The sequence below is a fragment of the Periophthalmus magnuspinnatus genome, chromosome 7 (genome assembly GCF_009829125.3).
Source record: "Periophthalmus magnuspinnatus isolate fPerMag1 chromosome 7, fPerMag1.2.pri, whole genome shotgun sequence".
NCBI classification, from domain to species: Eukaryota; Metazoa; Chordata; class Actinopteri; order Gobiiformes; family Gobiidae; genus Periophthalmus; species Periophthalmus magnuspinnatus.
In genome coordinates, this window is record NC_047132.1 from 3,307,465 (window position 1) to 3,595,822 (window position 288,358).

Below are 288,358 nucleotides of genomic sequence, written 5' to 3' on the forward strand. Positions count from 1 at the left end.
AAACTCGCATTTACAAATTGTACTGTATTGACTCTCATTATACAGTAGATATTTTCAGCTCTCTCCTCTTCCCCTCAAAGCACATCATGCAGTAAGTCCAGAGTCAGGAGGAAAGTGTGCTCCTGGAGTCAAGAAGTCTGGTCTAAAATTCCTTTTGTTGTCCTCCACGTGTTTACTATGTTTATGAATATTTCAGATTTCTATTATACCATGAATTCTCTGAAGAAGGCCTCAGCAGAAATGTATGAACCAACAATTCTCACCCAGCAGCTGCTGCATGAGCCATGACGAACTGGACAATAACAAAAATAGATTTTTGCACTGTAATGTCCCAGTGTCTCCTTCACTTAAAGTACTGAGTGATAGTATGTTAGAATTCCTGGATTCATGTCTCTAAATGGGTGAGGATGCTGTTTCAAAATGTTCTTTTATCAAGATTAGAAATTGAACAGATAATTATGGACACTTGAAGACACATCGTCCATTTATTTACTGCATGCTGGCACTCCACTTTCAAACACTAATCTTGTCTGGTATGGGCTGAAATAACCTTCTTCATATTTTTAACAGTGAAACATGGCCAGAGCTCTACACCTATTTAAACTTTCTAATGTGTAATCCTGTCTAATGTCAAATCCCTTTCCTTGTCACTCCCCTAAGGCTATTATGCAAGGAAATAAGCTGTACAACATTAACCGAGATGACAATGGCCAGGAATTAAATTCTGTAGTAGCTACAATCAAACACGTTTAGATAGATAGATAGATAGATAGATAGATAGATAGATAGATAGATAGATAGATAGATAGATAGATAGATAGATAGATAGATAGATAGATAGATAGATAGATAGATAGATAGATACTTTATTAATCCCCAGCCAGGGAAATTCACCTGTCCAGCAGCAAAACAGAGACACAACACAAATTGCACACAAATTGCACACAGTTATAAAATCACAAATAATACAAAGATAACAATACAAAGATAAGATGCACCCAATCAACAAGAGCTGTTATACAGTCTTATAGCAGCAGGAATGGCTGATCTACTGAACCTCTCAGTTCTACAGTGCAGCGAGAGAAGCCTGGTACTGTGGCTGCTTCTCTTAGCTGACACAGTCTCGTGCAGCGGGTGTCTGCTGTTGTTGAGGATGGTCTGCATCAGACTCCTCATCCTCTTCTCCACCAGCTCCCCAACAGAGTCCACCCTCCCACCCATCACTGACACACACTTCCTAATTAGCTTATCAAGCCTGTTACGGTCCCGTACAGTAATGCTGTTTCCCCAGCACACCACTCCAAAAAACACAGCACTGGCTACAACAGAATGGTAAAAAGTATGCAGAGACTCATTACAGACATCAAAGGATTTAAGCTTCCTAAGAAAGAAGAGTCTGCTTTGTCCTGTTTTGTAAGCTGCAGTTGTGTGCGCTGACCAGTTCAGTTTGTTGTCCAGATGAACTCTGAGATATTCATAAGACTGGACAACCTCAATTCTCTCACCAGCAATTACAACTGGATGATGGGGAGGGAGTTTCGGTCTACAGAAGTCTACAATCATCTCCTTTGTCTTAGATGTATTTAGAACAAGACCGTTTCTCTCACTCCAGACTGTGAAGGCAGCAATAAGGTCTCTATACTCCATTTCGTTCTCTCCTTTTACACATGCCACCACTGCTGTATCATCTGAATATTTCTGGATGTGATAGGATTCAGACTTATATGTGAAGTCAGCAGTGTATAGAGTAAAGAGAAACGGCGACAGTACTGTCCCCTGCGGAGCCCCAATGTTTGTCACCACTGTCTCAGAGATATTGCCACCCACCCTGACGTACTGTGGACGTTCTGTGAGGTAGTTGTGAATCCAAGTGATTAACATGGGATCCACTCCAATCACCTCCAGCTTTCCTCTCAGAATTTGAGGTTTGATTGTATTGAAGGCACTGGTGAAGTCAAAGAACATGAGTCTAACATACCCCCCTGTCCCATCCAGGAACGAGAGAGTTTTGTGTAACATGTATAAGACCGCATCATCCACACCCATTTCCTCCTGATAGGCAAACTGTAATGGGTCCACAGCTTGCTGCACCTGTGGTTTGAGAATCCGAAGTAAAAGCCTCTCAAAAGTCTTCATAATGACAGACGTCAAGGCCACTGGTCTGTAGTCCTTTACCCCTGTCGGCCTCCCTACTTTAGGGACAGGAACAATGCATGACGTTTTCCACTGGGACTTGTCCAGTACGAAGACTCTGGTTGAAAATAGTTTTAAGAGGCAGGGCCAACTCGGACGCACACTCCTTGAGGAGCCTAGGTGCTACCCCATCAGGACCAGCAGACTTCCGGGGACGCAGCCTACGTAGCTCAGCACGCACTTCATCAACAGAGAAGCCACGAGCAGCAGAGGTGGAGCAGCCGCCGGGTGGAGCAGAGCAGGGCACAGCAGCAGAGGTGGAACAGCCGCCGGGTGGAGCAGAGCCGGGCACAGCAGCAGAGGTGGAGTAGCCGCCGAGTGGAGCAGAGCAGGGCACAGCAGCAGAGGTGGAGCAGCCGCCGGGTGGAGCAGAGCCGGGCACAGCAGCAGAGGTGGAGCAGCCGCCGGGTGGAGCAGAGCAGGGCACAGCAGCAGAGGTGGAGTAGCCGCCGGGTGGAGCAGAGCAGGGCACAGCAGCAGAAGTGGAACAGCCGCCGGGTGGGGTAGAGCTGGGCACAGCAGCAGAGTTGAAGCAGCTGTCAGATGGAGAAGAGCTGGGGGCTGAGTCAAACCTACTGTAAAAGCGATTAAACTCATTGGCCATGTCAGCATTGCCCAGTGTCTCAGCTCTTTTGTGCTTGTAGCCAGTGATGGTCTTCATGCCCTTCCACACTTCTCTCGCGTGTGTGGATCAGTGTGTGTGTATCTGTGTGTGTGCATCAGTGTGTGTGTGTATCAGTTCGTGTGTGTATCAGTGCGTGTGTGGATCAGTGCGTGTGTGGATCAGTGCGTGTGTGGATCAGTGTGTGTGGATCAGTGTGTGTGGATCTGTGTGTGTGCATCAGTGTGTGTGTGTATCAGTTCGTGTGTGTATCAGTGTGTGTGTGTATCAGTGCATGTGTGGTTTAGTGCGTTTGTATCAGTGCATGTGTGTGTCAGTGCGTTTGTTGATCAGTGTGTGTGTATCAGTGCGTGTGTGGATCATTGTGTGTGTGGATCAGTGTGTGTGTGTGGATCATTGTGTGTGTGTGAATCAGTGCGTGTGCGGATCAGTGTGTGTGGATCAGTGTGTGTGGATCAGTGTGTGTGTGGATCAGTGCGTGTGGATCAGTGCGTGTGGATCAGTGCGTGTGTGGTTCAGTGCGTGTGTGGATCAGTGTGTGTGTGGATCAGTGCGTGTGGATCAGTGTGTGTGGATCAGTGCGTGTGGATCAGTGCGTGTGTGGTTCAGTGCGTGTGTGGATCAGTGTGTGTGTGTGGATCAGTGCGTGTGTGGATCATTGTGTGTGTGGATCAGTGTGTGTGTGGATCAGTGTGTGTGGATCAGTGCATGTGGATCAGTGCGTGTGTGGTTCAGTGCGTGTGTGGATCAGTGTGTGTGTGGATCAGTGCGTGTGTGGATGTGTGTGGATCAGTGTGTGTGGATCAGTGCGTGTGTGGATCAGTGCGTGTGGATCAGTGTGTGTGAATCAGTGCGTGTGGATCAGTGCGTGTGTGGTTCAGTGCGTGTGTGGATCAGTATGTGTGTTGATCAGTGTGTGTTTGGATCTATGTGTGGGGGTGTGTGTGCGTGTGTGTATGTTTCAACTGTACATGTGTGTGTACGTTTCACCTATACATGTTTATGTGTGTGTGTACGTTTCACCCGTATGTGTGTGTGTATGTTTCACCTGTACGTGTGTGTGTGTACGTTTCACCTGTACATGTGTATGTCTCACCTGTTCGTGTGTGTGTTTCACTTGTATGTGTGTGTGTACATTTCACCTGTACATGTGTGTACGTTTCACCTGCACGTATGTGTGTGTGCGTTTCACCTGTGCGTGTGTGTGTGTGTTTCACCTGTACGTGTGTGCACGTTTCACCTGTACATGTGTGTTTCAGGGTCAGACCCAAACACCAGGTCGATGCATGAGGAGTCAGTGGAAGACTGTTTATGTGACAATATCAGAAACAGGTGAGGCCCATTGTACAATATTACATGATTTTTTTTTTGTTATCAAATGTTTATTAATTTTTACAAAAACTATATACAAACAAACATCAACATAACATAACAGGTCCAGGACAAACGAAATAAAATAAAATAAAAAGATTTGTGCACATCTGTACATCCACATTCACTCTAGGCTTAGAAGAATTTGAAAACAATATGACATTCAATTGCCTATTGTATATATCACAAAAATGTAGTTTTAAGATCAGACACTATTTGGATCCAAAGATTAATAGTTTTCTCTTTCGCATTATGCATGCGTGCTGTGGACAATTCCAAGTAAGCAATGTCAATAAATGACAGTATCCATTGGCGGTGAGACAAGGAGTGAGGGGGCTTCCATCTGACTGCAACCATTTTTTTCGCAGCTGTTAGGCCACACAGAAAAACCTTTTCTTGCTCTTTGCGCAAGCTAAGCAAAGATATGTCATTCAGAATCAAAACCATAGGTGAGCAGGGAATATTACAAGATAGTAAAAGAGAGAGACTGTTGCTTACCACCCTCCAAAAGTTAAAAACACCTGGGCATTCCCATATCATGTGGAAATAGGTACCTAATGAGTTTGTATGACATAATGTACAATTTGGGTCCATTCTGCACTTCATGTTGAAAAGTCATGTCATACGTCCTGTGAATAAAGTTCAAATGTATTTGCTGATGGTCCGGGTTCTTAGATGAGCGAAGTACAGTGTCCCAAAGTGCTTCCCAGTTAAAATCCACAGGCAGGTTAGGAATATCATTCCTCCATCCAAGATCCAGTTGTAAGGGAGCATAAGACTTTTCTAGAATATGACTATAAAGTTTAGAGATTACACCCTTTGATACGCTACCATCTACAAATCTCAGCAAAGGATGAACCTGGAGTGGAGTCTGCCATGGAACCCCATATGTTTTCATGGCTGTTCTCAACTGGAGGTAAAAAAAGAAAGAAGAACGCTGTAAATTAAACTGAATGCACAGATCTTCAAATGAAAGAAGCCCCCTATCACCAAATATATCACCGAAGGAATGAATGCCTCTGTCGTACCAATGTCTACATTGAAATTGTTTCACAGAGCAATTATTAATGAGTATGCCTTCATTGTTAAAGATGGGGGAATACAAATTACATTTAATTGCAACGCCACATACTTTTTCTGCAGAACGCCAGACTGCAATGCAGTGGGATAGAACAGGGCCAAACCGCACACGACAATTATTCGGGGAAATATTAGCAAATAATACTTCAGTCAATCTCAGTGGATGTATCAAAGATTCCTCCAAAGAGCGCCAGGCTACATCCACTGAACTGTCAAACCAGGCGACCAAAGGCCGTAGTACAAAGGCCCAGTGATAAAGTTTAAAATTGGGAAGTGAAAGTCCCCCTGCCGCTCTACTACGTTGAACTGTGGATAATTTAAGGCGAGATCGTTTACCATTCCAGATAAAGTTTGTAATAGCTTTTTGCAGCCTGTCCCAATAATGAGATGGTGGCGGCAGTGGGATCATGAAACTAAGGAAATTTATGCGAGGCAGCACATTCATTTTAATTGTTGAAACTCGCGAACGAAGAGAGTTGGGCAAAGAAGACCACCTCTCCAAATCGACTAATATTTTGGACAAGACACCTTCATAATTTGTTCTAACAATAGAGCCTAAGGATGAAGATATCTCAATCCCAAGATATTTAAACTGCTGAACAACAGGGATCCCTGCTGGTAAAGTTGAATTTCTCATAGAATCATTAAGTGGCAACAAAGCTGATTTATCCCAGTTTATTCTGTAACCTGAAATATTACTAAAGTGGGTGAATATTGAAAGCAAATTTGATATAGACTGGGCACTCCCTACATACAGTAGAATATCGTCCGCATACAGAGAAATGTAGTGTTTTGTGCCATTGAGTACAATTGGAGCAATGCTATCAGATAAACGAATAGTTTGAGCCAGAGACTCCAGTGAGAGTGCAAACAGAAGTGGACTTAAAGGGCAACCTTGCCTGGAGCCCCTGGCAATAGGAAAAGGTGAGGAACATATTCTGCCAGTGAGTACCATCGCTGAAGGCTTATTATATAACACCTGAACCATATGCATAAAATCAGCACCCAAACCAAAAGACTGTAACAAAGACCAAAGGTACTGCCATTCCAGCCGGTCAAAAGCCTTCATGGCGTCGAGTGAAAAAACACCTAAAGGCAGTTGAGCAGTTGATGCGCCATGTATTATATGTAGAAGCCTTCTTAGGTTATCCGAAGCAGTTCTGGACTTAATAAAGCCTGTCTGGTCCGAGTTAACTAATTTAGTCATAAATGGTTGAAGTCTGCGAGATAAAACTTTGGCAAAAATCTTTATATCGGTATTGAGAAGGGAGAGGGGCCTGTAGCTGGAACATTCTTGAGGATCCTTATCTTTTTTAAGCAATAATGAAACCAATGCAGTATTAACATCTCTTGAGAAAGATCCAGCCCTTAAGGCGGCTTGAATCATCTCCAACATTAAAGGTCCGATTTGGTCCCAGAAAGCTGCATAAAACTCAGGTGGTATCCCATCGAGGCCAGGAGATTTACCCCTGTGCATATTTGAAACAGCATCTTTAAGTTCACTCAAAGTAATAGGGCAGTTAAGTTTATGCAGTTCGTCCTCAGCCAACTTGGGTAAATGTGCCCCCTCAAGAAAGTTATTACATGTTTGTTCGTCATGTAGCAGCTCGGAGGTGTATAACTTGGAATAAAAAGAGGAAAAAACAGCATTAACACCTGACGGCTCCACCACAATCTGTCCGCCAGAATCCTTAACAGAGGAAATATCTGAGAACTGCTCATCAGTCCTAAGTCTAAGAGCAAGTAGATGACTTGGTCTGGCTCCATTAAAGTAATAATGCTGTCTAGTTTTATGGATTAAAAATTCAGCACGGTGTTTAAGAATATTGTTAATCTCTTTTTTGATTAAGTCAAGTTGAAGTGCAATGTCATCATCATAACATTGCTGCAACAGATTGTCAAAGACCTTAAGTTTACTCTGTAACACATGCAGTCTGGACGTTCTGGATCTCTTTACATAGGAAGCATAACGAGTTGCATTGTTGCGAATAAAACCTTTAACCGCATCCCACAAAATTCTAGGATCGTCTACAGAGCCTTTATTAAAACTCACAAATTCTTTAAGCTCAGACACAAACTGTTCTTTAAAATTGTCATTATGAAGAAAAGTAGTGTTGAAGCGCCAACGAAGAGCGCGTGGAGGGCATGATGTTAAAGAGGCACAAGCAATTAAAGCCTTGTGGTCAGAAAGAGCAAATGGGTTGTGAGTAACTTTGGAAACATTTTGAAAGCAATTCCTAGAAGTAAACAAATAATCGATTCTAGAGAATGATTTGTGTCTAGCCGACCTATGTGTATAATCCCTTGTGCCTGGATTCAACATGCGCCACAGGTCCACCAAACCAGTCTCATTAGCCCAGCACTTAAGTGCTTCTGAAGCACGTTTTTGGTCCAAATTCTGAGAGAGACTAGATCGATCAAGGGAAGGATCGACCACAGCATTAAAATCTCCACCTACGATAAATTTAAAGCTAGGCAATTCAAGCATTATTTTTGTAAGACAATCAAAAAATTGTTTCTCAAAAATGTTGGGGGCATATAATGAAACAAAAGCTATGTCTGTTCTTTCTATATTCAATTTTGCAATAGCAATCCTGCCTAAATTATCAGACCAGCAGTCTAAAAGCCTAAACTGCAAGTTACGGCGGCAGACAATTGCTACACCTTTGGACTTATTGGATGCAGAAGAAAAAGCTACAACCTTATAAAATTTGCTTGCAAGACGGTTTATATCACTTTTAACTAAGTGAGTCTCTTGAAGCATTGCAATTTGGACATCTTGACTATGAAGATAATTTAAAATAGCAACTCGTTTTACTGGATTATTTAGACCCCCTACATGAAGAGTTAAAATTTTCAAATGAGTGGTATTAGACATTCAAGTAGTAAAGTGAAAAGAACAGAGTACAGATTACACCTTAAAGAAAAAGTCCTGGACCTGAACAGAACAAAACACATAAAAAAGTAAGAACACGAACTATACTATAATACAAACAAAAAATGAGGAGAAGATAAGGATTAACCATATCTAACACTCCCATGGAGGAGGAGGAAAGAAAAACACCCCTATAAACAGGCAATGCTTAGGAAATAAAACTAAAACTAAAAGGCTCCCAAACCTACATGAATCACTCCTCCCTGCCCGTCTCAGATTATATAAAGTTCCAACTATATGAAAATATTGTTTTTTAATAATAATAATAATAATATTAAAATCACCATATTAAGTACACCTTCCGTATTTACTATGTTCAAGGTTATTCAAATGAAAAGTGAATATAAAAATTACAAATGAAATATCAAACATAGACCAAAAGGCATAAAAGTCAATTAAACACTCACCACCATCTCACATACATCATAGTGACATCAATCATCTTCATTGCGGTTCATAGAGCTCACAAGAAAAGCCCTAGCCAGCTTAGGCTCCGTGAAAGACTTCTTAACCCCATTCACCTCAAAAGACAGAACTGCAGGGAATGCCATGCGAAACCGAATATTCTGCTTGATGAGATCTGTGCAAATCGAATTAAAAGCTCTCCTGGCGAGTCGTACAGAAGGTGGTATGTCCGGCACGATGCGGAGAGGACGGTCTTCATGACGCAAATCACTCATACGTCTTGCGGTGGATAATATCGTGGTTACGTCCCTGGAGCGGTGGAACTTGATAATGACGGGGCCGGGGTGGCCGTCTGCTGCGGGCGCACCAAACCCTCGGTGCGCCCGGTCAATGGAGATCTCTGAAACGGGCAGCTGCAGGAGTGTGGGAATGAACTTTTCAAAAAATGCAATAGGGTTTGCCCCCTCCGCAGCCTCCCTCAGATTCAACAGGCGAATATTATCCTGTCTTGAACGGCTTTCAAGATCCATAACCTTGGCCTCCAGCTCCGCATTGGATTTAGCTAGCTCACCCACTCTCACTCTCAGCGGCGCAACGTCGTCTTCCAGCGCCGAAATGCGTGCCTCCGCCTCAACTTGGCGACTTCCAATAGAATCACAAACAGCAGCAATCTCGTCAATACGTTTAATAACGTTGTCAATTTTGCCATCTAGTGACAGATCCAACTTGGCGATAGACTGATTCATGACAGCCTGAGTGCGCGTAGCTTCAGCCGCAATCGTGTCGGAGATGTGCTTTAGCAAGGCCTGAGTGGAAAGTTCACCTGTGGTAATGGCGGAGCTGGCGTCGTCCGAAACAACATCCTCCGCAGACTCACGAGACGGCTCAGCCCGTGTTTGTTTCGTACCTTTAGGCATTGTGCAAGTTGCGTTAATATTCTGTACCGGAAAAAATGTAATTGGATATAGCACAATTATAATATCAGGAGACCGACAGGGAGAGAGCGAAAACTCAACCTATCACGCTGACGCCATCTTGGAAGCCCCACAATATTACATGATTATAAATGAGTATAGTGTGTAGGGATGCAACGATCTGATACTGGTTATCCAATATTGGCACTGATACTGAAAAATTTGCTAGATTCCAAATATTAGTTCAGTCGATACATGATTGGGCATGTACAGTTGAAACCAGAAGTTTACATACACTATTTAAAAAGATACATGTTTTGTTTTTTTTCTCGCTGAGATGAAATCAGATTAAACTTTTCCTGTTTTAGGTCATTTAGGATGACTGAAATCATTTCTATTTGCTATATGCCAAAAATAATGAGAGAAGGATTTGGTACCATTGCCTTTAAATCTGACTTGGGTCAAATGTTTTGGATATCCTTCCACAAGTTTCTCACAATAGTTTGCAGAAATTTTGGCCTATTCCTCCTGACAGAACTGGTGTCACTGCACAAGTCTGTTGGCCGCCTTGCTCGCACAGGCCTTTTCAGGTCTGACCATACATTTTCAATAGGATTAAGATCAGGGCTTTGTGATGGCCACTCCAAAATATTGACTTTGTTATCCTTTAGGCAGGCAAGGCAAGTTTATTTGTATAGCACAATTTGTACACAAAGTAATTCAAAATGCTTTACAGAATAAGAAGGACATTAAAATCACACAAATCAAAACATAAATAATCACAATCATCATAAAATTTACATTAAAACAGAAGAGTGCATAATAAAAACCTTTCAGTCCACAGCTGAACAGAACCGTTTTGAGCCTGGATTTAAACATTGTCAACGTAGAGGCCTGTCTCACATCTTCAGGAAGACTGTTCCAAGTTTTAGCTGCATAAAACTGAGATGCCGATTCCCCATGTTTAGTCCTGACTGTCCCTGAAGTCTTCAAATTGTGAGATGGTTCATATGGCACTAACATTTCAGAGATGTACTTTGGTGCTAGGCCATGGAGAGACTTATACACAAGCAGAGCTGCTTTAAAGTATTCTTTGAGCTACAGTGCTCATACTTATGTGCTCGTACTTCCTGGTTCTAGTCAGGACCTGAGCAGCAGCGTTCTTTAGCCACTTTGTAACCAGTTTAGCAGTATGCTTCAGGTCATTTTCCATTTGGAAGACTCATTTGTGCCCAAGCTTTAAGTTCCTGGTTGATGTCTTGAGATGTTACTTCAGTATTTCCACATAATGTTCTTTCCTCATGATGGGGTGAGTGGTTCCTTTGATGTAAAACAGTTTGAGTGCCTTGAAGGTGAAAAAACACTATATAAAAATGTGACCATACCTAGAGCGCTCTGATAACCCAGTAATGAGATCTGATTTGTGGTGTGTGTTTTCAGCACAAGAGAAATCAGATCATCAAAAACACCTGGTGACACGTGTCAGTGAATCAGTGGATTTTTAGAATAACTGTTTTATTTGAAAGACCAAGTACAATTAATTTAACATGTCTTAGCCACATGACTTTGACCTTTTTGCGTCATTTCTTTGTCAAAACCTGCATAGATGGGAACAGTCTGAAAGAGATCAGATTACTCACATCAGACCACACTGTTTACATGACATCTGAAAAATCTTCAGAAATCAGATATTGATCAGATTTTTCTGTGCATGTGAACAAAGCCAGTGTGAAATCTAGGGCTAATTGTGACTAGTTGACTATAAAAAAGTAATCTTAGTCGTATTTTTATCATTGTAATCAGTATGTAGACTATACAGACTCTAAAACACTTATGAAAAGACCTTAAAACAAATAAATTAAAATACAAAAGCAGACCTACCTTCTCCTCGCCATTTACTCTTTACTCTTAATCTTTGTTCGCTTATTTTCAAGACGCCATTTTGCCGATCAACCCCCGTCACTGACACCGGTACATGCCCACTGCTCTGTATGTTCTTCATTCTCCAATTTTATTTTCTTAATCTGTGATACACGTAGGATACAGCAATATCACATAGTTATTTTCGTACAAATGCAAAAAAAAAAACTTCTGCCACTCGCTAGTAGTTCCATTTCATTTTTTGCAGGTATCAACACTAAAAAGTCCCATTCACAGGGCAGAAATAATCCTTTCCTGAATATCTTGAGCTGTATCAGAACAAGTATAAGACACATAGACTAGTATACACCCATGGACCACTATGGAACCTACCTGGACCACTGAATGTTGAAAATCACATTCTGTTGGCAGAAGAAAGTGTGTTTTTATTATAATTGTGGTAGTCGAATCAGTATTGAATATCAAGTCTATTCCTTAGTATTGAAATTTTAATATCATGACAACACTACAATAGCAATAATGGCTTGAGTAGTTGATTACTAAAATAATGGTTAGTTGCAGCCCCAGTGAGATCCTTATTTGTTTTTTGTCTCAGGTTTGTGCTAACGGAGGAGGAAGAGGAGGAGGAAGAGGACGCTGGTTTCTTCTGGGATAAGCAGCGGCGTTTTGACCTTGTAGCATTTGTGGAGATGGTGTCTCTGTTACTGCACTCGGGCCTGGTTCTGCGCTGCTGTGTGGAAAACACTGCTTCAGGCTCTCTGTTAAAGCTCTCCCTGGAACATTTCCCCTCTCTGCTGCCTCTGAGTGTTCTGCTCCTGGACAGTGGCGCCCCCTTCTGCCCCCAGGACCACGACTGCTGGTCCCGGTATGAGGAGGAGAGGAAGAGATAGCCCAAAATCGATCATATCTCCATTGTAACTAACTTTGTTAGATGAAGCTAATGCTAACTGAAATGAAAATGAATTACTGATGTTAAAATAGTGTTAATATCTGAATTATCTTGTGATTATATTTGTTTTATATGTTCTATTGTCTAGATTAGTTTAGCTTCAGTGGTGGATGAAGTACTCAATTTTGTTACTTAAATAAAGAGGTAAAAAGTTACTCAAGTAAAACAATCTACTTAAGTAAAAGTATTTAAGTACCTGTTTAAAAATGTGTTAAAGTGTTAAATGTAGTGATACTGATTAACAAAGTCAGGATGTTACCACAAACATAGTAAAAGTAACCCCTCAAATCATATGAAAAGTACTTTTTATTTTTCAGTTCAGTTCAAAAATGTAGTGGAGTAGAAAGTATCCACTGTAAAATGCAGTAAAAGACAAAGTTTAAATCTGTCAACAGGAGTGAAGATGTTTTGCTGCTCATTTAAACTTTTGCTATGATCAGACCTGGACGACTGAGGGATTACACAGGCACTGTAAAATGTACTTACGTACAGTACAGATGCCTAAAAATTCTACAGTACTTTACTACTTTGTTACCTTCCACAAATATGTACTTTTATAAGTTATACATTTCCTGTGGTGAAGTATTTACATTGTTGTAAGGCTCTACGCTGTCTGTGATCATCCATCTGTAACTTGCTGTCTGCGTTCTGGGATTTAAATAATGATTTATTTTAGCGGGAAGTGTGGACTCACTTTAGAGAGAATCAGAACTAGCCGACTAGACGACAGCATGAAAAGGACCTTACAGCACATTGTCTGAAGTCTGGCCTATCAGAGCAGGCCATGTGAGTTTGTCACTTTAGCAAGGAGCAGATACAGCCGTGGATTGGGACAATGTATAAAATATGATCTGAATATCATTTTTAAGATGGTTAAAACAATGTGAGGTTTCTTTGTGTCACTGTCGCCCCCTGTAGGTACGACGTGCTGTTCAAGGCGGTGGGGTCGTACGTGGAGAGGCGTTGGGAACCTTATGGTTCTTGTTTGGAGCAGGCCCGAGCACTGCTGGAGCTGGCTAAAGCAGACAAGCCGCTGATGCGTGTGACTGGTACAGATACATATCATATCAAACTTTAGTGTTACTAATACTGTGAAAAAAACACCACGATTTAAAGGATTCATATCAGGCTGCTTTCTGATCTATGTTCTAATGTTGTTTCCTGATCACAAACAGACCTGGAGTTGTGCTTTGTTTCATTCACACATGTTTAACACACAAACCCTGCATATTTAGACTTCTTTTTCATATTTAGACTTCTTTTTCATATTTAGAGTTCTTTTCTCAAACTGAGCATTTTGAGCTTTGGAAATGTAGACAGACTAATAATGCAAGGTTACTCAAACGTGGGAATGAAACAAAAAATGGGTATGTTTTTGAGGAGGTAACAGCATTATGACATGGCTTAAAGATCAGAAGAGTCTTTTTTATATAGGGCCTTTAATGAAAAATTAAATCCTTAATGTTCTTTTGTGTTACCAGAAATGTTACAGTATGTGACCTGGTTTATGAAATAAAACTGTATGAGTGAAGTAAAGTAAAGACAATAGAATGTAACTTTCCTGATCAAATGGTAGTGTTTTCTTTTCTATTCCTATGTGGCCTTATATCTGTGTAATCCCTCAGCGGTCCAGGTAGGTACCATAGTGGTCCATGGGCGAATACTAGTCTGTGTGTCTTATACTTGTTCTGATACAGCTCAAGAAAAAAAAGCTATTCAGGAAAGGTTATTTCTGTCCTGTGAATGTGACTTTTAGTATCGATTTCTGATCTGTTTTTTGAATTAATTTAATAATCTGGACATCCTCAGGGACCGGCCCCTCTCCTCCTCTGGACTACAGCGGGCGTCATGTCTCTGCTCTCCGGGACTTCCACAGCAGCTCCAGGGCCCAGGAGCTAAGTGCGGCTCCATTGCAGAGCCTCTGTCGGGGGTGATCCGCAGAGCACTGAGACCCTCTCCTCTGGAGCCTAAGGTCTGGACACTGGACTTACCCCTCGCCCTCAAGGACTACCTCCTGCTGAGCGAGCTGTGGCCCATCCTAACTGTGCACTAAGGCTGTATGTCACAAACAAGTCTAAACACTCAAGTAAATATAACGGAGTACTACCCTCCTCTGTTCTGGGATCTCTTACCTAACCTTCCTTATTACTTATTAATAGTAGTGTTGTCACGACACTAAAATTTTATACCAATACCAATTCCGATTCCAGTTTTTATTTAGACAATAGAATATGTACTTTCAATACTAGTTTTAGTATCGATCAGTATCTGTGACAGTAGGTGAACAGACTGAGAGGAGCGTGTCACCGGAGCTCACACCTCATCATGTGTGTTCACAAATATGTTCTGTCCTCTGCACTTTTACTCTTTGGATCAAAATGGTTGAATCTGCAGAAACCAGCGTCTGCAGCTGAAACTCAAACGGGCCAAATGTGAAGTGCAGAGGTGACTGCTTTCACATTTACAGCTCAGAGTCATCCAGGTTTAATGCTGGGTTTCAGGAGACATCACAACATTCTATAGGCCAGACAAACAATTACTTCCCGATTTGAAGGACTTTGAAAAGTCCTCACCAGGTACTCACAAAGATATAATACTTTGATTTGAATTGCTTAATTGGTATGACCACAGAGGGCGGTTGCCATAGCTTGAAACCCACGATTTGGCTGTTTCTGCTTGGAAATACAAGAATGAGCAGGTCCAAGGAGCATAAATTGTGACGAGGGAGCCTACTTCTTATCACACACGGGATAAAACGCCAGGCACTAGATGGTGTACGCTTCAGACTTTCTTTGCAGTGCCTGACTTGCATTTATGGATATATGTATATAAAATCTATATATGTGTAAAAAACATATTTTATGTTTGTGATCTGAATTTGTGGATCACCTAATTTGTGCATTCTTCACCAACATTTGTGAAACAAACTTTACACATTCCATGAAAAATCTATGCATAGCATTGGACTCAAAATTGTGATTTATTTTCTGATGTGGAGTTACCACACGTGGCACATATATACATATACAAATTATGCATTGTGGAAAAATCTCAGATTTTGAATTAATTGTTTTTGCTGCATCAATAACTTAATATGACACATTTTCTCCCCCACAGGGTGGGTACCCTACTCCACTGTTAAATGCCTTATCCCATGTGTGTGATACGCTCCTTGAACCAGTTTGTTTTTCATTTTCAAATAGAAACAGCCAACAGACAAACAAGACGCTGTGGGATGCAGTAGGGGGCGTATGCTTCCCCTACTGTCTGACAAAACCATGTAAACTGCCTACAAAACAGGTCACTACACCGTCACGTTACCCTTCTGAAAATGTCCCTAAAATACATATATACATATATGTATTAGTTATTATTCTGGCATTTTGTTGTAAATAGTGTAGTTCTTGTGTCTTAGTGTGAAACCAAAAAAAATAAATAAATAAATGAAAGAAATCTGCAAAAATATGCCTGATGTTAAGTATAGTGCTGTATGTATTAGTTATCATTCTGTTATTTCTGTTGTAAATAGCACGAAAATAGTGTGGTTCTTGTGCTTTAGTGTTAAGCAAACAAACAAAAAAACATATAAATAAAATGTTAGGGATCAGGTATGTATTTATTTAAAAAAGGGACAATGCACATTAATCAACATTACAAAAAAAATGTAAATGTGCCCAAGTTAGTTGACTAGAGCTAGTTTTCATCGGTTGTCCCCAGGCCAGATATAACAAGGCAACCTACAATTAAGAGAACATTCAAAGATAAGAATTAAACATATTGAACGACAATATAATGTGGACATAATTCAAAATATGTATGTAATATGTATATTGTTTTCTGCTCCCCCTCTTCTTGTGTCTTGTGTGTCCCCCCCCTCCCCCCATGAAAAAATAAATAAACATCAAATGAATACATTAAAATTAAATAAATACCAAAATAATACATTAAAATTAAATTAAATTAAAAAATTAAAACGTATTCAAAAGAATATGTTCAGATGATTCACTAACCAAGCAAAAAAGAACAAACAAACAAACAAAACATCTTTCAAATAAAATTCTTGAAACATACATGTTGTTTTGTGATTCTTGCCAAATGCCAATTGAGTGAATAAATAAAATAAAGTTACTTAAAATACAGTTCACAGTTTTTGTCCTTTGTGTTCAATGCACTTTTTTCAGTGGAATAGTTCTTGTGAAATATATAGAACAGTTACAAACTAATAACACATTAACTTCCAGTACCTCGTTTTCCTGATTAAGAGGTCACTATAGTAGCATTTCTGTACACTGCACACAGAGCTGTTTTGTGTGGAGTTTGGTTCGGTGGGTTTCAATGAGCAACACACTAAACTTTGAGGTGAGAGAATTTTGACCAATGAGCAGTGTCAGCTTTTCCCGGAGGCACACCGCAAACAAAAGTCCAGTAGGCTCAAGTAGATCCATAAACCAGGTTCTTTATTTTGGCACAGGCATCATTCAAACTGATTCAACATCATGATCTCTTCATCTCCTAATTTTACATCTCCAGAGTGGGCTCTATATACTAGTAGCACACGTCACATTCTCTTAATGATTAGCTTAGAATATACAGACATGTACATGTTATCTGGGTTCAATGAAGACAAAGTCAGCATGCTGATCTGGTCTTTCTTAAGAAACACACGTCTTGCACGTTTTGGTACAAAAATGCACATAGCACTTCCACGTCCATGTATGTTCCAAGTACATTATGACATCATCGTGCCACACTGGCACCCACAAAAACATACAGGTCAAAGTATAATATATCAAGTATAATAATATCATGTTACATGAAACATTAATCTCACAGCAGCTATCAGTTTGATGTAGCGCTGCACTGCTAGAAAATAATTTACAATAATAAAATGAAATGAACTGGCATGGCATAGAAGGTAAACAGCGCCCGCTACTGGTATTAAAGTGGTTTAGCCATACATGAAATAACGAATCGTTAAACTCCAATATTCCACTTTATGTACAACTAATCAGTGTTCTCTGGTTTATAGACTATGAATGTAAAAATGATATTGGAACACGGCCAGAGTCAGAAGTGGGACGAGCTTGAGAGAACACTGGTATGAGGCGAATGTAGCCTATGCGATGTGATATCTTTTATAAATACTGAGCGCAAAATAGGGTCTCCAATGGAATGAACAGTTTCAGTAAAGGGAGTACTTTTATGACACAATAAACAGTGAAGATTTGGGTAGAAACTTACCCCGTTTTGTGACATTGTCTCTTTTTCCAGTAGAAAAAGAGACCTGATTGGTCCAGCCGTTGCCACAGGAACCCTGATCCCCTCTAGCCCCGCCCACTGCTGTCTTCAGGTCCGCTGCGCTCACAAACCTTTTTGAGACAAACTCAGCGCAACGAATGTCTCAAAACTCATGAGAGCATAATTTTCAGATTTGTATGTATGTATATTTGCAATGGTAAAATGAAATTTGCAAGCGCAAAAACGATATTTGTAAGTCTAAAACAAAATTTGTGAGTATTAAAAAAAAATTAATAAAAAATTATTATTTGCCAGTGTACAAATCAACATTTCTGCATTGAAACTTTTTGGAACAAATGAACCTTCATAATGGAACGCCAAAGGAACGCGGTATGCATTCTTTTACCATGGCAATTACCATGGCAATTACCATGGCAATTGAACAGCCATCTTCTGAGTGGAGCCAGAGCTAATTTGTGATTAAAAAATATTTTAAAAATGTATTTTCTACACTTTCAAATATCGTTTTACGCTTCCATTTCAAAAGACCTACTTTCACTGGTTGATTTTTTTTGTCATTTGTTTCATGGAAAACCTACATTGCCTAGTCCCGTCATCATCAGCACACTGAAGTGGCAGAATGACTGGTGGATCAAAAATGAACAGGCTGGGTGCTGAGTATGAAGGTACATTTACCTCATGCCGCTGTTCTCTCAAGCTTGTCCCACTTCTGACTCTGGCGTTTGTCAAGATCAGGTGACAAATCAGTACTGACGATCAATATAGTAATTATATAAAAGTTGTAGGGTGAAACAGGAAGGATGTGACTTTATTTATCCTACATGCAGTGCTTGGAACTAACAGAATAGACTACATTAGCCTAAAGTTTCTCGCTCCCATCAAGTAGTATTTATTTTGAGACGTCCAAAGCGTTTTTGATGCCCCAGTCTGAACGAGGCATAAAATTGAAGGACAAAATGCTATTGTTGCTATTGTATTCTATGGGATTTCATTCTTTCTTTTTCCTAGGAGCAGAATGCTGATCTGGAGAGGGCTGTCAGGAATCTGATCACTTGTCTACAGACATACAACTCATCAACAGAGTAAGAATATATGAACCAATAGATGACAACACATTGCTTTTTTGACATATTGAAGTAATTAATAAATTCAGTCTATTTTGTTGATCTAGGTCCCCACAACCTACCACATCTACTGCCATTCAGGAAATGACAAGGTGATAAAATTATATATATTTTTTTTTATAAATAAGTACGTACCAAAAAATTGTATTAATAATTAATTAAAATTACAAGATTGAAATCTGTCAACTGCACAAAACTGAATACATTTGGTCACTGATCCAAGTGGCTTTTTCTGGGTTTTTTTTTTTTTTTTCAGTTCATGACTAGGCTCTAGTAAGACTTCTTTTTATATTGCCGCTACCTGGACGACTAAAGGATTACACAGACATGCTATTGCTTGTAAACATAATATGGACCTGCCTCTTACACACTGCCTCTTGGACTGTTTTGCCCAGTAGACATGATCAATAGCAATTCTGTAGCTGCAGTGATTTAAGAAAGAATATCTATCTACAGCCTCCATGTTTAAAAGTTCAAAGCAGTCTTTACATGCATGTTCAGTAGAATGCGATTGGCTTTTATTATTATTAATAATAATATTAATAATAATAATAATAATAATAATAATAATAATAATAATAATAATAATAATAATAATAATAATAATAATAATACATGTATTATTCATATTGTCATAGGACCTCATAGTAAGTCAGTTTTATTTTTGGGAAGTAATAATTTCCATGTTTATATGTCCATGCCTTCTTATATCTACATGCATACAGCTTCCAGGGACATACAGAGCACTTGTGTATCCATAGTCCAGGCTCTCCAGAAATCCACAGCCTGGGCCAGTGACCCTGAACCAGGAGATGTAGAGGTAAGGGAATATTGTCAACTTTATGTGCTTGCAAAATCACACTCAGTTATATTCCGTGGTTACTAATGCATTTGTGGTAACATTAGTCTCCATTTTCAAAAATGTTCTCATTCTTTCAGGATCATTCCCAGCTATATTTGCTGGGAACCAGAGGAAACAAAAGCCACCAGCTCCACTTTGCAAACCAGCTGGTGTTCTGGATTTTCTTTTTTTGCCTGGAGAGTGAGAATTCCCCAAGAACATCGAGTGATGAAGCCGCTCTACTTCAGGTGGGGTTAGGGAGAAGAGTCATTCAACTTCAAGAGAGTGCAGACCACCTAGAGGTATGTACTTTTATAGCACAGCGCTTTGCATACGGCATGGCAAATCACCTTACAGTTTGTATCTAAACAGGGGCACAGGTCAAATCATTTGGAGCAGTTCTCATCAGTTCAGTTTTCAGGCTCTTTTCAGAACACAACTGCAATTTACAAATGTATATGATCAGTGAATTTTGAGGTTCAGTCATCAGATTTATAAACTTTAATTTGATGACTAAATTTTATAAACTGTGACCATCATCCAGAATACTCCCACACTTTTAAACGTGTAGTGTGAGGGAGTCACAGACCAGTAGGACCAGTATCATGTTTGAGACTGATGTAAATGCTGTAAATATGTGTCAAATGTAACAAAACCATTCAGGGAACAAAAAACTTCAAATCTGTGCTTTTTAGCAGTTGGTATCTGAAATGTGTCATTCTCAGACCTCCACCAGTGTTATGATGGTTAGATAAATATTTTGTACAGATCAGATTCACAAACTTACCAGATTTAGGAAAGGTTTCAGTAAATATGCCAAAGCAATTGATGACAGGTCCAGTCTGACAAAATCAAGTGTAAGCAGACAAACAGGAAATTGACTTAATCATTTGCAGTAAGTGGATTGTTTGCAGGTTAAACAATGACTGACAATTTCTGTTTTAATCAGAAAAATGTGCCAAAGCAACTGGGGAAAACTGCTAACATTTTGTAAAAAATATAATTGAAATTTCACACTGAATTTACAGTATTTTATTCAAATACCTATGCTGAACATTAAAATGTAATGTTAATGATATGTCCCTTAAGCCCTCTCTGTTGCTCAAACTGTGCAACAACACCAGAATGTTTTATTTTAAATCACCGGAGTGCTTGAGGAAGCATACCCAAGATTAAGAGAACTGTCTGGAAGACAGCTTCTTCAAAAAGCCTCAGGTAGGAAGACAGTCGTACAACTACACTTTCAATCTTTCCTCTTATTTTCAGGACTACATTGTCAGTTTTAGAGTAATGCACTTGGTTCTGCATTGATAATTTCACATTGAAATGTTTATAAAGCCTTTTGGTATTTTGTTTTTAAGAAAAAATGAATACAGCAGTTGTCAATCATTTCTTTGTCAATATCAATAATTTATATGCAAATGATTTATGTCAATGCTAATAATTTCTCAATCATTATTTATTTACAACATTCATTTTGGTGCTTTATTGTGTTTTGCACAGCAGTAAATTAATTCTTATACCATTTAGTGCCACACTGCTTTTATTTTAATAGTACATTCATCAACATTCATTTGTGAATTGATTTTCTAATGAATTAGTAGCACCTTGAACAGGCAATCAAACAGTGTTTGAACACGTCTTGAGGAGATCCTCAGCATGTCCTTATGGGGCAGGGAGATCGTTACAGGGCCTATTAGGAATTAGTTATTGTGAGGAATAGTCACTTTACAACTTTTCAAACAAATATTTTTGTTGTTTTAAACAAAGATTAAGCTATTCAAAGTACATTTCAATTCAAAGTTAGCATTTTAGAGAAAACTGAAATAGAAATTCTGAAACTAATACAATATATACTTTTCATATTCTTTTCGAAACATGTTAAAATGTTTCACTATTTATAGAGAATTTGTAGTTTACATAAAGAACTAACTTATGATTTATTGTGTTCTGTCTGAACTGAATTGCCCTGCAACCAGCTGATATACATAATACAGCATTACAGATCTGAGGAGTAGATTTTACTTTATGAAATATATTTGTTAGTGACTGAGGGAAAAAAAAAACTACTATGGCACATTTTTGTCATCAAATAGGAACACATCACAACTCAACTAAATAGACGTTCGCACCAAGACATTCAGATTGCAGCGGATCCACTGCAGATCTCAGTCCTTCAAACTCATGTGGTTCAACTGGATTTTCAACATGAGGTACTTGTATGCCTGTCTCGCTTGAAAGGCCGTTACTATCCCAATATGTGTTGGATTTGTAGAACCTGGAATACACAACCACACCAAATTGTAATGAATTTAAAAAATAATAATAATTATGTCTGAATGAAGATAGCCAGCCAAACCTCATTCCAGTCTTCAAACTGGTAGTATTGTCCTAGATGCAACAGTTGATTTGGTGAGCGATTTCCCCCTGTAGAAAGGGGATGGCAATCCCACCCATCCCTGAATACATCCAGATGAGCTTGAATGAGTGGGACAAGGGCATAATGGCAGCAAAACAGGTGTAGACTGTTGGATATGTCAAGATTCCCTTCCTCTTCAAGCTGGTGCAGGACATCATAGAAGCGGCTTGTAACTGCTGTGAACACATCTCACCACAATCTTTCAATCCTGTAACAAAAAGCAACAAGTAGCATATTCCATTGCTCCTAACTCCGCTCAAAGCCTGAGATTTTGACTTACGAGTTCCCCACAAATACAACTAGAATAAACTTCTTGACTTCATGAAGGTGTACTACAGCCCTGTCGCAAATAAAGATCAACAATCAGAAAAGTGTGCACAAACCCATCTACATCTGACGGGCTGGGGCAGAGGTGCGAAAATACTAATGAGCCTCTGCAAGGGTAGAAGTGAGGACATGCAGCTGTGTGGAGGGAGAGGCAGGTGACTGATCAAATCTCAAGAAGTGAGGTATCATATCATTCACTCCTTCCATCTGGACAATGAAATGAAATTGTCCAGATGGAAGAAGACCATCTGCATGTTTTACCTTTGGTTGTGAACACTTGCCTGCAGTGTAGCTACTTCTCCCTGTTCCTTGGACAGAAAACATCAAATGAGCATTCTCCACTCCATGGTCTGCTCTGACCCTACAAAAGACAGTACACATTATGTATGTAATATGGCTATAGGTTAATTCTTTGGTTTTTCCTAGTCTTCACACATTTTTCGGGTTTTCTGCTTAAAGAAAAAATACAGAAAACCTATATAGGCTACAGACAATTTATGACTCTCAGTCCGGCATTGCTCTTAGAGCAGTCTCGCTCAGTCTGGACACTGTTTTAAGAGATTCTGCTGCGAGTCCGCTTTTTTTTTTTTTTTTTGCTTTCTTGAATTTGGATTCAAAATTGAAAAAAAAAAATACTTGTGCATTGACAGAGTATAGGCTTCTTTTCTTTCTAGCTTGAGGATTTGACCTATTGTGCGTGCTTTAAGTTAATGGAGAAACATGCAAACTCACACAAAAAGGCCTGGTGACCTGGGAGTCAAGCACAAACTGGCACCTGTGGAAGGGATAGGTTGGCAAAGTCAAAAGCAGACACAGTGACCTACCTACTTGGTCACCTGAATCTTGCACAGAGAAGAGGTAGATTTTACACTGAAGCAACCCTCTCCATTTGTCCAGGCTGGGGACTGGCACAAAGGGGACACACAGCGCCCCTTTGTGGCTGGATTAAACCCACCTCCCAGTGCTTGTGCAAGGTTAGTGAGTGATATTAGTAGTGTTAGTAGTTAGTCAGAACATGCAGAGAAAATGCAATGAAAGAGGGGCTGTTAGTCAAAATATAGTACACAAAATCTGCAAAGAATGTTCATACATGAGTTTCAATAAGATCAGCTGTACCATCACATACAAATTAAAAGCTGCAAAACCTGTGAAATCAAAAGGTTGCTCACATATGAAAGTTGTTAAATACCATACAGCTGATCTTAAATTTGGTTTAATAAACAATTTACCTTTTCCCTGCTAAGCTGAAATAATTACACAGACAAGCAACCTGCAAAATCAAAAGGTTAGTAAAACTGTAAAAACTCAAACATTGGGACAAAAGACATTTTAGGCAGTACAGTAGATGGACAAGGTTCTGCTAACTGTTGCACCAGATAGTTGACCATCTTGATAGTCGAACTATGAGCCTGTCTGACCTTTACATCTTAATAGTACTAGCAGTAGTAGCAGCAGCAGCCATAATATTTCAGGCTATCTGTGTAAACCCTCAGTGATCCAGGTCTGATCCTTAGCAAAAGATGTTAAAATATGTCAACTGGACAAATCGTAAGAGTGAAGACGTTTCACTGCTCATCCAAGCCGCTTCTTCAGTTCTGGTCAGATTGCTGGTGGCCACTGCCTTACATCTATCTGAAGGGAGGGGCTAACTACAATGAAGCTGTAAACATCTATTGTCTCCAGTTTCAGCTGGAACTACCCTATTCAGCTCTTAATGAGCCTGCTATTGTTCTCTCCCCCATGTCTCACTCCATCCTCATACCCAGAACAATGAGGTTACGTCAACCCTCGTCCGTCTTCAAGAAACCCCTTCAACTGACCTTACCTGGTCAAGTAAATGACTTGGTTGGTTTTTGTGTGCCAGCAGTTAGGAAGAAAATAAAAATAAACAAAGCACACACTGTAAAAATTGAAACAGGATTAGTCATTATTAATAAAAGTTGGATTTTACCTCAAACAGGGACTGAAGGTGAGCAGGGCTGTCTCTGTGTCCATGGCCCTTGTCCATCTTGATAGGGTCAGACTGCCTCAACCAAGTTGTAGCCTTAAAAAAACAAACAAAAAAACAACCTTTGCCCTATAGTACTATTACTAGTATCACCAATGCTACTACTCATAGTAATCCTATGGCTCTCAAAAGTGACACTCAACCCTTGTCAATCTTAAAGACTCTCTCCCCACCTTTTACCGTACTATACAAGTGAGTCGTGATTGTGCGTGTAAAACGTGTTTAGACAGCTAGCACACAAAAACAAAAAGAAATCACACATTGTAAACATTAAAACATGGTTAATCATTATAAGAGTTGAATTTGACCTCAAACAGGAACAGAAGGTAGGCAGGGCTGTCTCCTCCATGTTCTTGGCTGTCGTCCATCTTAGGCTTACAGATCAAGATGGACAAGGGTCTGTCTGACCCTACGTCATACCCTAAAAAAATTCTACTTCTAATGCAATGGCTGCTACTACTACTACTCTTACCAAACAACCCTTATCCATCTTGATGCCCCCCCCCCCCTTCACCTGACCTGAGTGAGAACCTGCCTGACCCGGTTGCACTACTAATATTACTGACTGATACTACTAGTTCTTCTTCTACTACTACAACTACCATTACTAATGCTACTATTAAAGGTACTATTATTTCTAGTAATACCGTATAACCCTAAGACATCTGAAAGGCCTCCCTTTAACCTGACAATTGAACCTCTCTCTCCCCACCTTTAACCCTACTATACAAGTGAGTTGTGATTGTGCATGTACATGTTGCTATGGCTGCTACTACTACTCCTACCAAACAACCCTAATCCATCTTAAAGACCCCGGTCCATCTTGAAGCCCCCCCTTGACCTGAGCTGTGAAACTGTTTTGACCTAATTCTGACCCTACGATACAAGTGAGTTGTGTAGGTGCTCCTACTATAAAGCCCTATTCCATCTTGAAGACCCCGGTCCATCTTGAAGCCCCCCTTCACCTGACCTGAGTGAGAACCTGCCTGACCCTGTTGCACTAATGTTACTCACTGATACTACTAGTTCTTCTCCTATTACTACCACTACCACTACAAATGCTACTGCTATTGGTACTATTATTCCTAGTCCTTCCCTTTAACCTGACAACTGAACCTCTCTCTCCCCACCTTTAACCCTACTATACAAGTGAGTCGTGATTGTGCGTGTACATGTTTAGACAGCTAGCAGACAAAACAAAAACAAATCACACACTGTAAACATTGAAACATGGTTAATCATTATACGAGTTGAATTTTACCTCAAATAGAAACAGAAGATAGGCAGGGCTGTCTCCTCCATGTTCTTGGCTGTCGTCCATCTTAGACCCTTGTCCATCTTGATAGTTGATCTGTAAGCCTCTCTGACCCTACGTCTTACCCTAAGAAAATACTACTCCTAATGCTATGGCTGCTGCTACTACTACTCTTACCAAACAACCCTAATCCATCTTGAAGACCCCGGTCCATCTTGAAGCCCCCCCTTGACCTGAGCTGTGAAACTGTTTTGATCTAATTCTGACCCTACGATATAAGTGAGTTGTGTAGGTGCTCCTACTATAAAGCCCTATTCCATCTTGAAGACCCCGATCCATCTTGAAGCCCCCCCTTGACCTGACCTGAGTGAGAACCTGCCTGACCCTGTTGCACTAATGTTACTCACTGATACTACTAGTTCTTCTCCTATTACTACCACTACCACTACAAATGCTACTGCTATTGGTACTATTATTCCTAGTCCTTCCCTTTAACCTGATAACTGAACCTCTCTCTCCCCACCTTTAACCCTACTATACAAGTGAGTCGTGATTGTGCGTGTACATGTTTAGACAGCTAGCAGACAAAACAAAAACAAATCACACACTGTAAACATTGAAACATGGTTAATTATACGAGTTGAATTTTACCTCAAATAGAAACAGAAGATAGGCAGGGCTGTCTCCTCCATGTTCTTGGCTGTCGTCCATCTTAGACCCTTGTCCATCTTGATAGTTGATCTGTAAGCCTCTCTGACCCTACGTCTTACCCTAAGAAAATACTACTCCTAATGCTATGGCTGCTGCTACTACTACTCTTACCAAACAACCCTAATCCATCTTGAAGACCCCGGTCCATCTTGAAGCCCCCCCTTGACCTGAGCTGTGAAACTGTTTTGATCTAATTCTGACCCTACGATATAAGTGAGTTGTGTAGGTGCTCCTACTATAAAGCCCTATTCCATCTTGAAGACCCCGATCCATCTTGAAGCCCCCCCTTGACCTGAGCTGTGAAACTGTTTTGACCTAATTCTGACCCTACGATATAAGTGAGTTGTGTAGGTGCTCCTACTATAAAGCCCTATTCCATCTTGAAGACCCCGGTCAATCTTGAAGCCCCCCCTTCACCTGACCTGAGTGAGAACCTGCCTGACCCTATTGCACTAATGTTACTGACTGATACTACTAGTTCTTCTCCTATTACTACTGCTATTGGTACTATTATTCCTAGTCCTTCCCTTTAACCTGACAACTGAACCTCTCTCCCCACCTTTAACCCTACTATACAAGTGAGTTGTGATTGTGCGTGTACATGTTTAGACAGCTAGCAGACAAAACAAAAACAAATCACACACTGTAAACATTGAAACATGGTTAATCATTATACGAGTTGAATTTACCTCAAATAGAAACAGAAGATAGGCAGGGCTGTCTCCTCCATGTTCTTGGCTGTCGTCCATCTTAGACCCTTGTCCATCTTGATAGTTGATCGGTAAGCCCCTCTGACCCTACGTCATACCCTAAGAAAAAACTACTCCTAATGCTATGGCTGCTACTACTACTACTCCTACCAAACAACCCTAATCCATCTTGAAGACCCCGGTCCATCTTGAAGCCCCCCTTGACCTGAGCTGTGAAACTGTTTTGACCTAATTCTGACCCTACGATACAAGTGAGTTGTGTAGGTGCTCCTACTATAAAGCCCTATTCCATCTTGAAGACCCCGGTCCATCTTGAAGCCCCCCCTTCACCTGACCTGAGTGAGAACCTGCCTGACCCTGTTGCACTAATGTTACTGACTGATACTACTAGTTCTTCTCCTATTACAAATGCTACTGCTATTGGTACTATTATTCCTAGTCCTTCCCTTTAACCTGACAACTGAACCTCTCTCTCCCCACCTTTAACCCTACTATACAAGTGAGTCGTGATTGTGCGTGTACATGTTTAGACAGCTAGCAGACAAAACAAAAACAAATCACACACTGTAAACATTGAAACATGGTTAATCATTATACGAGTTGAATTTTACCTCAAATAGAAACAGAAGATAGGCAGGGCTGTCTCCTCCATGTTCTTGGCTGTCGTCCATCTTAGACCCTTGTCCATCTTGATAGTTGATCTGTAAGCCTCTCTGACCCTACGTCTTACCCTAAGAAAATACTACTCCTAATGCCATGGCTGCTACTACTACTCCTACCAAACAACCCTAATCCATCTTGAAGACCCCGGTCCATCTTGAAGCCCCCCCTTGACCTGAGCTGTGAAACTGTTTTGACCTAATTCTGACCCTACGATATAAGTGAGTTGTGTAGGTGCTATTACTATAAAGCCCTATTCCATCTTGAAGACCCCGATCCATCTTGAAGCCCCCCCTTGACCTGAGCTGTGAAACTGTTTTGACCTAATTCTGACCCTACGATATAAGTGAATTGTGTAGGTGCTCCTACTATAAAGCCCTATTCCATCTTGAAGACCCCGATCCATCTTGAAGCCCCCCCTTGACCTGAGCTGTGAAACTGTTTTGACCTAATTCTGACCCTACGATACAAGTGAGTTGTGTAGGTGCTTCTACTATAAAGCCCTATTCCATCTTGAAGACCCCGATCCATCTTGAAGCCCCCCCTTCACCTGACCTGAGTGAGAACCTGCCTGACCCTGTTGCACTAATGTTACTGACTGATATTACTACTTCTTCTATTACTACCACTACCATTACAAACGCTACTGCTATTGGTACTATTATTCCTAGTCCTTCCCTTTAACCTGACAACTGAACCTCTCTCTCCCCACCTTTAACCCTACTATACAAGTGAGTCGTGATTGTGCGTGTACATGTTTAGACAGCTAGCAGACAAAACAAAAACAAATCACACACTGTAAACATTGAAACATGGTTAATCATTATACGAGTTGAATTTTACCTCAAATAGAAACAGAAGATAGGCAGGGCTGTCTCCTCCATGTTCTTGGCTGTCGTCCATCTTAGACCCTTGCCCATCTTGATAGTTGATCTGTAAGCCTCTCTGACCCTACGTCTTACCCTAAGAAAATACTACTCCTAATGCTATGGCTGCTACTACTACTCCTACCAAACAACCCTAATCCATCTTGAAGACCCCGGTCCATCTTGAAGCCCCCCCTTGACCTGAGCTGTGAAACTGTGTTGACCTACTTCTGACCCTACGATTCAAGTGACTTGTGTGGGTGCTCCTACTATAAAGCCCTATTCCATCTTGAAGCCCCCCTTGACCTGAGCTGTGAAACTGTTTTGACCTAATTCTGACCCTACAATACAAGTGAGTTGTGTAGGTGCTCCTACTATAAAGCCCTATTCCATCTTGAAGACCCCGATCCATCTTGAAGCCCCCCCCTTGACCTGAGCTGTGAAACTGTTTTGACCTAATTCTGACCCTACGATACAAGTGAGTTGTGTAGGTGCTCCTACTATAAAGCCCTATTCCATCTTGAAGACCCCGGTCCATCTTGAAGCCCCCCCTTCACCTGACCTGAGTGAGAACCTGCCTGACCCTGTTGCACTAATGTTACTGACTGATACTACTAGTTCTTCTCCTATTACTACCACTACCACTACAAATGCTACTGCTATTGGTACTATTATTCCTAGTCCTTCCCTTTAACCTGACAACTGAACCTCTCTCTCCCCACCTTTAACCCTACTATACAAGTGAGTCGTGATTGTGCGTGTACATGTTTAGACAGCTAGCAGACAAAACAAAAACAAATCACACACTGTAAACATTGAAACATGGTTAATCATTATACGAGTTGAATTTTACCTCAAATAGAAACAGAAGATAGGCAGGGCTGTCTCCTCCATGTTCTTGGCTGTCGTCCATCTTAGACCCTTGTCCATCTTGATAGTTGATCTGTAAGCCTCTCTGACCCTACGTCTTATCCTAAGAAAATACTACTCCTAATGCCATGGCTGCTACTACTACTACTACCAAACAACCCTAATCCATCTTGAAGACCCCGGTCCATCTTGTAGCCCCCCCTTCACCTGAACTGTGAAACTGTTTGACCTACTTCTGACCCTACGATTCAAGTGACTTGTGTGGGTGCTCCTACTATAAAGCCCTATTCCATCTTGAAGACCCCGGTCCATCTTGAAGCCCCCCCTTGACCTGAGCTGTGAAACTGTTTTGACCTAATTCTGACCCTACGATATAAGTGAGTTGTGTAGGTGCTCCTACTATAAAGCCCTATTCCATCTTGAAGCCCCCCCTTCACCTGACCTGAGTGAGAACCTGCCTGACCCTGTTGCACTAATGTTACTGACTGATATTACTACTTCTTCTATTACTACCACTACCATTACAAATGCTACTGCTATTGGTACTATTATTCCTAGTCCTTCCCTTTAACCTGACAACTGAACCTCTCTCTCCCCACCTTTAACCCTACTATACAAGTGAGTCGTGATTGTGCGTGTACATGTTTAGACAGCTAGCAGACAAAACAAAAACAAATCACACACTGTAAACATTGAAACATGGTTAATCATTATACGAGTTGAATTTTACCTCAAATAGAAACAGAAGATAGGCAGGGCTGTCTCCTCCATGTTCTTGGCTGTCGTCCATCTTAGACCCTTGTCCATCTTGATAGTTGATCTGTAAGCCTCTCTGACCCTACGTCTTACCCTAAGAAAATACTACTCCTAATGCCATGGCTGCTACTACTACTCCTACCAAACAACCCTAATCCATCTTGAAGACCCCGGTCCATCTTGAAGCCCCCCTTGACCTGAGCTGTGAAACTGTTTTGACCTAATTCTGACCCTACGATATAAGTGAGTTGTGTAGGTGCTCCTACTATAAAGCCCTATTCCATCTTGAAGACCCCGGTCCATCTTGAAGCCCCCCTTGACCTGAGCTGTGAAACTGTTTTGACCTAATTCTGACCCTACGATACAAGTGAGTTGTGTAGGTGCTCCTACTATAAAGCCCTATTCCATCTTGAAGACCCCGGTCCATCTTGAAGCCCCCCCTTCACCTGACCTGAGTGAGAACCTGCCTGACCCTGTTGCACTAATGTTACTGACTGATACTACTAGTTCTTCTCCTATTACTACTGCTATTGGTACTATTATTCCTAGTCCTTCCCTTTAACCTGACAACTGAACCTCTCTCTCCCCACCTTTAACCCTACTATACAAGTGAGTCGTGATTGTGCGTGTACATGTTTAGACAGCTAGCAGACAAAACAAAAACAAATCACACACTGTAAACATTGAAACATGGTTAATCATTATACGAGTTGAATTTTACCTCAAATAGAAACAGAAGATAGGCAGGGCTGTCTCCTCCATGTTCTTGGCTGTCGTCCATCTTAGACCCTTGTCCATCTTGATAGTTGATCTGTAAGCCTCTCTGACCCTACGTCATACCCTAAGAAAATACTACTCCTAATGCCATGGCTGCTACTACTACTCCTACCAAACAACCCTAATCCATCTTGAAGACCCCGGTCCATCTTGAAGCCCCCCCTTGACCTGAGCTGTGAAACTGTTTTGACCTACTTCTGACCCTACGATTCAAGTGACTTGTGTGGGTGCTCCTACCAAACAACCCTAATCCATCTTGAAGACCCCGGTCCATCTTGAAGCCCCCCCTTCACCTGACCTGAGTGAGAACCTGCCTGACCCTGTTGCACTAATGTTACTGACTGATACTACTAGTTCTTCTCCTATTACTACCACTACCACTACAAATGCTACTGCTAATGGTACTATTATTCCTAGTCCTTCCCTTTAACCTGACAATTGAACCTCTCTCTCCCCACCTTTAACCCTACTATACAAGTGAGTCGTGATTGTGCGTGTACATGTTTAGACAGCTAGCAGACAAAACAAAAACAAATCACACATTGTAAACATTGAAACATGGTTAATCATTATACGAGTTGAATTTTACCTCAAATAGAAACAGAAGATAGGCAGGACTGTCTCCTCCATGTTCTTGGCTGTCGTCCATCTTAGACCCCCGTCCATCTTGAAGCCCCCCCTTCACCTGACCTGAGTGAGAACCTGCCAGACCCTATTGCACTACTAATGTTACTGACTGATACTACTACAATTACCATCACAAATGCTACTGCTACTAATGCTACTGCTATAGGTAATATTATTTTTACTCCTTCCATATAACCCTAATACATCTTGAAGGCCTCCCTTAAACCTGACAATTGAACCTCTCTGCCCACCTTTAACCCTACTATACAAGTGAGTCGTGATTGTGCATGTACGTGTTTAGACAGCTAGCAGACAAAACAAAAACAAATCACACACTGTAAACATTGAAACATGGTTAATCATTATACGAGTTGAATTTTACCTCAAATAGAAACAGAAGATAGGCAGGGCTGTCTCCTCCATGTTCTTGGCTGCCGTCCATCTTAGACCCTTGTCCATCTTGATAGTTGATCTGTAAGCCTCTCTGACCCTACGTCTTACCCTAAGAAAATACTACTCCTAATGCCATGGCTGCTACTACTACTCCTACCAAACAACCCTAATCCATCTTGAAGACCCGGTCCATCTTGAAACCCCCTCTTCACCTGATCTGAGTGAGAACCTACCTGACCCTGTCTCTTACTCTATTGCACTACTAATGTTACTGACTGATACTACAACTACAATTACAAATGCTACTGCTACAGGTACTATTATTCCTACTCCTACCACATAACCCTAATACATCTTGAAGGCCTCCCTTTAACCTGACAATTGAACCTCTCTCTCCCCACCTTTTACCATACTATACAAGTGAGTCGTGATTGTGCATGTACAACATGTTTAACCATGTTTCAATGTTTACAGTGTGTGATTTGTTTTTGTCTGCTAGCTGTCTAATCATTATACAAGTTGAATTTGACCTCAAACAGGAACAGATGGTTGGCAGGGTTGTCTCACTGAAAAAGTATAAGTCATTGTAAGGGTTGCATTTTTCCTCAAACAAGAAGCGAAGGTTAGGTGAAGGGATCTTCAAGGCCATTGTCTATTCTGTTAGTTGACCTAGTACCCAGCCAACCGATCCATTCTACCATGTCAGCCCATAACAACCATAAGCCGACCAGATCAAAATTCCAAATCAACCAATCTAATGTTGCACCACAAACACCAAAACAATACACCAAAAACCACAACAATTCACTGACAAAATCAACAACAAATCAACATGCAACAGCCACCACTCCACAAACTTTAGTTACCAATCCACCAACAACACAGACACACCAAAACTGCTGAGAGCACCAAACAAGCCAAAAACAACTCCTGACTGACTTCACAATAGATACACAACAACACCACAACCATGTTACAAAACAAACAGAACAGACTAAACAATGGGAAAGGTTGGCGGGTTTAACCTTACGTGTCTCCGTAGATTGGGGCAGAGTCCGTGTTTACTCATAGCAGCAGAATTCGTATCACTAATACAATTGTTTGTTGCAGCCACGCTGGCAGCTCCGTGAAGAGGAGCTTCCCGCCAAATCGCAGGCAGGAAACACGTAGGCAGGAAACACGTGGGCAGGAAACACGTGAGCAGGAAACACGTGGGCAGGAAACACGTAACGGATGTGACGTCCTCTATCCCGCCTCCCCCCATGTGATCTGACTGCACCATAGTCCGCGTCGCTTCTAGTCCCAATCCAGGCAACAGGGACGTGCACAGACAGAACGCAGGTGTGCACAAGCACCTGCTCCTTTTACTTAAGCCGTCAACACATTTTTTGGAGTTTTAATATGTGCCGGCGGGCTCCATGTCGCCCCTAAGCCCCACATGAGTCGCCCGCAGACCGGTTCCAAAAATAGCACAACTCACTAATGAGCTGCATCTAAAATTTAATTTTATTCTGTTGCTATTTTTTTTTTTTTATCATCCTTGCGTTTATATAGATTTAAAAGTGACAATATCTTAAACATATGTTTATTGTGCGCGTGACAAAACCAGTGCTCCGCTCTGCGCTGTGAGGATGCGCTGAATGCAGTTTCTTACTCCAAAACATGGTAGAAAATTAAGAGATCACTTTCACAACGATTTAAGACTGTAAAAGAAACCTGCACGTATCTCATCTGCGGAGCGACTGTGGTGACGGCAAAGTGGCACAATATGGAGGGACACTTCACTACGTCTCACAAAGCTCCACACTAACTACCCACGGGGACGCATACTCCCCACGGGGACGCACACTATGGGCAGAACAAGCCCAGAGCTAAACGCAGCTTTGGGTAAACAACAGGCTTTTTTCACGACACCGGTGAAAAAGTCATACAACGCAACCGAGATTTATTTAACCACTTAGCGTTCCGACGGGCCGTCGTCTTTATGTTACAACTTTACAGCAATGTACTGTATTTCTGCGTCACCCACACAAACATTCTACATATCAAATGAAAGCTACGACATTCATCTTTCTGAATATGTAAACCATTTACACCTATAATCACCACAGTGCTGACAGGAAAGCCGTTTTTACATAGAAGTCAGAAATGTGGATTTGGACTTCACTTACCATTGAGCGCTCTGGTTCTGTCAAACATCAACATATTCACACAAAGTTGGTCTCATTCATTCCGTAAAGGTCCAGAGAATATAATCCAGTCAAGAAATTATGTCCACAAAGGAAGTTAGAGCCTCCATGTCCAATCTGCTGCAGGAAAGTGAAATCTGTTCCGTCGCTTCTCTGCAATTCTTTTGTCAGTTTCAGGCATAATAAACTTCTGACAGCGCCAACTTTGTTCCTCAGTGCAAAACAAACTTGTTAGCTTGTGATTGACACCAAAGTTGGCCAATAAGGTGGGGGCTGTGGGTTACTGGAGCCGCGGACAGTGAATGAGAGCTACAGATGACTGGAAGAGTACGCCCCACTCTCCCCCTTGTAGAATCAAGCTGTTACATTACACACGTTTAGTGATGTTTTCCTCTTAAAGCCCATGAACTGCGGAACACGCTGATGCGTGACATGCAGTGGTTTACTGTAAACAGACGGAGTTTGCTGCGTGCGTAACAAGCCGAGGCTGGATATAAAGATCCGCGCGTAAAATTACGCGCGCGAGTTGCGTAATTTTACGCAGCAGTTTTGCGTTTTAAACATGACGAAACGGACAAAACAAAGGAAGTGCGCGACCGAGGACCGTGGATGTTTGTACAAGTTAAACTAGAGGCATCTCGACCCGGAGCGGTTCGTGGAACCGAGTGAAGATCTCATGATGGACTCAGGAGTAGAGGACCTTATGATTTGATGGACTGGATGCTGTTCCTGATCGGTATTCTGCTATTAACTTAATTGTGGGTCAAATGTGTATCATGTGTAATGATTAGCATTAGCTAATGCCAATGCGCCAATGCCCCCCCCCAAAAATCACCCGGAATGCTAAGGGGTTAAAATATGTAAGCTTATTTTTCTTTAACATTACATAATTGATAACTTTATGAAACATGGTGCAATGTATATTATTTATGTTTTGTTAAAAAGGTTTGTCAATGGATAGTGAAAACGGGACACTTTTCCTATGAAATGTAGTGATGTAGGTGTCATCTGGAAATTTAACAATTACTAAGATCAGTAAAGTTAAAGTGCTAAATACTGATATCTGTTTCCCTCCTTGCTCATTGTTGATAATTATTTTGAGAACTCATTAATGTGATCAGTGTCTTGAAACATGATCAGTGTGTTCACATAGATGATTATCATTTATCATTATTAATAATGTATAACTAAAGGCAAACTGAGAAAATGTGTTATTTCAGAAGAGCGTCTCAAATTGGTAGCCCTCCGTATGACTCAGTGCCCATAAAGTAGCTCTCAGGTTAAAAAAGTTTGGTGACCCCTGCCTTAACAGCATATGGCACCAAATCAAACACAGAAGGAACAGTTTAGAGTCCATAAAGATGTTCTACACAAGCTATTAGCCATGTTTTTATTTTTGGACAATCCGCCTCTTATTCAACAGCTGATGCAATAATATGTATGTAGATTCAATAGCGCAAGCATATGGTGGCGCATTTATAGGAAAAAATCAGTTGAATTCTCATAAAAAACAACGTAACATTTAAGTCTAGGAGCGTGGACAACCGCGGTAAGCAGGGGTGATGGGGGTGCAAGAGTAGCTTGTGCTAGATTCCCAGGGGACAAAACTATATCTATTCCTAACAGAGGTAAGATTACAATTAAACTAATACTCATTTAAGTGGTTTTCACACATGCTGGTGTAAAACCCTCGCTCTGTGGAGCAACCCCAGTGCACACTAGATTTATTTAGGTTATTTTACTTTTTGATCGGCTTTATTAACTTGCACCCATCATTCATCCCTAACACGCAGTTTGAGCCAAGTGTGAGTCCATCAGCTGATCCCTGAACTTTTTTTTTTTTTTTTTAATGACAAAGCGCTTCAAGCAGACGGAGCCTCATGAATACAGGCGCACATGCTCGCTTCCTCTGCAGGAGGTTGTCTTTTCTTTCTCCCGTGGAGACTGTCCGCTCCAAAGTACGAGTGGAGCTGCTCTGAGACCTCTTCTTTCAGCGCTCTCGGACCGGCCTACAGTGCAACTGCTGGGCTCTTTTACGTTGACCCGTCTAATGAAAATTCGAAGTACCAAAAAGGTGTATTCCTCAGTATAGCTGCCATCTTGCTTAAATGGGACCGTACTTCCACTGCTGTCTTTGCGCGTACGTTACGCACGTTATTTTTAATTATTTATAATAATTTATTATTTAATAAAAAAAGAGTCAAGGTGTCATCCTTGCATTCATTTATTTCTGTTTAGACTGAATGAACTAAGGAATTAATGTTTCCATTTGAATATAAATAGGTAAATATAATGTTCAAAGTTATTTTTTCCCAATTGTAGTTTCTACATAACGTTAACAAAATATACCTTGTTAAAACGTAATAACAGAGACAATATCATTTTTACATTCATAGTCTATAAACCAGAAAACACTGATTAGCAACGTAACGATTCGGTATTTGGGCAGGTTTAATTTGATCTATGGCTAAGCCACTTTTTAAGCCATAAGATTAATATTTAATCAATAATATTAATAAGATTAATACGTTTGTGCAGCCAATGTCAAGCATAATGAGAAGGTTCTACACGTGTCGATGATAAGTTTATAGGAGATTCACCGTTTTTGAAACAAATCTCCAGAGTTGTATAACCCCCGCCCTCCATTTGAAACTATGACATCATCAGATTGTAGAACAGGACTGTGTAAGCTGTATTTCTCATTCTGACACTTGTGTTTGTTCACAGGTGATATTTGTTTGGACAGATCAGCGCTCCATTCTGAGGCTTCATGAGTTTTCAGTATAAATTAAAACTTTGTCCTGCTTGAATCTTATTACATGTGACATTATTGTGTGGCAGAGTGGTTAGCAGCGCTCGTGGCTCATATCTAGAATGTGTTTGTGACTCCAGATCAGGATCCTGGCTCAGACCTGGTTCACTGCTCCTGACGGCTTTAATCCAGAGACACTGAAGGAGAGGGCAGATGCAGAGGACACATTTCTTACCTTTGACTTTTACTGGAGCGGTTGTTTAAAGCAGTTAAAGCCTCTTTGAAATCTGAACCTGGGTTATAGGGCACGGCCATTTCGTATTGGTCATGATAAATCATTGTTTGCTTTGGGGGTGTTATGACATTTGGAATAGATTTGGAAAGACTGCTGCAAACTTCTAACTCTTACCAAGCAGCATGCTAGCACCATTATTGGTCTGGGGCCCAATCTGGAATAAAATGATAAGGACAGAATTTTGTATGATGCATGGCATCAGGAAAAGCTGTTCACAGGGCACTGTAGGTCCCCCAAAAAGAAGGCTGTTAATGCAGGAGTTGACAGCACACAAAGGTGTGTACTTGGTTCTACTGGGTCTGCAGCTCAGTGGCCGAACTGCAGCTGCCTAGTAGAAACTATATTCATGCGATTATGTAACATTCATAACAGCCATGACACCAAACCTTATCAAGATGGTCACTAATTCTAAAACTCATTTTGAACACCTTAAGGCAGTTGCATAATAAATGGTTTAAGGCACAAGATGTTGCCATTCTGCTGCAAGGGTTGGCAGTGGACCTTGGTTCCCCATCAACACAAAGCCCACTGAAGTTACTCCACACAGACATACCACCTGATACAAGTGGGCAGGCAAATACCAAGCTCTGTGTCAGGGACAGAGCAGAGCTGAGTCCCATTCAGCCAAAACCACCTCAAACATCTCAGCCAGTTTTTATATGCCACTAATGCCACCTCAGACCACAGCACCAGGCAACATGACGCCAATGTTCTCTTCATCTCCACACCACAATCTGAGAGCACTCCTACTGATCCTGCCCAAACATAAGACAAACCACAAAACCGCAAGCACACAAGGACAATCACCTCCCAACAGATGCACCAAGTGCGGAAAACTCCCCACCACATGCAGCTATAGCCAGTTTAAAGGCAGAATTTACTACCCAAACTGGGAGACACTCAATAAGGAGCAGTGGAGCAGCGATTATTATTATTATTATTATTATTATTATTATTATTATTATTATTATTATTATTATTATTATTATTATTATATTTGTATTATGCGGGCGCTTTGAGAATACAATCGTAACATTTTAACATTAAAGTCATAGTTTTATGAGAATTAATTCACAATTTTATGAGAATAAAGTTGTAATTTTACAAGAATAAAGTCGCAGTCAGCGCAAAGATGTAATTTTATTGAGATTTAGGGGACGGCGTAATTCACCGCCATGACCAGAGTGCAAAAGAATGGCCTTTATTTGAGTTAAAAGATTACATTAAAACCTACATACGATAGTAGATCTTTATATTGCTGGCCGTTTAAACATTAACAACTGTTGAATCATTTACCCAGATATGACACCCATGAGCCTCTGCGCGTAGCTGAGCGCTCCTGGGCAGGACACCAACAGGTGTAGGAGTCTGTGCCTGAGGTGTACCTGGAACATCCACAGATACAGGGTGTGCGCAGTGCTCCAGACCCTGTACTGGGGAATGGAAGACAGTGCGCAATGTCGATCCCGCATAAAGAATTCGGGATCAGGGACTGAAACAAGCTGTCTATAAAATTTGTCTATAAAATAGCTCTAAGTACTAGATAACAACAAAACAAAAAGAAAGAAAAACATTATATAGATATAGATAATATAATATAATATAAATATAAATAAATATAGATACATTTACAACAAAACATTACTTTAATAACATTGTTTTTTAATCTGTAACAGAAATTATGTAAAATGCATCAGTTTCCCTGAAATTCATAAAAAAATGTTGCTGCACGTAATCCAGCATGACAGAGACCATGCCTAATGCTGCAGGAAGTATCAACTCCTCTGCTATTGTGTTTCTTTTCTTTTTTTTTTGTTTTTGCACTGAGCAATTTGATACGTCACCTTATATGATGCTAACAGTGCTCGCCGGTTTACTGAAGTAACATTCACAAAGCGGGATTATTGTTGGCACGTTTTTGCTGAAAAAAATCAAGCGGCTTATAAACGTGATTTATATTTGTATTTACTGTATTTGAGAAGGACTGCACTAAACTGTGACCATCTGCACACAGAAACAGGACAGCACAGTGGACATACAGATTAGGCTCCTTCGGTGCGTAAAGCCGGGGCTGCCCAGTGCGCACGGCTCCAGAGGCCCGGGGGGCTGAAGTTATCTACAAGGAGCACATCTTTGAACGGTGAGTGCGCGCAAAGTGCCCATGTTTACAACAGTAGAGAAGCGAAGGTAAACGAAGCGGAGTATGGGACTGCACTGAGACTCCTCCACCTGTTTAGTGGAGTGTGGGTCTGCGCTGAGACTCCTCCACCTGTCTGCGTCTCAGAGCACAGCATGTGTTCTGTACAGTGAGCTCCAGGGGGCGCCAGTCTCTGCAGCTTTTTCCAGGAGAAGTCCAGTCACTCCACAGGGACAAAATGTGGCCTACTTCATTCAACAGTTTGTGGCTGATTAAAGGCAGCGTACAGCAAAATTGGAAGCAGAGTCAAAAGCAGAGTCTAACGATGAGTCTAACGATGAGTCTAACAATGAGTCTAACGATGAGTCTAACGATGAGTCTAACGATGAGTCTAACAAATTGAGATTACACCACTGTTTTAAATCCTCTCTTAGAGGGAGTCATGCACTCCTGTATGAAAGAGACCACAGAATAAATGCGGCCTTGACCAAAGTGATAGAAAAGTAGCCGCTATATCTCAGTTTCCTGTGATTACAAAAATATACTGTTATACTGTTGCATGGGAAACAGAACGTTTTGTACCTTTGTGAGAAAGCAAGTAATCTATTATATTTGTATATTGTTCATTAAATGTCAACATTTTTCGCTACAGTTTTATCCTCACAAAATTCTGACTTTATTCTTATGAAATTATTACTTTATTCTCACAAAATTACGACTTTTTCTGGCTTCGACTTTATTCTCATTAAATTACGACTTTAATGCCGTCGTAGTTTCGTAGTTAAAAATACTACCACTTTCCATTTTGAGACGCAAATGAAAATCAATTTAAATTTAAGGGAAAATTAAATATATTTGTTTATTAAACATTAATTAAAACAAACTTGGTCATAAAAAGGATATTTACCTGTTAATCTTGTTCACACTTTAGTTACAGTTAAATGATTTGGCCCCATCTTAATCCTGCACCAGTCACTTACTACACTAATATCAGATAGAACTGAATATCCCTAAGCTCATTCTTTAACGTAGTAGTGTTTTCATTTATTATAATTTAAAGCTCAGCAATATGATCAAATCTATTATGATAAATATTTTTACTTTTATATTTTTGGATTCAGTTGTATTTTGTCGTATTAAAACAAATAAAAATGTCTTTCTTAATTTCATGAACATAAACAACACAGACTTTTAATCAGTTTCATTTCACACAAAAGCCATATTTCCTTCATCCAGAGTCTTGCGTCTACGGAGCCCCACAGATGACGGAAAGGAGAAGAGTAATATTTACAAAATAAAAAATAAAAAATATATTATCTTGTGGGAACGAGATAATTATCGTGAGGGAACGAGATATTTTCTTGAGGGAACGACTTAATTATCATGAGGGAACGAGATAATTATCGTGAGGGAATGAGATATTTTCTTGAGGGAACGACTTAATTAAGACATGCGCAGTTTGCGTGCAGCAGGTGCAGGATCAGAAGGAGCACCTCGGAGAGCACCGATCCACGGAGAGTTCTGTTAAATGAAGGTAATAACATTAAATCACAAAACTGCATGTATTAATGAGAAATAGTGCATGTTTAGGTTACGTGAATGACACGGAGCTAGCTGCTAGGTTAGCAAGAACATCTCCCCAACACTTTAACAAGAAATAAACAACAGGCAAACCATCGGTAAACCATGAAAAGCTTAGAAAAAAGAATGAAGTTGCTTACGTGGACCCTTTGTCCACGTATGGTGAGAGTACAGATTTTAGCAGTGGTTAATAAATGTTGTTAAACTTTCAAGTTTATTAGCAGCCATGCTAATCACGTGTTAATACGGTAGCCATAGACTATATACAGTCAATTTATGAATCTTTATACAGTCTATGATACCAACAGAACTGGAGCAGTCTGTTGAGATGTCTATGTGTTTATCAGTGTTGGCTACAGTAAAAGACAGCTACGTGATAATGTGGGAGCTATTGTTTATTGCAACAGTAATAACGCTTAGTCACAAGAGGGCGCTCCAGGATAATTTATGAACTAACCCACTCCAATAACAACTTGAGAGTAGCCTAAGTGTGGATTATTAAAATTAAGGATGCCTTTTTATTGTAGGCAATGTTTTTAACTTTGTGTTGCTGTGTTACAGCATCTTTTGTAATGGTGAGTGAAGAAGAGGAGCTGTTTGCTTTCCTACGTAAGCGAAATGTGGAGGAAGAGATCATTTTGAAGCTCCAAAATGATAAGGTAGCTTATTTTCTAATAAGTGCAGCCATTTTGTGAGAGTGTGTTGTAATTAACTGAAATAAAAGACAAAAGAGTAATTGAAAACATATACCCAATTGAGAATTGTTTCTACTGCAAATTAAGATGACAATCAAACTATTTAATGTTATGCTTATTTTCAGATTGATTCTTCTGTCATTCGCCTCATGTCTGATGTAGATCTGGCAAAGTATATCCCTCGGTTTGGGGACAGAGTTGCAGTGGTGGCTTTTTGCTGTCAAAGTCAACCAGGAATTTCAAGGAGTCAGCTGCTGGGTAAAATAAAAACAAAGATCTCATCTACCAGTATTGAGAAAAGAATTCAAAATGTTCAAAGACAAATGGGGAATAGGAATGCAAAAAAAAAGACAAGAAGACTAGAACTTGGATGGATGAACTTTAGCAATGAAAATAATCAATACAAACAGGTGCGCACAGCAAAAGGTGGTGGTACCAGACACATATCTGTTGACAGACACACTAAGGTTATGGAGATAAAAGTAATGGCGGAATCTCTCTTTTTCCCCAATGGAAAGTGCAAATCATTGAAGTTAGAAGAGTACGACTGCAGCATTTGTGATCTTTTAGAGGAAAAGATTGATCTTGAGACCACGGTTGAGCAGTTATATGAAAAAACAAGGTAAAAATGCTCAGACTGTACCTTTACACTAAGCATCGCTTAATTCAAGCTACAACAGAAGAAGAAGAAGAATCTGAGGCTGAAATCATTAATTTGGACCTAAATGAGGAGACTGAAATTGTATTCATTGATGAAGCAGTGGACCAATCAAATGCGTTGGCAATGGTGCTACATGAAAATACAGGTGGAGAAATTTCAGAGGTGAGTGCGACCGAAAATGCAGCAGTATCACATGACAATTCAACTGAGAGTGAAGTGATTTTGGGGGCATCTTTGAATAACTCAGTCAATCTGGATGACACATTGCCTTGGGATGTATCAAAGACAAAGATAGTGCTTGTCATAAGTAGAAGCAATTGTCTCTTTGAGCTTTTACAAGCCTTTGCTGACCCTGAAATAATAAACAAAGATGTTAGTGTCAAAAGAAGGCTCCCCAATGGACAGATAGAGGAAGGTGAGGGTTCAGGCGTATTTCGGGATTGTCTTTCTGAGTTCTGGGGTGAGTTTTATAGCAAATGCACCCTTGGGAGGAATGTGAAAGTGCCATACCTCAGACGTGAATACCAAGCCCAGGAATGGCAAGCAGTGGCAAGGATTCTTTTAGTTGGCTGGAAAAGTGTGCAATATTTCCCTCTTTTTCTCTCCCTTCCTTTTTTGGAAGAAATACTGTACGGCACAACCTATACCAGTTTGACGGAAAGCTTCCTCCTGTATGTGACTAAAGAAGAACAGGAGATTCTCTCAAATGCATTGGAATCATTTGACTCTGTTATCAAAGAGGAACTTTTTGATGTATTAGATGCTCACGACTGCCACTATCTTCCCACAGAGAACACAATTAAGGAAATTGTGTCACAGTTGGCACATAAAACACTTATTCAAACTCCAATGTATGTCATAGAATGTTGGAAACCAGTATTGAACACTCTGGCTGACACCTTGTATCCTGAAAGACTTGTCGAAATAACAAAGGAGCGTGTACCCACATCAAGACGTGTCCGTGAACTTCGGAAATTTCCAGAAAATATGACTTCACTCCGGAACACTGTGGCCAGACACTTAAAGAAATACATAGGGGAATGTGACAATAAAATGCTTAAATGCTTCCTCCGCTTCTGCACAGGGGCAGATATTTTATTTGACCAGCCTATCACTGTTCAGTTCATTGAGACATCCCAGTTTCAGTGTAGGCCTCAAGCACACACATGTGGGTCTCTTTTGATGCTACCTATAAACTACCAAAACTATCCAGATCTTAGAAGTGATTTTGACACTGTACTCATGAGTTCAGTCTGGGTTATGGACATTATATGATGCATTAGAGTTGCATTTTTATTTTTTGTTTCTTGCGGATTTTAATTTGTTTTGGTGGCTGATAAATGCAACTTTTGTTTCCATAATTTACATAAGAAGGCCAAAAATGCTTAAAACTTGTTCTTGGTGGGTTCAAAAGTGACATGTTTACACTTAAAAGAGCTAGTCTCTTGAGTTACTGTACTTGATATGCACATTCCAAACTGAAACAGCTGTTTTATTGCGTCAATTGGACTTGGATTACACAGCTATAAAAACAACAATGTATAGAAATACATTATTTTATTTCAGTCTTACCGCATTACAGAATGGAAAAAGCTTTGTGCTCTTTTTGTTTTAAAAGATAATGTTTAGGCTTTGAAATACAGCCTGTCAATAAACCTTTGTTGAAACTTTGTTTTATTGTGGTGTTTTTGTTTTGATAAAACATGGCAACAAATCAGCCATCAGGCAATTTTATGTACTTTATTCAGACAGCTGGGCCCTAATATTATCACGTAGTGATACATACAGTTCAAGTGCTTCTGTCCTGTTGCCTGGAAAAGTCTGACCTAACTGTTCCATTGTAATAGTGCAACAATCAAATACATCTTCATCACAAGGAACAGAAGTAAGGAACTTGCAGCGCTCTTTGCAGGCAGAAATGTCCTCATTTAAGGGTACAAGAAAGTCCACTGTGCCCCACAGGTGAGGTGCATGGTGCATAACGTTGGGTATTCCTGAAGGCACACTTGTATCTCTTGAAGGCCTGATACGATGTGAGTTCCAAACATTTTTTATGTCATTTAGGTCCTCCTGCAAAATTATGGATATGTTAATAAAATAGTACAAGCTATAATAAAATCATCATACATACATTTTCTTTTTGAAACGGGAAATCCAAAATAGAAAAACGGCTGTTGCCCGTTTCCCCCAATCTAAAGACTAAATAGAAAATCTGGATTTTGGGGGAATTTGTTCGTTTTCAAATTTTGGTTTTAAATTCAAAACAAGTCCTTGTGGTGAACTTGTTTGGAAATTCGATATGTTCGTTTTTGTTCATGTTTTCCTTGTTCAAAGCCCTGTGGCCAAGTGCCCAGTGAAGCCCATCTCTTCCGGGGCCAGACACCCGGTGATGCGCAGAGGCAAAACCGCAGGCAGGTGAGGAAATCTGGGCAGATCGTGGATATGCTCAGAGCGGTACTCACCGTCCGGACGGTGAGTACCTTTTGGTTCAGCTGTATGCAGCTGTATGCGGGTTGTCACGTTTAGAGACAATTTCATTGTGGTATAAGCTCCGTTGTTAAGTTGTTTGCGGCTACACAAACCACCGGCTACACTGACCGTATGGCGCGGCACGACCATCCTCATCCCTGGTCCACTCAAGGCTACGGAGCGCGCACCCCGTTCGGTGCTGTTAATGGATTAAAGTGTACGCCTTATGCTCGTCTCCAAATTCTCGTGAGCCCCTCCTGCCATGCATGCTTGCTTGGGGCGTACCTTACTCTCGTGTTTACGCACAGCTCCAAAAGCTGTTAATTAAACTCATGAATGTTGTAATAAAACAAATATCCACACAAATCCCATTACGACGGCGTGCAAAGTGTCCACGTCGGCAAGCAACAGGGGCATCCGCCAGCAGACTGTCTGAGAAACCCGGCCGCCCTCCGCAGCGAGTCAGTCGCAGCGGGCGCTCCCCCGACACGTTCTGTCGCAGCCTCAAGCAGTGATACTAGCACTGCCTCTGACTGCTCGTTTTCAAATAGGGGTAATAGGGCCACAGAAAGACAGCCTATCCACGATCACCCTGCCCAGATCCCCTCATTTGCTCGCGGCTTTACCTCTGTGCGGGACCCGGTGCCTGGGCCCGGGAAAAGAAATGGGCACTTGGCACAGGGCTCTGAGCGCAGCTCCACAAGGAAATGGGCCAACATATCCACTGTTCATACAAATTCACCACAAAGAAACAGGATAGGCTCCTTGTTTTTGCCCATGTTTTTCTCGTGGGGCGGCATTGAAGCGCCTCTCAGCGCGGGTACTAAGTGCTGCGCAGAGAGATCTGGGCAGCGTGATCGTGGATACGCTGTCTTTCTGTGGCCCTATCACCCCATTTGACTGAAGCGCCAGGCAGATGCGGCTGCTCATCACGGCCAGCGAGACAAGCATGCGACATGCACTTCCAGCATCAGCACCGAATGGGGTGCCCGCTCTGTGGCCTTGGGTGGACTGCATTAGCAAAGACAGATGGTCAGTGTAGCCACAGAGAACTATATCACGTGACGTACATGGACCGGGAAGACAACAGGCTTACCTGAATGATAGACATGAAACAAAACTGGACCAGTGCTTTGTCAAGAAAATCCCCGCAGAAATGTCCTTCATCTTTAAGGTCAGCAAAAAACTGAATCCAGTGTTCAATTCCCCCCTTTCTTAACTGACCCCACCAGCTCTCGATCCTTTGATTTGCTGTGCTTGCTCCTGTGATAAAGCTCTGCGGGCCAGCTCGCTCGTCTTGTCCATTGCGCCTCAAATACTGTTGAATATCTCTTAGAACAACATTCTCCGTACCCATGTCCGTGCGTAAAAGCCTTGGAAAACCACCTTCATGCTCTATAGTCTCAACAAAATACCCTCCAATAACTCTTGGGTCACTGCTAGTGAAAGATGCTCTAAGCCACATAACCCTCCGGGAATAGCCGTCTATGCATCCATTTATGCAAACTCCGTAAGGTTTCAACTTATCGTAAGAATCAGCGTGCCATATGAAGTTGGGCCCAGATGAAAAATAGCGTCGCCTCATGAGACGTCTTCCCTGGCGAGCGTGAACGTTGACAGGATCAAGAAGCGAAAGTAGTAACCTCACATCTTCCTTCCTGACTCGTAAACCATGTTCCAAACACTTGGCATACATCCAGCGATAACCATTGAGTCTCCCTGGTCCTTCCAATTGCCCAAGTATGAAGTCAACAACTAGCTCAAAGTTAGCATATTGACGACGGTAGAGTCCATAAGTCCGTAATATCCTCATCAAATGTCTTTTGCTTAAAATATAGCCGTCCAAAGCAAGCGTTGCCAATATGTCATTGTAGCTCATCCCCAGCATAAAATAATGCTTGATTTTGAGGTCCCGACTGTCCCGATCCATCGCATACAAGCCTCTCTTCCCTTCTTTTTACCGTGCTTCCCTTTTCTACCTGTACTTCTAGCACATGTGCGCCACCAAGAGGTCGCAAATGTCCTATGCGGGGCTCCATATTAATTATCTCATTCCCTCGTGATAATTATCTCGTTCCCTCGTGATAATTAACTCGTTCCCTCGTGATAATTATCTCGTTCCCTCGTGATAATTATCTTGTTCCCTCGTGCTAATTATCTCGTTGCCTCGTGATAATTAACTCGTTCCCTCAAGATAATATCGTGTGGGAACGTGATATTATCTCGTGGCCACGCGTTAATATTATATTTCGCAAATGTCCTATGCGGGGCTCCGTATACGTCTGCTCCAAACCTGTTGTTTTTCCTGACAGAGGACTGGCTGTAGACTTCTCCGTTCAAAAGACCCAATCTGATTATTGACCACTAGAAATGACTGAATCTCTGTTTGATTCATTGCACAGCCCTTTTTGTAATGGCTGCTCCAGTTTGTTGTTGGAGTAAATGGCAGAAAATCACAGGGGGTGGATTTTCTTTATTATTGGTAAACTGCTTTGTATATTCATCTCAAGACTTTGCAGCATTCATTCAAATTAAAGTCATTCATAAAAATCATTAATAACACAAGAGCCTTAACTGTTATTTATACTGAGATCTGAAATGGTTCTTGTTGTTTCCACAGCAGTTCACACTTTGAGATATTTTTACACTTCATCATTTCAAGTTCCAAACTTCCCAAAGTATGTTTCTGTTGGATATGTGAACGACCTTCAGATCATTCATTACGACAGTGACACAAAGAAATTGGTCCCCAAACAAGAGTGGATGAACAAACTCACAGAGGAGGACCCTAGGTACTGGGAGAGGAACACTCAGAGGTGTTTGGAGAATGAGCAGGCGGGAAAAGGAAACATAGAAACTGTGAAACTCCGCCTTAATGTGACCGGAGGTTTGTGTCGTCTGCACTTTTCAGATTATCATGTATCAACTTTTTATAAATGAAACACATTTAGTCTGAAATATTTATGGACAGTTTCTTTTTTCTTGTAGTGAAAGTAGGAAAAATGTAGTTTTGATGTAAATCTTTTTGTTTGTTTGCAGCACTGGAGTTTTGTTGGTCAGGGATCAGGGCTGTGGTACATTTACTTGTTTTTCATATTCTATTCAGCCAAGTTTTGTATATAACCCAAAATCACAACAGCAGTTTCCTCACAGAGCTTCACAAAGTTGTAGATTTAACAGAAACAATAATGAAACATTGACCAACTGAAGCTGTAAAATGTGAGGAATTTAACCATTGCAAATGTAAACATTTCACTCCAAAATGCAACTTGTGATTTATATGTAGCCGGGTCAAATAGGACAAAGCCTAACTTAAATAGTAGTTGAAATTTTCGGCCTAGCCACTAGATGTCACTGTATTACATGAAAGTCACATGCGTGATGTCATCAACGGCAGACAACCAAGTGTCTAGTTTAAATGGGCTGAGTACAAAAAATAATCTTTAAGATTGATCAGTAATGCTGTAATGAGTGTCCTATTTTAAGATTATTCATTTAGTTGTAGATCCCGAAACTGAGATTAAGATTTTACATCCTGTGAAAAGTGTAACGGCTCACGTAACGGAAACACGGAGCTGTGTGACGGCGTGAGTGTTAATTTCAAATTAATCAAATGTAATTGTTTCGAATATTTAAGAATGTTTTATTATTTTGTGACCAATATTGTACAATTGTGATTTATTCAGAGGGGAGATAGCACTGTCCAGGGTCTTCGGTGTGCCAAGTTGTTCTGGGCAGTTTGTCCGCCAGTTTAACATGAGTTGAAGTTCAAGGGTTAACTGTAATTCCATTTCTATTGGGCCGTTGTATTTGAATGTAAACTAAGTAGTGTTATTCTATGTTCTGTTATAGGATAAGCCCACTACTGTTGTCTTTTGACTGTTGTCTTTTGTCATATGTGTTTTTTTTTTTACTGTTGACTGTTACAAAGAAACCTTTTGTTTAAGCCAAATCAAACCAAAAATTTAATGCTGTTCTCCTGCTGGGGACAGTCGGGAAAATAAAAGATCCACATTAATTAATTTTTTTTGAGTTTCTGGTGTCTGGTCCTTACATTTTTCACCTGGCCACATATAACAAATGAAATAAATGTCCCTGAAGAAGTTTGAATCCTTTAAAGGATTATCTGAAGCTCTATGGCTGTGAATGGGACAATGAGACTAGTGAAATCAGAGGATATGAGCAACACTCTTTGGATGGAGAAGATTTTATTTCATTGGATTTTGACCCTGAAACTTTTGTCGCTCCAAAACAACAGGCTTTTATCACCAAACTGATATGGGAGAGGGATGGAGAGGCTGTCAGAGTGAAACACTACATCATTCATGAATGTGCTGAGTATCTGAAGAAATATGTGCGCCACGGAGGGAGCGCTCTGAACAGGATAGGTAAGAGACATGTAGTTTTAAAACTCTATAACACAGTGGTCCCCAACCACCGGGCCGTGGACCGGTACCGGTCCGTGGATCAACTGGTACCGGGCCACTGGCCGTCCAAGAAATAATTAATTATTTCCGTTGTATTTATTATCCGAGTCTGAACAATCGTTTATTTTGAAAAATCTTTTATTTTGAAAAATGACCGGATTCTCTCGGTTACATTTCCGTCACTTGAGCGCCGACAACTTAACCACTTAGCGTTCCGACGGCCCGCGCGCGTATTGCGTAATTTTACGCAGTAGTTTTGCGTTTTCAACATGACGAAACGGACAAAACAAAGTAAGTACGCGACCGAGAACACTGTGGATGTTTGTACAAGTTAAACTAGAGGCATCTCGGTGGTTGGTTCGTGTAACCGAGTGAAGATCTCATGGTGGACTCAGGAGCAGAGGGACCTTATGTTTTGATGGACTGGATGTTCCTGATCGGTAAGCGTGGTTTATTCTGCTATTGACTTAATTGTCAAATGTGTGGGACTCGAAAGCTCTAACCACTGAGCCACTGTTGCAGAATGACTGTCTCACTGTACAATCATGTACAGTGTGTTCTTAGTTTCCAGTGTGTGTTTGTTTACATTTTGAAGTGTGTGTGTGTGTCTGATGATTGTTTGCAGTGTGTGGTAGGTAAATATATATTTATTTTGACCCATAGCACTTGTTTTGACTGTATTTTATATACAAATATACATTTTATATTGTGTTTTGATATATAAATGTACAGTAATAGAGCAGCTGCAGATACAGATTCCTCTCAGTGTGAGTTTTCAGTTGAGCCTCACTGATGTCTGTGGGTTGAAACATTCAAAAGTTATTGCACTTTTCCCAAACGTTCTCCAAATGTCTTCATTCGGATAGGTTTGGAGAGGCCTGGACTTACTGATGATAAAATGAGTCTAAAACTCTCATTTTTATAGATATTGACCTCAAATTTGAAATGTAAGTGGTCAACAATCTTGTCAGTTGAGGTATGGTGTATTTTTGTCCCCAGCTCCTACTGCAGCTTTCTACACCTTCATTTTCACAAATATTTTTTTTGGCGAGGATGAGAAAATTTGTTTTTTATGTGTGTTCCAAAGTGTATAAATGCTCAGCAGACAAACTTACAGTGATTCTGATGCCTGTGGGTAAAACTATAGGGTGTTACCTTTACAAAGACCCCAAACTTGTGCATTTACTACTGAGAGTTCAATAGTGGTGATTATTTTAATTTGGAGAGGTCAGAACAAAGGCGATTTCACCAAAATGACCCGGAATGCTAAGGGGTTTTTAACCTACAAATTAGCAAAATGAGTAACCCCCCAGCGCACAGCAGACAGCGTACTGACCAGGGACTCTGTTGTTCTACGACTTCAACGCCCAGGTAACGACAGTGACACCTGGAGGGGGGTGATTGGGAAGAACGGCCTCCCTGATCTGAACCTGAGTGGGGTTCTGTTGTTGGACTTCTGTGCTAGTCACAATTTGTCCATAACGAACACCATGTTCGAGCACAAGATACCAGGACACCCTAGGTCGGCCTCGAAGAGATTCTGGTAAACTGTCCAGCGCCCCAAGAGGCAAAAGCAGTGCTCCACCAACACTGTTTACAATGCAGGCGGAGAGCTGCTGACCTTAACAGAGGAAGGAATACTTTGAGGATCTCCTCAATCCCACCGTCACGTCTTCCGAGGAGGAAGCAGAGACTGGGTACCCGGAGGCGGACTCATCCATCTCCCTGGCTGAAGTCACTGAGATGGTTGGCAAGCTCCTCAGTGACAAGGCTCCAGGGGTGGATGAGATCCATCCTGAGTACATGTTTCAGGTGGTTTGCGATTGTATGTTTCAGGTGGTTTGAGGTTGAAAGAGGAATTAATTAATGTACTGGTCTAATATATCATATTCTTCCCAGATGCTAGGAATTTTTATTGGCCCTCAGGTCTTCAGTAGAACTGGCCCAATTGATCATAATCAATACTTTTTACAGCAAATTTGAGCAATCCTACCAATATAACCTAAATAACATCACATTGCATTGTCATACAGACCTAATATGAATATTTCAAGCCTTATTTAAAGTATAGAGTCAAAACTATGTTAAATGCACCCATCTGAATTATCCACTGTATTGACCACTGGCCCTCCGTGTCGAATATTTTTCAAGATATGGCCCTTGTTGAAAAGAGTTTGGGCACCCCTTATTTAGAGTATGAATTCACTTAAAGTAACTAAACTAGACATTTAAGATGCAGACAACGCACATCAGTACCTGTGTCTGTGGTGTTAACGTGACTCACCTGTTGTACCTGTGTCTGTGGTGTTAACGTGACTCACCTGTTGTACCTGTTGTACCTGTGTCTGTGATGTTAACGTGACTCACCTGTTGTACCTGTGTCTGTGGTGTTAACGTGACTCACCTGTTGTACCTGTGTCTGTGGTGTTAACGTGACTCACCTGTTGTACCTGTGTCTGTGGTGTTAACGTGACTCACCTGTTGTACCTGTGTCTGTGATGTTAACGTGACTCACCTGTTGTACCTGTGTCTGTGGTGTTAACGTGACTCACCTGTTGTACCTGTGTCTGTGGTGTTAGCGTGACTCACCTGTTGTACCTGTGTCTGTGGTGTTAGCGTGACTCACCTGTGCTGTCCCCTGTCTGTCTCAAAGAAGAACTGCACAGCTCTCATCTCTCCTGTGTTGGCTGCTCTCGCTGTTGTTCTCACTACTGCTGTCCTTGCTGTGGTCACCTTCGTCTTGTACAGGAGATGTAAAGGTAACACAACATTTAGTCATGTGTTTCTCCTTTTGTCCAAACTTCAAACATTAAACTAACATGTTTTTTTGTTTTTGTTTCAGCCAAACAGCCCACGCCTCGTAAGTAACACTTTTATTTACTATTTACTTTATTTACTTTTATTAATACTGCTACTATTACGGTACTGTGACGACAAGTTAGGAATGTGCAAATCGATTTTTAAGTATCGATACTTTCGATACCAGCTGTTCTAATTTATTGTATCGATAAAGTTCTAGAAGAATCAATACTTGTATGAAATTTCATATAAGCCTTTGACTCATCATAATACAGTGTTAATGTGATTTCCAAAGTAGATTTGTGTTTTAAACTGTTGTTCAAAGCGTAATCTAGAGGCAGAAGCAGTGCTTCACTGTGTGTAATAAACTGTACTTTTGTGTTGTAGCTCCGAGTGAGCCAGAAGTGCAGGAGTTGAACCCTCAGCCACCGTGAGTCTAACACTTTACTCTGTGTTTATCATCTGCTCCAAACCTGCTCCTTTAAGGGTGAGCTCATACTCGCCCAATCCAACCGTGTCCAATCAGAAGCCCCTAAGCCAGACAGGTCAGACAGGTCAGACTCATTTGTTCCTTGATACAATTATATTTGGCACTCGAGATCATATCAAATATGTATTAAAGCTGGCCCGCCGGCCGCCGCGTCAGTATAGCGCATGCACCTCTAATAATACGAATCCCAGAATGCTTTGCAAATGTGTTGGCGCTGGCCCCCACCACTTTTGTTGACACTCAGTAGCATCTGCTACCTGTCGCTTCACTCAAATTTAATCCACCCCTTCTGAAAAACATGCAGATCTTGTTGAAATGTTTCAATAAATATTAAATTTGGCCCACGACTTAGTCACAGTTTTAAATTTTGGCCCTCTGTGAATTTGAGTTTGACATCCCTGTCCTAAGGGATTCACACCATTCTGAGGCTTCATGAGTTTTCACAGTTTAATATTAAATTCAAACTTTCTCTTGCTTGAATCTTATCAAATATGACATTATTGTGTGGCAGAGTAGTTAGCAGCGCTCTTGGCTCATATCTAGAATGTGTTTGTGACTCCACATCAGGATCCTGGCTCAGACCTGGTCCACTGCTCTCAACGGCTTTAATCCAGAGACACTGAAGGAGAGGGCAGATGCAGAGGACACATTTCTTTGACTTTTACTGGAGCGGTTGTTTAAAGCCGTCATTCTGTTTGAAATCTAAACCTGGGTTATAGGGCGCAGCCGTGTCGGTCATGATAAATCTGCTGCTCTGGGGGTGATAGGAAATTTGGAATAGGAAATTTGGAATAGATTTGGAAAATAGAATTTGATTGCATCAAACTTCTTCCACTTAGGCCCAGAGCATCTTAAACACTGACTGTGGAAGATCTTACTGTATATCTATAACATAAAGAGCGTAAGACAAGTTTCACAGTTAAAAGTGCCGTACCTGATTTTTACTGTTTTAAAAATGTAAAAAACAGAACTAGTTCATTTTAAATGTTTGCAGTGGTCCAAAGTTATTCCTCACTTACCTTATGCATTCAGAGCATCCTAATTATTCACCATGATGAGTTTATAAGCACAACTCTCACCGACCAGAGTGGAGTTTTGTCATTGTAATTATCTGGACCATACAGACTCTAAAACACATATGAAAAGACCTTTTTATACCAAAGACAGAGGTCTTATTAAATCAAAATGTCCAAAAAGAACATTATCCTCACATATTTTGTATTTAGAAGCTTTCAATCTCCATATTTCAGCCTTTATTTGGCTCATAATATGTTTAAAGTCTCCAATAGAAATGTTTGACTAGTTGACTGCTAAACTAATCGTTAGCTGCAGTCATAGTTTACACCGTTAATGTAAATCTTCTTTTATATTGTCATCAAATTGTAGTCCCTGCTCTACTGGAGCACCTGTAGGAGACCAAGGACAGATTTATGATTTAACTTTGTTTTTTAAGGCACTAAAGACGTTTATTGATACTTTGCAACTGATGTTATCAACATTCCCTGGGTGTGTGATGCTAACTGTAGGCACTGCTCTGTCTGAAGATCTGTTATTCAAGTTAGACTTAAATCTGAGTTTTGTTTTAACACAATCTGACCAAAAAGAGCTGACTTATTAGAACTGCAACAGGCGAGGTGGTGTGTGCTGTTAAACAACTCCCTTTAAATTTATATTACAAGGTAGATAGCGTTAGCCAACAGTTTTTTAGTCTCTCACCTTTTTGTTGAAAATCAAACTCCTAAACAGGACCATGAACACTCCTGAAAAGGTGTTTAAAGTTTAATTCCATTTTGTATTTTTCTTGAGTTTTCAGACCATTTAAAAACTTACTTTACAGTGTTTGCTAACTGTTTACTGAACATTCTTCCATAGACATACATGCAGTACACTTCCAGCGTGATGTCACTGTATCTATTGTCAATGCTGTTTTTTTTCCGTTGTGAAAAAGTATTGATTTCGTTTGTTTATTTAAATATCTGCTGGATCAGTTTGTTTATTCTATTTCATTATGGTTTATTATTGTGTGATTTGTATAAACTTTTGTGAAGGCTCATTTTCTTATTAACTGTAGATGCACAGTTTGAACTCATCTGCACATTTTTGCTTTTCAATAAAATCTAATTGGATGAAAAATATTGTTTCCAAATATCCGCATAAACTTTGGACAGAACGAGACAGGAGCGCCAACTAGTGGTGTACATGTCACTTTATAGTATAGGGCAGGGGTGCTCAGACTTCTTCAGTATGTGAGCTACTTTTAAAATGATCGTGTCTGTAAGATCTACCACCTAATATAAAAATGTTAAACATATATTTATTTGTAAATGTATTATGAATTCTTACATGTACAGTGCATTTTCATGTACCTGCAGAACGTCATGAGATAATACTGCACAACACAACTGAACTTCCTACATGTTCATAATTACTTGAATGATGATTACTGCTCTGATGACACTGAATGGAATCAGTGAGGGATGCATAGTTCGGGCAGTAGCTTCTGACAGACAGGAGTAAAATTGCATTTTTCCTTTGAAAGCGATAACAGAGCTAATCATATTGATTACGGTTTTGTCTTTTTTTTTATAGCCATAACAATCACGTTAAACGAAGTATCAGAATTTACTGCATTTTTTAACACAACTACTTCTATTTTACACATCCATCCGCATTTTTTCTTTTACGCATCGAATAAATGAATGAAAATCCCCGCAGCCCTGGGCTCTCATTCGTCACCTTCGAGGGACATCAGAGGCAGATTACAGTAATGATAAAATATTTAGATAGCCCCATGTCTCCGCTTTGAGACGCCGTTTGAATTTACATGAGAGCACGACTGGGCGCGGAGTTACGCTGCTGGAAAGTCCACAACCGCGAGTCTATCAGCGGCGATAGGATCCGACGCTATAGGGTTAAGATAACTCGCGCTTGTTTATCAGATCGGCATGGCGGTTTGGCTTGTGCTTGTTTTCTGCATATGTTGTGTATTCTGCCCAACAAACACTAAAGGGGGGTGTTTTTAAATCGCATTTCTATAACATAGTAGCCCCCTGAAAGAGAGCACCTAGTAGCCGACTGAAAGAGAGCACCTGGTCCTTGTCCAGGTGGTCTGAAAATATGTTTTCGTCACCTTCTATCATCTGTTGCCTCTGGGTGTCACCACTTATGCGTGTGCAGCGCCCATGATGTGACCTAGGGTCAGGTGTAATCTGACTGTTGTCCTGTATATTAGTCATGTGACTGGATGGATGACGGGACGTGATCTACCCAAAATGCCTTCGCGATCAACTGGTAGATCGCGATCGACGTAATGAACACCCCTGGTATAGGGATTTATGCACATACTCGCCCAGTGTTATCAACTATTTTTCACTTTAAGATGTATCTACCTGCATGTCTTCATGGAGATGTCAGTGCTTTGCCTGGAATGTTTCATAGTACAGCATTTACCGTTTACTGGGCTCAGTTGGTAGAGTTTGTTCACTGATCTGAACGTTGGTGGTTTGAATCCCGCTCTCGAAATAAACCATCATTGGTCAAACATCAAATCATTGATTCACCGGTCAGATCCACTGAGCCACAGGTTGGCAGTGTGATTCCAGCTCCCACAGATAAATGCTGTTGTTGTGTCCTTGGGCAAGACACTTTACCCACCTCATCCCCAGTGTCTGGTGTATGAATGTGTGTGAATGTGTGTGTGATGGGTGAGTGGTTCCTTGATGTAAAGTATCGAAACTAGATACTCACTGAGGCAAAAATATCACATAACTGAATCAAACTGGACCTTTCCTGAACAGGTTCACTTTTATCAGAACTAGTGTCAGACACATGGTAGAATATACAAATACTATTATTTTGTGTTAAAAATGACAATATTGTCTAAAAAAGAGCTTTTAAAATTATCATTTGGGGATCAAGATTGGCATCGACTCTATTCTGTAGTATTGAAATCAAGTTTGAAGTGTGGAGAGGCGAGTCCACTCACAGTCTGAATATGGTTTTCAAGATGATTTTGAGCCATAAAAACCTCTGTAATTAATGACATCCTATATAGATTAATTTAATGCCTGACCCTGGAATATTCTAGGCAAAGTATTTTTACTCTATGGAGGCAAGCAGAAAAGTTCCATAGTGCTTAACCCTCATGTGTTCTTCCCAGTAGAGTTACATTGAAGTTGTACTGGGGTCAATTTGATGCCACTTTGTTCCTCTTATTACTCAGGCATAAATTAACTTTTTTTTTTTTTTTTTTAAATACATTTTGGCTCTATTTTTAGCCTGACTTCAGACAAATCCACTGATAGCACATTTGCCTTACATTTATATATTTAGAGCCAGTAGGCCTTGATTATGTGAAAAGAGTGCATTTTTGACATTTTAAATTCCTATAACTCTGAATTTACGTGACTGCACTTGGCAAAGTTTTTGAAAAATGTCAGATTTTTGAATGAACAATGTAAGCCTATGGACAGTGGAACTATTCAATTCATTTTCAATTCATTTTATTTTTGTAACGCCCAAAATCACAACAACAGTTGTCTCAAAGGGCGTTCATGTTTTGGTTGATGGGGGAAACCAGAGTACCCGGAGGAAACCCATCCAGACACGGGGAGAAACATGAAAAACTCCACACAGAAAGGCCTGGGCGACCCGGGGATCCAACCAAACCTTCTGCTGTGAGGCATGAGCCACTCAGCCACCGTGCTGCCTACACACAAAAACAAAACAACAGGAAAAATCAGACAAAACAAGAAAAATCGGCCAGGCCAGGAGGAGGAGAGCCGGGCGAGGAGGATGAGAGCCAGGCGAGGAGGAGAGGGAGGTGGGTGGAGAAGGGCCAGGCGAGGAGGAGGAGAGGGTCCAGCTGTCATCGGGGCATCTGAAAGAGTTGCACTCCACAGGGGGAGTGGGACAGGGGACAACATGTGAATAGCATTGCTGATGAGAAAATAGGACAAAGCAGAGGATAGTGCTCAGGTTGCCATACTTCCCCAGCTAGTTATCTCCTACTGCAGCCTGTCTTATCCCAGGTTTTAATGTCCCTAACTCCCTCACTATGTAACCTGGTCTATACCGAAGAGGAAGGTTTTAAGCCTGGTCTTAAATACAGAGACTGTGGGGGCCTGTTTAACATCAGCAGGGAGTTGATTCCATAGCACAGGAGCTTGGTAACTGAATGCTCTCCCTCCCACTGTACTTTTGGACACTCTAGGAACCACTAATAGTCCTGCATTCTGAGAGCGGAGTGCTCTGTTTGGCTGGTATGGGACAATAGCATCTTGCAAATAGGATGGGGCCATACCGTTTAGGGCTTTGTATGTCAGGAGGAGGACTTTGAATTTGATTCTAAGCTCGACAGGAAGCCAGTGCAGATATTTTAGTACAGGACTGATGTGGTCTCTTCTAGGCTAGGCTTAACTAGGCCTTGTCTAAAGCAGGATGAGGTCGACCACTACAGTATCACTCTAAATATGTGACTGGAACTTTAAAACAACTAAAAACACAATTCAAAGAGAGTCAGAGCCTCCTACATAAGACATGTCCTACAGAGAACTGCACCTCCATAAGACCTGTCTTACAGAGACCTGTCCCTCCATAAAACATCTCCTCTGATAGACAGAGCCCAGGATCTATGCTGCTGAGTGAAGAACGCTGACATCTGTGCAGCCAGTGACCCCCAAAAGTGCTTAAGGGGGCCTTTTCTTTATGTAATAAGAAATAAAATATAAATATATAATATGAAAATGAACATTTCTACAATTGACTCCTCAGGTTGAAAACAAAAGCCCCAAGTTACACTAATAATGGACTGTCATTCTCACTCACTAAAGTCTAGTCAAATGTGAAACTGTTTTGAAAAGGCTGTTTTTTATATAAATCTTTCAATAATTCTTCAAAACAGATTTTAGCATCAGAATTTATCTTTGATGAAATGACTGACTGTTCAGAGCCATTTGACTCTGCAGGTAACAGCAGCTCGTGTTTGGGGCCATGTAAGTCTGTGGACAGTGAAACTAGGCTTTGTTGGAGCTGTCAGCCAGAGGAAGCTCTCTGTCCATGGGTTTGAATTGAGTGTTTTACTTATTGTAAAGATCCAGTCACAGATTTACAGATGAGATTTGATTACTGTGTTAGTCCTGATCCTGTTTTAGACTAAGCCTTGTTCCACTGTCCTTACATGGACTAGACCAGGAATAGACCAGAGCTAGACCAGGACTAGACTAGGACTAGACTAGGACTAGACCAGAACTAGACCAGGACTAGATCAGAACTAGACCAGGACTAGACCAGAACTAGACCAGGACTAGACCAGGACTAGACCAGGACTTGTTCTGTGCTTCTGCACTTTCACTCTTTAGGTCAAACTGGTTGAATCTGCAGAAACCAGCAACTGCAGCGTGAAGGGCAAAGGCCAACTGCTTTCACACCTGCAGCTCAGAGTCATCCAGGTTTAATGCTGGATTTCAGATGACATCACACCATTCTATAGGCCAGTCACAGTTAATATAGATGGGACAGCAGTTAAAACTGATACTGTTCATTTAGAACATTTTTGTTCTAATTCAGTCAGTTTTTTTAGTCTAGTCAACAGTGTTGTCACGATATTTCAAACTCGATTTTGATATTAAGGAATAGACTTGATACTAGATACAGATTCTGATACCACTATAATAATAAAAGCCCTTTTTCTTTAGACAATAGAATGTGATTTTCTTTTTTTTGTAACTTATATTTTATTATTTTCAAAAATACAACAATATAACAATGAACATTCGGTCAGCCGTCATTTAAATAAAAAAAAATTGTCCCAGTTTTCTTCATATTTTTCCTTTTGTAACCTTAAAACATATGTAAGTCTCTCCATGGCGTGAATTTCCTTGTGCCATTTGCGTGTAATGGCTTTTTTTGATGCTGCCAGTAATACCTTAATCAAGTAGTGGTCCTTTTTTGGGATATGCGCGTCAGTAGTCCGCCCAAAATACATCGTTATGCATGACCTTGATAGTGTGTACCCCAATATTTTCTCCATTTCTTTGCCCAAAGTTTCCCAAAATAGTGACACCTTGCTGCACTGCCAAAACACATGTGCATGTCCCACATTATACTCCCCACAATGTCTCCAACATGGTTGATCCACTGATAGAGATGCTTTTTTTTTATCTTTGGTGTGATGAAAAATCTGATGATGTTCTTCCAGCAAAAGATTCTCCAATTTGTTGAATTAGTTAAGGTTATCTGGTTTTGCCAAATTTTATACCAGTTATCATCACTTATTTCTTCTTTTATTTCTTTCACCCATTTATCCCTAATGTATAACGATGTATTTTTCCTGTTAACCCCCAAACCTTTATACCATTTAGATATAATTTTTGCACTCTTGTTCTTATATGCATCCCAAAGTGTCACAGTAATTATATTCAGTTCCCTCGGGAGGTCCGGTCTGATTTCTCTTTGGTAATAGTCTCTCACTTGCAGGTACATATAGAATTCCTGATGTTCTAAATCAAATCTATGCTTTATATTTTGAAAGCTTACCCCTTCCTTAATGAATGTTCCTATAATATTCAATCCTTTATTTGCCCACTCTTTAAATTTGGTATTCATAATTCCTGGTTTAAAATTTGTATCATATGCTAGCCAACTTAAAAGTTTAATCTCTTTCTCTATTTTGAATCTTTTTACAATTCTGAACCAGACATCCAGAGTGAACTTGACCACACAGTCTAACTTTGTTACATTTTCTTTAAACAGTCTTTTGTTTGCAATCATTGCTTGTACATGGCAAACATTATTCACCTCAATTTGTTTCCACTTGGCCGTGCATTCAGAGTCACACCAGCAACTCAAAGATTTGAGCTGGGCTGCATAGAAATACTCTTCTAGATTTGGCAGGGCCAATCCACCTTCATTTTTTGGTAATTGAAGTGTTGAAAATTTAATTCTTGGTTTGGCTCCATTCCATATGAATCTTGAGATTTTTTTGTTCCACTCCACAAATTGATTAGCTGGTATTGACACTGGCAGGGACTGGAAAAGATACAAAATTCTCGGTAGGACATTCATCTTAATTGTCTTGATTCTGGCATGTAGATCTAACAATAAAACCTCCCATCTTTCCATGTCTTTGTATATTTGTTGGTTCAAAGGTTTATAGTTGGTCTCATATAATGTGTTAAAGTTATTTGTAATCTTTATTCCTAAGTAGTCTATTGATTTTTTATTCCACTTGAAATTATATTGCTGCGATATTTTTAATGGAGGGTTACAGTTTAAGAGGAGAACCTGCGTTTTCTCAATATTCAGTTTATAACCCGATAGATAGCCAAAATAATTTAATAAGTCCTTTAATTTAGGTAAACATGCATCCGGTTGTTTTAAGTAAATTAGGACATCGTCAGCAAATAGCCCCACCTTATGCTTTATATCCTTAATTTTAACACCTATTATTCCCTCTTCCTGCCTTATAGCTTGTGCCAATGGTTCAATAAATATTGCAAAGAGGGTTGGTGACAAGCTGCACCCCTGTCTCGCAGTTTGTGAGACTGCCATTTATCTTTAGTCTCGCTTTTGGATCTTGGTACAGTGTCCTGACACAATTGATTGACTGTGTATTAAGGCCAAATCTTTCCAAACAACAATACAAAAATCTCCAGCCAACGCAGTCAAAAGCCTTTTCGGCATCCAGACTCAAAATAAGTGCGCTTTCGTTTGTTTTTTGTGCTTGTTCGATTATATGTAAAGTCCTCCTTATATTGTCTTGGGTTTGTCGTCCTCTAATAAAACCTGCCTGATCCTCATCTATCATATCGGAAAGAAATGTTTGGAATCTATTAGATATAATTGACGTATATATTTTGTAGTCACAATTTAATATTGATATTGGTCTATAACTTTCACAATATTCTTTGTTCTTGCCCTCTTTATGGATAATCATAATTATTGCTTCTCTCCACGAGGGAGGTAAAACTCCATTTTTCAGAGTATGGTTAAACGATGATAATAATAGTGGGTTCAACTCTTCTTTGAAGGTCCTGTACCATTCCACTGGGAACCCATCCGTTCCAGGGGTCTTGTTGGACTTCATTCATTTTATTGTACTTTCTAGTTCTTTTTCTGTGATAGGCGAACATAATATTGCATTTTGGGACACTCCTATATTTGGTAAATCTAATGAGTTTAAAAAAGCTCTAATTGTCTCATCATCTGCTGATTTAGGTTGGGAATAAAGTTTAGAATAATATTTTTCAAATGTTTTTTCAATTTCTTCTGGTTTGTAAACTAAGTTTTCCGTTATCGGCTCTCTTATTTTGTAGATCGTGTTCGATTGTTGTTTATTTCTCAAACGTCTAGCAAGTGATTTTGTTAATTTTGATCCTCCTTCATAATATGTTTGTTTCAGAAACCTAATATTTTTTTCCACTTCTTCTGTTAATATCTTATCAATTTTTCCCCTTGTTTCTTTAATCTTATCTAGTATTTCTGGATTGTTATATTTCTTATGTAATTTTTCAAGTTTTTGTAATTCCTCTGTGGCAGTCTGGTAGTCTAACATTTTCCTTTTTTTATATATGCTGCATGTGATATCAGTTTGCCTCTCATTACAGCTTTCATGGCATCCCACACCATTGTGGGATCTGTTTCACTATTACAGTTTTCTTTTTTATAATTACTGATTTCAGTCTTTAGCTTTTCCCTTAATTGTTTATTGTTAAGCATTCCAACATTGAGTCTCCAGTTTGTATTTTTAATTTTCCTACTAAGGTCCGATGTTAGATTCAATGCACAGTGATCTGACAAATCAGCTGCTCTTATCTTACATTCTAATATTCTAAACCTGTCTTCTTTGTTCATAAAAATGTAGTCTATTCTTGTATAAGTTAAGTGTGGAGCTGAGTAGAATGTGTAGTCCCTTTCTAATGGATGACATTCTCGCCAGACATCTATAATCCCCAATTCATTTAATGTTGTATTGATATATCGTGACAAATATGTTTTACTGTTTTTCTTAACTTTACTTGAGTCTAAAGTATGATTCAAGACAATGTTCCAATCTCCACAGCATATTAATGTTCCTTCTGTTTCCATAGCCACTATGTCAAATACAGATTTATAAAAGGATTTATCAGATTCAAGAGGAGCATAAACATTCAACAATGTAACCATATATTCTTCTAGTTTCCCCTTAACTAATATAAATCTACCTTCACTGTCTTTTATTTCTTTCAGGCCCTCAAATTTTATATTGTTATGTATTAAGATTGCTACTCCACGTTTACTACCTCCTTTAAATGAACTATAAAATAGATTTCTATAACCTAGTTTACTTATTTTTTGATGCTCCGTATCAGACAGATGAGTTTCTTGTAGGTAAATGATCTCTGCCTTTTCCTTCTTTAACTTTTTAAGAACCTTGCTCCTTTTAATAGGATTGTTTAAGCCATTCACGTTCAGAGAGACAATCTTCACTTTACTGGTACACATCTTTAACCAAGGAAAAAAAATACTGACAGTGTGACCGTAACAACCCAGTGAACCTTATGAACTCTAACTAAAATATTAAAGAACAGTACCCCCTGGTAAAAGTCTGGGCCTATGGGTGACCCTAGTGTCCTGTTGGTAGGGGAGAGGTAAAGCCTCCCACAAAAGAAGGGCCCCTCTGTAGATGTAAGTGTTGACTCAGAAAGTCTAACTTCCATTCTACTATGTCCAACTACTTTCAATTTCCTCTTGCCAGTATCATTATTTTTTTCGTGGGACGTTTTTTTTTTTTTTTTTTTATAAAGAGAAGCATACTGCCGGATTTCCACATGCTTGTCTAATTTAGTAGTGTTTATATTGGTAAACTTTTTATTTATTCTTTACTATTTAAATGTATTTATTTGTTTTCCTCCTAGCAGTTACCTCCCGTGATACTCTTATGTTTTATCTCCGAAACTCCTGTAGTCTCTCCCTCGCTCTCCGTCCTGGAGATCTGCTCCGTGTATCCCGTGTGTGCCTGCGTTCCCATGACCAGGCTTGTTGAATCCTCCGCTGCACCTCGTCTTCTCTCTCTTTAGACCCAGTCGTTACATCAAAACTCCGTTTCTTCATTTCTTCCGCTGCATCACGTGATTTCTATATGTTCTGGTCCCGTCCGTCCAGTGAATTCTTATCTTTGTCTTAGGTGTCTGAAATCTGACCCCGTTTTCTTTTAGCGCTTTCTTTATGCCTCCATAAGCTTTTCGTTTTTGAACCACATCTTGGGCATAATCGCGATCAAAGTATATAGGTTTTCCATCTATTTTCAAACGCTTCTACCAGGCTTTCTTGAGTATCAATTCTTTCGTGTCAAACTGGAGAAAGTTCACAATCATAGACCGTGGTGTCGCTCCATGTGTCGGTCTTTCACCCAAAGCCCTGTGTGCGCGTTGAATCTTGAGCTGGGTCTCCGCGGGTAAATCCAACTCTCTCCGCAGTAGCTCCTCCACATAGCGGGGGGGTGAGTCTCCCTCCGCGCCCTCTGGTACTCCAAAAATGCGCACGTTGTTTCGCCTTGACCTTCCCTCCAAATCCGTTAGTTTGTCTTTTAACATCTTTTGTTCCTTAAGAAGCATTAGCAAGATTTCTTTAACTTCTAGATTCCACTCCTCGACCTCATGAACGCGCGCCTGCGCGTCCTTTATAGCCGCTTTCTGCTCCTGTAACTCTTTATCATTGTCGGAAAGTTTCTTGTTTATTTCAGCTCTAAATGCGTCAAATTCTTTTCTGATATCAGCTTTCACTTCTTCTTTAAACGACGCAAATCTGTTTCTTATTTCCTGCTTTAAATCTTCCAATATTGTTACCAGGCCTGGTAGCATCTCCTGCCACGCTGGGGCGTTAGCCGCTCGCGTGTTAGCTTCGGTGCACGCCACATTTTCTTCTCTTTCAACATCTTGTTCCATTGCTTTGTTTCGGAGACTTTTAGTACGACATCCTTCTTTTTTGTTTCCCCCATCCATTCCACCATTTATTTGTTGAATTCAGTTGTCTTAGTTGCTGAGGGGGTGTAATTTGCTATGTACTGGCAAGAGAGCAGAATTAGGCTGCCATCTCTCTCGGCGCTGACCCGGAAGTCCTCTCTAGAAGAATGTGATTTTCCACAGTAAATGATGGTACTTTCTTTTCTATTCCCATGTGTCCTTATATCTGTGTAATTCCTCAGTGGTCCAAGTAGTTTCCATAGTGGTCCATGGGTGTATACTAGGCTATGTGTCTTATATTTGTTCTGATACAGCTCAACATCATTCTAAAGATATTCAGGAAAGGTTTATTTTTGTCCTGTGAAGGGGACTTTTTTAGTATCAATACCTGCTAAAATGAGTATCTAATTTTGATACTAGTTTTAGCATCGATTAATATTTGATTTGGATACTTTTGACGACCTGACTCCAACTTTGACCCCCAGTTATTTTAGTATCTTATCTTTACATGTTAAAATATGAGGCAAAGGAGCAAATGATGGCAGAATGTGAGGCAGAGGGGCTGCCTCACATCTTGAACAAAATGTGTTTGTCATAAATCATTGAAATTTGGTACACATTCTACACATCATAATGAACAAGAAAGCAAATGAAGACATGCCTGTATCTCCAACCCTGCAGGTGGGACATTGTCAGAAAATGTCTCATTGGAACGAATGGAGTAGTAACATATAAAAACAGATTTTGGTGGGAGGGGTGATGTAAGTGGGAAAAAGAGGCAACATCTTCATGGTGATGTATACCCTGTGGTTGCATGGAGTGGCAAAGGCCTTTATCACCCCGTGCAGCTTTATCATCATTGTAACAGATATGGTGTTTAGGGCATTTTGAGAGACCCCACCTTATGTTTAAATCGGAGATACATTGTTCTCCTCTCAGAGGCCTTGGCCCTGTTATAACCCTGTGTGTGGCCTCAGGCGTGTCTCTAATGAGCTCTGGGACCTGTCCTATTTTTTTTTTTTTTAATTATGGCCCCATCCCAGAGGAGAAAGAAAGAGAGAGACAGCAAGAGAGAGAATCCACAAAGCTCCTGTCGTCTCACCTGTCTTTTTTTCCTCCTGGATGCAGCATCTCAATAAAACAGGTATGATTCATAGATTTACACTTACAGTTTGACAAGATTTGTCAGGGATTAAATGTTGTTGTTGTTGTTGTTGTTGTTGTTGTTGCTGTTAATATTGTAACATATATAATACATGTGTAACATGTACATGTTCTATCTATGTGTTTAGTTTGATTTAACTCACAGGGACAATACAAATAAAAAGATGCAGCTAACTAGAAGAGGGGTTATACTGCAGTCCTTGGATAGGCTGATATAAATATTATCGATAGAGTACTTACTTGTTTGATTAATGGACAGACATGATACAACATGAATGTAAACACACCAGATTATAGCCAAAGGTTCATGTCCATCTGTTGCCCAAAGAGCTGGGGTCACAAAGGGCTGGGCACACAAAAGGGTCAAATAATAAAATAAATACATTTCATATATACAAGAACATGCACAATTCACTCTTCTTATCTCTATAATTTCACAGTCAGTTTGGCCACACATTCAATGACATCTACATCGTGTACCCACCCCCTTCATATTCAGCCCATGCATGCAAATATGTCTCCAAAGAAAATCTATTAAAATCACAGTGCCACTATAAATGGGTGCATGTTTGGTTTGACCATAACCAGTTTTTCATTTAAGTGTACATAAGACATCTTCTCAGAGTTGACTATCATAGCTATCTATTCCATAGATTCCACCTTGGACAGATACTACCTTCCGACCTAAGGTCTGTGGGGTATACACAGGGTATACACAGGTCACCTCTGGTGGGGTGTTGCATGGTCCTTTCTGAATTGTCTTTATATTTAATGCACTCCTTTAATGTGTTGGTGACTGCTGACGTCATTTCCGGGTGAGTGCATTCTGTTTTGCGAGTTGTATATCTAGCATATCTAGCATCTCTCTTCTGAAATTGTTAATCCACGAATCTTTACAATTTTAAAAAGCAGTTTCTAACATCTACACTAGTGCCTGAGTACTTCGCTAAACCACCGAAGTTTCATTCAGTACCTATTGCTCCACACTTCGTGGATTAGGCCCCTCTATCTCTCGGTTCAGCCTGAACTAGCCTAGCCGACTAGCATCATGGCTAAACCTTCCTCCTCTTCTCTCGCTTTTCCCTGCCCTGGTTGCCATATGTGGAGTGATGACCCTGGCTTATTTGACGATGATAGGGACAGTTGCGTTAAGTGTAGTGTAGTGGCAGTCCTGCAGGCCAGGGTCTCAGAGTTAGAAACGCGGATCCGCTCATTGGAGGCTCTGACCCCGAGTTACAGTCAGGTAGCAGCAGTAGGGACCGCGGACCGCAGTAGCTTTAGCGTAACTAGTGAGACTAGCCCCCCAGCGCAACCCGTGCAGCCGGGATCAGACCAGGACAGGTTTGTGACAGTTAGAAGAAAGCGTAGGACAGGCCAGGGACACAGGGCTGAGAATAGGACTGTAGCAGACCAGGGACACAGGGTTGAGAGTAGAGAGCTCCCCGTCCAGAACAGGTTTGCTCCCCTGAGCTGGACCCGGGACACTTTAGTCATAGGGAGCTCCATAGTCAGGGACGTGGAACTGCCTGCAGCTTCCACGTGGCGTTACCCTGGAGCCAGACTGGGTGACATCGAGGGGAATCTTAGGCTTTTAAAGAAAAGTAAGAATAGGTACCGCCGGATCGTTATACACGCGGGGGTAACGATACTCGGCGCGGTCAGTCAGAGGTGGTTAAGTTACAGATAGCTGCAGTCTGTGAATTGGCTAAGTCGATGTCGGAGTCCGTGTACTTCTCTGGCCCCCTCCCAACCTATACCAATTGTGAAATGTACAGCCGCTTTTCAGCAGTCAACCAGTGGTTGACCAATTGGTGCCCGCAGAATGGTGTCGTCTTCATAGATAATTGGAGGGCATTTGAGGGGAAGCCTAGGCTTATACGTAGAGACGGCATCCATCCCACGCAGGCCGGCTCCGCCCTGTTAGCTCAGAATATGATTGCTAGTCTAGATTGACCAGGTAAGACTAGCACGCAGAATAGCTCAGGGAAGCACAGTGATAGTGACGTTAGGGAGCAGTTTAGACCAGTGAAGCACAGCTTAGTCAGAGGGAACAGCTCCAAACAGACAGAGACTGTGTGTGCCCCACGTACAAAAAGCACAAATAAAACACCTCTAAACTATGACAAGGAAGCTGTCAGATCTCATAACTTAATAAAAATAAATAAATGTGCCGCAAATAAACAAAATGATAAGTGTGTAAAATGTGGACTGCTAAACATCAGGTCTCTTTCCTCCAAATCTCTTTTAATAAATGAACTAATTGGTGACCTTAATATTGATCTGTTAGCCCTAACTGAAACATGGCTTCGGGAAAATGACTATGTTAGACTAAACGAATCTACACCATCAAGTCACATGAACTTTCAGAGTGCCCGGAGCACAGGTCGAGGTGGTGGTGTGGCCGTCATCTCTCATTCCAGTCTAATTCTCAGCCCCAAACCTAACTATACTTACCTCTTGAAAGCCTCGCACTCTCCATTACGTGCCCCAATTGGAAAAACCAAAAAGCTGTTATATTTATAATAATTTATCGACCTCCTGGTCCATATGCCGACTTCCTGACAGAGTTTTCTGATTTCATTTCAAGTTTAGTCTTGAATTGGGAAAGGATTGTTATAGTTGGAGATTTCAACATACATGTTGATAATGGCAGTGATTGCCTCAGTAATGCTTTTGGCGCACTCCTGGATGGGATCGGTTTCACACAGAGTGTGAATAAGCCGACTCACTGTCACAATCACACTCTAGATCTCGTTCTAACCTACGGTATTGAGATTAATGATCTAATTGTCCTTCCTCAAAACCCTATACTCTCTGACCATTTCTTAATTACCTTTCAATTTATACTAAAAGACTATCCAGTCCCACAGAAAAAAACTATAATGAAAAGAACATTATCAGATAAATCGGTTACAGAGTTTAAAGAAATTATTGAGCCATTACTGAAAGATATGTCATGTGACAATGACAATAATTTTAATCCAATTGTCACTGATCAATTGGTTGACAGAACAATGCTCACTTTAAAATCTGCTCTCGATGTTGTAGCTCCGCTAAAACAGAAAAGCATTAAACCAAGACCTCCGGCTCCATGGTACACGTTACAGCTCAGGACACTCAAACAACATGTAAGACGCACAGAGAAGCTTTGGCGCCGCTCGCGCTCTGAGCAGTCTCTGAAGGCATGGAAGCTCTGCCTGCTCACTTATAAGGCCGCTCTGCGGAAAGCCCGAACTAGATACTATTCAAATCTAATAGATGTAAACAAAAATAACCCCAGATTTCTGTTCAGCACTGTAGCCAGACTGACAAACTCCCACACTGCTAATGAGTCTCTTATCCCCTCGAACATTAGTTGTGATGACTTTCTTCAATTCTTCGATTACAAAATTACAACCATTAGAGACAAAATCAACAAAGCTACTCCTAAAATCAGATCTGAGCTAATCCAGTCTGTAATACCAATATCCCACATGGATCCTCTAATAATATTAGATAAATTTACTCCTGTTGATGAGGTGGAGATTACCTCAGCCATCATGTCGTCCAAACCATCAACCTGTATGCTCGACCCTATTCCAATCAGACTCCTCAAAGAAGCCCTCCCCCTAATAATAGATTCCATCCATAACATAATAAATATGTCATTAGAAAATGGCTACGTTCCTCAGTCCTTTAAGTATGCTGTGATTAAACCCCTTTTGAAAAAACCTAACCTAAATCCTGATGAACTAGTCAACTATAGACCTATCTCTAATCTTCCCTTCCTCTCAAAAATTCTAGAACGAGTGGTGGTGAAACAGCTCTGCCGCCACCTGCAGGACAATAATATATTTGAAAAATTTCAATCTGGATTCAGAGCTCACCACAGCATAGAGACTGCACTGCTTAAAGTAACAAATTATTTACTACTAGCTGCTGATAACGGGCTGGCTTCAGTCCTGGTCCTACTGGACGTCAGTGCAGCGTTTGACACCATTGATCACAACATTCTACTACAGAGGTTAGAATGTGACATTGGAATCAGAGGGACCGCCCTCAAATGGTTTAAATCCTATCTATCAGATAGGTACCAGTTTGTTAGTATAAACCAGAGCACCTCTCCCTGTTCTAAAGTAGCCTGTGGTGTTCCACAAGGATCTGTGCTTGGTCCAATCCTATTTACTCTGTATATGTTGCCATTGGGTAACATTATCAGAAAACATGGCATTAATTTTCACTGCTATGCTGATGACACTCAGCTGTACTTATCAATGAAACCAAATCAGACTGATCAAATAGATAAACTCAGTGTCTGTGTGAAGGACATCAAAACCTGGATGACCTTGAATTACCTGCTCTTAAATCCTGAAAAAACAGAGGTCATTGTCGTTGGTCCCAAAGGTCAAAGAGATTCTCTGTCGGACCAGATAATCTCACTCGACAATGTGAGTATAGCTTCTAGCCCTACTGTAAAAAATCTTGGAGTCCTATTTGATCAAAATCTCTCATTCACAGCCCATATAAACCTAGCTTGTAAAACCGCATACTTTCACCTGCGAAATATAACTAAAATTAGAAATATTTTACCTAAAAACGATGCTGAAAAACTCATCCATGCATTTGTTACTTCCAGACTTGATTACTGTAATTCTCTGCTCGCCGCCTGCCCCAAAAGTACTATAAGGAGCCTCCAGTTGGTCCAAAATGCAGCGGCCAGAGTCCTAACAGGAACTAAAAGAAGAGACAGGACTATTAGTGGTTCCTAGAGTGTCCAAAAGTACAGTGGGAGGGAGAGCATTCCGTTACCAAGCTCCTGTACTATGGAATCAACTCCCTGCTGATGTTAAACAGGCCCCCACAGTCTCTGTATTTAAGACCAGGCTTAAAACCTTCCTCTTCGGTATAGACCAGGTTACATAATGAGGGAGTTAGGGACATTAAAACCTGGAATAAGACAGGCTGCAGTAGGAGATAACTAGCTGGGGGAAGTATGGCATCCTGAGCACTATCCTCTGCTTTGTCCTATTTTCTCATCAGCAATGCTATTCACATGTTGTCCCCTGTCCCACTCCCCCTGTGGAGTGTATCTCTTTCAGATGCCCCGATGACAGCTGGACCCTCCCCTCCTCCCCGCCTGGCCCTCCTCCTCTCCCGGCTCTCCTCCTCCTCGTCTGGTTTTCCTCCTCCTCGCCTGGCCGATTTTTCTTGTTTTGTCTGATTTTTCCTGTTGTTTTGTTTTTGTGTGTATATCACGGTGGCTGAGTGGCTCATGCCTCACAGCAGAGGGTTTGGTTCGATCCCCGGGTCGCCCAGGCCTTTCTGTGTGGAGTTTTGCATGTTTCTCCCCGTGCCTGGATGGGTTTCCTCCGGGTATGATGGCGACGCTGACGGTGGGGGTGATGAAGATGATGAAGACGAAGAAGAAGATAATGGTGAAGAAGATGAAGTACAAGTAGAAGAAGAAGAAGTAGTACAAATGTTCTCAAAACACGAGGACATTGCGTGGAACTCGAAGCCGCCTCCGCGGACGTCGCTCAGGGGCCCTCAGTTGATCGCGGCCTCAGAACGAGTCCCGCGAGGCGGACTGACCGCCGCGGCCCGCGAGGCCTCCAGGGACGTGTTATCCACTTTCTTGGCATACTTCCCCCCCGAGCTAGAGGATATAGTGATCGAGATGACCAACCTGGAAGGGGTCAGGAGGACGACACGGAGGCGGCGGCGGCGAGATGGAGAGGAGGAGGAGGACGAAGAAGAAGGCGGTGGCGGAGGAGGAGGAGCAGAGCCGGAGGAGAGAAGCCCGTGGAAGCCCGTGGATCGCACCGAGTTACGCGCCTACGTGGGGCTGCTGATCCTGGCCGGAGTCTACAGGTCGAGAGGCGAGGCCTGCGAGAGCCTCTGGGACCCGGAGAGCGGGCGCGGCGTATTCCGCGCCACCATGCCTCTGAAGACCTTCAGATCCTACTCCAGCGTCTTGCGCTTCGACGATCGCGAGACCAGAGAGGCGAGACGCGCAGCGTCGCCTTCTTCTTCTTCCGGAGACAAACTGGCACCCGTCAGGAAACTGTGGGACGCTTGGTGCGAGCGGCTGCCGCTCCTGTACGATCCCGGACCGGAGGTCACCGTGGACGAGAGGCTGGTTCCCTTTAAAGGTAGTAAAGAAGGAAAAAAGAAAAGAAAAAAAGAACGAAAGAAAGAATCAATCAATCAATAAATAAATCAATCAATTAAAAAAAAAGGAGGGAGAGCGTGAGGAGGAGGAGGAAAGGCACCTGTCTCTCTTCTCTCTATCTGAGACAGAAAGAGGAGACACACACACACACAGAGAGAGAGAGATTGTACCAAAGGATCAGTTTGCAACTTTCCACCCATAACAACAATAATAATAGTCATTTATTTATTTATTTTATTTTATTTTTTTTTTACACACACACAAAATATTCCAGGCCGTTGCGCCAGTACATGCCCTCCAAACCCACAAAATACGGCATCAAGCTGTGGGTCGCGTGTGACGCGCGGTCCAGTTACACGTGGAAAATGCAGGTGTACACCGGTAAAGCTCGGAAGGATGGCCCCGCGGAGAAGAACCTGGCCGCGCGGGTCGCGCTGGACCTCACCGAGGGACTGGGCCGCACCGTGACGTGCGACAACTTTTTCACCTCGTTCCAGCTCGCCCAGAGGCTGTTCTTCGAGAGGGGACTCACCCTATTGGGAACGCTGCGCGCCAACAGGACGGAGGTCCCACGCGAACTGGCCTACCCGCCTATTACCCGGGGGAACGGCAGACGGGTCGGGTTCTTCGTGTACGCGTTCGCCGCCGGGGAGGCCCCTCGGTCGCCCTTATCTCCTATATGGCCAAAAAGAACAGGAACGTGCTGATCCTCACCACGGCGCCGCAGCACCTGCTGCTCGGAGAGCCGGGAGAAGCGAGAGAGGGAGCTGGAGGAAGAGGAGCGGGAGGAGGAGGAGAGGGAGCAGGAGGAAGAGGAGGTGGACGAAGCCGAGAAAGAGACCGCTGTATCGGTGACGGCAACAAAGACCAACAACAACACAAACCTGCCGCTGTGCTCCATTACAATCGTACCAAGGGAGGAGTGGACAACCTGGATAAAGTCAGGGGTACGTACAGCTGCAGGAGAAAAACGTGCCGCTGGCCCATGGTCATGTTTCACAACATGATCGACGTGTCCGCGTACAACGCGTTCGTTCTCTGGAGAGAGCTGAATCCGACGTGGATGCCCGGCAAACGCAACAGACGCAGACTGTTCTTGGAGCAGCTGGGCAGGGCGCTCGTGGGCCCTAGCGTAATCAGGAGGAGTACGGGCAGAGGGGAGAGGGGCCGCGTCGGCGGTGGCGGAGGAGGAGCCCGGGACCGTGGCGATGGAGATGAGCAGGACAGAGATGAGGAGGAGGAGGAGGACGGAGAGGACGAACCCGGGACGTATCCCCGTCCAAAATCGCGACGCGCACCTGTTCTGGCGAAAAGGAAGAGGTGTCGAACGTGCCCCAGAAGCAAGGACATTAAAACCACAAACGTGTACCGAGGGTGCAGTGTGCACGTGTGTGGAAAGTGCGCTCTATCCTTCTGCCCCGCTTGCGCCCCGGTCTGAATTTATTTTATTTTATTTATTCATTTATTTTGATTTTTTTTTTTCTTTTTACATTTTATTATTATTATTTAATAATAATAATAAACCACTGCTCGCTGCTCAGGGGGTCTCTAGGACCCCCCACCACCACACCACCGCTCGCGGGGGTCTCTAGGACCCCCCCACACCGCCGCTCGCGGGGGTCTCCTGGACCCCCCCACCACACCACCGCTCGCGGGGGTCTCTAGGACCCCCCCCCACCACCGCTTGCCGCTCAGGGGGTCTCTAGGACCCCCCCCACCACATCACCGCTCGTGGGGGTCTCTAGGACCCCCGTCACGGCTCTTCTTTATTTATTTATTTATTTTCGCGAACAGGCTAGCGGGGGTCTCCTGGACACCCCCCCCCCCACACTGCCGCTCGACTCTCGGGGTGTCCCAGTGACCCCATCGAAGTCCTTCTCCGTTTATTTATTTATTTAATTTATTTTTTCTTCTTCCATAAACGGACTTGTGGGGTCTCCCCGACCCCCGGTGCTCCACCGCGGGGTCGTAGTATGCTGCGACTCGGGGTCCCGGTGACCCCCCTTGGGGAGCACAAGGGTTATAAACTAAACTAAAGAAACCTATTTTCTTTCCCTTAAATTAGGTTTTTGGAGATGCTTGGCGTTGGTTCCAAGACACTTTATCCAGGAAAACAGCAGGTAATGATGTATTTTTAATTTAAATGATTTTGGCCTATCAAGTGAGAAACTTTGAACTCTACTGTAGCCTACATGTGCACAAACCATGTTGTTCAGGCTAATATGGTTTAACACGACTTGATGATTTTTTAAATTATTATTATTGTTGTTATTATTATTTATTTATGTATATATGTACGTACGTATTTATTCATTTATTTCTACATTAGGAGACGTCATGCGTGAGCCTCTGGCGGTCACGTGATGTTTACATTTGAATTGTCATAGTTAAATACAATATCGAACCGCCCTGACCTTCGGGGCACGGTGGCCGAGCGGTCTAAGCACCCTTCACCATGCGGATGCAATATGGATTTCTAGCCGTACCTCGCCATAGATGAGGACGGGCTCCGCACGAATGAAGCGTGTATGGAGAGACTGGTTTAGAGTACCGGTCTCCCACCAAACCCGCCTCCATTCACCTGACGTGATATGCCTCGGCATTCAGGGATGGTAGGCTTTTTGCTGCGAGCCGCAAGGTTGTGGGTTCAATTCCCGGATGGGTCCCACTCTTTGGGCACTGGATAGCAGGTGGTCAGGGTTCTTATTGCCCCAGTGGGATCTGGGTCAAAACACATGACCCAAAATCAATAAAACTCTATTAAAGGTGTAATGTGCCTATGATTGTTCATTTTTGCTCTATATGTATAAAAAAAAACAAAAAACAGCATGCAATGTTAAAGTTAACAAAGTTTACCATAAAACTGTAGCAAACTTACCATGTTGATACTTTATTTGAAACTCCAAATGTATAAATCCCAAACTAGACACCGCAGACATCATTTTTTTTTTTTTTTTTTTTCGTTTCACAAAAATATGCCCGCTTTTGATAGGAGGCCTACAGTATTTCAAAATGCTGTTTGTACAACAATAGTTGGTTTTGTTGATAATTATTGGTCATTTCAAATGTAAATGAAAACTGAGTAGATGTTTTTATGCCTAAAATTGTGAGATTGAGTAATAAGTATATCTTTTGTAGGTCCTGATGCAGGTGAAAGGTCAACTCCATCTTGCCTGGCGTTGGTTCATGTATTGCAGCTCTAATCAAGGGACGGTGAATTTTCTGGAAGAAAAAAATGAGCATTTCATAAAAGACATCTAAAAATGGCATTCAAAGTTAAAGAAGAACCTAGCATAGGCAAGACCTGTTATTTTATTTTTACTGCAGATGCTGACTGCTTGTTAGTCTCAGTTAGCATTTGAGAGTGATACTTATAATGTAAAAAGCTTTATAAAATCAAGTGTAACAAACAGGCCATTTGTTACAAAAGAAACAGCACTTTACACCCTTCACTATATGCACTTTAAATTGCACTTACACTTTAATAGCACACAGCACTTTGAACATTATTTGCACTTTAACAAATAAGACAATTGCACGCAAAGGATTTTAAAATGCTTATTTAACTTGTCTGTCCTTTTACCCAATTTTAGATCTGGAGTCACAATGGCACTTTAATTGAAGCTGTGTGTCCTGGAGGGAAAAGAAGACACATTTAAAGTTAAGAGATAATAATTGATTCAATTGGATATGTGCAATATTATAGTGCAATACTTGTTTAGGAATGTTTTTAAGTGTTTGTGTGTGTGGTGTAAGTTGCAATGTTTTAGTGAATAGTGTTTTAAGGATGTTTAACTTATCTCCTGTGTCCAGGTGTCAAAGGGGTCCCTGGTGAAAGGAGTTCCCTTAAAATGATTCCGGGGCAGGACCAAGGCAGGGAATGTGTAGGGGAGGCATGTCGGGCATTTTAAAGGGTTTATGGGTTTTAAGTATATTTGGTCTTTGTTTTTAATAATAATAATAATAATAATAATAATACATTTTATTTGTTAGGCGCCTTTCAAGGCTCTTTTAGGCTTTGTGTGTGGGGGTGTGTGGGGGTGTGTGTGGGGGTGTGTGTGTGGGCGTGTGGGTGTGTGTGTGTGTGTGTGTGTGTGTGTGTGCAGAGAGTACCTGCCTGGGTCTGTCCATAATCACCACATCATACTCATCCTGGGGACACTTCTGAACCTCAAATGGAAGAAAACATAACCTCACCACTGTATTAAAAAGCACCACAGCAATAAAATTAACCAAGCCAACCAAGACTCCTTGTCTAAACCACTGACATTTATGAGGCATACTGGCTAAATCTGGATGTAGCCTTTTTTTTTTCTTTTTTTTTTCATTTTTGTCAGTTTGGTTTATTAAGCCTGTGTCATGATCTCTGTCGGTTCTGGCCTTTTTTGTACTTTCTCCCCTCCCTTCTGTGTCTGAGCCAGGAGCTGGGGCGGAGATTTGGCACAACTGGAGCTAATCTGCAATCAGCTGCACCTGGAGAGGATAAGAGGAGCCAGGACCTGACACTCAGCACCAGATCATCCACGTATCCCTGTGGTAAACCCTGCTTGGCTCAGTTCATGTTTTTGCGCTTTTTGACTTTGCTAAATCGTATACTTTTGCTCCTCACCAGATCCCACACCCTGGACCCACTCAGCTCTCCCATCTCTGACCCTTCTCTTCTCTACCAGTACTGTCCTTCCTACCTCAGACTCGGCTACTCCTGCTCTACCCCCGGACCATGGCAAACACCCCACCCTCGACTCAACGATTGATCTACCGTCATTTTACACTTTGCACCTCTGTAAATAAACACCGTTAAACCTTTCCCCGAATTCTGTCTTTTTGGTCCCTACTGTCAGACGTTACAACAGCCTGGTTTGTTCTGAGTACAGAGGGCTGTAACATAGAACTGATTAATTTTTTAGGTTCTGTCTGGTCTGGTTTATATTGTTATCAAGATTTCATAAATTCACTTTAAGTCTGACTCTGTTAAGACAGGGATCTTAGCCTGGTCCAGAGCAGACGGAAAGGCTTATTGTGAACTTTTGTTAACATTGCACTTTTTGTTAATACCTCATAAAGTGTTAATTGACTAGATTACTGTAACTTTATGAATGTGGCCATGTGTCATAAAGGAATTTTGATGGAGATACTGTAGCTAGTCTCAAGTTTGACTGAGTGAGTGGTGAAATGGCCTAAGCCTGTATTACTGTGTTACACTCAGAGCCAAATAAGTTTTAGCTGTCCACTCAGGGCAGGCTCACATTAAAAGCACCACAGCATTATCAATATTTAAAAATCATACAGGTCAAAGCTATAGTGGAACTTATAAAACATGTTGATATGTTGTTTTCAGTGAATATGTTAAGATGGTGAGATAAACATGTTATGTGTTAGTGGTTAATACCCCATAGAAGTGTAATTATCCCTGAGTTGTGAAACATTCAAGTCTGAATACTTGATGCTGGTCTCTTGCTTGGCTTGTGTAGATGAGAACTGCAGTCTAAACACATTCACCAGCCCTGCAATCACAGGTAACAAAACATCCTTTAACATCCGAGTACTTGTTGTTGTTGTTGTTGTTGTTGTTGTTGTTGTTGTTGTTGTTGTTGTTGTTGTTGTTGTTGTTGTTGTTGTTGTTGTTGTTGTTGTTGTTGTTGTTGTTGTTGTTGTTGTTGTTGTTGTTGTTGTTGTTGTTGTTGTTGTTGTTGTTGTTGTTGTTGTTGTTGTTGTTGTTGTTGTTGTTGTTGTTGTTGTTGTTGTTGTTGTTGTTGTTGTTGTTGTTGTTGTTGTTGTTGTTGTTGTTGTTGTTGTTGTTGTTGTTGTTGTTGTTGTTGTTGTTGTTGTTGTTGTCAGCTTTTTTTTCTCAAGAAAGGTATTGTTTGAAAAAGTAGTAAAATGATGTAACATATTCACTATTCATAAACCTCACTTTCTTATCTATTATAAATAATAGATAGATGCGTATTATTAATTATCTATCTATTATAAGATAGAAAATATGTATCTTAAATAAATAAACTTGCTTGTAATTGCACAATATTTGATTTCTTTTCAGCCTGCATCATGGGACAATAGAGATTCTAATCCAGCTTCAGTCCAGAAAACATAGAGTGGCTCCTACCCACTTGAACAGGGGTCGCAAACTCAAATTATCTGGGGGCCACAGGAGGCAGAGTGTGGGTGAGACTGGGCAGGTATTCCACAAAAAAAGCTTTGTTAAAATCTTCTCAAAGGCATCGCTGTTTTCAACATACATAAAGAAATATGCCAATTCTTATGGATTTTATGGACATACATCATTATTTGTTGAAACTTTTGTGATGTGAGTACACAGCACGAGTGCGTTTTTGGCAAAACCTTCTACACGCAACATGGTATTGCCACACTAATATTAAACTTTCATATTGTCCTGCAGGCCACAAAATATCGTCTCGCGGGCAGCAATTGGTCCCCGGGCCGTGAGTTTGAGACTCCTGCACTTGAATGTCCACGAGTTCATGGAGAAAGAGGTTAAATACATGTTTATTGACAAGAATCAAAACCTTTTATTAATACAATGTGCTGTATTTCCCTATACAATATTATATACAGTTCATCAAACTGATATTGAAGTAATTATTTATGTAATGTTTGGGGTTGGTGAAATTGGGAATTTTGAAGTAATGGCCTCTTGAGTGCTGGACAATCAAGATTACTCTAAATACACCTTTGAGAGGTTAAATGAGAAGGGACAACAATTATGACATGGTCAGACGCTCTTGTATCTTGTGTATGTATACTTCCTGGACAAAAAAAAAAGTCACCACAAAAAAAAAAAAGTCACACACTCTAATATTTCGTTGGACCACCTTTAAGCTTTGACTGCTGCACACATTCGCTGTGGCATTGTTTCAATAAGCTTCTGCAATGTCAGAAGATTTATTTCCATCCAGTGTTGCTTTAATTTTCCACCAAATCTTGCATTGATGATGGTAGAGTCTGACTGCTGCACAAAGTCTTCTCCAGCACATCCCAAATTCTCAGTGGGGTTAAGGTCTGGCTGTGGTGGCCAATCTATGTGTGAAAATGATGTCTCATGCTCCCTAAACCACATTTTCCCAACTGAGCCCGATGAATCCTGGCAATGTCATCTTGGAATATGCCCGTTCCATTAGGAAAGAAAAAAACTCCATTGATGGAATAACCTGGTCATTCAGTATATTCAGGTAGTCAGCTGACCTCATTCTTTGAGCACATACTTTTGCTGAAGCTAGACCTGACCAACTGCAGCAACCCCAACCTATATGCTTAGTTAAATCCAGGTTGCGACTTTTTTTTTGGCCAGACAGTGTGTATTATAATTTAATATGGATACCTGGTTGGTACAGTGGGTAGTTATTGACATCAGATCATTTCAGGATCAAGACTTTTTAACCAACTAAGCAGTGCAGCTTGTGGAGTTCAAAAGACAGAAGTTAGGGATAGTTGGATTGTGTGAAATGAGTTGTTTGCTTTTCCTGTATCCATGAATACAGACTCTTTAGACCAAAAGTGGCAGTGTTTCAGAGGAAACACTTGAAGCTACTTCATGCTACTCCCCTCAAACTGCCTCGACATATGATCTACTGACCCTACCTGGCCAGTCCTGTTAAGATACACCTTTGTCTTAGACACAAAGGCAACTGAGAAGTGCAGTGGAAATGTTGCATCTATTATTCAAAAAATAATAATTAAATGTTTTATATGTTGATTCAATTTCTATTGAGTAAAAATGTGCACATTTTGTATTTTGCTTATAGTTTGTACACATTTTTGTAATCCTACCACAGAGTGAGATGCTATTCAAAAACTCCATTGGACTATCTTTGAAGAAGAATTTAGCTTGGCAGATATAAGTCAGTCAAAGAGACACCAACTGCCACATAGAAGCTTAATACTGCATTGTCAAAGACAAAACAGATAAAGTATTCTGATTTAAAAAAAAAAAAACTTAAAATAAACTTTGTTTGCCCAATTGAATTGTTACATGTCGAGAGGAACCACTTGAGGTGGGCCGGGTCATGCTGCCACCATGACCCGGCCCCGGATAAGCGGAAGAAAATGGATGGATGGACGCCCTTTAAAACTCCTCATAACATCTTAAACAATACAAGACTATCATTTCATTTGAATTCAACATGAATTATGCCTAGTTTGAATAAAATTCATTAAAGTTAAGTCAAACTTTATCCTGAAATCTGCAGGTCTCCCATAGAATGGTCCCACATGCATTCTATGGCCAAATGACTGAGAATTCTATCCGTCAGTTTGTGAGTATGGAACATTATTAGGGCCGAGCCTGGAACAACGTCCTGCCGAGGGAATCAAGTAGTAAACACGACCCGACATGCCAGTGACAGGTATCAAAAATTAGAACTCGACAAGCCCTAATTGTCACGGAAGACCCCGAGAAAAAATAATGAAAGATGACTTGGTAGCGCCCCCTCAAATTTTGATTTTCATTGGGCCAGTGGGAGCCCGAAAAAGTCAATAAAAAAATCTGAAACATGTCAGGACATGACAAAAATGATATTATGACCCCCCCCCCCCCCCTAAAACTTACAGGAAGTCAGCCATATTAGATCTGTTGTGGAATTTCTAATGGTCAAAAAGTCTTAAAGATATAAAAATAAACAGAGAAGTTGTCTTGAATCAAAGGTCTGGTTTATTGAATCAATTGTGCACAATTGTCAAAGAGCTGTGTCCCTAACGGTGTCGTCTCGCCCTCAGCTGACAAATGTAAACAATACAGAGTATTTATACCACCAAAACAATCTTGCCAGTTTGGTCTAATCGAAGTGGCTTTCACGCCAGACACAAAAGACATAACAACATAACAGATAGTATTATGAAGGTTAGGTCAAAATGATCCATAATAATACAAATAAAGATTTATGCTAAAGAATGCCATAACAGATCAAACCCAGGAATGACAAACGTGCACACCGTCGCATTTAGGACATCTTCTCATGCAGTTTTTCACACACTTCACATGTGGTCAAAACTCACTAAACCCATGTGAGATTAAAGATTATCAATTACAATTAATTACAAATAATTAATAAATTAATTTCCAAAAAAATATTTCTCTTTCACACATTTTTTGCTGGGAAAAAGCTAACACAGCGTTTATGCAAATTTGAGAGCTGAACGCAATGATATGCAAATTAAGGCACTATCCAACAAACTGACTCTCTAGTTCCCTCTTCAAATTTAATTTTCAAAAATTCATAGAAGCCAATCGATTTGTCATGGGCATGTGAAAAAATTCACAGGGGCCTTATCTGGGATGGGGCACAATGTGAGAAAGTCACATGACTGTAGCTTTTATGGTTTCCATTATTACTCTTTATTATTTTCTTGCCGGATTGAACACGTTTTTGACCCCCTGAATGTTAACGAAAAGTAAATTTTATTGGATTCATAATTGACGAAAAATATATTAATTTATTCAAAAAATAAAATTATGTTTCAAAATGACTCAATAGCGCCACCTCAAAAATCTAAATACATTATGGCATTGAGAGGCCTTTTTCATCATAGATGAATGAAATTTAGTACAGTCATAGCACATGTCAAGGCAAGTAAAAAAAAAAAAAATATTATGACACTACCCTAAACCTAACAGCAAGTTGGCCACTGTGGGTGGAACCAAATTTTTGCACAATTTTAACTCACATTTGAATTTTTTTACACCGTGGATTTTCATTCAAGAAACTTGCAAATTGGTCAAAATGAACTACTCTCATGTGGGATTATAGGTTGTCATAAAATGTGGCTGCAGCCAACATGCAAAAAGGAATTTTTTAAAGTATTACATCACATGTAACTCAAACATGCAGTGACCTATTGCCCGGTATTAATATATCTTTTGTGCAAAATGTTGATATGAATGCAATGATATACAATTTACATAGGTCAGACATTACATTACTCCACAGCGCCCCCTTGAAATTTTGTCACAAATATTTGAAATTTGGCATGACCATCCATATTGACCTACTGAACAAAAAAGCCAAACAGAACATACCTCTATTTGCAATTGTGTTGCCATGGCAACGACCAATATTTGTCATAGAAATAGATGGGTTTTGGTGAAGTAGGCTGAAAATTTTTTGTTTATCATAGACCATTGAAATTTGGTACACACATTGCACACATCATACTGAACAAAAAAGCCAATGAAGACACACCTATTTCCAACCATGCAGGCGTGAAAACATCACAAATGGTCTCATTGGAATAAATGGAGTAGTATTACATAGTTGCTGATTTTGGAGGGAGGGGCGATGTAAGTGCGAACGAAAGGCAGAATCTTCACAGAGGCGTGTACCCCGTGGTCACAAGAGGGGGCGAGGGCCTTTATCACTTCTTGTTGTTTTAATTTGTGTTTGTGCAGGTGAATGGAGCAATTTTTGGATATGTTTTTTTTTTTTTCATAATTTATCTTAGAATTTGAAACAGAAATGCATAAAACCCGGTAAAGTTATATTGTTGGATTCCTCATCATGTCAGGATTCTTTGTTACACATTACATGACTATGTGACTCTAGATGTGACTATACCACTGCTAAAACTAAAATTCTCTGTGAGTTTGAAAAGCTATGATTACTATGGTAATTGTTAGAGACAGGGAGTCACAATTCTGCTTAAATGAAAGGCAAGACTGTTTTCTTTCAAATTATATCAAGCACTATAGTTGAAATCATTATATGACCAAAATACTGACTTCTGCCAAAAGGGCAGTTTTTGACAAATAGTCTGTAAACTTCAAAGCCTATCACACCAAAATATAAAGCTTAGATGTGTAACTTTTCAAAAATCACTGATAGCCCTTGTCACCTTGAGTGATACCGATATGTCAAATTTTAGGGTCTGGCCCATCGACTAGTACAACAAATCAAATCCAATTGGTTTAAATCTAAAATGCCTTTCTCTGAACCCCAGCATTTACAGCCAATCACTAATCTGTGCAAGTGCAGCCTCTGCAGCTCAGTGAGTGAATGTTAGAGCTGAGGTGCAGAGGCTGCACTAGCGCTGATTAATGATTGACTGCAGGACAGGTGCCGCGGTTTAGGTAGGTTTTCACCAACTGGATGCATACCAGACGTCTCGGTTTTACCACCAGGGGTCAACCCTGTCATTACTGGGAGAGTGCATTTGACAGGACATTGATTTTAGTCTACAGTTAACTGGTCAGCTTTAGTAGTCTCCTACTGTCTCTTTAAGACCAAAGAAATCAAAACAGGAAGTAAAAGAATAGGAGTCTACTTCCTCCTGGTTTCAACCAAAACATTTGCTTGGTGCGTAATGGATGAGTCTGCGCGTTGAGGCGCACGTCTCCACAGGGCACAGACTCCAGCCTCCTCGGACCATGCTGCAGCTCAACGACTCTGTGGAGCCAGGGAGTCCCGGCGCCGCGGTGCTCCACCCTGCGGACACCGAAGAGGGGGTGGAAGTCGCCTTCACGCCGCCCCCAGAGGCCGGAGCTGCTCACAGCTTCGCCCGAGCTGCCTCGGTGGCCTGCTGTCCCCCGCTCCAAACGCTCAAGCCTTTCCATGTTCACAACCCCACGATGCAAGCCAAAGTCAAGGACTACTTTGTGTTCAGGGTGAGCTGTCGCTACACGCCTCCGGTTTGTCATCTTGACTAGAGCATGTGTTGTTTTTAGAGGTGGGTAATAGCGGCGTTGGTTAGACCTCGTTTGGTCATATTTTGTTTTTGTTCAACCTGATTTACTACTCTGTAATGGGCTTGCCTACTGGTATAAGTCCTGGTTCATGTTTTGTTTTTATAGCCTACCTGGTTAAGACTCACTTTAGTTTAGTATTAGTAGTAATACTATACTAATAGAAATAGTAGGCCTATTGAATTGATGTACTGGCAGGGTAAATATCTAGTTTAGTTCAAGTCATTCTTTTTTATGGGAGTTTCAGGCTGTTAGTTATACACCAGTAGTTTAGCCTATCATTGTTTATTCCCAGCCAGGAACCATCGAGCAGGCGGTGAGCGACATCCGGACCGTGGCTCTGCCCTCAGAGGACGGGGAGGTGCAGAGCGTGTGGCTGCTGGCTGAGTGAGTCTGTAAACACACCATTGACTAAATATAGATTCAAAAAATATGTATTTATTGCTTAGTTCCTACCAGAGCCTGTTAAAACAGATATAAAAGACAGGCAGAATAAGTTTGTGATTGGAGAGTATGGCTGTACTCTCTGTGACATGTTGTGACTCTGGGATTTCAGGTTACATCTATCAGTACAGACTATACTCAGTGGGCAAATCTTTATTGCAGAACAAATGGAGGGTGAAGGATGGGTCAAATGCTGATAGCAATTGGTTGCCAAACCTACTTGTGCCCATTGTCATCTGGTCTCTGAAGCTAAGCAAGGTAGGGCCTGATTAGATGAGAGAGCAAACTTAAAAAAGTAAATAAATTAATTAATAATACTACTACTAATGATAATAATATCCATTTTCTTCCACTTATCTGGGGCTGGGTGTCGGGGGCAGCAGTTTAAGCAGGGACTCCCAGACTTCTCTCACCCCAGACACGTCCTCCAGCTCCTCCGGTGGGACCCCAAGGTGTTCCAAGGCCAGCCGAGAGACATATTCCCTCTCCGGGGGCCTCCTCCCAGTTGGACGTGCCCAGAACACCTCCCTAGGGAGGCGTCCTGATTTCTCTCGACGTGTAGAAGCAGTGGCTCTACTCTGGGCTCCTCCCGTGTGACTGACCTCTTCACCCTATCCCTACGGATACACATACGGAGGAAATCCATTCCGGTCGCTTGTATCCGTGATGTTGTCCTTTCGGTCATTACCCAGAGCTCATGACTATAGGTGAGGGTAGGAACGTAGATTGACCGGTGCTTTGCCTTTTGACTCACCTTTGCCTTCTTTACAAAAACAGACCGATACAGTGACTGCATCACTGTAGATGCTGCACCGATCCGCCTGTCAATCTCTCGTTCCATCCTTCTCTCACTCGTGAAGGAGCCAATTCTCATATCAGCCACTTCACACACAGGTCCTGGCTCAATGAAGCCATTAGTTAGTTAGTTAGTTACTTTATTGTCCCCGAGGGGAAATTTGTCTTCACAGTCAAAAACACACAGAGAAAAACGCCATACATACATACAATGCCACACAAACAGCAGAGATGAAATCGTGTAGTTCACAAAACAGACTCCTCCGGCACCTGGCTGCGCCTAGAAATTCCATAAATATAATGAACAGAACCGGTGACAAAGGGCAGCCCTGGCGGAGTCCAACATGCACTGGGAACAGGTCTGACCTCCTGCTGGCAATGCAAACACAGCTCCTGCTCCGGTCATACAGAGGCCAAACAGTCCTTAGCAAAGGGCCTTGGATCCCATACTCCCGGAGCACCCCCCAAAGGACACCACGAGGGACACGGTCGAATGCCTTCTCCAGATCCACAAAACACATGTGGACTAGTTGGGCAAACTCCCATGAACCCTCAAGGACCCGATGGAGAGTATAGAGCTGGTCCAGTGTTCCACGACCAGGACGAAAACCACACTGCTCCTCTTGAATCCGAGGTTCGACTATCGGTCGGATTCTCCTCTCCAGTACCCTGGAATAGACCTTACCGGGAAGGCTGAGGAGTGTGATTCCCCTGTAATTGGAACACACCCTCCGGTCCCCCTTCTTATGCAGAGGGACAACCACCCTGGTCTGCCAGTCTAAAGGCACTGTCCCTGACCACCAAGCGATTTTGCAAAGACGTTTCAGCCAAGACAGCCCCACAACATCCAGAGACTCGAGGTAATCTGGACGGATCTTGTCCACTCTCAGAGCCTTGCCACCAAGGAGCATGCCAACCACCTCGGTGACTTCAGCCAGGATGATGGATGAGTCCACCTCTGGGTCCCCTCGGAAGACTTGGGATTGAGGAGATCCTCAAAGTATTCCTTCCACTGTCCGACAACAACCCCAGTTGAAGTCAGCACCTCTCCGCCCGCACTGTAAACAGTGTTGGTGAAGCACTGCTTCCCCCTCCTGAGGTGTCGGACATTATTCCTTCACTCCACACTCTGGTGGTAAGCTTCCAGTGACCGTGGAGTGAATGAATAATGCACAACTCAATATTCTAAAGCAACTTTGAGCATCTGGGAAAGTACTATGTAAGATTAACACAAAAATGTAATTATTCTATGGTAACCATGTAGTTTTCCCTACAGCAGGGACAGAAGATTTGACATAGGTATTTCACATTTTGCAGTTAAATGGTTGTGTATGAATGAGGATACATTATAAAATAGTATAGTGTAACAGAATTTTTAATTACAGTTTTTGGCAACTCTCCCCATCTTGTTGCATTGTACATTGATTTACTAAAATCATTATCTGTCCAAGGCCCAAATAAATGTCTCCACTTTGATTTCCAGGGTTGATCACTGGAACAATGACAAAGAGAGACTTGTTCTCATCACTGACAGGTAACAGCATGTCAGAAATATTTTTGTGTTTGGGTTATTCAGTCATTAACATATTTTAATGATGCTTCAAGGTCTCTTCTGGTCTGTAAATACGACTTCATCAACCTGTTGTGTCAGCAAGTGATCCGAATCTCCCTAAACGCAGTGGACACAATTTCCATCGGAGAGTTTGAATTCCCACCAAAATCTCTCAGCAAGTATGTGATTTGAACATGCACAACGCAACTTTTTGGTGTAGGATCAGTCTCCAAGGAGATCTTAATACTTTTCCCTGGAACATTCCACATTAAATCTTGCATTTATTCGATCACAGTTTTTTTATTGTTAAAGAGGGGGTATTTTAATTCTATGGGTTATTAACAGCTGTCACATAACATCTTTAGATCACCATGTTACCTTTTATTGTTTTGAAAATGCTATAGTCACTGAAAACACCGCATTAACATGTTTTATAAGTTTCACTTCTTCTTTTGACGATCATCAGGTTTGCCAAGCTGTTTTTTAGTTTTCTTAAATGCTTTTGTATATTTATGGAGAATTGTTGTTTGGGATAATGTAATCTTGTGGGCTGAGCATGGCACGGAATCTTACAGCTAAATTTAAAGAGGATTTGAACAGGGCCCGAGAGAGTTTGCTAAAATACTATATGGATGACATCTAAAACCCCTTCAGGCATGTTTTTTAATAAGGGAACAATGTTATAACATGATAGAAAAATAGAAAAAAAAGTACATTTGGTATAATAGCTTTTCTACAAAAAATACCTTGAAAAACATGCATTCATACTGTGAGGTTTGCCTCTGCACAGATCTGACCTGTAACTTGGCCTGGTGGTGTCCCCTTGACAGGGAAGTACAGAATAATATCTCATTTTTTAGACAGAGGGACATTGGGGACATGAGGGACACCTCATTGGTCATCTATTATTTTGAACACAATAACATTTCCTTCACCACAGATTAACATTCTGCAGAAATCTGCAATGTGATATTTTCATATTTTTCCTCATTAGAAGCCATATTTGTTTTGATACTGGTGAACCATAGATGTCCCTGATTGGCTAATCCACCTGTCAATCACACCCATCTGATCTCTTGGAGAGTAACCGGTGATCAGATTCACATCTTTGTAAAGTTTCGGCGAAGTGTGTATTTTGGATCCCAGTCAAGGTGTCACCTGCTTATCTCATATTGTCATACTGTTGAACATTCTAGGCATTACTTTACATTTTGTTGAAATACATGGGGGAAAAAAAATCAGTTCCAGTCCTACCATTCCCTAGGCAGACGTGACCAAGCACATGTTAATAGTCACTTTTTTGTGTGTTGCAGGAGAGAAGGGTACGGAGTGCGTGTGCAGTGGGATAAGCGACCTCGAGCCTCCTTCTTAAACCGCTGGAACCCCTGGTCTACAGACATGCCCTACGCCACCTTCACCGAGCACCCTATGGCCCGCGCTGATGAGAAGGTGGCTTCACTCTGCCAGGTACCACATGTTTATGTTTCATTCAGAGGTGGGTAGTACTCAGTTACATTTATTTGAGTAACTTTCTATTACTCATTGTAACAAAAAGTTACAAGTAGAGTGAAATAATTTGTGTTTCTTGCACTGCTCCTTCAGGTATGAAGGATATTTAGTTTTTCTCATTTCTATATTGATACTTTGAAAATAACAAATGTTGTGCATTATTTATGGTTTTGGCATTCCATTTACATTCACTTCAAATTATAAATCAGAAATTATGTCCTTGCAATTATTCTTACTTGAGCACTAATTTTCCCAAGTAGTTTACTCTTGAGTAATATGTAATTTAAGGCAACTTTCAACCTCTACAGTGCTCTGGTGGCAGTGATACTTTGTACAACAACAACAACAACAACATTTGTTTGGCATTGACCCACATGACAGTGGAGTATATCAAAGCAGTCTATTGTGCAACATGTCCCTACTATCAAACCATATAACACAACAAATTTATGTGCACTCATTTAAAGTCAGAGCATTTCTTCTTTATTTCTGACACCATGCGTCCCTTGCTGCTGACAGAATTAACTTTGTTAAGCTGCCACTCAACCTGTTTTTGTTTTTTGGTAATATCATGGCTGTGGCTCCCAAATAACACTGCTTTTCGTGTTTCAATCTCCCTGATCAGCATGACCACTTCCAGACTGGTACAGTTCACTTTCTTGCATGGTTTTGCATCCATCTTGAATTACTTCTGTACCAACCTCATCCCACCCTTTATAAATATGCAAAACATGTCGATAAGGCAATTTGCATGTCCAAACAAGGGGAGAACGGGTGCGCCCTGTGCGTGAAACAGGGAGGAATCATCTACACATACCAGTAAGGTAGACTGGCATTTATGAATGGTGTGTGTGTGTGTAGGGTTTTATAAATCTTGTTTCTGCACTTGAAGTTTGTAGTACATACTCTTTCAACACACTTCAACACACAATTGCAAATGTGTGTACAGACACAAAAGTGTCTGTACATTTAGTTACAGCTGGTATCTATGAGTACTACTTTTAAGTTATTATTTTTTAAACCAAAATATTACATTGCCAAAAATATATTAGTTGGCAAATGATGCCCAAGCCCAGTGATAGTTGTAGTTGTTTACTCTTGGTTGTTGCACACTATATTTTGTCTGTGATAATGGTGTCGCTGGTGCAGGTCTCGTAAACAGCTCTGTGAACAATGGACCAATACTTCTGTGCTCAATGCCCGAGAGAGCTCCATAATCTATAAGCGTGTATAGTCACGTCTTTGTCTGTGAAGCTGCGTCTCCTACCTCCCTACCTGTATTATGCCTACATAATACTCTGACCTATATACACATTATTATTATTACTTTTTAAATACATAGAATAAAAAAATAAATCAGTTTGTAAAAAAAAATGTATATTGTCTAATTCGGGAGTGTGTGCGTGTGTGTGTGTGTGTGTGTGTGTAATAAAAACTATAAAAATAAAAACTTTCTTTTTATTTTGTTTTCTCTTTGTTTTCCAGTTTTAATAGTTTGGTATGATTGACATGTTCAAAATGTTTCATGCACAAACACACCTAAATATATCATATAGAGAAGCAGACATGAACAATAGCATGTACAATGTACAAGACATGCAACAAGAAACTCAGCAAATGTAAATGAAGTAAATTAAAAAAAAAAAGTGTTTTGTAGGTTTGTACGTTGTAATCTTGGCTCATGCCACTAGATGTCACCACACCACTAGATGTTCCCAAGTTGTGCACTTGTTAAGTCAGATTTTATTATACATAGAAACGCAATTATAATATTGGCTAATATTTCTATACATTTTATGGGCCTGTGTACTAGGGATGCATCATGTGAGAAAGTATGTGAAATTCACAATTTTGTCTAATGTCTCTTAATGATATTATTGCATTATTTCAACACATGTAAACGCATAGCAAGTCCAGTTAAATTCAAACAAAAAGTAAAAAAAAATAATAATAATTTACTGGTGTTTAACAGAAAATATTTGGCTTTTGGCTATTTGGCTTTTTACCTTTTGAACTTTTTTTTTTCCATAAAACAACTGTAAATCCATTACCTGCAATATTGCTTTTAATGCAAATATAAATATTGTGTTGTATTGTGTGCACATCACTTGTGTATGTACAAAAATAATCACTCATGACTGCAAGCTATGAAAAAGCTTTGGGGATGCAGTGTGGGGAAACTACTGTTTATTGATTTATTTTTAGTTGGATAACTTCCGTGGCCAGCTGGTCCAGGCAGTGAAGAGGGCACACAAGGAGAACCCAATCCCCGGCCGGGCTAACGGGGTCCTGATCCTGGAGCGACCACTGCTCATCGAGACCTACGTGGGCCTTATGTCCTTCATCAACAATGAGGCCAAACTGGGTTACTCCATGACCCGCGGCAAGATCGGCTTTTAAGCACAGCAGCACACCCTGTCTGTGTTCAGGTTAAGCAATAGTCTCCATGGAGAGTTATTGCTTTCCCTGGAACATTACACAGTATGGCCATAAACTGTATTTCCATGAAGATGAGCAGGTGAAGCTGTCAGGCCAAGTTAAAGGTTAGGTCTGTGTAAAGGCAAGCCCGCTCACAGTAAGAATGAATGTTTTTCAAGTTATTTCTTAGCAATGCAAACACCCGCAACTGAATAAATGCCAGAGAGATACCTTTAATGCCATACTGAGGAACATTCCAGGGAAAGCAATAACATCTCCTTTGAGACAAGCAGGTGGGAGTCCCTCCACCAGAAAAGTTATGTATTGCTTCTTTAATTCTGTGTTAGGGATTGCTTCACGGATTTGCTATTACAAGAGTCTAAACTCTGAGTCTGTTACTATGGTTACCGAACTCTGTGAAGATTCTAGGGGCAGGAACACAGCAACATTCAGAATTCTTTTTACTTTATATGCTGTGTTTATGTGGTCCTCGGGAATTTCGGAAATAGATCTGCTAAACTGGGCAGTACCTGGAGGACTAAAGTGTGAGGGGAGGAGGGGTGAGTCTGAAGGTATAAGGAACAGTGTGACTGGTCAAAGTATCCATACTTCAAGCATGGCCCCTAGAGCCAGGTGTTTGTAATCAGGGCAGTCCTGCATGATGTCACAAACTACCTGAAATAGCCACTGGAGCCAGGACACACCCATTTTTATACATTTCTGACCACAAAGCTGCACATGTACCTAGTTTGCACTTCAATTGCCAAAAAAAGGATGGGGAATAGTAGATAATTCTGGTAAAACACCATATACAGTTACAGAAGCAAAACAAAAAAAAAGTTGTTCTAGTGTTTAGTTCCACTTTGACTAAACATTACTATACATTTACTGGTTTATGGCATGGATCTATAATACTTCAGTTTTACTGTCAATTGTCCAAGAGCAACAGATTTGCACAGGAAAGAGTTTAGTTTAGCTAGCTGGTTAATGTTACACCTGTATTAAAGTAAACAATTAACATCTAGCTTTTGAGAAGACTAACAACAACAAATCTTACAGGTTAGCTCTATTAAATGTTATTATAAGTGAATGACGCATGCATGTGCATGCAAACAGACATCTCATCCTGGAATCTCAAGGACCACATGAATGCAGCAATAGTTGAGGTTATCTGTCAAATTCTTTTAACATTTCTAAATAAATTGAATATTTTTTCTTATTTGTATATGTAGCCTATGGTCATTTATATTGTATTAATTTATTATTAAAATACTTAATTTCAGATTACAAGACATAAAATGTCTACAGTACAATGTGGAATATTCTGCTCATAGATGGTGGAAGAGACAAGTCAGAAGCCAGTGGTGAGAGAGTGCATGAAATGGTCAGTCTTGTTCAGTTTTAGGCATTCATAATGACCGTGGCCGTCTGCCTAAGTAAAGAAAACTCAGGGGTCTAGTCCCATTATGAGGTTGAACAAAACGGCTTGGACATGATAATAGTTATGTTATAGATTTTAATTGTGTATAAATATTAGATGATGGGAACTTAATGCTGACATCCACATCTGCTTCTAAAAGTTTAAAATTGTACAAATTTTTACACATGGAATTTTGCTTATTTGCCGAATTACCTACCCTCCCCAAGGCATTTCAATGGATATCCATCTTCCACTTCTCCAGGACAGCAGTTTAAGCAGGGACTCCTAGACGTTCCTCACTGCAGACTCTTCCTTCAGCTCCTCTGAGGAAATCCCAAGGCGTTCACAGAGCAGTTCCTCTAGTCTAGTCCAAGCTTCTCAAACTAATTTGACACTGTTAGTGGATAAGGTGTTGTTGTCTTTTCTTTTTCTTATTTAATTTTATTTTTTTATTTTTTTTGCAAGTGCCAACAACACAATCAACAGTAATTAGAAAAATAGATTATATTATATGTAAGATGTCTTGAGAGGCAAAATAACCCCAAAAATTCTTATGTGAAATGAATTTATGTCTCACTTCATGTTGCTATGTTTGTAATACTACTACTTGTGGGTTGTGGTACTATGGGTGCCTGTGTGTATTGTACCCCAGCCTGAAAATTTAAATATTGAATTTTATGCAACCAAAGGATTTTTTCATGTTGTTGATGCTATGTCAATGGATGTATCCTGCATGGGGTGACTGCACTGCATGCATGTGCACTTTTGTATGTCTATTATTTTAGTGTAATTAAAACTACACTTATGGTTATGTTTAAATAGCTATGTATTGTATTAAAAGTATGTTGACGTTTTTGTTGCCTAGTTTTTGGATAATAAATGCTTACATTCTTGGGTCCTATTTTTTGTAAATATATTTTTTCCTCATAATTTTCTTTCTGTCAGTTAATTTTAATTGATACTTTGCAGTGGCATCACACTGTCACACAATGCACACATTAGCAATGCAGCCTGATAGGTTTTTAGATGATCTGAAGAAAAAACACAAAATAGATTTAAAGAACACATTTTCAGTAGCCTGTGACCAATACAAGCATTCATGGTGCTGTTTTACATGTTTGATTTTCAACAAAAATGGTGAGACTGAAAAACTGTTGGCTAATTTTTAGCTGGCTTGGGACTCTTGAGTTTTGTTTTGACAGTCTTTCCATAAAAATTAAAGTCTAATTTAGACAGCAAGAATTTGTGTTATAATCTGAGATGGTGGCAAGGGCCTATGTAACTATGGGAGATTCACCACTTTTGAAAGAAATATATAAATGTTGAACCTTATTTTTTTGAGATTGGGGCCACAACCTTTCCATATTAATCTTATGGCTTAAAGTCCTTTCAACTGACAACAATCACATCTTTAGTGTTGAATAATGGCACAGTTTTCGGAGATTAAAATAAAACTTTTATACATATGCTGACAGAGAAGACTCTGTGCCAGTTTTTGTTTCATGTGCACAGGCCCAGTAACCAACAAATCTGCAATCTGTCAGTTAAACAGCAAATTCCACCATAGAATTCTGACCTGTCCTCCCTCTCTGTTTAAGATATAGGGAGCCTACAGTGTGATGTCACATGAACTCAACCTATTAAAAATAATTTAAACATTATGATTAGTGATAAGCTCCGCAATTGGTGTGTTCCAATTCATTTAAAGATTACATATTTTTAATATTGTTTGGACATTTTAGCAGCATTATTTCAATTAGATTTTTTCCTGGTCAAAACACTATAAAGACAAAATACAAAATCAACATAACAAACCAATGCATTTTATTCAATCAATTCATATAAATAAATACAAAACTAAGTGCAATAGAAACTATAAAACTATACTGTCACAATGTATCAATTGAACATTGACTTTTAAGTGGAATGTTTCAAAGTTGTTTTAAGTTGTATCTAACAGATAACAGTACAGTGTCATTACTTATATACATTCTACATTGTGTCCATATACATGTGTTCTACTGCTGGTCCTGTTGGGTCTCCATGTAGCACAGGCAGAGCTGGTCCTTCCCGAGGAGGATGAGAGAGTCTCCACTGCTATACCAATTCAGGGACTGTACCTGGAAACCACCTGCCACCAAAAAGAGGAATCAGAGAGTACAGATTTACTTAAGTGTTGAGATGAGTGCTGTCAGGTCCAAGGAAGCAAAAATGGGTAGTTTTAGTCCAGGCTATTGAATAGGACCTTAGTGACACGCACTGGAACTGTCTATTTGTTGCCCACTATCCCAGAGCACACAAGACATGTGCCATGTGTGGTTTGTTTCACTCAAATGAGCATGTGACTGGTATAAACCAGACATCAGTTCTGCGGATGCTGCAATAATAACACAAAAACATGTGTAACAGAAGAAAGGTTTTGAGGATGTTTAAAGTCAATGTGTTAGAAGATTTTTCTCTTGAGAGTAATGGACATTGAATGTGCACTTTGGGCTCAAACCTCTCTATTGTGGCACTGGACGTTAGTGCCCACACAGTGTTCCTTATGTCACATAGACCCCCTGCTCCAGCGCCCCACTGATTGTGTCAAATGTCACTTTTTTTTAAAAATCTCCTGTAGGCAAAGTGGCAAAACAAAGTGAAAAGATACTGTAAACTCATTCAGTAAACAGCAAGACTGAAAAACTGTTCTAAAAATATCAGTCAGCATGGACAGGAGCAAAACGAGATGTGGACCTAGAGTCCTGTGCGTCAGGTAAGTCTGCAGAGACGAGGGGGGAGGGCACGAAGGAGCTATGAGGGAGGAAAAAAAAATCAGCTTTTATTGTCTTGCCCCACTCTACTAGTCAATACTGTGATAATATTATGACATCTAATTCAACTATGTAAATAATAAAATGGAGGATCAAGAGTATTAGTAAGAAATGCAGTTATTGTAAGATTTCAGCCACATTACCTTCTGCTGGCACTTGCACAGCCACACAGCCAGCTGGGGACCACAGGAAGAGTTTGGCGTTGCCGGTGCACAGAGCGAGACGTGGTTGTCGAGGGTCCCATTGGAAACAGCGCACAGGGGCTGTCTGCTCCAGAACCGCTGCAGAGCTCATCTGCTGCATGTCCCACACCCACACCACACTGGGCATACTGTCTGCACACAGAAAGAAAAACACAAGGAACAGTCACAATCATCTAAAAATGAAAGATTTAGGGCCGTCAAAAGTACCAGGAATCAGATACTAATCAATAAAAAAAAAATAAAATCACATTCACAGGGCCGAAATGAACCTTTCCTGAATAGATTTCAAATGATCTTGAACTATATCAGTACTGCTAGTGTAAGATCATATAGCCTAGTATACGCCCATGGAACATTATGGAATCTACTGGAATGACTGAGGAATTGTACAAATATAAGGCCACCTGGTAATGGTAAGAAAGTACTTGCATTACCAGGTAATGGTAAAAGTTTTAATGTTGAAAAGCACATTCTATTTTCTAAATAAAGAGTGTATTTATAGTCATTGTAGTATTGGAATTGGGATTTTCCTTTCCTTAGTATTGAAATCAAGTTTGAAATGTTAATAATATGACTACACTATATGGAACTTGAATGGTTGTACAGAACCCAGCACCTGGAGACATGAACCCTCAGCACAATGTGATAGTATTGTCCTATCCAGTCTAGTGCAGTCCAGTCTGGGTAAGCTTCTGTTGTAAGGAGTATTATACCTCTGATGATGTAGGCCAAAACAAGGACAGAGCTGGCAATTTCTCTAGCAAGCACTGAGTCATAGTATCTCTGCAGACTGGCAGGTGGGTGAACCCTCTACCACACTATGCGCCCCACTAGCATTGAGCCACTTATCCAGCTGCATTTACCATTTTTAGTAGCCAAGTAGCGGCTGTCAGAGCTGAATGCCAGACTGGAGATGCCGATCTTGGGGTTGGCGCGCTCTGGGTCTGGTTTAACCACAGGGAGATGTATGGGCACAGGAGATGTCTCATCTGCAGAGGGCAACAGTGGTAAGGATCAAGCAAGTGCAGCTTAAAGCTATTGGGTATTAACTGCTAACACATAACATATTTAGATCACCATGTTGATCTTTATTATTTTGAAATTGTATATTCGCCAAAAACAACACATTAACATGTTTTATACGTTTTCACTTTAGTTTTTGACGCTCTGAGTCCCCCCCTCCCCCTTCAGAGTGACATCACCACACAATCAGCGTGCATCCTGCTAATGAAATTACTGCGCATCGCATCATGTGTGTGAAGTTGCTTTGTACAGTTTTGTTTCAAGTTTTTGTATCTGTGTCAGTCGTCCGGGTCTGATACATCGCAAAAGAAAAATAAAATCTGTTAACTGGACAAACGTTTGGCCAAGTTCTTCAGTTCTGGTCAGATTACGGTAGGACACTGCCTCATTTATACCTGAGGGAAGGAGCTAACTACACTGAAACCCAAAACCTATTTGGGTCTGAGGATGGAGTTATAGATAGGGCATCCCCTACCTATAACTCCATTCTCAGACCCAAAACAAAACAAAGAAAACTAACAGACCAATAGGGCTAGCCAGGTTGCTAATAGGTGTGAAATCACTAATTAGTGACTTGAATGACTAAGTAGGACTCAGCACAGTGCACACTTAGGGTAGCACAATAGGCCTAGACTATAAACAGAAACCTGTAGACAATATAGACAATAGGTGTGTTAGTTTCAGTGTAGTTAGCTCCTCCCTTCAGATAGATATAAGGCAGTGTTCACCAGCAATCTGACCACAACTGAAAAAGCAGCTTGGATGAGCAGCAAAACGTCTTCATTCTTACAACGTTTTGTCCAGTTGACAGATTTTATTTTATTTTTTTTCGATATTTTTGAATATTTATCAAAAATTGTTATGGCATAGCCTTGTGCGCAGTCTTGTACAGGCACAAGAAGAGATCGGATAGGCCCCAGGAGAGATCAGGTGAGCGAAGTTGTCGTATCTTTTTTTGTATATTAATGGAGAATTGTCGTGGGGGAGTGTGATGTGAATTGAAGTTTATTCATGTTGTGAAGAAAATATTCTTATCATATGTCATTAAATGCATTTGATCTGTGTCAGTCTGTCAGACCCACACCATACATTAACAAGTGTGAAGGCTCTGTCTCCATCCCACAGGAAAGTCGTTGTTGTTCTACCTAAAGAACAACAAATGTAAAAGTTCATTATCATATGGGTGTGAAACAAAAGTCACTCTGCTTTGAAATGTATGTAGTATGGTCATTCTGGTATAAAATACTCAGGACTTAGACTGGGGATAGGACTCAGAGACTTGGGAGGCTGGGAGGCTACCAGTTTGTGGCCAGGGCAGGCCTGGGTCCTGTCCTGCCTGTATCTGCTGTAACACAGAATAAACCTTTTTCTGCATTTCAAACCTCACTGAGCTTCGCAAATGGATTACTTTTCATCTAGAATTGTAATTTTTCCAAAACAGGGAGCATGAATGCCATAGGCTTGTGGGCGGAGTTTTGTACAGGCTCGTACTGCTAACAATAAAAAGGGTTCGAATAGGGCCTAGAAGAGATTACTGAAACATGCATGGATGACATCTAAAACCTCTTCAGGCGTGTTTTTGATGAGGGATTACAACAGAGATTATAACATGGTAGGAATCTTAAAAAAAATATGTTTTTCATTATATTCTCTCTTTAAAGAAGACATATTATGCTTTTGTCTGCTATACAGTTACAACCTATGAGACTATGGATTATTAGTTTATATTTTGGACATTTAAAATTGCTGTATTGATCTAAAACCTCTTTATAAAAGTAATCAGTCATACAAAGTCCAGACCATGCGGCCCTCCCTATCTGTGGATAGCTGCAGATCACACTAGCAAGTAACCAAATCCTACGTTTATCACCAGTTTAGAAGAAAATACACAGTGTGACAGTTTGGAATATGGAATTTTTGAACAATGGCGTCTTGAAGGCTCTGAGTAGGTAAAAGATAAGGAGAAGCCATTATAACTTTGTTGAAAGCTCTTAAAAGTCATTTTTGCATATGTCCCCTTTAGGTTAAAACAAATAATAATGATGTGCGTACATTTGCTCTGCGTGCTGAAGAGAGTGGAGCTCATGCAGATATTGGGGATGGACAGGTCTTCACTCACAGCCGGTCGTCTCTCCACTTCCTTATAAACAACCTTGACACACACATGCTATGATTTGGGTCATATTTCTTGAACATCGTGTACTTTTTTGCTAATAGTTCTTACAGCTTTGGTGTTGTTAATTGTTGAAGGGTGCTCGAATTGTGCAATTTTCTTCCAAGTAATGTGATTGAGGATTCGTACCTGAGGCAAGGAAAAACACACTTCTTAATTAGGAAGAAACCATATGTAAGGTTTTGATTTTAAATTCCATAAACATTACCTAACTGTGTCTCCAGGTATGATGGTAGATATGTTCAAATCAAATATAGCTTTTAGTGATAAACAATGTAAAGCTGATTTATTATTAATTACAAACACATTGGACATGATGGCCAAGTTGATTAGTTTAGAATTTTGTGTTTTCGTTCTCCAAACTATTTCCTATTATTATCCAATCAGAAAGCAGAATGAGTCTCACATGAGTCTTTCATTTAGGTTTCCAGTTCCAATGCTGAAATCCAGATGGTTAAAACCTAAAAGGACTCTCTGTGCTCTGAATCCTCACTACCTAAAACTCAAAACCTACCTTCAGTTGTGACTGTAGTACACTGTAAGAGCGCAGGCTACAAATAGTTCCTTTAATTGCCATTTTGTTTTTATTATTTTTAGCTCTTACATGAATTACACTACTGACAAACAGTACACAAATGTAAACAAAAACACAGGCTTTTAAATGGTTGTTCTTACTTTCTCATCATAGCTGCCGATGGCCAGGAATTGGCTGCTGGGGCTCCAGGACACAGACTTGATCCCTAGAGACCACTCGTATGCACTGTAGGTCGACAGAAGACGCCCATCCAGAGAGTAAAGCAACATCTTATACTGAGGGGAGAAGAAAATGTTTAAAGTTAAATTTATTAAATTATATAAAATTAAATAGACGGGGTATTACAGATGAGAAAAGCTTTATATTCTGAGGTAACCACTAGACTTCGAGTAGACATTTATAGGCATGAAAAAACCTAGACTTAAAAAAAAAGAAAAAAAAAGGTAATTTTGTTAAGAAGGTGCAGAGAGTCACAAACTAGCTTAACAGTATTGACTGTAAGTCATATACAGTGGTGTAAAGAATCCATTATAGGCTTTAATCTGAAATACAATTTTGTCTAAATTGTAGCTTTTATATCCGCAACAATCAATATAAATTTGCTGATAATCAACATATACTGTTACAAACCTCTAGACAGCTCTCCCACACTGCCAGGACACAGCCATTGGAAGACCACTCAACTCCAGCCAAGTCCTGAGTTTCTGTCTCAAAATGCTGAAGAACACCAGGGAAGAACCACAACAGCAATTAATATTCCTACTATGGTAAAAGCGGTCCCATTGGCAAGTCAGTATACAGTGCACACAATTAGCTCGCTTGATATTATGTTGTTTGAAAAAGGGAATAAATCACTTAAATAATTGCAGCATTTGCAATTTGTTACTCAAATTGTTATTTCGACAGTGGCTCAGTGGTTAAAGTGTTGGTCCCCCAACCCGAAGGTCAGAGGATCGAGTCCCGCTCGGAACAAAGTTCTATTGTTGTGTCCTTAGGCAAGACACTTCACCCACATTGTCTAGTATGAAAGTGGTGTGTATGCGAATGATAGGTGGTTCTATTTCATCCCTTCTGACCGCAAGAGGCGGTGCTTCAAGCACTGGATGATCACTCTTGCGCATGCGCAGGTCGAGATTTAATAACAACAAATTCACCTATGACCTTCCGGTGACCCACGTGAGGCTATATAGTCACGTGACTCCGGAAGCACAGTCCCTTTTTTCTTCTCACGCTTAGGTCGAGTGTGTTGTGGCTACTCGTGAATACTGCTTAGTACCACAATTGTTTTCTCCCTTTGGTGACAGCTTACTCCTCAGAGTCCCGTGACTTGTGATTTGAGTGCAGTGTATCACAGTCGGGGTAGCGAGTGCGACTCGCCCCTCAGGGGCTGCGTAAGCTGCACATGGCGGAGTGCCTCACCTGGAGTGGGTGGTTCCCTGACGCCGGTGAGGTGCACGATTCACTAGGACCGCATGGTAAGTAGTTTCTGCATTATCTGTTGGAAGCACACCGGATCGGTGGAGCTGGTTTGTATTTGCTGCCGTGTTCGGTTCAGCTCGACTTTTGCGTTGACTATTGCCGCATTCGGCTAATATATCTGTTATTTTGGAACCGTGCTCGGTTCTTTAGCTCATTCTTATCAGCAGTGTTACTGTTCGCTTTGAGTTTTTGAGTCTACCACCAGTGGCGTTTTCGGCTCGACGTGGTATTTTTTAATCCCAGTTGGCGGATCAAGAGTGGCGTTTTCAGCTTGACCTGATCTAGCGTCTGTTGTGATGGAGTCCATGTGCTGTAGAGCTTGCATGACTCCACTTCAACCTGAGGATGGACATGATTTATGCCCCTTATGTTTGGGAGTGGACCACCTTAAGGAAGGCTTGATGGAGAATGCTTGCATAAGTTGCAGCATTATGCCTAGATCCCTGCGTGCTGACCGCCTGGCTGCGTTTGGAAGAGCTGGGCCCTCTGACATACAGGACACCCAGTTACCGGCGAGCGGGATGGTGAGGAGAAAGCACTCTGCTGTCGACGCTTCCCCTACCCCGCGTAAGCGCAGCAAAGGGGATTGCTCTGTGGGATTATCCTCGAAGGTGGATAGCCTTACTTCAGAGCTCACTAGAATGAAAGCTCTCATTGAGTCCATGCAGACTCGGGATAGCGACCAGCGAGCTGCTCAGCGGGATGTGTTTTCTGTTTGCGAAGACGATGCCTTGTCTGTGGCGGCATCAGATACGCACTTCCAAGACACTGACTGGGGACGGTTACTGGGGACGGTTTGGATGCTTGTTCTGACATATCAGAGTTGAACTCACACAACTCCACCTGCTCTCAGGGAGGTGACGATGACTCAGCTGCCTCCTCTTTACGCGTGGCTTTTGCACGGTTACAATTGGAGGCACCGGCGGCGCAGCCTATGGTTTCTAGTGCGTTTTTTAGACGACAGAGCTCTGCGTCTTCCTTTTTGGTTCTAAACCAACGTCTGATGGAAGGGTCCTTGCTGCCGTGCAGGAGGTGCCCAAGTTTGGATTGGGACATATGCCAGCGGTTGAACCAGCTGTGGCCTTCCTTATTGTGGCTCCAGACGAGGCTCTGAGACCCAATGCCAGGTGCCCACGACCTCAGTGCCGGGTTACTGACGAATTGCTGTGTAAAGCTTACGACTCTGGGTCGTATTGGCCTGTCCCATTTACTGTTGGGTGTAGCGACTTCACTAGAGACTTCTAATGTCGACGCGGCTACGCAAGGCTTGGTCGACACGTCCCTACAAGCATTTGCTTTTATGTCAAGGGAGCTGGGCCACCTGCTGTCCATCCTGACCCAGGTGCGTCGGCAGGTTTGGTTGGCATAACCTCCCTTGACCGAGACGTGTAGGAGAACCTTGAGAGGATTACCTGTGGTTTCGTGTGAACTTTTTGGGGAGGCAGCGCTGGAGGCTTTGCAACGGACAGCCCAGGCCTCTCAGACTAGACATCAGCTGGCGGGCCTTCACCGACGAGCCCCTCCTCCTATTGCTCCTGGGTCTTCTACTACACACCAGCAGACATATGCGCTCTGTGTGAGAGCACAGAGTGATCGGCCCAGGGCTTCACATGTGCCTGCAGTTCCGACGCCGGCCTCCTGCTTTCGACCAGGGCCGAATGACTGCCATTTCGGACCCGGCAAAATCCGTGGCACTCAATCTAGAAATAGCAACCTTGCTGGAAAAGGGTGCAATTGTACACGTAGACCCTTGGCAGGATCCGGGTTTTTTTTATTCAAGATACTTTCTTGTCCCGAAGAAAACTGGCAACCTCTGTCCAGTTTTAGACCTGCGAGGTCTCAATGTGTTTTTAAAAGTCATGCCTTTTCACATGCTACGCACCTCAGAGGTGCTTCAGGCACTTTCCCCAGGCGAATGGTTCACGACAATCGATCTGAAGGATGCTTATTTTCATGTACCGATCGCACGCAAGCACTGGAGGTTCCTTCACTTTGCTTTTCAGGGGAGACATTTTCAGTTCAGGGTCCTCCCGTTTGGGCTGTCCCTGTCACCCAGGGTGTTCACTCAAGTGGTGGCAGCAGCCTTGTCTCCACTACAGGCGTGGGGTTTGAAGATTCTACCTTACCTCGACGACTGGTTAATTTGTGCACCCAGCCGCGACCAGGCCATACGCGACACAAGGCTTGTACTCGAGCATGAGCCGCTTGGGTCTGTGTGTGAATATGGACAAGAGCAATCTGGTCCCGACCCAGGACACTGTCTTTTTGGGGATGGCTTTAAGCACTGTCACCATGGTTGCGTGCCCTTCTCCCACAAGGGTCGACAACATCATGGGGATGCTGGGTGCATTCCAAGAGGGAGAGGCCCTGCCATTCCTGTAATATCTCCAGCTTCTGGGCAGGTTGGTAGCAGCCTCCAGTGTAGTTCCGCTGGGACTACTTTCATTACGGCCGATGCAGATGTGGCTGAACAGCCTGCAACTGGATCCAACTCGGGTCGCACACAGACACAAGAGGCTGCGTGTGTCTCCCCAGTGTCTGTACTCCCTGTCTCAGTGGGGAGACAGACGTTGGATCCTACAGGGCGTCCCGTTGGGGCATCTACCGTCATGGAGAGAGGTTGTGTATACGGATGCATCCTCCACGGGTTGGGGTGCAATATGGCAAGGTCGTGTGATACAAGGGACATGGACCTCGAGTCTGATCAAAGAACACATAAATGTGCTGGAGTTAATGGCTGTGGACTTGGCACTGCACCATTTTCTGCCGAACTTGCAAGGCAGGCATGTGCTTGTACGTTCAGACAACAGGTCGGTGGTTTACCATATAAATCACATGGGAGGGACCAGATCAGTGAATCTCACACAGAGAACACAGCAGCTTCTCATGTGGGTGTCCGTCCATTTTGCCAGCCTGCGGGCAGCCTATCTCCCGGGGATGCTGAATCAGGTGGCAGATTTCCTCTCTCGCCAGACTCTCTTGCCGGGGGAATGGAAGCTTCACCCAGATGGTCTGCACCATCTGGAGGGTCTTCGGCAGGGCCGAATTGGAGCTGTTCACTTCACAGAAAGCGACCCATTGCCCTCTCTGGTTCTCTCTGAGGGACAACACCAGCCCGCTGGGTCAGGACGCATTGGCTCACAACTGGCCTCACGTTCTCTTCTACGCCTTTCCTCCTTTTCCCCTCATTTATCAAACACTCCTGAGGGTTCTGCAGGAGGGACACAAGCTTCTGCTGGTTGCCCCATTCTGGCCAGCGAGGATCTGGTTCCCACTTCTGCACAGACTCTGTTGCAGCTCTACAATGCGCCTCCCCGCCAGGACGGACCTCTTGTCCCAGCTGGGGGGACAAATACTGCATCCCCATCCCAACCGCCTTCAGCTCTGGGTGTGGCCTCTGCAAGGCCCGGTGTCGCATTCTCAGAGTATTCTGGAGGAATAGGACATACGATCTGTAATGCCTGGGCACCATCGACACAGCGGCTGTACACAAACAGGTGGAAACTGTTTGAGGAATGGTGCAAGGGACATAGAAAAGATGCGTTGCGCTGTTCAGTCTCTGCTATCTTGGCGTTTTTGCAGGAACTTTTGGATTGTGGTCTGTCGCCTTCGACATTAAAGGTATATGTGGCTGCAATATCTTGCTGGCACAGTGGTGTGAATGGTGGCACTGCGGGCAGTGACAAGAACGTTTCCCGTTTCTTGAAAGGTGCTAGACGGCTTCATCCACCTACACGACCAGTGGCTCCTTCATGGAATCTTTCACTGGTCCTGGAGACTCTGCAAGCTCATCCAATCGAGCCTACTGCCCAGGCAGACATTAAGTGGCTGTCGTTTAAGACGGCATTTGTCCTCGCCATGGCTTCGGGTAAGCGTGTGGGTGAACTGCAGGCCCTGTCTGTCAATGAGTCCTGCTGTAGATGGCATGCTGATGGCTCAGGTGTAACTCTCTGGCCTAATGTCTCTTTCCTCCCGAAGGTGTTATCTTCTGCTGATAATGCCCAACCGCTCCAGTTGGCGAGGTTTGGCATGGAATTCACCACAGAACCTTTATGCCCTGTTCGCTCAATGGAGGGTTATATACAGGTTACGGCAGGTATAAGACGGTCAGAAAGTCTGTTTGTGTGTTATGCTGACCCATGTAAGTGTAGGGCCCTGTCTACACAGCGTCTCTCTTAGTGGGTTGTAGAGACCATTACACATGCTTATACCTCGCAGGGGCGGCTGATACCTGAGGGCGTGAGATGCCATTCAACCAGGGGCCTTTCTACCTCCTGGGCTGCTATGCATGGGATTCCCCTAAATGTGATCTGTGCTGCGGCCTCTTGGACCTCACCCTGCATGTTTGCCAGATTTTACCAGGTGAATGTTGCGGTCCCCCATCCCCTGGATGGAGTGTTACGCAAGCATCATGCTTCATTATGAGGAGGTAGGTTACTTGTCGTGGTCCATGGATTCCTCGTGACCATGTTGTTACAAGTCATCCAGTGCTTGAAGCACTGCCTCTGGCGGTCAGAAGGGATGAAATAGAATGAAAGTTACATATGTAACTATGGTTCTATGAATCCCAGATGACTGCCAGAGGTCCTGGAATCCTCGTGCCCTCGCGAGAAGGTTAAGGGACTGTGCTTCCGGAGTCACGTGACTATATAGCCTCACGTGGGTCACCGGAAGGTCATAGGTGAATTTGTTATTAAATCTCGACCTGCGCATGCGCAAGAGTGATCATCCAGTGCTTGAAGCACCGCCTCTGGCGGTCATCCGGGATTCATAGAACCGTAGTTACATACGTAACTTTCACTTTTCCTCATTGCCTGACATGAAATCAGACCACTCCTGCACTTGAGGTGGAGTTGGAGGAGTTCAAGTATCTCAGGGTCTTGTTCACGAGTGAGGGAAGGATGGAGTGTGAGATTAACAGGCGGATCGGTGCAGCGTCTGCAGTGATGCGGTCGCTGTATTGGTCCGTTGTGGTGAAGAAGGAGCTGAGCCGGAAGGCGAAGCTCTCGATTTACCGGTCAATCTACGTTCCTACCCTCACCTATGGTCATGAGGTTGGGTAATGACTGAAAGGACAAGATCGCGGATACAAGCGGCCGAAATCGGTTTCGTCCGCAGGGTGGCTGGGCGCACCCTTAGAGATAGGGAGGAGCTTGGGCGCACCCTCAGTCACACAGGAGGAGCTCGGAGTAGAGCCGCTGCTCCTACACATCGAGAGGAGCCAGCTGAGGTGGCTCGGGCATCTGCTCAGGATGCCCCCTGGACGCCTCCCTAGGGAGGTGTTCTGGGCATGTCCCACCGGGAGGAGGCCCCGAGGAAGACCTAGAACACGCTGGAGGGACTATGTCTCTCCGCTGGCCTGGGAACGCCTTGGGGTCCCACCGGAGGAGCTGGAGGACGTGTCCGGAGTGAGGGAAGTCTGGGAGTCCCTGCTTAGACTGCTGCCCCCGCGACCCGGCCCCGGATAAGCGGAAGAAAATGGATGGATGGATGAAATCAGACCAAAATTATTTCTATTTGCTAAATACCAGAATAATGGAAATCAGACCAAAATTATTTCTATTTGCTAAATGCCAGAATAATGAGAGATTTTTTTCATTATTTTCTTCAAAGTCAGAAGTTTACATACAGTAAGAATTCTATGTCTTTAAAAAAATTTGGAAACCCAGATGATTATGTCATGTGTTCGGAAGCTTCTCATGGATTTATTGACAATACATAGATATATGGGCACATAGTAATATAAAAGAAAGTACTATGAAAATCACATTCTATTGTCTAAATAAAAATGTTTTTATTATCATTGTAGTATGGAAATTGGTATTGAGTCCATCCCTTACTATCAAAATCATGTTGATTTCATTATACAGAAGCCATTTTCAATATGAAATGGCTTCTAGATGGGAGCCAGAACCAAAAGATCTTGATTTCAAAAAGTGTCCAATTGAGTACCTTTGAAACAGTTTCCACTTTTTAATAACAATAATAAAACAATAAGCTTACCTTTAGTAAATGCCAGTCATCACACACAAAGATACTGATATAGTCTTTGCAATCTCGCCGTTCAGCCAGGGCCATGTAGGAGCCATCTCTGCTGAAGTCTAGGCCTGTCAGAGAGATCAGAGGAGGCTCCAGTCAACCAGTGTAGGATATACACCATCCACTGAACACTATTTAAATAAACCTATACCGTTTTCTACCTATGGGGACAAGATGTGATAAGATATTAGCATGGGGATCCTATGGGGATTAGATTTTAGGCATGTCGCACACCACCATAACTTTTCTCAAGGGCCACCTGCCTTTTTGTCACCATGGAGAGGCTATTGCTTTGCCTGGAATATTTCACTAATTGGCATTAACCCTATCCATCTCACCTTTATTAAATTACAGGTGTCTTCTTGCAAAAAAACAAAAACAAAACCCAAAACACATGCTTATATGATTATTATATGTGTGTGTGTGTGGGGGGGGGGGGGGGGGGGGGGGGGGGGGGTGTTGGGGTGTGTGTGTGGGGGGTGTGTGTGTGTGTGTGTGTATATATATATTACACAAATCTGGAAATCACATTGTATGATTTATTTTAAATTATTTGTATGTTACTGCTGCAAATAAGTATTTGAATACCTGTCTATCAGCTAGAATTCTGACCCTCAAAGACCTGTTAGTCCACCTTTAAAAAGTCCACCTCCACTCCACTTATTATCCTAAATTAGAAGCACCTATTTGTGGTTTTTAGCTGCATAAAGACCTGTACAACCCATACAATCAGTAAGACTCCAACTACTAACATGGCCATGACCAAAGAACTGTCAAAATGCACAAGAGACAAAATTGTAGACCTCCACAAGGCTGGAAAGGGCTACGGGGCAATTGCCAAGCAGCTTGGTGAAAAAAGCTCCACTGTTGGAGCAATTATTCAAAAATGGAAGAAGCTAAACATGACTGTCAATCTCCCTCAGACTGGGGCTCCATGCAAGATCTCACCTCGTGGGGTCTCAATGATCCTAAGAAAGGTGAGGAATCAACCCAGAACTACACGGGAGGAGCTGGTCAATGACTTGAAAAGAGCTGGGACCACTGTTTCCAAGGTTACTGTTAGTAATACACTAAGACGTCATGGTTTAAAATCATGCATGGCACGGAAGGTTCCCCTGCTTAAACCAGCACATGTCCAGACCCGTCTTAAGTTTGCCAATGACCATTTGGATGATCCAGACGAGTCATGGAAGAAAGCCATAGAACTTAATTCCACGTGGCTGGGTCTTTCAACATGACAATAACCCGAAGCACACAGCCAGGAAAACCAAGGAGTGGCTCTGTAAGAAGCATATTAAGGTTCTGGAGTGGCCTAGCCAGTCTCCAGACCTAAACCCAATACAAAAACTTTGGATGGAGCTCAAACTCCGTGTTTCTCAGCGACATCCCAGAAACCTGGGCTTAGATTATGTCACTCACATATATACATACATACATCTTCCAGTGCTGGGGGATTTGTTTAGTTATGATTTTCTTTTAAGTAAACCAAGACTTTTAAACCATTTTTACTATTTTTAACTAAATTTTTGATGAGCCAGTGAAATGTCCGGGGAAAGAAACAAAAGGCATTCTTTCTGCGAACGCTGTCGGAACTATCAACAACAAATTTATGAGCTACAAGCACGGATATTTGTTTTAAAATCTGAAAAGGACTTCACCGAACGCTCCCTGTGACTTCCAGTGGTAAGCAGCCTACAGTTACTTCCAGAGAAGAGGGTGAAAAACCTGCTACTTTCAACTTAAACCTGAGTGATACAGTGTCTTTTCCAAAACGACAAAAAGACAAGAATTTCAAGCCAACAAGTGATATGAGACGATGCTAATATAGTTACATCACCCAAAATACAGCTTACAAACAGATTTATACCACTGTCACAGACTGATGTTGATGTTTTGTGACAAAAATCAATTTTCTGTTTGTATATTAACAAGAGCAATGAAGTTGGCAAAAGAGCGGCGGCAGACAGGCAATCTGTGCCAAACGTCAAGGTCAGAGATACGCTGCTGCTAGGAGACAGTGCTATCAGAGATGTGACCCACAGAGGAATCCAACACTGTTCAACACGTGTGTGGTCAGAGGACTGCACTACATTGAGAACTCTGATCTATTCTGGAAACGAGAGGACCTGTTCAGGGGAAATGCCCCCCCCCTTCACCTATGGCCCTTCCCGACCATCTAGAAAGCCTCATCAGATAAGGAATTAAGATGGCTCCCCTCACACCTAATATAGTGCGATCGAGAGTTCTGGCATCAACTATACAGAACTCTTCCCCGTACCTACCTATCCCCCCTCGTCTTTCACCCAAACTCCCCCCTGCTCCGCCTACTCGGCCCTCAGCTGGTCTCTCACCCAAACTCCCCGCTGCTCCATCTCTTCGGCCCTCACCTGGTCTCTCACCTAAACTTCCCCCTGCTCGCCCTTCCCTGCCCTCCCCCAGAGTTGTTATCAACAAGAGCTAGGACACACAGGGCCTCTGCTGTCTCAGGACATACAGTCATGATAAAAATAATATCATGCTGAGGCCCTGTGATGGAGCTCTATCTACAGTTACACCATGTAGACTGATTAACAGAAGGACAGTTAGACTGTCCAATCAGAGACATTTAGTTCACATTCCCTGTAAGAAGATAACATCCAGCCCTACTGAAACTAATCTGAAACTTGCTCAATATCAGATCTTTATGTAACAAGTTATTTTTAATTAATGATTTTTTATTTCTTCTTTTAATGTTAAACTTTATGTTTTTAACTGAAACATGGCTTGAGGCTTTTGAGTATGTTTCCTTTAAAATGGAGCTAAAACGACCCTCCATAGTCTACTTAGTTATATACAAACCTCCAAAGCACTGTCTGAGTTTTATTGATGAGTTTACTGAGATGCTTTCAGTCGTATGCAGACTTTGATGGTTTAGTCATTACAGGTGATTTTAATGTACATGTGGATAATGTGTTTGACAGAAACGTTGAAGAGGTCAGTTCTGTCCTTGAAACCTTTGGTCTGACTTAGCATGTCAGCGAGCCCACCCACAACAGAGGGCACACTCTGGACCTGCTCATTACAAATGGAGTAAATATTTCAAATGGCAATGTGGTGGATGTTGCTCTGTCTGATCATTTATGTGTCTTCTTTGACCTGTGTGTTATTCCCAAACCAGTGGCTGGTCCTGCAGTTGTTCGAAGGAGACACATAAATGATAAAACAGGTGCACTGTAGGGATGGGACAATATTACATTTTAGACTCACGATTATTGTGGCCAAAATAATCGCGATTAACGATATTATCACGATAATTATTAACCTGTTAACGCTCCGACGGCCCGGGCCTACTTTACAACTTTATAGCAATGCGCATACACTTCTGTGTCACCCACACAAACAATCTACACATCAAATGAAAGCTGCGCCGCTTGTCTTTCTGGATATGCAATCCATTTTCACCTGCAACCACCACGGTGCTGACAGGAAAGACGTTTTTACAGAAAAGTCACAAAGTGTGAATTTGGACTTCACTTACCATTGAGCGCTCTGGTTCTGTCAAATATCAACATATTCACACAAAGTTGGTCTCATTTGTTCTGTAAAGGTCCAGAGAATATAATCCAGTCAAGAAAATATGTCCACAAAATAAGATCCTCCATGTCCAATCTGCTGCAGGAAAGTACTCTAAATATGAAATCTGCCCCGTCACTTCTTTGCATTTCTTTTGTCGATTTCAGGCATAATAAACTGTCGATTTCAGGCATAATAAAGGCATAATAAACTGAGAGCGCCAACAAAGCTGACTGACACCAGTGTTGGCCAATAAGGTGGGGGTTGTGCGTTACTGAGGCCGCAGACAGCGAATCAGTGCTACAGATGACTGAAAGTTTACGCCCCACTCTTCCCCTTGTAGAATCAACCAATTACATTACACACATTTAGTGACGTTTTCCCCTTACAGCCAATGAGCAGCGAAACAGGATGATGTATAACACGCCATGGTTTTCCGTAAACAGACGTACCCGGAAGAAAATGTGTACTCCTCAATGCCATGTTGTCGAAATGGACCAGTCCTTGTTGCGCCGGAAGTGACGCAAGTGCCCGTCGACAAACACTTAGAACGATGCATTTAAGACACTTTGGCGAATTGGGAAATGGCCGAAGCCGAGTGGATGCAGAAATCTGTGCATAATGGCACATTTTATGCACTGTTATTTTGCGTTTTAAACATGATAAAACGGACAAAACAAAGGGAGTACGTGATCGAGGAAACTGTGGATGTTTGTACAAGTTATACTAGAGGCATCTCGGACCCGGAGCGGTTCATGGCAAAGAGTAAAGATCCCACAGTGGACTCAGGGGTAAAGGACCTTCTTTTTTGATGGATTGGATGCTGTTCTCAATTGGTAAGCGTGGTTTATTCTGCTATTGACTTATACCATGTATAATCGTTAGCATTGCTTCTGTGCACATAGTGCGCATTCAGAACATCGGCTCTGGCACATTTGTTTTCAGCTGTATGAATTAGACTTAATTTGTCTATTGTTTAAAAGGTGTTGTTTTATTCTACAGTTTGCATTATTGTAGGTAAAAATATAAGATGTACACACATTCAAAGTCCTCCTCCTGACATACAAAACCCTAAACGGTATGGCCCCATCCTATCTGCAAGATGCTATTGTCCCGTACCAGCCAAACAGAACACTCCGCTCTCAGAATGCAGGACTATTAGTGGTTCCTAGAGTGTCCAAAAGTACAGTGGGAGGGAGAGCATTCAGTTACCAAGCTCCTGTGCTATGGAATCAACTCCCTGCTGATGTTAAACAGGCCCCCACAGTCTCTGTATTTAAGACCAGGCATAAAACCTTCCTCTTCGGTATAGCTTATGACCAGGTTACTTAGTGAGGGAGTTAGGGAGTGACATTAAAACCCGGGATAAGATAGGCTGCAATAGAAGATAACTAGCTGGGGGAAGTATGGCAACCTGAGCACTATCCTCTGCTTTGTCCTATTTTCTCATCAGCAACGCTATTCACATGTTGTCCCCTGTCCCACTCCCCCTGTGGAGTGTAACTCTTTCAGATGCCCCGATGACAGCTGGACCCTCTCCTTCTCCCGGCCTGGCCCTCCTCCACCCGCCTCCCTCTCCTCCTCGCCTGGCTCTCATCCTCCTCGCCCGGCTCTCCTTCTCCTCGCCTGGTCTTCCTCCTCCTCGCCTGGCCCTCCTCCGCCCCCCTTCCTCCTCCTCGCTGGCCGATTTTTCTTGTTTTGTCTGATTTTTCCTGTTGTTTGATTTTCCTGTTTGTTTTTGTGTGTAGGCAGCACGGTGGCTGAGTGGCAACACTCATGCCTCACAGCAAGAAGGTTTGGTTCGATCCCCGGGTCGCCCAGGCCTTTCTGTGTGGAGTTTTGCATGTTTTTCCCCGTGTCTGGATGGGTTTCCTCCGGGTACTCCGGTTTCCCCCATCAACCAAAACATGAACGCCCTTCGAGACAACTGTTGTTGTGATTTTGGGCATTACAAAAATAAAATGAATTTAATTGAAATGACATTAGCATCTCATCTGTGCGCACGGGTGAGGCGCATTCCTGTGTAGAGTTATGGATCAGACTTGGTTTATTGTTGATATCTGGCAGAATATAGTTCAGACAGAGATAAGCACAGAAGCTAACAAGTGTCATTTCTATGAGTGGGCAAACACCAGAACTAACATCTAAACGTTGTATTGGAACTGGAAACATGAGGCAGTGTGGCCGTAAAGACAATTATAATCGTGTGTGATGATCACGATTATTAAAAAATGCCACGAACGATTAATTGCAGACCTTTTTTATCGCAGTTAACGATATTATCGTATATCGTCCCATCCCTAGTGCACTGTTCATGGAAATGATACACTTTGAAAATGCCTCATGTTCTAATGTTGATGATCTGTTGAACTCTGTAACTTCCAAGTGTTTTGAATGTTCAGGACACCATTACCTCGATCAAGGTTCCTCCAAATTAACAACTCCTTCGATGTTTTCCAATCAGATTTTAGACCCCACCACAGCACTGAGACTGCTCTTATCAAGGTGATAAATGACATCATCCGCCTGAACACTGATGCAGACAAAGTCTCAGTCTTGATCCTGTTGGATCTGAGTGTAGCCTTTGACACCGTGGATCATGAGATCCTCTTACAGAGACTAGAGGACTGGATGGGCATCTCTGGTACGGCACTAAAGTGGTTCAAGTCCTATTTAGAAAACAGGGAGTACTTTGTTGAAATTGGAAAATGTGTCTCTGATAAAATGTCCCTGGCCTGTAGGGTGCCCCAGGGGTCAACCTGGGACCCCTGTTGTTCAATCTCTATATGCTGCTGCTAGGCCAGTTAATACGCAGCAATAATGTGTCCTACCACAACTATGCAGATGACACTCAGATCTATGCCTCACTGGCAGCAGGTGAATATGGACCAGTGGATTCACTCTGCCACTGCATCCAACGGATCAGTGTGGGATGCAAAACAACTTTCTCCAGCTAAACTCAGACAAGATTGAAGTCATCATCTTTGGCCCACAGAAACATGGAGAAAGTGTTAGCAGTCACCTCCAGTCGCTCTCTCTAAAACCATTTCTAGCCTCAAATCAGGCTAGAAATCTAGGGGTAATAATGGACTCAGACTTGAACTTAAACAGCCACATCAAATCAATAACATCTGAGGCTTTTTACCATCTCAAAAACACTGCAAAAATCAAAGGTAGATTGTCAAAGCCAGACTTAGAGAGACTTATCCATGCATTTGTCTCCAGTAGGTTAGACTACTGGAACAGCCTACTCACGGGCCTCCCCAAACGAGCCTTAAGACAGCTGCAGTACATCCAGAATGCTGCTGCTCGGGCCCTGACTAGAACCAAGAAGTTAGAGCACATAAGTCCTGTGCTCAGGTCTCTGCCCTGGCTTCCTGTAGCTCAAAGAATAGACTTTAAAGCAGCTCTGCTTGTGTATAAGTCTCTCCAAGGCCTATTTCCAAAGTACATATCTGACATGTTAGTGCCATATGAACCATCTCGCACTCTGAGGACTTAAGGGACCGGCCTCCTGCTGGTGCCTAGAGTCAGGACTAAACATGGGGAATCAGCATTTAAGTTTTATGCAGCTAAAACCTGGAACAGTCTTCCTGAAGACAACAGAAAACAGTTCTGTTTAGCTGTGCATATGACTGAAAGGTTTTTATTCTGCACTCTTCTGTTTTAATGGTAATTTTATGATTATTTGTGATTATTTATGTTTTCATTTGCGTAATTTTAATGTCTTTCTTATTCTGTAAAGCACTTTGAATTACCTTGTGTACGAATTGTGCTGTACAAATAAACTTGCTTATATCGGTCCGTTATGGTAAAGAAGGGGCTGAGCCGGAAGGCAAAGCTCTCACCTACGGTCATGAGCTCTGGTTAATGACTCAAAGGACAACATCGCAGATACAAGCAGCCGGAATGGGTTTCCTCCTTAGGGTGGCCGGGCGCACCCTTAGGGAAAGGGAGGAGCTCGGTCACACAGGAGGAGCTCGGAGTAGAGCCACTGCTCCTACACGTCGAGTGGAACCAGTTGAGTTGAACCAGTACGCCATGCCCAGAACGCCAGAAATGGATGGATGTTTAAATGAATAGTAATCCTACTGTATGTACATTTCTGACTTTGACGAAAGTAATGAAAAATTCTATTAAAAAATAATAATAATCGTTCTCTTATTATTCTGGCATTTAGCAAAACAAGAAAAGTTTAGCCTGATTAAGAATCACCATGAATAACTGCTGGAGAACATGTAGGAGTTAGAAGGTCCACAAAACCTACTTTCCGCTACCTAGCTCTCAACAGATTTTACTAGAGCTTCCAATATTTGTGAAGGCCTTTGAGTGTTATCAAATATCTCCATATAATAGCAAATGCCCAGTACAATGATACACCCAGAGCTCCAGTGCTATGTCTCCATCAGGGCCACATTATTTCTATGGGCATTCTTGTCTCACCACGTTGCATGTTGGAAAACGGGGAGAGTATTGGACAATCATTTTTCCTGCACTCGCTGACAGCTCTGTTATGAAGGGCATGTCCTATTTACTGAGGAGGGGAGCAGCTGTCAGCCAGGGAGCTGTGGTTTCGCGCATACTCAGCCCCAACCTGACGGTAAAGAACAGCATGTGAATCAGACCATAATGGTGTCCTCAGGTGCTCCTCAGTAGTGTGAGGAGAAAGTTAGATTATAGGGAGATATTGTCCTTTTTTGTCAAACTGTTACAGATCCTATACATCTTAAAAGGCAGCTGAATTAAAACAAAAAAAACAAGCTAAAAACAAAAATTTTAACTTAAAGCAACAAAACGTTGTTGGTTACGGCACACCAGAGCCATTACTCTTTGGAGAATCTTTCAAAATATGGTTTGAACTTTCTATTTTCAAAGAGATTAGGACTGGGTATTGCCAAGAACCTCATGATACATTATGTATCCCAATAAAGGGTCCATGAAACAGTACATATCCCAATACAATTACTTCAATGCATTACATTCCCCAATACATGGATATCCCTAAAGCAGTTACTACATCAATGTTTTGATTCCGTAGGATAAGAAAATACATTGGATTTTCATGTCGACATTATACCTAAAGGGCATGTACCTGATTTCAAACCACGAGTCAGGAACATGATTTAGTTTGAACTTTTAGCCCCACCCTCACTTAATCCTTTCTGCCGCTCTGATTTAGCACCATGACACAGAAACAACTGTCTGGGATAGGTGCATGCAATTGTTTTCCCATAACACTTGTTAACATTGAACCTTACATGATGAAAAAAGTGAACTTGTCATAGTAGCTTCTGTATTAGTTATCATTCAGAAAAAGTGGTTTGTGTAATGATGATTATGATCATTATAATTTGTCACGTTGTCACGCTACACATTTCTGTAGCAGTGTTTAAGCTCACAGGTAAAAATTAAAAATGACTTCAACAAACATGTAAATAAGCAAATGTCCAAGTATTTGTAAGGATCCTGACTAATGTTGATTTTGCAGAACACTGACCCTTTAATTTGTACTTACCTTTTTGACAGGCTTTGGGATATTTGATATAAGACACAGCTTTCGTACACAGTGACCACACAGTTATTCTGAGCTGTGGGAAGAAAAAGAGTAGAAATGATTAGTTCAGAATTTACGTCTCGCTTTTCAAGATGCAAATGTTTTCTAAAAAATCCACAGATACATTTTCTCACTCAGCCTCAGTTTAAAATGTACACAAATTGCAAAACCTTTCAGAATGGAAGGAATCATATGAGGGGTAATTGAGTAGATTTTTGGGTTAATTGTACTTTTTTGTAGATTTTTAAACATATACTTGTACTTATAATTGAGTCAAATTCTAAGCATGTAATAATAATTAATTACATTTTAACTCATAAAAATACCTATACCTACAAAAACACATAATAACACAACATCACCCACTCTGATTGGCCAGAATATATTTTTAGCAATGTAACTTCTACTTGGCTACAAATTTTCAGAACCCGTTCCACAGTTGGTCAATTTTGAAACAGAAATAGATCATACAAAAATTCCCTTTCAGTTCAATGCTGTTAGCTACAAATAATATCAGCTCCTATGCTATGCACTTGGATACCCATAAACTGTGTTATCTGTAAAGCACTTTCTCTCCCTTGGTAATAGCTCCATAGACTTTGTGCTAGACATCAGTTTATATAAGAGCCATTTGTTTGCTAACGCTTGTTGCATATGGTGTCTGGGTGTCAACAACAGCCTTTTAATTAGACCATTACTGAGTCAGACCTGGAGTCCACACAAGACTGCAGTATTCCTGGGGGCTTCAACATTTGTCTCTCATCCGCAGCTTAACACTCAGAACATCCCATTTATCATCAGGGGTAAACTGGGAGAAACAAATGAGCATCTAGGCTACAATATAATGATACATGCTTAAGTTTCACTTTTTGATTATATCAAAGGCAACTATATTTACTCTGTGCTGTGTATCTATTGGCTCATTGATGTGGATATTTAATGCCAATGTACCAAAAGTTGGCACCAAACACATTTTTTTTAAACCAATATATACTGGACATTTTCAGTCTATACCAAAGAGCAGCCTAGTTTCGTTTCTCAGCTAAATCTGTCAAGTGGACAAAAAGTTGTAGTAGTAAAGACGTTTTGCTGCTCATCCAAGCTGCTTCTTCAGTTCTGGTCAGATTGCTGGTGAGCACTGCCTGAAGGGAAGAGCTAACTTCACTGAAACTGTAAACAGCAGTTGACAGATTTAACTTTTACAATGGATCAGACCTGGCCAACTGAGGGATTACACAGATTTCTCCAATCCAAACATGTTTTCAGTCTTTCTATAAATGACTGTTGTAAACCAATCACAGATAACACACACACTGTTGATAAGTTATGCAAAAAAAAATTACTGTGATCCAATGAAAGGTTAGCCATTTACTTACAGCACATCCCCCAAATGCATAGTCTGCATGCATAGTTCTACGCATATAATAGAAAAAAGGTTATGTGTTAATCCCTCGTGAGGGAAATTTGTCTTCTGCATTTGACCCATCCCAAGCGGTGTATTGCAGTGAGACACTGCAGTACAAGGCTTGGGACCCATCTCTAGATCTTGAGTTTGACTTCAGAACTATATTCACCAGAGTGCCTGGAGGAAACCCACCCAGACATGGTGTGAAACATGCAAACTCTGCCCAGAAAGGCCTATCCATCTCAGGAGTCTCAATTATAAAACATATGTAGATCCAAAAATGTTACATACTCCACTTTCATGCCAAGTTTGTGATCTATAAAGACAAATTTACACAAAAATGAGCAATAAGGTCCAAGAGGATTTCAGAGAGGAGGCAGGAAACTATGTTGTACCAAGAAAGATGAGATTTGAGCAGGTTTTAGGAGGTTTGAGAAAGTATTTTGTTGATATCTACACTTAAAGACTACGTAGAATTCATGTAAATTTGTATAAATGAGAATCAAGGAGTTGAATCCAGAACACAAGAGAAGAGACCCTCTAGAGACCCTCTATGCTGCTTACAGTTTTTTAAATCAATGTAGTCATTTCTTTGCCTCACAACAACCACATATTACCTGTATTCATGCCCATGTGTACATGCCCTCCTCATTCCTTATATATTGAATGCAGGAATGCGCCACTATAAATCTTCCCAGTGACAAAGCTTTCATCGTGCTGCCTGGCCGGACACCTGAGCTGGGCCTGTGTCTCTGCTCTCACAGCCCTGAAGTGTGGCCCCAGTATCGGCCTCACACCTCCAGCTGTGGCACCCCCTCACCGCACGCTTCCTCCAACTCATCTCCATGGCAACAGGCCACAAAACAAAAACACTTCTGAGATGCCTTGAAGCCTGCACATAGGGGAAGCACCAAGAGGCCGACTCAAAAGGCAGAGTAACTTTAAACCAAGCCAAGAAAGAGGAGGGGTAGTAAGGAAAATAGGTGGGAAATGCTTTTCCACATGCAGCACTGTGCAGTGAGATCTTGGGCGGTAAAGCGACACGTACGATGGGGTTTCTGCACTGATGGTGAGGTGCTGCTCTGGTGATGGGCCACAGGCGTCAAAGCAGGTGTGAAAATTCAAGACCCGCTCCTCAAAACAGCTGCTGTTTATCCATTTGAGATGGAAGAAATAATGCTTTTACAAAGGACAAATCACTGGTTCCACTTTTGTGAGCTGCTGCATATACACACGTGGACAAAATTGTTGGTACCCTATAAAAGAAAAATTCATAATTGTCACAGAAATAACTTGAATCTGACAAAAGTAATAATGAATAAAAATTCTATGAAATTTAACCAATGAAAGTCAGACATTGCTTTTCAACCATGCTTCCACAGAATTATTAAAAAATAAATTAACTCATGAAACAGGCCTGGACAAAAATGGTACCCTTAGAAAAGACTGAAAATAATGTGACCAAAGGGACATGTTAATCCAAGATGTGTCCACTAATTAGCATCACAGGTGTCTACAATCTTGTCAGTGGGCCTATATATAGGGCTACAGGTAGTCACTGTGCTGTTTGGTGACATGGTGTGTACCACACTCAACATGGACCAGAGGAAGCAAAGGAAAGAGTTGTCTCAGGAGATTAGAAGGAAAATATAGACAAGCATGTTTGCTGTGTTCTCCAAATGACTTCTAGTGAACTGTAAACGAGACTTCTTGTGGATGGTTTTCAACAATGGCTTTCTTCTTGCCACTCTTCCATAAAGACCAGATATGTGTAGTGCACGACTAATAGTTGTCCTGTAAACAAATTACCCCACCTGAGCTCTGAATCTCTGCAGCTCTTCCAGAGTCACCTTGGGCCTCCTGGCAGCATCTCTGATGAGTGCTCTTCTTGTTCATTCTGCAAGTTTTGGTGGACGGCCATGTCTGGGTAGGTTTGCAGTTGTGCCATACTCTCCATTTCCAGATGATGGATTGAACAGTGCTCTTTGAGCTGTTCAACACTTGGGAAATCTTTTTAGATCCAAGCCCTGCTTTAAACTTCACCACAACTTTTTCTCTGATGTTCTTGGTTTGCTCCTTTGACTTCGTTTTGTGGTTTGCTCCCCAACATTCTCTTAACAAACGTCTGTGGCCTTCACAGCACAGCTACATTTATACTGAGACAAGATTACACACAGTTGGACTCTTTTTAGTCGTTAGGTCAACATTCAATCTGTCCAAAATCATCAGGCAACTACTAAAAGCAATTGATTGCATTCAAGAAAAATGGGGCTGAATACTGCACGCTGCAATTTTAAGTTTTTTATTTAAGAAAATGTATTTATTTACATAAAATGCTAAGAAAATGTATTTAAATGTGTGGTTGTGACGTGTCAGCTCCTCTAAATCCGAGGCCATGGTTCTCGACCGGAAAAAGGTGGTTTGCCCTCTCGGGGTGGGTGGTGAGTCTCTGCCCCAAGTGGAGGAGTTCAAGTATCTCGGGGTCTTGTTCACGAGTGAGGGACGGATGGAGCGTGAGATTGACAGGCGGATCGGTGCAGCGTCTGCAGTGATGCGGTCGCTGTATCGGTCCGTTGTGGTGAAGAAGGAGCTGAGCCGGAAGGCGAAGCTCTCGATTTACCGGTCAATCTACGTTCCTACCCTCACCTATGGTCATGAGCTCTGGGTAATGACCGAAAGGACAAGATCGCGGATACAAGCGGCCGAAATGGGTTTCCGCCACAGAGTGGCTGGGCGCACCCTTAGGGATAGGGTGAGGAGCTCGGTCACACGGGAGGAGCTCGGAGTAGAGCCACTGCTCCTACACGTTGAGAGGAGCCAGTTGAGGTGGCTCGGGCATCTGCTCAGGATGCCTCCTGGACGCCTCCCTAGGGAGGTGTTCTGGGCATGTCCCACCGGGAGGAGGCCCCGGGGAAGACCCAGGACACGCTGGAGGGACTATGTCTCTCGGCTGGCCTGGGAACGCCTTGGGATCCCACCGGAGGAGCTGGAGGACGTGTCTGGGGTGAGGGAAGTTTGGGAGTCCCTGCTTAGACTGCTGCCCCCGCGACCCGGCCCCGGATAAGCGGAAGAAAATGGATGGATGGATGGGTTGTGATGTGACAATATGTGAAAAAGTTCCAGAGGGATGAATACTTTTGCAAACCACTGTACATATGTGTGTGTGTTCACTATTCAACACTACAAGAACATTTCTCATCATAACATGCAACCCACAATGAAGATCAAAGGTATGACTATCCTGTATCATGCCTAAAGACAGAGCAGATGCAGAGGATCCACTGACCACTGATGTTGTGTGGGACTTTGAGACTCCAAAGTAGCTGCATAGAGCAGCTCTTTAAAAAAGAAAAAAGCCCTGAGGTCTCATTTATAAAACTATGACTTTTGGTACAAATTTCACGTAAAGTATCGACAAAGTACAAACTTCCTCAAACTTGCTCACTTCTCATCTCTATGAGTTCAGATCTCCTTCTGGCTCATCTTTGAAAACTCTTATGCGCAAAATATGAGTTTATGGATGAGACTGCTCATTTTCACATCAAGTTGTCTTTTTATAGATCGCAAACTTAACGTGGAAAGTCACGTCATTTTTGTATATACACACTTTATAAATGAGACCCCTGGACAATAACACAAGGACCAAGGATGAAAGGAGAGAACTAAAAAGCCTCCATTGAAGCAGATGAAATTGAAGAAGACAGTGAAAAAGTTAAAAACTAGAGAGCTGCCTGATCTCCACCAAGTTGTGAATATCTTGAATCAGAGGACCTATCCATATTTAGTCCTGGGTTAAACCTGGCTTATTTTTGGGATGATTTATGCAGGTGATCCAGATGACTACATTTGAAACCTGTTTTCACTGTTTTCAAGAAAATGCTGTTTCTTCAATGTATTTGATGTAGGATTTATTTTTGATGCTCTGAGTCTCCCATCCTTCAGTCACTCCCCTTCTGAGATCTATCACAACACAGTCAGCATCTCACTAATGAAATTACTGCACATCACATCAGGTTTGTCTCAAGTAGTTCCACAAATAATTTAAGAATTATACATATGCTGAATCTGATTAATTACATCCCTATTACCATTGTATAATTTAGACATCTATTTATTTGTACACATAGACAATAGTTTAAGTTTCATATGCATATAACTGTAAGTCAATGCTGCATCGACTTGGTAGGAATAGCAAGAATTTCATTTTGCAAAAGTAGCTGTCCACAGGGAAAAGGTTGGAAACTCCTAGTCTAGGGAATTTGGAATTATCTGAAATTATCTGAAATTATCAGAACAAGTCCACTGAATGTTTGGGCTATAAAAAAGAGACGGCTTGAATACGCAGGAGTATACAAATGTTAATGCTAAAAAGTAACTCCTATATTGATCATGATGGAACAAGATTAAAAGCTCAAAACTGGAGTTTAGTGGAATATGGGCCTTTAAAAAATTACTAAACTAAATTAGGGATTTCACAATTTCTGTTAACTGCAATGAGTAATGAGATTCTTATAAGCCGTAGTTGCCCAAATACCAAAATGACTTGGGTACAAGCAACTACTGCACTATATCCAATTCATTTATTTAATAAAGTGACGAACAAGTATTTATAAAATAGCTATCTGAAATCTTGCACAGAGCTGGTCACATGCAACAAGAGTTTTGTTACTAAAAAGCCCCAGCTACCAGTCTTGCAGCTCTTAGTGAGTGCATCCAATGCCATATAGTCCAATCTGTCCACACAGGATTAAACCATGGGAATTCCTCATACAAAGCCACGTCCAACCGATATAGCTTTATTCTCCTGTTACAGCCCTGCCATACTGCCTTGGGAACCAGATCTGGATGCAGGCGTATACCATTGTCCTATCATCTTCGGTTATAGCACTGGAAGGATGCTGCCAACAATGCTACACGTTAGCAGGGCTCCAATAGCAATGAGCAGGAATGTTATTGCTAATCCGATGCCTGTGACATAAAAAACCATTAAAAAAGTGGCGGAGCTCAGCATCGTCCTTGGCGCAGGTTTTTCCAGCCGCAGCTTGTCACCCTTGAGCTGGTGAACGTGGATTAGTGTGGATGCGTGAGAGGCTTTTGGCGAGCTCCGAAGATAAACAAAAGGAATTTGGGGGGGGTGACAAGTACTCACAATACACGGAGAGGTTTCAGGTGACGACGCGCCATTAAATCTCTGACATGGAAGCATCCTGAATGATTGACAGCTGTTCCAAAACAACATTTGTTTTATGATGTCTGATGACACATATTAGAAAAGATCTATCAATTAAAGAGTGGTATGTCGCTTTTTTGTCAGTCTGCTTGTCTTTATGCCATTGCTTTACCTGAAAATTTTTATTTTATTGAAAACATAATGTGATGGGAGCGTATCTTCCAGCTACAAAGCTATTTTTACTGTAGAATGCAGATGTTTTACCTGAAACGATTTCAAATATTGCAATTACATGATTTATTTATTTTTTTCGTATAGTATATAAAACCTGTTATCTGAAAGTACAAACAAGTTTTGAAATGCATGCCCCTGTTCAGTACTGTGAACTTTATCTTGATGTGAAAATTTATTTCAAATTCAATTGCAACATTTGTCAGAAAAAAACAAATCAATCCGAATTCATACGCAAGCCACTGTACTGTCAAAATATTACTTCCAAATTACAGGTAGTCCGGGACTGCCACAAACTCTTGTTATCACTAATGAAACAATTATCTTTTCCTACTGTCCCAATAAAACTTGTGAACTTATAACTATGTGCGTCCCTGCATATCTAAACGTGGAGCCAGTGACGAGCGGCTAAGCTAAGCAGATTTACTGACACATATGCAGACAAACAGAGTGGCACAAGCACGATCCGAGCACAGCTGTCCAGAACGAGTTAATATAGCAGGGCTGTTTATGAGCGGGGATGAAATTTAAGCCTGACACCTACACCCGTCTGCCATGGTCTTAATGAAATTTTGAAGCGGGGTGAAGGTAAGTTCAGCAGACCACTCACCAAGGTGTTAGGCCGCTTATACTGCACCAATTACACTACATTATCAACCGCAATTACAAATCAGGGCTAGCTAGTGCCAAGCAGTAGCCACTAAAGAAGCGTGTGGAAGCAGACAGATGTTAACTCATTAAAAGGTCCTTAATAAGGCAAAATATAAGCTACTTGAGCAACGCACTTTGAACAACTTACTATTAATATTTCAAAGAAATTATTCAAATATTTCTGAAGCCACCCTGTGGAGGAAACTAATTTCATAATTTCATAATTTCAAATGCCTTCTCCAGATCCACAAAGCACTGGCTAGGCAAACTCTCGTGAGCCCTCGAGTATCCGATGGAGGGTATAGAGCTGGTCCAGTGTTCCGCGACCGGGATGAAAACCACACTGCTTCTCCTGAATCCAAGGTTTGCCTGTAGTTGTAACACACCCTCCGGTGCCTCTTCTTAAACACAGGGACCACCAGGGTCTGCCATTCTACAGGCACTGTCCCCGGCTGACGCAATGCAGAGGCGTGTCAGTCAAGACAGCCTCACAACCTTCAGAGAGTTAAGATACTCGGGTGGAGTAGCTTGCCAACCAGCTCAGTGACTTCAGCAAGGGTGATGGATGAGTCCGCCTCTGAGTCCTTAGTCTCTGCTTCCCCCTCAGAAGGTGTGACAGTGGGATTGAGGAGGTCCTTCCACCTTCCCACTGTAACAACATCCCCAGTTGAGATCAGCAGCTCTCCACCCAAACCATAAACAGTGTTGGTGAAGCTCTGCTTCCCCCTCCTGAGGCGTTGGACAGTTTACCAGAATTTCTTTGAGGCTGAACGATAGTCCTCCTCCATGGGCTCCCCGAACTCCTCACAGCCCAGAGTTGTTGCCTCTGCATGCTTGGTCTGAAGGCACCTGTCAGCTGCCCCAAGAGTCCCATAAGCCTAGGACTCCTTCAGCCTGACGGCATCGCTTATCTTCGGCATCCACCACCAGGTTCAGAGATAGGTACCAGAGACCTTGCCACCACATCTATGAGCAGCCGCATCCACAATAGAAGTGGAGAACATAGCCCGTGTCCCCAACCTCCCCCAGGATGGGGGAAAAGCATGTCTCGCTTTGTCAGACTCTGCTGACAAAGGGCTCCGACAGACGTTCCCAACAGGCCCTTACAATACACTTTGGTCTGCCAGGTCTATCTGGCTTTCTCCTCTGCCAGTGGATCCAACTCGCAACCAGGTGGTGATTAGTTGACAGCACTGTCCCTCTCTTTACCCGAGTGCCCAAGACACGCAGCCGAAGGCCAGATGACACGATGACAAAGTTGATCATCAACCTCTGACCTAGGGTGTACTGGTGCTGCATGCACTGATGGACACTGACGCTGTTTGGCCTATATGCCGACACAACAGTGAGAAACCTGTCTCCGACTCTAAGACACAGGGGTGTGACCTCTTGTCCACCAAGGTGAACTCCAATGTGTGGCAGCTGAGCTGTGGGGCTATAGGCAAGCCCACACCAGCTTGCCACCTCTCCCCATGGGCAACGCCAGAGAAATGGAGGGTCCAACCCCTCTCAAGGGGTTGGACCCTCCACCTGACCTACTGTGTCACCTCCTGGTCTCAGGGCTGCAAGACAACAATGAAACCAATCCAGTCAGCCTATAAACAGGCTCTCAAAGTCCTGGATATGAAACCTTTTCGCCATCACCATTGTAAAGTCTTGAGCAAACATAAACTTTTAAATTGGGACAATCTAGTAAAATTTCAGGATGCTAACTTGGTCTTCAAAATTCTTCATGGCCTTGCTCCTCCTCCACTCTCTAAATTTTTTACACAGAGTGGTAGAAACACCAGAGCTGCTGCCTCAAACAATCTAGTCGTGTCTCTGAGAAAAAGCTCATTTAGCCAATCTGCTTTCTCAGTTCGAGCGGTCCAGTTTTGGAACACTGTCCCGCCTCACATCAGAAGCGTGGAGTCACTCAGGACTTTTAAAATCATGGTGAAAAAATGGTTACTTCTGAATCAAGCCTGTGATCATCAAATGTGAAATTGTGCTGCCATGTGCTGCTGCTGCTGCTGGCCTCATCTGTTCTGTGTTATGTCTGTAGATTTTGTCTGTCTTTGTCACAGTGTTTTACTAATTGCCTACTTACCTGTACTAACTTTTAAAACATTTTACTAATTACCAAACAAACTTTTTATAATCTTGTATTTTATGTGTGGTGGCATTTTACATCTTGCCATAGGGACTGCAGTTGGAAACTAGCTGTATAGCTAATACTGGCGCATTTACAGAAATGTCGATTAATGTGCATTGTCCCTATTCAAATAAGCTAATAAATAAATAAAGGAGTCACCAGAGCCAGATGCTGGGTCGCCGAGACACCCATCTTTGACTGCTGCCCAATCCTCTTCGCACTTGACACCTATCCCCTACGAAACCCTGTGCGTGTGGTGAGCCCACAGGAGGGTGGACCCACGTCGTCCTTTTGAGCTGAGCTTGGTCGGGCCCCATGGGCAAAGGCCCGGACACCAGGTGCTTGAGTTTAAGCCCCAACCCCAGGCTTGGGTCCAGGGTGGAGCTCCAGGGTGGAGCCCCAGCTGTGCCATACAGGGTAACGTCACTACTCTTACTATTCATAGGTGTGTTGGGAACTGCTCTTAGGTCCTATGTGACAGGTCAGACTGTGTGTCATGGGAGACCCTACCAGGGGCATAATGCCCCAGGCAACATAGCTCCTAGGATCATTCAAGACAATAAGTAATAATATGATATTGCACTGTCTGGAATGTTCCACACTATGATATTAAAGAACAAATACTATGTAATTGTATTGTAACATTTCATGATTTAGAATGGAAAATAATGCCCAATTTAAAAAACAAAACAAAAACAGACATAATATGACAGACCCAGTGCTCCCCATACTCTGATTTGATACATCTCGCTTTCCACTGGCAACAGAGGGCATTACCAAAGCGAAAACAATTATACTAGGTAATGAGGAACATGTCTGGACATGATGATGTAAGCATGTGGCATTAATGAGTGCTATTTTGATAGCAGAATGGCTTAGAACAAGTCCAGCGATGAGTTATGGATTTTAAAAAATGCAGGTCAAAATCTGTCAAATTGTGTTCATTAATATTCCATCTGTAACCTCACAATCCCACCCCACCTCAAACTGGGTGTTTGGTGAGGTGGGGTGGGACTTTTTACAGAAGATTACTGAAACTAGCGTGAAATAAACATAATAAATATAACTCCAGGTGTGTTTTTGATGGAGGAACAATATTCTAACATGTTTTAATTATGCCAAATTGACTTTTGAGCTTTTAAGTGAGGTGGTGAAATCTCAACCAGAAAAGTTACAAAGTGATCCTTTAAACTATACTACTTCTTTAGGTTAATGGATAAACACCAATTGCTGTCTCCATGTAGCTATCATTTGAAATTCAGCTCATTTTAATATGCTTGATGATTCTCGCATTGACTGTCAAGTGGAATGAGACACTATTGCTCAATGCTAAGGCCACATGCGTCTCTTTAGGAACCGGAGCCTCCATTCTGTTGCGTTTTTATTTTGGAAGTTGCAGACAGACACAAAGCAGACATGCCGCAGACACTTGCACTCCTTGCACCCCTCTCTGGAGCAGACGGGTGCAATTTGGACCACACAGCACCTGTCAAGTGAGTCCTGGAGTCAGGTTCAGCTCCACGGTGCTCCCCTTCTCACTGTCAAAGCTCCAAAAGAAGACACTTCTTCATTTGAGTTTAGAGGTATTATGGAATATATTATAGTGTTATATTATTATTATATTATATTGAAGTGTTGTAACATTTGTAAAACATCAATCAATCATCAATCAATCAATTCCTTACAATGGTAAATGAGCTGCTGCAGGGCATTTGAGAAGCTCGTTGTCTCCACCTGCTGTTTCTGGCATGAAATTTACACGAGGAACTGTAGTAACAGATGTGGTACCCAGAATTTCAAGCAGAAAGGGTGGTTTAACTGTAAATTTCTACAGGCTAACAAAACTTTGTTTTTGGGTCACTTCGCTTTCTCACCATAAAAAAAAAAAACTCTCAAGTGTAAATGACAAAATTGTACAATATACCCCTAAAGATGTTTCATCATTTCATCTGATCAATTCATTTGAGCATCCATAGATTTGTTTGGGACATAGTAACTTCTCCCCCAAGGGTATACAGATCCCCCCCCTTAAAATTGCTCCAGCATAGATGCACAATACTAAGCCTGTTCCGAAAAGTAAAGCAAAATTTGAATTTTCCAGCAAATTTTCTGTTTCACCTTGTTCACTTAATAATTATTTAAGCTATCCAAAATTCCCTCTAATTGTTTTGCATGTAATATGTCAAAAACATCATAATTAAGCAGGAAATTTAAACCTGGCTCTATCAATTTCAGATTTATACATGCCAATTTTGGAAATTCTTCCACATAAAGTGCTTTATTATTATATGAAAACATTGCATGATAAAAAACGTTCTTAATTTTATCCAAGTAAACTACAGAAGTTTCAATCTGATATCTAAAAAAAAAACAACTTTTTGGCTTCTCTTCCCCCAAAGTGCAATCGAAGTGCTTCACATTAAGGAGCAGTATGTGCTTGTGGGAGCAGGGATAGAATCAACCTGTGGGTCAGTGGATCCAATCTTTACGACTACTTTTTATAAATGACGGGACCAGAATTGAAACACCAACCTTCGTGTCATAACATTCTACCAACTGAACTACTGCCACCCCAATGTCAGTGCAGGGCAGTGGGCAGTTGTAGCTACAAACATAGATTGCGAGTAAATGATGTTCAATCTCTAATGCTTAAATTCAATCCAATGTGTACCACAGTAATATTTTCATTGGCACTCTGAGCACTGCAGCAGCAATGAGCAGGGCTGCCAGAGCAAATACCAGCCTTACACTGGAGGGCACATTTACATCACATACATGTATGACAGGACGCTAACAGGACCTGAGCAGTAAAATGAGGTTGACTACATGCAGCAAGTGGGGGGCTGGTAGGGTGAAGAGGAGAGGAGGAGTAGGGGGAGTATTCAAGAAAAGGGCTCTGGTGTCTGGCTATTTTCAGTGGCCCCCCTTGCTCATGAGCCCAGCAACAGTTCCAGAGCACAGAGCATTCATATGGAGCAGCGTATACCCCGCTCCGACTCCTTACACTTACGTTGAACTCGGTGGTGTTGAGAATGTGACGAGCGTCAGGGCTCCAGCACGAGGAGACCAGTCCGATAGAGCCCTCGTCGATCTTACAGTGCCAGTTGGGCTGCTCAAGAGACCACACCTGAGGACAAGAGAGGAGAGAGTGACATCAATGATTCCCCTCACGTGGTCAAAACAATTCACCACAAAAACCTGTAAACATGAAAGACTGGCGTTGGATTCCTCTGCAAAGGTGAGCAATGAAAAAGTTGTCTAATTGTTTCAAAAGTTTTTTCTAACTTTTAAAACCAATCCACAAATGTATAGGTTAGGTCTAATAACTCCTCAGGCTGATAGTGATATGACAACAAAATAAAATCTTTTTTCTATTTTATATATATTATAACATTTTGACAGCTGATCAAATACATTGTTTCAATACTGTCGTTATTGTATTAGTAGTTTGATCTTGATAAAAATTTTACTGTAACTCAAATTACACTTGGGTGATCAAAAATATTACAGTATTTCTTTCTAACATCCAGGAAGTTTGAAAAGAAGCTAGGAAAAGGATGTGTATCTTGCCTCAATACACTATCTTAATACTTTTCAGCTGATCAAAAACTTCTTTGAATCCTTGAATTACCAAGTTAAGAAGCAGGAGTCATCCCCATCAAAATTTAAATAATGTAAAAGGCACTATATACGTTTCCCTCTCTTCAGCTTTTAACTCTACAGTTTGTTCAGAGTTGTGTTTTAACCCACGACTTCAGATTAGAGTTCTGACTACAATGAACTTAGCAGACAGAGCGGTTGCCCTGTAAATGGAATATATGTGGTTGAAATCCTGCTCTAGGCAGTTGATACTATCCTTGCGTCCTTGGGCAAGACATTTCACCAACCTTTCCAGTATGAATGTACACTGTCAAAGGAGCTATTTGTGCTATTTGTGTTAGTGGTCATGTAAGTCATAATTTCAAACTCGATTTGATCCAAAGGAAAACTGACAATATTAATTACCAATTTTGAAACCACAGTAATAAAAAAATATATATATATATAAAAAAGTTACCACACAAAATAACAGTAGTTTCTTTAATTTTAACTATGTGATTTTTAGTGTCATAGTACGCAAGTACTTTTAATTGTCTAGGTCTCGTTTCGGACTTGAGTAAATATCACTGCATATCCAGTAAGGTAATGCAACTCCAGTTATGAACATGAAAAAAGTGTTGTAACACATACTTAAGATCCTACTCATTTTGAAGTAGTTTTCTGTAAAGTGCAAGTGGAAGTTGGCGTGAAACAGGGGTTCTCTAGCAGTGGATGAGGGTCCAAAAAAGGGGTACAGGGTGTTTCAATACAGTGGCCTTTGTTTGGCTTTGAAGTCTAAATCAGCATTAAATCAGATGAAATGGAGATAGGTTTCTTAAAAAATAAATAAATAAAGACCTATGTGTTGAAAATGACAGTAAAATTTAAATAAACATTGCAAAGTTGGTCTGAATTTCATCTCAACATTTAAAAGACTTGGCCTTGTCTCAGTCTCAATCCTCAGGTCTCAATCTTGTCTCGGTCTCTGGACCCGGTGGTCGCGGACAGGTCTTGGTCTCGATTAGTGCGGTCTTGACTACAGTTCTGATATGGATAAAGACAAATATAAAACTATATGAAAAAGGTCTAAATTTATCCTATTTATGTGATTTGAGTGTATCTATAGCTGGTAAACTGAGTATCTAGCTTCCTTATTAGTTTTGGAATCTATTAGTATTTGGGTATCAGTTTTTTTACTACTTTATCCAGGGGTAAAAGTGACTTACCACCAATAAGAAATGAATTAATAATAGACTATTTTGGGGTATTTGACATGATGGTAATAAAACCTACACAAGCCATTATCATCATCATGGCAAGATAAGGTACACTTTATTGTTCCATGTAGAAAAAAATATGTCCTCAGCATTTGACCCTTGTTTTCATTGATGGAGGATAAGTAAGCTATTAAGGAACAACTGCCCTTACAGCTATATCTGCATGATATCAAATTGCAATTTTTCAGATAAGCATTTCGATTCGTGTGATTCTGTTTACAGTTCACATGTAAATGTGTCCAGAAGACTTGACAAAATTACTGAAATATGAACTGATAGAGAACATGTTTGTACAGGTCTAAACTACATGGTTAGCAGTTTTTATGCAGAATAAGATGGGACATTTAGTTGTTTGTGGAGAAAATTATATTTCTTAAAAAAAAATCAGCTTTGCCATTTGCTAATTGCCTTCATTTAAACTGCAATGTATAAACTGCAATGTTGTTTCAATTGCGATAAACTTGCAGCCTTACTTTCAAACCCTGGTTAAAGTTCTCTGCTACTACCAGATCCTCACCTGCACCAGGCCTCTCTTGTACATGGCACAGAGGACAAACTGTGAGTCTGAGGACCACTCCATGTGAGAGATCTGGTCCAGACAGGTGTACAGATGAAGGATCTGCAACGTGGCCGCATCACGCACCACCACCCTGTACTGCACACACGTCGCCTGGGATAACACAACAAAAATATCAATACAAATGACAGATACACACTACCAGTCAAACATTTGGACACACCTTCTTTCGATGTATTTTTTCCTTAAGTTTAGGACTTTCTATAATTTAGATACATACAGAAGACATCTAATACATGAACCAAGATATACAGAATGATGTAGCAAAGAAAAAAAGCTTAATAACTCAATTAATTTATATATATATATATATATATATATATATATATATATATATATATATATATATATATATATTTATTTTTTTTTTATTTTTTTTTTTTATTTCAAATTCTCAGAGCTGCCACCCTTTGCTTTGTTGATACCACTGCAAAACCCTTGAAATGGTTTTCGCTTCACAAGTGTGCCTGGTCAAAGCCAAGAAATGCAAAGGGTGGCTATTTTTAAAAATCTAAAACTAGTTTTGCATTATTTTGAGTATATTTTTTGCTACTTTCCATATGTGTCCATTCATAGTTTTGATGACATCAGTGAGAATTTACAATACAAATGATCATGGAAATAAAGAAGAAGCATAAAGTTAAATCTGTCAACTAGACAAAAAGTTGTAGGAGTGAAGAGTGCCTTTTATCTATCTGAGCTAAGATGGATATAAGGCAGTGTCCACCATTAATCTGACCAGAACAGAAGAAAGGGCTTGGATGAGCAGGAAAATGTCTTCATTCCTACAACTTTTTGTCAGATTTAACTTCAGTTTTTACTATGGATCAGACCTGGACGACTGAGGGATTACACAGACAAAAAACATAAATGAAAAAAAGAGTGTCCAAACGTTAAGACAGTGTAGTGTAAATTAATTAATATTTTTGAATAGAGGTCAGTTGTGTATCATAAAGTTAACATAACATATTTTGCATAACAAAACCTCTATTTTAATATTAAGTTATGCACTATAACATCAAATTATTATATATTATAATCAGTTTCATTTTCTTGTTATAGATGCCATATTAAGGACTTTTGAATACTTGAAAGATAAAATATTTAGTTTGGAATTGTAAATTGCTATATAGCAACTACCAATTTTGCATGATTTGACTTGCAGAGTACAGTTTCAACTGGGTTTAAAGTAGCACATTTGTGGCCAATTTTACAGTACATTCATAATAGTACAGTATGTTCTTTGAAGCATCTTAACAGATATTTGCAGGCACTGCAACAGTCTGATTTCATTATTGGTATAGAGATTTTAATAATAATCGCGATAGCTAAAAATTTACCAAATATTTCTCATCTGGAGACACTTTGCATAGTTGGTTGGATTGTTTGAAAACCTCTGAGAAGTTCATATTCTCATTTCATCTGCAAAGAGCGAAAAATAGAATATGTAGCAAGAGACAATACTTTTTCCAATGTAACATATTTCATGACAAATATCCTAAATGAACGTATCAAAATTAATAATTGACTAAAACTATTGTCAAATGTATTTAGCAACACAATATGCAGATTAACAATGCAAATAAACAATACTGTATTTTGCATAAACTAATGCCCCAAAATTAAACCTATAGATGGAGTTATGTAACCAAATAAAATTCTACAAAAAATTAACATTAAAGCTAGCCCTACATTTAAACATTTTGACTTATTTATTAGCACTAAGCTAACTTGGCGCCATGATCAGAACTGATATATTCCTAAATTAATGTCAAATGAACACTAGGCAGGACAGCACAGATAGCAGGTTAGCAGATAGCACGTTAGCTAACAGTGTAAAAACAAACAAAATAACGCAAACCTGAAAGCTTTTTTAGTTTAAGTGCATGAAAAGTGATTGATAGCCCCAGATGGTGTGTAAAAAAACTAACCAATGCTAGAAGCTATCTCTGGCTAACGTTAGCTACTGTCACTCATTCTGCAAAACTTAGAAACAAATCTAACAAGACATACGCGATCACGTGGTGAAATAACCCACAGCAATGCTTAAAACATACCTGGGTGGTTAAAAAGTGAATCAAAGGCTAGAAAATTGGCAAAGAAGTTTGTCGCTAAATAAAAGGGCACAGCTCTACGGGACAGCTCCGCAACAGTTTGTTTGGGTGAGCAGGTGACGTCAGTATTACCAGCCAATAAGCTTGGTCGAGTGGACTTCTAGGAAATGTAGTTTTATTACAGAAGTTGTATCTATCAAGGTTTTGTAGTGGGTTACAGTTGTTGTTTACTGATGCCATGTTGACTCATCCGAATATTGATTAATGGTTTCATATTGGGTAATTCAATGTTTATTATTATTATTATTATTATTATTATTATTATTATTATTATTATTATTATTATTATTATTATTATTATTATTTTATTTTATTTTATTTTTTTGTTTATTTATTTATTTATTTTATTTATTGTAGGCCTTATTTATTTAGGCTATTTATGTTTGATACAAGTTTTTGGGCTGGACTAAGTATTCTTTGACTGCATTTTTATATGAATGTTGTCAAAGTAAGAATAGGCCAAAATACGATTTATTTATTTATTTATTTATTTATTTTTGCACGAAATCGGCATATTGAATAGGATGTATTTGTTTGTCTCCATCTGTCTTATCAAGGCAATAAGGCAATTATTGTTATAGCCTAATCAACATTCCTGCCAATTTTGTCTCCGATTAAAGAATAGCGTTAAAAAGTTAAAAAAGTAAAAAAAAAAAAAATACCCACGATAAGGTTAGCCAAAAAAGCTTATGTTGATTATAGCCACGGTAGTCAGAGCGGTAAGAGCCTTGTGGCAGCTGTGAAGGGGACACTTTTGCCGCTTAAACGCACCCAAAGCGCGCTACCGCCTCCTGCCTTGAGCGCCTCCTTGGGCTCCCTCTGGCTCACACTTCGTTCAACCGGCCAGCACATGCAAATCACTTTTCTTCCTGATCGGGGCTGAGCGTTTTCGGAAAAATCCATAATTTCAGTTATCTTATCCAAACAGTGCGTTCCTCTAATGATGTTTGTTGTCTTTTTACGGAGGCTTGTTCGATGTTCTCCGCAATAAACTGAAAGCTGTTTTGGACGAACGTTATTCCAGTGTTTTGGAATTGGATTGGAATAATACTTATATCCAGGTAGGCTACGTGTTTTTTGTTTGTTTGTTTTGTTTGATCTCGTGTTTAAAGGTAGGGTTTTTTAGGCTATTGTTTCGCAGTTTATGCATGTGAGGAAGGATGGCCGCTGACACTATTAGGACACATTTATTAATTACATTCTGAAGTCTAATACATTGACTTTAACTATCATACCAAAAAAATGAGCCTCAAAATTGCTACAATTAAAAGCTGAAAGTAAAATCGAAGACAGAACGACTATTGGCTTGCTGATTATTTTTCCTAAATGCGCAAAAGCCTAAAATTGTAAATTGGTAACGTAGTGCAGAGCCTATTTCTTCTCTTCTCTATTTCTTTTGATAACGCTGATATTCATCCATACCCCGTGTTCATTTATTAAATCAAGCAGCCTTTGTCAACCCTATCTATATATGTTTTAAAATTTTCCGAATGTAAAACACCCAAATATCAAAGGCCTTAACTCTTCTGTCTTCATTTCATCTGAAACTATTGAAGTGAAACACGTTGATGTTTATGAGACCACCGTGTCCTTGAGCTCTGCGCCTGTTGTCATGGATGCGCGTAACCTGGCGCAGCAGACACAGGTGAAGCACAGATGAAACGCAAACAGATCGAGGCCTGTGAGAAGTGCATAGTCGACAGTTTACGAGGAATTTAGAGAGAATAACTAAGCTGCTGAATGATGATTTAACTGGTTTCTGTTGGTTGTACGTTGATATTGTACAGCAATGCAAGAGTTGGTGGACGCTTTATGAAGGACTAACATGGCGTATTACATTTCTCCTGTAGTTATGATGCAACGCTTTAAAAACATTGTATAAATATTGTTTTATTTTCATGTTGCTGTTGTTAGTTTTATTTAGTTTTTTGTTTGTTTGTTTGTTTGTTTGTTTTCTTTTCTTTCTATTTATTACATTGACATTTTTGATTGAACAATGCCACTGTCTCTGTTATAAATGTTTTTTTGGTATGTGTTTTGGAGTCTGTATATAGTCCATATGATCATGACAGTTCTGAAAATACTATTACGGTTGTTTTAACAGTCGACTACTAACGATTATTACCGTTATTCTTCCTCGTTTGCTTTTTGTAATTGTAAACAATAATAACTTTTTTTTATGGCTTTAGCAGTTACGCACGTTACGTTATTTATTTATTTATTTATTTATTTATTTATTATTATTATTATTATTTTTTTTTTTTTATAACAGTACGCTTTGTGCGCAATGCGTGCATATATACCTATACCTGTACTTGTTTATTGAAATAGACATTCCCAGCGCAGCCCCGTGGTTCTGGTAAGTGAAAAAAAAAATCGGTCCAGGAGGAATACCAATTAGGCGCAAACCCATTGCGTCACTGGTTTGGGGCCGATGGAGACGGAGAAATGAGCGCGCATCTAGGCGGCAGAGTGAGAGAGGGCCACGTCACACGAGCCTTCTTTTTCGTAGGACTAAACCAGGCAGGTCTAGTACTGGACTTAAGTAGGCCTATATCAGGAGAAGATCTGGGAAAACAAAACTGATTACAAAACTGTCGAATATGTGTCTATAAATGTAGCATGCTGTTCACGTTCAATAGATTCCCAGGTTGTATTGTTTACGTAAACACGCTTAGTTTAAGTCCTAGCTATTTGTGTAGGCCTATGGGTTCATCAATAGGACAAAGTCAATTCTATCTTTAGTCAATTGCTTTTACGAGATGTAAAAAAACTATAGCCAATACTGTATTTCATACATATCATGTGCAATACGTTTCGGGTCAGTTATTTTTCTACAGATTTTATTAACTTTTTAAATCGGCTGAATGCAAGATCACAAATATTTCAACAATTGCTCGTTTCGTGTCACATCAAACATTGTTGGGGGGAGGAGGTCGACAAAAAACATGTATTACGTGACATCTTCACATAACTATATCTTAAATTGACTGGGAGCGAAGTTTGCTGATAAGTTACTGGAATCTTTGCGCTGGCTTAAAGGTGGGTCACGGTCACGATGATCATCTGAATGGGGCCCAATTCAGTTGAGTTTATGGTTTATGGCCAAGTAGTCGCGCACCTTTGCCACAGTTTGCGTTGGTTCCCGGGTGAGGTGTTTCCGGGGTGATGTGGCTCTGGAGCAGTGCACAAACAGCTTTCAGTCAGATACCACCCGAACTATATCGGTCAAACTGTGATAAAACTCAGGCAGCGGTGCATTATTTTGTCCTATAACAAAACATTATGCTCGTGGTATTCAGATGAGGACAGGCAAAATACAATATCGTTCATTTTGTGGTTTGGGTGGGCATAGAGGGATAATGGTCCGTATTCTTCTATATCATGTTATGTTAGGCAAGTTTTCGAGAATAGAACAAGGCGTATTCAGGTTACGGGCATTTATGTTAAGCCTTCATCTGGGCCGAAAGAACAGATTAGGCTACAGCAGTTTTCCTTTTATTATTATTATTATTATTATTATTATTATTATTATTATTATTATTATTATTATTATTATTATTTATTTATTTATTTATTTATTTATTTATTTATTTATTTATTTATTTATTTATTTATTTATTTATTTATTTGTTTATTTGTTTGTTTATTTTTTTGCTTTTGGATATTTCCCTGGGGATTGCCACAGCGCAGTTGCACTTTAATTTGTCAGGTGTTCAACGCTGGATGACCTTATTGTGTGACCTTAAGTGCGTCATCCAATGCCTGGAGCGTATTGCTCATACAGACAAGAATATGCGACTGTGCGGAGTTGAACCTTCTGAACGCCAAGATTATTTTGTTAATTCAGATATGACTATCAAATTGTCATAAGAGTTATGCATCTGATCATTATTTTACAATGCGTAAAATTGTCATATACTCGAGGATCGTGTGGTTACTGTTGGTGCTCGTGCGTAATGGAGAAGTGTGGTGTATTCTGGCCACGGGAGGTGACGATGTGGCGCGCGAGGCGAGGCGGGCAGGCCTGCGCACGCCCCGTGGCCCCTTGACGCAGTGCCATCTCTCGGGGACCACATTGGTGCGATCACACATGGAGGAGAGAAGAAAGTGCGCTTCCTTTTCCTCAGATAGATTGTACAAAGATGCACTCAGTAGCCTATGCACAATTTGAATTCGAATTCTACTTTCTTTTGAGAGCTATTAATAAAAATAATCAAGAATTTTAATTCAAACTAAATAATATACAGGAAACATGTTAGGCCTAAAAGCTGTGGACCAATAAGTAAATACATTTAAACCAGTATAATATTATTATGCCCATCTGCTGTAAATAAAAAATAAGATAGATAGATATTAATCATGAAACACTTGAGCATTGTATATTTTTAGTTCAAGTTTTGTGTTGTTAAATGCTTGGACAAATTGTACTTGTTTTATCAGATTACATGCAAGACATTGTTGCCTGGCAAATCCAGAATGATATCTCTCTGTATTTTTATACGGAGGGATATCAGTCTGGTCACCACTCCCTCTATTACTTAAGGCAGAACCAAACATGATCTTGCAATGAGATGAGTTTATTTCAATAAAAGGAAGGACCTCATTAGTCATATTTTTTGAATAAAATCTGTTGTGCATGGAAATTTAAGTGAACTTGATGAGGTTATCCATCCATCCATCCATCCATTTTCTTCCGCTTATCCGGGGCCGGGTCGCGGGGGCAGCAGTCTAAGCAGGGACTCCCAGACTTCCCTCACCCCGGACACGTCCTCCAGCTCCTCCGGTGGGACCCCAAGGCGTTCCCAGGCCAGCCGAGAGACATAGTCCCTCCAGCGTGTCCTGGGTCTTCCCCGGGGCCTCCTCCCGGTGGGACATGCCCAGAACACCTCCCTAGGGAGGCGTCCAGGAGGCATCCTGAGCAGATGCCCGAGCCACCTCAGCTGGTTCCTCTCAACGTGTAGGAGCAGCGGCTCTACTCCGAGCTCCTCCCGTGTGACCGAGCTCCTCACCCTATCCCTAAGGGTGCGCCCGGCCACTCTGCGGAGGAAGCCCATTTCAGCCGCTTGTATCCGCGATCTTGTCCTTTCGGTCATTACCCAGAGCTCATGACCATAGGTGAGGGTAGGAACGTAGATTGACCGGTAAATCGAGAGCTTCGCCTTCCGGCTCAGCTCCTTCTTTACCACAACGGACCGATACAGCGACCGCATCACTGCAGACGCTGCACCTGTCAATCTCCCGCTCCATCCTTCCCTCACTCGTGAACAAGACCCCGAGATACTTGAACTCCTCCACTTGGGGCAGAGACTCACCACCCACCTGGAGAGAGCAAACCACCTTTTTCCGGTCGAGAACCATGGCCTCGGATTTGGAGGAGCTGATTCTCATCCCAGCCGCTTCACACTCGGCTGCAAACCGCTCCAGTGCCTGCTGCAGGTCCTGGCTCGAAGAAGCCATCAGGACAACATCGTCTGCAAACAGCAGAGATGAAATTCTGTGGTTCCCAAACCAGGCCCCCTCCGGCCCCTGGCTGCGCCTAGAAATTCTGTCCATAAATATAATGAACAGAACCGGTGACAAAGGGCAGCCCTGGCGGAGTCCAACATGCACTGGGAACAGGTCTGACTTACTGCCGGCAATGCGAACACAGCTCCTGCTCCGGTCATACAGGGACCGGACAGCCCTTAGCAAAGAGCCCCGGACCCCATACTCCCAGAGCACCCCCCAAAGGACACCACGAGGGACACGGTCGAATGCCTTCTCCAGATCCACAAAACACATGTGGACTGGTTGGGCATACTCCCATGAACCCTCGAGGACCCGATGAAGAGTATAGAGCTGGTCCAGTTTGAGGTTATTTTCTTATTATTCAATTTATGTTTTTTATTTGTCTTTGCATGGTGCAGAGTGAGAAGCTTGTCTCCGGACTACCCCTCCTCTAAGATGTCCCAGACCACAGCCACTGAAGAGGGAGGGACGTTTGAGCACCTGTGGAGCTCGCTGTAAGTCAACCACACCACACCTATGACCTGCATGTCACTAGCCATGGGTTTTAGAATGATGAAAAATTAGGGCAGTTGCCATAGCAATTAACAAAAAAACAAAATATAACTGAAAAGTTTTTTCAAATGTTAAATAATAGGAAACTCATGAATAGGTGTTATATTAGGGCTTGAAGCTCAAAAACATTGATTTATTGGGATGACAAAATGGGTAGTTTATGGTGTACAACATAAAAGGCACATTATGTAACTTTCTGGAGATGTCACCGGCATGATTACAAGAAAATAGAAAGTTAAAACCATGCTTCTCCATGGAGATAGGTTTTATGCCATATTGTGAAATGGTATAGCTCAAAGAACAATATTTCTATGGAAAGAAGCAAGACCCTCCTCCAGACCCAATAAGAGGAAGGTTTGTGGATGTGCAAGTCCACTCACAGTAAGGATGCATGTTTTTTTAATGCGCATTTGAAAAACATGTGTTTTTAATTTCACCCAAAATGAAAAAAGAAAACAAAAACATACTAAAACATTTGCCAAAAAAAACAGACCACATGTTTTTTGTTTACAATTTGTTCACACTTACACAATTACCCCATAAAAACTAAGTTTAACCTGGGACTAAACCTGAAAGTAAACCTGGACTAGACTTCACAAGGACTAGAACTTATTTTAAAATATTTTTTATCGGTCTCATATTCCAGTGAGCCTGACAGCACGTACTTCGAGCTGCCTCCTGGAGGACAGGGACAGACTGGAGACAGGGCACTAGGCCCAGGCAGCAGCAGCAGCTCCTCTGGGCAACAACATCTGGGTTCCTCTGCAGACGTCTCCATGGAGGTCTACCACATGAGGGACATCAACGACAATGTCATGGTAACAACAACGTTAATAATGCATTTTGGGGTGCTATTTTAAAGAGTATGATTTAGGGCAGTTGTGAACAACTTGGCTATGAGTTTTTACATTGCTTCCTATCTTAAAACCACATTATTCAACACTCCAATTCACTCCTATCAACCCAAAACATGCACATTAGCTCAAATCCTCTAGCTAAGGTAGTCCTGATCAATCCTAGTTCAAGATCACTGTTCGGACAAGGTGCTCCCATTGAAGGATGGGTCAAATGCAGAGGACAAGTTATCTATGGGGACAATAAAGTGTACCTTAATCTTACCTTGCCCAAGCTTTAGGGTGAAACTCATCCACCTGCTGGCCCAACCACATTGTGAAGGCAAAATGAGCACTGTAATCATGAGAATTAGTCTGTGGAATTGGTGGTGTACTGGTCTTGGTGATTTGTAGTTGTTACGTGTTATGGGTTCAACTCCAGAACCTGAAAATTTGCTCAAAGTCTCTATCTTCAATGCCCCTGTTTTGTGCAAAAAATAAATATTCTAAGAATCACCTGTAGCTAGCATCAATTTTACTTAGGCTGGGGCCAAACTGTTGCTGATAAAAGAGTCTATACATGTTCTCTCTCATGTGGTTGGTTTTCCCTCTCCTGAATCTCAGCAGAGGACAGGTGGAGAGACGTGTATACAGGGGGAGGGGCTAATTAGCTCAGAACACAGGCTCCATGACGCTTGTATACACTCTGTGTTTGGGCAGTTATTTCCCAAATTGTGGGGACAGCATGGTTGCAAAAACAACTTGGGTCTCACTGACTTTTTTGATTGGGATGACCAATTGGAATTTTTTGTGAAATTTCAGAAAACAAAATTTTCGGCCCTCCATGCAAATTAATTTGTTATTCTGTAGGGAGCGCTATTGCAACAATGTAATTTCTTTCTCAATGAGAAGGTTTAGGCAAAAAAGTTTCACAACTGATTTGAACCAGTTTGAGCCCAATCGGACTTTGTATGCACAATCAAGAGCAAATTTTGAAATTGGAAAATTTTGCATCTTTGCCGCATGCAAACTGTGAAAGGTATCAAGATAAATTGGATAAATTTTGATCCCCAACTTCTGTAGATGTTGTACAGTGATTGCTAGTCCTGTCAGTGAAACCCCCTCAGAGGAAATTAAAATGAAACTCAGCATTTCAGAACTTTCAATCCAAGATGGTTGACTTCTGGTTTGTCAGGGGGCGTGGTCATAATAATACTTTTTCGTTTGGCATCACTTAATGAACGTGTGTACCAAATTTCTATGGCAATGTTGATGTCGGCATTTATTGACACAGGTGCGCTGTAGCGCCATTTTTTTTATGCCCAGTTATGTAACATATAAAAAAATCCTTTTTTCTGCAAACTTGAATTTTGGGCAAAATATTGTAAGTTGTTGAATATGTTCAGGGACTCAAATTCATGCTCATGCCACAAGCATTGGGTGCTTGGATGGTGCTGAATGCCAGGAGTGCCAGTAGATGGTGACGTGTAGGCTATGATGCGTTATGTCGGTTAGGCATTTGTGTCAGAGCCACATAATGCCCTGCTACAGGTCCCACAGTGATTTTGCCATTTTCGTTGTGACCATGAACTGTCCTCGATGTGGAACAAATTTCAAGGAAGACTGACCTGCTGTGCTGATGAACAGGTGAAATGAAGAACAACAATGGAACTGCTAACTTATTTAACGAATAAATCCTGTCATCCAACTTAAACCTTGGTTCTGTATACTCAACAACATACTTGCATGCCTCAATTTAAGGTCCTATCTCTGGTGGCGTTGTTTGGCAATTACATTTTGTAAAAAAAATTATAATAATAATAATACCCAACCTAACACTCTACCACTCTACCAGGCGAGAATGACACTGAATGAATGAGAATGACACAATGACAATGATCACTCTGACAAAGGGTTAGTGAGTGAAATAAACGTGTGTGTGTGTGTCTGTGTGCACTGTTCTGTAATCACTTCTCTGCCAATCTGCAGTGGCCTCACAAACCACCACCAACGCACAGAAAAGTCAAGTGCCTTGCCCATGGATACAGTAACAGTACGAACTGACAAGAGCAGTGATTTATTTATTTTTGAATGAAAGTTCTTATCATTTCCATCTCCAAAATAGTCTCTTGATGTGGAATATTGCAAGATGTAGTGTTTACAGGACAAGTCTGGGCCTGCCTGTCCTGTTAATGAAGAGTCATCACACAAAATGGAGGAGGAGGAGGAGTGTGGTACAGTAGTTAGATGCGGTTAGACGCATGCAGGGCCCATAGTGTCTGTATAAAGTGCAGAGGCCATAGAAGGAAGGACACACAGGGGAAAGGACAAAGGACATAGTTGGATGAATCATGGCCCCAAACATGCTCATGTAGAGGGCGACACTTTGGTAGTACAGGACAGCTCTGCAGTGGGGTAAGTCACTGTTGATATATTCTGCTTGGCTGGTTGGGACCTGGTTTGGTTGGAGTTTCATTTGTGTTGTTTGTGGGTTTTTTTTTTGGCAAAATGGTTTATCATATATATATATATATATATATATATATAATATATATATATATATATATATATATATATATATATATATATATATATATATATATATATATATATATATATATATATATATATATATATATATATATATATATATTTATTTTTTTATTTATTTTTTTATTTATTTATTATTATTTTTTTTTACATTTAGCCTATTGCCCACGTTTGCCCACTATTGCCCACGTCTGGCATGCTTTTGCACTAGATTTTATCTACACTTTTACCAAAAGGGGGCAGTGTTTATTTATACATGTTTTTAGACATTGTCATACAAACTGTCTACACACCAAGAGGGAGTGAAGTAGGCAAAGCACTCAAAAATTACACTGTAAGAATGTCAGTCGTCATGTTACTCAATGAAAAGTAGAGATAAAAAAGAAATCGTACAAAAGTAACAGTAATGGTAAAAGACATATTTTAGTGGAAACTGTTGATGCCTGTGAAATCCTTCAGTCATCCTGGACTTTTTGTCTAGATGACAGATTTACTTTTTTTTTTTTATACTATGAAACTGTTGATACATGCAGTCTATGATGCATGTAATCTGTTAATGTGCTTTCAGTTATTTTATTTATTATACAATAAAATAATGGAATATTGACATGTATTGAATAATTGAGTGCTTTGCAGTTATAATGTGGAAACTGCATGGAGTTTTGTGCTGTAAAATACCCATTCTTTCAAAAAGTCACTGGATTTACATAAAAATAATATGGGAAGCGGTTGTGTAGGCTTTTAAACATAACTTTTTCATGCTGATGAAATATGATCAAATCATGTTGAATGCAGATGTGTATCGTATGCTACTTTAACATGAAAATTTATCTTTTTATTATTATTATTATTATTATTATTATTATTATTATTATTATTATTATTATTATTATTATTATTGTTGTTGTTGTTGTGTTTTATTATTTAATTCAGTTTACATCTTGGCCAACAACATCAAATGTTTTTTTTTAAAGGTTTTAAAATAAAATAAAAGTACAGTCTTTAATTTCTCCCAGTTCTGTATTGTCTTAAATAAATCAAACACATAGAGAGAACTGTGTGTTAAATATGTACATATTTAAATATGCTGATACTTATTAGACTCTAACAGGCCAGTTCAGGTTAGAATTACAACAAACAATAAAGAAAATGCAGAAAGAATACTCACCATGTGATTGTTGTCAACTTTCTTAATAGGCATTCAATTAAAGTTTTTTTTTAATTTTATTTTATTTATTTGATGAGGACAGCACATATTAATGAACACCTGTAAACACAGTGTAAATATGCCAGATTATAGCAAAAAATACAAATTTCCATCTGTTGTCCCTAGGCAGGTACACAGACAACAAATACAACATAGACGTTACAAAAATACAATAAAAGCAGCTAAAGGTGCTCACAGGCCTGGTTTTTCTTCAGCCACAGTTTAAGGTGCAGTTTGAATGTGAACAGAGATGAGCAAGGTAGGGCATTATTACATTAGCATTTGTGGTATTGGTCTCTCTTGTCCTGTTTGCAGTAAATCCTTGTCCCAGGCTTGTCCTTGGCTCATTCTGACAGGTGCAGGTGTGGCAGCCATCTTGCCTGCTGTTGTTGAGAGGCTAGCCATGTCTCATTTCTCTTTCCTCGCTGCCTTCTCCTTGATTCCTCTCCTTGATTCTGCAGGAAATGGGGGAGGAAGTCCCAGCCACAGAGGAGACACAGCGAGGAGAGAGGTGCAGAGGAGAGAGGCAGGAGGTGAGAGGAGCAGAGGAGAGAGGCAGGAGGAGACACGAGCTGTAGAGTGAATGGGGCCTTTCCTCAGGTGCTCACTCTGACTAAATTACCTTGTAGTAAGGACTTTTCTCAGTCTGATTTTAGATTATTATTGTAGGACTTTTAAAGCAAAATCAGACTAACATCTTTAGTTGCAGAAAAACATGTTTGAACATAAGCTTTTATTCGTTTTAATGTCAAATTCAGGATTATGCAACATGTCAAACATCCCTGCTGCTGTCCCTGTGCTTAAGGTGTTGCTACAATATAAACTACTCAGTGTGAGAAGTGAGGAGTGTCTTATTATTTTATATAATGTCTCCTGAACCCTCACTAATGTTTCCTTTATGGTTTTCTTCCCTTACTTCCTCTGAGCTTTAGGACACCTCTTAATATGGCACATTTGATTGACAGCTGGAAAATGGAGGAACAAGGAGAGGAATCAAGGACAAGGAAGCGAGGAAAGAGAGGCTTGTGTTTGAAAGGCAACTTGGATCACTGCCTGTAAGGGACGCTTCCAAATTGGTGTATTGAGTGGTTCCTTAAGCTTTTGTGCTATTAATTCACAACAAGCAGCAGCATCTCAACTACTAACCTCCGATATAGGTTGATGGCATATGTGGGATACACTCAGTAACACAGGAGAAGCTCGAAGTAAAGCTCGAAGTAAAGCTGCTGCTCCAGGAAAGACCCAGAACATGCTAGAGGGACTATGTCTCTCGGCTGGTCTGGGAGGGAGGTAGGGAGGTAAGACTGTAATTATTGCTGTTCTTGTTAAGTGTTATAAATAAGTAATATTCTCACTAGTCTGGAGTGTTGATTTGCCATTATAAATTGTTTCCAAAATATTTCACAGAGTTATTTAATATCACAATTGACCACTTTGGAGTGTCCTGAGCAAACCTCCAAACCAGAAAACATACACTAATGCCAAGTCCCAACAGCCAGATGCAGTCACATGGTCATTACTTACTTACTTAAATTTCTAAATTGCAAAAGTGTGCCGACTAGGTCAACAAATATTCTGTGTATTTCTTCCAATACGGTTTGGCTAGTCACCCTCACTAACATCAAGTATTGAAGAAATGTGTTTTTAGGGGCATTTTATTGTTCCATATGAGGAAATTCATCCTCTCATCCCTTCCCATCCTTTGATCCCTTCTTAAATAACAGGAGCAGTGTGCGGGCTCTTCTTCAGTATTAGCTTGCTGCATGCATGCCTTACACCAGACACAAGGAGAATATGCAAACCCCATACATAAAGTCCTCACACACAGTTTGTTTCTATCTATATATAAAAATCTCCTCCTCACCCTCCGCGGATGGTCTCATCCCCTCTTCCACGCTCGAGACCTCTACCAGAGGATTGGGAGCTTGAGGGTTCTGCGTAGTATCTTTGCTGGTCCTAGCACTGCTCTTTTCTGGACTGAGATGTCTGATGTTTTTTTCTGAGATCTGCTGTAGCCACACCTCCAGTTTGGGGGTCACTGCCCCGAGTGCTCCGATAGCCATAGGCACCACTGATACCTTCACCTTCCAGGCCTTATCCAGCTCTTCTCTGAGCCCCTGGTATTTCTCTTGTTTCTCATGTTGCTTTTTACTGTTCACTTGGTTTCACTTGGTACTGCGATGTCCACCATCACAATGTCCAGTTGGTTTGCCATCACCATTCTGTCAGTCTGTATCTGGAAGTCCCACAGGATCTTGGCTCGATCATTTCCCACCTTGATCTTGGGGTTTTCAGTCCGTACTCTGCACAGATCTTTCTGTACACTATGCTCGCCACTTGGTCCGCTCCATGTATGCTTTCCCTGCCAGCATCTTACACCCTACAGTTGGATTGGATTGGATCTTTGCACAGCCTACACCTTGGGTCTTGTTTGGTGTGATAGGTCTGATCTAGGTCTCTATCGCTAGGGTGCTTGAGGCCTGCTCCTGTGCTTCAGTCCAGCTTTCTCAAGCCATCGGTAGGATTTCTTGACTTCAGTTATGTTCCGGTGGTACTTCCATGATGGTTCCTCCAGCACCTCTTCCTCTGCGCTGTACTGTCTGAGACATGCACGTCATCTGTTGGGGCCTTGTCCTTGATGTACTTATGGACCTTGGATGTTTCATCCTGGACTGTGGCTCTCACACTCACTAGTCCTCAGCCTCCTTCCTTACGGCTCTCATACAGTCTCAGGGTGCTGGATTCATACTCCTCACATACAAAGCTCTCCACAACCCTCCATACCTGTCTGACCTCATTCACATCTCCACACCTGCCCGCTCCCTCCGCTCCTCCTCTTCCCTGCACCTCACTGTCCCTCCTGCCCGTCTTGTCACTATGGGGAGCAGAGCCTTCAGCTGCTCTGCTCCCCAGCTCTGGAACTCCCTCCCCCATGACCTCCGCAACACACACTCACTCCCACACTTCAAATCTAAACTCAAAACTCATCTGTTTAGAAAGGCCTTCTCACCCTGACCACTCTGACCATAACTGCTCTGTCTTTTAATATATATTTGTTTTTAAATGTATTTTAATCATTTTACATTGTTCAATTTGTATTGTGTATGTATGTATGTACGGCGACCTTGAGAGCCTTGAAAGGCGCCTAACAAATAAAATGTATTATTATTATTATTATTTGGGATGGAACCCGCCATGCATGGTCAGGAGATTTCTGGTCGTATGATTCCTGCTGGGTATCTGATTACTATATATATATATATATATATATATATATATATATATATATATATATATATATATATATATGTGTGGGGGTGTGTGTGGGGGTGTGTGTGGGGGTGTGCGCGCGCGTGGGGGTGTATAGATATATAGATATATACACATATATGTGTGTATATGTATATATAGACAGAAAGATCTTTATTGTGTTTTAGTAAAATGAGTAATAGCGCTTTAAACCTTAGTCCCACTGCCCCCACTGCCCCAGTTCTCAATGTTATTCCTCCAAAGTAAGAGTTGGGAAAGTAGCGTCCATCCTGAGTACTAGCACTGCAGGTGGGAGCACAGTAAGAGGAGCACGACTGGCTCTATGTGGATTCTGTCTGGACTTGTCCTATAGTACAGGTATCACAGCTCCACACCTGGGAGTCCATGTGTCACCCCATAGTACAGCTCTACACACCTGCCTACAGAGGGGAGGAGGAACTATTTACATTTACAAAGTAGTTTTTTTTCAATACTTTTATTTCAAGTTATCACCCCACTCGATCAACATTCATCTTTAGTTCAAGATTCAAGATTCAAGATTTCTTTATTTGTCTCCCTTAGGAGAAATTTTTCTTGGACCAATGGGCTGCTCACACCACAAAAAACAAACAAAACCATACCCAGGGTGCAGTACATCTCTCTCAACACACCATCACTCATTTCTACATCATTTATCATTTAACAGTTCCACCGAAACAGGCACAAATGAATGTCTATATCTGTTATATTTCCACCGTGGTACCCTGTACCTCCTCCCCGAACTCAACAGTTCATACTCAGGGTACAACACATGTGTCGGGTCTGAAAGGATGCTCCTGGTCTGTCTCCTCATGGCCTGTTTGTAAAGTTCTTGAGGGCTCAGAGGGACAGCACAGCCCATAATTTTCCCTGCTGTCCTCACCAGATTTAAAATTGGGGTTTTTGATTTGACCAGCAAGTTTCCAAACCAGCTGGTGATTCCATATCTTAGCACCGACTCAATGGTAGCTCTGTAGAAAATGAGCATAATATTACTACTGACACCAAATAATCTGAGCCTGCGCAGAAAATGGAGGCGCTGGTGTATTCTGCTGCAGACAGTGGTCACCTGTGTGTTCCAGCTCAGATCTCTGTCAATATGGACTCCCAGATACTTAAAGGAGCTCACCTGCTCTATATTATGGCCATGAATGGTCACTGGGCCATGGTCACCAGCTGCTCTGGGGTCAATCACCATTTCTACTGTTTTATTTGTATTAATCTGCAGTTTGTGTGAGTCACACCAGGCCACAAGCTTCTCTACAGCAACACCATGAAACTTTACATCAGATGTCTTTGTCAACAGGCTGAGTACGACAGTATCACCAGAAAATTTCAAGATATACTGGCATGATTCAGAACTAACACAATCATTGGTATAGAATGTAAACAAAAATGGAGAACTGACTGCGCCCTGAGGTGCCCCAGTGCTGCACATGGTTGTGTTAGACAGAGCTGAGTTACACTTAATCTGTTGTGGCCTATCTGATAGAAAGTTCAGTGTTGGCAGAGGTTGGTAGAGTAGCCACAAACTGCACTTAAAGGGCCCGTATTACGCTATTTTCTCATCTGTGTTAAAATGTTGTTTCCTCATCACAAAACATACCTGGAGTTGTGTTTTGTTCCATCCGCACATGTTTAAAGGGCCCATATTATGCTATTTTCTCATCTATGTTATAATGTTTGTTCATCACAAAACATACCTGGATTTCTTCTCTCAAACAGAAAACGCTCTGTTCCTCCTTGTGATGTCATGTGGTAATACAGGTGCTCTGCTGTGTTTTTAAACTCCATGCACCTTCACTAGAATCATTTGGATGATTTAAGCCCTGGAATTGGCAATCTATACCAAACAAAAGGCTCAGGCATGTGTGAATGAAACAAAACACAATTCCAGGTATGTTTTTGAGGAGATAACAACATTCTAACATGGCTTAAAGCTCACAAGAGTAAATACTGCGTAATATAGGACGTTTAACCCAATGTAGATAGTCCAGTGCTTTCACTGCAGGTTTCAAGCATTTGATTTGGTGCATTTGAGCATTCAAGTGTCAAACGCCAGAGTTTGACACTCTGGAGTTGCAACAGGTCAACATGTTTCAAGCGTCTGCCCTCAAAAGCAGACGCAGTTGCAACTGTGATGCTGATGTAGGATTACACTCATATTATTTAAAGAGTGGGTATTACACTTCTGTAGGGTATTAATTAATTAATAAGACATAATATATTTAAATCACCATTTTGCCTTTTATTGCTTTGAGAATGCTATATTCTCTGAAAATACCGTAATAAGGTTTAATTAGTTTCAGTTTTGTTTTTTACACTCTGAGTTTCTCTTGCTCCCCTTCACACAATCAGCATGGATTCTGCTAATCAGCTGCACATCACGTCAGATTTGTGAAGTTGTAGTGCATTGTTTTGTATCTTTATGTATTTTTTAAAACAAAAAATACATAAAATCGACATAGACTTATTTTACATTGGCATCTCCTCTGTCTCTTATTGATTGGGCCCTCTTTAGTTCCTGTCTTACGCAATATGCACAGTGTTGTTTGAGTCCATGTATAGATCCATACATTGGTCCAGGCCTGCATCCTCGAGTGACCCAGAGACGATGCACTCAGTCTGGGCCGTTGACCTGCTCCACTCCTCTCTGCCGTGGGACAAAAACACTGGTTATTAGGTTCAGGACAGTTGACATGGGGACAGCTTAAGGGGGCATATGTACCAAGAGATACTATTGAATATATAGTCAAATACATGTTTGAAGGTAATGCACTTTTGAGTATATGTCTATAGTCTTCTTTGTATGATCCTTTTGTTACCTTTTAAATCTAAATGTTGGCATGGTTTTAATATTTTGCAACACACGATTTGTCTTTATCTTTTTTTTTTTTTTTTTTTTTTTGAAAAGAGCCTTTTTCCATTAACCTTTTGTGTTTTGTGATAGACTTCCATGTAATATCCATAATGTTATAGATACAGGTTCTGATTTAATAATTCTTGAGAATAAAACATAAAATGTAAACATAGACTGCTTTGACATCCTGCATTTTTTCTGTACAATTGTAAGCAATAAAATCTAAATTAGCTTAGAAGATGTTCACTTCATATCTGACACAAATTTTCATAATGTATTTGCATTAGTCCTATGTAGAACTTTTTGTTCCAAATCCCTTTTTGCAAAATATTGTGCATAGTCATTATGGCAAGCTACGATTGTAGCCACAACTGCCCTGGGGTAGACTGATGTGTGCAAACCTGCACCATCGGCCCCTCTGACCATCACCAACACTCACACAAAACACATTTTTACTATGGCCTAGTTTAACTAGGTAATGTGGGTTAAGTGTCTTGCTGACAATTGTTTGCACTCAAACCACTATGCTGCTCCAATGTGGCACCTGTATTAACAGCAGTCTCTCCATCTGAGTGTTAACCAGGCCCAGCCCTGCTTCTGATCAGCTCAGGCTTTGACGTGAATTTGTGCACACACTATTTTAAATTTGGTCATGCTTGATCTTGAACCCAAATTGCTTCTTCCAATCCCTTCACCTCATGGCCTACCATATTCTTTCACTGTCATCCTCTTTCCCAACTCCGTTACTTTCTCCATCTCTCTCTCTCCTCCCCCCACTGATTCTGTATATCTTTTTCTTATCTTTCTCCCACTTCTTATCTTTCCTCATCTGTCTTTTTACTACATCTATCCCTCTTTTACACTTTCTTTACTATCCCCCTCTCTCTCCCCCTCTAACTCTCTCTCTCTTTCTCTCCCCCCACTCTCTCTTTCTCCCCCCCCCCTCTCTTTTTCTCTCTCTACCTCTCTCTCCCTGTGTCAGCCCCAGACAGGAGTGTTTACTCAGCGCAGGCCTCCACAACGTGTTTGGGAGCATGTGTGTACTTGTGCTCCGGTGTTGCCTGTCTATGTCCGGGCATGCTGTAATTAGAACGCACTATACCATTTTTTGGGTTCCCATCCCTCTTTCATTCTCTCTTTCTCTCTCTCCCCCTCTCTCTCTCTGTGTCTCTCTCTCTCCACACCTTGGTCCCTGTCAGTAGCTGGGTCATGTTCACTGTTGCCTGGTTGTCGATTTAAAACTACTACTACTTCTTTGAGCAATGCAGAGTCCAGCTTTTAGGTTATACAATTTTGGACGACTTTGAGTGGAGTTTTGAGCACGTGATAAAATAGCGGTAGAGGATGTACTACGTGAAAAAGAAGGTAAAATATTATGATTTTTGTAATTTTGTGAATATTTGTGAAGTCTGAATTTTAGACATTGGATTTGTAGATAATGTAATGTAGTACTTTCTTAATATTGTTTTGTTTATGATTTTTTTATTTTATTTTTTTGGTAGATAAAAACAAATTGATTTTCTGTTTTTTTCTTACATGTTCTTATATTTTCATTGGTATTCATTTGAGGTTTTAATTAAATGGCAATAATACATTTTTACTAATACTATTTAATACAGAATAAGCGTTTTTACAATTAATTTGTTTATGGGAGTCATTTTTTTTGTGGATTAATGTGATCATTGAACTTATTGAATTGCACTTGCACTCTGCTTATATTCACATCAATGCAATTAAGGATACCAAAAATAAACAATACAATTTTTTTTTTAAAATGATTTTTCTAAAATAACTAAATAAATACATTATCAAAATGATCAGTGATCCCTAGTTTTTTTGGGAGGTTGTACTTTTTTCTAACTTTAGCTCTCAGTTGGAGTGTGCTGTGTTTGCTATCCACAGTTCGGGTCCATGCGTGTTGTCACATGTTGCCGCTTGACTAATGTTGTCCTGGAAACAATATTACAGAATAACACTTTTTTGGCAGAAATTCCTTTGCACATTTTCATGATCTTTTAACAAATGTATTATACATGACAAATTCAGTATTTTGTAAAAAATAAATTTGATTTGGGCTCCAATCCTTAAAATGTGAATAAGTGTGAACATACGGCAGTCATGTTTTTGTCACTTAGCCCCAGGGCAGTTGTGGCTTTACCGAAGTGTGCTGTCTCCTCCAACTGTGAATCTTTGTGTGAATCTTTGTCATCAAGTGCTAGCTCCTCAAGTTGTAAAGTAAAATTCTACACACCTACTGGTATTATTATTGATAAAGTCAGAGGTTCCATTTCTCATGGCCCCTGTTTGTACTGTTGTTGTGTCCTTTAACAAGACACTTTGCTCACTTTGTGTGTGAAGCAAGTTTAGAATTATTATTACTAAACCGCTAACCAGAGGGTAGCCACCTCAAATGTCTAAGTGCTGCATGGTGATGTTGTGTCTATAATGTTGTGTCCATGTGGAAGACACTATGTAACATTTATGGCTTGTCTGGAATGTCACTGTTGTCGGAAAAATTATAATTCTAGATGAAAAGCAGTCCATTTGCAAAGCCTGGTGAGTTTTGAAATACAAAAAAGGTTTATTCTTTGTTACAACAGATATGATCAGGACAGGGCCCAGGCCTGCCCTGGCCACAGACTATAGTCTTCTGACATCCCATCTCTTAGAGCATCTCTCCCTTTGGCCCTTAGTCTCCACTAGTCCCCTAGACTCCTCGGGAGTCTAGGGGACTGAGCTCTGAGTATTTATACCAGAATGACAAAGCTACATACATACATTCAAAGCAGGGTGACTTTTGTTTTACAACCATGAGATTAACTTTTAACTTTTACACTATATATATATATATATATATATATATATATATATATATATATATATATATATATATATATATATATATATATATATATATATATATATATATATATATATATATATATATATATATATATATATATATATATATATATATATATATAAAACATAATAAAAAAAATAACATAAAAAATATATCATTAAATCAAATCAAAATCAAATATAATCATTAAGTGACTTGTCTGTCAGTGGCTTCTGCCTTTGCCTCATAGATGGCTGATTTCTGACAGGTGCGACAGGAGTTATATCCCCACACCTGCCCTCACCTGAGTACAGCAACCACCCCCCCACTCCCCTCCTCTAAAACAGATAAGTGAGGAGGGGGAGAAGAGGGCAATTAGCCAAAGCACGATTAGCCCTATGTTTTACATCTTGTACTGCCCCAAGGAGCTATTGCTAACTCCTGTGTGAGGCTAGCTGTCAGAGCAAGAATAGATAAGAGGTTTGCAAGGTCCTGGGTTCAATTTTTGTCTGGACTTGTTGGGGTTTTTTTTTTCTGGTTCAAATCCTGGTTTTGCTCTGGTACTGTTGGTTCTTTGTACTTAGCTATAACTATACTGTAGGGTTGCAAGATCGCGAATCAAATAAAAAATTTGAATGGACGCAATTAGCAAATCACAAAGGCTGCAATTATTGAAGTACCATCATTTCCTTTCCAAATAACAACATATTCTGTGTTATTCTGCATAAAACTGCTAACCCTGTAGTTTAGATCTGTACAAACATGTACTGAAATGTGATTCTTGTAATAGTTTGTCGTTCATATTTCAGTTTAAAAGGTGAACTTTGAACAGAATCCTATTATTAAAACATAGGTCACAAATATAATTGCTGTTGCAATGCCTGTCAGAAAAATTGCAACTTGATATTTTTCGCTAATTGTTCAGCCTTAGCATCAATCCTTCCACTCTGGTACTTGACTTTGGCTATTTGTTCTTGGTCAAAAAAGTTTCTTACATAAAACCCCCCCAAAATGAGCTACTTACACCGACCCATATACTGAGACTCAGACTTGTAAGCCTGGGGCAATGCATGTCCCTGATTTTCTTTTTGAATAATGATTAAGGGTGCACTATGTTACCGCTACCTGCTTGTCTCCATGGAGATGAAATTGTAATATTTCACAGATTGGCATTAAAGCAGAACTAAGTATCTTTCAGCAATAGAGCCCCGAAGTTGTATTTGGAGTGATTCAAACATGTTTGAGCCATCTTTAATCGCTCTGTACTTATATCATTCTCTAATTAAATGTTCTTAATCAGTGATATATGTAGGATTCAGCAGCATCACATAGTCATTTTGGCACAAATGTAGAAATATTACGCTTCTTGCTAGTGTGATCTGCAGCTATCCATCTGAGGTGCCAACATTTGTGCTGACATTTGCGGTGACTGCTACTACCATTGGTCACCACAGTTTTCTAATGCAGACGTCTGCAAACTTTATTAAGTCTTTAATAAGTTGTTTTTGATTAATATTGCATAACATAATGATCTACAGGTTTTATGGATTAAAACTATATAGCAGAAAAAGGCAAAATAGGTCTTCACTGAATGTGCATTTATTCATTTAAAAAATATTTTTCTGTTTAAAGTACATTCTTAAACTGTAAATGTGAACAATCAGATCTCTAAGTTGGTCTGATCACACCACTTTAGTGGTGTGACTAGTAGAAGTTTAAAGCAATACTGTTGGATATTCTATGCAAAGCAATAGCATCTCCATGGAGACAAGCAGGTGGCAAACCTTCAGCCAGAAAAGTGACATAGCACTCCTTTAAAAATAATAAAAACATAGCTTTATTGACAAAGGGTATTCTTTAGGGCAGGGGGTTAGAGGTGTGTTTGTGTGTGCCAACTTAAGTAAATCTGCAAAAAGAAATGACGAGTCAAAATGACTTGAATTCACAATGGCTGAATAATTTGGAAAAAAATATCAAGTTGTGATTTTTCCGAAAAGCATGATTGTGATTAGATTTGCGGTTTATGTTTTAATAATAGTATTCTGTTTAAAGTTCACATTCTAAAAGTGTCCAGAAGAATTAACAAAAAGGCTGAAATATGAACTTACAAACTAATACAAGTCACATTTGAGTACATGTTTGTACAGATCTAAACTACAGGGTTTGCAGTTTTTATGCAGAATAAGACAGGGGATTTTATTGTTTATGGAGGCAATTATGGTGCTTCAAAAATTGCAGCCTTTATGATTTGCAAATCGCATCCAATCAATCTGACTCAGTCGATCTATTAGCTTTTAAAATATATATTGATTCAGGGGAACAGATGGCATTAGGCTAATACATAAATGTATTTAAATTACATGATAAAAATGTCTGCAGACTCTTTACTGGGAGTGGATCTCTCTTTCACTGGGGTTCTCCTCAAGGTTTCTCTTTTTCTAACTGGGTTTTTTGAGTTTTTACATGCTGAGAAGGATGGTCTAAGGACGAGATGTTCTGGGACAGTTCTCCATTTGCTTGTTTTCTGTTGATTAATTTGCTTGTCTGTTTCTCTTTCATTGTTGATTTTCCAGCTTTCTGTTGATTCTTATGTTGAGCCCTGAGAGGCAACTGCTGTTGTGATTTTGGGCTTTACAAAAATAAATAATAAATTGGATTGAATAGAATTGACTAGAGATGTACTTATCCAGCTTTTACAGTGCCAATACCAATAGTAATAGATATTTTATATACCTATATAATCTGATATTAGTGCACTAACTTAAAACAAAGCATACATACTCTCTGTTCCAAATACGTAATATATCGGTTTTTACCACTTACTCTGCATCTGCACTGTTTAAACTTTAAGGGCCTGTGCCCAATTTTTCCAGTTTATTTGAACAAAATACAGTATGTCTTCCCCCAGTATGTATAAGCAGCTCAAAATAAGTATGGTGCATACTGTCTGCCCCTTAATTATAAAACAATTTATTATCCGATAATCAGGAAGTGCACCATTAGCATGCTAGTTGTTTTTAGTGTTACCATCACATCAAAACTCTGCAGTGGTCTCTGGAAAGCTCTTATAAACTCATCGTGGTGAATAATTAGGATGCTTGGAATGCATAAGGTAAGTGAGGAATACCTTTGGGCCACTGCAAACAGTTTCAAACAAAGTATTTCTGTTTTACACACTTTTTAAGACAGTAAAAATTAAGTACAACTATTTAAGAGTGACAGCCAAAAAGTAAATTTACAAATTTTGTCATAGATATTGTATTCACCGATTTTGCCACAATGATCATTTGACCACAACCCTATTGTTACCCATTCCACCGTGCCTCACCTCTTTTTGTAATCCAACCTGCCTTAAAATCCCTCTCAAAGCCCCTGTCTTTACCTGTATCCTCCCTCTCTCTCCTTTTCTACTTCCCTCCCTCTCTCCCCTCATCCTCCCTCTCCCTCTCTCTCTCTTGCAGTCCCAGTACAACCTTCTAAGCAGCAGCATGGAGAGCCTGGGGAGCCGTGGCGCCCCGGCCAGCCCGTACGGCTCGGAGCAGGCATCTTCGTCGGCGGTGCCCACTCCATCTCCATACTCTCAGCCCAACTCCACCTTCGAGGGTCTGTCCCCGGCTCCAGCCATCCCATCCAACACTGACTACCCGGGGCCCCACGCCTTCCATGTATCTTTCCAGCAGTCCAGCACGGCCAAGTCTGCAACGTGGACGGTAAGAGACTGGTTTTTGATGTTGTTTTCTGTTTACTAATATCAAAGGTGGGTACTACTGTTACATTTATTTGAGGAACTTTTTAAACTGAACATGTGAAGTCGACTTTCAGACCTTTTGACCACATTTTCCGTGCACCATTTACTCAACCAAAGTTGTATTTGGAGTCATTCGTGCATGTCTGAGAAATGTTTAATTGCTTATTTTCAAGGTCTTAGTTTCAAGGCTTATTTTGCATTTTCATCGCCACCGGCATACGCCTACTCCGCTGTACTTCCCTCTCCAATTTTATTTTCTTAACCAGTGATACGTGTAGGATTCAGCAGTGTTGCGCTGTCATTTTGATACAAATGAAAAAAATAAAAAATAATCCGCAGTTCGCTAACTTGATCTGCAGCTATCTATCAGAGGCAGCAACAGCTTCACAGCTCTTTGTTGTGATGACGTTTATGGCGACATCTGCTCCCATTAGGCACTGCCATTTTCTAAACCGGAAGCCAGTGGACTTGTTCCATTTATTAAGTTCTTTGAGATCAATATTGCAGTTCAAAATCTACAAATTATAACATAATTATCCACAAGTGTCATAGACTATAACTATATAGCGGACACCAGCACTATAGGTCTTCTTTAAAGAAATTGTACTTTTCAGAGTACTTTTCTAGCAGCACAGTTTTACATCCGTTTGAGTAATATTTTTATTGAAGTAACAGTACTCTTGTGTAAACCTTTTGGTTACTCTTCCCACTGTGAGTAAGACTACAAGTGGCAAAAGCCTGACCATATGAAATTGTTAGAACATTTGTGTTTCTAAGCTGCTCCTTCAGATATGATTTTGTTTTCTCATTTTTGTGTCTATCCTTTGAAGATACCAGATTTTGTGCATGATTTGACTTTTATTTCAAATGTCATTGTATTGGTCTGTGTCCCCAGATTGAAGTAAACATGATCACATCAAATATAGCACTTATTAATAACAATTCTAATGCTGACTTATTCTTAATTACAAAAACATGATGTCCCATTTATTTATAATTATGTTATAATGTGCTGTTTTTGTTCTCAAGCTTAATTTCCAATCAGAAAGCAGAGTGAGCCACATGAGTCTCTTATTCAGGTTGTCAGTTTCAATGCAAAAATCCAGTTGATTTTTACCTAAATCACCTCTTTCTGATCTGAAACGTCACTTACGTTACTTAAACCCTAGCACCTGCAGCCAATCGTTAATGAGTGCTAGTGCAGCCTCTGCAGCTCAGTGAGTGAATTCTGGAGGTTCTGAGCTTTCATGTGAGACATATACTGAGAATGAGAAAACTGTATTTGTGTCCTCTATATGCATTTGTTAAAGGAACTGTATGTATATAGCTCTTGTATAAAGCTCTGTTACAGTTTAAAAACAACCATACAACTGAACCTGGGTTGCCAGTGCCAGTCTAAACCTGCAGATAGAGGACATATAGAAGTTTTTCTCATTCTCAGGATATAAACAGGCCATGCCTCATGTGAAAGCTCAGAACCTCTGCAGAGGCTGCACTAGCACTCATTAATGATTCTCTGCAGGTGATGGGGTTTAGCTAGTGGCATTTCGGATCAGAGAGAGTCTTTTTAGGTTTTAACCCACAGGATTTCAGCAGTGAAACTGGCAACCCAACTGAAAGAGACGTTCTGCTTTCTGACTGGATTATACTGTTGAGATCCAAAACACCAGATTAATGGGACATTACGTCCAATGTTTTTGTAATTAAGAATAAATCAACATTATAATTGTTATCAGTAAAAGCTAAATTTAATTTGAACATATTCACCTTGAACCTGGGGATAAAGTGAGGCCATGTTAATGAAACTTCAAATCTAAATCTTACACACAGTTCCTTTCATTTTAAATAGGTTTAAAAAGTTGTTATTGTGACACGGTCACAAATATGATTTTTACATGTTTGTTGTAAAATTGCATTATGTAACTTTTCTAGTGAAGGGTTCGTCATCTGCTTATATCTGTGGAGATGTTATTTCTTGCTTTATCTGTAATGTTCCGCAGTACGACATGGCATTGCAGTTATCTACCTCCATGGAGACATGCAGGTAATGCCATCAAGCCAAATTACAGGTCAAATCCGTGGAAAGGTAAACTTGTTTACAGAAATAATTTATATTTTTTCAATGGATTTTAATTACACCAATAATTGATTAAATGCAAGATAGATCAGTCCAATACCATATTGTGGAATGTTACAGGCAAAGCAATAAAGGCAAGCAGGTGACCATCCACCAGAAATGTTACGTAGTGCATGATTATTTTAACTTAATTTACTACGTACTTTATGTTGAAATATTGCAATATTGCTACTTCTGTTATTTAAAAAAATACCTTGAGTTTTGTTTCATTCATTTATTTCTGAAAAACTGCACACACAGTAGCTCAAAACACTGCTCCACCTGCTGATGTCCTGAAGTGTAGAAGTCCTTTTCCAGGAAGTGCTTCTCTGTTTCTGTTTTAAGGTGTTCTGGGTATTGTAGAGCTCAAATAACTTTTATTGCAAAATAGATCTTGCCAACAGCTTGCCACTAATGTTTTTCGGGTTATTTAAACATTATCTAAACTGCGCCCTCTGCAGACAGCAGTGCTATTTTAGATGCAGTGAAAATATGGTTTACCTACTTCCCTATAAATGAATATAAGTAACCAGGTGAACCCTATGCTAAAAATTATATGTTTACAAATTGAAAGATTTTGATTTTAAACATGACCTATCTGTATCCCACAGATAAGAGGCAAACATTGTAAATCAAATATGGATTTTACTGATAACAATTTTAATGGTATTTTATTCTTAATCATAAAAATACTAAACATGATGGCTAAGCTGTTTATTGAATGAGCCTGTTTAATTAGTCTCTCATTTGGGTTGCCAAATTCAAGTTTGAAATCCAGTGGGTGTAAACCTAAAAGCTCTCTCTTTGATCTGAATGGTCACTACTTAAACCCACGCACCTCCAGCCTATTATTAATCACTGCTAGTGCAGCCTCTGCAGCTCAGTGAGTGAATTCGAGAGGTTCTGCGCTTTCACATGAGACATGGCCTGTCCATTTGACTGTAGTAGCTTTTTTTTTTTTTAAGAGCACAGGTTACATACAGTTCCTTTAATAACGCATGTAACTTTTCTGACAGGTGGTTCAGTAATGAAAACAGGTGGTTCTGTAATGCAATGGCTGTAGCATTTACCAATATTGCCATTCAGATACTTTTGCCATATACTGTTGGCCCTACCCCAACCGTCTCTGTCAATGTTATGCGTCTTTCGAGTAACTGTTCCACACATGATTGGACATGCCTGGTTTTCACACATATTCAATATTCGTCCCACAGGTCCACACAAGCACAGACCTGTCCCAGACCAGAGAAAGTGGAGCATCTCTCTTTCACTCATGGTCTTTCATTCCCTCACTTCACCGCCTTGTCTTGTCATCACTTTTGTAGATGTGTCAGGACTCAACCACCAGCAATCAAAACAATCAAAATGTGTGCCTATGATGTTTAAATATACAGGTTTATCTGGGATCAGAAATAACGGTTTGTAATCAGATGTATTGAAAATGGAATTAGTAACTTGGGAGGGGAGATATGGCGGGTGAAGAGGGAAAACAATAATGACTGTATTTGTATACAGAGTGTAGAATAAATAGAAGTATCTCTTGAGTTGGAAGAAGAGGCCTGCAGCTGGAGTTCAAATGCAGGAGAAGTTTATTTACCATCAGTACAGGACCCAACACTCGGAGATATGAACCCTCAAGACAGTATTGTCCAGTCTGGCTATGCTTCTGTTGTACGGAGTATACCTCTAATGATGTAGACCAAGATAACAGGGTCTGAGCTGGCAGTGTAGGACTGGCACAGCAAAGAAAAGCTATTTCTGTATCACAGAAAGATATCAGTTTGATCAGTACCGCTTTTCGAGCCAAATTCAGACACAGCCGTCCAATTAGATTTCTTTACTTCAACAACCCATATGAAACGAATGAGCTCATTGGTCATCTATCATTTTGAACAAAATCATATTTCTCTTACCTCAGATTAACAGAGTTTGTGCTTCGGTCATTGATTCTGTAGAAATGCGTGATGTCTCCTGTTATTTTCCTCTATGTTTCCTTGTAAGCAGCCATATTTGTTTTGATAAGGATCGATCCTGCATGTCCATGATCTCTAAATGTACAAGTTGTCTCACGATATCTCATAATATTGTTTATCTCAAATACCAATTACCAAAGAATGTAACTATTCGGATGGAGAATCTGTCACTGGCTTGTTTCCATATTGTTTTGCATGGAATGTTCCACAGTATGACATTTAACAAATCAATATCCATGGAGACAAGCACCAGGGGACACCACCAGATACTACAAGTTTAAATCCATAATGTGGAAAATTTCAGGTGAAGCAATAACATGTCTGTGAAGCTACGCAATGGCAAGCCACCAGTCAGAAAAGTTACACAGTGCAATTTTAACTTTTACTCCTTGATTATAAAAAAATATGGATTTCTAAACAGATTAACAGGGTAGTACCCATAACATAGTTCAAAATTATGGATGACAAATTAGTTCCTTTGTTTGACATGCATAACTGAAATAAACTAAACTGTATTTAAAAAATGCTGATGTATCATTTTGGAATCACCAGGCAATACTCACCAGTACTTGGGAGTAAGCCTTGCCTTAGCGATGACAGACAGCTGAAATGTGATGCCAATTGGGGCCCTGACCCTGTGAGGCTTCCTGGCAGGGGAAGGTGTCTCCCTTGGGTGTCACACAGTTGACCTCTCCCAAGCAAGGGCCCTATCGGACAAACTGTGCCTCCTTCACTCAGGACATATATCAGTGCTTTTGAAAGGGTTTCACAGGCCTCAAGAGTAACCAAGCGTGGCCAAGGTCTGCAGAAAAGTAAGCAGATCCACCCCCTGGACATTAGGGGGGAGAACTTTGACCTCTAGCTTTTGTTTTTGGTGTTGTTGTGTGCTAAGATTTAAAATGCACTCTTAGATGTCATCTATGGCGCCAACAGTCCTGTCTCATTTACCTGTGTCAGAAATCTGTCAACCCACTTAGCTCATCCTCAGGTGTTTCGGAGCAGCTAAACATCCGCTAACGCATTCCCTCTCCACAAAGTGGTGCAACAATGCAGTATGGAAACAAAAGTATAAAAATGTATTACAAGTTGTAAAATGCCCTAAAATGCACTCATATGTAAGATAGACCTTTGATATTGTTAGCCTTTTAGAGTCAAATATTTTTGCAAATAGGATTTTTTTTTATTTCACTTAATCTGGAATACTCAAATTCTGCCTTTTCTGTTGCAAGAGCTGCTCTGGGGTTGATTGAGGGAAGCACAGCTGCCATTCTATTCCAACAACTACGCTGATGAAATATGGCCTATACTCTCCTTTTCCTTCGTCTTCTTCTCTTTTCCTTCGTCTACTTTTCTTTTCCTTCGTTTTCTTCTCCCCATTTTCTCCTCCTTCTCCGGAGCCCCAGTGGTAGTTGGTGGTTGGGGTTGCTCCTCAGGGTCACTGTGTCCAGTGATGTCTGGATTTGGTCGACTTTCTTCATCCTTCGCAAGTGTTCTCTTGACAGTGGCATTTATTCGTTTTATTCGTTTATTAGTTCAGTTTGGTATTTCTGCAATTGCAACTTCACAGTAGTTAGTCCCAAGTTTTTCCTGTTCTTCAGTCTCCTTCTTTGTGTGAGGTGATAGTAATGTTTGTTTGGGCTCCTCACTGAAGCAAGGGAGGGGCAGCTCAATCTCCAGGTGGCCATTGCTGGCTTTCACATATCTCTGAGCCTCTTCGGACACTCAAAAACAGGGTTCAGCTGTTCCATATCCAGGGTGGACACTCGGTCTGCAAGGTCCTTCACAGCGGTCACCACTCATCTGTATGCTGCATTCACATTGGCCAAAAGACCATCCAGATAGTCAGACTTGATGGAATCGACAAACTCTTGGGTTTTGTCTACAACCGCTTTCAGGGTCTCGCTGATCTTGACCAGCATAGTATCCAGGCTCTCCATGTTGTTCACGAAGTCCACATTTGGTCAGAGATGCCTTTGCCAGTTGTTTCGACATTGTCGATGATTTGACCAACGGTCATCACATGTCTGATTGGCATGCGCAGCTCCACGGTGCTAAAGGTGTCCACAAAAGCATTGTAGTAGTACTCCATGCTGTCATAGACAACTTGCATGGTGGTGCGAAGAACATTAGCAATGCTGGTGGTCAGATCCTTCAGATCATCTCCTCAGAGCCAGGAAGACGGAACTGGGTCTCCCTGAGCACTTTGATGGCAGCATCCAGGAAAGCTTGGACATTTTTCTGGAACTCAACAATGAAGTTGCGGAAAAAGATGAAGAGCTGGCTGAGCTGGACGTCATAGTTAATGTCAGCGTTGTAGGCCTCATTGATTCTGGCCACAATAGTGTCTCTCCACTCCAGCACATTGCTTATCAGTAGGTTGTTATCAGTGAAGCTTTACAGAGAGGACAGGACAGCGGGAGACTTGAACTCAAACAGCATAGCTTTGGGGGCCTCCATGTTGTAGGCCACCTGAAGAGTCATCCTATCACTGTCTTTGGGAGTGGAACACAGTACCAGGATGTCAACATCAGCATCTGTGTTGTCTTTATTCCAGCTTCGTGACCTTTGCTTTTCTTTGATGTTTTACTGCTAGTCATTTCTCCAAGAGTTGGATATATTCCCACAGCAGGTTCTCTCAGAGTTCTTCCTTTAAGATCACCTCCTTCTCCTTGTAGTAGTAATCACTTCTTGATTATGCCTTGAATGATAGTCTGGTTTTCTCGAGCCTTCTTTGGATCTGTTTCTTCGTGAAGTGCCTTATTTTTCCAGAACTCTATTAATTGGTTTAATGTGATTTAATTGGGACATTGTGATATTTTAGTATTTTGTTAAATTACCTTCTCAGCTGCTGTATAACAATTTGGATATTGCTTTGATTGTATTCAAGACGTAGAGTCTATGATTTTTATAGAATAAGTCACTATTTAATAAACAGTTTACTTAGATAGCGTGCGACATCTATCTAGGAGCCAGCATTGCCTTATTATAGTTCTTAATTGAGATTATTTATTTTATTTTATTTTATTTATTTTTTTATTAACAATCTTAATATTTTCTTAATTTTATTTATTCATCATTATTTCTTTTATAAATTTAACAAGCTTAGTATTTTCTTAATAACAGTTTTATTTGACATTTATTAAGCAATTATCTATATCTTCTAATAACATCTAATGATATCAACTGTTTTCTAAATTTTTATTTATTTAGTCAATTTATTTATATGAATAACACTTTATAAGAACTATACCCCATCTGGCCACAACAAGATACAGTCACTAATAAATGCCATCCAATTTTATCCTAATTTAATCATTTCAACTGTCTTCTCTATTTTGTGTTTCAACATCCCAACTTGAGCTAGAAGCTGAAACAGGAGGATTTAAGGTCATGACCTTAGCGTTCCCTGTCAAACGTAAACACAACAATATAGCCATGACCAATACGGATCCTAAAGTTAAAAAGATAGCAATAAATGCAGCAAAAGTATAAATAACACTTCCTCTCTTCTTTTAGATCTTTTAATAATTTTTGTGATATTTGCAAAATTTGACGGACACTGTTTTTTGCTTATATTTCTGGCTTTTTCAATAATTTTTCTCACCATTTCATTTTTTAGTTTTTTAATTATAGCCTCTAATTTTGTTTCTTGTGTGTATTTTGTTTCGGAAACTGCTCTAATAGTAAGCATAACTTTTTCCATAAGAGTGCCAATTTTGTTTTTTTTATCAATTGGACGTCAAACAGACTATTTTCACTAGTATTAATTCATGTCATACTGAGGTAAATAGGCTGCGGTTTAGTTAAATCTGTTAAGCCAATTCCATCTATTAATGCTTCTGTGTTACAGGGCTTGTATATAATGCCAATCTGAATTATTGACCCTTGATAAATTTTACAATGGAAAGATAATTCATGTCCATTCTGGGTGTAACTCATTTGGACAGGTTTGTTTCCTTTAGATTTTATCATGTTGATAAAATTGCTGCTAGCGTTACATATAGTTTTTTGGGTGCCACAGTTTTATGTAAACTTGATTAAAAGTTTTGTTTTATTTTTAGTGTAAAGTTTAACCACTAAGTGTATTTTTTATAAAACTTGCTTTTTTTCTCTCTTCGTGTTAAGCCATAAACACGGAAATGATTAACTTTGTTTCTAATTACACTTTACCCGATCTAAGTCTAAACTTGCTACTTATAATTAATTCCAGTGCTTTTTTTTCTCTCTTCGTGTTAAGCCATAAACACGGAAATAATTACTAATTTTATATAGTATTAAAGTTATAACAATTAATTGCACAGAATGTCCCAGGAGCACATCACATTAATTTAGCATTAAACCAATTGACAGAAATTCTATGAAAAAGGCCTCTGTCGTACCGTCTTTTCTGGAGTGCTCGTTTTTGCGTTGAGATATTTCGCCTGTGCCTGCAGGATTCACAGTATCACGTCGGGGTCACCAAATTGTCAGTTTTTCCCGGAGGCACACCGCAAACAAAAATCCAGTAGGCTCAAGTAGATCCATAAACCAGGTTCTTTATTTCGACACAGGCATCATTCAAACTGATTCGACACAATCTCCCGATTTTACATCTCCAGAGTGGGCTCTATATACTAGTAGCACACGTCACATTCTCTTAATGATTAGCTTAGAATATACAGACATGAACATGTTATCTGGGTTCAATGAAGACACAGTGTGCAAAATATATATTCTTATCTGATCTTTCTTGGGAAACTTGCATGTGTTGGCGTCCATGTACATTCCAAGTACATCATAACATATCCCTGCCACACTGGCACCCATGAAAACATACAGGTCAAAGTATAATATTTCATGTATAATAATATCATGTTACATGAAACATTAATCCCACAGAATATTCGATCCATGGCAAAAATGTGCTCCAGGTAAAGGGATTGGAGGAAACAACACAGCATAGTGCAGTCTCTAGGTCTAGGTTTGTCCATTGGTCTGGGAGTGAAAGCCAGAGGTAAGACTCACTGATGCACCCAAGCCTTCACAGAAGGAACACCAAACTTGAGCTGTGAATTGCGTTTCCCAGTCAGACACAATATCCACCAGGATTCCATGGAGTTGAGATACATGGTTGGTTATGAGGTCCAGGGTCTCTTTGGCAGTCGGAAGTGTTAGTAGGGCGATGAAATGGGCTGCTTTAGAGAACCGGTCGACAATTGTGAGAATGACTGTGTTACTCTGAGATGTGGGAAGACCAGTCACGAAGTCCACTGCCATGTGAAACCAGGGATGTTTTGGAACTCGTAGCGGTTGGAGCAGATCGGAGGGTTGCGAGTGGAAGGCTCTGCCCCTGGCACACACCTGGCATGCCAACACATAAGCCCTGGTGTCCTTGTCAACCATGGACCACCAGAAGTGACATCTCAAAAGGGAGAGTGTATGATTGCCCCCCGGATGGTAGGCGAACCGTAAGCAGCGGACCCATTCAAGTACCTTGGAGCAGACAGGATCTGGAACAATGAGACCTGGATCAGGTGTTGAGCCTCCCAAACCAGATCCTCAATCTCCCAGAGAACAGCTGTGACCACACAGGCAGGGGATATGATAGGCTCTGGATAGGTATTAGTGTCCTCCTGGGAGAACTGGTGCAAGAGTGCGTCCGGCTTGATATTGCGGGATCCTGGATGATACGTGAAAATTAAGTTGAATCTACTGAAAAATAGTGACCTGCGGGCTTGACGAGAATTTAAACGTTTAGCTGGCTGAATATAAGCTATTTTTTTGTGATCTGTCCAAACCAGGAAAGGATGCCCTGCCCCTTCCAATCAGTGGTGCCACTCTTCCAGGGCGAGCTTGACCGCCAACAATTCTCGATCCCCCCATCATAGTTGCTCTCAGCTGGTGAAAGGCAACATGTGAAAAAGGTACAATTATATCACCAATTGTGTGTGTCAAACCTTTGGGAGAGGACTGCTCCAACACCCATGTCTGAGGCATCCACCTCCACAACGAACTGCCGGGAGGGATCAGGCTAACGTAAAATTTGGGCAGTGGTGAATAATCCTGTTAATTAAAGCTTGGAAGACGGTTGGAGCATTGGTTAACACAAAGGGCATCACTGAGTACTCAAAATGTCCCCAAGGAGGTTTAAATGCGGTTTTCCATTCATCCCCTTCACTTATGCACATCAGATGATAAGCGTTCCTGAGGTCTAGTTTGGCAAAGATGGTGGCTCCGTGTAGTGGCATGAAGGTGGAATCAATTAGTGGCCATGAATATTTGTTTTTAACTTTGATATTATTGAAGCCCCTAAAATTGATACATGGCCGTAATTTTTGAAAATCAAGATCAAGCGAGCTTTTGCCCTTCTGTTCCACGGGAGGTTTCTGTCCTCCCTGAGCTCGCCTTAGGACGGGGATGTTGTCGGGCGGTGGAAGGAATACTTTGAGGATCTCCTCAATCCCACTGTCACGTCTTCCGAGGAGGAAGCAGAAACTGGGGACCCGGAGGCAGACTCGTCCATCACCCTGGCTGAAGTCACTGAGGTGGTTGGCAAGCTCCTCGGTGGCAAGGCTCCGGGGGTGGACGAGATCCGTCCTGAGTACCTCAAGTCTCTGGATGTTGTAGGGCTGTCTTGGCTGACACATCTCTGCAAGATCGCATGGCGGTCGGGGACAGTACCTGTGGAATGGCAGACCGGGGTGGTGGTCCCTCTGTATAAGAAGGGGGACCGGAGGGTGTGTTCCAATTACAGGGGAATCACACTCCTCAGCCTTCCCGGTAAGGTCTATTCCAGGGTACTGGAGAGGAGAATCCGACCGATAGTCAAACCTCGGATTCAGGAGGAGCAGTGTGGTTTTCGTCCTGGTCGTGGAACACTGGACCAGCTCTATACTCTCCATCGGGTCCTCCAGGGCTCATGGGAGTATGCCCAACCAGTCCACATGTGTTTTGTGGATCTGGAGAAGGCATTCGACTGTGTCCCTTGTGGTGTCCTTTGGGGGGTGCTCTGGGAGTATGGGGTCCAGGGCTCTTTGGTAAGGGCTGTCCGGTCCCTGTATGACCGGAGCAGGAGCTGTGTTCGCATTGCCGGCAGTAAGTCAGACCTGTTCCCGGTGCATGTTGGACTCCGCCAGGGCTGCCCTTTGTCACCGGTTCTGTTCATTATATTTATGGACAGAATTTCTAGGCGCAGCCAGGGGCCGGAGGGGGTCTGGTTTGGGAACCACAGGATTTCATCTCTGCTGTTTGCGGATGATGTTGTCCTGATGGCTTCTTCGAGCCAGGACCTGCAACAGGCACTGGGGCGGTTTGCAGCCGAGTGTGAAGCGGCTGGGATGAGAATCAGCTCCTCCAAATCCGAGGCCATGGTTCTCGACCGGAAAAAGGTGGTTTGCCCTCTCCGGGTGGGTGGTGAGTCTCTGCCTCAAGTGGAGGAGTTCAAGTATCTCCGGGTCTTGTTTACGAGTGAGGGAAGGATGGAGCGGGATATTGACAGGCGGATCGGTGCAGCGTCTGCAGTGATGCGGTCGCTGTATTGGTCCGTTGTGGTGAAGAAGGAGCTGAGCCCAAAGGCGAAGCTCTCGATTTACCGGTCAATCTACGTTCCTACCCTCACCTATGGTCATGAGCTCTGGGTAATGACCGAAAGTACAAGGTCGCGGATACAAGCGGCTGAAATGGGCTTCCTCCGCAGAGTGGCCGACAGTGGCCGCACCCTTAGGGATAGGGTGAGGAGCTCGGTCACACGGGAGGAGCTCGGAGTAGAGACGCTGCTCCTACACGTTGAGAGGAACCAGTTGAAGTGGCTCGGGCATCTGCTCAGGATGCCTCCTGGACGCCTCCCTAGGGAGATGTTCTGGGCACGGCCCACCGGAAGGAGGCCCCGGGGAAGACCCAGGACACGCTGGAGGGACTATGTCTCTTGGCTGGCCTGGGAACACCTTGGGGTCCCACCGGAGGAGCTGGAGGACGTGTCCGGGGTGAGGGAAGTCTGGGAGTCCCTGCTTAGACTGCTGCCCCCGCGACCCGGCTCCGGATAAGCGGAAGAAAATGAATGGATGGATGGGCCGTAATGTTTTGTCCTTCTGGGCAACGAAGAAGAATCCAGCTCCTAGGGGTGAAGAGGATGGGCGGATGGTACCCGTGGCAAGAGAGTCCTGGATATACTGTTCCATAGTCTCTTGTTCGGGTTTGGAGAGATTATACGGATGACTGGAGGGCAAGGGAGTGCCGGGCAGTCATATGGTCTCTGAGGAGGAAGAGACAGCGCCCGACTTTTACTGAAAAAGTCCCTGAGATCATAGTATTTGCTTGGCAAGGAGGAGAAATCTGGTTTCATCTGGAGGGCGACTGGAGAGCGAGTTGTTGCTCCCAGCTGGATACAGGGCAGTCTGTAGGCAGTTTGCAGGACAAAAGGGACTCCACTTCGACACCTTTCTCCTAACCCAGTCGATTATGAGGTACCAGCCATGGGTGACCCAGAATGAACGGTGTAGTGGGAGCAGAAATAATATAGAATCACCTGGTTTTATGGTGATTACTGGACAAGTTAACAGGCTTGCTGATATGTGTTACCCTGGCCAGTAGCCTCCCATTAAGAGCTGGGTTGCTTCAGTGGCTCCAGCCCTATTCCAGATTGTTTGGCCACCTGCTGGTCTAGGATGTCCTCCTCCGCACCAGAGTCAATGAGGGCCAAGATGGGTAGGTTAACAGTTCGAAAGCACATCGTAACATCGAGCTGAAATCTATTATGTTTCTTCTCTGGGTTATGTTGCTGACCCACCAGCACTCCCAGCCCTACTGATGGGTGCCCCCTTTTGGCCGAACTGGGCAAGTTGCAAGGAAATGCACATGTCTCCCACAATACAGGCACTCAACAGCCTGGTGGCATAGCAGACGCTCCTCTGCAGTGAGGTATGCTTGACCTAGCTGCATTGGCTCCTCTGGTGGGAGTGTCGCTAGGAGCAGGTTGACTTGTGGTGGCAGAGCGGGACGGTTCACAACTCGGACGGGCGAGTCTCTCTTTGACGACTTTGTAGGCAATTGTCTATACAGTTCGTTAGGGAAATCAGAGATTTTAGGTCGGGTGTGTTGTCTCCAAACCACTTCATCCTTTAATTTGTCACTTAGTCAGCCTTTAATGTGTTGTCGGACCAATCCACCTCCGCTGCCAGTGTCCAAAACTCGATGGTGTAATCTGCCACGGACCTGCAACCTTGAACCAGACTTAAGACAGAGAGAGGCATCAGCTTGGTAGTGTGGGTGATCGAAGACTAGTTTAAACTCTCCCTCAAACCCATCAAAAGTCACATGGTCTAACGCAGTGTTCGAAAATTTTGCCTCTGTCCCCTGGAGTGCTCTCCCCCTCAATAATCCATACATGTACCTTATTTTCGTAGTGTCTGATGTAAAACAGGCTGGACGTTGTTGAAACATGGAAGAGCATTGAAAAAGAAAGCCTCGACAGAATATGGGTCCACATCAGTGCCTCTCGATTCCAGAGTATGTGGCGCCGTGTTGGTCCCGGAGACAACGGCAGTGGCCGCAGGAGCTGAAGGCGGGAGAGTGAGCAGAGCGAAGACCTATTTGGAGAACTGGGTAACTTGCTGGGTCAGGGTGTGGTTACATTCCAGCAGAGTTCAGATGGTTTGTTCGTGTTGCCCTATGACACATTTGATCCAGCCCCAAGTCTAATTGGAGTTTATTTACAGATAAAGTTATGCAAATGAAGGTGGACAGAGCAGATAGTTGAGAGCGGGGTTGTGTGCAGTAGTCTTCGAGCTGGTCGTGGGCAGCGGGGTCAGAGATGAGGGGTTCCCTACCGGTCGAGGTGAACTGAGATGGAGGGTGAGAGGTTCGTACCGGTCATTGAGAGCTGGGTCGGAGACGGAGGCGCAGTGCAGGTTCAGGGAGCAGGATCTGGCAGAGAACAAATATACCCAACTGAGTGAAAAAAGGCATAAATCCGAGCAGAGCAGTACCACTGAGGATACGCGGACGACCTGGTTCTGAGTGTTAGGTCCTCGGTTTCTTTGTCCTTCCCAGGTGCAGTTGATTGTGGAGTAGTTGCAGGTGTGCATTCAAGGAGCCAAATCTCCGCCTAGCTCCAGGCTCTGACACAGAAGGGAGGGCGGAACAAGACAAAACACAGGGCATACTGGGATCTTGACACTTCAGAGCCATATCTTTTTTTCGGCAGGATCTGCAAATTTGTGGCTCATCTTGTTGGTCTTGGTTTTCAAATCCATAAAATGATTCCACACATCAGACTTCACCTTTTTGAATGGAGATTATAAATGTGTGCCATCACTGGGATCCAGATCCACTGCCCACGATGACGGTGACTGACAGTGATGAAGAACCATCCCCATTTTAGGTTCAGAAGCTAAGAGGTTTCATTGCTATGACAGAGGGCCCCCTTGTGTAATGTTGTAATGTAATTAGACTTAAAGTGGACTGGTGTATAGTGATCCACCTTCATCCAAACTAAATGTCAAGAAATGTGTTATTTTAAATGTGAACACTCCTTATGGGTGTCATTTTAATGAGACAGAATATCTTAATAGACTGGCTTTTATTGATTCATTGATACAGGACAAGAAGTTCTCAAATGTGCTTGTTATTGGAGACTTTAATTCAGACATTATGGACAATAAATCAGTGTTTGGCAGTCACTTGAACCAGTTTTGCAAGGGTAATGGTTTAAGACTGTAAACTAAGGCCCACTTGCCTGTAGATAGTTTCACTAACATAAGTGAAGCTTGATACACCCACCACCAAATATGGTTGATATTCCAGGATATACCTGTTTCCGTAAAGACAGACAATTAGGCGAAGGAGGAGGTATGCTGACATATGTTAGAGACACATTTAAATGTTCAGAAATCAAAGTTGACTCCTGTGAGTTAGAATGTCTAGTCTTAAATATTGTCTTGTCACTAAGAATGAGTTTTAAAATTGTAACTTTATATAATCCGCCGTCTTTTAATATATCTTTTTATACCAAGCTGGATGAGATGCTTAAAACATTGAAATATGATGGCCGTTGTGCTTGGGGATTTTAACATTAATTGGCTGGATAAGCATGGTAAACACAAACTGAAAGCAGTCACTTCTAAATACAAGTTACAACAGCAAATTACAGAGCCAACTAGACTAGCAAAAACAAGTAAAACGTTAATAGACCTTGTGTTTACAAATAAACCAGAGTGTGTGATAAAAATTTATAATCTTGTGACAGGATTATCTGATCACAACCTAACTCTGGTACTGAGAAAATTGACAGGAAAGCGGCTGCAGTACCTTTTCAAGACTCCAAAGAATCAAAATTTTAAAGGAATTAAAAAAAAAAGATTTGCCTCAATTTGAAAATGAGATATGTAGTATTAATTGGAATCCAGTCCTACAAATACAGGACTTAAATGATTACTGCAATCTACTGACAAATAATGTAACTAAAATTATTCAAAAATATACAAAACCAGTTAAATCAAGGAAAAAATGCCAGTTAATACCATGGATTACTAAAAATATATATCAATTAATGAAACAAAGGGATCTTGCTTAAAAAAAAAAAATCACTCTCAACTAAATTAAATACTGATAATGCTATATTTAAAAGTCTTAGGAATAAAGTAGTCAGTGAAATGAGAAAAGCCAAAACCAAGTATTTCATGCTCCTGATGGAAGAGTCAGGGGCGAACAGCTCTTGTCTCTGGAAGCACATACAGACACTGACCGAGAAAGACTCTAAACAAGAAAAAGACAGAGGCCTAAAACATTTAAATGTTGAGGAACAGATATCCTTGGATCCTATAAAGATTGCAGCCTCACTAAATAAGTACTTTGTGACTTCAGTAGAACAAATAGCCAGAGGCTTTAAATCAGTAGAGCTCCCAGAAGTCACAGTGGATTAAGCAGAAATGGCATTCATTATGGAACAAACAAATGAAGCTATTAAACAAGTAATTAACCAATTGAAACACTCTAAGGCCAATGACATTTTTGGTCTAGACTCTGATTTTCTCAAAAAGCACAGAGAGTTTTTAGCAAGGCCCCTTACCCATCTCGTTAATTTGTCCATCACTAATGGGGAATTTCCTCAACAACTGAAAAAAGGTCTCATAAGCCCATTTTTTAAATCTGGGGATAAATACCAGGCTAACAATTTCAATTCTTCCTATAATTTCAAAAGCATTAGAAAAGACTGTAGCGGAACAATTAATTGATTATATTGACACAAAAAACATATTTCATTCAAAAGAGTTTGGATTCAGGCCAAAATACTCGACAGAAATGGCAAACTGTTATTTGACGGATATAATCAAAAACAGTTTAGATTGAGGAAACGTGGATGGGGCAGTGTTCTTAGATCTTCGTAAGGCCTTCGACACTGTCAACCACAAGATTCTAATACATAAATTAAAGAAACTCAACTTCTCAGAGCAGGCTCTTAACTGGTTTACATCATATCTAGAGTCTAGAGTACAAAGTGTTCAAGTCAGTGGCAAAACATCACCCCTTCTGGAATGTAAAACAGGCATTCCACAAGGTTCAATATTAGGTCCTCTGCTGTTCTGTCTTTACATCAACGAGCTACCTAACATCTGTAAAGAGGCTGAGTGCCAGCTGTATGCTGATGACATGTCATCTATGTCTCAGCTAAGACTCCAGAGAAGGCTGCAGAGCTACTAAATAAGCAAATGGTCAGTGTCTCACAGTGGTTGGAGGACAACTGCCTGTGTTTAAACCATTCCAAAACTGTCTCTATGTGCTTCTCCTTATGTCAAAAAAATTAGATAATTTTCAGATATTAATAAACCAAAATCAAATCGGCAATGTTGAGCAAGTTAAGTATCTTGGAGTAATTTTAGACAGCCATTTAAAATTTGAACCACATTTTTAAAAAAGTATCTAAGACTATTAGAACAAATCTGAACTGCTTCCGTCTAATAAGACCTTCTGTCCTTTAGTCTGTCCATAAATGCGGCCAAATTGTACTTCCATGCAATGATCGTTTCCCACTATTCATATTGCATCACTGTGTGGGGCCAGGCTATAGAGTCAACTATGAAAAGTGTGGCTTCTCTGTGTAAACAAGCTCTAAAAGTGATGGACAAGAAGTTCATGAGATTTCATTATCGTACAATTATAGAAAAGCACAATCTATTAAGGCAAGGCAAGTTTATTTGTATAGCACAATTCGTACACAAAGTAATTCAAAGTGCTTTACAGAATAAGAAGGACATTAAAATCACACAAATAAAAACATAAATAATCACAAATAATCATCATAAAATTAACATTAAACATTATTAAGCCTCGATAATCTTATTAAATATTCCTTCCTAAAATTGAATTTTAAATGTGTAAATAAACTTGCTCCAGAAATTTTAAGTAATATGATTCAGAGATGTAACCCCCGCGGTGTGACCACAAGAGGCGCTGCAAATGGTGACTGTAGACCAGCTCAATGCAAGACCACCTTTGGTCAAAGTGCATTTGCTGTTAAGGGGCCACAGATCTGGAACACTTTACCTGCCAAACTGAAAACACTCACAGATCTGAGCCAGTTCACCTGCAAAGTGAAGCAGTTGCTAAAACTAAATCAAGCTTTTAAGTAATTTAATTGTGTATTTTTTAACGCTGTAATAATGTGTTGCATGTCTGTCAATATTTTTGTCTGTTTTTATGTGAGGGACCAGGCCTGCAAATTAGCCTTTGGCTAGATGGCTTATGGACATGGCATCGGTTACTGTTTTAAAATGTGGCAATAAACTCTGTTTTGTCCCTTTTAAATAAACATTCATTCATTCATTCATTCACCTCTTAGTTGGAACACTGTATAGCTACAGCAGATGCTCATGCATCGTTGACAGATATGAAAGGGATGGCAACTGCAAAAACTCATAACACAGCAGCTATCAGTGCTATGTGTGATCATATTGTCAAAGTGTTGTGAATCTCTTTACAAAACAAAATCTAAAAAGAAAGGAAGGTCAGGCTGGAATGCCCATGTGGCTGATTTTTACGCTAAGGCAAGAGAGGCTTCCCAGGAGTGGGTACAGGCAGGAAGACCGAGACATGGGCATGTGTTTGAACAAAAGTGGGTCACAAATGCTCGATATACTGTAAGTATGTGGTGCGTTTTATGACCAAAAATGAACGAGCTGTGAGAGTGGACTTGATAGCCAGAAAACTCTCTGTAACAACATGTTTGACTTTTGGAAAGAAGCAAAAAACATGACTGCCACTAAAACATCTCTGCCATATGCAGTGGATGGCACCTCTGGCATTGAGAACGTTTTGGAGCTTTGGCGTCAGCACTACAGTAGATTATTTAACTGTGTTCAGAGTGAGCCTTATATTATGACTGATGTTGGCCATGCAGATATAATCCTGTCACATGAAGTGCTTAAAGCTGTTACCAAACTGTCTAATAATAAGGCCAGTGGGCAGGATGTTTAAAATTTGTCTTACAGGTTTCTTTGTTGATGAATGTTTGCCTGACTCTTTGTTAACTGTGTTGCTAGTCCCTATCATTAAAGATAAAACTGGAAAAGTTGGCAGCTCTGACAATTATAGACCTATAAACCTATAGACCTAGACCTAGTGTCAAAAATTCTGATGGACAGGATCTCACAATTTATTAAATCTACAGACAACCAGTTTGTGTATATGCTCTAAAACTATCTTACAACTCATCAGTTTGTGTGTGTGTTTTCTAGATGTGTTCAAAGCATTGGACAGGGTGAATCACCAAAAATATGTATGAAGTTGATTCAGAAAGGTGTACCCAAATATATCATGCATATTTTAATCTATTGGTATGGACAACAGATAATGCAGATTAAATGAGGAAACAGTGTGTCTGCCCCATTTACAGTGAACGATGGAGTCAGACAGGGATGAACCTTTTCCCGTTTTATTCCATTTGTATCTGGATGAACTGTCAACAAAGCTTGGTTCTTGTACTGATGATGTAGAGTTGGTATTGTTTAAATCACATTGTACACCGTTATACACTACCCTCCTCTGTACTCATTACAAAAAAGCCAGTCTCCTAAGGCTGCAGGTGGATTATAATGACGCTTTACAGGTGCTCTTGAGGATGCCGCGATGGACTAGAGCGACTGAGATGTTTGTCACTGCACAGGTGAACACTTTGCAAGCTATACTAAAAACTTTCATGTACAGTTTTATTTGGAGGCTAAACAAGTCTGAAAATGAAATAATGTCAGTCACAAAAAAGATTCAGTAAATTATGCTATCAGTCTAAGTTGTGGAGACACTGGTACGGTTGTGTTTTTAAAACAGAAATGTTTACTGTTTGTATTGTCACTGCCCTTGTCTGTTTTAAAAATGGACCATGAGTCTGGAATAAAGATGAATTAATTGAATAACAAGGAAAACCACCTAGACACATAGAGAAGCATGCATGGCCCAGGAATTGAACCTGCAACCTTCTTGCTCTGAGTCAGTAGCGTTACGCTAGCCTCTGTGCCATGTCTGTTTCACCCAAGAAATATGGATTTTTGGAAAGTATTTCTGTAACATCAGGGTGCAGTCTGAACATGTTTTGGTACTTAAACCAGGCTGAGTCACTTTGGTCCTTTGTTAGGGTAGAACAAGCTAACAAACTTTACTGTAGATTTCTTGTAGCCAGAGGTAACACTATACAGGGCACAAGGAGTCTAACTGTTGTTACATTGAAGAGTGAAGCATTTTCAATCAGGCCAAAATAATACTGGCTAGATGTGGAAGTTGTTTAATCAGCGGCAGGAATGCAATCTGGTAGCTGTTTGGAAGTTTGGAAATTCGGTTCTAGTTTTGGCCTGTAGTAGACCTTGCTTATAATCCCAATTTAGTTCAAAGGCACTGTACCTAACTTTTACTGTCCTAAAATGAAAAAAAAAACAACAACAAAACAAAACAGAACTAGTTCATTTTAAATTGTTTGCAGGTCCAAAGTTATCCCTCACTTACCTTATGCATTCAGAACACCCTATTATTTGATTATTACTACAATTCCAGGATCCAAAATACAGACTTCTCTAATACTTTATGAAGATGTCTGATCACCAGTGAATCTCAAATAGGCATGATTGAAAAGTGGATTAACCAGTTGAGGGCATGCATGGTCTGTCTGTATCGAGAAAAAAAAAGGGAAAAAAATATCACAGGGGGTTGGAAAACATGACAGATTTCTGCAGAATCAATGAATGAAGCTCTAAACTAAATTAATATTAAATGACAGGTGACCAATGACCTGCTTGGTTTCATATGTGTCATTGAAAAAAAAAAAATCTGATTGCACGATCATGTTTGACCGGGCTCGAGACGCAACTGTGAGAGTGAGGACCAAACTGATATCTATCAGTATAAAAATATAGAGAGATAGCATTCTGGATTTGCCAGACAAGGTTGGTAAAGCCAAAAAAAATCAGATACAGGGCCTTTAAATTCTTATTTTGTCTAAGCCTGCATTTTTAGATCCTGTCTCATTCATGTTTTGACACTAATAATATAAGATGTATATTCTAAGATGGCAAAAAGTTTTGACAACCACTAGATTTTCGCAGTGATGCTAGACACTTCACTAATCCTCTTTATTTCACCATAGTAAGTCTACCAAGCATTTCGTAAACCAGTCTGATCATCAATCATCCCACTAGCTACTATATGTCTGTCTCACCAAGCTAACAGTTTTCCATTAAGTAAGAAAAGTAATTTCTATTAGAAAAAAGACCTAACAACCAACAAATTAATTAGGATCACCCCATACTTCAGAAATCATGTGTGCATTTTTATTTTCAAGAGATACCCATACAGTAGAGTATATGGGGGGCAGGCTGGAGCTTGCATCCAATCCCAGACTTGTCAGAAGTTGCTTTTCCCAGCTATTAGTTAAGCTCCTTTAGAACTCATGCAATGACAGTCCCGCAACATGTCCTCTTTGTCTCCTCCATTGTTTAGGCATCATCCACAGCATTGGAAATCAGTGGGCACTCCATCAGGAATTGAACTTGAGATCTTTCAATTGTGAGGAAGGAATGTTTAATCACAATGTGATACCGTGTAGGGGTTGGGCATAATGGTAAAAAAAAAACAAAAAAACAACAACACACATTTTCATGATAAAGATTTTTTTCTTACCAAAAATAGATAACATGTTTTTTGGTGGTCATGAGACTTCAAGTTTGGTTTAGTCAGTGGGATTTAACACAAACTATTTTAAATGTATTCCTCCAAAGCCTGTACTCTGTTTCAAACCACATGCTTTTACTGACAGGATTGGCTGCATACCTGTAGAATTAAAAATACCCAAATTGATCATTCAAAACTTTCTAACTTTTTATATAGTACCGTACTTTACAACTACTTCAGCTGACCAAAAGTCTTGATCAATTACTGCTGGAGAGACAGCTATGTCTCTTGAGTTCTAATGCCCAAGACTACTACACAAAGTTAACTAAAATGGTGAAAAAAACAATGTATGAAACTATTAGGGAATGTCAAATTTTTCTTATGGAATTTTGAACTTTACTGAATTTTATCAACTTCCTTAAATATCCCCAGGAAGGACACACACACACCCCGACACCCCCCCCCCCCCCCCCCCCCCACACACACACACACACGCACACAATATTGTGTACCATGTTATGTTAGGTTGACTGGAAAAGTCAGTACCCTGAAACTCATCCAGCCTCTGTCAGTTGTTATTGAAAATTCTTGCCTCAAGAAGGTCCCAGGACCGATTCTTGGTAAGGGTGGAGTCTTTCTGTGTGGAGTATGCATGTTCTTTCTCTGTCTAAATCAGATGCTCAAGGATCAACCCAAAAGTTACACATTACACAAAAACTCAAGCTAAGTACTCCTGATCATGATTGTGGTGCATTCGTTTGCCAACTGATCCTGGTTCAAGGATGGGTCAAATACTTTGAATAAATCTATGGTTACAGTAAAATTTACAATCAAATGTGTCCAAAGATATATCTATTGAAGAAACAACAACAAATATCCAGGTGATCATACCTTGAAAATTACTACAAACTATTTCTCTCAGTTTTAAACGTGTCCACAGACGATCCGTCAGACAATAAGAATCCTCACAATCTCCTCAATTTTGTCAGCAAACAGTCATTATCTCCACTTCAAAGACTTGGTGGGAAATTCTCAATGGATTTCAACACAAGACAATTATAGCCTGCACACTTGGCTTGGTACCTTACTGTGTATGTGCTGTATGGGTAGATTTAGTCCATATTTGGGCCAGTTTGGCACTTTTTGCAGTGGGCATGTTGTTGCGTGTTGATAGATGTCAGTGCGCCAATTATCACTGAGTTTTCCACAGCCTGTCCAGACATGCCTGCACTGGTCCACTATTGAAAATCGGCATCATATCTTGGTTTTGTTCATTGATGTTGTAGTCAGTGGTGGAAAGTAACAAAGTACAATTTTTAGGTAGGTACTTAAAGGCCCTATGTTATGCAAAATGTGAGTTTCAAACTGTTATAATGTTGTTACCTCATTAAAAACATACTCAGAGTTGTGTTTTGTTTGATTCACACAAGTTTGAGTCCCGTTTTAGTCTGTCTGCATCTTCAAAGCTCAAATTGCTCTATTCCACTATATAATATCTGTACCTTTTACTCCACTTCACTACTTGTTTGAACAGGACTGAAAAGTAAAAAGTACTTTTTAGCATGTTCATGGTCCTGGCTAAAGGTTTTGAGTACAACTCCCATCTTTGAGCAAACAAAAAAATACATATTTAAATGTAAAGAAATACTGGGAAATGTATTCAGTTGCCAAACTTGCCACTGTTGGCTAAAAATCAAGACAATTTTATGTCTGTGTAATCCCTCAGTCGTCTAGGTTTGATCCATAGCAAAAGACAAAGTTTAATTCTGTCAACTGAACAAATGGTTGTAGGAGTGAAGACTTGTTGCTGCTCATCCAAGCCGCTTCTTCAGTTCTGGCCAGATTGCTGGTGGACAGTGCCTTATATCTATCTGAAGGGAGGGGCTAACTACACCGAAACTGTAAACAGCTATTGTCTCCAGTTTCAGCCTTAATGGCCCTCCCTATTCAACCACCAATTGTTTCTTTTTGTTTGCTTTGGGTCTGAGGATGGAATCATAGATCTGTGAGAGATTATATCTCACGTCCTCCATTCCTGTTTAAGGAAGAATTTTCTTTCCTAACAAAAATAGTTTCTTTAACCCCTCTCAAACCATTTATTTTCTCTGGCTAAGATCTGAACCTCACTATCTACAAAGAAGTGGTTAGAGGCTTTGAGATGGAGATCTACAGCAGACTGCGGTCCAGAGGAGCTCTCTCAACAGTGTCAGTACAAACTCTTATGGAGTGGCTGTTTACTTTCCCCAGTGTAAGGCTCACTGCACTCTTCACTACACTAAATGGAGTAGACCATATTACTTTGTTTATGGCTCAGGGTTTTGTTATTTGGTTTGAACCAGTTACTGTCTTAAAGTGTTTGTAGGTTTGAAATAGACCGGAATCTCATACTGTCTGAAAATTCTCTGAAGTTTTCAGACACACCAACTGCGTAAGGGATAGTTATGCTTTTCCTTCTAGGTTCAGATTCCCTGTTGTCCTGTTTTTTAGCTCTCTTAGATCTATCAAAGGCCCATTTTGGATAGAGACAAGCAGAGATGGCTTTCTCCACATGTTGCTCCTCCTTCACTTTTCCCTCTGTGTTTGTGGGCACCACATGAGCTCTGTGTTGTAGAGTATGGGTCACTCTGAGTTTGTGCTGCAGTGGATGTTGTGAATCAAACAGCAGATATTGGTCAGTGTGTGTGGGTTTCCTGAAGACTTCTACCGGAGTCCACGGTCCTCTTCTATAGTTACTGCACAATCTAAGAAGGCCAGTTTGTTCTCCTTGGCCTCTTCCCATGTGAACTTAATATTTTGTTCCATAGCATTAATATGTGTGTAACAGACCCAGGTTCTGGGCCTGTTGAGCAGATTAAATATACCTGTGAAACACAGGGAAATGATGAGAGGCGACAGTGAAGGTTGTTCTTTGCCACGCTTCTGCCATATTTATTAATACAAACTTGCAACAAAACATAATTTACATTTTATCTTTAACTTTATGGAACATTTACTCAAACTCTACAATTTTACAATTTCTAACAATGTCGGAGTCTTCTGGAGCCCATCTACTAAAAAACTTGAAGCTGCCCATCCAACACACAGCCTCGCCTTAACACGTTTTTCCACACATTTTTTTACCATGCTAAAAACTCAAAAATATACGGTAGTTACCGAATTAATTATTTCCCCACATTTAGCTGTGTTTGTTATTTGTTTTCTGTTACCCATATCATGTGGTTTTTAGTTGGTTACAAACCTGTGAAACACAGGGAAATGATGAGAGGCGACAGTGAAGGTTGTTCTTTGCCACGCTTCTGCCATATTGGAGAAGGGGGACCTCTGACCCCACAAAACCGTCTCCCAAAACGAAGCGCCACCTACTGGCGTGAGGGTGTAATTACTCAAAACATTATCTCCCAAATGAAACTTTTCCATTATATAAAAAAACTAAAACATAATGTGAACACATTACTGTGTGTCACATGTGCAGTAACGGGTTCCAGATCTTGAATTTTGATTTTAGTCCGGTTGTCATCCATGTATCGATACCAATGTGTGCGTGGAGTGCCAATGAGGCCAATGCATCCTGTTCAAATTCTTCCATGTATAAGTTAGCCACAATAGGAGAGACCAGTGAACCTATGGCACAGCTGTGGATTTGCCTGTAGAAGTTCCTTCTAAACTGGAAATATGTGGTATTTAAACAAATTTCCAGCAGTTTGCAGATTTAGTCCAGTGACAGTTTAGTTCTTTCTTTTAGCTTCCTATCCTCCAGTAACCTCCTCTTTGCTGCCTCCACCGCCACAGCTGTGAGGAAACAAGTGAAAAGAGAGGTCACATCAAATGAAACCATGGTCTCACCTGAATCAAATTGAAGATGCTTGATTTTGCTCACAAATTCTGCTTTGTTCTCAATATGGTGCTCTGTGTTGCCCACCAGAGGAGCCAGGATGGTATCAGAAGCTGGAGAAGATGGAAGTCATTGATAGACAGCTGTATTACATAGTCTATCCTGGTGACTCCATTCTTGTATCTATGGCCTCCCAAAAATCCACAAAGAAGGAGTACCCTTCAGACCCATTGTATGTAGCACAGACTCCATCATATACAATGTGGCCAAACATCTGAAGACCATCCTGGCTCCTCTGGTAATGTAGTTGTTTGTAGTATGTTTTATACTGATTTATGTTGTTTTATACTGATTTATGAGAGGTTTTTGTACAAAAAACATATTTGGCATTATATATTTTTTTTAATCATAGTGAAACATTTTATTTAGATTACGCATTATTTCAAAGGGTGGATCCAAAAGATTTGGATCCTATGAGCCAAAAGTCTCATCACTACCCAGCTTTAAACAAATTATAATAAATTGATAGCCTACTAGTTTGGTCAGTGAGTTGTAAATTTGAGATAGGTCAGTTCTAACGCATCTCCAGACGTCCTATGGTCTGCACATATGGCACGTGTTGCATCTTAGTTAAATCATTTAATCATGGTATGGCAGAGCTGTTGGGACTTGTCAGGCTAAGTTAGATGGGAAAAGCTAATGTTGAGCAGGTATTTTCATAGACCTGAAGGGTGTGTGTTTGACAGAGAGGATAAGGGGCTTAGTAATGGTGTCACAACAGTCAACCAAAACAACGCCTGTGCTTTCCCAGACACAGGCTTTGGCTACTGATATGCCATGGTTTAGTCAAGTCAGGATTTTGTAAGTCCAAGTCACTCTCAAGTTGATGTTACTTAAAGAAGGCATACTGTGGTTGAGCCTGCAATGACGTCTTAAATACAGGAGTATAAAGATTACTCAAACATGCATGAATCACTAAATACAACTTTGGCAGGGATAATGAGAAGGGGAAACAACTATAACATTAATAAAAGCTCTAAAAAGTTTATTTTGCACAATAACTCCCCTGTAATGTAGTCTAAGTTGAGTGAGATATATATATATGTGTATATGTATATATATATATATATATATATATATATATATATATATATATATATATATATATATATATATATATATATATATATATATAGAGAGAGAGAGAGAGAGAGAGAGAGAGAGAGAGAGAGACATATATATAATTTTGGCCTGAAAATATTACATATTGTGGCTTTAAAAATTCCCATAGAGTATATCATTATAAGTATATAAATTATTCTGATTTTGAGTTCAGATCTCAGTATACAAGTCCACACAGGGCACTTGTCATTGCTGAAAATCCCACTTTGATTATATTGCTCTGAAGATTTTTGGAGAATTCGTAATTGTGTTGGGGCAAGTTGAGACTGCTCTTCTCTTGTCCTACTGTCTATGAATGCGTCTCAGCACCTATTCTCAGTCATATACACTGCACACCTGGAGATGTCCGCATGTGTAAAAGCATTTTCACAAAAGGACAATATTTAAATAAAATAACTGACAGCTTGTATGGTCCTCTAGTGCTAGGACTAGTTTCACTTTTTACTGCATAGATTAGACTTTTTTTTTTTTTTTTGGTCAATAGCTTAGAGTTACATATTCAAAAATGGCTCAATTGGGGGATTATTGGTGCAGTTGGTCCACTAGCCAAAGTGTGGCTGGTTCATGTCCACCAATGCCATACTTTGTCCTACAAGCTTTGTAGTCCCCATTGCGATCTATTATGGTCTGGGAAATATCTAATTAGCAGCAGACTAAGAATGTTCTGAATAAGTCATTATCAAGAGCAGAATAAATACAAATTGACATGAAGTTGGCCATTTACATTAGCAAATTAGCAGCTAATTGTAATACTGACAATAATAATAAATAATGACTTAGTCACTCCATACTTGGTGGTGGTAAACTCCTACTGGAGCCACAGCTGCCGTGAGAGAAGCAAGGCTGCTAATCTGCTCCATCCGACCATCAGCTATCACTCACACACACACACACACACACACACACACCACACTCTTACTAAGCAATGTAAGTGTCTTGCCTGAGGACACAACAACAGTTTTTGCCACTGGCATATTCCCAGTGTTATCCTATCCAAGTATTAACCAGGCCCAGCCCCGCTCAGCTTCTGAGATATCAGGCTGTGACAAGCAGGTTTGGCCACGTGTACCCTAAAATAAAGTGTCACCCAAACATCTACATACATAGGAAGTTGCAACACAATCATAGACTTTTTACCTATCCTTCTATTACTTGTTTTAACCAGATTTTCTTAAAATTGTCCTTTTATGTGTGTGTTCCTCCAGTACTCTCCTCTACTGAAAAAGCTCTACTGTCAGATCGCTAAGACCTGTCCCATCCAGATCAAGCTGTCGTCGGCCCCGCCCCCCGGCAGCATCATCCGAGCCATGCCCGTGTACAAGAAGGCAGAGCACGTCACAGAGGTGGTCAAGCGCTGCCCCAACCACGAGTTAGGACGCGACTTTAACGACGGTATGTTCATAAAAATACTACTAATACTATGACCAGTACTACCATTATTACTATAATGTAAAAAATATTGGGCTTCAGAAAGGGTATACTTATGACACTGACCAGTTCATTTAAAATTTTTTTGACTGTAATCTTAGGCTAAAGGTCAAGCCATTTTTATCTTAAAGGGCCTATACCCGATTTTATATGAGCAAAATTTGTCTTGCTCCAGTACAGATATGGTGAAAAGCAGCTCTGGAAGTAAAAATAAGTCGCTGTGTATTGTGTGCATGCTGGTTGTTGTTAGCTTTCCTTCATTGTAAAACTCTTCTCTGGTCTCAGAACACTGAAAAAAAAAAAAACGCTTATAAACTTACTGTGGTGAATAATTACTATGTTTGAAATGCATAAGTTAAGTGAGGAATAATTTTAGATCACAGCAATCTGTTTAAAATGCTTCACTTTTTTAAGACAGTAAAAACCAGGTACAGTGCCTTTAAGAAACTAACATAATATTAAAGGTGCACTATGCCATAATATTAAAGGTGCACTATGTCTCCATTGCTTTTCGTGGAACGTTTCACAGTATTTCATATCTATTTAATACAGGTCTTAATCACAGGTGTTTTTAATGTTAAAAAAAGCCTCTAAAAACATACATTTTTGCTGTGAGCCCGGTCACCTCTCCACTGACCTGTAACTTGACTTGGAGACATCACCCACCCACCCATGAGTGCTCTTAAGTCAGGGATGGGAGTTGAGAATTAGCACTTGCTATAAACTCTATATGCATCACATCAGCTGCAATGTTCATGTTGTAACTATGTCAGATTGCATTGTCCCTGTCAAATAAATAAATAAATAAATAAATAAATAAATAAATAAATAAATAAATAAATAAATAAATAAATAAATAAATAAATAAATAAATAAATAAATAAATAAATAATGCAATATTGTTGAACATTGCAGACAAAGCAATTATATCTACATCCTGACAAGCACGTGGCCCAAGTTACACAGTGCACCTTTATTTTGTGTGTGTTTATTACATTCAATATTCATTTCTTCAAGTATCAAATGTACGTTCTCTCCCCTCAGGTCAGACAGCTCCAGCCTCTCACCTTATCCGTGTGGAGGGAAACAACCTGAGCCAGTATGTGGATGACCCAGTGACAGGCCGCCAGAGCGTCTGTGTGCCCTACGAGGCTCCACAGGTCAGGCAGCATAATAAGTCTACTAAAAAAGAAAGGAAAACTGAGAAAAATAGATAAATTTTAAAAAATCCAAATTCCATATTGAAATTGGTTGGCTGATACTCCACAGAGACAGTATGTAGCCTTATGTTTAATGTTTAAAAAAACTAAACTAAAAAAAAAAAAAACAGGTTTCAATCTGAACCTGCTTTGGCTACAGTAGCACTTATTCATGATTGGCTGCAGGTGCTGGTGTTTAGTGACCTTTCAGGTCAAAGAGAGTCATTTTAGGTTTAAACCCACAGGATTTAAACATTGAAACTGGCAACCCAAATGAGAGACTCAAGTGAGGGTCATTCTGCTTTCTGATTAGATGATCATCATGAGAACCAAAACGCCAAATTATAACATGAACAACTTGGCCATGATGGCCAATCTTTTTGTAATTAAGAAATCGGCATTACAATTGTTAAGTAAGAGCTATATTTGATTTGAACAGGTTTACCTCAATGACACAGTTCATGTTAATGAAAAAAATCAAAATCTTAAATACTGTTTTAAATTTGCCCATAATTCTGTACTGATTTATATAGCTGTGGTCCAAAACGTGAAACATGACGATGCAAATGGCGCTCTCTAGTGGTGAAACACAGGAGCACCAGAACTACTTATATAGTATATATATATATATATATATATATATATATATATATATATATATATATATATATATATATATATATATATATATATATTATATATATATATATATATATATATATATATATATATATATATATATATATATACACACACGTGTGGTAAGCCCTGTCTAAAGCCCTGTCTAAATGCAATTCTAATGCCCTTGTGTGTTCCAGGTGGGGACAGAGTTCACCACTATTCTGTACAACTTCATGTGCAACAGCAGCTGTGTGGGCGGCATGAACCGGAGACCCATCCTCATCATCATCACTTTGGAGAGCAGAGAGTAAGTCCACCATCATGTACTGTATCCACTTGTATTCTGTGATCAAAATGCACCTCTAATCTGCTACCTATCACCTCACTCAAATTTAATCCACCCCTTCTGAAGAACATGCAGATGTTGTTGAAAGTTTTCAATAAATATTTAGCTTTGCCCACGACTAAGTCACAGTTTTTAATTTTGTCCCTCTGTGAATTTGAGTTTGACACCCCTCAGACAGAAAAAATTTTAGTCAAGTACTCCCAGCCCTATACCCTATTTACATAAATAGCAGTGGAAAAATAACTGAAATTGTGTTTTGTCAAAGTACAAAAATGTGCTATATTACAAGCACAGCAGCCAAAATTGTAGAAGAAAAATACTACTCACTAGTTACATTTCAAAGCAAAGTTAGTAGCATTTTACATGTATGTATATATATATATATATATATATATATATATATATATATATATATATATATATATATATATATATATATATATATATATATATATATTTTTTTTTTTTTTTTTTTTTTACAATGAGTCTTATATAAACTGATTTGACGTAGTAATTGTAATTAGTTAGTTACTTTCCACTCCTCCTTATACACCTATCTGTGCTTGTGTGTGTGCAGTGGACAGGTGCTGGGTCGGAGGTCGTTCGAGGGCCGGATCTGTGCCTGTCCAGGGCGTGACCGTAAAGCTGATGAGGACCACTACAGAGAACAGCAGGCCCTCACTGAGAGCTCGAACAAGAATAGCAGTGGCAACAAACGCAGTACGTCAACAAACATCTACATTGTAAACATGCATATTGAATTTCCACTAGTATAGTAACTTATGTCTACATTTTGACATTTAATTTCAAATGTTAAAACAACAACCTGTCAAAATTGTGGACACACCTTTTTTAATGTGTGTGGGTTTTTTTTTCCCTTTGTTTTACTACTTTCTACATTTTATACACATATGGAAGACATCAAATATATGAAGCAAGCTATATGGAATTGTGAAGTAAAGATAAAGTGAAATAACTCAACTATATATTCAATTCAAATCCTCAAAATAGCTACCCTTTGCTTTGTTGAGAGTGCTGCAAAACCCTTGGCCTCAATGAGCTTCATAATGAAGTCTCCTGAAATGATTTTCACTTCACAGGTGTGCTAAAAGTGCAGAGCAGTGATCAAAGCAAAAGCATGGCTATTTTTTTTACAAATCTAAAATATAAAACAAGTTTTCAGTTATTTTGAGTTTCTTTTTTTATTTACTACATTCAATATGTGTTCATTCATAGTCTTGATGCCTTCAGTGAGAAATAAAGAAGAACAATAAATGTGTGTCCAAACTTTCTGGGAAGTATATATCAATAATGATACTTGGGAATGAGTATCAATACAAATTATTAGTTTTATATCTCTGCAACAGTATAATATAAAGTATGGATATATTTCAGCATGGATTGGTTAACTGACTTCTATGTTAGTATATGACTCCCACTATGAGTCCCACTGTATAGAAAACAAACATGTCATGTCCAAATGTATTTCTCCTGTTCACAGACTTTAAACAGAGTCCATCAAGTATTCCAAGTCCCAACATAAATATGAGGAAGAGGCGGCATGGTGAAGAGGAGATTTATTATATTCCAGTGAGACTATTTCTACTACTACTAATGTGTACTAGTATTGTTTTGTTGCATGTTAGCTCAACATTTAAGTTGCCTACTCTGGAAATGCAGCCATTAATCATTTTTGCCACCTTGTTTTCACCTGTGTCTGCACTCTCTCTTGTTCAGTCATAAGACATAACATTGGATGTCTTTGGAGAGTATTAACTTCCATAGCTTCAGACCCCATAAACAGGACTGTAGGTCTACAAGATGCTTAGGTCTGTAGGTCTACAAGATGCTTTACACTGCAGAGATGTAGTGCAACAGTGTCATGTCAAGTGTTTCCACATTTGCCATCAGCTATTGTTGTTAGTCTCATTTAAACTGCTAAGATTCTTTAATTATTCTTTTGTTTTGCTGACTACCTTGTTTTCCAGGTGCGCGGGCGTGAGAACTTTGAGCTCCTGATGAAGATCAAGGACAGTCTGGAGCTGATGGAGCTGGTGCCTCAGCCTCTGGTGGAATCCTACAGACAGCAGACACAGCAGCAGCTCATCCAGAGACCGTGAGTACAATAAACTGTGGATTATGAGTTACATTTACTATTTTTAACAAACTTGGCTTTCTACTAACTAGTTTTGTCACACAATAGTAGTTTCAAGAGCTGTAATTGACAAAAAAATAACTAAAAATCTTGGTCAACTCAAGTCATGTCCTGTGCATCAATTAGTTAACTAAAATGGGCAGTGGCATTAGCAAAATACTCAAACCTAAATGATCCCACCATATTTGACCCAAAAGTACACCAACAAGACCGGGAAAGTACTAGTAGACTGTATTTTTTGTAAAAAATACAGAATTAATTAAATCTACATACTTAAATCTCCATCTAACTCACTGCATGCATTCTCCTTACTGCTTATTTTTTCATAATTCTGTTAAAATAATTAGTTGAATGATGATACTGCCTGGCCAAAAAAAGTTGCCAACAAAAAGAAAAGGTCACACACTTTAATATTTCATTGGACCACCTTTAGCTTTGATGACAGCACTCATTCGCTATGGCATTGTTTCGATAAGCTTCTGCAATGTCACAGATTTATTTCCATCCAGTGTTGCATTAATTTTTCACCAAGACCTTGCATTAATGAGGTTGTCTTACCGCTGCACAAAGCGTTCTCCAGCACATCCCAAAGATTCTCAATAGGGTTAAGGTCTGGACTGTGTGGTGGCCATTGCATGTGTGAAATGATGTCACATGCTCCCTGAACCACTCTTTCACAATTTGACCCTGATGAATCCGGGCATTGTCATCTTGTAATATACCCGTGCCATCAGGGAAGAAAAAATCCATTGATGGAATAACCTGGTCATTCAGTATATTCGGGTAGTCAGCTGACCTCATTCTTTGACCACATACAGTTGCTGAACCTAGAAATGACCAACTGGAGGACCTATTTGCTTAGTAAAATCCAGGTGGCGACTTTTTATTGGCCAGGCAGTGTATAAATTTGGTTAGCTAAGACTCCATCAACCGACAACAGTATAACTTCAGATACAGTATGGTGTAATAAATGCTTATAAATGCTTAGTCTAACCATGTTACATATCAAGATTTGAGCATTTTGATGCTTTCTTTCTTCCCTCAGAAGCAACATAGCGTCCCCTTTGTCTTACTCTCCTCTGTCCAACATGAACAAGCTCCATGGAGGCCTGAACAAAGCCCCTTCAGTCTCTCAGATGGTGGGACAGTCCCAACAGAACTCGCATATAGGTGAGTGGCATAGATATTATAGCTAAATATACAAGTAAGCCAATAATAATTAACTATGTGTCTGTTCTGTCTGGAATTGACTCAATAAACAAACTGAAATGAGAAAAATAAAACAATTTCATTTTATAAATTAATAGGTATAATTTACTGGGTTTGTGATTGATTTAAAAACATAGACTTTATATATAAATGGACATACCTTATAACTGCTAGCCTCAATGAGCTTCATTTGGCACAGTTGAACACTATGGCTGATGTCACACTCCCTTAGTCCACTTCTTTATAGTCTATGGTTTTAACTTTATTATCTTATTAGTTAAGTGATTAGTTAAGTTATTTCATCATATTTTTGACTTAATAATTTCTTGCTTCAATTTTATAAAACAAATAGGCCTGGAACTACCAAACCATACTAGCGCAACATATGATCCAAGTATGGCAAAAATGATTTATAAAATGTTCATCTTCTGTAATGATTGGATTGAAGTCTTTATTTTCCATCAGGTGTCAGATATGTTTGTTTTGTTTTTTTTGTTTTGTTTTTTGACAATGTTTTGCACACCTCCAGTGAGATTTTTGACCATTCTTTATTTCGGTTTGGGGTTAGAAAACCTGAGTCTCTCTAAAAACGTATTTTTTATCAAGTCTTCAGTGTTATCATATACTTATCATGTGTTTGACTTTCTCCATGGTGTTTTGTTTTCCATTATCTACACAAATGCCATATCCATCTCCAAGATGAGCTAAAATCAATATTTGACTGATATTGATATGTATATATTTGACTACTTCATTTGTAAACAGACATAGGAAGCATTTATGCACTATATAACCCTTAATCACACCTTCAGAAAAATTATGTTGTGGGTACATCATAAGCCATAATCTTGCAAATGCATTATTGTTGTTTTGCCAATGGTCAAATTCCAATCAAATTCATGTTGTGAGACTTGAGTACATTTTTGCTCATTTGAGAGATTCCTTAAAAGAATGTAATTGTAAATGGACAAAAATTCAAAGCCACTAACACTTTGTTGTTTGTCTCTTCTCGACAGGTGCGGGTATGCTCAACAGCCACCACATGCAAACCAATGGAGACATGAACGGAGGACACAGCAGTCAGACCATAGTGTCCCACTGCAGCCCGCCCCCCAACTATAACCCTGACCCCAGCCTCGTCAGGTACATCACCCTGCAATGACACCACCCCTTAAACCAAGGGCATTCCCATCATACCTGTAGACCTAGGACTTCCCTTCACAACAAAAGTCCAACAACACTACGTTTATACATCACGTGCACACTCTAACTTCTAACAATCAAAGACTAAGTGCCATCCCAATATGCCTATAGACCTAGAACACTGCATTCACTCGTATAGACCAAGGACACTACCTTGACCTCTAATGAACATTGACACTACCCCTAAGACCAAAGACTCTCCCTTCACACCTGTTGACCAAGTCAAACTTTCCTAAAGTCCAAAGGCATTCACTTTGCCCCTCTAAACCAAGTACACTGCCTTGAACACAAAACTCCAAGAAAAGTCCATTCATCTTGGCAGACCCAGGACACTCTACTGACCACTAATTACACTCCATTCACCAAACATGTCCTTGGACACAACATTGTACACTTTATAAATAAAGTTTGATTGATTGAGTGACACCTTACAATCAAGGGCACTTCCCTCTCCGGTTAGCGTCAGTGAAATCCATTCAGCCCTGAAGGCCAGGTACACTCCCTTGACCAAACAGTATAAGAACAGTGCATTCATCATTTAGACCAAGAAAACTCACCAGAAAACTAATGACTGTTTACTGTTTGTAACCCTGCACTTTTTTAAGGACTGTAAGTCGCACCAGCCAAAAAATACATAATAATGAAGAAAAAAACATATATAAGTCACACTGGAACACAAGTCTCATTTTTTGGGGAAATGTATTTTAGAAAATCTGAGACCAAGAATAGACATTTTATCTTTAAAGGCAAGTTATAATAATAACACAAACATAGACAACAACAGGCTGTCTGGTATGTTAACGTAAGATATTAACAGTTAATCAGATAACTAAAGCATAAAAAACAAGGTAACAAGCTTACCCTAGATCTCACTCCAAATCACTAAATTCATTAAATTCTTCATCCTCGGTAGCGCGTCTGAACAGCTCCACCTGCTCCAGAAGTAAATGGCTGCCATACTGGTACTACTGACTACTATTTCGCCTATTGCGGGTTATTTTTAAAATAAACGATAAACGAGGGACCACTGCAGAGAGCAATCTTACAAGTTTTTCTCATTCTCAGTGTATGGACAAGCTGTGCCTCATGTGGAAGCTCAGAACCTCCAGAATTCACTCACTGAGTGGCAGAGGCTGCACAAGCACTCATTCATGATTGGCTGCAGGTGCAGGGGTTTAGCTAGTGAGGCTTCTTGTCAGAGTCATTTTAGGTTTAAACCAAGACGATTTCAGCATTGAAATTGCTGACCCAAACCAGAGACTGAGAGACTGATTGTTGCTTGGACACCAAAGTATAACATAAGTATAACATCTAAGGTTTTTGTAATTAAGAATAAATCAATATTTCAGTATAAGCTATATGTGATTTGAACATGTATAGCTCATATATGAGGACACAATTAGGATTTTAAGATCTAACTCTTACATACAGTTCCTTTAAAACTAAGTAGACTCGCTTGACTACAGAGGTTCCAGATTCACCCTTATAGGACACTCCCTTAAATTCTAATGACCTCATACTCCTTTCACACCAAAGTCCAAGATACAAAATCAAGGGCACTTATTTTACCTCTAATGACTGAAGACAGTGTCATTACCCTTGTAGATATCACCCTCCTGACCGTGAAGATCCAAGATGATCCATTTATACCTAAAGTTATACCTAGAGCATTCCCTTTACCCCTAACGCCATAGGAGTAAAGGGACCTAACACACTCCACATTTACACTTCTTCCTATCTTATGATAATCTCACTTCATCCCTTCATATACACAAGAAAAAAAGCAAAGCCATTCTTCACTTCTCAAGAAAAAGGATACATCCTCCACCCCTATATCAGTCTGTCCAACCCTAAAGACCAGAGCATGCACTTCTGATCACTACTGTTAATGTTTTGTACAGTTTTTTGTCATGTGTGTAAATAGTTCTTTGTGTGTATCTCTTTTTGCCATAGCTGCTCAGATTTTCAGATTTGTGTATTGTTATAGTAGCAGCTAAAACATCTATTAGTAAATTATTTGCTAGTTTAAACTTTACAACTAATTGATAAGGCTTCCATCAAGTGTAAATGTTGATTATGTATTACCATTTTGTGCTGTAGCTATTCCTTCCCAATAGAATTTATTTAAAGGTACCATCTGATAATTCGGTTCTCTTAACTTTCCTTTTACCAATCTGTAAATTGTAACATTACCCTTTATTTCAATTTGATGTATTTTGCCAAATTCTAATGACGGATGTAAGATAAATAAAGTTTTTATCAACAGAAAACATTGGTTTATGGGTCATTTATATAACTGCCAAAACAGTAATACAGTTATCATAATTATCTAGCATTATATATAATAGATGTTATAATAGATTTGTTTTAGCAAAGTTGTTTCCACACATGCACACTAAAATATATGCAAATATAACTTAATATTTGCTTATTACTTAGCAGTCTAAGCAGTCCTGCTTTTCTCCCACAGTTTTCTGACAAATCTGGGCTGCCAGAACTTCATCGACTACTTCACTTCACAAGGGTTCCAGTCGGTCTACCATCTTCAGACACTGTCCATGGAGGTAACTGCGTCTCTCTTTGACTGTCAATCTACAGTATAAGAGTCCCTGAGTATTGATACTTTATAGTGACATCACCCTGCCACACACGTTTTTAGGCAAGAAAAATTAAACAACCCATTTTCAAGAGCTTGGTATCAATACAAACACCCATGCCCCTGTGATTGATTTTCAACAAAGAAGGTTAACGTTGATTACCTAAAAAACTATCAGTTTGTGACAGTAATGTTGTTTGAGAAGGACTTCAGCTCACCTGTTGTAGTTCAACTAAATCAATTATTCATGGTCAAAATGTGTTAAAACAAAGCTCAGATTAAAGAACCTCAGATTGAGCAATGCCTTCAGTTAGCATCATCCCCCAAGGAATGTTGACGTGCAGCAAAGTATGACTTTGACACTATGTTTCTCCCCTCAGGAACTGGGAGCTTTGAAGATCCCAGAGCAGTCCCGTCTAGCCATCTGGAGAGGTCTTCAGGAAATGAAACAGTCATCTATCCCCATGGCTCCCTCTGCTCACCATCACCACGACTACCATGGCCAGCAGCTGCTCCGCTCTAGTAGCAACATGGCCATGGCCACAATGGGGGCAAGCGGAGGGGAGCTCCAGCGTCAGAGGGTCATGGAGGCCGTGCACTTCCGGGTCCGGCACACTATCACCATCCCCAACCGGGCTGTGGGGGCTGGGGGCATGGCCACAGATGAATGGGCGGACTTTGGCTTTGATATGCCGGACTGCAAGATGTCCCGCAACAAACACTCTATCAAGGAGGAGTTCATGGAGAGCGACGTTCACTGAGGAGATGGGGTTGCTACTATTGTCCAAAAGCAGATCATGTACAAGATATGGTATAAGCATCATATTGCTGTTTCTGATAGCCACAAGAGTCAAGAGACCTGTAGAGTTTGAATAAGATGGGGCAGGTTTTATGGTGGTTGCTTAAATTAAAAGTGTACTATGTAGCTTTTCGAGTTGGTCGTTATTGTTTTGCCTGGGATGTTCCACAGTATAGCATTCCACTTTAGGTCATATCTGTGGAGAGACAACACCACTCACAGTAAGAAAGCACTTTTTTAAGGTTAACATTAAAACACTTGTAATTGAATGTATGCAAGATGTAAGTTTAATGCCAATAATGTTAATGTTCCAGTGTATGGCGTGAAACTTTTTTTAAGTAAATGTCGATGAACAGGGGCCACCACAAAGCCAAGATATGCCCAATGTCAAATCTATGGACAGGCAAATAAATACAAGCTAGATAAGTTTATTGCCATACTGTGGAACATTCTAGGCAAAAATAACATCATGGATACAAGTAGGTAATGGACCCTCCAACAGAAAAAGTTACGTAAGTTACATTTGAGTTCAGAGAATAATAAATCTTGTCCCTAAATGGCTAAATCCCAAATTTGTGGAATTTGTTTGGATAATACCAAATTGTAGATCTGAGAATACCGTTAAAAATCTCATTTGACTGTTGGACATCTTTATATTCTAGATTTTGAAAACATTTTGCATATATTCAACTATAGGCCTGTGTCTGATTTGTACTGCAGAAAGGCAATGCTAGAATACATTTGATTTACTTAAAAAGCAAAGGTGTCATACTTTTGGTGCAATATATTACACTTGATATATTAGGTCCATTGACATTTCAACATTTTTTACCATTAGTCTACAGTTCTCATCTGACAAATTGCCAACTGTTATCATTTGATTTATTTATTTCTATAGTTGTACAAATGTAAATACAGCGTCTTGTAAATGTTTTGTATTAGATTTTCAATGGGGCTGCACTGTAAATGTAAATGGAATCTTGTGTTGGTGTAAATGTTGTTTTTGTTTTTTTTTCTTGAATAGGTTGCATTTATGTGACATCACAACATATATATATATAGTAAATGTTACAAACTGAAAAAGAAATCACAAATGACAGAGAAAATGAAATAACAAAAAGGGGATGCCTCTAGCTTTGTCGTCAGTACACAAATTTCCATCCAAAATGCAGGAACAATTCATGTGTAAAGGAAGTTTAAACATTCATTTAACTACATAAGATTTTACACTATATTTGTAATTGTCAAATAATAGTTATTACTATCACATCCTAATGTGTAAAGTACATATAGCTGGGTCATCATTGACAGTATTTTTGCTAGTTAACAGTTAGGACTGCAGGATTTCTTCTACATATATCAAATCTGCTGCCTTTGTCCAAAAATAAAGTCAATCAAAAATCACCAAATTTAAGAGAAACTTAAACCTATCTTGACCTATGTTGATATTCTGAAATTGTGAAATAACCAATATTCTAGAATGTGAACGCAACCTATTGATAGCAGTGATGCTAGAGGTGTTCTACATATGTCTCTATGGTGGAATGTTCAGCAGTTACCATGGAGACATAATGCACATAATGGCAAACACTGTCAAAATTTTTTAATTTTGTCTCAAAAAAAACAACAAAAAAACAAAAAAAACAAAAACGTAAACAATTAATTTTTAGGAGGCTGTGATCAATATAAGCGTCCATGGTCCTGTTTAGGTGTTTGATTTTCAACAAAAACGGTGAGTGGCTAATGCTAGCTAGCTTGTGAGTATAAGCTAGCTAGCATTAGCTAAAAATTTGTTCACCTAGATAGAAATTTGAGAATTTGTTCACCTGTTGTAGTTCCAGCTAAGTGAGTTCTTTATGGTCAGATTGTGGTAAAATAAAGCTCAGATTAAGTCTAACAGAGCTTCAGACAGACCAGACCCTACAATTAGCAAAACACCCCCAGGGAATGTTGATGACATCAGCTTCCAGACTTCCAATACTTAATTCACATGCATTTTACTCTTTAATTTATTTAATTTTATTTACTCTCCACTGATTTCACAGAAAATCACCAGCCTCCTGTTGTGCAGTCATTTAGAGTACATAATATCAATGGGGTTTTTTTTTAATGTCAGATGCCCTTCCTGAAATTTGTTATTGTGCTTTTAATACTGTTGTGTGGGGCATTTCTTATTGTTACAAAAAGTGCAGATAACACAATACTAAATAATCAAAGTCAGTATTATAACCATAGAACTATAGTTAAAATATTATTTGAACATTGTAAGCATTTTTGTCTTTTGGTGTATTGTGAAAAGGCCTTGCAGGTACTTGGCGCCTACTTCATGGCACTTGAAGATTTCAAATTAGGACATTCCCCTCTTTAAATATTAGTAGCATTTACATGTAAAGTTAGTGTCAGTTTGGTGTGATAAATAAATCAAATATAACATAATTTTGCTCACATTTTCACAAAACATTGGTCAGAGCACTTTACCACTTATATATGTCAGGACTCACTGTGCTAACAATGATCAGTATTATGTGTAAATGTAAAAATGTGACTTTGTATATGTATGTTGTTATATCCATGGGTAGTTTGTATCTGTTTTTGTAAAGAATATTATGGGATGTACCAGTGTAACTTTCAAATGTCAGTTTTTGATGTTGTTCAGTGTTTTGCTATAAATCATGGACTCTCACTCTGGTTATTGATTAATAGTTTAATATATATTTTTAATTGTCTCAACAATTATGAAACAGTAAATATAGCTTTAAATATAGCTTTAAAGCTACCATCTGTAATTAGATCCGTTGACCCAGATCTGCTATATTCTCATGTCATCACTAGACACTCTCTATGTTACTGCTGTCTGATAGTGTGCCAGCATTACCCTGACAGAAGATCAGAGAGCACAGGTGAGCCAGAACAAAGGCCACATCTGCCATTCTCCCCTTAAAAATAAATAACATATATATATATATATATATATATATATATATATATATATATATATATATATATATATATATATATATATATATATATATATATATATATATATATATATATATATATATATTATATAGTGCAGAAGGTCATCGACAAAGATGTCGGTGTACCAGGAGCTGGTAGACTGAAGAGTTACCCGAGACTGCAGAACCCGTAAGACCAAACAGTGCATTGCCTGGATTGATTACAAGATAGCCTATGACTCAATGCCAGCGATCACTGAATGCCTGGAGCTGTACAACATCAACGGGACTCTAAGAGCCTTCATTGCATTGCAAACTGAGGTTGCAGAAAACAAGTCTTGAGGCCAATGGCAAGCTACTTGCACAAGTGACCATCAAATGTGGCATATACCAAGGAGACGCACTGTCCCCACTGCTGTTCTGCATAGGCCTGAATCCCCTCAGCCAAATCATCAGCAACACTGGCTATGGATACCGACTCAGGAATGGGGCTACCTCCTCTACATGGATGACGTCAAGCTTACGCTAAGAATGAGCGAGACATGGACTCACTGATCCACACTACCAGGATCTACAGCACAGACATTGGAATGTCATTCGAGCTTGAGAAGTATAGCCGGATGGTGACAAAGAGAGGGATGGTAGTCCACACAGAAGGGGTCTCACTCCCACAAGGGACAATAGCAGACATTGAGAACAGTTACAAGTAACTTGGTATCCCACAAGCAAATGCCAGCCTTAAAGAGGAAACAAGGAAAGCAGCCATGGCCAAATACCTCAGACGAGTAAGGCAAGTCCTAAGGAGTCAGCTCAATGGCAAGAACAAGACCCAGGCAATAAACAGCTACGCCCTGCCAGTAATCAGATACCCAGCAGGAATCATAAGCTGGCCAAAGGAGGAGATACAGACAACAGATGTTAAGACCCGAAAGCTCCTGCCCATGCATGGCAGGTTCCATCCCAAATCCAGCACCCTGAGACTGTACGCGAGCTGTAAGGAAGGAGGCCGAGGACTAGTGAGTGTGAGAGCTACAGTTTAGGATGAAACATCCAAGATCCATAAGTACATCATGGACAATGCCCCAACAGATGACGTACTCAGCGACTGTCTCAGACAGTGGAGCGCAGAGGTGCTGGGGGAACCATAATGGAAGGACAAGCCCCATCATGGGATGTACCACCGGAACATAACTGAAGTGGCTGATATCTAGAAATACTACTAATGGCTTGAGAAAGCTGGACTGAAGGACAGCACAGAGACACTCATCCTGGCTGCACAGGAGCAGGCCTTGAGCACCAGAGCGATAGAGGCCCAGATCTACCACACCAGAGAAGACCAAAGGTGTAGGCTGTGCAAAGAGGACAATCCAGCACATAACTGCAGGCTGTAAGATGCTGGCAGGGAAAGCATACATGGAGAATGATCGAGCCAAGATCCTATGGGACTTCCGGATACAGACAGACAGAATGGTGAGGGCAAACCAACCGGACATTGTGGTGGTGGATAAAAAACAAAGCAAAGCCGCTGTGGTGGACATCGCAGTACCAAGTGATGGGAACATCAGGAAAAAGCAACATGAGAAACTAGACAAATATCAGGGGCTCAAAGAAGAGGTGGAGAAGGCCTGGAAAGTGAAGGTATCAGTGGTGCCTGTGGTCATCGGAGCACTTGGGGCAGTGACCCCCAAACTGGAGGAGTGGCTACAGCAGATATATATATATATATATATATATATATATATATATATATATATATATATATATATATATATATATATATATATATATATATATATATATATATATATACATACACACACACAGTTTCACTACTTAAGTTATTTTGTGGTTATTTTGTTCTCTTCTATTATATTGCAAAGTGTGAGCTACTGTGTCCACGTAATTTAGTGTCTTTTTTTTTTTTTTTTTTTTTTTTTTCATAAACCTCATTTGATCAATGTATTATACAACGTTTTCAGGAGTGATTGTCAGTGTTGGGCATCTTACTTCAAAAATGTAATTAGTTATAGTTACAAGTTACTAGGTAAAGTAACTATGCTGTTACTTATTATGTTAAAACAATAAAAACACAACAGATGTTTACCTTTAACATTTATTTCACTTTAACAGATTGCAATTATATTGCATTTGTTTACAAGTAAATTATAGAATGTATCAAAAAAAATATATATATATAAAAAAAATTCATTTGAAGTGCAAATAAATCAACATGTCACACAATTTCAGACAACTGAACTTCAAGTATTTTCTTTTTCTTCATTAAAATAAACAATAACATTAAAGTGCTTACAGTAAAATACTGAAAAGGTTCATTGCCATGTATTGCAAAACTAAGGCATTCAAATGTAAACAGTGTAAAATAAGACAAAACCTTTAAGCTTCTCAGAATCAGAATCAGAATCACTTTTATTGATCCCCGAGGGGAAATTCTCTTCATTACAAATGCCACCGACCACAAAATAGAAAATTTTCAAATAAGTAGCGTCCTAATAATCCCGTGTTAAAAACAATAAGAATAAAATAGAGTCAATAAATAATTAAAATAGAGTCTATAAATAATTTACATAACAACATATTTGGATCAATGTACAGACAGTAAATGGGATATTGCAGTACTTGTATGTGATCAGTTACAGCCTCTCAGTCTCTCAGTGGAGCAGCGTGGCTGAACGAGCTCTTCTGATTGGCCAACACCTTGTGGAGGGGGTGGAAGAGAGAGTCCAGAATAGTCCTGATTTTGACCAACATCCTCCTGTCCGACACAACAGTCAGAGAGTCCAGCTCCTCCCCCACAACATGGCCAGCCTTCCTGATGATCTTATTGAGTCTATTAGTGTCCCTCACGCGCAGACTGGTGCCCCAGCAGACCACAGCGTACATGATGGCACTGGCCAACATAGACTCGTAGAACATCCTGAGCATTGTCCTGCAGATGTCAAAGGACCTCAGCCTCCTCAGGAAATAGACCCTTCTTGTAGACAGCGTCCACGTTTCTGCTCCATTCCAGTTTATTATCCAAGTACGTTCTCAGGTACTTGTACTCCTCCACCACGTGTACACTAACCCCATGGATGGAGATGGGAGTCACAGCAGCTTTGGTCCTCCTCAAATCCACCACCAGTTCTTTTGTCTTGGTCACGTTGAGTTGAAGGTGGTTCTTTTCACTCCAGGTGACAAAGTTGTCCACTACAGTCCTGTACTCCCTCTCGTCACCACCGCTGATGCATCCCACCACTGCAGAGTCATCAGAAAACTTCTGAAGGTGGCAAGTCTCACTGCAGTAGCTGAGGTCTGTAGTGTAGAGCAGGGGTCACCAACCTTTTTTAACCTGAGAGCTACTTTATGGGCACTGAGTCATACGAAGAGCGACCAGTTTGAGACACTCTTCTGAAATAACACATTTTCTCAGTTTGCCTTTAGTTATACATTATTAATAATGATAAATGATAATCATCTATGTGAACACACTGATCATGTTGCAAGACACTGATCACATTAATGATTTCTCAAAATAATTATCAACAATGAGCGAGGAGGGAAACAGATATCAGTATTCAGCACTTTAACTTTACTAATCTTAGTAATTGTTAAATTTCCAGATGACACTTACATCACTACATCTCATAGGAAAAGTGTCCCATTTTCACTATCCACTGACAAACCTTTTTAACAAAACATAAATAATATACATTGCACCATGTTTCATAAAGTTATCAATTATGTAATGTTAAAGAAAAATAAGCTTACATATTTTTAAATAAATCTCGGTTGCGTTGTGTGACTTTTTCACCGGTGTCGTGAAAAAAGCCTGTTGTTTACCCAACGCTGCGTTTAGCTCTGGGCTTGTTCTGCCCATAGTGCGCGTCCCTGTGGGGAGTACGCGTCCCCGTGGGGAGTTAGTGTGGAGTTTTGTGAGACGTAGTGAAATGTCCCTCCACATTGTGTCGCTTTGCCGTCACCACAGTCGCTCCGCAGATGAGATACGCGCAGGTTTCTTTTACAGTCTTAAATCGTTGTGAAAGTGATCTCTTTATTTTCTACCATGTTTTGGAGTAAGAAACTGCATTCAGTGCATCCTCACAGCGCTCGTGAGCGGAGCACTGGTTTTGTCACGCGCACAATACTGACCTTTGAAGTGAGTAGGTCAAAGTTCACCTTAACTTATCTAAACTTCACATATAATGAACATATGTTTAAGATATTGTCATTTTTAAATCTATATAAACGCAAGGGTGATAAAAAAAAAAAAAAAAAAAAGCAACAGAGTAAAATTAAATTTTAGATGCAGCTCATTAGTGAGTTGTGCTATTTTTAGAACCGGTCTGCGGGCGACTCATGTGGGGCTTGGGGGCAACATGGCGCCCGCGGGCACAGGGTTGGTGACCCCTAGTGTAGAGAGTGAAGAGGAAGGGAGAGAGGACTGTCCCTTGTGGAGCCCCGGTATTGCTGACCACTCTGTCTGACACACAGCCCTGTAAGCGTACATACTGTGGTCTTCCAGTAAGATAGTCCACAATCCAGGACACCAAGGAGTCATCCACCTGCATCACAGCCAGCTTCTCAGCCAGCAGAGCCGGCTTGATGGTGTCAAAGGCACTGGAGAAGTCAAAAAACATGACCCTCATAGTGGTAGCCGGCTTGTCCAGGTGGGGGTAGACTCTGTGGAGTAGGGTCAGGATGGCGTCGTCTACTCCGAGGTGGGGCTGGTAGGCGAACTGGAGGGGGTCCTGCAGATGTTGGGCCCTTGGCCGCAGCTGCTCCAAGAGGAGTCGTTCCAGAGTCTTCATGATGTGGGAGGTCAGTGCCACAGGGGGTCGCTGGGGTGCGGAGTTTTCGGGATGGGGACGGCCAGACACTGTAATTCTGTCCAGTATTCAAATATTAATCACTTTTATTTCAACATAAACTGAACTTTATCCATCTCTTTAACATTCATTAAAAGATTCACACAATCCCTACTAACACTTGTCTATTCCTTTATTTATCTATCTATCCATCCTAACGATTGGACCAGTGGTTGTATCTTAGAAGCAGGATCTTTCAAACCTCTGATCTGAGCCTGTTCCTCTTTGGAGACAACACGGTCACGTTTTTGATCAAAACAGAACTCGGACCCAATCAGCTGTCAATGAACGTGTGGACAGGACATCATTTCCCATCATGCATTAAGCGTTTGTAGTCCATGCAGGCGGCCACAGTCGGTGGAGAGCTGCTGCGCTCGCCTTGCTCAGAAACTTCCCTTTACCGGCACACAGGTTACGGCCGTGTCTCAATTCGCCAAATGCACCTTTTGAAGTACTCTTCAAAGTGTAGTTTGAAGGTTCTGGTCGAGAATCTGCCCTCCTCAGTGTAGCCGCCATCTTGCTGAAGTGGGACAGGTCTACGCCAAGGACCGCACTTCCACCACTGTCTTTGAGTGTACGATACGCACATTACGTACGTTATTTTTTAATGATGTATTATTTAATAGAAGAAAAGTCAAGATGTCGTCGTCACAGCCATTTCTTTTTGTTTAGATTGAATATCAATAGGCAATTATAACGTTCAAGGTGATTTTTTTGTCATTTGTAGCTACTTCATAACTTTAAAGGGTTAAAAAAATATACCTTGTAAAAACAGAGACAGAGGTAAAAATATAATTTTCACATTCATAGTCCATAAACCAGAGAACACTGATTAGTGGTGTATATAGTGGGATATTGCAGTGTAACAATTCGGTATTTTGGCCAGTGTCTACACCACTTTAATAACAGTAAAGGGCGCTGTTTCCCTTCTATACCGTGCCAGTTCTTTCCATATTATTATTGTGAGGGATTTTCTTGCAGTGCAGCGCTACATCAAACTAGTATCTTGATTTACTAACACGAAGGTAAATGACACGTACCCACCACGGGGTGCAGAAATTACGTAACTGCCCTTCGATGCACACTTCGAATGGTGATCCTAAGGCCTGTTTGGCGAATTGGGACACGGCCTACGTCAGAGCAAGTCGGTGGAATCTTGGACACAAAACTAACCGGCATGCACCGCGCACCGATCGACGGTGATCGTATCTGTGCCCGCCTCATCTCAAACGAGCCTTTTATCTCACCCCAGCCTCCGCTTTCACCAAAGAAACACAACAGTGGTGCAGCTCCTTGGCTGAGAGACTCTGATGAAGAGCAGAGTGAACTCAATTAAAAGTAACGCGCCACATTTTATTGTCAGTAACGGTAACGGCATTGGGAAAAGTAATTAGTCAGATTACTCCGTTAGTGAAAAAAATAATGCAGTTAGTAACGCTGTTATAGTTTAACTCCGTTATTCCCAACACTGGTGATTGTATTATGAGGCAATCTTTTGTGTGGTAGGCAGGATATAAATAGCCTTCAGTAAATTTAAATTTCATTCTGGCAAAGGTGGTATCTTTATGTAAGAAATAAATTATCACTTTTTAAATATGAGGACATAGCCTATTCTTTGAATTAGACCTGCAAGTCTTTCAATTCAGTAGGTTCACACAAATTGCAAAATGCAACAATCTGGAGCCTCCCCTGGGACTTTATGGATCAATCAGTTATGTAAGAATTAAACAGTGAGGAGCTGCTAAGTGTCTGGTGTTCTACAATGCCTTTTTTGTTTGTCACGTAGCTTATTGCCTATATAAATACAAGACTATAAGCAACGTGTTATTATAGACGAACATACAAATTATTCTAAACATACATAGCTTACAAATTATTATAGATACACACACAAGAAGACAAGCAATACATACATAAAGATTATATAAAATAAGGGTAATTAAATGAGTCAGGTTGATAATCTTAGTTCTTTAAAAACTAATAACATGTAATCTTTTTTGGCAGTCAATACAGAATAATGGGATATACGATCATTGTTGTTGCCTGCTTCTCTCTAAGACTCAGAACATGCAACTGTTTATTAGACTATAACAATTGACTACTTTTATGCCATTCTTGTTATTAAGTTCCATTTTAGAAAGACTGATCACTTGGTTGTCTGTGGAGTCCCAGCCATCTCGCCCCTCCGTCTGCTCTGCCCCTGCTCCAGTACACTGAGCGCAGCTACTGTCTGAGCAGCAGCCTCTCATTGGGCCGTGGACAAATGCTTCAGAGAACTGTCACAGTCCAGTCCAAAACTTTTGTCCACACACATAGACTTAAATGTTATGTTGTTGTTTTCAACATTCAACTTTTTTTTTTCGAGAAATGCGCCGTGCACCCATGCGACATACTCATGCAATTGAATCTACAGACATATTATTGCATCAGTTGTTTTGCTCCTAACATCGTGAATAAGAGGCGGATTGACCATAAACAAAAAATGGCTAAAAGCTTAGATTGTGTAGAATGCGTTTATGGACTCTAAACATATGAAGTCTGTAGCTGCGACAGGCGCATGCCAGTAAGAGGCAAGAGAGACGGGAGCAAAACGGCACTGATATACGTTTTATTGTTGAGTATTTAAAACAACTTTTACACATCTGCTGTCTTCATGGGGCAAATATTAAACCTCAAAAATGTGCTGATCACAGGGGCGCTTAAGTCAAAAGGGCAGGTGCTTGAGCACTATCTGGACCCTGTCTGTGCACGTCCCTGCTGCCCCATGAGTTGAGCATTTATTGGATAATACAGAATGTGATTTAACTGTTGCTGGATTACTTGTGTGTTATACAGTATTAACGCTACGAAGTTAGCCATTGGAATTCTCTCTGACCGTGGTATAAAATATATTGATTAGTGGTCCGTACGACTTCGATACCATCGATGTCTCTTGTTTGACTATGCGTCCTGGCTGGCTCCTGTCATGGCTGTGCTCGACTACTCGCAGAAATACTGACGTGTTCACTCCATTCACTCCGGAGGGGCCAGTGCAGCGAGGCTAGTCCGAGCCGGGGTAGTGACACAGCGGCCGCATCAGGTAAAGCAACACCCACACACCGAGATTTTCAATGGATCTACAACAGACATGCATATCACGAGCACATTATTGGTTAGAGATGTAGCATTTCTCATTAAAATTCGCCAAAAAGTGCATTCTATCGCGTTTCCTTGAACATGTTTGTGTGTTAGCGTTGGCTCGGCTAGATTGATAACCGCTACGAGCAGGACCGCAGGAAGTGAGTTGTCAATGTTTACACTCCTTCCTGGGATTTGTAGTTTAGTACATCCTTATTTGCACTGCGATAGATAGGATAAAGAACTACACATAGAAGAATTAGCTTGAAAGAAGTGAGCGCAATCTTTTATGGGAAATGTTGTGTCATATTTACGTCTCAAAGCTACGTACGGCTTGTTTGATTCAACAAAAGAACTACAATGCCCATGTTGGCAGGTGATTTGGGCTAAAGGGCAACATTGCTAGTTAGCGTTTACCAATTTCCATCCTTTATATGAATGGTTTTATTGCTATTTCATGAGGAAATCTTTATTATAGACATTACAAAATTCATTAAATAAGTGTTTATATACGACCATGGCTTGAATTACGTCTATCGAATTCTTTATTGTCGTATTTTATTACGGTTTATTTGCTTTCTGATTAGCCTGGAAGCTATTCATGAGCGGTTGCAGTAAGCTAATAGCTTGGAACACAACTACTTTCTACATTTGATTTGCCATATCTTATTCTGGTTAGGCAAGTATACAGCGTTAGGGCGATTTGGACATAAGGTGCAGTAATATCATAATTTAGCATAACTTGTCCGGAAAAGGAACAGGCTACACAGTTAGAAATCAATTTGTCAGTGAAACGAAATCAAATGATCGGCCTTGCGCTGTGTGTTTCTGTCTCGATCTAGCGTTACGTTTTTAACTTGCTAGCAAGAGGGAGATTGGGATTTGTGGGTTAGAGTTTTGTTTTGTTTTTTTCTTTTTGCTGTGTTGAAGAAATCTTTAATTGCAGGTCAGTGGGGGTTGTGCCCTACTGTCTTTTTGCTTTGGTCTTTCAAACTTTGAATGACATTTTTACACCTAGTGAGATTTTTTCACACGATTTATAAAATTTAATATGTGATTTGGTGAATTAATGCATAAATACCCATTGGTGTCACTAGTTCACTGTGTCAAATTCATGGACATATCGATTTTATTAGAACTGATCTAATCCATTAATAGACAACATTTCCGTGGCAATCATCTGGTAATTTGATCACTAAACGAAACCATGTCAAATTGTGTAAAGGTGAAATTGCTAAAATGTGCAAAGCATATTTATTTTATTCTTTTGTGATGTTTTTTGAAACCCAGCAATACCTTTTTAGATGTGCTAAGTTCAACAGTAGTTATCAACTGTCACCACTCATTTATAATTATTCCAAGTTTCTGTGGTTACGTAGTGATGATTGCCTCCTGGGGCAGTGCCAGAGGCTTTCAATAGTTTCATGAAAAGGAGTTGTACCTTTCAGGTTTGTCTGGGTTCAAGTTATCAGACTCAGCTCTATTGTAATAAAGGTATTAATACATTTTTAGCACGTGGTAACCAATATTGTGAGTTTATAAAGCCAGTATTTTATTAATAAAAAATTGATGATAATGATAAAATGATGATGATAATAATAATAATAATAATAATAATCCATCCATTTTCTTCCGCTTATCTGGAGCCGGGTCGCGGGGGCAGCAGTCTAGGCAGGGACTCCCAAACTTCCCTCACCCCAGACACGTCCTCCAGCTCCTCCGGTGGGATCCCAAGGCGTTCCCAGGCCAGCCGAGAGACATAGTCCCTCCAGCCTGTCCTGGGTCTTCCCCGGGGCCTCCTCCCGGTGGGACATGCCCAGAACACCTCCCTAGGGAGACGTCCAGGAGGCATCCTGAGCAGATGCCCGAGTCACCTCAGCTGGCTCCTCTCAACGTGTAGGAGCAGCGGCTCTACTCCTAGCTCCTTCCGTGTGACTGAGCTCCTCACCCTATCCCTAAGGGTGCGCCCATAGCCACTCTGCGGAGGAAACCCATTTCGGCCGCTTGTATCCGCGATCTTGTCCTTTCGGTCATTACCCAGAGCTCATGAACATAGGTGAGGGTGGGAACGTAGATTGACCGGTAAATCGAGAGCTTCGCCTTCCTGCTCAGCTCCTTCTTCACCACAACGGACCGATACAGCGACTGCATCACTGCAGACGCTGCACCGATCCGCCTGTCAATCTCACGCTCCATCCTTCCCTCACTCGTGAACAAGACCCCGAGATACTTGAACTCCTCCACTTGGGGCAGAGACTCACCACCCACCTGGAGAGGGCAAACCACCTTTTTCTGGTCGAGAACCATGGCCTCGAATTTGGAGGAGCTGATTCTCATCCCAGCCACTTCACATTCGGCTGCAAACCGCCCCAGTGCCTGCTGCAGGTCCTGGCTCGATGAAGCCATCAGGACAACATCATCCACAAACAGCAGAGATGAGATCCTGTGGTTCCCGAACCAGACCCCCTCCGGCCCCAGGCTGCACCTAGAAATTCTGTCCATAAATATAATGAACAGAACCGGTGTCAAAGGGCAGCCCTGCCGGAGTCCAACATGCATATAATATATATATATATATATATATATATATATATATATATATATATATATATATATATATAATTAATAATAATAATAATAATAATAATAATAATAATAATAATAAATAAAACAAATACAAATTTTCTGTTTCAGAATGTCAGAAGGGGATAGTGCTGGGGAGTCAATCCATGGAAAACCATCGGTAGTCGCAGTCTTTTTTACACGGATTGGACAGGTAAAGTTATAGAATGTAACTATTATCTATTTGATGGACATGTTCAATTGCAGGCCCTTTTGGATAAGACAGTAATGCAAGAAATAAGGCCTGTTGGGCATTTCAATATGGCTGCTCAATAGGGCTGCTGTAGTCAACTAAAAACATGTCCTACCGATTAATTAGTTAAGGGGGTGTGGCAAAAGCTCTCAAAACTATTATGTATCTCCATGTAACTGACCCAAACTGTTCTCACAAGACTACACTTCCACAAGGTTAATGCAAAACTAACTATGGAGCTCAGTTCAAGCTCAAATTTCCCATTAATTTTTCTCTTAAACTTTCCAAAAAAAATGATTAAGTCTGAAAGCCTGCTCAGGCTTAATTAGCTACCTGGCAACTAATGACCACAAGACTTATAACTATCTAACTATCTATCTTCTGCAACTTTATAAAGTGCTAAGTTATTAAAACGTTTTGCTTAAAACAACCAAGTTATGGATAATAGTTACCACGTAGCTGGTTCGCCTCAAAGATGAATGGAAATTTTACTTACGGAACTGGACCTGACTTTGAAGGGGGCAGGACTGTCAAATCTTCAGGTAATTTACTCCATATCTAGCTGTTGTCCCATATAAATCCTTTCTAATGTAAATAAAATGTCTTGGTTGACCTAAATTTGTACTAGTCAACTAATCACCATCGATTAATTAATCAAATTAACGACTATAGGACCACAGCCTTACTGCTCAGATATGGGGAAACAAATATTTCAAGAACACATTTTTCTAATCTATTAATTTATTCCTTTAAATTGTACATTTTCGACAGAACCTGAATTATCATTTTTATGAAATTTAAGAAACTGTAGCTGCAAAAAAAATGGACTTTTTTACGTTTTCAAACAGATCTATCAGTCATGGTTGGACAAGTCAACACCGTTCTATGCAGTGAGATGGGCTGCGACCTTACTACTCACAGCAATCTACATGATCAGAGTGTACATACTACAGGTAACGCAAAAAACTCTACTCATTCTCTCAGTACATTTCTATGAACAAAAACACATTTCAACCAAAGTCTTATTAAATCACTAAAAGGAATTGTAAACTGCACCATAACGGACTTGTTTTCTTTGCTTTTTCAGGAATGTTCCATAGCATGACATTAAACATTGCATTCATGGTATTCAGTTACAGGTGAAAAAAACTTGTAAAAACATGCATTCATACTCTGAGGGGAATTCCTCTTCACAGATCTGACTTGTAAATTGTGTTTCTTCTTTCCATGGAAAAGAAACACTAATGCTATACTGTGGAATATTCCAGGCAAAGAATTTACTATCATCATGGAGGCAAGAAGGTGGCAGACCCTCCAGAAAGCCTTTGTAGATGTGGAATTGTGGAGTTACAGCCAGTTGAACAGTGCACATACAACTGAATGTTTAAGAAAGTTGGTCAGCCATTAGTTAATTATGATCTAAAATAAAACACCAAAAGTTTAACACACTCAATAGTGACTTTTACTGAGGCTTTGACCTCATGTAAATGTGATCGATGGGTCATTACCGACATCTTCTTGATTATTCAAAAATTTGCTATTACTGAGGCCTAATGGCTATTGGAAAAACTACACATTCCTCCAACAGAATAGTTACATTATCGTGCACATTTAAAATTGTGTCAACACTTGCCCAGCGTCATAAGGAGGATCAAGTTAAAAGTTAAACAAGGATTTGACAAAAAATTCTGTAGTTCATGTTTAATTAAACTATTATCGTCTTCTTTTTAGGGTTGGTATATAGTAACTTATGCTTTGGGAATCTACCATCTCAACCTCTTCATTGCTTTCCTGTCACCTAAAGTGGACCCGTCACTGCTTGATGAAGGTACGTTGGTGGAGGGAGAGAAAATATGCCTTCAAAACATGCACAATAATTTAACAAATAGGAAATAAACAATACCATTTGGTTTCCTTATCACAGATGATGGTCCAGCTCTTCCGACCAAGCAGAATGAGGAATTTCGTCCATTCATCAGGAGGTTACCGGAGTTCAAATTCTGGTATGTTTTTCTGTTGTTAGGAAGAAGTAATATCATAATTGTATGATGATTTATTCTTATTGATTAACTATCATGACTTAACAGCCTTGGATTAAATATCAAGCATGTTACAAGGGATGTTAAAAATGTCTCTGTTCAAAATTGCTTCCCATATCAATGTTGAGTACTTAAATTTTTTTTAATATGACCTGAATAATAACGAGTATTGATTAACCAATTTATCTTGACATCATTAGTCACAATATCAAATTCGAGTGCTCAGATTATTGTTGGAAGAAGCACCACGGTTATGTTGTGTGGCTCTCTGGTCCCCCCTATGTTTTGTTTGAATGCAGGTTGGGTCTGGGACCATAGACTGCGATAGATGACAATTCAATCACGTTGCTTATTAGCACACACCTCCTCTTGAATATTCTTACATCATTCAGAATAAAATATATAATTTCTTAGATTTACTTTTTTGCTGTGTAAATAGCTGTTAACAGTGTCATTATGTCCTTGCTGATTTCAAAGCTCATATTTGGCTAAGTCTATTCACTAAGGGAATATATATTTTCATTTGTTAAATCAATACATCAGAATGCTTATTTCACACTTTACCCTTAACATTTGTAACCATTTATGATAGAAATATAAAAGTTTCCATCTAAAAGGCAGGGACAATTAACATCAAGGTTCACATTTAGGGGACAGTTTCAACACTCTTTCAACAAAACAAAGGTGTTCTCATATATGTTATTCATGTCATTACTGTTGTGTAAATTAGGCTGGCTTTGCTTCTTGTTTACAGTACAGTTGCAAGGTAGCTGTTATGAAATTATCACTAAGTTCCCACTAAGCTTTGTCTCACAGTATCCCCAAACTGGGGTAGTAGCAAATATTTCTGTTAATACAAAAAAAATTGTAGGGACTAGGGTAGTGCAGAAAAAGTACCAGTGCCAAATATCACCCATATACCCTCCCTAATAAATTGTATTATTTTCTTATTTTAAAGATACTGATGTTACTTTTGTGTTTACAGATTTTGGTCATGGACAATTATTTCAAGATGTGTTTGAATAATATTTAGAATTAATAACAATTTCACCTTCTTTGAAAATGCTAAAAATGCTGTACATTGATGTATGTTACATCTGCTCTCTTTGTCTAACTGGCATAGATGTAAAAGTGTAGGGTGTTTGGATTTGCCTTGGAAAAAAAGTGCCAAGTTAAATCTTAAATCATACTTTTTAAGCCCTGTATATTATACATATACATATATTGTATTAGCAGCTTTTGAGTTCAGTAATTCAACTGTATACTGCCTGCATCTAATTCTAAAATGTTTTATTGTCAGAGAATCAGGAAGTGCATTGTTAGCATTATGGGTGGCTGATATTGATGAGATGGAATATATAAATATATTTTTTAATGTCTCATTATGTTGATAACAATATTCAGATATTTTATGTGTTATAACATGTTAGTTTCAGTGTCTTGGTGGAGGTTCAAATCTAGCACCAGATTACACTAGCTTTTTCAGCAATTTCTTTATTATTATTATTATTTTTATTTTTTTTTACTCCCTTTGCTATATTTTTTATAGTTTTATTTATAAACAATATGTAAATTTGACTATTGAGTATATCTCCAGAACAACAATTGCGATATTGTCCATGTTTTGATATGTCTTCCACCCTTAGTTAATGTGCAATACAAGTGAGGAATAACTTTGAACCGTTGCACACCTTTTTAAACTAGTTCAGTTTTTTGTGTTTTTAAGATGGCACCTTTTTAACATAGTATATTCTTGTTTGACAGGCATTCGGCAACAAAAGGCATCGTCATTGCCATGATTTGTACATTTTTTGAGGCCTTCAACGTACCGGTGTTTTGGCCCATATTGGTCATGTACTTCATCATGCTCTTCTGCATCACTATGAAGAGGCAGATCAAGGTAAGAGCTTCACTCCAAGTGTACTATTACCATGTTAAGCCCTCAAGGCAATAACAAAAATCCCCCTTTTTACAATTATTCACAACTGTTAACTACAAAATACTCAGTACACACTCAGACTAGGCTTTTTGAACTGTGCCTTGCTCCAGTGGCATTGAGAAGTGTTCAGTTGTGCAGGTGTGAGTGTGGGCCACAGAACTGAGCCATTGCTCGGTGATGTCATCACGGTGATGTCATCACGTAGTACTGCTTGTTTATACACTGCCTGGCCAAAAAAAAAAGTCATCACCAAGAAAAAGTTCACACACTGTAACATTTTGTTGGACCACCTTTAGCTTTGATTACAGCACACATTCACTGTGGTATTGTTTTGATAAGCTTCTGGAATGTCACAAGATTTATTTCCATCCAGTGTTTCATTGATTTTTCACCAAGATCTTGCATTGATGATGGTCGAGTCTGACCGATGCGCAAAGCCTTCTCCAGCACATCCCAAAGATTCTCAATAGGGTTAAGGTCTGGACTCTGTGGTGGCCAGTCCATGGGTGAAAATGGTGTCTCATGCTCCCTGAACCACTCTTTCACAATTTGACCCTGATGGATCCTGGCATTGTCATCTTGGAATATGCCCGCGCCATCAGGGAAGAAAAAAATCCGTTGATGGATTAACCTGGTCACTCAGTATATTCGGGTAGTCAGCTGACCTCATTCTTTGAGCACATACTGTTGCTGAACCTAGACCTGACCAACTGGAGGAGGCTCGTACCTATTTGCTTAGTTAAATCCAGGTCGCGACTCTTTTTTTATTTTTTTTTGTTTTTGTTTTTTTGGCCAGGCAGTGTATGTTGTGCTGAAGAGCTAATGCTGTACCAGAGAAACAAGCTCAACAGCAGATAGTAGTCCTGTGGGGTACATGCTCCTCTGTCAGTTTATGGTTTAAACAACAGTATTGAGCAGAGTAGACAAAAGGAGATGAGAGGATGTAAAATTTCTGAAATTTTCTTACTGAAGATAAGCGTAGATCTATACCAAAATGTGTGTATGTATACACCGCATCTGGGCATGAATCGTTTGGACTCAAACTGGACAAAGGCTCCAAAGCTTTAGGGGCTTTTTTGCACTTGTGCAAAGTTTAATTGGGCTAGTGTGAGTGCACCCTAACATGTTCAAAGACGTTTCAAAGACCTGGATAATTCTTAATATTTTACTTTAACCATTTTCTTGCATGTTCTTGTCTTTCAGCACATGATCAAGTACAGATACCTACCGTTCACACATGGGAAGAGGACGTACAAAGGCAAGGAAGACACAGGGAAAACATTTGCTAGCTAAAAACCCACTCCCCTCCAAACCATGGGCTCAGATAGTGGTGTTCCGAAGGATTACTTTATTTTCTAACAGGGGAGTGAAAGCATCCAGGCAGTATCCATTCTTTATAAATGAGGGGTAGAAGTTTTAGTAAAATTTCTGTATTGCCTTGACAATTCAAATTTAGATTTCTTAATTTTTTTTGTTTTGTTAGTTTTTTTCCGGACCGGTTATGTCTGTTAGTGTGACTCAGTGCTGCCCTCTATGCCTTTTTTTAATTTTGGGGTGGTATAAAGTCACGTCAAGATTGCAGAATTCTATGTCAAACCAAAATTCCAATTTATTGTCTCCCATTGGAAATAATCTGACAATTCACTTACTGTAATGCGACATTTGTAACATTAAATATTTAAACCACTAGTGTACAGTAACATTATTAGACAGTTTTAAGGTTGACTATTTTAAAATGTATCTTTCTGTCTGATTCAAACTCCTTGTTAAGACATATCGCCTGAACATTAAAAGTAAATTATAAAACTGAGAAAACTGTAAATGCCATCACCATTTTTCTAAATATTTGAATTTAAATAAAACTTAAAGTGTGGAGTGATTTTTGCAAACAATATTTTTCAGTTTGTAATGCAGTAGGCCAGTTTCACAAGATTATCGGTTTCTTTTAAATGTTTTATTTATTTTATTTTTGACTGTTGGTAATGCAGTCCAATAAATACAATAAAGCCTGTATTTTTTTAATTACTTTTTCAGGAAAATTTGAATATTTAGTATTTTCATTTGGAAGTAAAGCAAAAACTTGACACGCTTTTTTGTTTTATTTTTGTTTTATTTTTATTTTAAGTCTAACCTTAATATTAAACATAAAATACAGATTGGTAAAAAACATCTGAATTCTATTGGGTCTTATGAAACTGGCCTTTTTGCATAATTGCAGTTTGAATATGCTACAAACAGACTCAACAGATTACTACCGGTACTTTAATTTTAATATTTTGCCCTCTGCTGTTCTTCAGTAGTCACTGCGCTCTTAAAGCCTCAGCTACAAACTTTGTCAATGATGATGTAGGACTGCATTAGAAACCTACTATTATAATGCTTTAACATTTAAATCAGTAATTCTCTTTTATTTTCTTCCCCTCAAATTAACTTGAATGAGGAAATATTTTTGGTATTTTTGTAGCTTTGAATGAGGAAAGATACAAAAAGAAAGCAGATAGAAGCAGGCAATTTAAAACAATATAAAATACAGTAGATTGTGGACTACGTCAATTCCTAACTTGCCACTAAAGTAATTTTTTTTAATTTTTTTTTTTATCAATACTTAATATTTTTGAGGGTTTTCTGGTTAAAATTTAAAGTTTAAAGAGGCCGTATTATGCTGTTTTCTTATCAAATACATACCTGGAGTTGTGTTTTGTCTTGGTTACACATGTTTAACACACAAATTTCAGGCTGAGTTCTTCTCTCAAACTGAAAACACTCTGTTACACCTTGTGAAGTCGTGGTAATACAGGCCATGCTCTATAGTGTTTTAAAACTCCATACACCTTCACTAGAATCACAGATAATTTCAGTTATGGAATTTCCAAGGTAAAAGGTACCTGGTAACCACTTGGTGATGCCACAAGGTAGAACAGAGCTTTGAGTAATCCTTTATTGTCTGTCTTCATCTCCAAACATGTGCGAATGAAACAAAGCACGACTCCGGGTATGTTTTTGATGAGGTAACTTTTTAACATACCTTAACTTGCTTAACTTACAAGAGTCACTTTTGTGTATTATAGGACCTTTAAGAACTATCAGTATTACATTTCTAAAAGGAAATTGATAGATTTTTTTTTTTTTCCCCACAATTTGCCCATTATACAAAATAGTCCAGAATCATTAGCAGATTTCAAAACCACAAATTCTAGTCATTCCAAGCAAACTGTTGTTCTTTCTTTTGCAGAGGAGACATAAGAAAACAGAAAATTGGGTGCAGATCACAGCTCCTCTATTGATTTTACTGATTTGATTTGTCATTTTTCTTTTTGGGGACTTGTCTCTGCTTCATTTTGATTGTGACTGTTGAAAGGGAACAGCCCGTGAACTGGAGGATGTGTACATACGTATATAATATATATTTTAAAGTATGATTTTTGTTCTTGAGATTTCTTTTTTTATTTCTGGTTTTCCTCCAACCGCCATACTGATATTGTTTCCAATAGTTTGAATCCATTTTGTTTGGAGAAAAAAAAAAAACTGTTGAAAGCAAAACTCAATTAGGATTTGTTCAATGAAATATTTCTCATGAATTGCATGTTGTTTTCTTGTTCTATATCTCAAAAGACAGACTTGATTTTAATAACTTAAGTGTAATTTTTCACTCCAAATGCTATTAAAGAGGCTGTGTTGCTTCAACAGAACTAAATTCTGTGTGATTCTTTTATTTGATTTTTATTTAAAATCTTGTCTTAAAGTCTTTACATGTGTAAATCATAAGTTTTTCTTAAGACATTGTAAGTGAAAGGGAACCACTTAGCCACAGCCAAAACAATAGACTCAAATAATTATGGATGTTTTTTTTATTTAAAAACAGACAAATGTGTCCATACTGTGAGCAGCCTTGCATCTCCACAAACTGGATCCTTATTTGGCCTGAAGGAGGACCTATTCCTGCTTGTTTCCATGGAAATGTTTCTTTGTTATAATCTTCCACAGTATAGCATAAACCTTGTCTATCTTCATAAAGAGTGTTTCAAAGTATGGTTTTAACTTTCTGTTTTCATGAAATTATGCTGCTAGCCCCGATGAGCATCAATGGATTGGAGTCAAATGCTGTGACGTCACACTCTTTACATAAACTGCAATTACTGCAGTAACAGTAGCTCCATAATAGTTCTCATTTAAAATACACACAAGGCAGAACCTTTTACACAGAGTTCAATGCTTTGAAAAAACTGTTGCCCAGTCTTGAACTGTGGGTTTTTATTGTCCAATAGCGCATCCCAGAGGGCAGCACTACAAACAGTGATGGATGTATAGTTTAATGCCATACTGTCAAACGTTCTAGCTAAAACTAAACATATTTTCACCGGGGGCCACATTAGCAAAATAGCTGCCTTCAAAGGGCCGGATTTAAAATAAATCTAACTACTTTTTTAACTTGTTAATTAACGTTCTGTATTTATTACTTGTTCAAGTTACAAATATTGCATATGCATTAGCCTTGATGTAAAAATGTGGCTGTGTAACTGCTGATGTCCTGATAAAATGACATTTTAAGACCATCATACCTTTCAGTTTACCCTGTTGAGGGTTTCTGGGCTGTCGAGAAACACGGAGTTTGAGCTCCCTCCAAAGATTTTCTATTGGGTTTAGGTCTGGAGACTGGCTAGGCCACTCCAGAACCTTGAAATGCTTCTTACAGAGCCACTCCTTGGTTATCCTGACTGTGTGCTTCAGGTCATTGTCATGTTGGAAGACCCAGCCATGACCCATCTTCAATACTCTAACTGAGGGAAGGAGGTTGTTCCCCAAAATCTTGCAATACATGGCCCCAGTCATCCTCTCCTTAATACAGTGCAGTCATCCTGTCCCATGTGCAGAAAATCACCCCCAAAGCATGATGTTTCCACCCCCATCCTTCACAGTAGGGATGGTGTTCTTTGGATGGTACTCATCATTCTTCTTCCTCCAAACACGGCAAGTGGAATTAAGACCAAAAAGTTCTATTTTGGTCTCATCTGACCACATGACTTTCTCCCATGACTCCTCTGGATCATCCAAATGGTCACTTGCAAACTTAAGACGGGCCTGGACATGTGCTGGTTTAAGCAGGGGAACCTTCCGTGCCATGCATGATTTTAAACCATGACGTCTTAGTGTATTACTAACAATAACCTTGGAAACGGTGGTCCCAGCTCTTTTCAGGTCATTGACCAGCTCCTCCCGTGTAGTTCTGCGTTGATTCCTCACCTTTCTTAGGATCACTGAGACCCCACGAGGTGACATCTTGCATGGAGCCCCAGTCCAAGGGAGATTGACAGTAATGTTTAGCTTCTTCCATTTTCTAATAATTGCTCCAACAGTGGATCTTTTTTCACCAAGCTGCTTGACAGTTGCCCCGTAGCCCCTTTTCAGCCTTGTGGAGGTCTACAATTTTGTCTCTTGTGCATTTTGACAGTTCTTTGGTCTTGGCCACATTAGTACTTGGAGTCTTTCTGATTGTATGGGGTGGACAGGTGTCTTTATGCAGATAATGACCTCAAACAGGTACTTCTAATTTAGGATAATAAGTGGAGTGGAGGTGGACTTTTTAAAGGTGGACTAACAGGTCTTTGAGGGTCAGAATTCTAGCTGATAGACAGGTGTTCAAATACTTATTTGCAGCAGTAACATACAAAAAAATATTTAAAAAATCATACAATGTGTTTTCCAGATTTTTTTTAGATTATGTCTCTCACAGTGGACATGCACCTAAGATGAAAATTTCAGACCCCTCCATGATTTCTAAGTGGGAGAACTTGCAAAATTACAGGGTGTTCAAATACTTATTTGCCTCACTGTACATTTCTAGATATGGGTAGTACTCAGTTATATTTACTCAGTTACATTTACTTGAGTAACTCTTTAAAGAAATTCTACTCTTCAGGGTACTCATTTATCAGCATACATTTGCTCCTACTTGAGTAAAGGTTTTGACTGCTCTTTCCACTGTGACTAAGTCAAGTGACAAAAGCTTTATGTTGACAAAATGAAATGATTTGAACCTTTGTTTTCTTGCACCACTCATTTGGATATGATTTTTTTTTTTTGTTGTTTTTTGTTTTTGTCTGTGATTTGAAAATACCAGAATTTGTACACCACAGTGAAGGAGAGATCCATTCCCATGGATGGGCAGCAGCAGATGTGTCCAGGACTAATGTGCATCCATTTGTGCTTGAGTGGTAGTTATCCAAGTACCTTTTTACTCTTACTTAAATAATTTCTTGGACAGCTACTTTGTCCTTCTACTTGAGTAAAATATTGCTCTTACGTGCGGAGAATTTGTGGTTACTCTGCCCACCTCTGTACATTTCTATGGGAACAAGCAGGTGCTAGCCATCAGAAAAAAAAAGTTAGTGCACCTTTAAATAAACAAATCTGTTCCACATCAGTGCTTCCTGAGGGGAGGATCAAACCACACTGAAACTGTAAACAGCTATTGTCTCCATTTTCAGCTGAAACTACCCTATTCAGCCATTAATGACCATGCTATTGTTCTCATTGTTCTGGGTCTGAGGGTGGAGTTATAGATGTTTAAGGAAGGATTCTCTTTCCTAACAAAAATAGCTTCTTTAACTCCCCTCTCAAACCATTTCTTTTCTCTGGCTAAGATCTGAACTTCACTATCTTCAAAGGAGTGGTTAGTGGCTTTGAGATGGAGATGTGCGGCGGACTGTGGTCCAGAGGAACTCTCACTCCAGTGTTGGTACATTCTCTTATGGAGTAGCTGTTTGGTCTCTCCAATGTAAGGCTCACTGCAGTGTTCACTACGCTGAATGGAGTAGACTATATTACTTTGTTTATGGCTCAGGGTTTTGTCCTTTGGGTGAACCAGTTTTTGTCTTAAAGTGTTTGTGGGTTTGAGAAAGACAGGAATCTCATACTGTCTGAAAATGCTCTTAAGTTTTTCAGACACACCCGCTGTTTGATAGTAACACCTTTCCTTCTGGATTCAGATTCCATGTTGTCCTGTTTTTTTTTAGCACTCTCAGATCCATTGAAGGCCCATTTTGGATATCCACAAACAGAGCGGGCTTTCTCCATGTGTTTGATCTCCTTTACTTCTTCCCATGTGAAACTTATGTTTAATATTAATATGCGCAGGAAAGGGTTCCAGATCTTGAAATTCGATTTTAGTCCAATTGTCATCCACATATTGTTACCAGTGTGTGGGTGGCGTGCCTGGAAATTAGGCCAATGCCTCCTGTTCAAATTGTTCCATGCATAAGTTAGCCATAACAGGAGAGAGCGGTGAGCCCATCGTACAGCTGTGTATTTGTCTGTAGAAGTTTCCTCTAAACTGGAAATATGTGGTATTAAGACAAATTTCAAGCAGCTTGCAGATTTTGTTCTCTCTTTTAGCTTAGTGTCTTGCAGTAGCCTCCTCTTTGCTGCCTCCACTGCTACTGATGTGGGGATACAAGTGAAAAGAGAGGTCACATCAAATGAAACCATGGTCTCATCCAGATCAAATTGGAGATGCTTGATTTTGCTCACAAATTCAGCTGTGTTCTCAATATGGTGCTCTGTGTTGCCCACCAGAGGAGCCAGGATGGTCTTCAGATGTTTGGCCACATTGTATGTGATAAAATATGCAAAACAGCCTGAACCACAGCAGCAGACTGGAAATGTAATTGATAAACCTTGTATTTTAATAGTACAGCTCATTTTAACTTTATTAATCTTCATTATTACAATACATTTTTTGTGCAAAAAACAGATATAATCCTGTGTTTAGGAAGATGTATGCATGAACTCTCTCACTCTACCTGCTTTCTGGTCGAAATTTATCACTGTTATATTCTAAATCAGAGTCTTTCTTAGGGATGTTAAGACAAATTGTATAATGGATAATGGAAATGATGCAATACAAGTAAACAAGTGAACTTCAGCAAATGGAGTTGGAAGAAATGGACTTTTTACAAACATAACAGTCATTTTTTTCTGTGTTCTCGATAGAAATGAACAGATTCAACATGTGTGCCTTTACCTTTTAGATATTTCATGGCAAAGCACAGTGCAGTCAATAGGAAAAACTGTCTGTTGCCCCTCCATCTGAGAATATGACAGTTGTCTGCCACCGTAACTTGCAGTTTAGGCTTTTGGATTACTGGTATGATCATTTCGGCAGGATTGCAATTGTGAAAATTAATATAGAAACAACAGTTATTGCTTTTCTTTCATTCTATGCCCCTAACATTTTTGACAAAGAATTTTATAATTGTCATAAAAACAATGCTTAAATTGCCCAGTTTTAAATTGTAGGTGGGGATTTCAATGTTGTGATCCGTCCCTTGATCGATCTAGTCTTTCTCAAAGTTTGGATCAAAAACATTCTTCAGAAGCTCTTAAGCACTGGGCTAATGAGACTTGTTTGGTGGATATGTAGCGCATACTGAATCCTGGCACAAGGGATTACACACGTAGGTCAGCAAGACACAAATAATTTTCTAGAATTGTTTTTTGTGTATTTTTTGGAGTTGCTTTGTAAACACTTCCAAAGTTACCCACAATCCTTTTTCTTTTTCTTACCACAAGACAGTAATTGCTTGTTCCTCTTTAATTTCACGCCCTCCAGCCCTCTTTGTTGGTACTTCAATACTTCATTTCTACACAACAACAGTTTTTAAGAGTAGTGTGTGTCTGAACTGAAATAATTTGTTGTTATTAATAAGGGCTTTATGATCCCAGAATTTTGTTGGATTCAGTTAAAGGTTTTATTTGCAACAATGTAATTTGCTATGCTTCCAGTGTTCCCAATCCAGAATATCCAGACTATATACACACATACATTTTCCTTCCAGGCCATCTCCAGCTCTTCTTTGAGCCTCTGGTATTTGTCTAGTTTCTCATGTTCCTTTTCCTGATGTTTCCATCACTTGGTACTGCAATGTCCATCACAATGGCTTTGCTCTGTTATTTATCCGCCACCACAATGTCCAGTTGGTTCACCGTCACCAATCTGTCAGCCTTGTCCTTAATGCTCTTATGGATCTTAGATGTTTCATCCTGGACTGTGGCTCTCACACTCACTAGTCCTCGGCCTCCTTCCTTATGGCTCGCGGACAGTCTCAGGGTGCTGGATTTGGGCTGGAACCCACCATGCATGGTCAGGAGCTTTTGGGTCTTAACATCTCTGGTCTGTATCTTCTCCTTTGGCCAGCTTATGATTCCTGCTGGATATCAGATTACTGGCAGGGCATAGCTGTTTATTGCCTGTGTCTTTTTCTTGCCATTAAGCTGACTCCTTAGGACTTGTCTTACTTGTCTGAGGTATTTGGCCATGGCTACTTTCCTTGTTTCCTCTTCAAGGTTGCCATTTGCTTGTGGGATACCAAGGTACTTGTAACTGTTCTCAATGTCTGCTATTGTCCCTTCTAGGAGTGGGACCCCTTCTGTGTGGACTACTCTGGAATTTCCCCACTGTGGGACTAATAAAGGCATATCTTATCTTATCTTATCTTATCTTTGCCTCTCTTTGTCACCATCTGGCTACACTTCTTAAGCCCGAATGACATTCCAATGTCTGTGCTGTGGATCAGTGAGTCGATGTCTCGCTCATTCTTAGCATACAGCTTGATATCATCCATGTAGAGGAGGTGACTGATGGTGGCCCCATTCCTGAGTCGGTATCCATAGCCAGTGTTGTTAATGATTTAGCTGAGGGGGTTCAGACCTATGCAGAAGAGAAGTGGGGATAGTGCGTCTCCTTGGTATATGCCACATTTGATGGTCACTTGTGGCTTGCCATTGGCCTCAAGGTTGGTTTTCCACAACCTCATTGAATTTGCAATGAAGGCTCTTAGAGTCCTCTTGATGTTGTACAGCTCCAGGCATTCAGTGATCCATGTGTGTGGCACTGAGTTGTAGGCTTTCTTGTTGTCAATCCATGTAGTGCACGGGTTGGTCTTACTGGTTCTGCAGTCTCGAGCAACTGTTTGGTCTACAAGGAGCTGATGTTTGGCTCCCATGGTATCTTTGCTGATGCCCTTCTGTGCTGTGCTCATGCATTGATCCATGTGCCCACTTGATGCCTGAGCTTCCATGTTGTGGAGAGAAAGGTTATTGGCCAATAGTTGGATGGTACTGTACCCTTTGAGGGATCCTTCTGGATCAGGATCGTACGCCCTTCGATTAGCCATTCAGGGTGAGTCCCATCCATTTGCAGCTGGTTCATTTGTGCTGCTCATGGAGAGCAGTGAGGTCCTTTAGTCAGTAGGCGTGGCCTGGTGCGGTCCAGTTTTTCATGAGACTCTTTCCTGGATGTCTGCCATTGTGACGGTAACTGGATTCTTTTCAGGGAGGTTGCTGCGTTCTTCTCTCAGAGCCACCAGCCAATGTGCATCTCGGTTATGTGGTGCCTCCTTCTCCCATATACCTTTCCAGTACTGTTCGGCTTCCAGCCTTGGTGGGTCTGCTCTAATGTTATTACCCTGCCATTACACTTTCGCCGATTGTGTTGCAAACAGTCATTTGGCTTCATTATCTCATGTGTACCACTTTAGGCAGCTGGCCAAGGCTTGGAGCCTTTGCTTGGCAGTTTCCAGTGCTTCAGGTATGGGCGTCTGGCTGTACCTCTTGGGTACTTTTTTTTTCTCTCTCTCTGGGCCTCTGACAGTTGGCTCACTTCTCTCTGTACTGCTTTGATTTTAGAGTCCAACCATCATTTCCATGGTGGGTATTGTTTCTTTCATGGCTCCCATGGTAACTACTCCTCAACGGCATCTTCAAGCATTCATAAGCACTCCCTGATTCCCTGATTCCAGATGCCTTATCACACTCCCTCTCCTTCGCAAGCTGCTCTCTACCCTACACATGGCCCCTCTAAGTCACTTCTTTCTAGCATTTTTCTTCTTTCGTTTTATGGGTTTGTAAGAATAGGGAAGTTCACCTCACCCTCAAATAATTTCGATCACTGCAAAGATCTTATCTACTCGTACTTCAGTTTTCACCCATATCAGTGCAGCTTGTTCCTCAAGCACTCCAATGGCAACTCTGGCTGCCACATAGTTAAAGCCTGCAACAAAGGCCTGCAACAACGGCCTGCAACAACAGCCTGCTCGCATCCATGGCAGCGTCTTCTGCTATTGCTGCATTGCCTCTGCATCATCAGCATTACAAGCTTCCCCCCTCTCTTGGTAGGTCCCTACTCCTCAGCCAGCCCCTCAGTCAGTGCAGCATCATGCCTAACATTGCACTGTGGCCCTGACTCCAGTAAATCCCATTCTTGGGGAAAAGACATATCCTAAATGCTCATCAGCATTCAACTCATTCTCGCATATGTCTTCCGCCAGGATCTGAGTGCCAAACACGTAATCATGCAATAAAGCTTTTTTAATTCCCATTTTCTCTGTGTCTGAGTCTGTACAGGTTGAATTACAGATATATGAAAACAGCGTGAATGAAGCAGAATACAACTCCCGGTGTGTTTTGATGAGAGAACAATATTCTAACATAGTTAAAAACTTAAAAAGTCAATTTTCCTTAATGTGTTCTTCAAAAACAAGCAGGTGGAGGATAACATACACAGCAGGATGTTTGTGATTTCGCAAACTCACAAAAACGCAACTTGGCTTGCTCCTGCTGGTGCGATTGGGCAGACCAATCACAAAGCAGCAGGTTGAGGTTTGGGCGGAGCCAAAGGTGAAGTGCCCAAATGAACCAAACCAAACATGGGCCGTGTCTCAATTCGCCACCTTTTGAAGGTACCCTTCGAAGTACTGCTCAAAGTATAGTTTGAAGCTTCCCGGTGAGAATGTGTACTCCTCAGTGTAGCCGCCAAATGGCACAGGCCTACACTACGGACCGCAGTTCCACCGCTGTCTTTGAGCGTACGATACATACATTACGTACGTTATTTTTAATTATTTATTATTTAATAGAAGAAAAGTCAAGTTATCGTCGTTACAGCCGTTTCTTTTTGTTTAGATTGAATATCAATAGGCAAATATAACTTTCAAGGTGATTTTTCTCATTTGTAGCTACTTCATAACTTTAACAAAATATACCTTGTGAAAACGTAATAACAGAGACAGAGGTAACAATATAATTTTTACATTCATAGTCTATAAACCAGAGAACACTGATTAGTTGTACATAAAGTTTAACGATTTGGTATTTTGGCCAGTTGCTACACCACTTTAATAACAGTAGAGAGCAGTGTAGCATTGTATCAAGCTAGTATCTTGATTTACTAAGACGAGGGTAAATGACAGGTGCCCACCAGGGAGTGCAGACCTATGGAATATACCGGAACTCATGAAGATTTTGTGCACGTCTCAGGACTCTCTTCTGTCCTTTCCGGAAAGTCCGTCACTTCATTGTTCACATTACCTGTGTGGAACTCATTAAACTCTTCTGACTTTATGTTTCAGTCTCTTGGTCTTTGACGCTTACAATAGAAACGAACATTCTTACATTATTCTTATTGCAATAATAATTTATAATGATAATAATGTCTTCTTATTGTCTAGCAATAACTGCACATTCCTTTATTCCATGTAACTCCCCTCCTTTTTAATCATCAAACCCACGGCCTGTACTTATCTTTATTGAGATTTAACAGTTTCATGGTAACAGTTTCAGGTAAACCAGTATGAACACTTGAACGTGTATTGCGCAGCGGACTCCATTTTCGTCATTTTGTTTTTTACGTAGTCGTGGTGCATGATGGAATATAGCAGTGCACGAAGTCTGCATGGATGCACGCTTTGATTACGTCCGATCTCGGTGGAAACTCTGGAAACGCGGGGCACATTTTGTCTTGCTCGTTCATCGGGTGCATTGAAATGGGAAAGGCCTTGTCGCGCCGGAAATTACGTATCTGCCCTTTGATGCACACTTCCAATGGTGATTCTAAGGCCATTTTTTACAAATTGAGACAGCCATGGTAACACTGACTGACATACTTCACTTCCAAATTTGGCAAAACTACAGACTGTTTTGTTTGCAAAGGGAAGTGCTTTGAGCATTTGTGGATGGAACAAAGGTTTGTCTTTTTGGCTTGTTGTGATGCTACTCAGAGCCAAACAGTCTTCATGATGTTTTGCCTTTTTCTGATTAATTCCAGCGAGACCTGTTCCAGATTGATAATGTGTAGAAGTCGATGCAGCATGCTACACCTATCAGTCTTGCACTACCCAGGTTAATTTAAGAACCCTCCCCCAGAAAAAAAGTTAGTGCACCTTTAATAAACAAAGCTATTCCACATCAGTGCTTCCTGTTTCCGTCGATGGATTTGGATAGTTAAATATGTGATGTACAAACAAATGTATGTGCAAAACAGCCTGAACCATTGTAGTAGACCTGGGGCGACAGTGGCTCAGTGGTTAGAGTGTTGGTCCCCAACCCGAAGGTCGGAGGATCGAGTCCAGCTCAGACCAAGTTCTGTCACTGTGTCCTTAGGCAAGACACTTCACCCACATTGCCTAGTATGAAAGTGGTGTGTGAATGATGATTGGCAGCCTCGCTTCCGTCAGTCTGCCCTAGGGCAGCTGTGGCTACAAAAGTAGCTTACTATCACCAAGTGTGGAAATGAATAATGACTATAGTGTAGCGCTTTGAAAAGCTCTGTCAGTCTCTCTGCTCTGTCAGTCATTTCAGTCATTGTGGATCTGCGCTGGGGACAGGAGCATATGTCTATGCACTCATGATAATTCTTAAAGTTTTGACTGTGCGCAAAGTAGGGATCAGAAACAAAACTTAATAGCCTGTTGGCTATTTACTAAAACATATTTGGAACATTAAGAGCAAAAACGCCACAGAAACTGACACAAGAATGTGAGGAAGTAAGAATGGACAACACAGTGGCACACTCTAGCATAACTATGTGCCCCTTGTGGGTCCACCACTATGGAACGGGCGCTCCCCTTCCATAAAGGTGGATTGAGACACTCATGGAAAAAAAGTGAAATATATGTATGTGCGCACACGCAGGAGTGTGCATCCATGGAGGCGTCCATGTGCACTGAGCACCCACTTGAAAAAAAGTATCTATGTCTGCAGCTCCTTGTCCACTGTTTTTTAATTATTATTTTTTATTTTATTTTAGTGTGACTCAACAATAAAACTCATAGAAATATAATTGGACAAAAAGTAGTGATGCTAACAGTAAGGTTGCCGAGTGCTTTTGTCAATTTCAGACACTGTGAACTGACATTGTAAGAGGTAGAATTTTAGTTGCTTACATTTGGCCCTCAGATTTTTTTATTATTATTTTTTTTCCTTTTCTTCAATCTTTTTGGCACTTACTACAGTGCTGATTATTGTTTAAATTTTATTATTATTATTATTATTATTATTATTATTATTATTATTATTATTATTATTATTATTATTATTATTATTATTATTATTATCATCATGTTTATATATATATATTTTTTAGTAAAGACGTCAAATGCCAAGACAAAAATAACACTCCAGACAACAGCAGACATGTCTGATCCTGCATGTTATGACAAGTTCTTAAGTGGTACAGCAAATACTGAAAATGTCTTTCAATTTAATTTAATTTTTATAATTTTTAAAATTGAATTTTATTTTGTTTTTTAGCTTGAAGATTACTTGGGCTCTGGTTTCTCATTGGGATGGAACATCCCACCCACAAAGACAAGTAGCTTGAGAAAGCTGACAGAAGATGAGAAAGACTGCTCTTAAATGAATAACTCAAAAAGCTCAACTGGATATTGAATCTGAATGAACTTTTTTTAATCTTATTGTTTAATGTTTTCTATGGTGGCAAATCACGCGAACACACCCAAAACCACTATGACAAACATGCAACAATGTACAGTGTGCTGCAGTACCATACTTTAAATATTTGATTAAAAGCTTTAGTTACAACATATTTAGATGTTAGGGGCCTGTGTGGGGCCGTGTGGTGGCGGGATGGGGAGCTCCCTGGTTATATAGGTTTGTGAACTAAGCCTTGAACAAAGTCTCATACTCTCATACATACTCTAAATGAAAGGAGGACTGCGCAAATTATTAAGAAAAACACTTCTTTGTGATGAAGGAAGGTTTTAATATGGAAGATGGAAAAAAAAAAAAAAAAAAAAGCTTATTTAGCAAAATACTCCCTCTTTAAATGACCTCACTCTGAATGTTTATGTTTCTTACTTTTTCTTCAAGTTTATTTTATTTTAATTTTTTCCCCTCCCCGAACCGCCACCTTAACGTGGTGGAGGGGTTTGAGCACCCGAATGATCCTGGGAGCTATGTTGTCGGAGGCTTCATGCCCCTGGTAGGGTCACCCATGGCAAACAGGTCCTGGGAGACGGGTCTGACTAAGAGCGGTTCAGAAGCCCTACATGAAGAAGAAAAGAACAAGGCCAGTTACGTCGCCCGGACTGGCGAGCGCCTGGTGGCCGGGCCTTTCCCCAAGGGGCCCGGTCGGGCCCAGCCCGAAGGAACGACGTGGGGCCGTCCTCCCGTGGACCCACCACCTGCGGGAGGAGCCATGCGGGTGCAGAGGCGGGGCGGGTGCAGAGAGATCCGGACGGCAGTCGAAGGCGGGGACCTCGACGACCGGATCTCCGGACATGGAGACTAGCTCTGGGGACATGGAATGTCACCTCGCTGGGGGAGAAGGAGCCTGAGCTTGTGCGGGAGGTTGAGCGTTACCGGCTAGATATAGTCGGCCTCACCTCCATGCACAGCTTGGGCTCTGGAACCCAACTTCTTGAGAGGAGTTGGACTCTCCATTTCTCTGGCGTTGCCCGCGGGGAGCGGCGGCGAGCTGGTGTGGGCTTGCTCATTGCCCCACAGCTCAGCCGCTGCGTGTTGGGGTTCACTCCGGTGAACGAGAGGGTCGCGTCCCTGTGCCTTCGGGTCGGGGACAGGTCTCTCACTGTTGTGTCGGCCTACGGGCCAAACAGCAGTGCGGAGTACCCGGCCTTCTTGGAGTCCCTAGGAGGGGTACTAGACAGTGCACCAATCGGGGACTCCGTTGTTCGCCCATGTGGGTAAGGACAGTGACACCTGGAGAGGCGTGATTGGGAAGAACGGCCTCCCTGACCTGAACCCGTGCGGTGTTTTGTTATTGGACTTCTGTGCTAGTCACAGTTTGTCCATAACAAACACCATGTTCGAGCACAAGGGTGTCCATCGGTGCACGTGGCACCAGGACACTCTAGGTTGGAGGTCGATGATCGACTTTGCTGTCGTGTCATCTGACCTTCGACCGCGTGTCTTGGACACTCGGGTGAAGAGAGGGACTGAGCTGTCAACCGATCACCACCTGGTGGTGAGTTGGATCCGCTGGCGGAGGAAGAAGCCGAACAGACCTGGCAGACCCAAGCGTATTGTAAGGGTCTGTTGAGAACGCCTGGCAGAGCCCTCTGTCGGGGGGTCTTCAACTCACACCTCCGGGAGAGCTTCTCCCTGATCCCGGGGGAGGTTGGAGACATGGACTCCCAGTGGGCCATGTTCTCCACCTCTATTGTCAATGCGGCCGCTCGTAGCTGTGGTCATAAGGTCTGTGGTGCTTGTCGCGGCGGCAATCCCCAAACCCGGTGGTAAGGGATGCCGTCAAGCTGAAGAAGGAGTTTTACCGAGCCTTGTTGGCTCATGGGACTCCTGAGGCAGCCGATGAGTACCGGCGGGCCAAGCGTGCCGCGGCTCGTGCGGTCACTGAGGCAAAAACTCGGGGTTGGGAGGAGTTCGAGGAGGCCATGGAGGAGGACTATCGGACGGCCCCAAAGAAATTCTGGCAAACCGTCAGACGCCTCAGGAGGGGGAAGCAGTGCTTCACCAACACTGTTTACAGTGCGGGTGGAGAGCTGCTGACCTCGACTGGGGATGTTGTCGGGCGGTGGATGGAATACTTTGAGGATCTCCTCAATCCCCCCGTCATGTCTTCCGAGGAGGAAGCAGAGACTGGGGACCTGGAGGCGGACTCGTCCATCACCCTGGCTGAAGATAGGGCGTGAGATTGACAGGCGGATCGGTGCAGCGTCTGCAGTGATGCAGTCGCTGTATCGGTCCATTGTGGTAAAGAAGGAGCTGAGCCCAAAGGCGAAGCTCTCGATTTACCGGTCAATCTACGTTCCCACCCTCACCTATGGTCATGAGCTCTGGGTAATGACCGAAAGGACAAGATCGCGGATACAAGCGGCCGAAATGGGTTTCCTCCGCAGAGTGGCTGGGCGCACCCTTAGGGATAGGGTGAGGAGCTCGGTCACACGGGAGGAGCTCGGAGTAGAGCCGCTGCTCCTACACGTTGAGAGGAGCCAGTTGAGGTGCATCGGGCCTCGGGCATCTGCTCAGGATGCCTCCTGGATGCCTCCCTAGGGAGGTGTTCTGGGCATGTCCCAGGAGGAGGCCCCGGGGAAGACCCAGGACACGCTGGAGGGACTATGTCTCTCGGCTGGCCTGGGAACACCTTGGGATCCCACCGGAGGAGCTGGAGGACGTGTCTGGGGTGAGGGAAGTTTGGGAGTCCCTGCTTAGACTGCTGCCCCCGTGACCCGGCCCCGGATAAGCGGAAGAAAATGGATGGATAGATGGAAAAAGCTTTTACAGTTGTCTCTCACTATATCGCGGTTCACCTTTTGCGGTCTCGCTGTTTCTCTGAGCTTTTCTGTGCAATTTTGCATGCTTTTTTACAATGTATGAACACACATTATGTTCTGTTGTCAGACCTGTACTTCCACAAGACAACATATCCTACTAGTGGACATTATGGAGGTACAGGTCTCTGTAGGACATGTTGTCTTATGGAGGCACAGGTCTCTGTGGGACATATTGTCTTATGGAGGTACTGGTCTCTGTAGGACATGTTGTCTTATGGAGGTGCAGGTCTCTGTAGGACATGTCTTATAGAGGTACAGGTCTCTGTAGGACATGTCTTATGGAGATACAGGTCTTTGTAGGACATGTTGTCTTATGGAGGTACAGGTCTCTGTAGGGCATGTTGTTTTAAGGAGGTAGAGGTCTCTTTAGGACATGTCTTACAAAGGTACAGATTTCTGTAGGACATGTTGTTTTATGGAGGTACAAGTCTCTGTAGGGCATGTTGTCTTATGGATGTACAGGTCTCTGTAGGACATCTTATGGAGGTGCAGGTCTCTGTAGAACATGTTGTCTTATGGAGGTACAGGTCTATTTAAGACATGTCTTTGCAGGGCCTTTAACAATGAAATTACACGACGGTTCTTGAATAAAAATATTTGGTGAATTAGAAAGTGGTAGTGGTCTAAATTTAGTATGGGTGCTGTTTTTGAAAAAAAAAAAAAGAGTTTTGAATGGGAGCAAAAAGTAACATTGAAGTTCCTTGGGGTCATTTATGACCACAGCCATTTTCACATTAAACTCAATGAGGTTAGGTGAATCTTGCTTACATTTCTGTGTATAGCCTTTCATACCTTCATTCAAGCTCCAAAACGTTCATGAAAAATACATCTCATAGACCCCAATGAACTTCAACATCAGCGTGTCTTGGTAAAAATCTCATAGATATTACATTATGTTGGAAATGGGTCATACTGTTGTACACAAAGCCAATTTGCAAAACATACATGAAGACATCTTATTTGAAGGAAATGTTTGCATGAACAGACTATTTGAATATGTCATATGGGTTCAGTTCAAGACTTCGGTCAGTGCGCTCTATGTCACCATAAAGAGTAATCTATCAATGTGAGTATTTGAGTTTTTATATGTAAAATTATTTCTATGAAATAACATTTTTTGTTTTTAGCTATCCCTTGAAGCCAGACAAAAAATGAACATCATTTTGTTCGTCCTGTTTACTGGTAAGACATCTACATTTCAGTAATATTCAGACAAAACTAGTACCAATACCAGTACTCTCTTAACTAGAATGTATAATGATTTTATAGGTATAGTCAATAGTGGATGACAATAGTAAATTAGATTTAAATGATTAATTGAAAATTGAAAATTTGTCAACATTTAAGTACATTCATGTACTTTAGCAGGTTTTAGGGAAGGTCTGTGCTTCCATGAGGTCTATAGGAAATACTTCTATATCAACGAGCTGAAGAATTGGACCGATGCCCAAGAGTACTGCAGACAGCACTACTCAGACCTGGCCACGTTTACAAGTATGGAAGAAATCAATAGACTCAATAGGCCTTTTACTGACTATGCCTGGATTGGACTATTCGATGACACAGCTTCATGGAAAGGAATTATGGGTAATGAGTCAAACTCCTGGAGATGGTCTGCCACTGGGACCACCAGCCCTGGAGGGTACCAGAAGTGGGAGAGGTCTGAGCCCAACAACGCCGATGGACAGAGTTACTGTGCCAAGATGCAGAGTGGAGTCTGGGGAGATGTGAATTGCGAAAATAAATACTATTTTGTTTGTTTCAATGGTAAGACTACTTAAACCTTCATACATTTGACCTATTGTATACAAAAGTCGTTAAGTCATGCAGAACTGATTTGTTGTAAGCAGGCTAGTGCTGTTTACTCATAAATATACCTTATGTGGTGATCTCGTTAACCCGGGGTTAAAGCAGCCTAGGCTCAGTTACACTTGGGTATATTTTGCTCTAGGCCAGACTATACTCCGTATATGAATATGTTTAATTGCGCACTAACTAGTTGCGCATTTATTTGTGCATTTATTGAAAGCAAATAAGAAGATCATGAAGTAACACTAAAGTTAATGTTTTCTTGATGTCAGGCTTATCACATGAATATAAACAGATATACTATATATCTATAATATGTATAATGAGTAGGCCTAAATCTGAGAGTATGTTAGGGGCCTAGTGTTGCACTACTACATTATATCATCACAGAATCTGTAAATGTAGTAACACTTTAACCAATGGGAACATATTAACATGCACTAGAAAACAGGCAAAAATACAGTATGTAATAATATTCATATGTTTATGGGGAGGTCTTCTCGTGTCACTCTGTTATGTACAGATACATTTATGTGGATGTTGACAGCTGTGCATCATGCGGCATGTGAACATGTGATCACTTGAGCCTGTGTGGCACAGAGGTGAGGGTTCCCATGTCAGAGTTTGTTTAGGGCTCCCCAAAGGTTAGATCTGGTCCAAATGGCCTTAACGGCCAATCTATTCATCTTCCAAGCTAATGGGTAATATTTTTGCCCTTTTAAAGGGTCTAGTACTCTGTTATATTATGTATGTGGTATATTTTCCCTTGCACAGTGTGTTGATGGGTCAATAGGTGGATAGCTAGAGTTAATCTTAATTTCAATAATATATTGCTTACTGTGCGTTCCAGTGTTGACAAATACATATATTATTTGGATAATATTAATTAAAGTTGTAATAAATTCAAACTACTGATGAACAATGACATTTCTACAGAAGCAGCTGAATCACACCCAAAGCAGTACTTCTCTGTTTCCATTGCTCTGACCTGGAAGGATGCTCGGAGCTACTGCAGACAGCACTACACAGATCTGGCTATGATCAAAGATGAAACTGAAAACACTGTGGTGGCTTCCTTCTATCCAACTGGCCCCTATTGGATCGGCCTGTACAGGGAGGGCTGGAGGTGGTCTCACGGCACCAACAGCACATTCACAAACTGGCTCACAGGACAACCAAACAATGCTGGTGCCATTCAGTACTGTGTCCAAGAAGACAATACTCATAAATGGAACGACTGGCCTTGTCACTCTTTGCAATATTTTCTTTGTCACAAATGTAAGTCTTTTATTATACCCAATAACCAAACACAATATTTTACCATCTAAGTTAGTAGAATGGTTGCCTTGTAACTTGTCAGTTTATAATAATAATAATAATAATAATAATAATAATAATAATAATAATAATAATAATAATAATAATAATAATAATAATAACAACAACAACAATAATAATCATAATCATATATTTTATTTATTTATTTCAGGGACAGTGCATATTAATCAACATTCGCATGTAAATATGCCAGAGTTAGCCAGACGGCTATTTTTCATCTGTAGTCCCTTGACAGATGTTAGGTGTCACTTCTACATAACATAAAATCACATTACAAAGTTAAAATTCATCATTCTAAAAAGTACATTACTTCAGACAACTCAATTACAAGCATTCACCTGCAATCAATAACCAGCCACTTACAGATATTCACTCTCACTCAATAACTTAGAAGTAATAATAGCAGCTTAAAGTCAATAGGCCAGTGACCAGCAGGGGGCAGCAAGAGGTGGATGTCTTAATGTTGACAGCTTTGATTGTCTATGAGCCATTGTTTTAACTGTACTTTAAATTAAGTGTATGTGTTGAGGTTTCTGATGGTTGTGGGGGTGGCATTCCAGTATTGAGCAGCTCTAACAGAAAAGGTAGTTTGACCAAACAGATTTTCCGGAGGGGGATGATACAGTCCCCTCTCACTGCTCCTCTGGTTCTGCTGTGTTCAGAGGTCTGAGTGTTAATAATCTGTTTGAGTGGAGGAGAAGACAAACCATGGATGACTTTATACAACAGACATAGATGAGCATATTTATTTAATATAGAATTCCTTAGCCTATTCACCTTGACACTGTGAGCTTTTAACCATGTTTTAGTTCACTGTTTAATCTGAATTAGTCAACATATTTATTTCCTCACATTCATGTAGAAAAACAGATCACTGCACACTAAATTAATCTAATTACACGAAAAAAGACACAAAATTAGAGAGTGCACGTGTAAAAATACCATTGTCATTAGTTAATATTTTAAAAGATGTACTGATATTTTTGCATTAACTGCATTTGTTTTTGGTCAAGCTATGGAGAGAAGACACATCCACAGAATGACCGTCAAACTTCAGACCGCTGCAGAGCTGTCAGACCCCGCTCTGTTGACACAGATTGTTCCACAGGTACATTCACACTTCAGTGTGAATGTCAAATTGTTTTTCATATTCTTTTCGATGTTAGATTGTGTGTTAACAATGTGTTTTTTGTTCTTTCAGATTAAACAAAAACTTGAGAGTCTTGGACTAAGTGATTTTATTGTCTATTGGACTGCCCCACCCACAATACATAGCATACAAGCTACAACTGGGCAACTTGGAAAATGAATGTGTGAGATGATGAACCTTGAATAATTAAATACAAATATTATACTTTTTCTATAAGGGCTAGTCCCAAGCCTTTCAGACCCTTACCACACTGTTCTAAATAAATACTTTACAAAAAACACATTGCACTGTTCATCAATGTGTGCTGCTTTTATATATATATATATATATATATATATATATATATATATATATATATATATATATATATATATATAAACAAATAAAATACATTCTCTTTTTTAAAAATACACCAGTTTATAAAAGAGTGAGCAGGTCACTGCACACTATTTAAGTACAATTCCTGCACACTCTTTAATTAGTCCAGACTTACACTTTGTTAAAAGTAAGGTATGTAGCTCATATACTATAATCACAACTGAATCTGGGATGCCAGTGCCTTAACCTACAGATAGAAGACATATACAAGTTTTTTTTTTTCAATCTCAGTTTAATGTTTAGTCCTTCCAAATGATCTGATGATTATAAATCTGATGTTATGTCCAGACTTTCACTTATGCTTCTCTAACTTGGATCACTCTGTACTTCTAAGTGTACCTTTGCTTAAGCAGGCTACATCTTTTGACTACTCTATCCAATTCTACATTTCATGACATAAAGAACTGATATATGTAAGCCCACTTTAGTCAACTGGGACACATTAAAATGCACCAGAAATCAAGAAAAAATTTCCAAAAATGTACAAATTTCAGTTTGTAATGTTTTTATACTGTATACTTCTGGCTACTGCTGTTGTGAATCTCTAGAATTTTCTTTTTACAACTGATTTCTTTTTACAGCTGATTGAGATGATGTCTTAATTTTATGTATATGAATACGTGAGGTGGCAACGGCCCCAAGAGCAAATTCAGGTTAAGGCTCCCTAAAGGCTAGGGCGGGCCCTGAGCAGGAAAATAAAGGACACGGATGTAGGCCCGCCATGCGCATGCCTTGGCCATCTACCGGGGGAGATTGGTGATCTGCGACCCACAACAGGCATGTGCCTGACTCAATTTGATGGATAGAACAGCTACTGTTTTATAGACTGCGAGAGACAGGGCCAACGTGTCATCAGTAAAGTGTGTCTTTTTATTATGCTGTGGCTGTTTTCAAAAACACCATAATTATCAGATTTTTTAAACTTTTTGAATTAAGAAATGCAGAGTGATGCACACTCATGATATATCACTTTAAATGCACCGTTGGCGCAGAAATTAGAACTGTCCATCCATTGCAGATAATTTACACCTGTCTTTCCATCGTGTTACATTTCCACAAAGTTTTTGGCCTGCTAAACAACTTCTGCATTTTCACCTTGCTTAGTAAATATAGCCCTATGTCTCTTGGCTGGCCTGAGAATGCTTTGGAATTTCCCCAGAAAAGCTGGAGGAAGTGTGAGTAGAAAAAGGAATTCAGGGCCTCCTTGCTCAGACTGGTGTCTCCTGCATTGTTGCTATTATTGTATGCTGTTCTCTGGTGATTAGACAGTTTGTGTGTAAAAGTCAGACAGTGACATATACTGTAATGGACCAGATTATTGTTAAATTATAGCATAAAACACACTGTAATAAAAAGACCAAGATGCATTGTGAAACTCATGTAAAAATGTATTTTTGATTATTTTGTAAACACTGTACACATAATGAAGTGAGGCTCCATTGACCTGAAGCTCACTGCCCTGCTTATTCCAGGCTTTCCAGACCTATAACACTCCCTTTGATGTAGACTCTGTGTCCTTCTTATGGAGTTTGGCATACAGAATGCTCACATGAGGCAGGATTTTATGAAAAATCTCCAAGAAGGTAAAGTTGGGACTCTGATAGCACAGTGTGAATAACATTACACTTATATTTTTATAATTAATAAAGTGTATGCTTATATGGTGTACGAGACCAACCGGGTGTGATGGGAAACTACAGGCTGTGTAACTGAAATGTATAACTAGGTAACTGAAGTGAAAAACAGGAAACTAGGGTGAGGGTGAAAGGTCAAAGGCTGTGTAACCTGAACTGAAGGAAAAGAAAGATCATGGCTGTGTGGGAATAGAATGTTGTTCTACTGATAAGCATGATGGGAAACCTGCTGAGTAATGTTAAACTGTTAATAAAAGCCTGCACTGAGAAGGAGGTGTTGAAGAGGGCAGAGAATACTTTGTGGAAGCAGTCTTCATAGTTTTGTCTCTGTGCTCCTTCCCTCTGATCAGAGTAAATGAAAGTCCAATACTTGAGTCTTTTTGGGTAAACAGCAAGTCAAGAACAGAGTTTTCTTGACACACAGCCATGACCCCTGTTTCTTTTTCAGTTTTAGAGTCAAAATCACCAGTCTCTGATTTGCTCAAAACAATGAATGAGCTCCTCCTTGTTTTCGAGTGTTTACAACCCGACTATGAACTTTATGGCATCAGCCTTTCTGAATGATAAAGTTAATGTGATATAAACATGAAACAATACTTTATGTCATGAAATGCTCATCTATGGAATGTAAGTAGTGTTAAAAAAAAAAAGCTACTAAAGTTAATTGGACCAGTCCGGTGCCTTGTTGCATGTTTTACTACATTTGCTGTGCATGTTTGTGATTTTGTTTTTTTGCTGTCTTTATATTTGCTGTGTACAACCTGGGTATTGTAACTAGTTTGGTGACTTGCTAGTGCTAAATTTAAACAAAAATTACGCTTAACCACTACTCCGTCCAATCTTGTGCATTGCAGTCTTGTTAATTGGTATTGTGGACAAGGCATATTGTGTTCAAGGCAAAGCAGCAGTAGTTGGTGTGCGGACCCTTTTTGTATTTCTTTCCCTTTTTTTGCTTGTTCTATTCTGCATTTTTTTGCGTGCATTTGGCAATGGCGGATGAAGTAGAGGGTCTCAGAGGCCAATTAGCACGGCTGATGGCTGAAAATCAGAGGCTGCGTTTAGATCAGGCACAACCAACTGCTAGCACTAGCGCAGGGACTGCTACTGCATCTGCAACCGATCGGCTGGTCTGCACTCCACGGGACCAGAAATGTCCAACATTTCGGGGACATACAGGCATCAGTTTAGGCGAATGGATTGAGGAAGTCGAGTCGTAATGAAATCAAATACCACGTTAGGGTGGACAGAGAAGACCCAGACAAAATCATTTCCATCCTTCAAGACCTTTACGGTTGCTCCGATTCTTATGTGGCTCTACAGGAAGCCTTCTTTTCAAGGAAACAACACGAGGGGGAGACACTACCAGAATTCTCCCTTGCCTTGTTGAGTTTAATGGACAAGGTAAAAGCGCATTCTCCCAATCGTATGCCCAATTCTGCCATTTTAACACGTGACCAGTTTATTGAGTGCGTACTTGATGGGGTTTTGTGTCGTGTGTTGAAACAATATGTCTGTCAATACCCTACAGCAACCCTGCTTCAGGTCAGGGGGGAGGCAATGAGATGAGAGCGTGAGGGTCTGCCAGTTTGTGCCCGGGGCCGGAGTAACTCTGTGCCTTCGGCATTCATACAATATGTTGTTCAAGGCGGACCACCTAGCAACATATCCCCCCGAGACAAAGATAAGTGAGTTGGAAGAACTCTTAAAGAACCAGCAGAAGCAGCTTGATCGGCTCACTCAGAGTATTGCCCTCTTGCAAACTGAGTGGCAGAGGAGCCACTCCCCTTGCCCAGGATCAATTATCTGTAATCGATGCCAACAATCTGGTCACATTGCTAGTAATTGTGATGGACCACATGTTCCAGCCAGGCAATTGCAGTCCTTCCGTTCAGCTCATTTTCATTCAGCTGTCGGAAAACTAGCACTCACCGGGTTGCTGAGCCACAGCTCGGTTGGGGCGCCAAGGAAGATTCCAGGTAGTTTGGTTGATGCTCCCAAATTCATAGCATCTTTCCCACATAGAGAAGTGGATATGGCCATCCCCTATATAGGATACTTGGAACTTGATGTGGAGCTCTGTGGTAAGTTGATGCCTTGCTGTGGTGTTTAGGTTATAAGAGACCCACCAGGTATGCCGGTGCCAGTCCCTGATGTTCTTGGAATGAATGTAATCCGAAAGTGCTACCAGGAACTTTTTGGGCAGTATGGGCCCACACTGTTTAACACAGCTCCCGTGGAAGTGTCCCCAACTTCCTTGGTTGCGACTTTCCAAAAGTGCCACATCGCTCTCCAGGAACCAGCACAAATGCGACCTGTTAGAGTAAGGGTGCGGGGAAAGCAGGCTTGCCACAATCCCCCTGGTACCATGAAGACTGTGCCCACTATATGCTTTGAACAGTACAGTCAGTCATGTTTGAACCTATGGAATTTGGCTTACCCGCAGGGCTACTTGCCTCTCCAGCATTGGTTCAAGTCATTCGAGGGACTGCTTATGTTTCAGTAGTTAATGTAGGGACAAATGATACCCTGCTGTACCCTCGTACCATTGTGGGTACACTGGACCAAGTGAACATGGTGAGTTTACCAGCAGGTGTGGAGGTGCCCATCGCCACTGTGACAGTCTCGTCACACACTGCTGTTACTCCAGCCACAGACCCCATCAACCATTCTGTCCAGTGAGGAGCAGGACCAGGTGCACTGTCTTTCCTTAGGGAGTATAACTCAGTGTTTGCTCCCCACGACCAGGACTTGGGTTGCACCAACCTGGTGACCCATGACATCCCGCTCCTGGACGATGTAGGATCCTTCCCTCAGACTATGAACTTGTGAAGGAACATATTCACAAGCTCTTAGAGGCTGAGATGATCAGGAAGAGCTCTAGCCCCTGCGCCTCTCCCATCGTGCTCATCTGGAAAAAGGACAGAAGCCTCAGGCTCTGTGTTGATTATTGCCAGCTCAACAATAAGTGTGCGTTTCCATTACCCCACATAGAGGAATCCCTTGATACTCTGACAGGTGCCCACTGGTTCTCCAAAATGGATTTGGCCTGCGGGTACAACCAGGTACCTGTCACTGAGAGCAATTGCCATAAAACTGCATTTTGCACACCGTTTGGGTTGATCGAGTGGAATCGCATGCCTTTGTTGTTCAAATGTAAAGTGCGTTATAAATAAAATGTATTATTATTATTATTATTTCGGGCTCTGCAATGCCCCCAGCACCTTCCAGTGTCTAATTCAACGCATTTTTGAGGACCAACAGTGCCAGTCTCTCCTTTTGAACTTGGACGACATCGTAGTGTTTTCGTCCACGGTCAAGGAACATTTGGAGACGCTGGCTGTGGTCCTGGGTTGGCTGCAGAAGAAGGGTCTGAAGGCTAAGCTGAGTAAGTGCAGCTTTTTCCGGACAGAGGTGAACTATCTTGGTCACATCATCTCTGACCAGGTGGTAGCCACTGACCCAAGCAAAGTTGAGGTAGTAGCTAACTGGCCAACACCCACCACGGCCATGGAGGTGAGATCTTTTTTGGGGGTTTGCTATCTACTACCATCGCTTTGTGGAGGGCTTTGCGAAGTTGCCCCCCCCCCCCCTCTGTATCGCAGAGTGTCTGAGCTCACAGGTAAGTCCAAGAAGAGAAAGCCAGCCCCCAGTACTGCCGGGCCATGGGCAGAGGAGTGCCAACAGATTTTTGATGCCCTAAAGGCCAAGCGACTCGGCCCCAGTCCTAGCCTATGCGAACCTCTCCCGTCCAATCATTCTGAAGGTTGCCGCCAGCCACAGTGGCTTAGGCACTGTGCCGTCATAGGAGCAAGAGGATGTAGTAAGCCCCATTGCTTATGCCAGTCATGGCCTCCGACCCACTGAGGGGAGCTTGTTCAATTATAGCTCAATGAAATTGGAGCTTTTGAGTTTGAAATGGGCACTTACAGAGAAGTCCAGGTAGTACCTGTTGGAACATAAGTGCGTTGTCTACATGGATAACAATCCGTCAAGTCATCTATCATCTGCAAAACTGGGAGCCGTGGAGCAGCGTTGGTCCGCTCAGCTTGCCTCCTTTTACTTTGAACTCAAGTAAGAAGAGCAACAAGAACGCTAATGCCCTGTCTTGGACACCCTTTGTCCCGAGTACTTCCTTGCCTGCAGCAAGCTTTGCAGGGCCAAGAGACACAGGCATCTCAATCCGTGGTAACAGTGTTCCCACACTATGCACCAGCTGACCTCCATGCTCCCCAACAAGAGGATCCTGTTATTCAGGAAGTTGCAGCTTTTTGGAGGCAAAAGTGACTGCCCAGTCAGAAGGAGAGACAGGAGCTTTCCCAACCTGCTCTAGCCCTCCTTGGGCAGTGGGATCGCTTGATTGATTTGGATGGCCTGTTGTACCGGCAAATATTCCGGTCAGATGGTGGTGGTGCAGTATACCAGCTCCGTTTGCCCAGGGCCTTGGTTTCGGATGTCCTCACACAGGTCCACCAAGACCACAGACACCAAGGAGTTGAACGACCCTAGCTCTCTTGCGCTCTCGCTGCAACTGGCCAGGGATTTCTTGCGAGGTGGCCCAATGGTGTCAAGCCTGTGAGCGTAGCCAGTACCCCAAGAACAACCAACCAGCCACTCACAGCTACATGGGCCACCTATTGGCGTTGAGGCCAAATGGCCATCAACTTCACTCTGCTTGAACCCACTCCTATGGGTTTGGAGAATGTCCTGGTGATGACAGATGCCTTTAGCAAATACACACTGGCCATCCCCACCAAGGACCAACGTGCCTCTACAGTGGCACAGGTCTTGGTCTCATGGTTCACAAAGCTTGGCATTCCAGCTTGTATCCAGTCAGACCAAGGCTGCAACTTTGAGAGCGTGCTGATCCAACAGCTATGCTGTTTGTATAGGGTTGTGAAGTCACGGACCATGCCCTATCATTCGGCTGGTAACGGGCATTGTGAACGCTTTAACAGAACACTACACAATTTGTTACGCGCATTGCCTCCCTCATGGAAGCGGGATTGGAGTTTTTGCCTATCGGAGGTGTTGTTTGTTTACAACACAACACCTCATCAGTCGAATTCGAGAATCCCCTTATTTCCTAATATTTTTACAAGAACCATGTCTTCCCATTGATTTCTTTCTTGGAAGGGAATGTCAATGACTGGATAAAGGAGCATCAAGCCCGGCTCCAAGTTGCTTTTGAAGGGGCTTGAGCTCGCTTGAAGGCTTCTGCAGATCGCAGAAATGCAAACCACGACAAACATGTGAAAGAAGCCCCTCTCCAAGAAGGTCAGCTTGTACTTTTGCGTGACCATGGCATCAGAGGTCGCCAGAAAACCTAGGACTTTTGGAGTCCAGTGACCTATCAGATCATACAGGCAGTATGAGAGTTAGACAGAGAGTTCTGTCTATACTGTGGCACCTGTTGATGACCATAATAAGGTCAAGAGGGTACATCGCTCCTTGCTGAAAGCTTTGGTTAGCCTGGGTACACCAGTCTTTGTCGTGGAAGACACGCCGTGCAATTCAGTGGAAAAGCCAGTGCCAGCCGGAGATATGGCCTTTGATTCCTTCGAAGGTAACCTGTTCGTAAGGCCACAACCAAAGGAACCACCTTCAGTTCCACCCACCCAAAATGTAGCTGGGACTCAAACTACTCCACAGCCTGTGGCCCCATCTTCTGGTCCCAGAGTCTTGGAACCTTCTCCAGCCCTATCAAGTGCGGGCTCTCAACCTTTGCCTGTCACCCCAGCTTTAGATTCAGGTGGTGGGAATATTGGATTGCGCAGATCTACACGCTCCACTGCAGGTCAGCACCCTGACATTCACCATCTTCCAAGGGGTGCAGGAAACTTGCCTTTGACTGGGTAGGCTGCTTCATTAATATCTGTGTGCGCAGTCTTTAGGACATGGTGCTAGCCACTCAAGTTCATTGTTGGAGCGCCAATGCCATCTGGGGGGGTAGAATGTGGTAAGACAGTTGTTGAGGCCTGTGCGTCAGGTGCGCTTACCTAGTTTCCCGAGGTGTGGTCTGGTGGACTATATAAGCACTCCCTTTCTCATTGCTCCCCCTTTTGCCCACATGCATTTCCGGGTCCCTGCACAGGCAGCTCTGTCCTCCATGCCCAGTCCTAACCTGTTACTCTTCATTCATGAAAATATCCAAATTCCCCAAATCATCTTCTTTTAATGCCGCCGTCTGACTGCAAGCTCGGCACCGCTTCACTTTCACAACACACTGAACTTCACAGTGCGTTCTCGTGCGCCCTCGTCTTTGGTGACAGGTAATTAATGCACACTACTCCTGTCCATTCACAAAATTGTCCAAACTCTCATAAAGTCCATGTTTCATGTAGCTTCTCTGCTTGGTCCTAATATTGCACCTTGGGCCAAGTGCACGTCGCTGCAGTGACAGGTAATGCCCCGTGGGACCTCTTCATTCATAAAATCCCCAAGTTCTTACACATATGTCCCTTGTAGTCTCGCTGCTCGGCTGTACTCGCTGTACCAGGTCCATTACGCACAGTATATGTTTCTTCTGTGTCTGTAGCACTCTGAGATTTCTCTGAAATGTAAAGTGCAATACAAATAAAATGTATTATTATTATTATTATTATAGTGGTGTGTTTTCATCAATAGAAAAATGGAAATGCATCCCAAATGTAATTTCAACTCCAAGCATGCATCCTCTAACTATTAGTTTGATTGTGTAGTTGGCATTGTGCCAAGGACGACACGAGACATATTACATCTCATCATTTCAAACTCCAGAAAATGAGCTGCGTAAAGCGGACTCCCAGCCATCAACCCTGGAATTGTGTGCTCACCCTACTCAATCAGCGGTATGTGTCCCTCCTTAGCTAGGTTCAGTTACATTGAGCTGTAGGACTAATGCTAACTCCCCATTCATTTTAGGTGTCATCAGTGGTTAGCAGTGGCATGGGGCATGCCACCTCTACTGTTTTGTCTTTCGCCTTGTCTTCCTTTCTTTTGCTTTGCCTTTTGTTTTATTTTGCCTTTTGTTTTGCCTTTTTCTTTGCCTTGTTTTGCCTGGCTCAATTTACAGTTTAAGTTGGCCCACGATGAGGTCGCCTTCTTTTAGTGGCGCTGTTCTGGGCTGAGCTCGGACTGGTGTACCTGAGCTCTGTGCGTTGAGCTGGATTTTGCCCTGTACATGGTCTGACAGGCAGTGGGTTTGGGCTTGGTAAACTTTTAATGAATTGAATGGGTGTCTGGGTGAACTCAGATTTTATATATATTGTCGTCATTGTCAGTGAAATTAAAACACTGTTTCCTTTTAATATGTAAAATAAACATGATGTAAATTAAATGGAACCTGTCTCTTCTATTGTGATATGCTTACCTGTGTGCCTTATACTTAGATTCTAGTCCCCAAACTAGATTTGGTGTGGCGTTGTTGCAACACTTATATTTTTTAGTACTATCCCAAATTATTAACCCCTTGATTGCCACACTTGTTTTCGGTTGATTAATTTGCCTGTCTGTTTCTCTTTCATTGTTGATTTTCTGACGTTCTGTTGCTTAAATCAGTTCTCATGTTCAGCGCTAAGAGGCAACTGCTGTTGTGATTTGCGGCTTTACAACTGAATTGAATGGATAAATGAATTTGCCACTAATTGTAAAATCTAACAATTAATTCAAACACATTGGCTGTAACTTGTGTGTTTTAGCCCAGAAACATCTTACTGGTCTGGAGAACACAGCAGGTGCGGCCCTGGTGGTGCAGCAGCCATCACTTTATGCAGGGGGCCCAGACCCCTCAGGGGCCACAGTCCAGGCACAGCTGCAGTAGGTGTTTGAGCAGGACTCAGAGTCAGCCTACACGCCCCCTCTGTCTCATGACACCTGGTCTGTGAACATGTGTGCAATCTGACATGGGCAGCACCCTGGGAGCGCACAGCAAGTCCAGCTCAGGGAGGACACTCTTTTAGCTCAAGTCTCATTTTAAACACCTTTTCATACAGTGTTGGAACATACATCTGATAATCACAGGCAAATGACAGAATTATTGTGTATGAAATTGTTCAGTCTACTCAGAATTCCTCGACATTGGGATATGCCTGGGATGCTGAAACAGCAATGCATTCTTAAATGAGACAAAACTGACTTTTCAGACCTTTAACTATGTTAAAGTTGCTTTACCCTTAAGGAATGCAGGAAAATAAAGATTACTCAGACTTGCAAGATGTAATTTTTTTCCGATGTACCACGGTTTTTACCACCACCAGTACAGTTTTTACTGTTGCGTAGGTATTTTGGCACTTTTTTTTAAATCCACTGCTCACTAGTGGGCAGTGGAAGCTATCAGTAGGAAAGGCTGACGACATGCGGCGCTTTACTGAAATAATGTTTTTGGTTGTGTATCGTAAAGGGACAGTATCGGTCCTATTGGGCTCTGCAATTTTCCAACCTAGAAGCTAGCAGACTTCTTTCTTTTATCAAGTGATTTTAGATCAGTGTTACATTTTAGAAAGCCCAAAATATAACAATGATCCACGGGTGTCATCGATTAGAACTATATATAGCAGGCAAAGCACAATGGACATCTTTAAGCACAAATCAGAGAATGAATGGACTCTTTGTTCTTAAATATTTTAAAACACACTGCTTAATGCGAAGGATTCTCAGGACATTATGTTTATTTGAGATGAATATGGCAACCTCTTGATAAAAATGTAATCTGTACATTATTGCAGTCCATCCAGACTGTGCATGATGCTTACACACTTTTCTGCGAAAAGCTGGAGTCCGTCCTGTCCAGTGTCAGAAGACAGGTGACTTGTCTTAGATCACAGCAGCTTCACCTCTAGACTAAATGAAATGAGCTACAGATATCATAGTGTTCCATAACAATGATTCTCAGTGGGTGGGCCTGGGACCAGAAGTGTGTTACAGAACAGTATAAAAATAATTGCTGTTAAATAGTTTTGATAGTTATTGTTTAGCCTTATCATTAATGCTCTTGTGTCTGTGAATGCACACATATGTACAGAGAGAAAATATGTATTATTATGGGTCTATTAAGGCTAAATTTATCAATTAATGTACTGAAAGAATAGGATTTTTATATTTCCCCCTGTATAGTAACCCCCAGCACTGATTTACGTCTGCGTCTGCAGATACTATGAACAAATTAAAATCAAGAATGAAACAAGGTTTGGCTCAAAATAAATGTTTTTTTTTTTCGGAATAGAACAGGAAGTTTTATAGTGGATCACATGAATGACTAAACCAAAGTAACATTTTAAAGGCTCTTCTTGTCTCCTCTGCCCTGTGACCCTAACAACCTGTCCTGTGGGAAACGTGTTTCTTGTGTGTATAGTGCTGATAGATCCATGCAGTGTACTGACCATCAGCAGTCCCTCCAGCATTTGAATAGGTCAAGATATTTATCCATCACAAACTTCTTAGCTGGTGTTTTACCAGTGGAACCTGTGGACACAGTATCCTAACTACACAGTGAATCACATGTATATTCTACACATACAACAGTTAAACTTTACAGTGACACGCCAAAGTTAGAATCTGCACCAATGGAATATAAGGAATTAAGTTTGCAAATTTCATTTATATGAGTTGTACTCTCCTAAAACATCATAGGTTTAGCTCAGCAGTAGCAACAATGTAATTAAAGCCGCAAGCGGCATCGAACGGCCCTCGCGGGCCGTGCTTCGCACTAGGCCGGCCCCGCACTCCCTGTGGGTGGCGCTGACGCGCCACTTGTCCCTTTTTTATTGGGACTTTGGGCTGCACTTGTCACCAAACAAGTCAAAAAACACATTTGAAGTGCTGATGCACAAAATGCAAAAACATGGGTTTTCCAGGCATCGCCATGGCAACACCGTGCAAAATACAAACTTGGCCCCTCGGACTTTTTTGACGGGGACGACCTGAAGAATCACTGTGCCAAATTTCACATTACTCCATGAAGCAAATAAGTCGTTATAAGATTTTGAAATGTATGAAAATTTGGAAATTTTCCCATTAGGATAACATGGGCGCTTTCGCGCATCGCCATGGCAACCCAGTGAAAAATACGAGATGGGTCTGATTGACTTTTTTGATGAGGATGACATGAAGAGTCATGGTGCCAAATTTCACATTATTCCATGAAACTAATATTTTTCCCATGAATGGGAAAAATTGGGAGGTTTCCCATTAGGATAACATTGGCAGTTTGGCGCATCGCCATGGCAACACGGTGCAAAAGACGACATAGGTCTGATTGACTTTATTGATTGGGATGACCCAATGGAATTTTGTGTCAAATTTGGTAACATTTGGGAAAACTAAATGTTCGGCCTTCCATACAAATTTATTAGATGTTCTGTAGGGGGCACTATCGCGCCAATTTAGTTTCTGTTATAATGAATAGCTTTAGGCCCGAAAGTTTTACAACTGATTCAAATTTGAGCCAAATCGGACTTTGCTTGCGCAAATGGGAGCAAATTTTGACTTGTGAAAATTGCAAAAATTCTGATGGAATTTTGCGGCTTTGCCGCACGGAAACCGTAACAGGGATCATCATAAATTGGATAACTTTTGATGCCCCACTTGTCTAGATGATATACAGTGATTTTCAGCCCAGCCGGTGAAGCGCCTTCAGAGGAGTTGACGAAAATGCGAGGTCAGCGAAAACGCTGACTCGGCATTTTTGAATTTTCAATCCAAGATGGCCGACTTCCGGTGCGTCCGAGGGCGTGGCCATAATAATCTTTTTTGTTTGGCATCACTTGAAGAATGCGTGTACCGAATTTCGTGGCTCTACGGCAAAGTTGATGTCGAGACATCTCCCATTGACGCAATGTATTTTGACTTTTGCAGGGGGCGCTGTCGCGCCATTTTTTTATGTCCGATGATGCACCACATAAAAAAATAAATTTTTCAGCAGACCTGAATTTTGGGCAAAATTTGGTGAGTTTTTGAAAATGTTCAGGGGGTCAAATTACTGCTCAAAGAGCAGAAGAATAAAAAAAAAATAAATAAAAATAATTAAAGCCGCAAGCGGCATCGAACGGCCCTCGCGGGCCGTGCTTCGCACTCGGCCGACCCGGCACTCCCTGTGGGTGACGCTGACGCGCCACTTGTCCGTTTTTTATTGCGGCTTTGGGCTGCACTTGTCACCAAACAAGTCAAAACACATTGGAAGTGCTGATGCACAAAATGCAAAAACATGGGTTTTCCAGGCATCGCCATGGCAACACCGTGCAAAATACAAACTTGGCCCGCTGGACTTTTTTGTCGGGGACGACCTGAAGAATCACCGTGCCAAATTTTGTGTTCGTCGTTGACAGTTATATGTCGTTATAAGACTTTGAAATGTACGAAAATTTGGAAATTTTCCCATTAGGATAACATGGGCGCTCTCGCGCATCGCCATGGCAACCCAGTGAAAAATATGACATGGGTCTGATTGACTTTTTTGATCAGGATGACATGAAGAGTCATGGTGCCAAATTTCACATTATTCCATGAAACTAATATTTTTCCCATGAATGGGAAAAATTGAGAGGATTCCCATTAGGATAACATTGGCAGTTTGGCGCATCGCCATGGCAACACGATGCAAAAGACGACATAGGTCTGATTGACTTTATTGATTGGGATGACCCAATGGAATTTTGTGTCAAATTTGGTAACATTTGGGAAAACTAAATTTTCGGTCCTCCATACAAATGTATTAGATGTTCTGTAGGGGGCGCTATTGCGCCAATTTAGTTTCTGTGATAATGAGTAGCTTTAGGCCCGAAAGTTTTACAACTGATTTGAATTTGAGCCAAATCGGACTTTGCATGCGCAAACGGGAGCAAATTTTGACTTTTGAAAATTGCAAAAATTCCGATGGAATTTTGCGGCTTCGCCGCACGGAAACCGTAATAGGGATCATCATAAATTGGATAACTTTTGATGCCCCACTTTTCTAGATGATGTACAGTGATTTTCAGCCCCGCAGGTGAAGCGCCTTCAGAGGAGTTGACGAAAATGTGACGTCAGCGAAAACGCTGACTTTGCATTTTGGAATTTTCAATCCAAGATGGCCGACTTCCGATGCGTCAGAGGGCGTGGCCATAATAATCTTTTTTTTTTTGGCATCACTTGAAGAATGCGTGTACCGAATTTCGTGGCTCTATGGCAAAGTTGACGTCGGGACGTCTCCCATTGACGCAATGTATTTTGACTTTTGCAGGGGGCGCTGTCGCGCCATTTTTTTATGCCCAATGATGCACCACATAAAAAAATAAATTTTTCGGCAGACCTGAATTTTGGGCAAAATTTGGTGAGTTTTTGAAAATGTTCAGGGGGTCAAATTACTGCTCAAAGAGCAGAAGAAGAAAAAAAAAAATAATAATAATTTTTTTTTTTTTAGCAAAAACAATATATCCGATAACATTAGAAACACATATTATACGTTTTTTGAAAGCTCTGGACCTTCCCCACGTCACCGTGGCGTCAATGGCGAATGACGAGCGCTAACGCGCTCGTCATTCGCCATGACGTCGGGGTCCACCATTGACCTCCCATTGACTTCCATTCATTTTAGCAGTAACAAGTATGGCCCATGCCTGCGGCATGGGGGCTTGGATAGGGCTCGATGCCAGGAGTGTGTTTGGGGACATTAGCGCTTCGCGCTGCGTCAGCGTCAACATTGAGTCAATGGGCTTCGCCCATTGACTCAATGTTGACGCCCATTGACTCAATGTTGACGCTGACATGCTAGCAAGAACAAATATGCATGTCCCATGCCTACGGCATGGGTTGCTAGGACACAGGAGTCTGTGCAAGGTCGCGGTGCTGCCACGAAGTTGCGCGCGAAGCGCGCAACTTCGTGAAGACAGTTTGCAACGATGAGTGCGAAGCACTCATCGTTGCGGAAGCAATAGGCCCTACGCCCTGTAGGGGCTCGGGCCTAATAATATTTTTAGCAAAAACAATATATCCGATAACATTAGAAACACATATTATACGTTTTTTGAAAGCTCTGGACCTTCCCCACGTCACCGTGGGGTCAATGGCGAATGACGAGCGCTAACGCGCTCGTCATTCGCCATGACGTCAGGGTCCGCCATTGACCTCCCATTGACTTCCATTCATTTTAGCAGTTATAAGTATGGCCCATGCCTGCGGCATGGGGGCTTGGATAGGGCTCAATGCCAGGAGTGTGTTTGGGGACATTAGCGCTTCGCGCTGCGTCAGCGTCAGAAGACAGTCTGCAGACTGTCAGAAGACAGTCTGCAACGATGAGTGCTTCGCACTCATCGTTGCGGAAGCAATAGGCCCTACGCCCTGTAGGGGCTCGGGCCTAATAAAAAAAAAAAAATAATAATAATATTTTTAGCAAAAACAATATATCCGATAACATTACAATGACATATTATACGTTTTTTGAAAGCTCTCGACTTTCCCCACGTCACCGTGGGGTCAATGGCGAATGACGAGCGCTAACGCGCTCGTCATTCGCCATGGCGTCGGGGTCCGCCATTGACCTCCCATTGACTTCCATTCATTTTAGCAGTAACAAGTATGGCCCATGCCTGCGGCATGGGGGCTTGGATAGGGCTCAATGCCAGGAGTGTGTTTGGGGACATTAGCGCTTCGCGCTGCGTCAGCGTCAACATTGAGTCAATGGGCTTCGCCCATTGACTCAATGTTGACGCTGACATGCTAGCAAGAACAAATATGCATGTCCCATGCCTACGGCATGGGTTGCTAGGACACAGGAGTCTGTGCAAGGTCGCGGTGCTGACAGTCTGCAACGATGAGTGCTTCGCACTCATCGTTGCGGAAGCAATAGGCCCTACGCCCTGTAGGGGCTCGGGCCTAACAAGATAAGTTGTAGCAGGAGAGTAAGCTTGACTGTCTCCTTGCCCTCAAACCACAAAACCTCTCTTGCAGGAAAACAAGTGGGGAGACGGGAGAGCAAACATTTTTACTTTACTTTGGCAAAGGAACTTGATGTGCATTTTATACCTGCCACTTTATCGCAGTAGTGGTTTTATTTTGTTAATGCACTTTTGTACAATATTTTAACATTTCAATTCTTGGCACTTTATAGCCTGTGGTTTTAGCACAACTCAGATAATGGTGCAGTTTGGGAGTGGAGTATGGCAATTTGGCAGTGGCACAGCAAGAGGAATTCTCGTGATATTTGAATTAGTGATTTGTGGTAACATTTTGGTTACATTTCACAAAATCTGCACAAACAAAGGGTTAAGGGCAAGTGATGTTTTTGCAATACACAGCTCAAGGAGTGGAACACACAGCACTTTAATATAGCACAATTTATGTCATTCAAACAAGTAATTTTATGATCACGATTTCATTTAACAGTGCAGAATAAAAACCTTTCAGTCATATGCACAGCTAAACAAAACTGTTTTGTGCATTGGCAGAGTAGAGGTTTGTCTCGCATCTTTAGCTGGAGGATTTGACCTATTGTGCATGTTTTGGGTTAATGGAGAAACATGCAAACCCACACAGAAAGGCCTGGTGACCTGGGAGTCGAACACAAACTGTACCTGTGGAAAGGTTAGGTTGGCAAAATCAAGAGCAGACACAGTGGCTTATCTACTTTGTCATTTTACACTGAAGCACATGAATGAAATAAAATATTGAATTGAATTGAAATTGAATCTTGCACAAAGTTTGAGAGATAGGGTAGGTTTTACACTGAACCAACCCCCTCCCTTTGTCCAGGCTGGGGATTGGTACAAAGGGGACACCAGATTAAACCCACCGCCCACTGCCTGTGCAAGGTTAGTGAGTGGCATTAGTAGTGTTAGTAGTTAGTCAGAACATGCACTGAGAACCTGCAATGAAAAGGGGGACATTAGTCATAATATAGTACACAAAATCTGCAAAGAATGTTCAAATATGAGTTTCAATAAGCTCAGCTGTACTCTCAAACACATATTAAAAGCCACAAAACCTGTGAAATCAAAGGTTTACTCACAAATGAAAGCTGCTAAATTGCTTAGCAGGGTAAGAGTAAATAGCTTATGAGAGCAACATTAAGATCAGCTGTACTCTGAAATACATTACATACACATACACAAGCTGCAAAATCACTGTAGCAGCACTGTAAAAACTCAAACATTGGGACAAAAGACATTTTGGGCAGCACAGTGACACAACAGTTAGCACCGCCACCACCCAACAAGAGAACCAACATCCTGCTCCCGGGCTGGGCTGTTTCAGAGATTATGCAAACTCCACACAGAAACAGACTCTGCCCATGTGCCCTGGGGGGAAAAAAAACAAATCACTCTCAATACCTAGAAAAGCAGTTACGATAAGAGTTGGATTTTTCCTCAAACAGGAGCCTCAAAAGAAAATGAGCAGTGCTGTCTCCTCCATGGTCATGGCCGTCGTCCAACTTAGACCCTTGTCCATCTTGATAGTTGACTTGTGAGCCTGTCTGACCCTTACCCTAAAACAATACTACTCCTAATGCTGCTGCTACTATTGCTACCACTACTACCATACAACCCTAGTCCATCTTGAAGACCCCCATCCATCTTGAAGCCCCCCCTTTCACCTGACCATTGAACCTGTCTGTCCTCACCTTTTACCCTTCCATGCAAGTGAGTTGTGTTTGTGTGTGTGTGCTGTGTTTGGGCAACTAGGAGAAAAATACAAATGAACAAATCACACACTATAAACACTGAACCAGGTTTAGTCAATATAAGAGTTGGATTTTACCTCAAACAGGAAGAGGAGGTGAGCAGAGCTGTCTCCTTGATGTTCATGGCTGTCGTCCATCTTAGACCCTTGTCCATCTTAATACTTGATCTGTGAGCCTGTCTGACCTATGTCTTACTCTACAATAACACTACTGCTAATACTACTACTAATGTTAAGGCTACTACTACTCCTACTCCTACTATACAACTCTCATCAAATCTTGAAGCCCCCCCTCCCCCTTCTTCCTTTACCTGACCTGAGTGAGAACCTGTCTGACCCTCTCTCTTACTCTATAACACTACTATACTAATGTTACTGCTACTAATAGTTCTTCTTCTACTCCTACTACTAAAACTACTATTACAAATGCTACTGCTACTAATAGTTCTCCTTCTACTCCTACTCCTACTACTAAAACTACTATTACAAATGATACTGCTATAGCTTTTACTACTACTCCTACCATACAACCCTTCACTTCCCACCACTCCACAAACTTAACTAACTACAAGTCCACCAACAACACCAGGCGAACAACCAAAGCTCCAGACAGCATAAAACAAGGCAAAAACAATCCTGGCTGACTTCACAATAGATTCACGACTACACCACAGCTATGTTACCAAACAGATAGACCAACAGACTAAACAATGGGAAAGGTTGGCGGGTTTTATTTTAAGTGTCTTCCTAGATTGGGGAGGTGTCCGTGTTTACTGATTGTAGCAGAATTTGTATCTCTGGGAGAATTGTTTATTGCAGCCATGCTAGCTGCTCCCTTTGGTTATGAAGAGTTCCCTTCGGTTATGATGAGCTTTGCGCCAAATCGCAAACAGGTCCAAGTAAAAGGTGACCGTCCCATCCATTACCGCTCCCGCCCGGTCCCCTCCACATGCTGTGACTGCATCATGGTCTGCACCGCTGCAAGTTGCACAGATAGGGCCCAGGCCCTTTGATTGAAGTGGTCAACACATCTGAGGTTTAATATTTGCTCCATGAAGATAGCAGATGTGTAAAAGTAGTTTTGAACACTCACTCTCCTCATGCGCCTGTCGCAGCTTCAGACTCCACGTGTGTCCTGACCTTAGCAGCACATAGTGCCAAATCAAAGACTGAAGGAACAGTTTAGAGTCCACAAAGAGATGGTACACAATCTAAGCGATTTGCCAAATTGTATTTATGGACAATCCACCTCTTATTCACGATGTTAGGAGCAAAACAGTGGATACGATATTATGTAAGTAGATTCAATAGTGCGAGGATATCGCGTCGAAGGGCGACGCATTTCTAGGTGAAGATCAGTTGAATTCTCATAAAAATAACAACATTTAAATGTAAGTGTGTGGAAAAAATGGACTGTGACCGTCATAACCACTGGAAGTATGCGTGCTGCCACAGCACCCTCTGTCAGATTCTCAGGGAACCGTAAGAAAGCTTTTTGGCTGCTGCATCTGCCCTGAGCAAAACTAGATCTATTCCTAACAGCGATAAGATCAAAATAAACAAATAGATTGCGACTGTTGGGTTCACACTGTCCCAAGCACCGCTCTTGGGGGAGTGCTCGTTTATGTGGACCTGCCTAGCGGCAGTGTGAAAACTGCTTTATTGAATCTGTTCGTTTCGTGAGAATGTTCGTTTCTGGTGTAAGTGTGGCAGCACAGGTCACCCCGCCGAGGGTATGTTTTTTGTTTTGTTTTTTTTTGTTTTGTTTTGTTTTTTTTTTGGGGGGGGGGGGGGGGGTCTTAAGGCCCAAGGGTCACAATCAAATTTACAGTGTAAAAGACACACAGATAAGATCCTGAATTAAAAGATGAGAGAGACATGACAAACGATTAAAATTATTTTATTTAAAAAGGTTTTTCTTTCAAATATTCTAAATCAAATTCTAATGGCTAAAACAAAATAAAGTTAAACAGGACAACTAGATTTAGAAAAATGTATTTATTACAACATTAAGTTAAAAAGATAAAAAAAAAGTTTTAATTTTATTTCAAAGACAAGCTAACAGTTAAGTTGGTATTTCAAATAGGCGTAGGAATAAAACAAACAGGTTAAAATTACCAAAAGAACCAAAATAAGTTAGCTGGGGCCACCAGTGGTGAGCAGACTATCTTGGGTGTGCCCAGGGGTGCTACCACATACTCACCTCAGTGGACACAGCAAACGGCACAGCAAAATGAAAAGTGCATAAAACTAAACCAGTGCACTAAATCACATGCAAAGGTGGGGGAACCTCACCAATGTGCCTAGCCCAACCACCAGAGGGCATCCAGCGTCGCTGAAACAAAATAAGGTAATTAGTTTTGTACATTGTCTTGCATCTCAACTGGAGTCTGAGTGCAAAAACAGTTTGCAAAACTCCATACAAAATAACAGCAGCAGGTTTAGACTGAAAAACAACAAAATGTTAAAAAGGCTCACCTGTATTACAACCTTCTGCCTTACAACCAACTAACCACCCTTCAAAGCCCAGCAGGAATTAAACCAGCCCTGTCGCAGATCTACCATGGTTTGACACCCCCAGACCAACAGTGCAGAGCAGGACTAATGAAAATAAATTAGATGAACTTACAATTTAAACCATATATCAAGTAGAGATGTTACGCTCGAGCCTCTCAGCTCGACACTGTACCGACCCTATGAAGCGGAAGTGTCGCCGAGCATTGTTTCGATAAGCGCTTCACCATGCCAAAAATCACGTGACCAGTCAAACCGAGGCCTCGTTACGTCAGAAGTGTCAGATACATGTCGAGCTATGGTTTCAAGCTGCTCCGCATGAATTTTGATGGGGGTGGCTTGTAATTGTGTCAGAGCTTTAAAAAAGTCTGAATCCCCCCAAGAATTGTGGGATTTTGAGAGGAGATTTTGTTGACACATTTCTAACACTATACTAGTTATTCAATAAGGGAAAGTTTATCTTAAAGCAGGTAAGATACAACAGGTAAGAATAGATTACACCTAGTACAGATACATTTATATACACTTGGTGACATATTACATAACACAAGATACACTCCACCACACACAAATCAATATACAACTAGGCCTATATAATACATAGTCATAGTTTTGGGTAAGTGATATAGGGAAGTGGTAGGTAAGTGTTGAGAGTGAGTTTGAGTGGTTGAAAGAGAGTGTGAAAGTAAGGAAGAGATATGGAGGGACAGCTATTGCCACCAAAAAGAGCATGGTCATGTGCATGGGAGCACTTTGACTTAATAAGCCAGAATTTACAAATACCTTATCTCACATTTCCCCCACTCACACCCCTGACACCTTTTCCAAAAATGTTCCAATTTCAGAAAAACTACAGTTGCACAATCACTATCCCAGTTACTTAACCACATCATTTTATTCTCCAATTTTTCCAAAATGCCTCTGTAGCTGCAAACTCTTTAGTTGGCCAAGTCAGAGTACAACTAATACAAAAGTATAGGACACAAAGACACCAGTTTGAATAGTTTTTTTTTAATTTATTAGAAAGTAGCCATTTTATTGGTATAGCACATTTAAAAACATGAGTTGCGCCAAAGTGGGAAAAGCAACTTAATTTAAACACAAGTTGACACAAAATAATGTAAAACAATTTCATAATAAACATAAGTTATAAGAGAATAAAAATAAAATGGAAGTGGTAAAATTCATCCAGACAAAAGTCACAGAAAAGGGGAGTGGGGGTTAGAGGAAGGGGCGAGGTTCACATAAGCTTTACGTCACATCCACACAAACGCATTACAGACAAATCCAGCAGATGTCGCTCTTCTGACTGTGTCAAATGATTCGAAGCAGTGTGTCATTTTCAGTGCAGTTGTCTCAAAGTGGTTCAACGTTTCATGAGGTTTCAGTTTTACCATCAATAATATCAAGAGCCTCTTTCCTACCTCGCAGTCAACACAAGCCAAGGTACAGCAGCGGTCAGAGTGGCAGCAGCAAAGAGTGCCATATTGGGAACAGGTGGCTTAAATAGTTCCTAACTAGGAAGGCGGGGTCAAGGGTGGAGCCCACAGTAGTACTTTCAAGGACAGAAAGGGAAAGCAGACAATCCCACTACATAAGCGTCAAACGGGACCAAGAGACTGAAACATAAGTTCAGAAGGGTTTCATGAGTTTGTGAGATTAATATATATGATATATTATACTTTGACCTGTATGTTTTTGTGGGTGCCAGTGTGGCAGGATTATGTCATAATGTACTTGGAACGTACATGTATGTGGAAGTGTTATGCTATATGCATTTTGTACCAAGACTTGCAAGACGTGTGTTTCTTAAGAAAAACAGATAAGTATGCTGACTTTGTCTTCATTGAACCCAGATAACACGTACATGTCTGTATATTCCAAGCTAATATTTAAGAGAATGTGACGTGTGCTACTAGTATATAGAGCCCACTCTGGAGATGTAAAATCAGGAGATTGTGTCAAATCAGTTTGAATGATGCCTGCGTCTGTTCGAACCGAAATAAAGAACCTGGTTTGTGGATCTACTCGAGCCTTCTGGATTTTTATTTGTGGTGTGCCTCCGGGAAAAGCTAACAACTTCCACACAGGTAAAGTGAACAATGAAGCAACGGACTCTTCGGAAAGGATAGGTGGAGACCCTGAGATGTGCACTTTGACAGCTTTTATAGGCTCCCCCAATGTGTGTGTGTGTGTGTGTGTGTGTACGTGTATGTGCGCGCATGTGTGTGGGTGTGTGTGTGCGTATGTCGTGTGTGTATGTGTGTGCATGTGTATGTATGCGCATTTGTGTTTGTATGTGTATGCATGTGTGTATGTTTGTGTGTGTACGTGTGTGGGGGTGTGTGTGTATGTGTGTGAGGCAGGTCCTCTTCTGGTCTGTATGGTGTTACACATTAAGAAACTTTAGGCAGGTCCAACAAGGTGAGTGCTTTATGGCCCTTTCAGAGAGGGGGGTCACACATTCCTTAGTGAGAGGGAGATAAGATGTGGCCTTTGTATATTGTCCACACATCCTTGTAAGCTTCCACCCTGGTCAGCTTAGCGTCTCCATGAGTCCCCACGCATTCCACATCAACTAGTGGGCACATGTTATTTACCTTAGCATTAGTAAATCAAGATACTAATTTGATGTAGTGCTGTCCTCAAAAAAAAAAAAAAAAAATCCTTACAATTCGTTTCTGCAATAAACTGTTTGCCTGAAGATTAAACTGTGGTTAAAGTAAACCTGAATGAGATGTTAGCCTGTGAGTGCTGAGCAGTGACCACTGCTGTTTTTATATATATAAATCATAACTTATAGGACTGTCATAATCAATAATTAATTAAAACAGAGAGAAGTGCATTTTTTCCATATATCAAAAATACTCAATCTAATTAAAGTTCTTCAATGTTCAAGCAAATGCTGAGATTAATTAAAGGTTGCGCAACAAATCAAAATACTCGTGGCTACATTCGAAAACAAAATGGAAGTGTATAGCCGCTTCAGTGTTCACTCAAAAAGTTAACAAAAGTGGACAAAATTAAGTTGGATATATATAAAATCCTGCTCCTAGTAAGTTTGTTATTTACATTTCAGATTTACCGTATCTTAAATTGGCTCTGTAGTTAAATCAAAAGTAGTAGTGTTTAAGAAACTCCAAGTGCAAGTATAGAGTGTGCGAATATACACGTGGTGCCAGGGGTGGGCAAACCTTTTGACATATGGGGAACAATGGGTGCTAAAATTTGACAGAGGGGCCGGGCCAGGATATACAGTATATGTATATATTACATTAGGGATTTGGCCTGTAACCTGTAGCAAAGCATGAATATGCAAGACTCATTGTACAAATTGTTTTCCAAATGCATTAATTCAATTAATAATTCCCTTATTACATTTCAGTTAAATAAACACAGCAGAAAAACTTTGAGCAAGGTTTACACTTACTTATTTTAATATAATTTGGTCACGTTGGTGGGCCAAATTAATAAGCCCAAAGGGCAGTGTGTGGCCCCTGGGCCGTAGTTTGCCTATGTTTGTGCTAGGGAGTTTGCTAGAGAGTATGCTAGCAAAACGAAACACTGAGTGTTATTTAGCAACAGAAATACGACCACTAATCACAAAGTTAATATGCCGATGTGTGCTCAACAACTCACCATTGAGAGGTATGAGAGGTAGAGAGTTTGGAGTGAGAAAAATATGTTTTAGTCCAGAAATCCAGCTTTGTCCAAGATGCCAACCTGAGCACGCCACAGCCACAGTGAGGAGCGGAGGAGGAGACAGAGAAGTGACCTCTGTGACCCCGCTACTTAAAGGCAGAAGGAATCGCAGCAGCAGGAAGTGGCATCCACGATAAAAGACTTAGGAAGTGCTGGTTATGCTATTCAGGACACAAACCTTTCTCCTGCGTTGCACATTCAAGCTGGTTTACCATTTCCAAGATCACTTCCAGACTTTGCAAATCTAGCAGGCACTGCTGTCTCCATGGACTCTGACAGTTACAGTCTGTACTCCTGGAGTGGCAATGATGGAGGAGGTGGTGCACCAGGAAAGTGGGCTTCCTAATTGAACCTAGTAAAAAATAGAGTCCACCAGTAGTTATCAATGATTCACATGCTGCAAATCATAGGATAGTCAGCAGGAGAGAACTCTTGGTAGACGTCAATGAGGTCCACGTGAAGGACTTTGTACAGTGTGCCCCTGGAAAAGACTCAAGCCAAGTACCATATTTTCCAGACTATAGGTCACTCTGGAGTATAAGTCGCACCAGCAAAAAATGTGTAATAATTAAGAAAAAAAAAACTTTTGTTGCATTGGACTATAAGTCGCAATTTTGGGGAAATTTATTTTTACAAAATCTGAGACCATGAACAGACATCTTTAAAGGCAAGTTACAATAATTACAATAAAATAGAGAACAACAGGCTGAATATCAGTACAGCATGCTAACTGAATACGTGTCTGGTATGTTAACGTAAGATATTAACAGTTAATCAGATACACAACGCTATCGTAACATATGCCGGTTTGTCCACAAACACAAGAGACACGAGAGTTCTTTTCAATGGTGTGTACTGTGCACTTACCTCTTTATCACAGTTCACACCGTAGAACTAGCAAACACATCATATATAGCATAAGCTCTGGCTCATATTACGTATACACATAAAACTGAACAAGAACACATGGGAAATATACATAGCACCTGCCAGTAAACAAACCAGTGAACTGAAAAAGTTATATGCTTTTCAGTTGTTTCTTAAATAGTGCTCTGTCAGGTGAAGGGTATGCTAAGTAATAAAGCTTCTTAGTTGCATTACATAGACATATATCAAAATACTGAATGCATATTAGTCCGAATAAAGCTTTTAGGTGCATTATATATACATATATATCAAAACACGGAATTCATATATCCTTTGAATATTGTCATGTAAGCACCATTTTTATACTGAATTCATATATCCTTTGAATATTGTATCCTTTTGAAGGTTGTTTAACAAGCACTATTTTTATACTAAAGTTTGAGCATTGGTTCATTCATGTTGTATCCTTTTGAAGATAGTCTAACGAGCACTATAACACTGAAACTATTCACTCATTATAACAGTCCTTCTTTAAAGGCAACATTGTGTGATGTGAATTATGGGAAGCAGTTGGTGCTTTGCAGAAACTCCTTTACAGAGAAAAGGTAGCCGGAGGAGACTCAAGGCCGAAAAACAGACCGGTGCAGTCGGGGATGTCCAAGAGAGGTGAACGAGCCCGGAGGGAGGAACCAAGGCGTCAACCTGCTCAACATAATATTTGCATATTCATGTTGCATGTTGCATTTGGGGCGAGTGAAAGGCAGACAGACCGCCTGCTGCACATTCGAGGGATAGATCATTTGACCCCGAGTACTGTATTAGATTGTAACTGTCAGGGTAATAAACTTTTGAGATTTGAACTGACTGAATCCAGTCGTCATTTTGATAGAACACGCCTAACACAGGTAAGACTTCTCATTAGCATAAAAGGCTGAACCGGAAAACAGGAAGTAGTTTTTGTGACCTTTAACTAGACTTCTGATAAACTAAACATTTCCAATATTGTTCCAAATGATAAATGATCTCCTTTATGGTCTTATAAATGAAGGGGAAATTAAATATGAAATGTATTAAAGAAAACGAGTCAAGTACATTTTCTTACAGGTATTACAAACACACCAGTGTGATCTAGTGATCAAACAAGTGAACTGTAACATGTATAATCAACTGTTACCTAACACAGAAGTAAACACATACATGAAGCATAGACAGAGCTGAATATGTGTCTGGTATGTTAACGTATAATATTAACAGTTAATCAGAACTAAAAGCATAAAAAACAAGCTAACAAGTTTACTCTCGATGTCACTCCAAATTACTAAATCCATTGAAACCCTTGGTGTTGTTTCAGAACAGTAGATGAAGCGCCGCTCCTGACACCACTTCTGCGTGGCTGCCATACAAGCCTAGAGTGCCCTGGTGCAATTGTCAGTGTGACAATAACAAGATAAGATAAGATATGCCTTTATTAGTCCCACAGTGGGGAAATTCCAGTATTGCACCGCACAGTTAAAGAACAGAAGGAAAATGGTACATGCAATAAAACAAGATAATAGATGAAAAAGCTTAAAATAAAAAAATAAAAAAGACTTAAAAATAAACTAGAGATAGACTCTAATATAACATCTTCATAAAGTGACTTGAGGAGATGTGAAATAAAGATGTGAAAGATGTGAAGTTACGGTACCTTTTTTCCTGATGGATTTTATCTGATTTTAAATGTAGTTTCAACGGGCAAACATTATAAAAAAAAAAATACAGAAAACATTTTGCTTTTAAAAGCATGACAAAACTAAAACATGCATTAAATAGCCCATTGTTCTTTTTCATAATTTAACACAGTCCTTTAGGACTTATCTGCTCCTAATATTGTATAATATCTGTATAATATTTATAACAATCAAGGGCTTATGAATAAAGTAAGGGCTGCATTGGTATTGAGATTCTACTTATCTCTTTGAAGGATGATCCAATGAACAACATTTTCCTAAATATTTTTGTAGACATAGTCAGAGAGGAGTGACTGTCCACAGTCACTGAAGTCGCTTACAGGTCCAGCACGTAACACCAGAGGGCAGGCTGACATGTGACACACTAACAAGATCAGTGTTTATTTATAAATGTGAACATAATTTAGACATTTAATACTGTCATCAGGACATAACGAAAAAAGAAAACTGGACACAGACAAATCTGCCTTTATTAATTCGGGAAAACATCTTTCAAGACAAGTTTGATGTTTGGTGCTTTGCCTTTACTTAAAAGAAATAAGTGAAATAGCAGAAGGCTAATAAATATGTTAAGGTTAAAAGGCTCCACGGCATTCAGACTTGGAAGTCAAATTGGGCAAATTCATGCTGTGAGGTGGAAATGCTAGTAACTCTAGCTAGCCACCATGCTACTGTATTGAGGGCTCTGGATCCACTGCATCCTGATGTCAGTGAGCCCCTTCTGCTTTAACTTTTCAGATAACTGTGGAAAGAGAAACATTTAATAAAATGACATAACTAATAGATCAAATACATTTATAATCCAAATGTGTAATACTATATTGCAGTAGTGTGCGTTGACTTTTATGACTTGGGGTGGTCAATGACAATTTAATAAATAATTTCAAATTAGTACATTTATTTTTACTGACAGATGTATAATGAGCCATTTTTAGTCTAATTAGAGAAACCTAGATCTACATTTATAGTTTATTAACATCTGTACATGTTGGACTGTATTTGACTGTGTTTGTACAAACAGGGCTATTTGTGTCTTCACAGATTTGCCCTGCCTCATTTAAGCAGCTGCGCCTTCTACTCTACAGATCTTATTACAGCCTCATATGTCACAAACGTCCCATTAAACATAGCCATGTGTTAGAACAGCGCACTCACACTCACCTAACAGATGCAAATCAAAACCACATCTTTCCTGAAGAAATGTCCTGTATTTCCCTGAAGCAGAGTTCAATTCAATTCAATTCATTTTATTTTTGTAACACCCAAAATCACAACAACAGTTGTCTCGAGTAGGTGCAGTACAGCCACAGGCCCCTCCACACATGTGTAATAAGCACGTTATTCAACTAACGCTGTCGCTTCATTAAAACACACTGGTCACAGACCAGATGGCTCCTTGCTGCCCCAGCTGCTCCAGTTATTTTAGACACCTGTGTCGAAAGTTGGTGCTGCTGTTGTCATCTCTGGCTACACACATGCACTCACTACAAATCTCCTCAGATATCCGATTCCGATGGCTCTCTAATATGGGTTTATGCAGTGCTGTTTGAGCTTGCTGTGGTCCTCAGTACGCATGTGCACGCCTCTGAAATAACTGTCCTGCTCTCCGGTTGTAAAAGCGCATGTAGAGAGTGTGGCATTGCATGACCTCCATAGCACAGGAGAGAACCACAAATTACTGAGACATTTGGAACTGTGATTGCTGCAGTGTGTTCACTTATTAACCTGTTAACGTTCCGACGGCCCGTACTTTTCAACTTTACAGTAATGTACATATATTTCTGCGCCACCCACACAAACAATCTACGCATAAAATGAAAGCTACTGCGCTTGTCTTTCCAAATATGCAAAACATTTTCACCTGCAATCACCACAGTGCTGACAGGAAAGCCGTATTTACAGAAAAGCCAAAAAATTGGATTTGGACTTCACTTACCTTTGAGGGCTCTGGTTCTGTCATACATAAGCATATTCCCTTTGTGCCGTACAGGTCCAGAGAATATAATCCAGTAAAGAAATTATGTCCACAAAATAAGTTTGATCCTCCATGTCTAATCTGCTGCAGGAAAGTATTCCAAACGTGAAATCTGCTTCATCACTTTGTTTGCATTTCTTTTGTCAATTTCAGGCATAATAAACTTCTGACAGCACCAACTTTGTTTCTCAGTGCAAAACAAATATGTTATCTTGTGATTGACACCAAGGTTGGCCAATAAGGTGGGGGTTGTGGGTTACTGGAGCCCCAAACAGCAAATCAGTGCTACAGATGACAAAGTTTACACCCCACTCTCCACCTTGTAGAATCAACCAATTACATTACACACATTTAGTGATGTTTTCCCCTTAAAGCCAATGAGCAGTGGAACACGATGATGCCCCCGGAGTGGTTCGTGGCAAAGAGTGAAGATTCCGGGAGTAGAGGACCTTATTTTTTGATCAACTGGATGCTGTTCTCAATCAGTAAGTGTGTTTTATTCTGCTATTGACATAATTGTAGGTAAAATATATTGTGTGTAATCCTTAGCATCACTTCTGTGCACCTAGTGCTCATTCGAACCACGCACTCTGGCTCATTTGAGTTTATCTATATGAATTAGACTTCATTTGTCTATTGATTGAAAGGTCTTGTTTTATTCTGCAATTTGCATTTTTGCAGGTAAAAATGTAAGATGTGCACACATTAGCATCTCAGTTACAGATGAGACTGTTTATTGTTGATATCTGGCAGAATATCATTCAGACAGCAATAACTGTGCTGCCCAATGATAAACCCAAATGTTATCTTCTGATTGACGCCTAATTTGACAATCATCATTGGTTTTGCAGATCACTGAAGAACAAGATTGCAGAATATTTATGCGTGCTCAAACCGTCAACCAATTACTACACATTACGCATTACTGATGCTTTAAACCAACAGCCAACGAGCAGCTGAACAAGACGCTGTATAGTTTGGCAGGCTTTACGAAACATGGGTAGAGTACAGTGTCATTGTGCATTGTTTACTGTTTTTATGTGATGATTATGGATATGTATATTATATAATATTACTTCACCCCCTCTCAATTTTGTACTTTCTTGTTATTAATGTGTTTGTGTTTTTTTTTTTTTTTAGGCACATGGGTGACGTTGACCTATCAATGTCCACCATTTTGTGGACATTGCCATTGTGAAGGCCTTGATTCTCTATAAAGGACACAGTAGATCAAAGGGTAAAATCCCTATACGCACCAAAAGGTCTTTATAGAAACTTGTCTTGGAGCTGGCAGAGGCAGGAGCCATCAGAACACAGCAGAAAGAAGGAAGCAGGGAGAAGTCATAATCATGTGCTGTGTGTTTTCAGTTTGCAGTGTGTGTTTGTTTACATTTTGAAGTGTGTTTGTTTACTGTTTGCAGTGTGTGGAGTTTGTAAATATATATAAATTTTGAGCTATACCACTTGTTTTGACTATTTTATAAACAAATATACATTTTATATTGTGTTTTGATATGCTGTGTACATTTACATAAGTAATAGAGCCGTTAGGTGTGTAAGCTTTCAGTAGAGCTCTCATTGTTGTCTGTAGGTTGAATCATTCAAAAGTTATTGCATTTTTTCCACACGTTCTCCAAATGTCTCCATTTTGATGAGTTTGGAGAGGTTTGGATAAATTTTGATATATCAAAATCAAAATCCATAAAACGCCTGGATTTACTAATGATGAAATGAGTAAAAATGTAATTTTTTATAGATATTGTCCTCAAATTTGAGATGTGAGTGGTCAAAAATATTTTCAGTTGAGATATAGTGTATTTTTGTCCCCAGCTACTTACTGCAGCTTTCTACACCTTCATTTTAATAAAAAAAAAAAAAATGTAGGCGAGCATGAGAAAAATATTTTTTTATGTGTGTTCCAAAGTGTACAAATGCTTATCAAACATACTTACAGTGATTCTGACACCTGTAAAACTATTAGGTGCTACCTTTACAAAGACCCCGCACTTGTGTATATACTACCGAGGGTTCAATAATGGTGATCATTTTAATTTGGAGAGGTCAGAACAAAGGCAATTTCTCCAAAATTAATTCATTAATAATTATGAGTTATTTAATTATTACATATTAAAGGACACTGGGACTTCAAACAGGCAGAAGTGAAGGGAAAACGGGATTATTTGGATATAATTTGTCTATATAATTTGTCTATTTAATTGTACCTAAGTGTACCGCAATGATTTTAGAAAACAAGCACTGCTTGCCTTGATTGCCCTGACCATACACCACTGCTATGTTGCATAAGTCTGATATTCAAAAATCTGTCAAATACCCAGTGGTGAGTGTTTAAATGACCGATGACGCAAAACCCTGTAGGATAATCCAAACTGAACTCACCTGTGGTAATATCAGAGCTGTGTTTGCCGAATCCGAGAGGTCAGCCCAAGTCTGCAGTTTCAGATGTACTTTACTGAGTCTTTTCTTGATAACTACACAATATTAAAAACACACAGTGAGTTTGTCATAACTGTGGAGAAAACAATTGAACAATCATGACCTTTTTGACAAATGAACGGATAACTGTCGTGACACCATCCATCATGCCAGTCTCGTGCCGCAGTCTCTACTACACAGTTCTGCACACCGAGGTCTGGCTGTCCATTGGCCCAGTTTGTGAATGTGCTGTTGCTGCCATCTGACCACTGCCAGCCCTCTCTGTACAGGCCGATCCACACGGAACCACCCCACATAAGAGCGGCAACTGCAGAGTTTTCAGTCTCATCTTCAATCATGGCCAGGTCTGTGTACTGCTGTCTGCAGTAGCTCCGAGCATCCTCCCAACTCAGTAAGACTGAGACAAGAATGAACTGCTTGGAGCTTGAATCAGCTATACCTTTAAATTAGACAAATATTGTTTAAAAAGATTTTACCTTATACTTCACCAAAATTATCAAAATAGGAACAACTAGGCACCTTTTTGAGCAAAATCTGAAATATAAATATGCTAACTAAGTTTCTATGAAATTTGATGTTTAAAATGTCATAAACATTATCCATTTGTGTCCCTGGATACGAGGTAAACCATGCATCAGTGTCTGTGGCAGAGGGATGTCTGGTTACCCCTCCCTTCCGCCATGCCTCAAGGTTTAAACAGTACCGTGCAATCAGATTTGTTTATTTCTGTGATATATGAGAAATGAAAGAGCTAATTATTCATCTATCATTTTGAACAAAATTAAATTTCTCTCACCTCAGATTAACAGTTTAGTGCTTCGCTCATTGATTCTGCAGAAATATTTTTCTGTCCCCTGTGATATTTTTTCCCTTTCTTTTTTTCCCCTAATCAGACATATTTGTTTTGAATCAATCATGCCCATCTGAACTTGAAGATAGTGGTGTGGAGCTCAGTGACCATCAGTGGTTCAAAAACCAATAAAACTACAGGCTATATATCCTACATTAAAAGTAATTTGTTGTGGCTATCTGTTAATTAGCTTAGACCTGGTTCATTCTCAATTCCGGCCTTTAGACATGCATTTGATGTTTTTTGTGATTCTTTTTATGGTATGCTTGGTTCCAGAGTCACTGATTTTTGCAACATACGTTACCTATATAATTTGCCTTGCTGCATGTCCAACCTATCCTAATCAAATATCAAGGTAAATGCACTTACTTTTGAAGCATACAAAGTATAGCGCATTATTACAGGGATAGTCATTCCACTGTCCTTGATACATGTCCACGCAGGTCTCTCCAGCACCGGAGTTGCTTGGGTTTCCAATAGACCACTTCATGTACCGACTGGAGCTGGGCGCCTCAGTGGCAGACCATCTCCAGGAGGTAGAGTCATTGGTCATCACTCCTTGCCATGAAGCAGGGTTATCGAACAGTCCAATCCAGGCATAAGTGTAACTAGGCCTGGTCACACTGTCTATGTCATCCATGTTTCTGAATGTAGCCAAGTCAGTGTAGTGATCTCTGCAATATTGTCGAGCATTGTGCCAGGTCATTCCAATGTTAACAAAATAGAATTTAGTGATGATTGTGTGGAAGGTGTGAACCACACCTGCTCCTGTGAACAAATGACAAAATCAAGTTTGTGAGTCTATATCTAATTATTCTTTTTTTTTCGTATATTTGAACAAAATTTATCTTGCCACTACAAATATATTGTATAAGAACCATTTGGTCAAAATAAGACTGCTGTGTTCTGCCTGCATATAATTAACATTTTATTGTCAAAGAATCAGGAAGTGCACTGTTGCAGAAAAAAAGGTTGTGTTCAGATTATAAAGGTTTGGTTTGGTATAAAGGTCAGGTTTGATGTTTAAAGCTCCTAAATTATGCATTATTGGCCTACAAATCAGTTGCTACTAGCAGAGCATAGGCACAGTACAGTAGATATTCAATGCCAACTATAAAGAACTGTAAACTGTCTGTATTTCTACTATTTTTTAATTTTAACTACAGGACCCCTAGAAAATTCTCATGAATCCAAGCTATATCACATAAATATAATGAATGTAATTATTATACTCAAAGAGGGCTGGCTCACCACAAAGCAGAAAAATGAAAAGCGCTGTTTGAGCCATGTCTTTATTAGAAGTGGAAAGCCAATCTGTAAATATATATCAACAATACAGCAAAAATAATACAATATTAATACACACATTATAACACTACACATTTTTATTTAAATTCATTCAAGTATATTTCTACTTACAAAATTGTGTTCTTCTAAAACTCAGCAAACTCTTCTACGAAAGCACTGTCCATTTGTCCTCACAACTCTACATTCTTAATACTTATAAGATCTTTTGTCCTGCCCGAGTCATATTCAAATCTCAGTTTGAATATGGAAATGTCAACCTTCTAGAAAGAACTTCCTAATCTAAAATTGTACTTCTATCCTATCTTAAAACCATTGAAGTCATGGATATTAAAAGGTTACACATCATAGTTGAGAATTCACAAAAATGTCTTTTGAACCACTGCAAGTACTGCTATTTGTTGATATTCAAATTAAGGTGATAACAAGCTGGACTAAAATCTCACGAGACGTTTGGAAGAACGTGAGAGTTGCATTTAAATTACCAACAAATCTATTCTATTCTGTCAAGCATGGGCATATTCACCAATTGCTCTAGCTAAGGGTTTTCTAAAATGGGCAAACAAAGAAATTATCTGTATCCATGAGGCATTTGATAAAGATGCCTCATGTCATTTTAGCAGTTAACACAACATTACCAACTTCAAAAAATGAATTATTTTGGTATCTAAAGCTGTGGCCCTTTTTGGAGTCTCACAAAAAATGGGTGATGTTGTACCGATTGAAGACTTACTGATTCTAATATGGAAGAGAGAAGGAGATATATAAATGATAACAGGGTTATATAAAGTGTGGGGTGTAGAGCTGGTCCAGCTCTTTACACAGAACCCTTGGGCCATAACAAACCATGTTCATGCACAAACAGTGACTAGCACAGAAGTCCAGTAACACAACAGTGATACAGTGCAGTCTCAGAAGTCCATTCATCTCAATAACATCCCTTCAGGTTTCAGTGGGGACCAAAAAATCTCCCAATTTTATTGGTCTCCCACAGTAAGGGAAGGTCACCTAAATTATGTTTTTTTTTTTTAAACAGGTGATCCAGATGACCAGGACATGAAGTAGAAGCAAAATGCCCCCTCTTTAAGACCACAAGGTGAGAGAAGCTGGTTGTTTTGGGGATTGAGGTTCAATAATTTCCTGTATAAAATCTGAGGATTCTGGGTCCTCTTCAGCATACTGTCAGTTACGCCCTTTTGCATCAACATCCTAGATACCTGGGAAATAGAAAAAAAATTTAAATTAATAAAAATAACAACAAAAACATACATTTATCTTAATCTTACATTTAGTGATCATCAGGTTGAAACAAGATCCAAATGGATCTTATTGAACACTGGATAATATATATCTGATACTGAATTGGATAAGAAGCTTGGAATCACAACTCTTAAGAAATATTTGTCATTAACAACAGACTACAATCTTTTGCTCATGAATTTCCCTTCTTAAGCAATTCTTGCAAGGTGTGGTGGAAATACTTATGTTACGTAGGTAAAAGTAGAATTACAGAAGTGAAAAAACCCTGAAAAAACCCCAACTCAAATAAAGGTATCACATGAACAGATCTAGTTAAAAGTATTGAAATACCCATTTCAGAAAGTAAAAAATTACATTTTTATGATAATGAATCTGGTTTATTGTAATCCATATACTTGATTTTTGCTATATGCTAGAAATAAACCCATCAGCCATTTCAACAGGCCTCAAACTTGGTTTTATGGGTGAGCTCACACCTCACCCATTAGGGACCTGAAAGATGATTTGTATGACTCATATATGACTCATGAACAGTTCAGACTTAGGGCCTCATATATCAGGTGTCATATCAGGAGACACTAAAGAAGATGGGGTGCAAATTTGCTCCTAATGAATATCCAAAACTGGGCATTTTGACCAACATGCACAGCACTCCTGATATCTCACACTTTCTTTACATTGAAAATAGGCACATTAATGGGATGATAATACTTCCATACGCATAATATGCAGTTTATTCACTTAAAATACTTTCTTGTTGGTCTAACCTTTTCTCCTGACCCTGTATGTGCACCACTGTCTGTCTCACTGCTCCGCTCTTGCAGCTCTACTGCTCACAGAGCCAGCTCTCCTCAATCGAATACTTCATGTATTACCACGTGACATCACAAGGTGGAACAAAGTATTTTCTGTGAAGAGACCCCAGCCTAAATATGCAGTGTTTGTGTGTCAAGCATATGTGAATGAAACAAAACACAACTCCAGGTATGTAATGAGTAAACACCATTATAACATACATTTAAAGATGGAGTAATATGGGCCCTAGTCAATCAGCATAACAACCTGTTAAAATCCATCAAAATGCAGGATATGCTGTCTCCTGGGAAGAACCCCCAGACAACCCCTGCTTCATATAGGTTACATTTATTTCTTTCAAATATAATCTTACTATTCTGCTTTATATTTATTTTCACAGACCAACAGCAAATTGTAGACTGGTGCTTAAATCTTAGGACTTCGTGCCAAATAATACACTTTCCTGTTGTGTGACTCCTGTGAAAAAGTGTGCTGATTTGCGGATAGTAACCGTAAGTTATTTAAGTTAGTGCACACAGGCACCTGTAGATGGGTGATGCATGAACGTGAGGTGAGCGGGAGTTGTGGTACTGTAGTTAACATGTAAGCGGACCAGAATAAAAGCTGTTTTTAAAATGATCAGTCATCAAGCCTCCCGAGTCCTGAACATAACATGGTGTCAGAAGACAACATGGAAGAGGAAGATGGCACAGTTTCAACCACCACAGAACCTGAGCTTGCATGGCAACCTAGCGGAAAATTGGAGAAACTGGATTCAGCGATTCGAACTTGCACAGTTAGTGGCATTGTCGAAAAGTCTGAAAAAGTGCTTTTCTGCATGTTGCAGGGGAAGAGGCAATAAAAGTAAGCAACACGTTTCACTTCGCAGAAGATGAAAAAGACAAAAGTGTGATCCTCTCACTTGCACTGTTGACTTCCTGTGTTATCAGTCACATTGGGTGATAATGACCTTATTTGTCAAAAGTAATTAAGTCCCACCTCCTTCAGATGTAATGTCAGGTTCACCTTAGTTTTTCGTTCTTTTACGCTTTGGACACACACAAGAGAGGCTGGTTGACGAACTGTTTAAATCCCTAAAATTGCTTGTTGGTGAGTGCATGTTGAATTATTTTGATGTAAATATGTTAGAAAATTAGAATTCTAATTGGGAAATTGTTTATACTATTTTAAGTTGATTCCCTGAGTGAACCAGAGTGGCCGTGACAGTGTGCATGTTCATGCAAAACCCTCATCTTGGTGAGTGAACATGTGCTCATTACAAGCTAACGTGAAGATAACGTGATGCTAACGCTAATCGCTAATTCTAATCGCGAGTAGTAAACTGCTTAAGGTCAATATGAAACGTATGTGTGCTTGTTTTACGGTATTTTAAAGCAACAGTTAAGTTGACAACAAATGTCACTGTACTTTTATTTAATTTTGCACTATTTCAGGGTGAAATGCGATGTTTTTTTTATGTTAAATGCACATGTAGATGCTTTATGCAAAAGCATGTAATGTAATGCTAAACCAGATAAGGTTTACTAATTCAATTGGATAAAAATATTAATCGCAAGTCACATGGTTAATGAGTTAAGATCAAAAGAGTGATTCAATTTGTTATTACTGCATTTGTAAAAAACAATTTCATGTGTAACAATGATATTTTGAGTTTAAAACATGCATGTATGTTACTGATATTGTAAATTGTACAATGGGAATACAGTACTTGATACTTTGAGAGAAACAAAGCTATAGCTACTACTACAAAGATTAGAGAATGGAAATGGTTTTTAACTAGCTGTATACATTATTGTTATGCAGACTAGGGTTTTTTATGGTTGGAGATGATTCAGAAGACTCTCAGAGGAGATGGCAAGCCTGTCCCAGAACCCTGAACTGTCAATGCAGAATGGCAACTTTCTCTATTCTTCTTCTCGATCATCACGTGGTAACAACTCAAACTACCACAACGAGAAACTTTCCTTTTTGGACAATTGACTGTGATTGAATGACTGAAATACCACTGAGCTCAGTAGGACTTGTTTTTTTCTGATTTATATTGTACACAAGTGAATGTAACAGTTGCCGGCTGTTAGTTTGTTAACCATTTTATTTAATTTTATTTTTCTAATCAACTAAACCTTCATTGCTCATTTCTGTCTCCTGCCATTTCATTTACACTCTCTCTAGTCTTATTTTTGTTGTAGCCCTTACGAACCTAGCGCTTGGTCCAATCTATTCGATTATTTTAATTTATTTGTCTTGAGTCGGGGGTTACAAACATATGTAACTGATTTGAAGAATAAAGCTAAAGACTGTGAATTTGGAGCCCTATATGATTCGCTGGTGCGTGACAGAATAGTATGTGGCATAATAAATGATCAAGTGAGAGGCAGACTGTTGACAGAAGAAGATCTGAGATTAGACAAAACTGTGGATATATGCCGAGCAAGTGAGATCACAACCAGCCAGGTCAAATTTCTAACTGAAGAAGTAGAAGTGAACAAGCTGAGAACAGTCAGGACAAAAGACACTAACAGTACACAAAAAGATTGGTTGAACAAAAGAGACGCACTGTAACAAATGCAGATATAAACATGGAAAAAACTGCCCTGCATCTGGTCAGACATGCAATGTATGGCATAAGAAAAATCATTTTGCTAAAATGTGTCGAGCGCAGGGCCAGCTTAAACAATATGGAAAGAAAGTTCACGCTGTTGAACAAAATGAAAATGACAAGACAAATCTCATTTCCTTCTTTAGTCACAAGGTGGCAGGGTTGGGCAAGAAATCACTGATGTTGAAACATAAAACACGTGTAAGTATAAAACAAAAGATTGAGTTTGAATTCACAAAAGAAGATGTTTCAAGAAGATGTTTGATCTGTTTGATGGACTGGGGTGTTTACCTGGTCAGCACCACATACAGCTACAGTGACACCTGTGGTGCATGCCTCCAGAAAAATACCAGTTGCACTGAGAGAGAGAGTAGTTCAGGAACTACAGCATATAGAGAGAATGGGAGTGATAGCAAAGCAGACAGAGTGGGTCCATAGTTTGGTCACTGTAGTCACAACAAAGAAAATGCGTATCTGCATAGACCCCAAAGATTTAAATCAAGCTATTAAACATAAGCACTACCCATTACTCACTGTTGAAGAAGTTGTATGTCGCCTGTCAAATGCCAAGTATTTCTCAGTGCTGGACACAAATCAAGGATTTTGGCAGATTGAACTTGATGAGGAAAGTTCAAAGCTCTGTACTTTCAATACCCCCATCGGAAGATACCGGTTCCTGCGTCTACCGTTTGGTATCTCGTCGGTGCCGGAAGTTTTCCAGAGGGCCATTGCTCAAATGATTGAGGATTTAGATGGTGTTGCCAACATCATTGATGACTTACTGGTGTGGGGAGATTCTAAACAAGAGCAAAGACTAAAAAAACAGTTGGACAGAGCAAGAGAAAACAATCTGAAACTCAACAAAAATAAGTGTTTCATTAGGACAAATGAGATCAAGTACACTGGACGTATACTCACAGACCATGGTTTGAAACCAGATGAAGAAAAAGTGAGAGCTTTGGCACAGCTACCTCCTCCTCAGGAGAAACAAGAACTGTAAAGATTCCTGGGTATAATTCAGTATCACCATCGCAAGCTTAAAGATATTGTACAAACCTGGTAAAGAACTTTACATAGCAGACATTTTGAGCAGAGATTTTCTCAGAGATCAAAAAGATTTACTGGGAAAAGAATTAGATGCAAATTTGGTCACACAACAACTACCAATGAAAAAAAATAAAAAAATACTACACAGAAATGCAGTTATTAAAAGACATGACACTGAACGGTTGGTCAAATGAAAGGCGTGCAGTACCAAAGGGCATTTTGCCATATTGGACATTTAGGGATGAGGTCACATACACCTCTGGACTGATGGTTAAAATCTGCACAGTTAAGACAAGAAATGTTAGAGAAAATTCACGAGTCACACTTAGGAGTGGTTAAGTGTAAGGAGAGAGCCATTTTGCATTGGCCTAACATGTCAGCACACATTGAGCAAACAGTGTTACAGTGTGCAATGTGCAACCAACACAGAAACAGTAATCCAAGAGAGCCGCTACTTTCACATCCACTACCCAACAGGCCATGGGTGAAAGTAGGCACTGATCTCTTTCATTACAATGGATCTGAGTTTCTTTTGTGTGTGGACTACTTTTGGAAGTTCCCGGAGCTCATGAAACTGAAGGACACTACTAGCCGCAGTGTTATACTGGCTATTAAGTTGATGTTTCCCATGCATGGTATACCTGATGTGCTAATATCATATAATGGTCTTCAGTATGCCAATGCGGAGTTCAAAGAGTTTGCAGAAAGCTGGGAGTTCAGACACATCACTTCCAGTTCCACACATGCTCAGTCTAATGCACAGGCTGAAAGAACGGTCAGACTGTAAAAAATCTGCTGAAGAAAACCGAGTGTAACAAAGGCGACCCCTACATTTCACTTTTGGAGTACAGGAACATATGTAGGACTATCCCCAGCACAACTGCTCATGGGACGCCGGCTGAAAGGAAAATCTATGTCACTACTCACTCCAGATGGATTGTACAAGGTTTATCAGCAACTGAAAGAAAAGCAGGGAAAACAGAAACTGTACTTTCACAGACAAACAAGGACACTGCCTGACTTGCAACAAGGAGAATGTCATGGCATCCAGCTGTGGTCCTGCACTAACACCAACAGCCACGATCATTTGTGGTTCATGCACCTGATGGTAGAGTGTACAGGAGGAACAGGAAACACCTACGAAAAACAGGAGGAAACCTTCACAGCAAATGGACAGGACACTCAAATACAAATAAGTGATACAGAGACTTTTTAAACAGGGTGACCTGATCATACTGTTGATGCACATGATACACAGACTGTTCATGGTACCTCTGGTGCATTACATACAAACCCTAATCTGGTAGAGCAGTAAAAGTACCTGCTAGATACAGAGAGTAATTGTGTTTATAGTAAAGTCAGTTAAAATTGTTATTGCAAACAGGAGTTCTAAGTTACGTGACATGTTATTGTGAATTTTAGTTTAACATGTTATTTGAGAAAAAAAAAAAAAAGTTTGTTTAAAATTTACTTAACAAAATGTGGCCTTGCTGTGAATGTTATGAGTGTACATTTAAAACTTGTTAAAAAAGGAGGATGTAATGTAGTTAAGTTATTTTCATAGTACAACAGCAAATTGTAGACTGCTGCTTAAATCTTAGGACTTCGTGCCAAATAATACACCTGTTAATACTTCCTGTTGTGTGACCCCTGTGAAAAAGTGTGCTGATTTGCAGATAGTAACTGTGAGTTATTTAAGTTAGTGCACACAGGCACCCGTAAATGGGTTACGCATGTACGTGAGGTGGAGTTGTAGTATGGTGGGTAACATGTCAGCGGACCAGAATAAAAGCTGTTCTTTTTTGTGATCAGTATTGTTCTCAACTGCAGCTATACACACAATAATAAATACACAATGAAAAAAAATAAAAATAAAAATAAACATATAGAAATAATACAAGGTAATAAAAATAATAATAAAAAATATAAAAAGTAAAATAATGAAAATAATCCCATCCAGGTTTGAAATCCTTCCATACAGTAATTGCAAATTTCCTCCATCAAAAGACATCAGCCGAAATTACACTATACATATTCATTATGTACTATACATAAAAAGGAACTGAGCGTACACATATTGTGCATCTCATGAATACACAGTTTGAAAGAAGCATCCACAAAAAAAAAAAAGATACATAATATATTCAGATCTAAATTCTGGCTTGTAAATTAGACCAGCAAAAAATGTTTTGGGCTTTTGCTCCATGCTGAAATATTTCTCAAGAAGATAGAAGCCACCCTTGTACAGTCAGAGGTTCAAGTGACTTCCAATGGCATATTAAAATTTTGGCAGCTGTGAGACCTGCTAATGATGCATGCCGGTCTTTGGCTGTCAAACTGAGTTGGGAGATATCATTTAGTTAAATAAAACTGAGTGCAGGGAATGGTTACACCTATTACTTTAGACAGTGTCTTTGAGACATTTTCCCAGAACTGTGCCACTTCAGGACACTCCCAGACCATATGAAGAAATTTGCCAATAGTTTTAATAAAAGCTGTTCTTGATCAGTCATCAAGCCTCCTGAGTCCTGAACATAACAGTAACTATACTTTTCTTTGTTACTTTCAACCTGTAACATAGGCTGGCTGTTAGTGGTAGGATGTGGGACAGAAGACAGCAGCATGGGTGTGGGCCACATTTTTCATTTCATTTTTCATCAATTATTGAAGTGCGAAGTGCATTGTGCAACTAGAGGTTAGAGGAGCAACATCCCCAGCAGCAGAACATCGTACGATTGTTTCAGGTGCCTTTTATCCTGGATCCACTAACTGGATTAATCTAATGTGAATTAATAGGGGTATTTAAAAAATAACATTGGCTCTTTAAAACTCAAACCTCCATAAAAACAAATAAACCCATAAACCAAACCAAACTTTATAAATATTAAAACACATAAACCCTAAAACCAAACATGAAATGTACTTAAAACCCATAAACCATTTAAAATGCTTTAACATGCTTCCCCCTACACATTCCCTGCCTTGGGCCTGCCCCGGAACCTTTTTAAGGGAGCTTGTTTGCCTGGGTACCTCTTTGATACCTGGACGCAAGAACGGAGGTGGTAAGCTAAAACATTTTTAAAACACTTTCACTAAAAACATTACAAATTACACCCCACTAGTGATGGTGAGATGAAGCCCCATGAAGCATCGATACTTTCAGTCAACTGTGGACACATGTACCGACACTTCATAAGGATTCATTTACTCTATGGCGCCATCAAGAGGTCAATAAAATGTACTGCAACCTAGTTTCCACCTCAGCGCCATCAATTGAACAAATGTACTACAAAACCAGTGATGGAACCACAGTGAAACACATTATTAGAAATAGGAATGCACTTGTGTTACTTGTAGTAGTGCTTGTAATTAAATAAAGAGAATTAAACCCCAATATTTTTCATTGTTTTTTATTCAAAAAAGTAGCTTCTCTAAAAATGCTAAGGCGGTTCTGCTTTTTTGTGAGGATTTCTCCTTTTGTGAGGAAAAATCCTCACAGGGCACAGATGAAGCTAGAGTGCAAACGTACATGGTGGCCAGTGTGAATAAATGTGGATATTTATTTCTTTGCCTTCTCCTGCAGTGGGTCCTCCTGTCTATGTTTGGTTCTGCCAGGTATTTCTGTACTTCGATTGTTGCATTTACTGTCGGTGATGTAGATGTGGGAGTTTTACTTTGCTGAATGGACTCATCTACTGGACGGAAAAATATCAATTTGCATGAATTTGAAGTGTGTGGCATTTTGCAGAATGTCTACGCAGACGCACGCAGACGCACGCAGACGCACGCAGACGCACGCAGACAGTGTATGTGTGTGGAAAACAGCCGCTCACAGGGCACAGATGAGGCAGGCATACACAAGAATGCCACTGCTAACTTGTATAAATACACACACATATACATGGGCTCTGGATACACATTTTTCTGTCTCTCCCAGTTTTGAAGGGGGTCCTCCAGCCTGCAGTATTTGGCTCCATCATGTAGCGTTGGACCTCAATATTTGCGTCTGCTCTCACGTTTTATGTTTCTGACACCGTCATCCAAGCGACACCACAGGTTGTTACCTAAATCCGAACCACTTTCTGTATCAGTCACGTGGTACAGCCGGGCAGCGAGGCTTTGGATGTCATCATTTTCAGCTCCTCCCCTAAATGAAGCAAGCATCGATACACGCATCGCGGGAACGCCCCCTCCCCTACTCGGCACACACTCCGAAGCCTCGACACGGAGGACACATCACTACACCCCACACACTTAAACATTCTCAAACAAACATTGCACTAATATTGCACATATCCAATTTTATTAATTAGCTGTTAACTTTAAATGTGTCCTCTTTCCCCTCCAGGACATCCAGCTTCAATTAAAGTGCCACTGTGCCTCCAGATCTAAAGCTGGGTAAAAGCAGACAAGTTAAATAAACATTTTAAAATCCTTTTGTGCAATTGTATTTTTTTTTTTTTTATTATTCTTTTTTTTTTGTGTTAAGTGTTAATGTTTTTTAAGTGTGCAATGTTCAAAGTGCTGTGTGCTATTATAGTGTATGTGCAATTTAAAGTGCATATAGTGAAAGGTGTTAATTTGTTAAACTTAGATATTTGTTACACAACCACTGACTGCAAGATATCTCTTCCAAACTTGTGAAAACTCCTTAGCTCTCACCTGTGCTAAAATTGGCAGTTTTCTGGATCTGAGATGTCACCCCAAAGTCTGCAGTTTCAGTTCTACATTAGTGAGACTGTTCTTGAAAGCTACACAGCATTAAAAATATATTGCCAGTTTGCCAAGAATCTTTAAAAAAAAAACACCAAAAAAAATTGATTGACCTTTTTGATAAATGAATGTAAAAAGGCAGGTACATGCTGCATTATGCTCGTAACACACAGAATTCTCTACCCCATAGTTCTCCCACACATAAACTAGCTCTAGGACATGGATGTTTGGACAAGAATAAACTTGAGTAGGAATTCTGTGCACCTTACAAGTTAAATGTTTTTTAAGAACAACACCTGCAAAACATCAACAGAGGTGCATTAGCCAAAATCAAAGTTAAGACATCAGGACCCAAGTTCTATGGATACCTTTGCCTAAACTCAAGTTCATATTTCTGAGGCCTTGTGTTTGTGTATGAAAAACTGCCAGCAGAGAGCACAATGACTCTTGCTGTAACTGAAATGAAAAGATAAAGGACTTGTATCAAAAAACCTAATTTGTTTTGCTCCTGTACAGCGCCTTTGAGCAAGTTTAATAAGGCTATAAATAGTAACTTAGCATGCTGCACAGTGAAGGAAATTTGAACACTGAAATTATCAGAGCCTAGTGAAGATTAAAAACAGTCATATATAGATTTATATACATTTATAGAAATGAAGTGGATTATCCAAACATACAAAAATTAAAGGACCTGTATTATGCAAAATTTACTCTTGTGAACTTTAAACCATAATGTTGCCTCCTCAAAAACATACCCAGGGTGGTATTTTGTTTCATCTACACCTGTTTGAGTAACACTTTGTTCCAACTTGTGATGTCATGTTGTGGTAGTTTTCAAGTTAACAGATACTGTTTATCTTTTGTTTAGTAGAGATTGGAAATTACAGGGCTGAAATTATCTATGATTGTTGTGACGGTGTAGGAGTTTAAAAACACAGTGGAGTTCTTCCTGTAAAGTGGTCCCTCGCTATATCGCGGTTCACCTTTTGCAGTTTCACTTTTTCGCAATTTTTTTTTAGGGCAATTTTGCATGCTTGTTTTTACAGTGTATGAACTGTAAATTATTATGATAGATAGATAGATAGATAAAAACTTTATTAATCTCCAAGGGAGAAATTCAGGTGTCCGGCAGCAAACACACACAATAATAACAGTAAAAACAATAAAATATTACTAACAATAGTATAAAGTGCTCATCATATAGAAGTCACAGTTCATATCAGCCAGTTCTGTTAAACAGCCTGATAGCTGAAGGGACAAACGACCTCGAAAAGCGCACTGTCCTGCAGCTCAGTGAGAGGAACCTGTTACTCCGTGAGCTTCTCTGTGCAGACATAATGTCATGCAAGGGATGTCTGGAATTGTCCAGGATGCCCTGCATTAAAGCAGCGTCCTGATTGGCTAAAAGGACTGTAGACCATTGTCAATCAATCTCCTCTGTGCCGTCTCTCAAACAGTACAGAATGTGTTCAGCCAAATGTATGTAACCTTTGATTTATTTCCATCTATCCATTTTCTTCCGCTTATCCAGGGCTCGGTCACGGGGGCAGCAGTCTAAGCAGAGACTCCCAGACTTCCCTCACCCCAGACACGTCCTCCAGCTCCTCCGGTGGGACCCCAAGGCGTTCCCAGGCCAGCCGAGAGACATAGTCCCTCTAGCGTGTCCTGGCTCTTCCCCGGGGCCTCCTCCCGGTGGGACATGCCCAGAACACCTCCCTAGGGAGACGTCCAGGAGGCATCCTGAGCAGATGCCCGAGCCATTTATTTGATGTATATTATTTTATGTATTAACATTTATTTGGCTTATTAGTATTTTGTTTATTAATTTGTACTTATTTTATTAACAATGAATAATATTTATGATATTATGTTGGATACATTATTTACTTTCTTGGTTCCTACTATTGTTGCGGTACAGCGCATTTGAGGAGCGCACCAAGTGTAGCACCGAGTGTAACACCAGATGAGACGAGTTAAGTTGTTGAATAAAGACGAGCTGTAACTGTCCTGCAAGGAAGACATCAAGAAAATACATCATATTAAATCTAACTGTAACCCGCCAACCACAGCTTCAAGAGACTGAGAACAATATATTAGAGTTACATTTACACAAATGTTCGATCGCAGTGTGACTCTGAAGTGCTGTTTTCAAGTTTTCTCAAATTCACAAAAACTCTTACAATCGTACAGTTAACATCAATAATTTATCACAGCTCACCAAAATTAATTTATCAAAGATTCCTCCTACTCATCCTCCTTCAACAATAAACATGGCACTTTTAAATGTCCGCTCTCTGCTGAACAAAGCTTTTATTGTCAATGACTTAATTTTAGACCACAAACTTGACTGTCTCTTTTTAACGGAAACTTGGTTGGGTGGAGATGGACCGGTTGTTCTCAATGAGGCCTCCCCCTCTGATTTTAACTATGCTTTTTCAATTAGGGGTAGTAAAAGGGGAGGTGGCACTGCTTCTATATGTTCAAGTACTCTCGCCACCAAACCTATTTTATTTAATAATTTTACAAGTTTCGAATACCACGCAGTTGTTTTTAATAACCCACCAATTTTAGCAGTAACAATTTACAGACCACCTATTCTGCCCTCCCTAAACGACCGTGAAGTTTGGCAGATAGCGAACAGACTTGAAATAAAGAAGTTGAAGTGCTTTTCTTTGCTTCAATTTATTTTTAACTGTAAAACTGTAAAACAGACACAAAAACATAATCAGTCTCTGCATACAAGAAACAAAAGGCACATTAAAACATGACTACCGCTAACACGGGTTAGCAGTGGCTAGCTACTCAATTGAACTGGTAATGACCATGTAAAGTCCACTAGCAAGTAGCAATTAGCATGTGTAAAAACGCAAACGCGATCTAATTAACATAACAATAGGGCTAAACGGAAATCACATTTACACAGAACAGGTAATGAACTTACAGGCATATGTTCCCTTTAACTCTGCAGAAGATATTTCAACACTTTTAAACATGAACTGCAGCTCCAACTCGTAGCTTGCAGAAGGAACATGGCTGCTACCTCAACTTTCTTCACAAAAGACAAAATGCAGTATGACATACGCCCACCAGAGGGCAACGTTTCCCCACCTGTCCTTAAAGGGACAGCACACTCCCCGCCTGGTATAATGTATTATACCACCATTACAATTTATCATTGCGAAACAACAGAATTACATCTGAAATTGGTCTCAAGTAAATCTTAGCAGTACCTTGTCTAGAAACTTTTACTTCAACTTTACGAACTTTATTATCTAGACTAGGCAAAGTTTTCACTACAAGGGCGAGAGGCCAGTCCATCCTTTTGGCCTGTGAATCCCTAAGCAATACAATATCTCCAACTTGTAGATTGTCCTTTTCTGTGTTCCATTTTCTTCTCGGTTGTAGTGTTGATAGATAGTCCATTTTCCATCGTTTCCAGAATGCATCTGCTAGTCCTTGTACTCGTTTCCAGTGTTTGTTGGAGAGGTCATCCATGTCAAAGTCTCCTGCAGGGGGAGCAAGAGAGTCTGTTTTTTGGGTTAAGAGCATGGATGGGGTGAGAACCGCAGGAGATTCTGGGTCTGAAGATACTGGCACCAGTGGTCTTGAGTTCATAATAGCAGTGACTTCTGCCATCAGAGTGGTAAGCATTTCATGAGTTAAAGATGGCATTCTTGATTTGAGTAGGAGAGCATCCAGAATGCGCCTTGCGATGCCAATCATCCTTTCCCACACGCCACCCATATGCGACGAGTGGGGAGGGTTAAAGATCCATGTGCACTTGTTATCCTTTAAGTACGTTTTTAAGTCAGGATCATCTGAGTTGAGGTTGAGCTCTTTGCACGCACCTATGAAGTTTGTTCCTCTGTCTGATCTGAGCATTTTAACTGGGCCTCTTAGTGCAGTGAAACGTCTGAGTGCATTGATAAAGCTTGCTGTAGTCATGGATTCGATTACTTCAATATGCACTGCTCTGGTGCTGAGACAAGAAAAGATAAGAGCCCATCTTTTACTTTCAGCATGACCTCCTCTAGTTTTGCGTGAGGTCACAGTCCATGGGCCAAAGGCGTCTAAACCGACCCGCGTAAAAGATGGTTCAGGAGTAAGTCTGTCTGAGGGTAACTGGGACATTTGTTGTGTTTCTTGTTTGCCTCTTAGCTTTTTGCAGGTGACACATTTGTGTATGACACCAGACACAAGTCTTTTTCCTCCAATTAGCCATAATCCTGCTGATCTGACAGCACCTTCCGACAAATGGCGCCCCTGATGGGCAACTTGTTCGTGATAATGTCTTATTAAGAGAATGGCAACATGGCTTTTTGGAATGATGAGAGGGTGTTTTTCTTCAAAGCACAGCTCAGCTGAGGATGTGCGGCCACCCACTCTAACGAGTCCATCTTTGTCCAGAAATGGAGTTAACCTTTTGAGTGGACTTTGTTTTGGAAGTTGTTCCTTTTTTGAGAGGCATTGAAGCTCTTTTACAAAACAGTCTTGTTGCACAGCTTTTATGATTGCTGTTGTTGCTTGCACACTGACATCTGTGTTACTTGTATTGTGTTGTGGAGGTTTTGACATGTTTTTTGCTTTTTTGATTAAATTAGAAACAGCTCGGACTGCCGACTTCCAAGTGGAAAATCTCTCAAATCTGTTAGCTCCGAGTTTGCATTTTCTGACATTTGTACTCAATGTTGTGACTACAGGACGGATTTCTTGATCTGTGTCGGGCTGCACCAACTCAAAACTTGCCTGATTTGGGTAGCTATGATGATGCTTTACCAGAAGCGCGGGTCCGGAAAGCCAGTTGGTGTCTTTGAGAGCAGCGGCAGCAACTGGACGGGTCCCATAGTCTGCAGGATTTTCTTCAGTACTGGTGAAGTGCCACTGGCTTGGATCAGAGGACTTTCTGATTCTCGCGACCCTGTTAGACACAAACATGGAAACGACGTGAAGTGTTGTGAATATAGCCTAACACAATTCTGCTGTCAGTATGGAATGTCACTTTGTCAATGTCAGTGTCTATTTCATCTCTAATAAAGTCTGCCATCTCCACTGCTAACACTGCAGCACAAAGTTCAAGACGTGGGATAGTGTGCGCTGGGCGAGGGGCCAGCTTGGATTTACCCATAATGAAGCCTACATGAGAGTCACCGGAAATAGATACAGTTTTCATATAAGCTACTGCAGCGATGGCAGTGTTTGATGCATCTGAAAAGACACAGAGTTCTCTGTATTGTGTTTCTGTAGACAGCGAAACAGGGATGTATGGTCGAGGGATTTGTAACCGTTCCAGTTCTTTCATGGAGTCTCTCCACATTTTCCATTGTTCTTGTTTATCAGCTGGGAGCTCTGCGTCCCACTCGTACTGCTCAGTTGAAAGTTCTCACATTATGCTTTTTCCTCCTAGAGTCACTGGTGCAGCAAATCCTAAGGGGTCAAACAGACTGTTAACTGTAGACAGTATACCTCTTTTCGTCACAGGCTTTTCTTCTTGAGATACACGAAATGTGAAACAGTCTGACTCTAAGTTCCATGAGAGACCTAGACTTCTTTGTAGGGGCAACGGATCAGCACTTAGGTTCAAGTCTTTCAAATCTTTGGCTCTGTCTGATGGGGGGAAAGCTTGCACAACATCATTACTGTTAGATGCCACTTTGTGTAGCCTGACGTTGGACTCGGCTAGCATTTCTTGTGACGTTTGCAGGATTTCAATGGCCAGTTCTGCAGTGGGAAAAGATGCAAGCCCATCATCAACATAGAAGTTGCGAATGATAAACTCTTTTGCCTTTGGGGTGGAATTTGCAGCTTCAAGGGCAGCACGGCGGAGACAGTATATGGCTATGGCTGGCGAGGGACTGTTCCCAAACACATGCACCGTCATCCTGAACTCTCTGATAGGTTTCTGTGGGTCGTTATCTTCAAACCACAAAAAGCGCAAGAAGTCACGGTGTTTCTCACTGACTGTGAAACAGTAAAACATTTGTTGAACATCAGCTGTGATAGCAATTGGTTCTTTGCGGAAGCGGGTCAGGACTCCCAGCAGAGTATTGTTCATGTCAGGTCCACTGAGAAGCGTGTCATTTAGGGAAACACCTTCGTATTTGGCGCTGGAGTCGAACACTACTCTTATTTGGTCCAACTTTTGTGGGTGATACACACCAAACATGGGTAGATACCAACACTCCTGGTCTTCTTTAAGTGGAGGGGCTGGCTCTGCTTGTCCTGCATTGAACATTTTTTGCATAAAGTCAACAAAGTGTTTCTTCATTGTGGGTCTTTTATTCAGTGTGTAATGTAGTGACTGAAGTCTTTTCAGAGCTTGAGGTTTGTTGTTTGGGAGGCAGCACCGTGGTGATCTGAAGGGCAATGGGGCAACCCACGTGTTGGTCCTGTCTATGTACACATGTTTATCTAATATCTCTATAAAACTTTTGTCTTCTATGGAGAGTGCAGGTTTGTTATCATGTTGCGTTCTCTGAAATACCTGGCTGCCAATATTGTCTGTTTCTGGATCAGGGGGATACACAGAGGCATTGAGGTTTGCATTAGGAGTTGCGTTGCCCGGACCCTCTTTTACTTGGATGACACTGTTACATGGGCTGAAAACAGTAGCGCGTCCATTTTGAAGAATGTTTGTTCTGTAGACATTGGTGGTTTTTGTTTTATGCTTTTTATCAAGACAAACCTCTCCCACAATGACCCATCCGAGGTCCAGACGTTGAGCATATGGTTCATTTCTGTGTCCATTGTGTTGTTCACGAACCTTATGCACTTGAAGAATGTCTCTGCCTAGGAGGAGGAGGATGTCTGCCTCTTTGTCAACAGCAGGTATTTTATTTGCAACTGCTTTCAGATGTGGGTAGTGGATGGCTACTTCTGGAGATGGGATTTCTGATCTGTCATCAGGTATCATGTCACATTCTAGGAGAGCAGGGAGAGGGACCTGTACTGAACTGTCCAAAGGTTCAATTACAAAGTTCTTTGCAAGCCTGCCTGTGACTTCCATTACACCTGCACAAGTTTTTAGAGTGTATGGCTCTAACTGTCCTTTGACTTTGAATATGTTGAAGAACTCACTTTTTGCTAATGAGCGGTTGTTTTGCTCGTCAAGTACTGCATACATTTTGACTGCTCTGTTAGGCTGGTCAGCAGGGAACACTTTTGCTAAGCATATTTTAGAGCATGATCTTGGGCTGAATGCATTGCCACATACCTCAGTACATTTAGATGTCACATCAATCGCACCGGTCTCTTTTTGCTCCCCGCCATGATCTTCAGTGGCAGCAGGGCTCTCTGGTTTTAGTGGAATGGGTTCTGGATGAAGTCCTGTGGGGTGGTTTTCGCTTCCACACTCAACGCATTTTACAGGCTTGGTACAAGCTTTGGCCATGTGGTAAACTGAGGCACAACACTTAAAGCAAATGTTGTTCTCCTTTAGAATGCTTTTCCTTTCTGCTAAAGACTTGCTTTTGAAGAGCCGACATTTTCTTAGTGGGTGAGGCTTCTGGTGGAGAGGACACTCCTTTTCTGGATCGGTGTTATCTTTGTGAGGTACCTTTTGGTTTGACCGTATTGCAGGTGTCACATCTGTTTTTCTCACTGAGACGGGGGTTTGGTATTTTGGCTTAAATGTCTTTTCTGTTTTAATGCTCATTGTATTGGAACCTGTGACACATGCGAAGCTAGGGTCGTTACGGGTCTTAGCTTCCTCATTGATGAAGTGTACAAAGAATGAGAAAGGGGGATATGGGACACTCTTATCTTTTTTATACCTTGAAGCGGCTGTGACCCACCTTTCCTGAAGATGATACGGCAGTTTGGTTAGGATAGGGTTGACACCGTGTGCCGTGTCCAAATGGGAGAGCCCAGGAAGGAAGCCGTTTGACTTGGCACCCTCTATTTCTGTCAAAATGTCTCCCAGCTCTCTCAAGCGTTGGTTTTCCCTGTTTGACATTTTTGGGAAATCTTCGATTTTATTGAGCAGGGCATGTTCTATTATTTCAGGTGCCCCAAAACAATCTTCTAATCTTTGCCACACCATGTGAAGACCTACTCTGGGGTTAGCTATGTAGGCGGCTCTGATGCGTTGAGCTTGTGCAGCGGACTGAGGGCCAAGCCATTTGGCAAGCAAGTCTAGCTCTTCTTGTGGTGACAAGTTCAGTTCCTGCACTACATTTCGAAAGGAGGATTTCCAAACCCAGTAATTTTCTGGTTGGTCATCAAATTTAAGTAAGCCTGAGCTGACCATTTCTCTCCTCATGAGGTACTTGGCTAACCCTGTGTTGTAAGTGGGATTACAATCAGGTCTGGGTATAGTAGCCTGGGAATAGTGGGCTGGATAACCACTGAGCTGTTTTGCTGTGTAGGGATTGTCATCCCTACTGTACTGTATCGGACTGGCATCTACTCTTGGTAGTGGTTGAAAGCCTTGACTTAGTGAGTGGCCACAGAACTCAGTATAGTCGGTTTTATTGTTCTCTTTGGTGGGCAGTGCTAGAGGATCGGTTTTGATTGGCAGAGATGTATCAGGTAGTTCCATCTCTTCACGTATTTCTGCTTGTTGTTGTATGTAGTCGACTGTCCTCTGCTCTGGGTCGAGGGGTAGCATGGTGCCTAGTTGGGGCCGTTGTGGGTCTGCGTCCTCCTGGATACACGATTCCCATGCTTGAGCCTCAGCTATGGCTGCTGCAACCTCTTTTTGTGACTTGAGTAGGTGCAGGTCTGCATCAAATTCAGCTTTTTTCTTTAATATTTCAGCTTCCTTTTGTGCATAGGACAGTTGTGCCTTAGCGGCTTCTGCTTTAGCCCGAGCTCTTGCAATGGCGACGGATGAGCTGGTATCTTGGCTAGTCCTGGTCCACCTTGACCGGGTCTCTATAGTTTCTTCTAATGCCTGGTCTTGAGGAGTTGCCATGGCAATTGCTGTGGTATCTTCTTGATGGAGCTTCTTAGGATGATATGCCTTTTTACTATTCTGCCCTCCCTAAACGACCGTGAAGTTTGGCAGATAGCGAACAGACTTGAAATAAAGAAGTTGAAGTGCTTTTCTTTGCTTCAATTTATTTTTAACTGTAAAACTGTAAAACAGACACAAAAACATAATCAGTCTCTGCATACAAGAAACAAAAGGCACATTAAAACATGACTACCGCTAACACGGGTTAGCAGTGGCTAGCTACTCAATTGAACTGGTAATGACCATGTAAAGTCCGCTAGCAAGTAGCAATTAGCATGTGTAAAAACGCAAACGCGATCTAATTAACATAACAATAGGGCTAAACGGAAATCACATTTACACAGAACAGGTAATGAACTTACAGGCATATGTTCCCTTTAACTCTGCAGAAGATATTTCAACACTTTTAAACATGAACTGCAGCTCCAACTTGTAGCTTGCAGAAGGAACATGGCTGCTACCTCAACTTCCTTCACAAAAGACAAAATGCAGTATGACATACGCCCACCAGAGGGCAACGTTTCCCCACCTGTCCTTAAAGGGACAGCACACCACCAAAAAAGTGCAGTATTTTTATCAATGAATTTTCGGAAATTTTATCAATTCTACATAATACATACATAATTCTTACAATATGATTATTTTAACCGGTGATTTTAATTTACATGTAGATATTTTAGACCCGGTTGCAAGGGAATTTTTAAATGTTCTTAATTACATGGATTTTACCCAGCATGTGACACAGCCAACTCACAACAGAGGACACACTCTGGACTTGGTCATCACTCATGGCCTATCTGCGAGTGTGTCCTCTGTTGTTGACCTGGCTGTGTCAGATCATTTCTGTGTGTTTTTTAATATCACTGGTTTTATTCAGCGGGAGACCTCTGTGAGAACTGTGAGGAAGCGTCATCTTACCCCTGAAGTGGCTGCAAATTTTATTCAAATTTTAGAGAACACTCCTCCAATTGTTTTACCTGCCTCCTGTGATTTTATTGTTGATGATTTTAACAGCAAACTTCAATCCACTTTAGATACAGTTGCTCCTCTTAAATTAAGCAAGGCCCCCTCCAAACCTGCGGCACCATGGAAAACTGAATCAATAAAACAACTCAAACGAAATTGCAGAAGGGCAGAAAGAAAATGGAGGAAAAACAAAATCACAATTAACTTTCAAATGTACACCCAACATCTAAAAACATATAATAATGCCATCAGAAACAATAGAAACTCATATTTCTCCAAACTAATCACAAACAATAAAAACAACCCCAAAATTCTTTTCTCCACTATCGACCATCTCACTAACCCTGTTCTTAACAATTCCAAACTCCCTCCCACTGACTCCCTTTGTGAGCAGTTTGCAGACCACTTCATGGGAAAGATAAACAAAATCAGATGTGACATTTTATCTAACCAAACCACTGTTTTAACACATCTGATTGTTTGTCTTTACCAGAGGAAACACTGGACAGTTTTGTTCTGGTTAATGCTGAGAGGCTTGATGAAGTTTTCTCCTCAGTGAGACCCACCACATGTCTTGTTGACCCCATTCCAACACGGTTCTGCAAGTCATTTTATGAATCTTTTAGAGACGAGCTTTTAAACATGATGAACTACTCTCTTCAGACAGGGGTCTTTCCCACTGCCTTTAAAGCTGCAGTGGTGAGGCCCCTGCTGAAGAAGAGCAATTTAGATTTTAATGACTTCAACAATTACAGACCAGTGTCTAACTTACCATTTTTAAGCATAAAAAAATAATTAAGCCCAGCTTAATTATTTTTTAAACACACAGAACATTCTTGAAGAATGTCAGTCTGGTTTTAGAGTAAACCACAGTACAGAGGCAGCCTTGACAAAGATTTTAAATGATTTTAGACTAAATTATGATTCTAAACAGGTGACAGTGTTGGTTCTACTGGATCTAAGCGCTGCCTTTGATACAGTAGACCACACTATTCTTTTAAACAGACTCAAACACCTGGTCGGTCTCTCTGGTACTGTACACAAATGGTTTACTTCCTACCTCACAGACAGAACATTTATGGTAAGTTTAGACACCTACTCCTCTCAGGTTCATAAAATCACATGTGGTGTGCCCCAGGGTTCCATTTTAGGTCCTATACTTTTTAACCTGTACATGCTCCCTCTTGGTGATGTCATCAGGAGACATGGAATCAGCTTCCACAGCTATGCAGATGATACACAGCTTTACATCTCCATGTCTCCTGATGACACCAGCCCAGTGGATGCTCTTTTTAACTGTATTTTAGACATCAAATCCTGGATGGCAGAAAACTTCCTCCAGCTTAACCAGGACAAAACTGAGGTTTTAATCATCGGTCCTGAGGCCCAGAGAGAGAAACTTTTACCCAAATTACAGTCACAGTCTTTTAATCCATCATCACAAGTAAGAAACCTGGGCGTTATTTTTGACTCTGAGCTGACTTTTATTCCACACATTAAAAACATCACAAAAATTGGTTTTTACCATTTGAAAAACATAGCCAGAGTCCGTCCCATTCTCTCTCGGGCCAACACAGAGACGCTGATGCATGCTTTTATCACCAGTCGTATAGATTACTGTAATGCCCTGCTCTCTGGTCTTCCCAAAAAGGCAATTTCAGGTCTACAATTATTACAAAATTCAGCAGCACGTGTCCTGACTAAGACCAGGGGGCGGGACCACGTTACACCGGTTTTAGAATCCCTACATTGGCTCCCTGTGTGTTTCAGGATCGATTTTAAAGTTCTTTTACTGGTTTTTAAATGTCTTAATGGTCTTGGGCCTTCTTATCTTACAGAACTGCTTTTATCCTATGAACCCTCGCGGCCCCTGCGCTCCTCCGGCAGCAGGCTCCTAGTTATTCCCAAAGTCAGGACACACACGCATGGAGAGGCCTCTTTCCAGTTTTATGGCCCCCGTCTATGGAACAGCCTGCCGGAGGACCTCACATTCAGGTTTTTAAAAGCAGGCTCAAGACCCATCTTTTTAGCATAGCTTTTGATTAGTATTTATCATTTTAGTTTACTTCTCTATTTATTTAGTCTTATTTAGGCTGGCTAGTGTGTTTATGTTTT

At 40.7% G+C, this 288,358-nt stretch overlaps 4 protein-coding genes across 6 annotated transcripts; 3 read left to right on the forward strand and 1 right to left on the reverse strand.

Annotated features, from left to right (window-relative positions):
- Positions 1-82,945: 82,945 nt before the first annotated feature.
- On the forward strand, positions 82,946-92,436 carry tprg1l (tumor protein p63 regulated 1-like). Its single transcript, XM_033969109.2, has 6 exons — positions 82,946-83,319; positions 83,693-83,784; positions 86,120-86,170; positions 86,242-86,367; positions 87,502-87,655; positions 89,903-92,436. The coding sequence occupies exons 1-6, from the start codon at positions 83,023-83,025 to the stop codon at positions 90,095-90,097; spliced, it is 915 nt and encodes a 304-aa protein (XP_033825000.1). The 5' UTR covers positions 82,946-83,022; the 3' UTR covers positions 90,098-92,436.
- A 905-nt stretch (positions 92,437-93,341) lies between these two features.
- On the reverse strand, positions 93,342-132,098 carry wrap73 (WD repeat containing, antisense to TP73). The gene is made up of 13 exons (XM_033969108.2): positions 131,988-132,098; positions 131,271-131,352; positions 129,871-130,023; positions 127,508-127,624; positions 114,868-114,940; positions 105,765-105,868; positions 98,913-98,999; positions 98,423-98,557; positions 97,799-97,876; positions 97,627-97,726; positions 95,415-95,540; positions 94,492-94,683; positions 93,342-93,666 (listed from the first exon to the last, which is right to left on the reverse strand). Exons 2-13 carry the CDS (start codon positions 131,337-131,339, stop codon positions 93,554-93,556), a joined length of 1,347 nt encoding a protein of 448 aa, XP_033824999.1. The 5' UTR covers positions 131,340-131,352; positions 131,988-132,098; the 3' UTR covers positions 93,342-93,553.
- Positions 127,621-194,830, forward strand: tp73 (tumor protein p73). Of its 2 annotated transcripts, XM_055223076.1 has the most exons (14): positions 127,621-127,735; positions 137,954-138,049; positions 138,754-138,925; positions 155,149-155,397; positions 182,871-183,057; positions 184,138-184,253; positions 185,111-185,220; positions 185,837-185,979; positions 186,761-186,849; positions 187,248-187,375; positions 188,460-188,584; positions 189,640-189,766; positions 192,297-192,390; positions 192,803-193,821. In XM_055223076.1, exons 1-14 carry the CDS (start codon positions 127,704-127,706, stop codon positions 193,181-193,183), a joined length of 2,049 nt encoding a protein of 682 aa, XP_055079051.1. In that variant the 5' UTR covers positions 127,621-127,703; the 3' UTR covers positions 193,184-193,821. The 2 variants fall into 2 exon arrangements, with proteins under 2 accessions (XP_055079051.1, XP_033825004.1); XM_033969113.2 differs by lacking the exons at positions 127,621-127,735; positions 137,954-138,049; positions 138,754-138,925 and adding an exon at positions 150,057-150,210 and having other exon boundaries at positions 192,803-194,830.
- Positions 194,831-204,028: 9,198 nt separating this feature from the next.
- Positions 204,029-214,647, forward strand: rer1 (retention in endoplasmic reticulum sorting receptor 1). Of its 2 annotated transcripts, XM_033969112.2 has the most exons (8): positions 204,029-204,122; positions 206,855-206,936; positions 207,824-207,928; positions 208,707-208,803; positions 208,900-208,978; positions 210,779-210,914; positions 212,157-212,211; positions 214,186-214,647. In XM_033969112.2, the coding sequence occupies exons 2-8, from the start codon at positions 206,856-206,858 to the stop codon at positions 214,194-214,196; spliced, it is 564 nt and encodes a 187-aa protein (XP_033825003.1). In that variant the 5' UTR covers positions 204,029-204,122; position 206,855; the 3' UTR covers positions 214,197-214,647. The 2 variants fall into 2 exon arrangements, with proteins under 2 accessions (XP_033825003.1, XP_055079055.1); XM_055223080.1 differs by having other exon boundaries at positions 212,157-214,647.
- Positions 214,648-288,358: the final 73,711 nt, after the last annotated feature.

What these genes read in the sequence shown, in the direction of transcription:
- tprg1l (XM_033969109.2), top strand. Translation starts at nt 83,023, where the DNA reads ATGAGTCTGCGCGTTGAGGCGCACGTCTCCACAGGGCACAGACTCCAG. An exon ending in AGGACTACTTTGTGTTCAGG is followed by an intron (nt 83,320 to 83,692) that starts GTGAGCTGTCGC and finishes GTTTATTCCCAG; the next exon opens with CCAGGAACCATCGAGCAGGC. An exon ending in CTTGTTCTCATCACTGACAG is followed by an intron (nt 86,171 to 86,241) that starts GTAACAGCATGT and finishes TGATGCTTCAAG; the next exon opens with GTCTCTTCTGGTCTGTAAAT.
- rer1 (XM_055223080.1), top strand. Translation starts at nt 206,856, where the DNA reads ATGTCAGAAGGGGATAGTGCTGGGGAGTCAATCCATGGAAAACCATCG. An exon ending in TCAGAGTGTACATACTACAG is followed by an intron (nt 207,929 to 208,706) that starts GTAACGCAAAAA and finishes TCTTCTTTTTAG; the next exon opens with GGTTGGTATATAGTAACTTA. An exon ending in TTACCGGAGTTCAAATTCTG is followed by an intron (nt 208,979 to 210,778) that starts GTATGTTTTTCT and finishes CTTGTTTGACAG; the next exon opens with GCATTCGGCAACAAAAGGCA.
- tp73 (XM_055223076.1), top strand. Translation starts at nt 127,704, where the DNA reads ATGAAAGACTGGCGTTGGATTCCTCTGCAAAG. An exon ending in GAGCACCTGTGGAGCTCGCT is followed by an intron (nt 138,050 to 138,753) that starts GTAAGTCAACCA and finishes CTCATATTCCAG; the next exon opens with TGAGCCTGACAGCACGTACT. An exon ending in CCAACAGAACTCGCATATAG is followed by an intron (nt 188,585 to 189,639) that starts GTGAGTGGCATA and finishes TCTTCTCGACAG; the next exon opens with GTGCGGGTATGCTCAACAGC.
- wrap73 (XM_033969108.2), bottom strand. Translation starts at nt 131,339, where the DNA reads ATGAACTTCTCAGAGGTTTTCAAACAATCCAACCAACTATGCAAAGTG. An exon ending in CAATTAACAACACCAAAGCT is followed by an intron (nt 97,727 to 97,798) that starts GTAAGAACTATT and finishes GTGTGTGTCAAG; the next exon opens with GTTGTTTATAAGGAAGTGGA. An exon ending in TGTGCAAGTGCCAGCAGAAG is followed by an intron (nt 93,667 to 94,491) that starts GTAATGTGGCTG and finishes TTTTGGTGGCAG; the next exon opens with GTGGTTTCCAGGTACAGTCC.